Source organism: Thermobia domestica, chromosome 11 (genome assembly GCF_964235325.1).
Source record: "Thermobia domestica chromosome 11, izTheDome1.hap1.1, whole genome shotgun sequence".
NCBI classification, from domain to species: domain Eukaryota; kingdom Metazoa; phylum Arthropoda; class Insecta; order Zygentoma; family Lepismatidae; genus Thermobia; species Thermobia domestica.
The window spans coordinates 36506845-36769118 of NC_137464.1; the positions used below are offsets into that span (position 1 = coordinate 36506845).

At 35.6% G+C, this 262274-nt stretch overlaps 3 protein-coding genes across 3 annotated transcripts; 1 reads left to right on the forward strand and 2 right to left on the reverse strand.

Moving 5' to 3' along the window:
* Positions 1-9238: 9238 nt before the first annotated feature.
* LOC145664050 (uncharacterized) lies at positions 9239-105794 on the reverse strand. The gene is made up of 8 exons (XM_081730375.1): positions 105556-105794; positions 75607-75768; positions 54392-54577; positions 52373-52543; positions 48577-48747; positions 35232-35435; positions 15324-15477; positions 9239-9760 (listed from the first exon to the last, which is right to left on the reverse strand). The coding sequence occupies exons 1-8, from the start codon at positions 105653-105655 to the stop codon at positions 9748-9750; spliced, it is 1161 nt and encodes a 386-aa protein (XP_081586501.1). The 5' UTR covers positions 105656-105794; the 3' UTR covers positions 9239-9747.
* Positions 105795-142201: 36407 nt separating this feature from the next.
* RpS29 (ribosomal protein S29) lies at positions 142202-160928 on the forward strand. Its single transcript, XM_081730376.1, has 3 exons — positions 142202-142361; positions 147937-148036; positions 160838-160928. The coding sequence occupies exons 1-3, from the start codon at positions 142300-142302 to the stop codon at positions 160844-160846; spliced, it is 171 nt and encodes a 56-aa protein (XP_081586502.1). The 5' UTR covers positions 142202-142299; the 3' UTR covers positions 160847-160928.
* A 2481-nt stretch (positions 160929-163409) lies between these two features.
* Positions 163410-261147, reverse strand: LOC145664052 (uncharacterized). The gene is made up of 12 exons (XM_081730378.1): positions 260915-261147; positions 208053-208244; positions 207486-207671; positions 205558-205737; positions 204675-204845; positions 202809-202982; positions 200884-201051; positions 197890-198045; positions 192552-192719; positions 190567-190752; positions 183502-183686; positions 163410-163785 (listed from the first exon to the last, which is right to left on the reverse strand). The coding sequence occupies exons 1-12, from the start codon at positions 260997-260999 to the stop codon at positions 163771-163773; spliced, it is 1866 nt and encodes a 621-aa protein (XP_081586504.1). The 5' UTR covers positions 261000-261147; the 3' UTR covers positions 163410-163770.
* Positions 261148-262274: the final 1127 nt, after the last annotated feature.

Consider the following 262274-nt stretch of genomic DNA (forward strand, 5'->3'; position numbering starts at 1 on the left):
AATAGCAAAATAGAAGAAAGTAACAGTAAAATAGAAAGTATAAAGGAAAGTAACGAAGCTAATAATGTTAGAATTCAGGAGTGCATTGTTGAAAATGTACATAGCCTTTCCACTACTATGCAAAAGATTGATGAAAGAATAGGTAGTGTAGAAAATCTTTGTAGTTCTCTAACCGTTAATCAAAAGGATTTGCAAGTGCAGTTAGAGAATGTAAAATTAGAAGTTGATAATAATAAGTTATGTATTGAGTCTGTTAAGTCGTGTGTTGAGCCTGTTGAATCTCGTGTTGATTCTATTGAAAATGAGGCTGAATCTCATCATAAAGCATTAAAGGTTGTTTTTGATAGAATAAAAAAAACTTGAAAATGAAAATGAGGAAGTAAAAATTGAACTAGAGGGGTGTAATACTAGTTGATCTAAACTTTTTGCTGAAGTGTTAACCCTAACTAATAAAGTGGATAAATTGTAGAAACCGAAATTTACGTCAGTTGAGTGTGGGAGCCTGAGTAAGGAAGGTGTGCCCTGTAAACGTCCTTGTATTAGTGTTGACCCTCCTGTGTCGTTTTCTGAGTCAAGGGATAATTTGCCTGTTAATACTATTGTTAGTACGTATGCTGAATGCAATGTGTCTGTTACTAATTATTTAAGTAAACCTGTGTTTGTGCAATCAGAACCAGATATTAAATATGAGTTTCCAGCCAGTCCTAGTGAAACTAAAGTGATTGCCAGTGCTTTAAGTATTTTTCCAAATGTTAATTCTTCTGTTTATTACAGTAATAATGTAAGTAATAGTACTCGTACTACTGACACTGTCACATGGTCAATGTCGAGAGGGATCACTTCGTATGTTGGGAATAGCCCACCAGTGTTTAATACTAGCTATTTAAAGCCTAGTTATGATCCCAGTGTTTTTCACACTACTATTGTACCGAACAATCCGGTATCGCGAAACAGTGTTGCCACCTTCAGTGGTATAACACCAAGTTCATTGCCTTTTGCGATTAAGCAGAAAGATTTACAATCTTTTCCTTCGTATTCTGGGGATATCAAACCTGGAGCCCCAAGGAAGTTTTTGAGGGATCTTGAGAAATGTTTAAGTATGTATTCACTTACTGATGGAGACAAATTACGGGTTGTAGAACATTGTATGGTGCGAGCCGCGTTTGCTTGGTATAGCTCAGTAGCTCCTGAAATCAAAACTTATCAAGACTTTGTGCGTCTTTTTAAGAATCAGTATTGTTCGCCTCAGATAGAGCGTGCACAGAAGAAGTCTCTGCAATCTTTGCGCTACGATAAGACAAAGTTCGCTTCATTGTTAGACTACGTTTGGTTTGTAGTTGAAAGTTACTATAATATATGTGAAACCCCGAGTACTTCGGAACTTGTGGAATTAATTTTGAATTGTTTACCGCCTAGAGATATGCGTTTGCTGTCTGTTCAGCAATATAATAGTGTTGACGAATTAATGAGTAAAGTAGCATTATTATCTGGGATTGAGGATACTTCTATACATGAAGTTAGGCCTCCGACAAAGAAAGTATTCGCTAAGCAAGCTAAAATTATTAATCGTAATTCAGAACATGTTGACAGTAGCTGTCAAACTGAATTTTTAAGCTATGCTCAGACTGAAAATAGAAATAACAATAACAATAATAGTAATAATTATCAGTATAATAATGGATATCGAGGAAATGGTAGAAACCGTTGTCGTGGAAGAAATCGAGGACGTAATGGAAGATATCAAAATAATGATAGGAGACGAGATGAAGCATCTTCCAATCCGAGGGAAGATCAACCTTCATCTACTTCGGAAAACTAAGGTTGCAGTCTTTTCCGAACACGGGGGGAAACGACTGCTGTATTTCTTCAGTCCCCGTAGATAATGATTCAGAAACTAACGTCAAAACTTATGATGTCTTGGTCGAGTCATTATCTGGAGATGTAAACAATAACGAGAGCAATAATGCTATGTCATTTAACGTAAACTTTGTAGTCGAGGAGGATGAAGAAAAGGAAAAGCCCGACTATTATTTTTCTTCTTCCCCTGTAGTCAAAGGGAACATTGGAGGAGTCCAATTAACCTGTACTATTGACTGTGGGTCAGATCTATGCCTTTTAGACTGGAATATTTGGAAACAGTTGAAACTACAATTCTCATCTGCTAAATTGCGACCATATACTGGTTTGTCATTGGGTGCCTTTGCCGGTACAGAAATATTTTTAGTTCAAGGTGTCCAGATATTTAGCTTAAATATTCAGGGTCATTTGTTTGACATTCCGTTGTTTGTTATAAAGTATCTTCGAACTGATCTTATTTTGGGTTGTCCATTTTTAGACAAATTTAAAGCTGTTATTTACAGGGAGAGAAAGGAAATCAGATTGCGTGATAATGCTGGTAGTCTTGTTGTGATTTCGACTGATCAACCTAGTATTCTTATACTAGCTTTGTCTTCAAACAAGGTTGAGATCGGGAGGACTGAATGGCCGTCCGATAAGCAGGAATCACTCGCCTTTGAACTTTCGTGCTCTGATGTTAATACTTTAGAGGTTTCTCCTCCAGTAGGAAATTCAGCTGTTCTTTCTGTGTCAGGTGTGCATATAGTTCCTGAATCTAACCTTTCGGAAACTGAAATTCAGGACTACATCTCATCTCGAGAAGATTTAGATACTAACGTTAAGCAACGTTTATATAATTTGTTACTTCGATATCGTAATATTTTCTGCGAGTATCCCCGTAGGATACGAACGCCCTTGTACAAGATAGAATTAACTGACGAAGAACCTGTTGTAGGACCGTATTATTCTGTGCCAAAATCCATGGAAATGGAATTTGAGGCAGAATTGCAAAAATGGATTGAATTAGGCATAGCCCGTGAACAGACCTCACCGTACCGGAACCCCATGCATTGTGTTCGCAAGGCGTCTGGTGCTGTGATACCTGTAATTGATTTTCGCCTACTGAACCACCGTGTCCGGGCTCCTAAGGCTCAAGTGGAACCAATAGGTGATATATTGAACCGTGTAGCGAAAGCGCAATATTTTTCGAAGTTCGACTGTTCGTCAGGATACTATGGCGTAGGTCTCCATCCTTCGTCATACCCCTGTACGAGTTTTGTTTATAAAGGACGCCAGTACGTGATGTTGGTCTTGCCTCAAGGAATTAAGAGTGCGCCCGCCATTTTCCAGAGCGTCATGCATAGCTATTTCGACCAAAGTACTAAAGATTTCGTCACTTTATTTCTGGATGATATTTTAATATCTAGTACTTCTTTAGACGAACATTTCGCCCATTTGGAGCGTGTGTTCGAAATTTTCGAGCGTGGAAATTTTTCCCTAAATTTCCGGAAGTGTTGCTTCCTTCTGACGGAAGTAAACTTCCTGGGACATGTTATTAGTGGTCAAACTGTTAAAGTTGACCCCCGTCATAATGAGCCAATTCGTTGCTATCCCGTCCCAAAAACAAAGAAAAAGATGCGTCAATTTCTAGGATTATTGGGATGGCGACAGCGGTTTATTCCAAATTATTCGACTCTTACTTCTCCATTGTATGATCTCATTAAGAAGGATGTTAAGTATAAACTTACTCCTGAAGTTTTGGATCTCTTTTATAAATTGAGGGAAATCGTTAGTAATCCACCTGCGTTGGGGCAACCGGATTTCAATTTGCCGTTCCACATCCATTCGGATGCTTGTTCAGAGAATTTGGCTGGTTTTCTGGCACAGTACCCTGACGGATCCGATCATCCAAATGTCATTGCCTACGCTAGTCGTAGAGTTAAACCTCACGAACTTTCATTGTCTTCTTTTCAGTTGGAATTGCTCTCTGTTTTGTTTCTGTGTGAACGGTTTTCACAATATATTCTTGGAAGAACCACGTATATTCATACAGATAATGCTGACGTCACTCATTCTTTTTCTATGAAGAACTTAGATACTAGGACGTCTCGTATGCTTCTAAAATTACAAAGGTTCGACCTTGTCTTCGAGCATTGTCCTGGAAGTTTAAATTTTGTAGCGGACACATTGAGTAGGAATCCACCGGAAGTGCCTTCTAAGTTAGAAGAGTATCATGTCAATTTCTTGTCTGTTCAAGATTCGTCTCTTTTCAACCTGGAGAAAGTCAGGGAAAAGCAGCAGTATGATGACTTTTGTATTAAGTTAAGGTCTTTATTGGATAGTTCTCCAGAACATGTCACTTGTTATCAAGGTTTGTTATATTTCAAGCATAGAAATTCAAACCAATGGCTTTTTTTATTCCTCAAGAGTTAGTAAAGGAAATAATTGGAATAGTCCATTCGCGTGGTCATTTTGGGGCTAGGAAATGTATGTCTTTATGTCGTTCTTTATTTTACTGGAAGAAACAAAGATTGTCAGTTCGACAGTATATCAGAGATTGCCTTGATTGTGCTGAGACAAAGTTCGCCAATCAAGTAATACTTAAAGAAGAAATTCATATAGAAGCTAGTCGACCTCACGACCGTCTAGCGGTAGACCTCGTTGGGAGGCTCCCAGTTAGTAATGGTTATTATTATATTTTATCTATCATTGATATTTATTCTAGGTTTGTTTGTTTCTTTCCTCTAAAGACTGCTCATGTTAAAGGTATAATTTCAGTGTTGGAAAAGAATTATTTCTATTTATTTCCTTATCCTAATGCCATTGTCTCGGACAAAGGTTCACAGTTTGTCTCGCGCCCCTGGCAGGACTATTGTAAGGAGCATAATATGAAATCACTATTAACGTCCAGTTATTCCCCTTCTTCGAATGGCTTGGCGGAAAGGAGCCATAAAGAACTCAACCGAATTATTCGTTTGGAGTGTCATAGTAATCATTCTAAGTGGAGTACTGTACTGAAGCGATGTCAGGAACTCCTTAATTATTCGTTATGTAGTAGTATTGATTGTACGCCTGCAGAGCTATTTTTATCTTATTCTGCTATTGAAGCATTTAAAAGGAGTTTTCCTTGGCCTGGTGTTCTAAAGATGACACCTACCCAAGATGGTTATATTACATTGTATCCTAAAGTTACTAATAAAACTAAGAAATCTTTGAAACGAACAGGAAAGGAGGTTAAGCTAGAAGAAAGAAACCTAGTAATGGTAAGACTTCACCATCTTTCCTCTTCAATCAAGGAGAATTTGCTAAATATATGGAATGTTTCTCGGGCCCTTTCTTAGCCAGAAAGGTACTGAAAAACTCAGCAATTTTGCATACCCTCACTGGGGAAAGTGTGGGAACGCAAAATTTTCATAACCTGAAGAAATTCAACTGCTCCGAAGAACGGAGGGATGAACTGCTTCGGAATTATCCATATAAATAACTTTAACTAATAATATATATAGTGTAAAAAAATTTTTTTTCCTGTCCCCTGGGTGGATGTAACGCTCCTCTTTGAGCGTTACATTTTCTCAAAGAGATTATTTGTGGAAATGTTTAATTAGCTCTTAGTTAATATTATTTCTTTTATATTTCTCAATTCTCGACTCTCATGAAGGATTCAAGATGGTCGACAATTGGACCAGTGTGTGTAGCTATAGTGTGCTACTTTTCTTTGTATGTCTTTGTTTTGCGTTGAGCGGCCTTTGAGAATAGCTCTGACTGTTTAAAATAATTTGAATTTTGTGTTTCGTTTAAACAGAGAGATTAATTATAAACGTGAGTATATAAACGTTTATTTATATAACTTTTATTCCCACTTAGTTATATCTGTTTTTTTTATTAAAGTTGTCGTTTCCGTTCTATGCTCTGATGCGTAGTATGGAATGACCAATCAGGAAGCGAGCGGGCTGCGGAGAGCCCCCCCTTTTGTTTTAGCTTCTTTTAGCGAACATGGCGGAAGCGTGGTGAGAAGCATAATTTGTCCATGTCTTTGGACATAACATTTCCTGCAAATTATGCAGTAAACGATCGTGCTTTTTTACTATTAGTGCCCTCTTAAGCATCGCTGTGGTTGAACATTATGTTGGAGGAATGAACATGTAGTAAATTATAAGGGATTCATCTAAAACTTGCTCAGCGTGTGTGTGTGTCTGACGTATTACTGGGATTGGCAGCAATACTCGTTAATAACTGCTGTGATGGAATCTGAAGTTTAATAGCCTTTCTCTATTGTCTCCAAACCGCATTCGATTGCGTATGGCTTCGTCCTCTTGAAGTGGTGACTCCTCGTCTTCCTCTTCCTGATTGGGACTTGGTCCTTTATTTTGCCGACTGACTCCGCCTGCTTCAGTGGGACCCAAGTATATCGTTTAGTGGGATCTTCGTCCGTGGTCGTCGTTGTGAGCATAGGTACTACAACGACTTATACGGTACGATTGTGTCTATCTGGTGAACGTTGATGAGGTGTTTCCAGTTGCTGTTAACTAAGAAGAAGGTCGTCATTTGGTCAATCTGTACCTGTGGCTAGAATTGCGATTACTACGTGTCGAGCTGCCCGAGAGGTCATTGGAGACTGGTCGCTGCCCGAAGATGCTGCCGAAGCTGTGCTCTTTGAACTGGCTTGTGGTGCCAACACCTACCAGTAGGTGTTGAAAGTGGCTGTTGGTGAGCTTTGGTCACTGTTACCCAGGTAATTATGTCTACTATTCTTTATTCCGTCTCGTGAAGAAACTGATATCGTCCAGGAAGTTGTGGAAGAAAAATTGTCCACCGTTTATAATCCGTCCAAATCGTTCCGATCACAATATCTAATGTCAAATTAATATCTTCATGTGTTCATTCTACTGATACAGATCGTTTATAAGTAAACAACAATATACATTCAATAATTCTTGGTTTTCAGTGCATTTATATATTATCTGCGTCAATTCACAATATCTATAATATTGTCTAAAATGAGTCTCGTCAGTAACATGTCCGAGTAAACGAAAGTGAGTCTCTATCCAGTAAGTCGAATCATACGCCGGCGGGGTAGTCTGATATCAACACCGTTTCTTTCTTGCTTTGAATAAAATCATTTCCTAGAGTTGTTTAGATGTATAACATATTACTCGCTACCATCTAGCTCATGTTCGTCCAGTAGCGGGCATTCCGTATTGTCTATTTCTCAGGTACTTCACTTGATAAAGTAAAGATTGATTAGCGATGGCTAGTTTATGTCTGTTCAGTAGCGGGTATTCCGTATTGTCTATTCATATCCACATATATATATATATATATATATATATATATATATATATATATATATATATATATATATATATATATATATAGTTTACAATCCATGTATTAAATCGCCACACCACAAAATTTGTGTTAAATCCTCGAGTTGCCTTCATGTCATGTTTTAGCTATAATGTTGCTCACTAGCTCAGTGAGGCGCGCTAAGACGGTGGGTGTACGATACCGCTCGTACTTCAATGCGAAAGTGTCAGGAGTTGAGTCTAATTTCACTGGCTGGTCTTGTATTCCCCGCAATGTTCTACAGTGTATTGTTATTACCGCCGCTGTTAATTGTAAATTATGTTGAGGGAAATGCCCTCTTAACAGTTGGATGCGGACAAAGTGGAGATGCTATGTACTTAAAGGGGGAAGGTAAATCGACACAGCCGTAGGTCTACTCTCTCTCTGCAATGAGATATTTACGAGCAGTAATGTAATTGGTAATTTTCTCTATGTGAAGTAACCTACCGAGGATCTTGTGCTAATATTAAATTGGAAAGATGTAAACAACTCTCCCACTGTTATTAAGGGTACTGTTTAAACCTTGTTATTACTCATCTTTAAGTTGTGTTGGCGTTAGAAGTTTGTAGAGTCCCTTAAATTGAATACAGATGATTTTTTTTCAACTGAGTCTAGCTGTCCATGATCATAAATGTTAATGAGAGTCTAGTATTATATGTTATTACAAGGAAAGTTGAATAAACAGAGTTGCAAGATATATGGTGTTGTCCTGAATGATTTTTTTCTCTTCTTCCTCAACATTGACGATGCCATTAGTGTACAAGAATCTGGAGTTAAGTAGCGTTGTGTTTACTGGTCTATAATTACAGCGTAAGAAAGGACCAATTTTTTTTTCTTTTTCTTTCTTTCCTTTCCCTTTCCCTTAACGTCGGCTACGGATACGTTTTAAGATAAAAAGTTTTTTTTTCCTTTCAAGCTGACTTCCCGTAGCCTAGGATGTATCGTTTCAAGTTGACGTACCCAACCAGGAGCGTTTCAAGTTGGCTTTCGCAGCCAGGATACCTTTTAGACTAAGTTGGCTCGTTTCAATATTGCCAATCAGTTTAGAAATGTATACGGATAGGTGTAATTGATCCGGTTGTATATAGTTACGAAGGGTGGGAGCATTCAAAGCAGCTCAAAGAATACGTTTTACAAAGAGGTTTTGGCAAGAAGTACGAAACCGAGAAAATGGTGCTGCACCAGAGGACGACGACGATATGGATTTCCATTTAGTTGAAGACGATGGAAAGGAGCTTATATAACTCAATTTTTTGCTAATTTGGATCGGTTGTTTTCAATCCAGAACAAAATTAATGTACCATTTATGTATCAATATTCATTTATGCCAATCTGTGCAATGTATAATTGATAATACATTTTTTAAAAATATTTTAGTAGGCATAATAATGATTTCTGTATATTTAAAATTTTTACTCTGATTTCCTTTCTTTTTAACACGTTCTGTATCTTGAGCCTCAACAAAAATGGCCATTCATCCAGATGCAAAAGCTGTTATTTCCATTTACATATGCAAAACCTATTGAATCCAAACTATTTTCTTCTATAACTCAATTCAGAGACTAGTATGATTATATAGATTTCGACAGACCAATATTCACATTATTCTTTCTTTTTTAATATAGTTTCTAATGTTATTTTACAATTATGACGTGTTTACACAGTTTTTCTCGATTTGTCACAAATTTTAAAATGTGGATTTAACGGGTTTTGCTATTTGCCTACTCATGTATATAAAATAGATATGATTTAAAATAGACATGATTTAAAACGTGAAGTGAACTTTCAAATTTCAGTTTACCTGGATCCAAGAGGTCATTAGCTATCATGAGATCTGAATTTACACGGAATAAAATAGCACTTACGGAGCACTGATCGTACCTTATAATACACAAATAAATATGAACGGATTTTCTCCTCTCCTTGACGAAATGCTAAACTCTTGGTTATACTAGGCTAATTTATAGGTTGGTGAACCATTTAGTACTTAAGAAAACTTTTTTTTTAAAAAACTAAGTAAATTGCGCTATTCTGAATATTGGAATAATTGAAGTCGAACAGAACTATTAACATTTACTTGTTCTCAAATTACAAAAGTTTCATTTACTCTGAAATTTTTGTAATAAAATTTTTATGTTTAATAAACTACACATTTACATATGTATCGTTGATAAAACCATACATAGCGTTTTCCATTAACTGATTAAATAAAACATTTAAATATTAATAACTACCTAACAATTTCAGAGTATATAAAAATACATTTTTTAAAAATATCATGGTTTCACTGTCACAAGCAGCATATAGTATTAATTATTCTACCACAAAGAATGTTATGCTTTGCTAGATTATTAACACAGCATTATAATGTTATCCAGCATTTCTCTGCAGCCTTTAGTCATTAAATCTGTCTCTTTATAGTAATCACTATAAGGTATACTCGATCTTAAATCCAAGACTTTCTTCTAACACTAATATAAATCACAAGCAAATTTGCTCTTGTCTTTCAAATTTTCATAGCTGAAGGGGAACTTGAGTGATACAGCACTCCTATCGCTCTTTTGCTTAACGTCCTTGTCTGAAAAAAAAAAAACAAAGTTTGCGTATTCACTATGCTTATACTAGCTTTTAATATGTTGTATATCAAGATATAATAAAATGTTTTGTAGGAACAATAGTTAAACACATAGTCTAATTATGTACCTAGCTAATTTACTGGGAAGATAATTCTGACCAGTAAAGCCGAAATGTTAAAATCACCTTTTTCATCAACAATAGTGTACGCAGAATTTCATCAAAGGGAAGAGGGGTTTCAAGCTCCCAAGTTCAAATCATTTCAAGGTTTCTATATATAAATATCTTAATATGCTAAATATATATTTTTCACAATGTTTTGTTGAAGAAGAGTTAAAGTCCTGAAGCTCCCGTTTACGTACGCTGTTTAAAAGTAATTTTGCACTGTGATGTCATAGTACAAGGAAAAAGAGCTGATATTTAACGTAAGGAAATTTAAAATTTTAAAACACATCACATGCGAAACTAAATTTCCAACTGCAGACAGAGCTTCATTTATTTGTGTTTAGCTTTTATGCTCGAAACAAGCTTGTTGTGCAAGTAGGTTTTCTTGTGAACAATTTTATTTTGAAAAAAGGAATAGAAAAAAGAATCACGGAAATGTTCAACTCATGGTATCATTTGTCAAATAGAACTAAAAATAACCTTGAAAGTTAATTAAGGTTTGTAATTTAAAAGGAACAAACTTTCCCTTGAAAATCAACATTTACCCTAAAGAGCACAACGGCAGGATTTCTTAAAATTTACTTTCTCTTACTAGTAATGACACCTTCATGTAACTAAGTAATAACACTAAGGGTTTTTTCTCCTCTTGCCAAAATGACGCATAAGAAAACTCGTGGTCGAACACATGCGTTAGTTTTTGGCCAAAAGGGTTCATAATCCTTGAACACCCTTAATATTTGCCTAATTTGGCCTCAGCGAACTTCATGTCTTTTCTAAGCTCAAGATTGGCCCACAAAGGCGAGTGTTTTTAGGATGATGCATCGATTCAAGTGAATGTAACGGTGGTGCTGAACAGCATTCCAGTTGGTAGCTTTCCTCAAGCGTTCCAAAGCCATTACGACCGGTTTCTCAAGTGTGTGGCACGTAGAAAGATACCGTGGTAATCACTTTTTTAAACATCGTTAAGTATATTATTTCGAAGTAATTCCGAAACTTATTGAAGGCATTGTGTATGTATGTGTTAATACTTACTAATGCCTTCTTGTTCTAAAAACGGAGATTTTCGTTGGCATTTGGCATATAAAAGTTCTCTTTCCAAAAAAGTTATGAGATCATGTAAATTTTTTGGTCACGCCATTGAATATGTCATAAGTAATATAAAATCATGTAAAGATATCAGTGTTTATTGCTCATTGATAGATATAGACCCTCGATCTATCGATTGATTGAAAACTGAGAAACTTTACTCATCATGAGGAAACTGCCATTAATGTTGTGATACTGTTGCTTTTTTCTCTAATTACATAAAGCTGTTTTGACAGAATTGAGAATAACAAACACATGTAAAGACAGTCTTAGTAATGGATTTATTCTACTAATGGATTTTAAGAATTCAGGTCATGCTTTCTTCCGTATTTTTATGATTTTCTCGCAGAATTGGAGAGGTGTTTGTTAATGATTATGTAATGTTAATTGTATCCATGTACATTTTTATGTAACAAAGCCGAAAGGGTTCCTCTCCCGATTAACCAACCATCTCTGACATCAAGCGCCTGTCAACACGTGGCCCGACTCACGTCGTCAGCAACATCACCAGGAAAATTTGAATCTTTAAAAACCCAAGTCAATCCGGAAGCAGGGAGTGAATTTGCAGATGAGATTAGTCGCTGACAGTCAGTCCTCCGGCAGAATATCAACTTACTGTTTTAATCTTCAGTAGGTTCTAGCCCAGTGTCTAGAGAGAGAGAGAGATTTCGTTTGTAATCAGTACGACAGACTTTCATTCTTGCAAATGATCTGCCAGCGTGTTTCCCGCTTTTCGAGCTACATCGTGGGTCTGAGAAGTAGCCAATTTTAGTCTAAACTAATAGACACATTCGAACCGACACGACTTCGTGATAAGAGTGGACCACAAGGAGCCAACCAGAGACCATGGAGAATCGACAGGTACTGTGACTTCAGAATTCCTTCCTTCTCAACTCCTTACCCAAAAATCTCTCATCAATTTTCTGAAATTCTCATGTTTATTTTCACTCGATCACAGGTGGGCGTCATCTGATTCCATGCACCGGCTCTCATTTGAGTAACGTTCACACTATTCTATTTTCGACGACGCAGCTTAGTTGAATTCTAGTTTCAATTTAAGTACCCGTAAAACTAAAGATAACTTACATAATTTTGAACTAGTTTTATTGCAAAATAATAGTTTGGTAGTATTTTTATAAATATAATTTTAAACCAAGTTAAAAGTGTACTTATGGGTAAGTAGTTAATGTTCTCAATTTCAGTTAAGCAAAGCCGAATGCGATCTCAGTACGGTAGTTATAAAAATAATGAATTTCTATCTGGAGTGTGTGGGTCTTGGCGTAGGTAGGCGGTGGCTTTTGCTGGTGCATGGCTGGCGATGAGGCACCGTTTCAACTTGTTTCAAACGTGCTCGGTAAGAATTAGGTTAGGAGATTTAGCAGGCTAGATAGAAGTACGTTGTGTTAAGTAAGCGGGATGAGGAGGCAAGTTATCCTGCTAGAAGATTAGTTACTCAAAGTGTCGAGATAAGGTCGGAAGACAAGATTGTTGACGTCAGGAATGAATTACTGGTTGATTTTTTCCTCATGAAGACTAGAGGTGAGCGAAATATGTATCTAATCAATCCACTACCGGAACGACAGATCCCGTCTGTGTTGCAAGTGTGAACTCATGGTATATTTATTCGATTGCTTGCATGTGTGCAGTCATTGACATAGCCACTGTGACCGAGATAAAAGTGTTTCTTATCTCTCTATACAACTACCTTCTAGTTACCTCATCACTGCAATCTGTTTCGATACCACCAAAAACACTCTATATGGTGTGTAAATATCAGCAGTAATCCTGGGAGAAAGGAGGGAATGTAGATTCTCCCCTTAACAATAAATTATTTAATAATTAGCGTATTGGTTCTCATTCAGCTGATGATTGTTGTCCTGTCAGTTAAGGAAACCGAAGATCATTGGGACCATGCGCCGAAGGAGGCATCAGTTGTGGGAACTCTTCGCTTACCATCGTGTATATCACAGATGGACCACTGATACATGAACGCCCACGGGAGTGGCAAGTATGTGAAACGACTATCCAGCTACTCGTACTACGTGGCTATGACGAAGGCAATTTAATTGTTCAATAGGTATTCTCTGGCGTCGTCCTGGCATTGCAGGTACAAACTCTGACCCACACCCAACTACTTCACTTGTGCGTTGTCCATTGGCCTGTAAACTACTAACAGTATATCATCGACATATACTACGCACAGTCCGCTCTTTATGGGGGCCAATGCTCTGTGACCTTCAAACTAAGATCATTATGCCCTCTACAGACACACACGTGATACGAATAGCCTTCGAATCAGACAAAGCCTACAATTTTATATTTTGCTAATGATAACGTCCTGTTTGTAATCATCACAAAATTGCAAGATATAATGTAGGAGCTTAGCGCGAAGAGATGAAAAATAAGGTAATTTTCAACAACTTCCGATAGAACGTGAAAAGTCAAACACTGAAGTTAAAACATACGCAATTAAGGGAGATGCAAAATCTTCGTCTACCGTGACAAAGAATTTTTATGGATTACAGCACTAATGAAAAATAGTTGTTAATTAAATTAGGCTAGGAAAAAAGAAATTGTTTTGCAAAATAAAGTGTCTATGACTGAAGTGGGCAAGTTTCAGTAAATAAATTCTACATGTATGTTGTGTATATAATTTAGTTGCTTGGTTCAGAGTTTTGCGTCCCTTGTCAGCATCAAGGTTATACCGTATTGACATGTGAATCGGAGTCACTGACAAATGAGGCGCCTAGAATCAAACCCCGCCAAATCCTCTTACACACTTTTGTGGAAAAGTGACAAAAACTGTCACAAACAAACCCTTGAAAATACAAACAATTTTTTACCAAACATCTTGTTAATTGTATTGTATTATAGTGACAAAATATGAACACAATCCAATATAACAGTTTAAAATATAAGGAAAAATAGTTGTTGGAAATTCGGTTGTGGCGGGTTTTGATTCTGAGTGAAGGATTTGGCGGGGTTTGATATTCACAGAATTTGTCTGATATTGAAAGTCAGAACTAAATTTATGCTTTTGCTTCATAGGAGTTTGAAACTAACTACGATATAACACTAAAAAGAAGGAAAACCAATAATGTATGACATTATAGGATATCAATAATAAAATGTAAAATTGAAAAATATTTTATTGTGTTGTCAAATTTAGATTACACGGTCATTGGCAATATTAAAACTATCTTAGGTTTGAGAACATAATGTTAAAACGTAGGAAGAGTGAGTGGCTTTTTACATTGTTTTCCTAAACGATATCAAGATTGTCATCTTCTTCTTCCTCGAATGCGAAGGAACACACAATTCTTTTGATTTTGCTTCAAAATTATTCGTTTGGATGGGTTGAATTTGAACTACCAGTTCTTTTATACCTTTTCTACTTCTATTTTCCAATCTTTAACTTTTTTAGTTATACTGGTTTCCAGAACAAAGAATCATATTAGTCCTGCAGCGCTCTCCATGTCACAAGCATAGTAATTAAAAGAACTTTGTATTATAAATTGACAATCTTATTTTCAATTGTAAAACGTTATAAACTTAACACACAAGCAAAATTAGTCACGTTTGCAATCCACCCAGACAGTTCATAATACTGAGTGACAAGTTCCGGTGAAGCACACACATCGCTGAGCATTCTGGGAAGTCACATGACTGAACCGGGCACTCTTATTGGCTGCCTTAGATGTCGCGGAATTTCAAACTCCGCCGATCTCTGTTTGGATCTGGGAGGTTTCGAAATTAAGCCACATTATGGACACTATTTTACAGTATGATGTGGTGGGTTTAGCTACGAAATAATGTTATCTTTGAATTCAGCATGTTTAAAAGTATAGGACAAGATATATATATAAGTCAATTTGTATGAAAAATGGAATTGGCGGGGTTTGATTCTAGGCGCCTCAAATCAGAAATTCAATGACAGCAGACTACACAACGAAGCATGGGGAAATGTATGCTACGTAGAAATAAACCGCAAAGATAGAAAAAAGAAATTAAATGAATCACGAATAACATATAGTAACATGAAAATCTAGCCACTGAAGTAGCAAATGAACCAGATACAGTGATCAATTGACAAAACAATAAGTCTCTGGGTACCAAAAGACAAAAGAAAACACAGAAAATGTTACTATACAATGTGCTATGCAGGAATAATGCGGAAAAGAATTGGCGAAGACAACTGAGAAACTCTTAATTGAACATGCTCCGTATGGTCTACTTACTTGCTACTTCACATGAACATTTCTGCAAATATTCATTTACTTATAATTTTATAATTTTTTACCTGTCCTTATTCTTACCTATTTATGTCCGGTATTGTGATGCAGACTGCAAATCTCTTTTCCCCAAGTTCACAACACACTTCTGTAGGTAGGCAATGATTATCGTTCACACATCGTCTAGCGGACACCTGTGATTGATATGGCTGGATAGGACATGGTTGTCCTTGTCCTCCTAATAATAAATAAATAAACTGGTAGTTAATGTTTCCATCCAACTGGAATATTACTTATATATCTGAACTTTAATATGGAGTTAAAAAAAGAATTCCAAGTTCTAGCAATAAATAAATAAATAAATAATAAAACATACAAGGATAGAATGCTTTAGTAAGTCAACCTTTCATTTGGGCTTGTTAGGTAATAACGCAACTGTTTTGTTTGAGAAACCAAGCTACAAAAGGAGATACCTGGATTTTTTTAATTGTGAGACATCAGTTCCACATAATTAAGTGTACTAGTGGTACATTTAGGAGGAAGCTAAGGGAATATAGGTCCCAAAACCACTAAAATATCACAAAGGAATATTGATAAAGTGAAAGTTTAGAGATAAAATCAATTACTATCTTAAAGTGAAAGGTTACTGATAAAATTAAGATACCAGTATGAAATTTCTGTTTTATTTGTTATTCTTTGCAGTTGATCTGTATTGTACATTGTAGGGATGCACGTAAGGAAAATAACTTTACATCCAGCTGTATAACCATGTATAACAGTCCTTTTACGTAAAGTTGAAATAATTTCAACTCTCCTACAAAAAAAAAAGTTCCTGTGCGAGGAGCCCCTGATCCAATTCTAGCCCAAGTAAGTTTGTAGTGAACAACATCGCTTCGTGGGTTTTCTCGGAGTTCTCCCGTTTAATCCATATTCTCATTCACCTATTTTGTTATTATCATTCATTTTCATTAATTACCCGTCTCTTTTAGCGTAAAGGGCATAATTGTGAAATATTAACTTGAATCGTCAGTTTCAAGAAGAGAATGAAGACCAAAAAATGGCAAATTGATTTTTTTGTACTCCACATTATCTCCTACATTGTTCCCAAACTTTGCTCTACATTTGAGGATGTAGTTTATAGTTCCCAAAGTTCAGTTCAAACTTGATAGTTACTGAATCAATAATTTAATACTTACACAGTTTTTTTTTCACTTTTCAACATTTTTATTTGCTTCTTAAACCTTACATTTCCTTTTTGCTTTTACTAAATTGCTCTATCCATGGATAAATATCTATAGATGTCATTCTCCTAAAACGTTCGACGTATTGTCAATTTAACGTCTAGTCTTTATTGTGATTTTCTTCTTACAAGTATTCAATACCTTGGTAACATGTGGAAACAAATTAGTCAACAGTTTATCTTACACAAAATGTAATGTGTTGCAAAATGAGTGGTAACCAAATACAATGGATCTAATTGTCATGGATATTTTAGTATTTTTCTACTTGACGGGGCTAAGAAAAAGCAATGTACAGAAAACAAACTCTATATGGGGCTGCGGTAGCGCAGTGGCTGACGGTGGATATAGTCGAGCGATCTGAGGTGTTAGGCTGATAAGGTGAAACCCATTGGAACTTCCAGTCCTTCTGTAGTAGCATGGAGTAGTAAAAGCAACTTGGGTCAAATTTTGTGCCCCTGAGTTCCTGGTCCACTGGCCATGATCCCTGTCGAGAGACCACGGCCAGAGGTACGCTTATGACCAAAATGATTGTCGCATATCTATAACTGTCTTCTTGTAAGAATATAATTCGATAATGATTTTGCAGGGTACTTTTAATACTTATACTATGTGTACAATCGAAAAATGTATATTTGTGGTAAATTTCATACGAAAAGAGTTGTAAATACGAAAATTAGAATGAATAAAACAAAATGTTGCTAAATGGACACGAAAGTTTTATTTTCGTTTTATTGTTCTTATTTACTGCTCTTTTGACACGAAATTTGCCACATACATGTCTTTGCCGATTATACATATACTAACATTATAAGAAATATCGGGCGAATTCGTTATCAAATTATATTCTTACAACAACATATTTATAGACATGTGACAATAATTTTGGACATGAGTGTACATAGGACCTGCTCTAAATTTTGACAGGAGTACCTTGGCCCAATCCCTAATTTTTTGCAAGGGTATGTTAGGACCACCCGTATTAAATCTTGGAAATTGCCAAAACTAAAAGTTTGGTATGATAGCCTAGTATAAGGGTATGTACCTCTGTAGTATGTTGGGTGGTCCATTCCGTTCCTTTTCATAGGTCAAATATTGAGAAAAATTCAAGTAAGTTTTTTATCTAGTTTATCGCCTTTGATGAGGTCTTATTACGTCTATTCCCGTTCATAATGCATATTTACATTGGTGCACCCTTTGAGAATTTGGGAGGGGTACCTAGTACCACCCCTTAAATTTGGAAATTGTCAGAAAACAATAATTGGTAAATATTCTCTAGGACCCTAATATGTACCATTATAAATTTGGGTGTTCCATCTTTTAGGGGTTGGGTGCTCTTTTAGGGGTATAAAATTGTTAAAAGTTCAAAATTTCGGATGTTTTGAGGTATTTTATCCCTTTGATGATGCTTCATTTCATTATATGGTTATATGGTTGAGTATGAGAGTCTATTCCCACTTATAGGATATGAATACGTAGGTGCTTCCCTCTTAAATTTTTGGAGGGGTACATTGGTCCATCCCTTTAATTTTGGAATTTCAAAAAGCAATAATTGGTAAGTGTTCTGTTAGTTCTGAATATATAACATTGTCATTTTGGGTAGCCCATCTCTTTCTCTTCCATGGGTATAAATTGCCAAAAACTTTAAATTTGGAAATTTTCGACCTTATTTATCTTCTTTGGCGAGGGATTTCTTATATGATATTGGTTGTGTATAGGGATCTATTTCCTTTCATAAGACATGTGTACATTGGTGTCCTTTTAAATTTCGAAAGGGTACATTCGTTTACACCATAAATTTGGTATTGTTAAAGCAAAATTTGGTAAATGCTCTGTAGGACTAATGTACTGTAAATTTGGGTGGTACTAATTATCTACTTCTATGGGTAAATAATTGCCAAATATTAATACCGTCACGTGTTCGCTACGTGTTCGGTTATTGATCTATTTTTCTTTTGATGAGGCTTTATCACCATATATGGTTAATATAGGGTCCAATCTCTTTCATGAATACATTGATGCTTCTCACCGAGGGGTACAATGGACCAACCTTAAATTTGGGAATTGTCAAAAACAATTGTAAGTGTTCTCTAGAACCTTAATGCCTATAATACTGCGTTTGGGTGGACTATCTCGTTCTCTCTCATGGTTTAAATTTGTCAAAATAGGGAAAATTTTGACCTAGTATATTCTATGTAATGAGACTTTATTATATTGTATGATTATATTGAATCAAGATTTCATTCCATTTAATAAAAAAAAATACATTGATGTAACACTTAATGTGTTTTGGGAGAGGTACCTAATACCATCTTTTAAATTTTAGAAATTTAAACAACAAATGGTAAATTTTCTTTAGGAGCCATGGTAAATTTGGGTGGTTCAACTTGTTTTTCTTTCTGGATGAACATTTGCCAAAAATTGTAATTTTGTTTTTTTTTTTACCTCCCCTTGATTAGGATTTATCACGCTATATGGTTCATTCAGTTTGTGAGGCGTACACAATATTACAAGGCATGTGGAATGCACTTTTCTTACGTAATAGCCCCCTTTTATAATGGAGGATTGTACGTAGCACCACTTCATGGTTTGTGCCTAATGATTTAACAATTGTCACATTTAGCTCATTATGAAAAACAATCATTATTTGGTCGATTAGTGTGAGTAATGTTTTCTATTCTTCAAAGTCCAATTGCACACCAAACTGTTCTGCTTTGCCCAGTCTAATTGCAAGTTCAAACCACGTATCACTGATATCAATCATTACGTTTTGTTTTAAGTATATTTATGGGATAATAGCTGGCAAACAGGAATTCCTTAACGTTAGTAGTACACATCTTATCTTTCCAACCAAGATGTTCCTGCCCGAATGATTTCATCACAAATCATGGGGTTATTGCTTACATGCTGATGATGTCATGCTAACACGTCATTGAAATAAAATTTGCTGACGTTATAAGATTCTAAGAACACCGAAACAAATCCCCTAAACATGATGCTCAGATTGTGTACTAAATTGGAATTGATGAGCTTTTCCAACGAATCCTTTGTACAACAAGTATATAGATTTAATGTTTAAGGATCATAATAATTTTTCTTGTTTTGAGGCCTTCATTGGTAAACATCTTGCAGGCAAAATAATATTTTTATCGTTTTCAAGAACCACTAGGATTTTTAATCCCAACTTTGTAGGAATCATTTTGGCTAGATATTAGTATATAAGGTATTCTGTTGTAAATTAGTAATCTTGATAAATAATTCCATAACATCACGTGTGTTTAGAAACTGTAGACAACTAGCTATGATGATGTTGTAATGAATACTATCTCGAACGATACTTATATATATGAGTACATCATAAGCAGATGTGATGCAATTCTGCTGACATTCCATAAACTTGCTGACTATTGCATTATGATAAAGCAATTCTTGAGTACAGTGTTGCAAGATCTTTTAGTTCTAAACAGTTCTGATTATTTTCGAATCGGTTGTTTTCAATGAGTTTTAGAATTTTTGAACTAAAAATTTTCAACCAAAAATTTTAACTAAAAAACAAACCTAAAATTTCGAACTAAAATTTTCAAACATTTTCCAACTAAAGAATTTTACAATTTTCAAACAAATTTTTCAAACCAAAATATTTAAACTAAAAAATAAAACAAAATTATAAAACTAATTTCTTTTCAATCTAAAAATTTAAGTAATAAAAAATTTTCAAAAAGTAATAAAAAATTTTAGAACAAAAAATTGAAATGTTTTAACAAAATTTAAATATACTATGATTCAGCTCTTCAAACTAAATTTTTAAACAAAAATTTCTATACTAAAAATTTTAAACCAAAATTTCCGAACAAACTTCTCAAACAAATATTCTCAAACTAAAACTTTTCAAACCAAAATTTTTCAAATTACATATTTTTAAAATGAGAATTTGAAAATTAAACACTGATCAAAAATGACAAGCAAAAATGTTGAATCTTTTAAAAATATACGAAGCAAAGATTTGAAAGTGATCAGCCAATCAAATTACATCAAGAATAACTTACAATTAATCAAGCAATCAGATTGCACGTGAAATTATGAATTTAGACTATACGTTGTAACTTTAATCCTAAGCTTCAAATATTTTAAAACAGTAATCGAAAAATAAACGAAGATTTGAAAGTGATCAGTCAATCAAAACCTTCCATTGATTACTCAATCGGATTACAGCAAGAATTACTTTCTATTAAAAATCTTCGACACTGAATTGTGACTAATGTTCAAAACATTGTTGCATATCAATCGATTTATCAGGCATCACGTGTTAACATTTTCACATCATCGATCTTAGCCTACGAGTTGCAACTACAATTCTAAGCTTCAAAATATAAAAAAATGAAATCTTTCTGCTTGATATCCCAAGGTTATGCCGGTTATTCTAAAGAAGAGGAATCAAAGTGTGAAATTATTATTGTAAATCAATTTGTTACCTATCAGGTTTCAGGTCCCAAATTTAAAATTAGAGGTAGAAATCAACCAATCAGATTTCAGCAAATAAAACTTTCCACCAATGACCTTAGACTATGAGTTGTGACTAAAAGTTCAAAGTGTTGTTTTATATCTATAGATGTTAATCGTTGCCTATCAGGTTCCAAGTTCTAACAGTTTTTACACCAATAACCTTAGACTATGAGTTGTCACTAATTTTCAAAATGATAAGATGATATATTAACATCCTCAAATTTAAATTTTGACAAGAGAGAAAACAAGTTATATCCTCCAATTTTTACCAGAGTCCTAGTTTTGACAATTTCCAAATTCAAGATGCATCCTATGCACACCTCCCAAATTTTAAGAATGTAGCATCAAAATACACATGTTCTATGAAAAGAGAATGAACACCTGTATTAAACCATATAATAATATAACGTGTTAAACGCTCATGAAAGAACATACGAGAGGTAAATAACCCAAAAGAAATAAGCAGGACCACATAAATTTACAATGAGTCATACAGAACTTTAAGCAAATTTTGTTTTGACAATTCCCAAATTTAAGGAGTGGTCCTAGGTACTCTTCCCCAAAATTAGAAAAGAATAGCCATTTCTTATAAAAAAGAATAGATTCCTATACCCACATTTATAAAGATCTAGTCCATTGGCCTTAACAGACGTATGCTTTGTATCCTCATTTATTACAACAGTACACCTCTACACGGCAAAGTTGTGAACTAGCAGGAATGTATGGAAAGGAACAACAATTTCATGACAGTTATTTGTTGATTTTGAAAATATTAGTGCAATAATTTGAAAACGGATAGTGAATAAGAATTCGTCTGTCAGTGTAAAACAGATAAATGCACATTACACATGTTTTATTGATATATTCAATTTACAACTTTATTGTTTTTGCTACCAATGTATCAATACAGTCATCCTGGAAATCATGAGATTTGTCCATATGCCCGAATTCTTCAGTATCCAGCAGTAGGTTATTATTTACATAATCCTTGTCTTTATATGAACTATTAATGCAACCAGTTCTGCAGCTGTATGTACACAGGGCAGAACACAAGATGCCCATATTTCTGTAGCTGCAAGCTTTCTTGCAACCAGATTTGCAGTTGCAGAAAATGAGCTTCAGCAGGCAATCAGGAGTTTGTGGCTTTTCGGTCATTACTGGCACTAGATCGTCTCCAAGTAGCTGTTATCCGCATTCTGTTGCCGGCAAATCCCCGCCCAGCCATTGTTGTACTTGGTGATAGACTCTCAAGGAATGTTGGAGGGTAGCCGCACTTGACGGTAATAAAGATTTCAGCTTTATTCTTCCATGGATAGAAGTCTTTGTGATAGCTTTCATGAAGTTCTGATGTCGCAGAGCATCCAAAGTTGAAACAGAATTCGGCGCCCCATATAAAGGAAGCACATACACTTGCGGAGACACTTTTCTGTTGAAGTGGTATCGCAATCATCTGCATGGAAAGGAGATGTTCTTTCATTTCACCTAGGCTTAATTGCAGTCTTTTAGTGCTCTATACTTTGTTCTCAAGTTTTGCAGAGGCTTGTTTCACGAATGAAATATTCACATGTTGATCTGCAAATGTCAGGCGAAGGACAAGAAAATCAATTGATTGGGGATTAGGATCAGAAATACAACGTATACGAGGAGAGAATTTTAAAATGACTAAATTATTTATTTATTTACTTGTGTACTGCAAAAATGCTGATCTCTAAAGTATTATCGACAAGATGCTAGATTCTGGTCGAGATAACCGAAAAAAACTAATAAAATATATTTTATAAAATTTGATTCGAATGCAATTTCTTCATAAGGTGCAGAAGTTGCAATCTAATCTCTTTATTCCTACTTTAGAAAAAGGAGTATATTTCGTAGCTGTAAAAATTATAATTATTATATACAAGAGTTACAAGAACAACAGACTGAAAGCTCAAAACTATGCGAATGTACTTGATTTTCCTTGCCTTTCCTTTATCCAAAGCTAAAGTCATTTGATGAATTTCAGAACTTACAGATTTAATGTGAAATATGGTTTAGGACAGAAAATAATCATATACTTTTACCAGTGCTGTAGTTCTAAAATTTTCAGAGGGTATACGCTGTTTTGTGATCATGTATGATTGTCATACAAGATATAGAAGGTATTTTTTTAATGAACAATATAAAATGCATATATTAATTCAATTAAAATATAAAGAATACACCCTCCATTCCAAAAGAAACCGAACGTTTTAAAAAAACAAAAAAGCAATGTACATTTTGGAACAAATCATTTTTATTAATCAATGTATTCCCCTTCTGCATCGATACACATATTTGCACGCTCCAACAAGTTGTCAAACGACTTCTCCATGTCCTTTATTGGAATGGTCTTTAGGACGGCGGTCGTCGCCTTCTCAATGGCATCAATCGATGCGTGCCACTTTCCTTTCATCGCCAAATGCAGTTTTGGGAACAGATAGAAATCGCACGGAGCGAGATCTGGTGAATAGGGCGGATGATGCAACCGAATAATGTGATTTTTGACCAAAAATTCAGTTACAAGTCGCGAACGATGTGATGGTGCATTATCGTCCAAAAGAGTCCAACTGCCGATTTCGCGATATTCGGGCCGAATAGACGAATTCTTGCCAGCAAACGCTTCATGACGCCCAAGTAAAACTCCCCAGTGACTGTCTGGCCGGGCTGAACAAATTCTTTGTGGATAATTCCTTTTGAATCGTAAAAACAAATCAGCATCACCTTAACTTTTGACTTCACCAAGCGACTTTTTTTGGGTGTTCCTTCAGCCGGCGCTCTCCATTCAGCACTTTGCCGCTTTGTTTCGGGCTCATATTCAAAACACCACGTCTCGTCACCAGTTACAATCGATTTCAAGAAGTTTTGATCCTGCCGAGCACTTTTAACGATGTCTTTGCAATGCGCAATTCGATCAAGTTTTTGGTCTTCGGTGAGTTTGTGTGGTACAAACCGCGAATTAACCTTCTTAAGGCCCAAAACTTCGGTCAAAATGCGGTATGCAGTTGTTTGGGAATGCCTAATTCCATTTCAATAACTTTCACCGACGATTTTTTGTTATGTTTGATGAATTCACGCACTTTTTCGATGTTTTCTTCCGATAATCCGGTTCTGGGACGGCCTGATCTTTCGTCATCATCCAGCGTCTCTCTACCCGATTTGAATCGCCTGAACCACTCGTAAACTTGCGTACGGGATAGACACTCATCACCATATGCATTTTGTAGCATTTGGTGCGTTTCACTAAAAGTTTTACCCAGTTTAACACAAAACTCAATTGCAGCTCGTTGTTTGAAACTCATTTTCCGACCGATGTACACAACACACTGACAGTTGAAACGCAATAACTTTGTTGCCGTGCATCCAAATGTCATGACATTTATACCAGTTGTCAATGAGGGACTACGCCATCTACCGGTAAAATATTACAACAGATGGCACTAGTGGTACTATTTGTTTTCAAAAGTTCGGTTTCTTTTGGAATGGAGGGTGTATATCACTGTTTTATAGTCTAAAAGCATTTCATGCTGTTTTCTTGATCACACTTCATACTTAAATCACCACTACCCGAGACTCACACCAACCATTCACGGAACCATTCCATCCATTCCTGTTGGGTGTGCGTGCGCTTCACTCCTCCGTCACATGGCTCCGGGACTGTGCGTCTTTTAAAAAAAACAATTTATCATAAACAGGCCATAGCAAGGTTTGCAATAAAAAAAAACACACCGCATCCGAGGCTTATCTTTATCTGTGCTCCATCGTAGATATTAAATGCCGGGTGATAGGCCTGGCACCACCCCCAACCTGGAGGACTAGTGGCTGGCTCCAGTTCCGAAGAACTGAGTAATGGAGGTGCCACAATCGGACGCCGGGCTATCATTGGAGTCATGGCTAGATTAAATAAATAAATAAATAAATAAATAAATATAAAGGAAACAAAATAAGAAAGTACTATACGCTTTGAAGCAGAAGGTACACTCTAATGACTTAGATTAAGCAGAGGGTATACGGCGTGTACTGCCGTATACCCTCGACTACAGCCTTGACTTTAACTCCGATCCCTAAAGATAATACTCAAGATACTAAAGATACTTGAAAGTCTCACTAAAATGAAGGATAGGAAAATTTTCTGAAAATTTGTGAAAATACGAAAATGAAATAGTACTAAAATAGTAATCACTATATATGTGCTTTTTTTTTAATATAGAAAAACATGCTATCTGAAACATTAGATACTTGTAACAAATCAAAAGATAAAATTAGATTAAGAATTCGGCCAGGATGACTGTATTGATACATCGGTATCAAAAAGAAGGAAGTTGTAACTAGAATATATCAATAAGACATATGCAATGTCCATTTATCTTTCTTACGCTGACAGACTAATTCTTATTCACTATCCCTTTTCAAATTTTTGTACTAACATTTTCAAAATCAGTAAATAATTGTCGTGAAATTGTTGTTCCTTTCCATACATTGCTGCTGGTTCACAACTTTGTCGTGTAAAAGTTGTAGTGCCCTTTCTTCCGCCGTTCTGGTACGGCGCAGGCAATCCTACAATATGTGTTGCTTATTGTAAGATCAGCTAGAAATATCGCTCGGTTAACATTAGAGCATCAGACTTCCGAGAGCTGGTTCGTTGCCAACGTAGGGCAGGCTAACTAGGAAGGAAAACAAAACATAGAAATTGGATAAAACTCATCAGGAATAAGTACGCAATGCGTTCCATAAGACGATAATGAAAATCAAATACAACTATAGAATACTGAGTTGTTTTTATTATCGTCACTGTATATATCAGATAAGCTGTTGTCGTCTCATTACATCGGCTACAATTAACTCGGTTATGCCGGTACGATTATAATATTGCGCACATTCATAGATATCTCCAAACTTATTCACATTAACATCTGAGTTACAACAGTATTCTTGTTCTAGATGACTCATCCACCAATACACATAATTAACATTTCTAGTTACGTCATCGTTTTCCAATGCATATTTAATCCTTTGAATCGCCGTATTTCATCATAACACACACACACACACACACACACACACATATATATATATATATATATATATATATATATATATATATATATATATATATATATATCAATACACATTTATATTACTTTTATACTGACTTAATCGAATATAGCAGAAGGATGATCATTTCATCATAGAAAGCTAAATGAATAATTTAACATGGCAAACACAATAATGCATTAAATGAGTACGCTGTCACATATGTACAGGCATCCAAATTGTTTGTGTGATGAGTTTAGTAAGATGTTTCAATTTTTCTGATGTAAGAGATGTTATCTACATTGTATAAAAGAAGAGAAGACGTTCCAGTTACTGAATCCTTACGGATTCCAGACTATTGAAATTAGTACGAAATATTCATGTTCTTTCCTCTTTTACCAAACTACTAAATACCAGTGGCGGCTGGTACTATATGTTGCATGGTTGTGCAACCGGATATTTCTTTAATACTAAAGATATTTTTAAGTATTCTAGTAGTGTATCAGTAAAAAATAAACCTTTGCTCTTGAGCGCAAAACAGTATTGATGCATTTCTTACAAAAATTATTTTAAAAACTGAAAGAAAGAGAGTGATATACAAATCCAGTGGCAGCGAGCGTTGCCACTGGAAGCAGTAACATTGAGCAAATGGCAGCGAGCTCCTATCTCTTAACATGAGGAAGTGGGTTTATTCTTGCATCGCTACTATCCTGCCGTATTACGCTCTTCCAGTTGCTACTTCGTTCGCAACTGGTATATAGTCAGCTTCTGTAGTAGTTATGAATTCCTCCGTTTGGCAGTGCTTGACCCAATTGATAGGTTGAGTGAGATATAGACGCTTGGAAAAAAGAAGTTAGTAACCAAACAGAAACTCGCAAAGAGCAAATACGCGTCTGGTGGTAGCAGGGGCGGATCCAAGCTGAATATTTGGGGGAGGGCAGTCGTTTGAAGTCAATAGATTTTATTTTACATTTATAATACAAAGGTAAAAGTTCTTGGGATAGATTTTATTTTTAAAATAAAAAAATATGCTATTCTGAGGTGGGGTGGGGTGGCGATCGAGACTCGAAGAAGAGAATGTCTTACCACTGGTCTAATTCCTAGCTGTGTGTCGCTCGTGCACATGATACCGTGTTCGATTTCCGGCGGAGAGCATAAACTATTAATATCAAATTATTCACTTTCAATACTCATCTGTCTTCTTTAGCCTAAATTGCTGGAATGTTAAACTATTATTTTTTTTTCATTTTCGAAGGAAAAAATCTTATATTTCATGCTTCTTTATAATATAACAGCAGACAAAAATACGTAGATACTGAAAATGAACTCTTTGTCCCTTATATTCATACAAAGAAATGCTAACAAAATGTTATCGGAGGAGAGAGGTGTTTCTGAACCTTAAAGAAAATAAAGCGGAAAATATTTGCAGCAGCGATGCTTTCTATTCAGAAAAAGTTGGCGAGCAGCAATTCAGATTTCAATGAAGTCATAGAAAAATTTGAAGCTCGAAAAGAACGAAAAAAGACCTTCCATTTTAAAATAATGCATATTTTACTTAATTAAATAATTTTGTTTAACTGTGTGCATGAATATATTCAATTTTCTTGCTTTTTTCTTCTTTTTGGGTTAACGATATCATTCATGGCTTACAGCACATGCTATATATTTGATTTATCTCTTGTTCAATAACATGAACGTAGAAGTTTTGTATATAAATAGTGTATAAACGTACATTGATAGTGGTTGTTGAAAAAAAAAAGAAAATAACTTATATATTAAATCAATATTAGAGAATACACTTTAATCAATAAATATACAAATGGAGCTTATAAGGACTTTCTTCTTCATATTTCCTGAATATTTTTTGGATAAGACTCAAGAATACTGGGGGGAGGGGAACACTTGCGCGTAACTATATACCTTTGATATTGCAACATTGCAACCGGTACTTCTACAGACCACGAACCGCTACTGCTAAATACATAGTTATTTTTATATCAATCACTAACTGCACAAACAGCATGAAATCACAATTTAACAGAGGGAAAAGAGGACAACTGGCTATAATTTCACGGCCATTAACGCCAATACACTGGTGGCGCAGATTAATTATAACCCAACATTAACTTATATAACGAAATAACTGAAATAATGGCATAAATGTAATACTAAGAATAACTAATAAACTCTTACTAATGGTAAAGATAAACAATAATGGCGCATAAAAAAGAGAAAGATAATCTTACACTGTAATGGAGAAAAAACGGGTCCATTACAAAGTGTACGTGTTGCAATAACGCATACGTCTGTTAAGGCCAATTGACTAGGTCTTTATTAGCTGACCTGGAATAAAATCTTCCATACTAGAAAGACAAACCTTCGTTTCGAAAAAAAAAAAAAAGTCGTTTCACGGCACTGGCAGCTGCTATTTTCAAACATACCGGCCGAAGCTTCACTTCAATTTCCCAGGACTTGTAGTATCTTTATTGGATTACTATTCCATACATCTATACAGATTTTTCTCTCTCTCTGAAGATTTTCTGGCGTTTTGGTGCATAATAACGAGAAAAGACGTTTCACGGAATTAGTGGTTGCCATTTTCCAAGATGCTGGCTAAAGCTTAACTCAGATTTCCCAGGACTTTTAATATATTGATTGGATCACGTAACTCTACCAATTTGTATCTCTTTATGAATTTTTTATCATTAGTTTTGTCTAATTTACCCACACTATTCTAGATGTTACAGAATAAATTATTTATTGTGCTAGAAATTTCCTATCTCAGCATTTCTGTATCACTAATACACTCTTCTCTTTTCGAGTGATCCTGCTGTATAACAGTGCACTCGACAATGAGATTTTGTGCAGCCGTGACTGGACATCGAATCCTCTCCAAACGACAATTTGATCATTGTAGTTTACAACAAATGAACATTTTCTTTGAGGTGGGAAGAAAGTATAGACTGAGTATGTTGATTCGGCCCTGTGAGTAGCCGCTTCAAACGCTATATTTCTGACCCTTCCAGGCCAGTATATGTTATGACGTAATATTAGGTATGAACACGTAGTCCCCATATTTTCTTCCACATGTGTAATTTATGCAAATGTCCATCGCCAAACTAAAATATTTAACCACCAATGGCTACCTGGGTATCGAAGATTTTGACCTGGTGACCAATTTACAGAATACATAGTCACACACCTTTTGGTTTTATATTAGATAGATCACCAGCCTCATATTTCCAGTCCCCATGGGGACCTGGTGTTCGGCCGCATTTCATTATTCTTTTGTTTTGTATTTGGCAACACTGGAGAATTTATAGTGCTTTATAAGTGTCAACGTGGCGTGTGTGACTGCATAGTGTGTAGTTGCTTATGCATAGCAATTATTGTATTTAGTTGTGTGTTTACAATATAATAAATAGTATATTGTACAACAAACTTTGTGTTCAAAATAATACAGTCCACGAACATTAAAGTGGTCCTTACCGACCGGATTTTGTTCCAGTTGTGCATGTGCGTGGTTTGCGAGCTTGTGGCGCAGTATCTTCATTTTGTAGTGCATTGTCAAAGTGGTGCAGAATTATAACAATGGAAGAACTCATAGGTAAGAAAACTGTACTTAAACGTGAAGTGACAAGGTTAATACATAAAGTGAACGAGAATAAAGACAAGCCTAACTTCAGTATCAAGCTGTACACTGAACGTGCTACGCAATTACATGGCGATTGCACAGAGCTCATTACAAAGTTCATTTCTGTGGGTGGTGAAAGTGAGTTTGCAAAATATGACGGAGAATTTAATGAAGTGCAAAATAAGTTGGACTCTATCTTAGAAATTTTGTACAATATGCAGTCACATAATACTGAACAGGTAAATGCATCTAATAAACAGTGCACAGATGTGAAGTTGCCAGACTTAGAACTTCCTACATTTTGTGGTAGAGTGCAAGATTGGCTATCGTTTCGTGACTTATTTATAGCTGCTGTTCATAATAACAATCGGTTAGGCAATGCTCAAAAGTTGCAGTATTTGAAGACATCTGTATTAGGGGAGCCTGCTGTATTGTTGCAGTCTATTTCCATATCTGATGATAACTATAAAGTAGCATGGGAGTTACTTAAAGACGTGAGGGAGCTAGCAAATCATATTTTGAGCAAGTTGATTACTCAACCAGCTGTGAAGAATGAGTCATCAGGTGAGTTACGAAGATTGGTTGACAATAGTGTTCTGTGTGTGTGTGAACTTAAATCCTTGGGCCTTCCAGTGAAACATTGGGATGTGATTTTAATTTACCATGTGGGTGAGAAGCTAGATAAGAACACCAGAAAACAATGGGAGCTTTCATTGAAGGAAAACGAACAACCAACTTTCGACCAGCTGAAAGAGTTCATATTACAACGTGCCAAAGCGTTAGCTGCAGTGAGTGCAAGGTCACCGGCAGACACGTCTGCTTTAAAAACAAACAAAAAAGGCAACACGTTAGTGCATCATTCAAGTCCAATTATGTCATGTATCATGTGTAAAAATAACCACAACTATATAAGTGTCAAGAGTTCATAAATATGTCAGTGAATGATAGGCATAGTTTTGTGAAAAAGAATTCGCTTTGTTTCAATTGTTTGACCTTAAATTGTTCCGTGAATAAGTGTAGTGTGAAGCAGGGTTGCCACACTTGCAACAAAAAACATCATACTTTATTGCATTTTGAAAAGAAGGATAAAGTAGATCAAGTAAATTGTTCTCATTCTATAAATCAAAAACTAATTCCTCAGGTGTTGTTGTCCACTGCTGTCATAAATATCAAAGATAATGCAAATAAGTTGATACAATTTCGTGCTCTTATCGACTGTGGTAGTGAATTATCGTTTGTAACTGAACGTTGCGTCCAGAAATTACGCATAAACAAAGAGAAAATAAACATGAGCATAGCAGGTGTTACTGGTTCTAACGTTGGAAATTCTCATGCAATAGTTGATTTGTGTTTTCAGTCATTGTACAGTAATAATAATATTCATACTAAAGCAATAGTAGTCCCAAGAATCACAAGTAACTTACCCAGAGTAACTATTCAAAATATAGGTAATTGGGAAATTGTGAAACAAGTAAACTTAGCTGATCCACAGTTTAATAAAAGCGGCCCTATTGATGTGTTATTAGGTGCTGATGTTTTCCCATTATTGTTGCTCAGTGGGAGACACGTAGGTACGAATGGAGCTCCGTCTGCCATTGAAACGGTGTTAGGTTGGGTATTGTATGGTCAGATTAACTTAACGAATAACACATCAAGTGTTCAGTCATATTTTGTTTCTGTTGATCTCAATAAAACATTGCAAAGATTCTGGGAAGTAGAAGAGTTGCCAACTGTACAACATTTATCCGTTGAAGAGCAAACATGTGAGCAGTATTTTGCTGAAACTTACAAACGTGATGTTGATGGCAAATATATTGTAAAATTGCCTTTTAAAGAAAATGTTGAGCCTCTAGGTGTATCACGGGACACAGCAGTAAAGCGATTATGCCAGATGGAACGTAAGTTACAGAAAGATCCTGATTTATGTAAACAATATTGTGACTTCATGAAGGAGTACTTAGACTTAGGTCACATGGAAAAAATTCCTGATGTAGAACTTGATAAGCTTGTATCTGAATCTTATTATCTGCCGCATCATTGTGTCTTAACATTAAATGAAAGTAGTTCTACCACTAAATTGCGGGTTGTATTTGATGGTAGTGCTAAAACTAGCAGTGGAGTATCTCTCAATGACAACTTAATGGTAGGTCCAAAATTACAAGATGATATTATCCCATTAATATTAAGGTTCAGAACTCATCCAATTGCATTGTATGCTGATATAGCAAAAATGTACAGACAAGTTAAGGTAGATCAAACTGATTCTGATTACCAGAGAATAGTGTGGAGAGAAACAGTTGACCAACCTATTAATGATTTTAGATTGTTAACTGTTACTTATGGAACCAGTTCGGCTCCACATCTGGCTGTAAAGTGTTTACAACAGTTAGCTGTAGATGAAGGTCATTGTTATCCCAGAGCTGCAGAATTAGTCATGAACGATTTCTTTGTTGATAATTTAGTTTCAGGTGCAACTGATAGTAGTGAGGCAATGGTATTGTACTCAGAATTAACAGCATTATTACAAAAAGGTGGTTTCGAATTAAGAAAATGGTCTACTAACGACATGAATGTGCTAAATAGTATACCTTCTCACTTAAGAGAAACTCAGTCGTTAATTTGTTTTAATGAAGATGAGAATGTAAAAGCTTTAGGTATACAGTGGAATCCATCAAGTGATTCATTTTCATTTTCTATTGTTGTTCCCACTTCTAAGTCAGTAATGACAAAACGAATGTTACTAGCTGATATTGCAAAATTGTATGGTCCGCTTGGTTGGTTATCTCCAGTATCCATTGTTGCAAAATTGTTGCTACAATCATTATGGAAATTAAAAATTGAATGGGATGACGTACTTCCAAATGATATTGCTCGCTCGTGGGAAGTATATTGTCAAGAATTGCCATTGTTGAGACAGATTAAGATCAAAAGGTGTATTTCTTCTGAAAATATTGTGAAATATGATCTAATTGGGTTCTCAGATGCTAGTGAAAAGGCGTATGCTGCAGTAGCATATGTACGTTGTATAGATACATCTGGAAATGTGCAAGTATACCTAATTGCTGCAAAGACCAAAGTTGCCCCTATAAAGCAAATATCAATACCTAGGTTAGAATTGTGTGCTGCAGTATTGTTATGTAGATTAGTCAATACGGTCATTAAGGCAATGCTAATCAAGTTTGAACAGGTTGTCTGTTACACAGATTCTACTATTGTGTTAGCATGGCTTTCTTCATGTCCGAGTAAATGGAAAACATTTGTGGGTAACCGAGTATCTGAGATCCAACAATCAATTTTTAATAAATGGGCGCACACATCGAGCAAAGACAACCCAGCTGATTGTAGTTCTCGTGGTTTGAATCCGTCACAATTAGAGTCTTATTCACTATGGTGGAATGGGCCAAAGTGGTTGATGGAATCAGAGTTACCTATTGTAAATATTAATTGCAAAAATCTAGATTCTGTTCAATGTGAGCAAAAGTCTTCAACTGTTAACATGCACATTAAGGTTGACTGTACAATAGTAGATAAATTTTCATCATTGTCTAGGTTAGTTCGTGTTACTGCTTGGTGTAAAAGATTTATTAGGAATAGTAAAGGTAAACAGGAGTTAAAATGTAGTGGACCATTAACTACAAAGGAGTTGTCAAATGCATTAATGCATTGGATAAAACAAGCTCAAGAATCAGAATATCCACTTGAGATAAAATACTTACGTATGAAAAAACCTTTGCCTTATAATAGCAAACTATTGTGTTTAAATCCATTTCTTGATGAAAATGATGTCATGAGAGTTGGAGGTCGCTTGCAAAATGCTAATGTAACATATGATTTCAAATATCCTATCTTACTTCCAAAACATGCTAGAATTACAGAACTTCTTGTGAAATCTGAACATATAAAGCATCTTCATGCAGGTTCACAGTTACTTTTATCTGTTTTGCAACAAAAGTTTTGGATTATTGGTGGTCGTGACTTTGTAAGGAAAATTGTAAAAGGTTGTGTAACATGTCACAAACAGTCAGGTGTAACAGCCTCTCAATTAATGGGTCAACTTCCTGTTGGTAGAGTAACACCAACGCGTCCATTTTTGCATTGCGGTTTAGATTATGCTGGTCCACTAATGTTAAAAAATATGAAAAGTCGAAATTCAAAATTGTTCAAAGGTTATGTAGCACTCTTCATTTGTTTCAGTGTCAAAGCAATCCATTTAGAATTGGTAAGTGATGCTTCAACAGAGTCATTTATTGCAGCTTTGAAACGTTTTATAGCTAGAAGGGGAAAACCTACTGATATTTACAGTGATTGTGGTTCAAATTTCATAGGTGCAAACAGAGAATTAAAATCTTTACTGAAACTTGTAACAAATGGTGATTCAAAAGAGTCTGTATGTAATTACCTCAGTATGCAATCTATAAATTGGCATTTTAATCCACCATCCTCACCTCACTTTGGAGGCATATGGGAAGCTGGTGTAAAGTCTGTCAAGTACCACTTGAGACGTGTAGTTGGTAACACTGTACTCACATTTGAAGAAATGTATACAGTTTTGTGTCAGATTGAAGCCTGTTTAAATTCTAGACCATTAACTGCTCTATCTTCTGATCCTAATGACTATCAGGTATTAACTCCTGGTCATTTTTTAATTCACGATGCGTTAGTAGCAATACCTGAACCAAATTTGTGTGAATTAAAAATCAATCATTTGTCACGCTGGCAATTAACTCAAAGATTGGTCCAACATTTTTGGAACCGTTGGCAAACAGAATATTTGTCTCGGCTGCAACAAAGGCCAAAGTGGTGGTGTAAACGTGCTAATATCAAGGTCAATGATTTAGTATTAGTGAAGGAAGATAAGACATCTCCTCAACATTGGAATTTAGCAAGAGTAGTTGCTGTTCATCCTGGTGTAGATAATATTGTTAGAACTGTTACTATTAAAACTAGCAAAGGTGTCTTCAAACGACCAATTGTAAAAATTTCTCCTCTTCCATTTAATGAAGAATAATATGTAGAATGTGTAGTGTAGAGTAATGTGTAGAATAATATGTAGAGTTGAAATGATATTTCAAGGTGGGCGGTATGTTCGGCCGCATTTCATTATTCTTTTGTTTTGTATTTGGCAATACTGGAGAATTTATAGTGCTTTATAAGTGTCAACGTGGCGTGTGTGACTGCATAGTGTGTAGTTGCTTATGCATAGCAATTATTGTATTTAGTTGTGTGTTTACAATATAATAAATAGTATATTGTACAACAAACTTTGTGTTCAAAATAATACAGTCCACGAACACCTGGCGCCAAGGAGTTTGAGCCACAAACACACACACACACACACACACACACACACACACATATATATATATATATATATATATATATATATATATATATATATATATATATATATATATATATATATATATATATATATATATATATATATATATATATATATATATATATGAGACTTTGTGCCCCTCACCATGTGTGAGAACCTACCCCTTGATGAGTTTCTGGTTACGCCACTGCGATTGTTATTTTTAGTAGATGGTGTGAAATACTTACTGCTTTGTAGTTGCTCTTCATGTTTAGCTTTCGTGACGCCTTCACGACATATTCTAGCACCATTTGGTCCGCAACAGCAGCAAAGATATCCAAATATACAGTCTGAGTCCGTTTTACAACTACTATCAAATATCTCTGAATTCACCTTATGACCATTATCTGGATCCTGTAAGGGACACACCTTTTCTGTGGTCTGCAAAAGAGCTTTGAAGTACGAAGACATTAGTATTAATTTAATTTTAAAATTTGTATTAAGCGTATGAGTCTGCTAGTTGTACAAAAATATACGAGACCAATAATAATTAATAGCTAGGTATTTGAACTTTTCATTTTAACCGCAATAACAAGTTCCTGAAAGCAAAATAAATATTGCAAATACGTCTAGAAACATTGAAAGGGTAGCTTTCTTCTTTATCGTTTGAATCATGAACTTGTAATTTGTCAGAATAACACCTAATTCAGGAATAAATTGCGAAATACCATTATTCTGTTATACATCTAGTGTCTCAAGAGCAAACTGTCTCAGAACAAAACGTAGAAGCATTCATAAAACGTGGAAGGACGTAATCATTTTGTCCTTCGAGAAGTGAGGATAGGAGAGAAACTGCATGTTAAGTTCGAAGTGAAGCATATATGAAAACGTGTTCATCTGAAGGAAATAATTTAGCTTTCTTAGAGGAGTGTTTGTAGACAAGAAGAAGAACGTGTCGAGTCGGTGCTCCACAATGGGTTGTCGAAAATGTATGTACAATACTATTGAACAATACAGAGCTGCCATAGGCAGATTCTATTCAGGAGCTCGGCAGTTATATATACAGGGTGTTTCAAAACAACACCGACAACGTTTGGAAGGTGATCCCTGACACTAAAATAAGACAAAAAGTATAGGCCCACCTGGGTGTACAAATGCTTCATTTCGGAGTTATAGACTGCCGAAAACATAAAAAAATGAACTTTAAAGGTCCATAGTCCCAAAACTATGGGACCTACCGTATTGGTTCAAGACTTCACTTAGGAACTAGTATGGGCCATATCCAAATATCTAAGTTTCAGAATCCTGTAGCACTTCCGCAAATTTTTTTTATAGAGGTAGTTGCTGAGTACTTCATATTATATGCCTGTAGCAAAACTCTCTATAAGAATTGATGTGTGAGTACCTTAGGACTATGAAACATGTATTTTCGGATAGCGTACATATCTACTATTTCCTAAGTGAAGTCTTGACCTGACTACAGTAGGTCCCGTAGTTTTGAAACTATGGATCTTTAAAGTTCATTTTTTCATGTTTTCGGCAGTCTATAACTCCGAAATGAAGCATTTGTACACCCAGATTGGTCTATACTTTTTGTCTTATTTTAGTGTCAGGAATCTCCTTCCAAACGTTGTCGGTGTTGTTTTGAAACATCCTATATATATATGGCCGAATTTAATCTTTCCACGAAAATATAATGCCATGGGGCACATCGAATAGTGTTATCGTGGTGATCCCAAGAGTCACCCTTCATGAGGGCCCAGGGCCCAACTTTAAAATTTTAAATAGAAACATGGGGCGAGTGCTACCTCTTTCGATAGATCTTTAAAAACTACAAAATAGTGCCAAAAGATTTTTCATATCGGTCACGGTATTCAAAATGATCGCCAAGACATAGTGCCTGTATCAGATAAAACGTCCAGTATCACTAATATCGAAACGGTTGAACATAAATGAACCAATCAAAAACTCAAAAAGGAAATGCCATAGGACATATCGAATGTGTTGTCGCCATGTCCCCAGGGCCGCTCTTCAGGTTTGCCCAGGGTCCAACTTTAAAATTTTAAATGAAAACTTGGGGCGAGTGATAGCCCGTTCGATAGATCTTTAAAGACGGAAAAAATCTGCGGTAAAAGTTTTTTTTTTTCATATCGGTCACCGTATTCAAAATGGCGGCCAAGACATGATGCCTATATCAAATCAAATAAAACGTCCAGTACCATTTGTGAGAAAATGGTTGGAGATAAATGAACAGAATAAAAAGTGAAACAGGAAAGTGGTATGGGGTACGTCGAATAATGATGTTGTGGTGACCCCAGGTCCAACTTTGAAATTTTAAATGGAAACATGGGTTGAGTGATATTTCTTTAAGCACTAAACAGCGTTGTGGCAAAACATTTTTCATATAGATCACCTTTTAAAATTGGTCGCAAAGACATGGTCCCTGTATCAGATAAAACGTCCAGTACCACTAATATGAAAACGATTGGAGATAAATGAACAGCACAAAACTTATATAGGAAATGACAGAGGGTATTTATTATTCCACAGCTCGAGAACGACACAGCAGAGAAAAAGATAGTTAAAATAAAAGTGACTTAATACAAAGGAGGAAATCTAATTCCTAGAAAATTATCACTGTAACCTTCCTCCTCTGAAGTGGGAAGGAATGGTGAAATCGCAAATGAGAAAATTAGTTTTTGGAAATTGAATCTACGCAACAAAATTATCTGAATATGTTTTATAAGAGATAGATGTCTCTGTAATGAGAAAAAGTCGGTAAAATTCGTGTTAAATGGTACCTTCCATTTTTATTGCATGCAATGATTTCATGCAAAAATCAATCAACTGAAATGCAAAACAAAATTGTCGAACATTGCAGTTTTTGCAATGTTAACGAGTTATCACTCCTTCCATGTTTCCATTTAAACTTTTGAATTTGTCTCTGGGCCCCCCGGGGGGTAGTGTGACAATACCATTCGATATGCTCCTTTTCCTTTCCTGTTTTGAGTTTTTGTTCGGTTCATTTTTCATATTAATGGTACTGGACGTTTTATCTGATACAGGAACCATGTCTTGGCGGTCATTTTGAATAGGGATGCGCACGAGACAAGATTTGTGGCTGTCTCGTCTCAAAAATGTGCTGTAAAAGTGATGTCTCGACTCTAATTTTGTCACGAAAATCCTGTCTCGACTCGTCTCGTGCGCATCCATAATTTTGAATACTGTGTCCGATATGAAAAGATGTATCGAATGGGGTGTCACTAGCCCCATGTTTCCACTTAAAATTTGAAATTTGGATCCTGGGCCCCCGTAAGGGCGGCCGTGGGGGACACGCAGACAGCACCATTCGATGTGCTCTATGGCATTTCCTTTTTGAGATTCTGTTTGGTTCATTTATGTTGAACCGTTTTCGAGATATTTCCGTGGAATGATTAAGGAAATATATGTAAAAGGTGTTTCAAAACAACACCGACAACATTTCGGAGGTGATTCCTTACACCAAGAGAAGACAGAAAGTATAGACCAATCTAGGTGCACAAATGCTTTCTTTCGAAGTTATAGACTGCCGAAAACATTAAAAAAATGAACTTTGAAGGCTCATAGCTCAAAAACTATGGGGCCTACCGTAATCGGGTCAAGACTTTACTTAAGAATTAATATGTGCCCCATCCAAAAATGTATGTTTCAGAATCCTGCGGTACTTCCGCAACAGTTTTTATAGAGGGAGTTTTGTCACGGGCATATAATTTGAAGTAGTCACGCAGGAATTTATTTCGGGGGGGCTCTAAACTCAATATGAGGTTATTTTATATTAAATTTCCTAAACTTGCCCCTCAAATTAGTATAAATTTAAACAAAAGTCGAAATTTCGGGGGGTCCGGACCCCCAGGACCCATTTCTACGTACATCCCTGGTAGTCACCTACTACCTTTACAAAAATCGTTGCGGAAGTACCGCAGGATTCTGAAACATGGATTTTTGCATAGGGCACATACTAGTTCCTAAGTAAAGTCTTGAACCGACTACGATGGGTCTCATAGTTTTGAAGCTATGACTCTTTCAAATTCATTTTTTCATGTTTTCGGCAGCCTATAACTCCGAAAGGAAGCATTTGTGCAGCCAGGTTGGTCTGTACTTTTTTGTCTTGTTTTAGTATCAGGAATCACCTCCCAAACGTTGTCGGTGTTGTTTTGAAACACTCTGTATATAAAAAGTACGCGAGATCGGTGAAAGTCACTTTTTATTTTAATCGGTAGAGGGCAGCATATGATTTCTAGACGTATAATAATTTATCACAGACAAATTTTGAGTCCCATGTAAAACATGTTTCCAAAAGTCTTGGTAGATGGAAGAACGATTAAGGTTCTAGCATTTAAATAATGTCACAGGAGAATAAAAATGAAACTATCATCGCTATTCCCCCGTACTATGTAAAAACTGGAGAGCCCTTGTATAAATAAGAAAACTTAATAGTATTACTACTTATTTCCATTCTGTAATTGTTTTTTTTTTTTTTTTTTAAATCAATGAACGAAACCGTATAAATTGCACGCTCTTTTAAGAAATTTCACCTGACATGTGTGTAGATCTTGGTCTCCGTAATGTAAAAATATGGAATATTATGCAGTAAACTCTTTTGGTTCAAGTTTGAGCTACAGTTTCTAATTTTAAATCAAAGGGACTTGAACCAAACATTCTTCTTGAATGCGTCTGGCTTTACTCCTCAACTTACTAACCACAAGACTTTCTCCACGAACATCTTATATCATTCGTTATTTCCATTTCTTTTAAAAAAGCAACTCTGTTTTTTTTTTTATTTAAATGCTTAACTAACAATTAATAGGATTGCCAACTCTAGAAAATAAAAAAAAGTACCCCTTCAAAATTCACTATATAGGTCCAATTGTGAAGCAGTGTTAAAAAAAACGGAGCGGCACACTTGGTATTCGGAGTTGCACATATTATTTTCATATGGTATTATTCTATTTATTATTATATTATAGACGTATTATTTTGGTCTCCTCCGGGAGCATTCTCAGAGCTCCGGAGGAAAGTGCCCCCCCCAAAAAAAATGTCTGGAAGAAACACTGGTGTGAAGTGTCTCTGTTGGGACCCATCGTGGGAAGAAAATGTGCTAAAGTGAACAAAAGGGCATTAGCACTTGTATTCCGCATATCCTTAGGATATTCACTAAGAAACTTAAGAGATGCATTGTGCTATAAATGAGAAACTGCAATCGGCATTGATCATTTTATTGTACTTACCAGTAACTGCCATTTCTTTAAAATTATCGAAACAGATGAACAAAAGTATACTAATTTTTACGTAACAATTTTGGATTTTGTAGTTGGAAAGTGAAATTTATTCTTTAAACTTATACTTTAATTACAGGAAATTGCTTTAACAAATCATTTTTCATTCTCAATAAATGTATAAAATTCCTTACAAGTAAATTTCAAATTTTCCTTCATACAGTCCCTGTCATCTCTTCAATATTTTCTTGAGTAAAATACAGATATTAACCATTGATATGCCTAGATGGTGAAAGGTGACACTTTTGGATTTACAGAATGAAAGTTACTTTTTAAATCTAAAGGGTACTTCGAACTAGATACAAATTAAAAAAAAACGGACATAAAGGGGCTGGTAAGAAGTTTGTACAGGTTATCGGCTTTAATCAAAATAACAGCAATATTTCCGGCCAGGCCGGTGAAAAACCTGCCAGTTGGCAACCCTAAAAATTAACAAAACCTATGTTCGTTGCATTTCAACGTATTTATTTCATTAAGATTAAATATACTTTTAGTTTAGGCTCTATACGTTGTGTATAACTATTAGAAACTATGTGATTCTACTTCAATCAATATTTTTGTAAGTTTTATTAATCTTATTTTAGTCTAAGTAAGTTATGCTGAAACTATGTTTAGATTTTAAAATTATTTGTAAACTAGCAGCGTTCACCCCGCTTCGCTGCGGTCACCCCGGAACGCAATAAACTTTGTTACTTAGATAATTTTTACTTTTTCGCTTTCAAGTGATATGATAAAAACCATAGAAGATTGCAGTAAATCTTAACATTATATCGCCTGTCATTTATGTTAACCCGCCCCGCTTCGCTGCGGTCATCCCGGTGCTGGCATATTGTAAAAGTGTCTGTAAATATAAGCAAATCAATTAAAAAATTTTAAACAGAAGATTCAAGCTATTTTCCGCTGTATATCGCCTGTCATTTATGTTAACCCGCCGAGTGACACGGTCATGCGGGTTGCATATAAATACGTTTATTTTTACCTATGATGAACTAACAAAGGATTTGTGGACACCTGAATGGTCAATTATCTCAAGACACTGGTAATTAAAAATTAAAGTGATATGATAAAAACCATCTAGGGTCCAAATCCTAATAACCCCCCAAAAATGAAAGAAATTGGTTCAGCCGTATTAGCGTGATGAGCGGACAAAGAATTGTACGTTCTCTTTTATATATATAGATTAGCTTTAATTATTTCTGAATGTATTTATCTAATATTAAAGAAACATAACTAGTACGCCTTATTTAAACTTAAAACATATTATTAATAACTAAATGTATATTTAGCTAGTAAATAAGTTTAATTTACTGTAAAGAAAAGATAACTTTTCCATTTGTATCCTGTATAACTTTTCCTGTTGTATAAAATTAGCTTTCAAAATATCACAATATAATTTAAGTGACTCTTATTAACAAAATCATCATTTCAGAACTTACAATAAAACTACACTAAAAGCCAAATTGATATAAACTGTATCTCTATTATACAGCAGCGGCGAAGAAAATAGAATTGGAGTCTATTAAAAATTATCTCCTTTCTTACACAAGATATTATCTAATATTTAAACAGCATTGTTTGAATATTAATTAACAAAATAAAGTCACAAAAGAATTATAGGAATTAAACAAATAGTTGAAAACAGACTGACAATAATTATGACAATGAAATTTCACTTCCAAAAATAAAAATTATTATTAAACATAAGTTCAAAACTTATTTATATTCAAATCTTCTGCTTCCATCTTATTAAATATTAGTTAATGAAATCTATAGCCTATAAATAAAAATGAAAAGATTCTACTTTCTTCAGGTTGTCTTCAAATTCTCCTTATGCCAGTTTAAAGTGTTCTATTTAAGGTAAAAGATTTCTTCAAGCTTATGGGAAGAAGGGAAGGAACTCAAAATACTGACAGCATTGCCTTTTTGTATTGCTATGCTTACGCGTTGCAGTAAAAATTGATAGCTTCTAGGGTCTCCTGTTTTTATCATTATTATTAACAAGCCGTTGACGAGCTCTGAGGGTTTTACGGTGTGGAGCAATAGATAAACTTGTGATAGTGAAAGATATCTGTATGCAATGTGAACATGAAGCTTGGGAGAAGAAAGCGGTGAAATCCGTTTTCAAATCGGTTCGGAAATAGTGCTAAAATTACCAAAAACTGATTTGGTTTTAAGAACAGAAGCAAACTTATGCATCGTCCAACAATGAATACAAAATTAACGGTTGAATTTTTAAAACATTGCCATTATAAGTTAATTAAAATTTATATAATTGAAACAAATTTATGTAATAAATTAAATTAATGGAATCATCAAGTGACGGATGTGCTTCACAAGTTGGAAAGACACCAGCTTTTACAATCAGTGATTCAGTGTCAAGTGCTAACAATGGTAGCTGTTCCTTTGATGCTTCTAGAAGTGCTAATGTATTGCCTTGTCCTCATTGCGGAAAGCATTATGTGAGTGCCAGAGGTTTATCTATACATATTGGTAAGAAACATCGGGTTGTGCGTGATGATAATGTTTGCTCTGATGTCACTTTTAATGCCTGCCTTCAGAGTAAAACTGCAAATGCTGCCGACACTAACAGCAGTATTAACACGAAAGATTTGACGATTTCTAACCTGGGCAAGATATTACTATCACTAAGGTGCTCGACACACATATTAAGACGTGTTCCAAGAGGTGCTCGTGCAACGGTGGCTGACGCACTCGCAGAGCTGTTAAACCATATAACAACTTCAAATGATGCAAAAGACTGGATCAACCTTTGCCTGTTTCCATTTGTTGCTTTAAGTGCTCCCAAACAATCAGATAAAGTTAAGAATCTAACTACTTGGGTGAAGCAGCGAGTTCGCCTCTGGTGTAATATTGGCCATGACGCCTTAACCTGGCCTTCAACTAAGATGAACAAACCTCGATTAAACCACAAATTTTCTAATTTGAAGGTTGTAGAGAATAAACTTGCCGATGGTGACATCCGTGGAGCAGCACGTCTTTTAATTTCTGATGATACGGTTGCGACTCCGGATACCTCTGTACTGGAGACCCTGTTGGAAAAACATCCTGCCCACCCTGGCAATTTCATTGCGCCGGATCTTCCTAATGGTCAACACACTTTTCAAGGAGTTTCGATTATGGAGGTTCAAAAAGCAATTAACTCCTTTCTGTCAGGCAGCGCGGGAGGTCTAGATGGGCTTCGTCCTTCAATTCTTAAAGACCTTTCTTGACAAATACTGGAATCGAAGGAAAAACTGCTAAAATCCTTATGTGATCTATTTAATTTAATCATTTCTGGAAAAGTACCAACGGAAGTTCGCCCACTGTTCTTCGGCACCAAACTTACAGCGCTAAGAAAAAAGGATGGTGGTATTCGGCCCATAGCGGTTGGGAATGTTTGGCGCAGAATATCGGCAAAAATTGTATGCTTTAGAATACGTGAGCCAGTTAAGAACTTTTTATCCCCCCATCAGCTTGGTGTTTGTGTTCCTAATGGTGCCGAGGCAGCTGTTCACGCAGCCCGAGTTTATTTCTCTTCTACTCACAGTGCTACTAAGGCGATTGTAAAATTGGATTTTCGTAACGCATTTAATGAGCTTCGCCGGGATACTATGCTTGCCGCAGTGATGAATAATTTTCCTTCAATTTATCCATACGTTTATCAATGTTATGCTCAACCAAGTGATCTGTTTTTCAACGGAAACACTATTTCTTCTCAGAGAGGTGTACAACAAGGTGATCCCCTGGGCCCAGCACTTTTCGCTATAACCATTCACTCTTTAGTTAAATCACTGAATATCGAATTAAAAAATTTGGTACTTAGACGATGGAACAATTGGTGGTGACCCCGAGATAGTTCTTTCATCTTCAATAGAAATAAATAAGAAGGCATCACTTCTTGGCTTGCGTCTTAACTTTTCTAAATGCGAGGTGGGTTGTCTTGGAACAGATGAAACCGCATTCGACGAAATCTTTAGAAGATTTAATGAGGCTGCACCAGGCATACGCCCTCTAACAATCCAGAATGCATGTCTTCTAGGTGCTGCTCTCACGTCGGAAGCACTCACTAACGTGCTATTGAATAAAATATCTACTTTAGAATTGTTCTTGTCTCGACTTCCCTCAATTTCAGCCCATTCAGCCTTTTTCCTTTTACGAGCATCTTTATCAATCCCTCGCCTAACCTATTTTTTACGATGCTTTCCATCTTGGCATGAGAGTTCTTTGCTGCAAAAATATGATACTGTCCTAAAAACTGGCCTTGAATCAATTCTGAACTGCTCCTTAAATGACAACTCTTGGATACAAGCATGTTTACCTGTTGGTTTTGCGCGGTCTTGGTATTCGACGAGCTGTGGATGTGGCGATTCCTACATTCTTAGCATCATACCACGGATCTCTGCGTTTAATCGAAGCTCTCCTTCCACAGGGTTATTGTTTGGACCCAGATGGTTCAGTTCAAGGTTTGATAAGTGGGCAAACTTAGCAGATACAAGCCTTCCGGAGATTAACAAAAAGTGTTATCAGTCATCTTGGTATACACCAATTGCATGTCAATTACATAATCATTTGTTACAATCTGTTCTTGTTCCAGAAGATAAAGCCAGGCTTCTTGCTGCTTCGTCTCCCGAAGCGGGTGCATGGTTGATGGCGATACCTTCTCCGCCTTTAGGCCTTCATTTGTCAAATGAAAGCTTTCGAATTGCTGCAGCCTTACGTTTAGGCTTAGCAGTTTGTGAGCCTCATCGCTGTCCAGCTTGTGGGGATGAGGTTAACCAACGTGGCCTGCATGGCCTTTCATGCATGAAGAGCGCTGGTAGATTCGCCCGACATTCCTCGGTAAATGATATAATATTACGAGCCCTCAACACAGCTGGATTTCCTTCAATACGGGAACCTTCTGGTTGCTGTCGTTCGGATGGAAAGCGACCGGATGGGATGACACTGATTCCATGGATGAGAGGTAAATGTTTATTGTGGGACTTCACATGCGCTGATACATACGCTTATTCAAGTCTCCCTCTGTCAGTAATGAACGCTGGAGCTGTTGCTAATCGCAGAGAAGCTGAAAAGCAAAGAAAATACAACAACCTTCTCGAAAAGTTTGTTTTCACTCCAATCGCTATTGAAACAAGTGGTGCTTGGGGTGCAAGAAGTCTAGAATTCATTAGGGAGGTAGGAAGACGCATTTCTTATGTTTCCGGCGAAGTTCGCTCCACATCCTATCTAATACAGCGCATATCCATTTCTATCCAACGTGGTAACGTCTCGTCGGTCCTTGGTACTTTACCACCTGGCAAGGAACTGGATGAGGTGTTTATACTCTGAGAAGAATTGTGTTTGTAGAAGAACGTAATCAGAATCTAATTGCTTGATATTGTAAAGATTTTAAATATATTTGAGATAACAGGAAAAGGTTTTGTAGCTGCTGGTGTTAAATGTAATTTCCTGTTGGTTGGTTTATATGACGTCCTTATCCTCCCCCCCCCTTTCTGAAAAGTAATTTTCTATTTACAATTTGTTTCCAAATATCTTATATTAAAGGTCAGCATGTTAAAGGGAATATAGTCTGAGTGAAGCATGAACGAATATGTCATTTGATTTCTACCTTTCTACCTTTCTATTAATTTCGTTCTTCTACGGATGCAAGTGTTCTTTTATTGTATTTTTTTTCATCTTTCAGAGGATTTCATTTCGATTTCAATATTTTTGTTGTACTGATTATGCATGTAGATGCTTCCGTTGTTATATAAAACTAGCAGCGTTCACCCCGCTTCGCTGCGGTCACCCCGGAACGCAATAAACTTTGTTACTTAGATAATTTTTACTTTTTCGCTTTCAAGTGATATGATAAAAACCATAGAAGATTGCAGTAAATCTTAACATTATATCGCCTGTCATTTATGTTAACCCGCCCCGCTTCGCTGCGGTCATCCCGGTGCTGGCATATTGTAAAAGTGTCTGTAAAAATAAGCAAATCAATTAAAAAATTTTAAACAGAAGATTCAAGCTATTTTCCGCTGTATATCGCCTGTCATTTATGTTAACCCGCCGAGTGACACGGTCATGCGGGTTGCATATAAATACGTTTATTTTTACCTATGATGAACTAATAACAAAGGATTTGTACGTTATGGACACTTGAATGGTCAATTATCTCAAGACACTGGTAATTAAAAATTAAAGTGATATGATAAAAACCATCTAGGGTCCAAATCCTAATAACCCCCCAAAAATGAAAGAAATTGGTTCAGCCGTATTAGCGTGATGAGCGGACAAAGGATTTTGTACGTTCTCTTTTATATATATAGATATATACGTCTTTAAAAATTATATTTACAACAATGTAAATAAATTTAACAATGTAACAATTAAAAAAAATTAAGTAAAAATTCAACTTTTTCTTAAATTATATTGAGATATTTTGGTAGCTAATCTTATACAATATTTAAATAATCTTATCACTAATATTAAATGATCTTCAACTTAATAATACTAATTTATATGTTCACTTAAATAAAAATTTGTCGAATTATTTTTTAAAATGCTTTATTTTTTATAGTTTCATATTATTGTAGTTACGTACCGAGTATTTACTGCAGTAACTCTTTGTTCAAAACACCTGTTACGTACGAATTTTAAGTACTGAGGTTTAAGGGAAAAGTATCAAACTAAAAATCAAGTCATTAGTATTTTACATTTTTGAAAACAATATTGAAAACGTCAATCAATTAACATTATTTTTGCATGTTTTATTTGTGTACTTTTTTTATATGTTTCGAAAAACTATAATCATTTACTTACTAAAGGTTTTGGTCAGGTAAATAGATATATTCTATTGATTTGATTCATGTTTCGTTGATTAAAACTCCATCAAGCTTAAAATTTATAACTGTTAAAATGATTAAAAATAACTGGTTCGGATTTTGTTTCAGAAATGTTATTATGCCGCTGATGGTATATACAGAGTCTTCCAAAAGTCCTGCAAAAAAGTAAAAAGTTGTAACTTTGAAAGTACTACTTACAGTTTTGTATTTTGTTTGTAATGTTTAGTGGAAATGTTAAAATTTTTGTTGGCAATAATGAGCAGATGTAAATGTTGACGTCATAACCGCAAATCACGTGACAAAGATGGCGTTTACTTAAGAGAAAGCGCAGTGTGTGGCGTGGTTTTGTGAGTTAAAATCTAGCGTTTTGGTGAGAAGAAAATTCCGATAAAAATATCAAAAACAACCACCTGCAGGTTCAAGTATCAAGAGATGGTACGATAAGTTCCTAGCTACCGGAAGTGACTTGGACTTGCCTCGTAGCGGAAGGCCAACAACCCGTGTTGATGTGATTCAGTCCGTGCAGGAAAGCGTGTTGCGAAGTCCAAAGAAATCGTTGAAACGCAGATCCTTGGAGCTGCGAGTGCCAATGACAACACTACACAATATCGCTCGTAAGAAAATAAAGAGCCTTACAAGTTGAAACTTGTACAGGAATTGACGGAAGAAGACTGTGACATAAGAAGTGAGTTTTGTGAAATGATGCTTGCACGGTTGAACAGTGATCCAGGACTTCTTTCAAAGTTACTGTTCTCAGATAAATCCACGTTTCATGTGTCTGGTGAGGTAAACCGACACAATTGTAGAATCTGGGGAATTGAGAATCTACACGAATTTGAGACACGTGTTCGTGATTCTCCAAAGTTAAATGTGTGGTGTGCCGTTTCAATGAACGTCGAAATGCCATTCTTGGATTCCCGAAAAGACTTCAGCAATGTTTGGACGTAAATGGTGCTCAGCTGGAGATTTGGCGTTGAAGAAATGCTTGGAAACAAAATTTCCTACAAGTCCACTAGAAGTTTTGTACAAATACAACAAATGGTTACAAAGTTACAGCTTTTTACTTTTTTGCAGGACTTTGGTATAAGTTATAAAAGGGGAAGAAAAATACCGTAATATAATATTAAAAAGAATAATTCTTGCTTCAAAATGGAAGGGTTAGCAGAGGATTTGACATAGATAGCATGCAGGTATAGTAGAATTGTGATTAGGATAATTCTGTACTGTTTCTTTTATTATATTATCTGGAAACCTGCAAATAAAGATATAATCTTCAATAACGTTCGAAGAAAATAAATTAAATATAAAATTAAAAATGTATTTTTTTTTAATGAACTCATCAGCGTTCTGTCCTTAAGTCTGTGACATAAGTCCAAATACAGAATGGAAGATAATAGAGTGATCTGAATTGATTAGAAATGTTATTCATTTAAGTATAGATTTGTACGTACCTTTCTCTTTCTGTGCATCTTTTTCACGCATTCCTTGAGCACAAACTCTTTCACCATCTATCTCACAGCATAAATAACCAAAGCTACAGTCTTCTTTTGTTCTACACGGCCCCGCAAATAATTCATCCTTTTTAACTTTTGGACAAGTCGTCTGTTCGGCCGGTTCAATAGCTGAAAATTAAAATATATATATATATATCTTTAAATGTAAATATTAAAAATATATACCCTTCGCATAAGTGGTATTGTTGAGTTGCGTTGATAACATCTCAGAATCTTTTATTTTTACATTTGAGTTAACCTTCAGCTTTATGATTACTATGATTTCTAAACAAGAACAAGTCTACATATATGCTTTTGTAATTATTTCTAAGATCTCTATATTTCATTGTTTTATTTCCACGCATTTGTGATTTTGTTGAGTCTATATCTGGCATTCATAACATATTAAAATCTTTTAATTTTACATATTAGTCCTAGCACCAGTTAGGAACAGGGTTTTTCGTTCATAAACGTATATTACCAGCAATTAAACGGGTTGAATTTGTCACTGACAGATTTTCTTTTATTACTCTTAAGGGACGGTGGTGTGATATTATTGTTTTAAATGTACATGCCCCAACTGAAGATAAGGATGACGATATAAAAGACAGTTTTTACGAAGAAGTGGAACGGATATTTGACCAACTCCTGCGATACCATATGAAAATTCTATTAGGGGATTTCAATGCGAAGGTAGGACGAGAGGATATTTTCAAAACGATTATAGGGAACGAAAGTCTGCATAAGGAAAGTAATGACAACGGTGTTAGACTCGTAAATTTTGCAACATCCAAAAACCTAATCGTGAAGAGTACAAAATTCCCACATCGCGACGTTCATAAATACACTTGGACATCACCAGACGGGAAAACACATAATCAAATTGATCACGTTTTAGTAGATAGAAGAAGGCAATCTAGCATAATTGATGTCCGGTCGTTTAGAGGGGCTGATTGCGACACCGACCATACCTGGTAGCAGCGATAATACGAGAGAGGTTATCGTTGAATAAAGGTAATATTCATTGTCCGAAAACGGAGAGATTCAATTTAAAGAAATTAGAAGAGAGCCAGGTAAGAGAGAAATATCAGATTGAAGTTTCGAATAGATTCTCGGCTTTAGAAGATTCGGAGTGCACTAGTGTTGAGGATACCTGGATTGAAATTAGAGATAGCATTAAAATTTCAGCAAAAGAAAAATTGGGACACGCGGAAATACGAACAAACCATGGTTCGACCAGGAATGCATAAAACTAGCAGAGAAGAGAAAACAGGCAAAATTACACTGGCTACAAAATCCGAATGAAATAACTACACAAAATTTCGCAGATATCAGGCGGAAAACTTCCAAAACTTTTAGAACAAAGAAACGCGATTTTCTGAAAGCTAAAATTAAGGAACTTGAAGATAATAGTAAAAATAAAAACATCCGGGACATGTATTGCCGAAATGAAATTAAGGCAGTAGTGGCGTTGAAACTGAATATCTTGCAAAAAGTGAAAGTAAGCAAACCAAAATTAACCTACTAACCATAAGAACGAGAGCAAGGACTATGAAAGACCATAAACAGGGTTGTCATCTGTAATGCAGTGCTGCCACCTCATCGGAAAGTTGATATATCAGAAATAGCACGATAAAATAACAAATCGGTCACTGGGAATAATCATAAGTAACACGAAAGACAATGAAAAAGACTGATTACACACACATGAAAAGAGTGAAAATCACACGCGAGCGAAGGAAAATGGAGAAAAACAATAAAGAACACTACTCACTCAATGTAGTGAGCACAATGGATAAAAGGAAGCTATTCACACGCCTCTCTGTAAAATTCCTCTGTAAATCCCCTTTCGAAAATATATCCGGAAAGTATTTGGAATACCTTCCTTTGGAATAGCTATATTTGAAGAACGCAAAGGGGATTAAAATTTTAAATCGTTTTGTGGAAATAACTGTGAGCAGAGAAATGTACCGCGTTGTCACACTTTAGTGCTGGATGATAAGATCAATGTTCCGGTGATGGACTTAACTAGTTTTGGAATGGAAGAAAGAAGAACTCGTCAACAGATTGTATAAAGTCTATTGATTTTGCAGGAATCAGCTTATAGAACTCAACATATCAGGAACTGTCGCGTCTTAAAGATTATTATCATTGTTTGCTGCTCAGGAGTCAACTAAAAGCAAACACGATCGTTACCCTACTAATCGGCCCACAATACTTACTTCAAAGAGCTTTACAAATAACATTTGCCCATATTTGCTGATCTACTTGCTTATGCTTTCACATTAGGAAATTCAGAAGCCATACTCGCTGGAACAACTCAGCTCCGAAACAAGAACATACATGTGTGGAAGCAGTGTGGCATCCATTTCAATCATTAGCATGATCATATATGAATGCATCGCTGTGGTGATTGAACTTATAGACCAAAGATCGTCTTGCTACCCTTAATGATGAAGTGCTCTGTGGATCAAGTTCATTCTTAATGTTCATCATCCAGAAGCGTATTGTATAGTTGTGAATAATTGTACGGTGTTGTGTCAGTGTGATAAAATGCTCACTTACAGAATTATTATTAAGCTAAACTTGTAAGGAATGTCTGCATCTGCAAACCGATATGAATATCGTCTCAAATTTTTGCAAGACTATCTTATTTTATATTTTGCGTGTTTGTGCCATAACAGTAGTGATTTCCATAGGTCAATGGCTAATCTAGGACACAACTGAGGAGACTGTGCCTCTGGGCTGCTTCGTCCAGATCTTGTATGCATCGGCCAAATAATTGTCCGGGAATTTTGTGCACGTTTTCTTTTGCGGTGGTGGAGAATATGACAAACTACTGCTCTCGTAATACTCAGAAACTGGTGGACTTCACTCTGAGAACAGTGTCGTTTCTCTTAGTAACGCTGAATCATCGCTGAAATCACTTTCAATGTCCTCAGTATTTGTGCTATCGTCGTTTATCATTAGTGTGTTGAACTCATTCACAACGACCTCTTCCTCACACATCTGCGTTTTAATCTTTTTTGCAGCCAGTCAGTTTCACCGTCATTACTGCATTTCTCTCATTTCGACGACATTCAAATCTTTCTTTTCCCTAGCCCCATTCCTTGTGGTTCATTGCAGCTTAAATTTTGGTGATCTCCATTTATTTTCACGCTCAAACAGACGACATATGTTTGCATCGGATTTCCGCGACAACCTTATGAACCTTTATTTATAAGTTAACCTTCATCCTTATGACTGTTTATTTCTAAACTAGAATAACTTTTGTATAAGCTTTCGGAGTCATTTCTAAGATTTCTGTAGGTTATTATTTTATTTATAATATTTATTCCAATATATGTTGACTTGATAGTAGGGATAAATACACATAATATTAATTTACAACTTATTATATTTAAACTATAACTTTAAATATACCCACCTGATTTTTATTTATTTTTATGGGCTGTTCTACGATTCAAATAATACAAGTAAATGTATTTTCAAGATTACTAACATATCGATTTAAAATACAATTTTAGTAGCAATTTGTAATTGATGGAAATAATATATATATATATATATATATATATATATATATATATATATATATATATATATATATATATATATATGAATTTAGTTAATAAACTATAGAAAGTGAAAGAATCATGTTAAAATTAAGGATTTTCATGATGTTAGGAGTAAATTACTATGTTAGATCAGTTCGTTCTTTTTTTCTTTTAGAGAGGCTATCAAAAATCCTTACGTTCACTAATTACTTTATTAATCGGTACTCCCTCCACGCAGTATCTCGCTCCTTGATATTCGCAACACAAGAATCCTAGAACGCAGTCAGCTTTGCTATCACATTTCATATCGAATAACGAAGTCTTCGAGTTTTGGGGACAAACAAGCTCATCAATGTTGTTTACTGGTTCTGAAATACAAAAGGAAATATTTTGTTTATTTGTAATATATGACTAGCATGGAAGTTAGATGTTCCTTATGATGTGATATTTCAATGATAAGCCAATAATACTTAAATATACATAGTAGTTATTTTTATTAAAAGTAATCAACTTTTGAAATCTGTTTCCTTGAGGGTCAATACAGATAATTATATAAAATAAAAACTGTGTGATAAGAGAACAACACAACGGCAAGTAGAAAAGAGTATATTGACAATGGAATAAGTTAGCTAGTACTATTCCCCTTCCGTCACCCATAACGTGGTTGACAACAACCAAAAAAGGTAGTTTCAAATCACTAACTTTACGTGTCTATCATACCACAATATTATAATGAAATGTTGCACATTCAATCAGTATATCTTTGTTTCATCAACAAACAGCTACAGATCGAAACCAACACTTTTGAAAACTTGATATTCTCTGCTTTGCACGAAATATTAAGAATTGTAATTTAATTTATTAGGTAAGAGCAAAAATGTTTATCATATATAATAATACAATTTACAGATAATGTATGCACTTCGCAAATGGGAAATATGCTTTTCATATCATAGGAATAGCTTGAAATATCAAATTCATGTTATGATTCTAATGTCTTAGAAATTTTCTACGCTTTAAAGAAGTTATATTTATATAAACGTTTTTCCAATATATACTTTTAGAAGTATTACTATAAAGTGTTTTAACTTTTCATAAATTTGATCATAATTATCTACAATTCGTTATCATGATATCTCAAATATCCGAAACTATTCATGACAACATAGTTGAAAATTTCGAACTAGGTAAAAGATACAAAGCATACAAGGTTAATGGGGTTTCATAACAAAAATCTGTAGTGAATATCTATTTTCAGCTTACGAAAGAAGGCAACAAAGATAGAATACAGTAATACATCCAAATACATTACACACGAGACCTCTAGATCTATATGGATCAATAGGAAGATCTAACCAGAGAATATATAAACTTCGATCATAATTTACTGATAAAGAAAATTAAAGAACACTTGAAGAAAAAAACCAAAATTTTCAAAAAATGAAATTTAATGCAATTAAATCAATTCCCCGCACGGTGAATGAGGTGAAAGATTAAAGCAAGTAAACGATTGTGGAGGACTTAATGGAATGAACATTTGGGAGCAAGTGGGAGAACCTGAGAAAAGCTACGATGTAGTGAAAATTTTATTCACTAGAAACTCATATGACATGAGAAGAAAAATATTACTGATTGGTTCCAAGTAAGAAACTACGTCAATAAACACTTTGATGTTATCAAATAAGAACTATTTCAAAATTTAATGTTATTTTAAAATTATCAGACACAATTTCAAGTATGGAAATAACCTCCTAATAATGCTTAGCATTATTGGAAATAAACAATTGTGCTTATTTGATGACTACAGATAGTCTGAATGAAAATCATTTTAGGTAAACAATGCTTGGCGAAAAAAGTGTTGTTTCACTTTTTTTTATAACTATGGCATTTATGGAGATATAAGAATTTGATGATATGTATTTTCTTTTAAGACTATGAAATTTATAGAAATAAGTATTTGATAAGTTTGACTTTCCCAATTACGTCTAATAGAGTATTCTAGTAAATATTTGTACAGCTTGATTATTTTGAAGTCCTCATTGAAACTTCTACAACTATTATTATAATTCGCTGTTCGGATAAAATTGAAGAAATTAACTTCAAGTTAACTATTCCTTTTTTTTTTAAAATATATTGCTCAAAACTCCAATATTTTGCCTCGAAGTAAGCTTGTTATAAAGTTAAACCTAATTATAATCAAAAACAATCTAGCGTACCTTTGCGTGCCTTGAGCGCTGACGCACTGTTTGATGAAATTGGTACAACACACCCCCTTTCACCTTCGTCTCCACAACACAAGTTTCCAAAGGAACAATCATCGTTTGTTATACACGGTTTACGAAAGTAGTTAGTCTTTAATTTCGGTGGACATGCAAGATCCGTGCGTGGTAGAAATTGTATTCCTGAAATAATGATAGTAAAGTGTTTGGCTTCATATCTTTATTTATAAAGCATTTCGAAACACTATGTGGACAAATACGGTATGCACTCATACTTACTTGTTAAGACATTTGTGTGTGTGTGTGTGTGTCCCTCTATCTTTCGAAAAATAAAAGTACTATTTGTTGAAAACACATAGATTGTTAAGGATGCTTGTTTGCCTTAATAAATATTACTTTAGGTGTTTTATACGAAGGAATGAATTTTACATATTGTCGTGCATACTAAGGTGAACCACTGAGAAATGTATTCATATTTCTACATATGGTAAGATCTAGATTGAGTATACATATACCAATGTTGTAAGTAAAGCTACGTTACATAAATTACATGAGAATTTTATGATATCTAAGAATATGCGATAGATAACGTTTGTCCGTTGAGACAGTACCAGTTATAATATGAATGAATAATATGCATGATGTTCACGTAGATAACGATAATGCGATTTATGGTAATGATTCGATGAATAGTAAAATGATTATAGTGACTAATGTAAGTGTTCTACGAGAATGTAATGTGATGAGATGTCCGTTCTACTAAATATATGAATGAATGTTAATGAACTGCTGTATTGTGAAGTTAGTATGTGTTTTCATTGCTTTTATTGTCTATTGTGCTACTCTTATTGTCGTTTCAACATCGCGATTCTAATGGTCTTATCTATATCTTGTTGAATACTCTGAAATCATATTTTCCTTCTTTCCATATTTTGTGCATGTTGTTTATTGAACAGAACTTTACATTTTATATTTCTACATGTCAGGGCTTGTGTAAACTAATAAGTATATGTGATTACTCTAGTGTGTCTGACGAGTAGTACCATCTTCCTCTCTATTATGTTGAATCAGATGAGGTAATAATATTCTCTCCCCATGTATCACTGAGTTAATCATTCTGTGCGTATATTTTTAGCTAGTCTATGCTAATACTAACTAATCTGCCAGCTACCTCGAAGTATTATTTCAGCTGAATTCCGTGAACATCTGACTGGTGGACACAGGATCTTAGCCCTGAATCCTTGTGAAATCTGATACGGTTGTGTGAAGAAGTCAAGATACATGCTATTATAAGATGGCGAACTTGAAGAACTGTACCGAGTCCTTGGTGTCATCTGGATAATGAAAGATATTTTGAAGTGTTGAGGGCGACCTAGAAGTTACAATATTAGTCCGAAAATTTAGTCTAAGATAGATATTACCTATAAAAGCAAGAGTGGTAACAACCTTAGAACGTACAAAGTCCTTCCGGCAGGACGTATCATCCTAAAAGTCCTACCATGTTTATCTATAAATTAGAGAAAGTTCTCCTGGTGGAAAGAGTATGAACTCTAATTTTAGCGCAAAAAAGAATTATGTTGGTACGACTGTTAGTTCAGTAATGGCGGGATGTCTTCTAAAGGTGATGGTGTGTACGTTTACACTCCCTCTTTTGATCCACCAAACAGTAATAATGTGTGAAGTAGAGCGAATTTTGATGATAACTGGCAAACACTAAATTTACTCTTATATTGTTTATTGTATATTTTAAAATACGTACTGCTGGAGGTTTCCGTCTTTCCGGAAGGACAAAATCACATTCTTTCCATTGAGGAAGTACGTCCTGCCGGCAGACGGGGTGGTGTACAGAAGTCCTTTCGGAAGAGCCTTCCAGCAGGACGGAGGCTTGTACGTTCTATCATTAAGTGGTTTTATTGTATGAAATAAAATTGTTGTTTTACTCTCAATAGCTAGATTATTCTCTTTCATATTACATCAAAAGATAGTCCTTCTCCGAGAATTATAACCTACAGTGGACCACATAAATTCTTGAGGTATAAAATTCGTGAGATAGGCAACCCAACTAACGCCTGCTCGAAGATTAATTACGCCTGGTAGTAGCTAGCACAGCAGCGTGAAGTTGCCTCCAACTGTTAAAAGCACAAATTGTAAAGTGTTTTTGTGCAGAAGTGGAGCGAAACGCTGGCTGACGAAATGACAAAAGGGAGTCTTTGGATACTTGTACTCGCAATAATTCTTGTTTATATGATACACACGTAAAATTATACACAACCACTTGAAAAATATACGGATACCAAAGGCGCCGATGAGTAGATAATAGTCGAGAGACTTAGTTAATCTTATAATTAACTCTAATGAGGGATTATATAAACAAGTTTACTTAGTTCAAATAATTGTACATATCTGCGTATCAAATAAAATACGGATAGATTATGTGGTATATGTAGTAGGTTTTTTTTTAAAACTAACTCAAATCTTTGCGCTGGGTTTTGAAGCTATTAACAGTAGTTCTACCTCCAAATCAATTAAAAATATGGATGAATCATTTAGGGGGAAGAACCCAACCCCCAATGAACATTTTGGGGTTCTAACAGAGGGTGAACTCCTAGGTTCCGGCGCCACTGATTGATACGTAATAATGCTTCAAAAGAAGAAATTGTACGATTATTCGTTAAATGATTTTTGAAATGTTAAATATTGGTATGCAGTTGTAAATATTAAAGTCCAAATTTCAGTAACACTCAAACGAGTTGGAGAACTTATCCACAAACTAAATACAACTTTCCTACAAGGCTATCTATAATCTTTATTATAAATTAACTAGAAATATATGTCCATTGTTGTGACAAAAAATCAATATTTAGGTAGTTAATTAGTATTTATTTTAGTTAATATATGTTAAAAGAAATATAAAGATTAGTTAACAATGTATTAAGTCTGTTAAGAATTTAAAATGTCTCAACAATGGACCAATGGACACCCACCCACACACACACACACACACACACATATATATATATATATATATATATATATATATATATATATATATATATATATATATATATATATATATATATATATATATATATATATATATATATATATATATATATATATATATATATATGTGTGTGTGTGTGTGTGTGTGTGTGTCCATTGGTCCATTGTTGAGACATTTTAAATTCTTAACAGACTTAATACATATATATATACTTTTAATTAAAAGTGATTCCTGATTGGTAGAGATAACAAATGATGTAATATTATTTATGATTTCAGTTGGAGTAGTTGTCTGAAGAAGGAAGTGATATACTTCCGAAACTGTAACATTTCTAGTTAATCTATAATAAAGATTATAGATAGCCTTGTAAGAAAGTTGTATTTAGTTTGTGTTTAAGATGAACACACGGTCTTTTTATCATAAGAACTTATCCGTATAAAGTATTTCCCGTTAGGTTGCAAATATAAGTAAGGGTTCCTAATTTGTATATTTTTTGGGAAAAACTTACACATTGAAACAAAAAGAGAAAGAGGGAGAACAAAGTGTCAATAAACAATTTAAAAATGCACGAAATTAACCGATAATATCAAATATAGAACCATTGACAGAATTAACTTTGCAACTCATTTCCTTCATCCATTTTTCTTCCTTTATTCTCGTGATTATATCATCACTGAATTTCTCCACTAGAGATTATCTTTCATTTATCAGCATCCAACTGGAGCTCAACCTTGTAAATGAAACATAGTAAAAAGTGTGAAGGTCGAGGCGAGGAGGAGAATGGAACCCGAACTGCGAGATTAGAAAACTACAACTCAAACCACTCATCTAAAGCTTTACTTATTCTGGCTTGTCTAAATAAAGTTTTTTTCAGTTCGTTCAAAACAATTGCTTGTTAATAGTCAAATTGATTATAAAATAACAGGAATATGTAATTGACGACTCGGATGTCATTATATCATTATTTTCACTAAATTATCAACATTATAGATTTTTTAAAAAAACAAAATACAAAACTCCTTTATTTTGAATCAAATACGTTTATTATACTCGTACAGAAAAAACTAAAAAAGGATGGGTGTGACCGAAAATCGAACGAGGAACCCCTGGAATTACAACCGGTCACTCTACCACTGACCTAATTCTCAACTGAAGTACTGCGTGTTCAAAAACGATATTAATGGTAAATCATCTTGCTTCTCTAGAAACGATTTAAACGTTCATTGTCTTTCGGTTTGGAAAAGGGCTTTAAATAAACATGAAAATCAACAAAATGCCGATACAAGCTTGCAAAAATAAAGTGATATCCCATCAAAAACAATGAACCTGTTAAAACGTTAGCCAAGCGATCGCCACGAAAAGTACTGAAATCAAATAAAATGTTATTTGCACGTCGGCCAAATGTTATTTGCTCTTTTGTGAAATGAAGTCACAAACACTTGGCAAACCGCAGATGAGGTAAGAAAAAACTGTACTTTCCAAATAACGTAATTTTACCTTTACATGCTGTCCTTTAATTCACTTGGCTTACCTTTTGACAGGTTTACTCTTTTCGCGGGATATGTTTTACAGGAAGCACCTCAAACTACGTATTTATTTAATCTTTTGAAGACACCGGGACCTATGTGTTAAAGGATCTCTAGAATACCATATTTCACATAAGTAGAAATAAATCCCCAGATTAAGCAGGTTTGCATATCCAGACTCCTAACTATGAAAACATTTACGATCACTACAACCACAATCATTTCAAGGATTCATACTGTTTTATTTAAGTTATTAGGACGTAAAATTGAATGTGATTTAGGGCCTATTCGGAAAATAGCTTTATACATTGCAAGACCTGTAAGGCCCAAATATTGACCGCAAACTCAAAGTCGTATTATCTGTCGCACAGGGCGGCCATTTCAGGCTTCGCTTGAAAGGGGGCCAAGAGCACCACTGACGTAAGACTTTCACGTTTTGTACTAATATATTAGTCGACAATCTATTAAAGTATACGTAAACCTCAAATTCTTGGAGGGCAATTACCTCCTCCTCTCCCCCTTTAATGCTGCCCCTGCTGTCACATAAAAGAATGCATGTTGTTTCGCGGGATAGTATCTCTTGCCGCGTGAAGCGATGAAAGATATGAGAAAATTAGTTCGCTTAACAATGTAATTGAGCTTTAAAACTTTTAAACCTATGAATCCTGGTAAAACAACAAAATATATTACGTTTCCAAATGCAATTTACACAATAAATAACACGAACAATGTGACAAGCAGGGAAAGAAGAGAAATTATTATATGGTAGGACGACAGACACAAAAATCACAAGCTGAATGTTTAAAGTGTATAGCAAAAAAAATGAGTATCTGAGTAGTGGTGTAGTTGGTAACATTCTAACCTAGAAACATCAACTGTTCCATGTTCGAATCTTAGTTAAGTGCACTTTTTCTTTTCGTCCAAGGAACAGCAATTACTTGTAGAATTATTTTTCTTTTCGTCGAAGGGACAGCCATTACTTGTAGTATTAGAGTTTTATATATGGTGTCATTCTGTTAGAATTTTTCTTATTCTTTTTTAATTTTAATAATATAAGGCTGCAGATATGATTCTACCTAGGCAGATCAAAAGTAAGGGTGTTCTAGATTTCTTTTCATTAATAAAATATAAAAAGAAACATATATACAAAACTAAATTACAAGTAATTGAAATGAAATAGCAACTGTCTGCCAGCTGACTTAGCCGGAATTTGTGTTTCTGTCCATCTATCTGTCTGTCTGTTTCACCATAACTGTCGTAAAACTTACTTCATTTTAATTAAACTTCGTATATGAATTTTTCCAATCTTTGAAAATAACTTCATTGCTTGATGTTGCAAGAATCTATCAAAATAAGAGAGTAAAGGCAATAAAATGCTCTCCGTATAGCAGGTTTTCACGTATAGAAAATCATTTCCTGGTAGAAACTACGTAAACATGATTTGAATTAGATAAAACGTAGCACATGCTTTCTTTAGGGTATCCCACTTATTTCCAATGGTTGTAATTGAAACCAATGAAAGTAATTCTACGCATTTTTTCCGACACTAAGTAAATCACAAACGAAATACTCTACAGAATGAATGAATGTGAAGGCGTGCGCTAAGGACCAGAGTAATATTATGTGTTGATTTATTTATTGAATCATATTCATTGTGGGTATTATTGATTTTATTTTTGTAAAGAAGGACGTTACTACCTGCAAATATAAATATAATTGTAACTATATTTTTTCTATTTTTGAACAAAATAATATGACGAGTGTGGATCTTTTTGTTTGTTTTTGGGTGTGAGACTGTTGACCCAATGAAATTTTCTTCAGTAGTACGCAACTATTTATTCAGTGAGTCATCCCTAAACGCTATAGGCAAAGAAAGCAAAGCAATATTGTCTGAAGCGTATTTTGAATTGTCTTGTCTCTGTTTAACCTGTGAAGTGAAGGCACTTTGCTTCTAAATTGAATTTCTGATACACAATATGTAAATAGAATATTGGTCTGTCTGCGGAAACAAAAAGGAGGGGAAAGAAAAATATGAGTTATGCGCGTCACTCTATTATATCTTTAAGCATATTGAATAAATAAATCATCCCCAGTATTTAATTAAAATATGATCAATAAGCTAGCGTTATTATCGAGTGGAAAGATAGTATGTGTCCTGGAACTTATATTATATGTGGAAGAGTTCGTGTCAGATGCAGAAGTAATGTAACTTTTAATGTAACATTTTTTTTTTTTTTTTTTTTTGATTACGACGTTTAGGCTAAAGAAGACAAGGACAAATTGATCATGAACTTACAAATAATTGTTGCAACGATACATGGGTAAAATGGAAGTACACTCTGTCCTAGCGTTCGGTGCGGAAAATCTGGGCTCTATTCCCAGTGTGAGTTTATCTGGTTCGGGATCCCACGTTATTCTGTAGGCCGACCTATCATATAGTCTCGGTCACGTTACGTTAAACTCCTAATCATCCAACTCATCAGTCTTAGAGCTCATAAGAGTCTGAGGTGATTGATTTGAAATCCGTGATGGGTTGCAATTAATCTAAAAAGCCAAAAGTAGAATCACAGCACGGGTACAAAAATTGATCTCTTGCTGAAGCATAGTGACTTATAATTAAATTTCAGATTTCTAGCTTCCAAAAATTGTACTTATAGGTTCCTAATATAAGCTTGGAGAAGTAGTTACATATATTCTAAAACTTATGAAATAGAATCAACAATTCCTTTAAAAATATTGACTAAAAATACTTTAAATCCAAGGTTTAAAAAGAAATATGTAAAAATAATTAGACATAGTTACATTAGTCTGGATTTTCAAAGCACGTTTTTTCATTGTTCACGTCATTTTAAAAATTATCAACCAGCTAGTTAAAATCCCCCTTCTTTTCACGAGAGAATAAGTTTATGAAAATGTTATTTGTGAAACATTTAAGCCCCTTCTCTCCCCTAAAAGTGAATGATAAAAGCTGTCCAAGTCAATCTACGTGCTAGCTATGTTCAAAATTCATTTTTAACAGTTAAATTGCTTTTTTGGTTTGACCATTTTATGACTAGAGAATGTGATATTAGGATCTTGTAGGAATTATCCACCCTTTCCCAATCCTTTACATTCTACAAGACCAATTTTACTGGTTCGCTTGATTGAATTTTGACAATTCCTTAAAATCATATAACTTATCTTTTATGTAATTCTCAAGCGTGTTTTCTCTTATAGACCTTCTAGTTATCTTTCAGTGCAATGTCTTGACACATACACACACAGGCACACACATCAAGAGAGAAAGACAATTATAAATTTAGTGAGAAGAGAGGGGAGAATCGTGTTGTTAGAATTACATTTAAAATGAAATGAACATTAATGAAAAATTAGTTTAACATTCCACGATTAAGTCCTTTAAGCTAAAGGAGACGGATCATCAATTAAAATACCAGGTATACCAGTTAATAATGCGGATTTGGTAATCAAAGAAAATATGAAAAGTTCAACAGAAACAACAAAAGGGGTTTATTCAAAGTAATGCTCATCGCTATCTCCACATTGCGTCCATCTTTCAGGCAATTTGTGGATACTGTCCCAAAAGAACTTGGTGTCCTTGGAAGCAAACCATTCAGAGACCCACTTTTCCACCTCTTCATACGTTCGGAAGTACTGCTCAGGAAGTGCGTGTGCCATCGACCGGAACAAGTAATAATCTGAAAGGGGCAAGGTCTGGTGAATAGGGCAGGTGAGCTAATATCCCAGCCTAGGTCCTTTAACGTGTCTTTAACAGGCTTTGAAGTGTGTGATGACGCGTCATCATGCAAAATTATTTTACCGTGTCATGTTGCCCATTGTGGTCGTTTGACGATCAAAGTCTGGTTGAGTTTGATGATTTGCTGTCGGTAGCGACCACTATTAACGGTTTCACCGTGTTTAGGAAGCTCAAAGTACAGTACACCCTCCTGATCCCACCACTACTGAGCATTGTCTTTTGTTCAAACCGATTTGGCCTTGTAGTCGATGTTGATGGTTGACTTGGATGAACTCACCACTTTTTGGGTAAAGGATTTTCAAAATAAAGTCACTTTTGGTCACCAGTCACTATGCGATGTAGAAAGGATTTTCTTTGGTGACGTTGAAGTAGGACTTCATAAATGACTTTTTGATATTTCATTTGTTTCTCAGTCAGTTCATGTATCACCCATTTCCCTTCCTTCGAAACCTTACTCATTGCTTTTAAACGATTGGAAACTGTTTGCTAAGCAACGATCAATCTTTTGGCAAGTTGTTTCTGAGTTTGACACGCATCTTGATCCAATAATGCTTGCAGTTCTTGGTTCTCAAACTTTTTCGGTTGGCTTGGTCGTTCGATGTCTGTAACATTGAAATCTCCATCTTAAAGCGTTTAAACCAGCGTTCACACGTATCTTGAGATGGAGCATGTTAATTTTAAGTTTCCCGAAGAATTCGGAAACTTTCAAGAGCACTTTTCTTCAAAATGATGTAATGAAGTAACACTTCCCGCACATGCTCTTTTTTCGGCACGAACTTTACCATGTCTGAGCATAAAAATTTCTATGCAGTTAACAGCATCGTCCCACTTGACAACCAAGGACTGCACGCTTCTTATCACTAGAACGAAATAGCACACTCCTAACATGTGGTCCGGATGCCAGGTTAAACTGTATGTTCATGTTTCATATAGCATCACTCCTGAGCGGGACGCTAAACTCAAATCAACAGCTACAACTAATAACAGACATTCTAGAAAGAGCTCCGCAGATCATTTTCTTCATAATAAACTTTTTTCGTATCAAATAGGACAAACGTAAAAGTATAATAACAAGCATTCTGTAAAACCCTCCGAAGTATTTAAAAATCTAAAAAGATTTGATGTAGGAACTTCCACCAGAAATAGGTTCTAGCAAGCAAAGTAGGCTACGTTTGGCATTATTGAATATGATCAGTTGCTACATTTGCTAATGAAATGTTGACGTTACTTGTCCTCCCGTATATGCAAAAGAAAACATATTTTTTAACAAAAATCCGGCGTTAGATACGCTGATTTATATATTTAAAAATCGGGAAGCAGGAGTTGGCCCAGTGAGATACTCCCTGGATTTATCGCTAGTTTGGTCAGTTTGTAACGACAATATTACTGTATAACCATGGGACGCCGAACTTGTGCTGCGTTATGCAAGGTGTAAAGTTCTTAACATATTTCCAATTCTATCGATAACCAAATTCAAGGTGTATATTTCAAGGTGAAGAGTCCCTATCTATTCAAGAAACTTGTATTTGAGCATATAAGGGCAAATACTTTTGCTAACTTCAGCCCTGCACTTTATTGCAGTTTATTTTATTATAAGCCATTGCTTAATTCTATTATAGAATTGTTCATAATATTTGTCATATTATCTTCGACATTTTCAACTATAAATATTTTATTTTTTCATTTCTTTATGTAACGAAATGTAATGGCATAGAAGCATTAATAATAATAATAATAATAATAATAATAATAATAATAATAATAATAATAATAATAATAATAATAATAATAATAATAATAATAATAAAATCATAGTCATATCCTTATCAGAATTTCTGGTTTAGTCAATAAATGAATTCCACATGGTCTCTATTCAAAGTTCTATTTAATCGAATCCGATAGAAATACAAAGAGAAACTTCAAAAACAGGTAAAAGAAAAATCTTACTTTGATGGAACTTTAACTAACTTGTAAGAGTGATCTACGCGCAAGTGCTATAGACCACTTTTTTCTTTTCTTTAAGTTTGATTCACCGAACGTGTCTTAGTAACTTGTCTCTATTTTCTACTCGGTATACACATTTTACAGTTATTTCCAGTAAACCTTGGACGACAGGGACACGAACACAAGAACATTGAAGGCAGTTAAAATTCCAAATTTTCTCCCAGCGGGAATCGAACCCGGGAACCCCTACACCAGATGTACACTTGCTAGCCACTAGACCGGCAGGGAGAGCAAATGAAAAGTATTTTGTAGTGTCTGAAGTTTAAGCTTATTTCACCTTGATGTAATATGTCTATTGATCGTATGTTTATGTTCACCGTATTTGTTTCTTTGAGGAATGATGTATGTTATTAATATAGGTTCTATCACTTATTCGTCCATAAATATTATATAAAGTATCAGAATTATTCATGATTTTTCATGGAATTCATTGGTAAATGCACAGTAGACAAAGAGTGCAATTCGAAGTAGAGTTCGACAGGGATATCTTTCGCCGACATTATTTAATATCTATCTAGAAAAGATAGCGAAAAGGAAAATGAAATGAAATCTTTAAGTTTTACGTTCCACGATTATGCCGGTTAGGCTAAAGGAGACGGATAGCGAAAAGGAGTCTACATAATGGATATGGAATTTCGTTAGGAGGTAAAACGATTAGGTGTATACGGTTTGGGGATGATATGACTGTTGTTGCAGAATATAAAAAGAAAATCAGTAAGATGTTGAAAACTTGAGAAGAATTTGTGAAGAATATAGGATGAAAATAAATGTGAGAAAGACAAAATCCTTGGTAATTGGAACGAAGTGATAGGTGTCAAATATAGAAGTAGGAGCGGAGAAAATACAACAGATGACTAGCTTTCTCTAACAAGTAACACTTCCCAAGTGTAACACTCCTCTTTTGATAAAATTTGGCAAGTAGATACTACACATAAAATAAACGAACATGTGTGTTCTTTTTATTTTCTGCGGAAAAACAGTTTCCCCACACCCAAAAATTTGGAATTTGACACCCTAGAGGTAAAAACAAGTGGATCGAAGTGAACGAAATTGTGCACAGATATTGTAGATGTAAAATGAGGGAATGCGGGTTTGGTATTTTTCTGAAAAAAAAAAAAGCGGTCAAGTGCGGCACGGATCCTAACCTTTTATCACAAATATAAAACGTGCTAACAATAGTATGACAGTTGTGTGGAAAGAACATGAAGAATTCCAACGAAAGTTTGTGTAGGGACACTACGCAAAAAAATAAACGAATATTGTTTTTTATTTTCTGCGGAGAAAAGGTTTTAGAGGGCAAAAGCTCCCTCTCAAAATTTTGAAAGTTTACAACCGAAAATCAAGAACAAGTGCACCAAAGTGAATGAAATTGTGCACAGATATTGTAGACGTAAAATGAGGAAACATGTGTTTCGTATTTTCCTCGAAAAAACGGTTGGGTGGACCCCTCCAAACCTTTGATCATGAAATATCAAAAGTGCTAATAACAGTAAGTTAGAAGTGCTTAAAGGACATGAAGAACTGCAACAAAACTTTGTGTAGGGATAACACGCAAAAAATAAACGAATGTTTTTTTTTTTCTAGGGAAAATAGGTTTTAGGGGCAAAAACCTTCACCCGAAACTTTGAAATTTGATGACAGAAAGGCAAGAAGAAGTTAACCAAAGTGAATGAAACTGTGTACAGTCGTAAAATGAGGGAATATGTGTTTCGTATTTTTCCTGAAGAAGAAACAGTTGGATTGCTCACAGACCTTCTAAACCGTTGATTACGAAATATCAAAAGTGCAAATAAGTATAAGTCAGAAGTTCCTAAAGGATATGGAGAATTGCAACGAAACTTCGTGAGGAACAATTTGCAAAACAATAAACGAAACGTGTTTTAATTCGTGCGGAAAAACAGTGTTGGGGCCAAGGTCCCCTCTGAAAAAAGTAAATATTACGATAATAGCGCAGGAAGGAGTGGATCGAAGAAAATGAAATTATGTGAAGATATTGTATATATAAAATAAGGCCTTTCGTATTTCTCAAGTGCTTCAAATTTTCTTCAAGTGCTTCAGATTTGCTTCAAATTTGGCACATCAACAGCAAACAGGAAATAAATCGACATGCGTTTTTGTTTATGCGGGAAAACATTGTAAGTGTTAAAGGCGCCTCCTGAAGCACTATAAAATACGCTATGTTTGTGCTTACTGTTGATCTGCCAAATTTGATGGGGACACTTGTGAAGGCCTTAACTTACATATACAGTATCTACACACAATTTCGTTCGCTTCGGTCCACTCCTTCTGCCACTCAACGCCTCGGTCGACCGAACAGTTTTTTTCTCTTCAGGAAAATACGAAACATATATTCTATATCTGTGCACAATTTCAATCATTTCGGTCCACTTCTTTTTTTCTTTGGGGTGTCAAATTTCAAAATTTTGGGTGGGAGCTTTTGCCCCTAAAACGGGTTTTCCGCAGAAATTTAAAAAATATATTCGTTTATTTTTTTGCGTATTGTCCTTACACAAACTTTCATTGTAATTCTTCATGTTCTTTAGACACATCTGACATAGTCTTATTAGCACTTTTGATATTTCATGATGAAAGGTGTGGAGGGGTCCGTGTCAGGGTTGTAAAAAATAGTATCTTTTTAAAAAGAACATAATTTGTTTAAAACATGAAAAAGGTGTTCAAAATGTTTTAAACATGTTTTAAAATGCACACACACAAAACATGTTTTAAACATTTTGAACAGTTTAAAACATGATTTTAAACATATTTCAAAATCATGTAATAACGTATTTATTGACTTTTTTGCTCTTGCAACTGATCTTTTCATTTATTAAATTTTTATACTGGTTAAGACTACACTGTGTGGATACAGACTATTTCAGTATAGATTAATAATTCTCAACTTATTTCATATCATCACCCCTTTTTATTACACTCTCTTGCCAGTGACTCTCATACATAAGCACTTTCTTGGTTGTAATAAGCTTTTAAGATAGATTTTAAATCTATCTACTATGGAGATTTCACACATTCTATCAATATACATGGCAAAACAAAAGTCCTTGCCATCCTTGTGCATTGAGAACGGGTTGAGGGAGAATGATGAAACTTGGAAGTGCTCTGACACATCAAATGGTGTTATGACGCATCACGGTGGACATCTTTGCTTGACGTTCGAAATTTCAAATGCAAAGGGAGTCATGTTACATGTTTTAAGGCTAGAATTTTGCAAGAAATACAGTTGTGTGGTTAATTTAGCCCCAAAGCAAGTCATTTCGGAGTTCTCATTTCTGAAAGTTATCCTTTACGGGCTAAACTCGCGTTTCGTGGAGATTGGTGAGATTTTCGTTGCAAAATTTGATTATTATTTCAGAACACTGATGCCAATAAAATTATTTTAAAATAATAAATTTTCGAAAAGTAATGTTTGAAGCACACTTCATGTTGTGCTAACTTTAGAATATTTTCTGCAAGCCTATGTAATTGGTTGTTTTATGAGTCAATAATTTATTGAAGAAAAGTAATATTTGGGGCGTTCAGAGCACAATGGATCCAAATCGATTTTCAATAAAATTCAGTTTTGTTCAGCAAATGAATTCTATTTCAAAACGTAATATCTTCGCAGTCAGGAGTCCAAAACAAAATGTAACTAAAACCACGTGAAAGGACGTGGGATAGTTTCATATGACAGCCGCTAGATAGGGGCGTCAGTGGGACGGGAGGGCAGCCGCCACCATCCCCACCCTGAATTTCAGATTTTGGGGTAGTAAGGCAGTTTTTTAGAAATCTTTTGATAACCAAAGTCCAACAGAAAATCTTGAGGTCCTTACACCGAATAAATACGGAGAACATACAGATAATTAAAACTGGAAAGTTGCTTAGGCTCAATTTCCAGAATTTTAAGCAGGCCCGAAGCTCGTAAGTAGAGTCACCTTTGAAATCCTTGGGCCAAAACGTATACAAGAGAGCAATATAGGCGTATAGCTCCTTATGGCTAATGGAAATGGATTACAACTGATCAAAATCCGTATTTATTCGGTGTAAGGACTTAAAATTTTTTATGTTGGACTTTACTCAGCAAAAGGTTTCCAAATTTGCATTAATGCCCTCAAAATCTTAAATTCAGGATAGAGGGCCTGCATTTATTTAACGCAATTATGCATCATGGACTATGACATTCGGAACTTGACTTGTTAATCATTTCTACGCTGCAGTGTACACAATATAATGTTAATATCTTAAATTTATGAGCGGGGGGAAATTAGCCCACCACCACCACCATCAACGCCCTTGTCTAGTAGTTGTTCTATGAAACTCTAGTCCACACCCTTTCACATGGTTTTTGTTTCATTTATTTCGTACCCTTGGCTACAAAGATACTACGTTTGCTGGACAAAAGTGGATCTTTCTGAAAATGGACTTGGATCCCTTGTGCTCTAAACGCCCAATATTTAAAAATATTTTATAAAAACTGAGTTGGAGCCAAATTTATCCTGCAACCCAAGTTTGTTCGAAACGCATAAAATTAGTTTGTTTAGTTTGATTGATTACAGTCTTTTATCAGCAGCAAGGTTGTATGAGACAGGGTTTTCTTGTTTAAAGTGGGATCCAAATCAGTAATTTTGAAATTTTACGTAGAATCGCAGTGAAAATCTATGTAACAAATGCCGACGTCCCTTGCTTTTACCCTCAAAATTTAATGTTAAAAAACCGAAAATTGTGCCTTGTAGCGTGGTGCATGCATACAGACAGACAAATTGAAATCAAATTGTTCCAGACACTGACGTTCGGCAATAATATTACATAAAGTATCACCCTTTAATACCTAGGTAATAAGTTACGCAGGCGACTGCCATACCTTTCGCTTTCTCGTCTGGTCCCTTCATACAAGCTATGCCAAGGTGTAAAGTTTTGAAGAAAATTTGGAACTGGGGTGGGGAAGAGGGACAAAATAAAGTTTTCATAATGAAAAACATTTTGTTGATACAAAATTAATTCTTGCCTGAAGTTCCCAGTTGCACGTCAACCACATCATTGACGTTAGAATCATCAGAAACAATTTTCGGATCAACACTTTTACCATTTGTTTGGGTTTCCAGTTTTTTTCATAGCAATGCATTTTTCATAATGATACTTCATTCTTTAAACTAAACCAACCATTTCTTTCTTACATTTTTTGCAACGAGCTCGTATGGTCGTTTTCTTATGTGATGGAGTTTGAGTTACTCTAATAAATTTGCTCCAAATCATGTCCTGTCCTTTTTTCTTCCCGTAAAACTCATGTTAAACTATTCCAAGCTGTACGGAGATTGAGAACCAATATGTACCGTATCAACGAATGCTTGCGATATTTTAATTTCTGAACCGCAATTTAACAAATATCCTTTTCTTTGTTTTCTGAATACAACACAAATTTGTTTCCATGATAATTATTTTATTTATTTTTTAATATCATTTCTACAAATAATCCAACCTTTGACTACGACACTTTGTAACAATTTTACTGAGAAGCATTTATACAATAAAATATACGTTAAAATAAGGGGAGAAAAGAGACAAAATAAATTGTAGATCACCACATTGACCTGTTGTGACCACGGGAAATCAAAACATTTACATGGAAACAAAATAGTCTTCTGAATGGGGAGCACTTTTTGACAATTTTCTTTCTCCGGTAGATTTTTTTTTTTTACAAAAATAACATAAAATAAAAATAAACATATGTTTAAAACCAGTCTTTAAAATGCACGTGTTTCAAACAAAATGTTTAAAACGTATACAAAATTTGTTTTTAACAAAAATCAATTGTCTGAAACAAGTTTTAATTATTTGTTTTAAACATTTTGTTTTAAACAAAACAACCCTGGTCCGTGTCCCACCAAACCGTTTTTCCCAGAAAAATACGAAACACGTATTCCCACATTTTACGTCTACAATATCTGTGCATAATTTCGTTCACTTCGGGATACTTGTTTTTGTTTTTCGAGAGTCAACTTTCAAAATTTTGGGTGGGAACTTTTGCCCCCTTAAACCGTTTTTCCGCAGAAAATAAAAAGCGCATATTCGTTTATTTCATGTGTATTATCTACCTGCCAAATTTTATCAAAATTGGAGTGTTACACGTGGGAAGTGTTACTTGTGAGTAGTGTTATTAGTGATGATATGACTGCAAACGTGAAATAAAAGCAAGGATGGAATGGTGAAAGATGGCTTTAGAATGAAGAAAATACTATTTTATGGGACAGTGCATAAAGAGCTGAAAAAAGACTCATAAAATGCTGCGTGTACTATGTTTTACTGTATTGTATAGGGCAGAAACATTAGGCAAAAATGTTGAAAAACAATTGAAGGCTTTCGAAATATGGGTGTGGAGAAGAATTGAGAGATTTAGCCGGGTCGAGAATAAAACGAATGTGAGGGTGTTAGAAATGGTAGGAAAAATAATATTATGAAGGGGAAGATAAACCGGTTGGGATATTGGTTAAGAATGAACTTATTATGAGGGACGTGCTAGACGGTATGGCGGCAGGAAAGACAGGGACGGGACGAATTAGGCTATATCGAAACTGAATTAAGCTATGGGCTATATCAAAACAGAAAAATCATATGTGAAGATGAAGAATTTAACAGAATATCTTGGAGCATGGCAGCTTCTAAGCTGCGGCAAGTGACCCGCTAATAATGTCGAAATGCTTCTGATGATAATGATGCTGATGATGCAGAGTAGAAACAGAAAGATCCACTTTAGTGATATTTCTAATAAGAATCACAATGCAAATTTCTACAGGCTGTCAAAATGTCTCGTCCTAAAGGTTGTAGAGAGCTATGTGTTACTCTGCGAGGGGAAATTATAGGTCGAGTAACAATGGGACAAACTGTCATTCAGATAGCTAGGGATATGGGTTGTGACGAGAAAACAGTGAAAAAATTGATTTAGCGGTATGAAGAAGGTGGTGAATATTTCACATCTCGACCAAGAAGTTGGAGGCTAATAATAATAATAATCTCAGGAATTTATATTTATTTTCCAGCAAGACTTTTGCATATCCTCCTAGTGCAGTATTATTTTTAAATGGTCATTATAAAATTGTCAAGCTAAATTTTAAAGAGTCATTATAAGTGGTGCTTTATTCATTTCACAATTCATTTCTACCAGTAGCTTTCGCACCCTTACTCGCTCTTCACGCGTACCCAGGAGGAAGCTGCGCGCCCCCTGCTTGTTAACCACTGGTTCCCATTGAGGCATTCTGACTGTCTGTTAAAAGTTTTCATTCTGACTACTATCAGTAAACTGGATTCTTTTGTTTCTACTGCGCACGTACTAATGACTTTCAATGAAAGATCATGAATAATTCTGATAATTTATATAGTATTTATGGACGAATATGTAATAGAACCTATATCAATAACATACATCATTCCTCAAAGTAACAAATACGGTGAACATAAACATACGATCAATTGACATATTACATAAGGGTGAAATAGGCTTAAAGTTCAGACACTACAAAATACCTTTCATTTGCTCTCCTGCTGGTCTAGTGGCTAGCACATGTGCCTTTGGTGTACGGGGTCTCGGGTTCGATTCACGCTGGGAGAAAATTTGGAATTTTAACTGTCTTCAATGTTCTTGTGTTCGTGACCCTGTCGTTCAAGGTTACTGGAAATAACTAAAATGTGTATACCGAGTAGAAAATAGAGACAAGCTACTGAGATACGTTCGGTGAATCAGATATCTTAAAGAAAAGAAAAAAGTGGTCTAAACCGCTTGCACGGAGATCACTCTTAAAGGTTAGTTAGAGTTCCATCAAAGTAAGATTTTTCTTTTACCTGTTTTCAAAGTTTATCTTTGTTTTTCTATCGGATTCGATTAAATAGAACTTCGAATAGAGACCATATGGAATTCATTTATTGACTAAGCCAGAAATTCTGATAAAGATACGACTCTGATTTTATTATTATTATTATTATTATTATTATTATTATTATTATTATTATTATTATTATTATTATTGTTGTTGTTGTTGTTGTTATTATTATTGTTAAGTTTAAGTTTGTTATTGTATTATTAAGTTTAAAATGAGGCCATGATCATTTACGTAAACTAAATGATAATTTATTTGATAATATTCACTAGTCCACCATACATTTGCGAGATTTTGCTTTTGGAAATGAAGTGTATACAACATTGTAACATAAAATATTACAATAAAATATATTATTAAAAATATTGATTAAGCAATTGGAGTTAAACATGCCTTTCCTGTAAGGATTATATAGAGAGAGGATTTACTTTAAAGTGTAAGCCCCACGAATATTCGGGTTTTAATCCGATTAGAAATCCATAACTTACACGATAATATTTACTTCATTACTTCTATAATTGTTTATTTTTTACGTATTATAATTCATTTTAAGTTATAATTTTGCCATTTCAAAAGGTGGAACGAGAAATGAATGTACTATTCTATTTGTTAAGAAAACCTTTGAAACAGTGATGATTTCACAGGGTGACCAGAGGGAAAACTTGAGACACTGACGACAGAAAAAAATTTCCCCCTTCGCGGCCCTTTCTTCGATCATGCTCAAAGTGGACTAATAGTGTTTTAGCTATTTTCCGTCCTTCATATATTGACAATCCCCCAAGAAGAATCTAAAATCACCAATGCTTATAAATAGTTTTTCATTATAAATCAAAGGATAATAATGAAATATTGAACATACTTAATATTTTGCTTTCAGCTATGGATTTTAGATTTGCAATTCATATAATGTTCCGTTCTAATCAAATTTGAAAGAAAAGTAGCTGCCAAAGACTTATTCAAAGAAATGTTCTCAGTCCTCTGATGAAAATTGGAACACACCTTAAAAGAACGAATACCTTTTACAGGGTTTGAACACATAAACTTCTGATTAATAGACTATTCACTCAAACCGCTTAACCATTTCACATGACTTTAGAGCGCCTTTTTTGACTTTTGTCTAAAGTGGTTTTCTGCTCCACACTCGCTTTTGTTTATGTCGGTACAACTGTGAGTTTGTGATGGTTATTTGGACGTTACAAGTCGTGCATTGTATAAAAGTCTTTTTCGTATAAATTATATCTGATTTTACGTCCTAATAACTTATATACAACAGGTTGAATCTGTGAAATGATTTGGGTTGGAGTGATCATATATGTTTTCATAGTTAGGAGTCTGGATATGCAAACCTTCTTAACGTGGGGACATACATATGTGAAATTTGGTACGAGTATAATAGACGCACTGTATTTGATTCAAAATAAAGGAGTTTAGTATTTTGTTTTTAAAAATCTATAATTTTGAAAATTTAGTGAATAGAATGGTATAATACAATCCAAGTTCTCAATTATATATTCCTGTTGTTTGTCAATTAATTTGACTATTAACAAGCAACTGTTTTGATCGAACTGAAAAGGCTCTTTCTTCAGGCAAGCCAGAAGAAGTAACGCTTTAGATGAGTGGTTAGAGTTGTGCTTTTCTAATCCCGCAGTTTGGGCTCCATTCTCCTCCGAGATCTTTGTACTTTTTATTATGTTTCATTTATAAGACTGAGCTGCAGTTGGATGCTGCTAAATGAAAGATAATATCCAGTGGATAAATTTAGTGATGATGTAATTCTGAAAATAAAGGAAGAAAAATGAATATAGAAAATCAGTTACAGAGTTAATTCTGTTAATGGTTCTATATTTGATACTATCCATTAAGTCGGTGCATTTTTAAATTGTTGTTTATTGACACTATATTTTCCCTCTTTCTCTTTGTGTCTCAATGTATAAATTTTAACAAATATTATACAAATCACCTTAGTTATTTTTGCAGCCTAACGGAAATACGTTGATGCGGATAAGTCCTCCAGCTCGTCACAGTGTTATCGAATTTCGCATTTTTAATATTTACAAATAAATTACCAATAGTTAGCATTTTCAAAAATCATTTAATGAATAATGAAATCAACAATTCCTTCTTTCGAAGTCGTATTACGTATCAATCAGTGATACCGGAACCTAGAAGCTCACGCTCTGTTAGACCAACAAAATTTTCATTGGGGGTTGGGTTCTCCCCCAAATGATTCATCCATATTTTTAATTGATTTGGAGGTATAACTACTGTTAATAGTTTCAAAACTCAGCGCAAAGATTTGAGTTAGTTAAAAAAAAATAACCTACTACATATACCACATAATCTATCCGTATTTTATTTGATACACGGATATGTACAATTATTTGAACTAAGTAAACTTGTTTATATAATCCCTCATTAGAGTTAATTATAAGATTAACTAAGTCCCTCGACTATTATCTACTCATCGGCGCCTTTGGTATCCGTATATTTTTTCAAGTGGCTGTGTATAATTTTACGTGTGTATCATACAAACAAGAATTATTGTGAGTACAAGTATCCAAAGACTCCCTGTTGTCATTTCGTCAGCCAGCGTTTCGCTCCACTCCTGTACAAAAACACTCTTTACGATTTGTTCTTTTAACAGGTGGGGACAATTTTATGCTGTTGTACTAGCTACTCTACCAGGCGTAATAATCTCGGAGCAAGCGTTAGTTGGGTTGCCTATCTCACGTATTTTATACCTCAAGAATTTCTGTGGCTCACTGTACACAGGAGATGTGGTTAGAGGTAAAAGTGGATCTGAAAATGTAAGCGGGCGCATAACGTCACGCCGTTCCCCCTATCTTTGCTAATTATATTCTTTTCGGAAGTGTAGGAACTCCTTAGATATTTTTAGAAGTAGAGAAATGACGTCCCCTCTCGTTCCCTTTCACTTTTACCCCTGGATATGGCGCGTTATTTATTGTTGTTTATTGTGTACCTAATGTAAACTTCCAGGTTTTTTGTGTCATAAACTTGATGATTGAAAAATAGAAATAAAACTAAAAGTATTAATAACTTACTTCTCCGTTTACTTCTTTCGAGAGGCACTCCTTCGTAACATCGTTTATATCCTTCAACCCCGCAACACACGTAGCCAAATACACAATCTCTATGCTCTTCACAAAGGTAGTTGAATATGGAAGTTCCTTGAGGGTGAATTGGACAGACGCGTCTTCTCTTTCCTGAAATTAAAGATATATATATATATATATATATATATATATATATATATATATATATATATATATATATATATATATATATATATATATATATACTAGCTAGACCTGCGCTGTCTATTCAGCGCATCGTTCCGTTATGACCATGAATCTTCCCACTGTGCATTTCTCCTTACTCACAGAAGTAAAGAAAGAAGACTCACAAAGAAAGTGAGCTGCAAATTTGTAGAAGTAATACGATATCAAGTGGAAATATTTTTTCTAATGAATCCATATCCGTCCAAGTACGCCTCATTGTGTCTCTTGAGGCCTTTGAAGTTGCCAACATGCAATAGGTTTTGCCATTCAGATTTAAGCAAAGCACCTGAAATGTCCGTCAACCAGCCATACGTTACTTCTCTACTGGTTGCCTAACACCGTAGTTTCTGCCTGCAACAATGTTAATCTTATGCGCTTAAAACAGCCCCTAAAATGTTGAATAGAACAATAACGACACCATTTTTGAAAATTTGAATGACAACTGCAAAATCTACACAAAATTTGGAATCGATGAGTGAAAACGGCACGTTTCTAGCAGTTCTAGTTTCCGAGGTCTCATTGTCGAAAGAATTGTCCACAAACATATAGTTTAAAAGGACAACAAAGATGGCAGCACAATTCATTTTCGTTTATTTTGGAGAAGGCTTATTAAAATACAAAGGCTTTGAACAATAATTTAAAAAAATAAACTTTATAAAAAAGATCTATTTAAATAATTTATTTAAAGTAGACATACTTTAAAATATTTGTCTTTGTTAAACGTGAAATCACAAATAACCGTAAATCAAAGGTTTGAAATCAAAAGTTAGAGGTTGAAGCTCAGGCGTTTTTACGCATCAGATACTTCCGATCGATTGCTTAATCGATCAATCAGCTGTGACGTACCAGACGTCAGAACAGCTGCTTTTTGGAAATACCTTCCTGCTCCTCATCCTCGGCTTTCTTTCCTCGTCATTCTGTCGAGTTCCGTTCGTCAGACTCATCCAGCCAAGGACGTACGGTACTACAGGTCTGACTGGAAGCTAGCTGCACCTGGACTACTATCCAAACGGGTAGTCCTACCTTTCATCAAACATCACATTTCATCAAGCCATTAGCAGACATCGACGCACACACACTTTGGGCAGTGGCCCACGGACAGATTTTCCATGGCGGACCCGCGCACAGTCTCTGGCTACAAAGGGAAAGGTACACATGCAGGTCTTCCTCCACTGGTAACCGGCCCATCGGGGAATAACACGAAAGTGCGACCACGCAAGGACCAATCATCGGCCAGCTCCAGCAAAGCGAAGGGTCAAAAACGCCATGATTCTGCAGAGTCCATTGCCTCAGCCGTTTCAAACGCTTCCATCCGCTCCAGATCGCCTCCAGCGTCCGACAAACATACCACCTATGCCGACAGAGTACAGCACTCTCCACCGTCCAAGAAGCATCACATGGATTCTACTACGGCTTCCGAATCTGACCAGATGGATGTAGGAACCTCCAACTCTGATGACGGCTCACCTCCAATTCACTCCATGCTGCTTACAGACTACGATCCTAAGTTCAGCAATGCTAAGATGGTAGCGATCCAGTTACGCAAATATCTGCCACGTGCTACGATCTCTCAAATAGTACACACCAGAAATTGGATAATCCTCAAGACTAGTGATTCTACACTCCTCAGCACTATCAAGAACAAAGTGCCAATTGACATCTTTGGGAAGAACGCACAGCTTCAGTCTCTTACCTCTTCAAGGCGCAAGCAACCTCCACCACCAAGACGTCCACCGATGCTCTCCGTCGTCATCCGTGGGGTTGATCCTTCCTACACAGATGAAGAAATTGAAGACGAGCTCAAGTATGAAGGACACACCATCCACAAGGTGCTAAGGATTCGAAACGATCGAGGTCCTACATATATGGTTCGAGTACTTTCTCCACATCAAGCCACCATCGATGAGCTGTTAGGACACGGTGCCTCTATCTACAATCACATCCATCGAGTCGAGCCTTCTAGATCTTCAGCTCCTATGCCGATTCGATGCGAACGTTGCCAGACCTATAACTCTCATCTCACCAGTGATTGTAAGAATCCAATTAAATGTGGTTACTGTGCTGGTCATCATAACACTCGCACTTGCACCAATCTCCAACAGCCACCGCAATGCGCCACCTGTAACGAACAACACCCGACGTATAGCTATAAGTGCAAGGCAAAACCGGAACCAGCTCAAGAACATCCTGAACTCATAGTTCCTTTGCGACCTCCGGCACAGGCCACTGACACACCTCATCCGCTTGAATCACCAGTTACCCTTGATCAACTTCTCACTTTCATAACACTTTTGCTACAGAACATACATCCATTCATCCGACCACACATACTACAACAAATCATCCATGCAGCCAAAACGACGTTTCATATCACCTTCACAGCTACGTACTCTGTCAACACCGTTCACTTTCATAAATCACAAAATATATCGAACCCATAACCTCATCATGGCTTTGGTTTTTCTGTTTCTAAACATTCGTTCTTTGCCGAAAAACAAACTTCTCTTTGAACAACTTCTTCTTGAAGAACACGTAACGGCTTTCTTGCTAAATGAAACCTTTTTAACGCAGTCTCGCTGTTGTCGCATCCCGCGCTATACGATGCTTCAAGCCGAAAATCCCTCGCCGGCTCTTCGTGCCAACGGGGGTGTTGCCATTGGATTTTCTCCCAACTTACCATATCGTCAACATCACTATCTGACTGCACCGTTGCCGGAGTATTTGCTTACCACAATTTACTTTAAAAACGTGATCATTACCCTAGCCACTATCTATATACGACCAGGTCATCCACTTCCGTCTCAATTTATACAATATATCTCAGATACTTACAAAACATACCTTATCATGGCAGACTTCAATATGCACAGCCGCTCACTTCACGACAAAACTACCTTTCACAATTTCATCACGACCCACACTACAGGTATTGTATTAGATCTGCCGAAAGCCACTCGCCCAATTTCGAATACAACACCGGACATTGTCATTGCATCTTCTAATATCATCTCACATTGTACAGTTGAAATTCTAGACACTCTAGGCAGTGATCATGCTCCAATTAAAGTCATTTACAACCCATTCGCAGTCCGTAACTCTCATTCTCTTGTACCGCCTCGTACTAGCTTTAGGTACGACAAAGCTAACTGGGAAGAGTACCGTAATCACATTACTCAATGCACCATTCATCTCACCGAGCCCACCTCTGAAGAGACCTTATACACCACTATTGACACTATTACAACTACCATACAAGAAGCCAGCTCGTTATATATACCCACTACTACAGCTAAGCCATACCATCCTACCCTACCACCCCAATACCTTACGTTGATTCGACGTTCACGCCAGTTTTATAGAGAATTTCTACGCACCCGAAATCCAGACGCACTGAGACACCACAGGCAACTCCAACGCACGGTGAAAAATTATATCAAAGCCTATAAACTACGATGTTGGGTGAAAACATGTAACTCTCTTTCCGACGTATCACACCCTAATAAATATTGGACTCGTTTCAATGCGTTGTGTGGCAAATTCTCCAAAACTCCGTATCCAGTCTTAACCGCCAACAATGCTCTCTCGACAGACAAAGACAAAGCTGACGCCTTTGCCAACCACTTACAACAGATTTTCACTCCAACTACGCTAGATCACGCCCCACACGCTGCAGATACTCTCAACCTATCATCACCTCTCCTTCAACCGAACATTCACCATGTCTTATCCCAAAATGCACCTATCCAGGCCCCTATCACCGTACAGGACATAACTTCCGTCACTCAAAATAAACGCAATACAGCTCCCGGCTTTGACACTATCACTTACCGCCATATTAAAGAATGTCCTATACCATTCCTAGTATTACTGGCTGCTATCTATACCTTTATCTTACGCACTGGATACTATCCTTTGCCCTGGAAAACATCCAAAACGTTAATGTTTCCAAAGCCTAACAAGTCTCCTCAGGATATTACATCATATCGACCTATACAACTGACCTCTGCACTTAGTAAGATCTTTGAACGAATTTTAGTCAAACGATTACATGCTTATCTGAACGACCACAATATCATCCCTTTCACACAAGCTGGCTTTAGACCATCCTTCTCCATAAACGATCAACTTCTCCGACTCACGATTCTTATCACAGAACACTACAATTCAAACCAACCTTCTTGTTTAATTCTCTTTGATTTAGAAAAAGCTTTTGATAAAGTGTGGCATACTGGACTTATCTATAAGCTACTACAACTTCGATTGCCCATAGTATACATTCGACTCATCTATAATTTCATTACTAATCGACTGGCATACACTTCAATTCATGACTGTTTATCTCACCCCATTTTTCTTCTTTCCGGTGTACCACAGGGCTCAGCTTTGTCACCCTTATTGTACCTTCTATATGTCTCAGATATGCCTCGACTACCCGAACGTACTCATTTATTTCAGTACGCCGACGATACGGCATTCCTCACTCTTGCTACCACTATCCAACAGATCAACCTTCTCCTCCAAACCGCAATAGATCGCTTTACATCCTGGTGTACTAGGTGGAGACTTACAATTAATGCGGCCAAAACCCAAGCCATAGTGTTTTTACCGCGTGGACGCTATTCTAGAGTTCATCGAAATCAACGACTGCTCACGTTACACGTTGATCACGTTCCTATCCAACCACGTCGCACAGTTACCTATCTAGGTATAACATACGACAGACACCTAACTTGGACTAAACACCTGGAACATGTCACACTTAAAGCTTACAATCGGCTGAACTTGTTAAAGCGCTTGACAGGTACTACCTGGGGCCTTCGACCGCAAACCATTCTAAATACTTATAAAGTGTTCCTCCGTCCAATATTAACTTATGGCTTTACTGCATGGGTAGCCGCTCCACCTAAATTCTATAATAAGCTGCTAATCCTTGAACGTCACGCTTTTCGCATCGCCTTCCGCATCCGATTACCTAGCCCAACTCAGGATTTATACCGCCTTATTTCATTCCCAACTTTACAATATCACATCGAGAAACTTCGCCTTACCTATATCAGTAAACGCCTACACAGTCAGCATCCCTTACTTCAAGACGCAATGCATCATCTCGCACTCCACCCTACACCACACCGACATCTTCATCCTCCTTTATCGCTACTGTTCACCCTATACCATTATACTTTACCGCCAGAAGATCCCTTATTATTAGTCATTGGAGATTACATTCTTCATGAACATCTTCCTTTCATCCATCCATCTTTCCCTGCACAGTAATTCCTTTTGTGTCTAACTTGGGCTCCCTTCGTCTCTCATTATCGCCTAGAGATGCCCCTAGGCAGAAGATGACTTCATTTGTCTCACTAACAGAACCTATGTGTTGTCTTGTGTAATGCACCTCGCTTCATACCTCATCTCCATTTTACATGTTACATTTTAACAATGACCTTGCATTATCTCTCTCATCATAGTGGCTGCCGTTTTCTCCATGTACCAACATCATTTGTTATTTCGTTATTTTCGCGATCATTAAGTTGTATTACTATATTATTATGTTACATTGTTTTACTGTGTATAAATATGAATATGTTTTATGTGTAAAGATAAATATGTTTCTTCTCCTTTCCTTCCACACCTCATGTTAAGGAACGAAGTTCCTTAAGGCCGACTTTTATAAGATTATGCAAGCGATATGATAATGGAATAAAATAAAATCTCTTAGCTCACCAATCTCTTTCCCATAGCTCTCCTTTCTTCCTTCCCACCACGCACCTCAAAGAGGGCGTAACCCTCTTATAGGTAGCTAGTCACTACGACTAGCTTTGAAAAAAAAAAGCGTTTTTAGGCAGATACTTTTCTAGAGGTTTCGCCTCTGAAGCGCCGCCTATCTAAAACGGTGACGTTTTTTGTAGGAACCTTCCTACTCCTGATCCTGGACTTTTCTCCGCGTTTTTACAGGACACTGTTCATCAGACTTATCTCAGCCAAGGGTGTACAGTGTCACTGCATTAATAGGGGAATTGTCTTACCTGGACTACTATCCAAACGGGTAGTCCCACCTTGAGTGACTTATCCCTCATCATATATACATTAGTCTCGCTAGTCTTTTGTATCTGGGCAGTCGCCCAACGGACGGTCTTTAAAGATGGCGGATTTACGTACCACCTCTGACAAAAGCTGAGAGCAATCGGCATACTTCTCTACCTTCTGTCGTTGACGAACCTCCTGTGTGTCCCACGAAGGTGAGGCCACGGAAGGGATCGTCAAAAGCGCAGACAAGTGCCACAACATCTCGCACAAGCAGAGATTCTCATACTTCCGTTGCATCTGTAGAATCCACGACATCCGTTCGATCCAGATCACCGCAGTCTAAAGACAGCTATGCTGCATGTGTGCAGGATACACCACCAAAGAAAAAACATCATCACGAAGACTCTGGTACTGACACTATGGAAATAGGAGCTTCCGAAACGTCAAATTCACCTGTTCCAACTTTTTCTATATTACTCCGTAATTACGACAGCAACTTTTTCAATGAGAAATTTGTCTCACTCCAACTTCGAAAATATCTACCACGTGCTGCTCTCAAAGAAATAGTTCATGCTGTTTTGGGTATATTCTCAAAACAGCAGACCCTGATGTTTATACCACAATTCGCAACAAGGTCCCAATAGATACTTTCGGAACAAACATCGAAATCACTCGTCTGTCGGATACATCACGCAAACATCCACCTCCACCACGGTGGCCTTCACTTCTCTCTGTGGTTACCCGCGGGGTAGATCCATCATACCCAGACGATGAAATCCATGAGGAATTAAAACTCGATGGCTACTCCATTACTAAAGTACTTAGGATCCATAACGACCGTGGACCCACCTACATGGTCCATATTCTTACTCCCCATCAGGAGACGATTGACGATCTACTCGCTCAGGGCATACATCTATAATCGAAAACACAGAGTTGAAGCATCGCGTTCACTAGCACCATTGCCCATACGCTGCGAGCGCTGTCAGGAATACAATACCCATATGACATCTGAATGTAAAAACAACTACAAGTGAGGCTATTGTGCCGGACCCCATTCAACACGGCTCTGCACCAATTTACACCAGCCAGCGAAGTGCTCGACGTGTCCTGACAACCATCACACTTATAGTTATAAGTGTAAAGCCAAGCCGGAAACAACACCAGCCCATTCCGAACTAGTTGTACCACTACGTACGGCATCCGTTGCCCATTCCACTCCGCCTACCACTGACACTCCTGTCACATTAAATCAATTGATAACCTTTTTCACTCTGGCACTCCAGAATATTCACCCCTTCATACGGCCACACATTTTACAGCAAATTACTCTTGCAGCCAAAACCACATTTCATATCAATTTCACAGCTACGTATTCTGGCAATATAGTACATTTTCATGCATCTCCAACCACTCACCAGTTAATCACTCTTACATCATGGCTTTGAACTTTCTGTATTTGAATATCAGATCATTTTCCACAAACAAACCTCTGTTTGAAACTCTCCTTCTGGAGGAACGTATCACAGTCTTCCTGCTAAATGAAACATTTTCGACAAAAGCAACTCCATGTCGCATACCAGGCTACACTATACTCAGGGCAGATAGTCAAATCCCAGCACAACGAGCAAATGGGGGCGTAGCAATTGGTTTTCCTCCGCATCTCCCCTATCGTCAACATCACTGTTCCATTAATCTGTTACCTGAACATCTCATCACTAGGGATGCACGCGAGACGCGAGACACGAGACGCGAGTGAAAATTTTATGCGAGACGCGAGACGAGACTAAGCCATGCGAGACGAGACTCGGTTAAGTCTCGCACGAGAAGTCTCGCGAGACTTCTCGCAGTCTCGCAACATTTATGAATTACATTTAATTGAATATTTAGTGGTTTTACATTTATTGAGATTTCTAAGTTATTATTATTCGAGGAAATTTATTATTATTCAAGATTGATTTTCAGAATTAAAGCCTTCTTTAGTTTTTAAAAAGGAAAAGCTTTGTAAATTGGAAATTTATTACAGCATCGATTTAGGACTTTATTTTGCGACACAAACACACACACGCGGGTGCGCAGGAATACATGAATTTCTGTTTGGGTCTGAAAAGGGAATAAGACTCCCTATTGCTGGGAAATGTGATATTTCTGTTGTTTCTGTCTTTTTCACATTAATACTAGCGATTAATGTTGGGGGATGGGGGAATCCCCTCTCGTCAATGTTTATCCCCGGCCCGGCTCGCAGAAATAGCATGATATTTTTACATGGAATAAGTATTTTCTTCTATATATTTATCAAAAACATCCCCCTCTAGTTCGGAAGTTTAATTCAAACACTGGTTTGGTAGGATGGCTCTATAGGTTTGGTGGGAGATGGTAGGAATGGCCCTACATCTGTCAGTAATTTTATTTTCTAGATCTGGCAACACTGTATAAGTTGAAAGCGAAAGTTGATAAAATGCGATAATGCAACATTGCTACAAGCGCGAACGAACCGAAAGAATTGGGTCGTATTGTGTTGTAAGGAGTTCTTTTGTTGTCTACAAGCGCTTTTGGTGGTATAAAAACATCTTTATAATGGAAAATCACCCTTCAAGGAAACGACCAAAACGTGTAAATGTTGATAGTGGCGACAATATTTTAGAGGAGCCAAATATCGCTGGAGACCTCTAAGCTGGAAAACAATGTTGGATCCAGCAACAATTTATGCTGGTTTTGCTGTAAATTATGCTATTAATTTGACGAAACTTAATGGTCAGCAATCAAATTCCAGCACAACTTTTCTTTTAATTTGGAGCGGAGGGAACACAAGTTCGGATACCATATTGAACTCTAGGTTTCGTCTCCTTAGGATGTTATGAACATTCATCCCATGGAAAGCAATGGCAAACCACCATGGACTCACCTTGCCAAGGGACTTTTAGGTCAAATACCTGCCTTCGGACATAATATCACATCATCATTCATTAACAGCCATAGAATAACACGTTGCAAAATTTTGACCCAGAATATATGCGAGACTACGAGACTATGCGAGAAAGTCTCGCGCGAGACGCGAGATGAGACAAAATTTTATGTGAGACGCGAGACGAGACTTCACATTTGCGAGACGAGACGAGACGAGACCAACATTTCAGGATGCGAGACGAGACGAGACTTTTCCATTTCTCGTCTCGTCTCGCGTACATCCCTACTCATCACCACTGTATATTTCAAATCTCTCAGCATCCATTTACGTACGTCCTGGTAACCCTCTTCCGACTCAGTTTGTTCAGTATATCTCAAACACATACCGTCACTATATCATAATGGCCGATTTCAATCTCCAAAGTCACTCACATCTGGATCGTGTCACTTTCGAAGCTTTTATAACCACAAGTACAACTGGAATCATACATCCTCTCCCAAAGCCTACTCGACCCATCTCCAACACAACGCCTGACATTATCATCACCTCTGCAAATCTCTCCACCCACAGCCTCCTTCATGTTCTTGATACAATAAGTAGCGATCATGCTGCTGTCCAATTTACGCTTCAACTACAAGCTACTTCATCACCTCGAACGCAAATGCCGTCCTGTACTTGTTACCGCTTCGATAAAGCAAACTGGACCCATTATCACAGTTACTTGACGCACCATACAGCACATCTTACATCACCCACTACCGAAGAGGAACTATATACTACTGTTGATTCTATTACCACTTCCATCCAGGAAGCCAGTAAACTTTATATTCCAACCAGTAAATACACTCCATATCAGCCACGCCTACCACCACAATATCTGAATATGATAACCCACTCACGCCAACTTTTCAGAGATTACCTTTGCACCAGAAACCCCGAATCCTTACATCATCACAAACAATTGCAACGCACAGTGCACAATTACATTAAAGCATATAAATTACGATGCTGGGTCAAAACTTGCAATAGCCTAGCGGACACCAGTCATCCAACAAGATACTGGAAAAGATTCAACGCTTTATGCGGCAAGTCCAGCAACACTCCGTACCCCATACTGATTGGGAACTCCGCTACTCCCACAGATACAGACACAGCAAATGCTTTTGCCGATCATCTTCAGACAATCTTCATACCTCCACCCTCTGAAGGCCGGCCACACATAGCTGATCGAATAAACTCATCAACCCCCTTCTAACAACCTAGTCATCTACATGTACTCATCCAAAATCAACAAATCACCGCACCCATAAAAGTCACAGAGCTTAGCGATACCATACGGTACAAACGAAATACAGCTCCAGGGTTAGATAACATCACATATTGCCAAATCCGAGAGTGTCCTTCTACCTTGCTACTTCTTCTTGCAAATATTTTCACCTTCATCCTGCGTACTGGATACTTTCCTATGTCTTGGAAGACTTCAAAAACTCTTATGTTCCCAAAGCCGCATAAACCACCTCACGAAATCTCTTCCTACAGACCGATTCAACTAACAACAACATTCAGCAAGATACTTGAACGTATTCTAGTAAAACGTCTCCATAGTTACCTCACTCGCAGAAACATCCTACCTCTCACCCAAGCAGGATTCAGCCCTTCGTTTTCTATACATGATCAGGTTTTACGCCTCACCAGCCTAATCAGCACACACTATAATTCAGTGAATCCATCATGTTTGGTTCTTTTCGATTTGGAAAAAGCTTTTGACAAAGTGTGGCATCTCGGACTAATTCATAAACTCATTAGACTTCAGCTACCAGCCGAATACATACGTCTCATCTTTAATTTTCTCTTTGGCCGCCTTACGTATGTTGCCATTCGCAATAGCCTGTCTCATCCGATTTTCTTATTATCAGGAGTCCCGCAAGGTTACGCCCTTTCACCTCTCCTATACATTCTATTTGTAGCTGACATGCCACGCCTCCCAGATCACGTCCACGCCTTTCAGTACGCAGACGACACTGTTTTTCTTGCTCTTGGCACATCTATTCAACGTATCAACCCTATCTTGCAACTCGCCATAAATGACTTCTGACGCTGGTGTAGACACTGGAAACTTACAATTAATGCTACCAAGATACAGGCCATCATATTTCTCCCGAAGAGAAAAACATCTAAAGTACGCAGAAATAGACGTTGTCTCTCTCTCCATGTGGAACAGGTTCCGTTGCAAGCTATCAGGACAGTAACTTACTTAGGCATCACTTTTGATACTCATCTTACATGGATGCAACATCTTAAAGCAATTACGACAAAGGCTTATAATAGACTTAATTTACTAAAGCGTCTCGCCGGTACAACTTGGGGTCTCTCACCGCACACCATTCTAAACACTTACAAGGTCTTTCTTCGCCCTACTTTAACGTATGGTTTTACAGCTTGGATCGCCGCTTCCGACAAATTCTACTATAAGCTACTTGTCCTTGAACGCCATGCTTTCCGCATAGCCTTTCGTATAAAATTGCCTAGCCCAACACAGTGACCTATATACCTGTATCTCTTTTCCAACGTTACAATATCACCTCGAAACCGTCCGACTCAACTACATCCGTAGCCGTTTGAAAACTCACCATCCTCTTCTGTTTGACACAATGCATTACGTAGCACTACATCCCACGCCTTCACGACATGTCCACATTCCATTATCCCTTCTTTTTACGCTATATCATTACACACTTCCACCCGATGACCCCACACTTTTGCTTTTAGATGATTACACTATTCATACTCATCTTCCCCTCATTTTCCCATCATTTCACGCACAGTGATTTCCTTTGTATACTAACTTGGGTTCTCACCGTCTTACATCATAGCCTAGAGTCCACCTAGGCAAGAAGATAACCTCATGTGTCTGTTAACATGTAACCCGTTGTGTTGTCTTGTGCATTGCACCTCACTCCATTCTTCATTTCCATCATCAACTAACTACAGCATTGTATCTTAAACTACATATCGTTTCTATATTTTCTTATTTCACAATTTGCCTCTTTTCCTACATGTTATAGTTCTTTCTTATTATGTATACTATTTCCATCTTGTCATTTTTGTAATTCCTAACACCTAACGAATGTATGTCTTTCATTCATAGAATGTATTCATCACTGTATCAATCTATGTCAACTGTAAACGTTCCTTGTCCAAGCCAAATGTTAAGGAACGCAAAGTTCCTTAAGTCCAGCAATTCAACGAATAAAGATGTGTAATAAAGCACTTAGACCACCTCCCGACCTTTAAACCTCAGTCTTCTCACAGCACTTTCCTAAAACAGGGCGTAACCCTGTAAAAGGTAGCTAGCTTTGGCTAGCATATAAAAAAATGGCTTTTTAGGACTTCCATTGTCTTCATCAATGCCTGAAGTAGCCCCTAGGCGAGAAGATAACGTCATTTGTTAACTAACTTTTCCCTATGTTGTAATGTGATCGTGCACCTCCCGTCATCTATCATTCTCATCTCCAAAGCATAAAAACCTATATAATGACAACTAAGTTGCATCTTAGTTACTCATTCTCTATGTTCAGGCTTAACGTTCATGTACACTATGTAATTACTTTGTCACTTACCCTGCCTGATGTGAAGGCCCGTAAAGGTCCTTAAGTCTTTGATAATTGTAACAATATTTAATAAAGAACTCTGAGACCCTAGCAAAGTCACCCATCTCCTATTTCCATACTTCAGTTCCCTAAGAGAGGGCGTAACCCTCTAACAGGATTCTAGCCGGAACGGCTAGTCACTTACAAAAAAGCGTTGTATTCTTGTTTCATATTTCTAATAGCCTCCATGCAATATTCCCTTTATGTTATTCTTATTCTTATTCTTATTATTGTTATTAGGTTTATGTGTCACCTGTTTCAACTTATCTCTACTGTATATATGTTAATTACTTAAAATAATGAATGAATAAATAAAATCCACTTAGACCAAGCACAATTTTTGTAGACTCTACATCCCCAGTCCAACATTTTCCCGAAGAAAGAGCGCAACCCTTTAAACGGGTAGAAGACAAAACAAAAACGTTTTGTTGCTATTGTAGCATTTTAATAGATAGACTAGCTGAACCTGCGCTGTCTACTCAGTGCATCCTTCTGCTATGTCCATGAATCTCCTTCCCACCATGAATCTCCTTCCCACACAAGTAAAGGATAGGAGACTTAGAAAGAAAGTTAATTGCTATGTATAGATGTTGGAGTAAGTTTGTAGCAAATTTGTAGAAGTAGCACGATATCAAGTGGAAATATATTTTTCTAATAAATCTATATCCGTCCGAGTACGCCTCATTGCGTCTCTTGAGGCCTTTGAAGTTGTCAACATGCAATAGGTTTTGCCATTCAGATTCAGCGCCTGCAACATCCGTCAACCAGCCATACGCAACTTCTGTACTGGTAGCCTAACACCGTAGTTTCGGCCTGCAACAATATTAATCTTATGGGCACAAAACGGTCGCTAAAATATTCAATATAACAATAACGGCACGGTTTTTGAAAATTTGAATGAGAACTGAACAATCTACACAAAATTTGGAATAGACCAGTGAAAACAGCAAGTTTCTAGCACTTGTAGTTTCCGAGATTTCATTGTCGAAAGAATTGACCACAAACATATAAACGCCCTCAACACATAGTTTAAAAGAACTCGGAAGATGGAAGCACAATTCATATGTATTGATTTTAGAGAAGGCTTATTAAAATACAAAGGCTTTGAACAATAATTTTACATCATAAACTTTATTAAAAAGATACAGTTAACTAATTTAGACTATTTAAAGTACACATACTTAAAATGTTTGTCTCTGTTAAACGGGAAATCACACATAACCATAAATGAAAGATTTGAAAGCTAAAGTTATAGATTGGAGCTCAGCCGCTTTTAATTGCACACTCACGCAGGTCATTGTTACTAGCGCACATGACAACATTCCCACTTAACACGGTAAAACATATCAGCCCGTTTTGCCTCCGCAATATTTGCACTTAGTAAGAAAATCTCGGCATTATTATAGACAATATGAGCGCACTCATAATCCTGAATATCTAACACAGGCACGTAGATGGCAAAGAACTGTGCACAATTATATTGTCGCCCATAAACGCTTGACGTGGCACAAAACATGCAGTCAGTTGAATGAAGAAACTCATCCCACACGATATTGGAAAAAGTTTCATCAGTTGACTGGACAGCAAACAACAACAAGATATCCACTGTTCCGAAACAACGATCCTTTGCATTCAGATCAGGATAAAGCCGACGCATTTGCCTCTCATTTACAAACTGTGTTCACTCCGCCCGTCGGTCAACATGACGATAGTCCCAGATTATCAGAAACTACCATCGCTCAATTATTACAGCCATCAACTACTCACACCTTAGATGAGAATCAACCGTTAACATTTTCTATCACCCATGACGAAATACAGACGAGTATCAAAGGGAAACGCAACATAGCGCCTGGTTTTGATAAAATTTCCTACCGACTTATCAAAGAATGCTCAGTAAAGTTTTTTATTCTTCTCGCAGCTATTTATACTTTTATTCTCCGTACGGGATATTACCCAGTTGAATGGAAAGTCTCTAAAGTTTGTATGTTTCTAAAATCGAACAAGCCACCACATTCTGTCAGTTCGTATAGGCCAATACAACTGACTGCAACACTGGGGAAAGTATTGGAAAAGATTCTTGTAAAACGCTTACATCAATATCTGCATGATCGTCAACTCCTTCCACTTTTCCAGACCGGTTTTCGACCATCATACAGTATTAATGACCAGTTGCTTCGTTTGACGACCATTCTCGTTAACCAATATAATAGATCGCTCCCATCTTGTTTAATTTTAATGGATCTAGAGAAAGTATTCGATCGAATTTGGCATTATGGTCTATTTTACAAATTGCTTAAATTTGGACTACCACTGACATATGTTAGAGTAATTTTCTCATTCATACTGAATCGAATCGCATATGTATGTATCAACAATACCATCTCCCATCCCATCTTTCCATACACAGGAGTACCTCAAGGGTCCAGCTTGTCTCCTCTTCTATACATTTTGTACGCATCAGACGTACCAGTACCTGCTCCTCCAACTTATTTATTCCAATATGCTGATGATACTGTTTTCCTAACTCTTGGAAGAACTATACAACATATTAATAGAAGCTTACAACTTACAGTTAATCGATTTCTTGCGTGGTGTACGAAATGGAAACTTACTGTAAATGAGGAGAAAACTCAAACACTTGTCATCATACCACCTAAATGCCGCAGTAAAGTTCACCGCAACCCTAATCTGCTTGATATCACTGTTGGAACACACCGATTAAAACCGACTAACTCAGTGACGTATTTAGGAATAACATACGATAACAAACTACAATGGACGGCTCATTTCCAGAAACTTGTGTTTAAACCAAAAAACAGGCTACAATTGCTTCGCAGACTCGTAGGACAGCATTGGGGGCTAAATTCAAGACTGCTTATTAGCACTTATAAAGCGTTCATGCGTAGCATACTTACATTCGGACATATTGCTTGGTCCCCAGCACAGTCTAGATTCTACAATAGGCTCGAAATTATGGAGCGCCATGCAGTGCGCTTAGCATACCGCATCAAATTACCATATCCTAACCAAGAACTATACAATCGAATAGACTTTCCACCACTTGTAGAACATATCTCACTCTTACGTAAACGATACATAGCCAAATGCCTAGAATCTCATAAAGATATTTTTCTGGACACAATATTCATAGACTCAGAGCAGGATTCCACTTTCAAATATTGTCATACACCGTTAAGTATCTTGATCACACTTCACGTAAACAACCTTCCTGTGGATCACTTTCATCGCAGATTCTTTCAACGTCAAATCATTCATCAAGTCATCCCTCATCTTTTTCCATAGCTGCACAGTTCTTCCTCAACAATAATCTGGGCTCCCCATGTCTACATCAGTCTTGAGCCGCCCCAAGACAGAAGCCTAACATGCATTCGTTACTATTAACCATTTCACTGTGTTGTGGCGTATAAGGCACTTTCATCTCATCAATCATGCTAATATATTTATAAGAATTCTAATTATATTCAACATATAATATTATATATCCTTTCAGTTTTTTTCATTATTTTTTCGCTTATTCCTTGTTTATAAATTTCTCATGTTATATCTTTTGCAATGCTCAGTATCTTAATGTTTATTATATGTGTTCATGCATGTTGTTCTATTAAGCGCTTTTGTTAGTACTTGTTTCATTTAGCACGTATAGTTTTCTTTATATCACATTGTACAACTAATATTATTTATGTTTGCACTTGTTTACAGCACATCACATGCCGAGGGAGAGGGCGTAACCCTCTAGTGGCAGTTCCATATGCAAATAATTGATGATTAATACCAATGGAATGAATTTTGCCCTACAAATAAATAAATACTACATAAAAAAATCCCATAAGAAAACCCATTCCTTGTTCAACCTAAAATCTTCCTCTCAAAAAAAAAAAAACCGCTTTTAATTGCTGTTGTAGCATTTTAATACAAGATTAGCTGAACCTACGCTCTATACACAACGCATCATTCTCATATGATCATAAATATCCTTCTCATTCCTCACAATATCTGTACATGATCCTTTACAGACACAAGTGAAAGACGTCTTGATAAAAAAAAATCGGTAAGTCGAATCATAAAGGGGAGATTTTATCATTTTTTTTCTCAATATTTCGCACCATTTACAAGATTTTAGCCTACTACCGGTTGGAATTTCTAAGTCGTTCATGACCAGTGTTTTCTTTCTTCTTGCATGCATTATGTAATAAGCAAATACATTACATACACAATTAATTATATTAGTACGAGTATGGTGTTCATTGGGCACAACACTCGAAACAATAAAGATTCTTCTTACACTGGAGAAATGGTTATCCTTCCTTTTTCATTGTTATTTGGCCATGAAACAAACGCCTGAGACATATGCAACCCCTATATACAACAATGTGGTGTTGAAATTTATAATGCATAGGATATGATGCTTTAGATTTTTTTAAAACATTTCAACGCTTCCAGTGTACCCTTAAAATGTAATAAAGAAATAATGACCATGTTTTTTAAACATTCAATTAGAATTAGACAATCTAAGCAAAATCTCCAATCGATCAGTGAAAACGTCATCTTTCTAGATCCTGTAGTTGCCTAAATCTCATTGTCGAAAGAATTCACCACAACCATATAAACTTTCACAACATATAGTTTAAAAGAACTCGGAAGATGGAAGCACAATTCACGTGCATTGGTTTTAGAGAAGGCTTATTAAAGTACAAAGGCTTTGAACAATAATTTTAAAACACAAACTTTATGAAAAGTGTGTATTTAACTAATTTATTTAAAGTACACATACTCAAAATGTTATGTTTGTCTCTGTTAACGTGATATCACATATGACCGCAAATGAAAGATTTGAAAGCCAAAGTTATAGGTTGAAGCTCAGTCGCTTTTAAGTGTTATTGTAGCATTTTAATAGATAGACTAGCTGAACCTGCGCTCTCTACACAGCGCATCATTCACATATCAGCATGAATCTTGTTATTCCTCACTTCTGTACATGTCCCTTTACAAACGCAAGTGAAAGGCTTCTTGATAAAAATTGGCGAGAGATACCATAAAGGGGAGATTTTTTCGATTACTGTCTCAATATCTCGCACCGTTTGCAAGACTTGAGCCTACTTCCAGCTGGAGTTTTTAATTCATGTATGATCAGTGCTTTCTTTCTTCTTGCATGCAGTGTATAATAAGCAAATATACTACACACATAATTAATTATAATGTCAGCGATATATGGTGTTCACTCGGCAAAACAATAAAGATTCATCTTAGACTGCAGAAATGGTTATCCCTCCTTTTTCATTATTATTTGGCCATGAAACAAACGCCTGAGACATATGCAACCCATATATACAACCCTGTGTTGTTGGAATGTATAACGCGTAGGACATGATGATTTTGGTTCTTTTTTGTAATTGCAATGCTTCCAGTGTATCCTAAAAAATTAATAAACAAATAACGGCCATGTTTTTTTAAATATTCAATTAGAACTGGACAATCTACGCAAAACTTCCAATCGATTAGTGAAAACGTCATCTTGCTAGAGCCTGTAGTTTCCGAGATCTCATTGCTGAAAGGATTGACCACAAACATATAAACGTCCATAACATATAGTTTAAAAGAACTAGGGAGATGGAAGCACAATTCACGTGCATTGAGTTTAGAGAAAGCTTATTAAAATACAAAGGCTTTGAACAATAATTTTATATCACAAACCTTATGAAAAAGATCTAGATATCTAATTTATTTAAAGTACACATAGTTTAAAATGTTTGTCTCTGTTAAACGTGAAATCACACATAACCGTAAATGAAAGATTTGAAAGTCAAAGTTATAGGTTGGAGCTCAGGCGCTTTTAACGAACTGGCCACCTGGAATCTCTAACCAGGTAAAAAAAAAAAAAAAAAAAAAAAAAAAAATAGGGTATCCGTAGCTGGCGGAGAAAAATAACCAAGTCCCTTAGGTATTCCATCCCTATTGGTTTATTTTAGTCGCGATCTTCTCATATACGGTTGGATTACTTGCCTCTTTGAGGTTGAGAAAACAACCGTCGAATTGATTATAATCCTCTACGGAGGTAAACAGACGTATTTGATTCTAAGTTGAGGACCTTGCTATTTCTTTGGTTTTTCGATTTACTTGATTCTCTTCTCTTCGGAGGCGGAGCTACTGGAAATCAGTTGTGTGCTATTTATCGCTTTATCTTCTAACCGCTTATTATTACTCAATTTTCGACAAGGCAGTACTTCAGGAGTTTCTCTAATGCCGGGCTCTGATCCGCCGGACCGTCGAGTTGAAAGGTATAAACTACCGCCAAATGTTATGGGTCCACCAATAGACCGCCCACGGGCGCGTGCACGTACAGCATCTCATTCATCTACCTCTAGCCTCTCACCAACTCGCGAACCAAACAGAGACCGTTCACGCTCACCTAAAAAGCTTAGATATACTGATGCTTTGCTCAGTCCTCCTAGAACCAGTACAGCCAGCATCCAACTTCAATCTACGCCATCTACTTCAGAAGATACTATGGACATTGTTCCTACTCTAATTTTCACAATTCTCTTTACTAATCTTCCTGCTGAGCTCATGGACATCAAAAAGTTTTATCAAAAACTAATACGTTACTGTTCTAGACTGGATCTCCAACAAATAAACAAGACCTCTAACGGAATCATCCTAAAAACAAAAAAACCCGATCTTTATAAGCATCTCATCTATAAAGTGGGACCAGCAATGTTTGGCGTTAACACGAAAATTCAACTCCTTAAAAGTCCTCATATCAAAACACCACCTCCGCCTCGGCGTACTCCATTACTCTCTGTAGTTATCCGGGGAGTTGATCCTACCTATACCGAACAAGACATACTAGAGGAACTAAAGCAAGATGGGATTCAACCTACTAGAGCTCTCCGTATTAAGAATGCTAATGGCGCTACATACATGGTCAGACTACTAACAGATGATCCAGCACTGGTAGACGATCTTCTAAATAACGGTGTCTACATCTACCGTTGCCACCATCGGGTGGAGCCTTCGCGCACACCCCCGCCTCTCTCACTACGGTGTAAAAATTGCTTAACTTATAATGCGCATCCAACGAACAAATGCATAAATCCTTCCGTCTGCTCCCACTGCAAAGGAGATCATAAAATAAAGGAGTGTCCTAAGCTCAACGAACCCTCCAGATGCAACACTTGCGACGGGGAACATCCAACTTACTCCTACAAGTGTAAGGGCAAACCTAAACCACTTCCAGATAAGCCCGAGACTGTTGTACCTCTACGCATCCATATGTCATCACGTCCGACTAGTACCACAGCGACCACACAAACATCTTACTTACCACCACCTACTGTGGAAAGTATTTTGAAGTTCATCACTATCGTTCTACAAAATGCCTTTCCCTTTCAGCGTGAGGCTACTCTAAATCATGCAACCAAAGCTGCCTTCGATATATTCCAGCTCCACATGGCAGCTACATATTCCGGCCTGTCTACCTACTTCCATTTTCATACAGACACCCATCATGAATAGTACAGGACAGAGAAGGAAGACTATTACATTGCTATTCTGCAATATTCGTTCGCTACCTACCAACCGAGTTCTCCTAGAAACTTTAGCAACTCAGCAAAATGCAGATAGCATCCTTCTTAATGAAACCTTTCTAAAACAATCTGACCGCTTCTATCTTCCACGTTATCATCTCATACGCTCTGATCTGCCACAAAACATCGCACGTGGTGGTGCAGCAATAGCCGTTAAGCATTCTATTCCACGGCGCCATATCATACCACCTAATCCCGGGCAATATCCCGAACACGTCATACAGACGCTCTATTTTCCAGCTACTACTATTACCATCGCCACCATCTATGTTCGATCTACACAGCCACTTCCGTATCGTTTTCTGACGTACTTAGACCTCAACTTTAAAACATACATCTTCTTAGCAGACATCAACTACCATTCTCGTACTGCAGCTCAGAAACAACGCTTTCATGATTTCCTCCAAACTACTCATAGTTCTTTACTGCAACTTCCGCATCCTACTCGTCCGGAAAGCGACACTAGTCCCGACGTGGCAATCATCTCCAATAATCTGTTACCACTTACTACTATAGATGTCCTTGGTTCCATAGGTAGTGATCATCTCCCAATACTTCTCTCTATAACTCCACGTCTGAAATCCACTGCATCTGCATCACCACGCACACCCAGGTATAACTTTAGCAAAGCTCGGTGGGATCAGTACAGCACTTATATTACTGAAAATCTGCCGGCTCCTGCACCTATTCTCACAACAGTTGCATCTATTGAAACACTCTCACATACTCTGACTGACATAGTCTCTCACGCTACGGGATTCCTCAGTTCCTAAATGTGCCAACAAATTCTCTAGACCAGCACGCGCCCTCGATCTTCTCCGGCGCTCACACGAGTATTTAACAGAGTTTCGTCGCACACATGACCGTCGATTTCTTCTGCATCGTCAATTCCAACGAACGGTACAGAGCTACATAATAGCTCGCAAACGACTAGACTGGCGTGCCTCCTGTAATGCTTTGCGCCAAGAAACAAATCCTACTAAATTCTGGAATACCTTTAAACGTCAAACATTTCAGAAACAGGGCCCACAATACCCCATCATTTGTGCTGGCCAAGTACCAACGACGGATGCAGAAAAGGCAACTGCTTTCGCAACATATCTTGAGGGAGTCTTCCTCCACACACTACACCTTTGTTCACTTGTCCTACAGATACCCATATCTCACACGCTGGTTCTCTCGTGCAGCCATCATTTCAATCTGATTTCCACTACCACCTTGATCCCACAAATCAGCTCACTGCTCCAATAACATCAGATGATATTACAGCTGTTCTTAAATGCCGTCGCAACACAGCTCCGGGGGCAGACTCAATTACATATCGTCAACTGCTTAAGGCACCTGTGGCGTTTCTAGTCTTACTTGCTTCTTTGTATACAACTATTTTATCTACAGGCTATTTTCCAACTAAATGGAAACTTGCTAAAATTGTGGTCTTTCTAAAACCTCGCAAAGATCCAACTGCTGTGTCATCCTACAGACCCATTAGCTGTTTAGCAAGACACTAGAACGCATTATGGTAAAACGGCATACATCACTATCTACAACTCACGAACAAACTACCAACTATTCAAGCTCTGGATTCCGTCCACTCTATAGCACTGCTGACCAATTACTCAAACTTTCTACACTACTAGTCAACCATTTCAATAAGCGTTTACCATCTGTTTTGATCTCATTTGATATTGAACGGGCGTTCGATACTGTTTGGCATGAGGGGTTAATTTATAAACTCAAACGTCTGCTTCCTCACAGCTATGTCCGATTAATAGCCAATTTTCTGCATCACCGCCAGGCTTTCGTTCAGATCAACAGGGCAAAGTCTCACACCTTTCAACTCCGCGCCGGTGTGCCCCAAGGATCTGTTTTATCTCCACTATTATATATTCTTTATGTAGCCGACATGCCTCAACCTCAGCCCCCACTATATGCCTTACAATTTGCTGATGATACCGCTTATGTCGCATTGGGATCTTCTGTGGATCGCATTAATCAACTCCTACAACCAGCTTTGGACAAACTAGTTACATGGTGCCTGAAATGGAAGCTCAAGCTGAATTCAACTAAGACTCAAATGACTCTCTTTGGGCTCAAACGCAATAAGTACTGTAACAGTCGCAACCCGGAACGTCTGCATTTAACCCTTTTTGACTCTCCAATCCCAATTCAAAACAGTCTCAAATATCTGGGTGTAATATTCGACAAACATCTTACTTGGAAGCCTCATCTGAAACAATTAGAAGCTAATATCCGGCGCCGTTTGAACCTTTTACGAAATCTTAAGGGCACCACGTGGGGTCTTAATACAAAACTACTACTGTTCACATATAAAGTATTTGTACGCCCAGCACTCACGTATGGACATCTTGCCTGGTTATCAGCAGCACCAACTTACTATGAGCGTCTGAAAGTTCTCGAAAGACATGCCTTACGTCTGGCCTACTCTCTCGCTTTCAATACTCCCACTGCTCCCACTGCTGAAATATATCGTCGTGCGCAATTTCCAACCATTTTGCCACACCTCCACCATCTACGCCAACGCTACATAGCGACACGAATCCAATTGGCACATCCCATTGTCCATGAGCTCTTAGACCAAGTTCCTGCTGTACCACGCTATGCCTACCCACCACTGGATCATCTCTTAGCAATATACGAAAGTACCGAAGCCATAGATCAGTATAATCCTGACCGCCGTATCTACCACGAAAATTCACATATATATTGCTCATAACCTCCGTACATGTGCTCAAGAAACATTTTAACACAATAGCCAACTCTGACACATTCTCGTCAACTTGATTTTGCTATTATTTCCCTACTTCAATCCACATTATTATATAGCCTGAAATCATTCTCCATGTCCTATAAATCAAAAAGGTTGAAAATATCTCTGGCCACAGAGAAGGTGTTGCCTTCTACGGCCCGCCCATCCATTGGATGGGAATGAAACTCTTGTTAAAAAAAAGCGCTTTTAATTATACAGAATCAAGAAGCCTAACCTCTCGTAGTAGTTAATGTGCCAGCTACGATCAAGTGTTGTAATACGCATTTGGGAGCACAGCACGCATACGATACTTAGAGGGTTGGCGGAAGTTTTCACTTTCGGAGGGCAACTTGCTTTTTGAACCTCATTCATCTTCATCTTTTCTTTCTTTTTCATCTTCGTTTGGGCTTCGGCCCTAGCTTTCATCACGATGACGGACTCTGGTACTACAAACGGTCAAGCGCTCCCTGGTCGACACATAGGACAACCACCTATAATTCCAAATAATCCAAGCACTTCGCGCGAACAAAATACATCCATTGGATTTCGCAGCCGAACACGCCACTTTTCTAGGGAAAGTCAACATCGAGAGATAGGCATCCTTCTACTGAATCCACAGAATCTGCTAAACGTGTTCGATCAAGGTCCTCTAGTACATCAATGGATATCGAGAGCAATCTACAGCATATAAATAAGACTACCGGGCCTATTGATCATGCCTTAACGCGCTCAACTTTTGATCCTGTTTATCATTTTCTACTGACAGATTATGACACTAAATTCACAAATTCCAAAATGATATTTCTACAAATAATCAAATACGTTCCTAGGGTACGGGATACTCTAGTCCAAATCGTTTCTACTAGGAATGGCTACATCTTGAAATTCAAAGATCCAAATTTTGGAATTACCATAAGGAATAAAGCTCCTACGAAATTTTCGGGAAAAGCGCTAAACTCACAAAATTGGCAGATAAGCGCCAGAAGCAGCCTCCACCACCTCGACAACCATCTTTTCTGTCTGTTGTCATTAGAGATGTCTAACCGGAATTCACAGATGCAGAAATACAAGAGGAGCTAGCGCAAGCAGGGATATTAGTCGATAAATGTCTTCGGATTCGAAATAATAATGGTCCTATATATATGGTCCACGTTCTTTGTAAGCGTCGGGATACTATTGATTACTTACTACGATATGGTGCGCCGATCTATAAGAAAATCCACAGAGTTGAACCATCCAAAACTCAAGGACCATTACCAATTCGTTGTGAAAAATGTAACTTTTAGAACGTTCATACTACCGCTAACTGTACTGTACAAATCCTTCTAAATGCGGTTACTGCTCAGGGCTGCACGAAACCAAAGCGTGTCCCAATCTGCAAGGACCGCCGAAATGTAATACTTGCAGTGGGCTTCATCCTACCTACAGTTATCGCTGCAAAGCCAAACCAGCTCCAACTCCTGAGCATCCAAAACTAATGGTACCACTAAAAACGGCCGATAAAGCAACACAACCGACTCAATCCATATTATATCAATTTGGTGTTAAAATATATATTTCCTTTTCAGCGAGCTCATATCTTACACCATATAATCTCTGCCGCAAAATCCATTTTCTACATCAATCTCCACGCAACGTATTCCAACAATTATGTTCATTTTCACATTGGACCTCTGGAAACTGCTGTTTAACACCGTGTATATGTTAGTCGACATCATGGGGATTACTTTTCTATTCGTCAATATTCGATCATTTTCACAACATAAGCTATGGTTCGATTTTTTATTTTTTGCTGCTTTATTTTATTTTTATTTTATTATTTGCTTATTTTTTGTTTAATTATGCTGCTTTATTTTTTGTTTAATTATGCTTTATTTTTTCAAATTATGCTTTATTATGCTTTATTGTTATTTTTAATCAGTGTTTTACATTAATCGTATTTATTACATGTTAAATATTCCAAATATCTTGATCTATTTATTAATATTTTATAAAACCAGTTACTTTCAAATTTCATGAACTTTCTACTTAATGCACTGTAAAGAGATATGCTTTACTCGAGTCAGGTTTTTTTTATCACTTGTTTGCGTCTTAGAGGTGCATATATACAGAAAGGGAAAGTAAAAGATGCCACCAAACAGTACAAAAAGTGTTCAAGTTCAAGAGTTACACATAACAATATAGTGTGGAGTTCTTGTGTACTTTTTGTACATTTCAAATTACACTTCTCTGATTCAGATCGTGTACTAACTATAAAATCTTTAAACGTTACTTCAACTTTTTCTCACAGAACTCCGCAGTTACACTTAGAAGAAAACTATTGTTTATTCATTGTTGGCGGAAAGTTTTCTCCTTCTTTTCCTTTTATATTTTCTCCACTTCAAATGATTACACCGAAAAATTTACGGATATAAAAATAAACTCTTCATTGTTGCATTGTTCTGTTCTCAAAGATTTTGCATTGTAGGTATTGTTTATTAAAAATTCTTAACACACTATGTTAAACTTGTATTTAAACCGAATTTTCCAAGAATTGTGCTATATATTCTGAATTATGCTTTATGCTTTATTTTCTAAAATTATGCTTTATTATGCTTTTAAACTTAGTTGCTTCTGGACCCTTAGATAACCACAACTATGTTCAAGGTACCAACCATACTCTTAAATTGCTGTTATGCTTTTTGTGCTTTTAATGCTTTTGGGTTGCCCTACTGATAAAGAAAAGGCTTATGCTTTTGCCGACTATTTACAAACTATTTTTACTTCTATAACGACAATAAGACCGCACAAAGATCATCCAGTAAAGAAGGTTAATTTTCAATTCCGTCCGCTTGAACCGAATACCTCTCATTCACTTCCAGACAACCACCCACTTACAGCTTCTATCACCACCGACGAAATCATGAAAGTCATAGTCCGGAAGAGAAGCACTGCACCAAGCATAGAAGCGATTACGTATTGTCACATTAAAGAAGGACGGTATATTCTTCTCCACCTATTATCTCTCATATATACCTTTGTGTTCAGAACAGAATTTATTCCATCATATTGGAAAACATCTAAAGTCTTAATGTTTCTCAAATCAGACAAACCTGCCAATAGTACTACTTCTTATCGGCCAATTCAACTTATATCTATTTATAGTAAAATTCTTGAAAGGGTTCTTGTTCAGAGACTTCATCTCCATCTCTCTGCAAAAATTCTCCTTCCGCATCATCAAGCAGGTTTCCGCCCTAACTATTGTATTAGTGACCAACTCTTAAGATTGCTCACTATCATAACAGATCATTACAATTTTTTAAAAATCATCCTGTTTAGTACTGTTTGACCTTGAAAAAGCCTTCGATAAAGTATGGCATCAAGGACTTATTACAAAACTGTTAAATTTCAAACTTCCTCTCCTGTAGATCTCTATCAATAACTCGCTTTCCCACCATATCTTTCTACATTCTGGTGTGCCCCAAGGTTCAGCTCTCACTACCCTGCTTTATCTACTATATGTCGCAGACTTACCGCCACTACCAGATGGCTTACACCTTTTCAGTACGCCGACGATACGGCTTTCCTTGCATTGGGAACAACAGTCCAACAAATTAATCGCTCTCTGCAATCTGCCATAAATTCCTTCGATAGCTGGTGCAACAAATGGCTGTTAAAATCAATCCTGACAAAACACAAACATTGTTCATTCTTCCGCCCAAGAAACGCAGTAAAGTTCAGAAAAATCCAGATCACCTCAACTTAACAGTTCATGACACCCGTCTAAAACCATCCAATTCTGTAAAATATCTTAGCCTTACCATAGACAAACACCTCACCTGGCGCCCTCATTTAAAGACAGTTGCTATTAAAGCCTATAATAGGCTGAATCTTTTACGGCGACTAACTGGCACAACTTGGGGACTCAAATCATCGATCGTCCGAAATACCTATAAAGTTTTTCTGCTGCCAGTATTAACTTATGGGTTTGGAGCTTTGATCAATGCATCTCCCATTTATTATGAAAAGCTAAAAATCCTTGAACGCCACGCATTACGAATCCCATTTCGCTCCCTGGTCTAGGGCGCTCTTGTTCCACATTTCGATTATCTTTTATCTATTTGAAGATATCACATAATTACTGTAAAATTAGCGGTATTTTAATTTCGCCGGGATGAAGACTCTTCATCATGATCTTCCTTAGCCTAAAGGACATAATGGTGGGATGTTAAACTGAAAGATTTCATTTTATTTTGATTTCCCTGTGATTTTTTCCAAAATCTACTTAATTCTATGATCTGCAAAGCTTTTTGATAAAGTCAGCAGATGTTAAGTTGTGGTTATGTGATTTTCCATAATCTAATAGCCAGTGGCGTATTTACAATTTTGTTTCGGGGAGGGCTTTGCTAACTTTCGGGGGGAGGGGGCTTTGCCTGAAAATGTGAAAATTCTGCAACATATTTCATATACTTTACTATAGTAAGTAAGATTTCGGGGGGGCTTAAGCCCGGAATCCCTCCCCCTAAATACGCCACTGCTAATAGCAATACTATATAGCAATGATGAATTTCACCCTGATAGATGTATCTGCCAGTTTATATGAAAGTTTATTAACTCAAAGAAGGAATTATATTGATGATCATTAAATTTCTTGAATTAATGACTGGGTTGGATTAGAGTGTAACATCCCTTTGAAAACCAAGTTTATATAAGACGTGAACATACAGATTAACGTGGGATCCGAACCACATTAGCTCTTATCGAGAATCCAGGTCTCCAACGACGAAGGCGAGTGTGCTAACCATAAGCCATGGGGAACCTCTTGAATCAATGGAGTTTCTTTAATAAGAATATGTGAGTTAATGTAAAAAACATGGGATATATCTTACAATGGTCATGACGAATATAGGATGAAGACAATAGAAAATAAATATTAATAAGTATAAAGTCTGAAGACGCATTTGTTATTATAAGCTTCTGACACTTCACATGTAATTAAAGATATATTGAAAATTCAAGCAAATAGTTTCTGTAGATGAAAACAGTAATATTTTATAAGAAGCTTTCCTTTACGAACATTCATATCTTCAGTCAAAGTTTAGATTTCCCTAATATTTAGTCTCTTCAAGGGATATTTAGATCTTTAGTTCTGATAGTAATCCTATTGCATTTATGTTATTTGTTTTGCATAAAATAATTATAATGTATGATTTCCAGTGTGCCTTGTTTTTTGACAGCAGTAAGATAGAAGGATTGTATTTCCTCTCTAGACTTCTTAGGGAAAAATGGAACAATTTATTCCTATATTAGCATAATTTTATTAAGAGACTTCTTGTTGAGTTGATTTTGAGTTTAACGTCCCGTTCAGCAGCGAGGCTATATGAGACGTGGACCTACTGATTAACGTGGAATCCGAACCATATGAGCTCCCGCCGGGAATCGAACCCGGGTCTCCCACGCCATAGGCGCGTATACTAACCGCCTAGCCACGAAGGAGCTCTAAGAGACTTCTTATTGGTAAATCTTATATTTCACCCGAAACGACACTATGAAGTAAAGGGACAAGTTTACTAGGCTGTTTATAACACGTTGAATAAGTTTTCGATTTATACCGAGTTTTTCTTCTATCAGAAAAGTTTTTGGATATGGCCATAATTACTTCTTTTATTTTCTGTATTTTTTTTTTTCAATTTATTTGTTTACCAGCAGAACGCCCTTTCTTCGCACGAGAAGAATAATTTCATTTTGGACATAAAGGGGCACCGAAACTGCCAGAAATCAACTTAGGAACCCGAAAAACTATGAATTCGAAACTAATGTCGGTCATTTTCAACTATTTTTTACATGTCACTATCCCCCTCTTAGGAGTACTAATAGGGAATGAATTTGGATTTAAACGACATGGGAAGTGTCACTTTTCATCTCAGCGATTCCGAAAATTATGGATTCGAGACTAATATCGATCACTTTTGATCATTTTGATCCTTGATAAAAACTCTTCCAGGCGCGAACCTCATCTGTATTGAAAATTTGATCGAAATCGGTCGTGTGATTCAAGAGTTAGTAAGTCAGAAACATAAGTCACTTTCATTTTTATGTATATAGATTTATGTAGGATATAGATTTATGTACTTGACATAGAAATCACTAACTTTTACATTCCAAGTATTTTTTTTTTTAAAATTACATTTTGACGATTAATAATGAAAATTATATGAAATTAGATTCGTACTGTACTTCATATCATTACGATTTAATAATGTAAAAGTAACTATGTTCTACTGTGTAGTACTGTATTTTCAATTAAAAGAATTTATAGGAATTAATAGATATCCCTGTGTGATAAGCTACATAAAAATCATCTATATGTACTAATTTCCTGACTATGAATAAAATTGCTCTGCGTAGTGTTTTGGTTGGGGGAAAATTATAATGAAATTATCTTATTTTGGTTACTTTATCTGTTTCCGAATATAATTACCTTAAAACAAAGAGTTCTTAAAGTTTGAAAATAGTTTTCATTTATAAACAGGAAATAAAATTTAAAAAACAATTTTAAGCCAAGCACGAAAAGTTGATCAAACTTTTTTTTTTTTTACTTAATCTAACTTTTCATAAATTAAGTACTTTCTGATCATAAAATCCAATAAATCACCGATGCAGAAAGTTGTATACTGTTTCCTTTCGTATTCTATTGTGCAGTGTTTCTGATGAAAAAATAAATTTTATAGGCTAAAGTATTGATGTTGAAAGAAAAAAAAATTAAGTACTAACCCAAAGATCGCAAATGAGTCACTTCAATTACATATTGTGGAAGTATCATTATTTCAAGAAACACGAAAATTGCACATACATTTGTGGCACTGAGCATCATAACAATGTAGACAATTTTTTGTGGAATGTAAAAAAGCAGTCTTCAATACACGTCGATACGCTTGAACTCATAAGCATGTAAATAAAGAAATATATCAACATCAATGAATACGCAGGCGTGTAAGTGGTTACAACAACCATTTGTCACAAACGTCACCAACAGGTTTAATGCTTTTGTTATAATATGGTTTAAAACGTGAGAACAATAGAAGCGGAAAAAATGTTTTAAAATATTTTTCTTTATACGCTGTTTCAAATGTTAAGTGCTCTTTGTGCATAATCCAAGAACATTATTAATTTCATGGATAGATCGAAAAGATAATCATGCAATAGCTTTTATTAAAAGAAGGTAAACTATCATACTGGGCATTGTTTAGTTCCTTACTCTTAAGTAAAAAACAGGCGTCAATTGTTACTTAGTAAAAAGAAGCATGTTCTAGAAAAAAAAAGTTCTATTTATACCAATATTTATTTCTGTATTTTCTGTTATCGCTATTGGCGAACTTCCAAGCATTCATAAATATATTACATTTTTCTATACGAATTAAATTTCCTTTTCGTAAGAAGTTAATCATAAACTTTTTATTTTTATTCAAGAGATGCTTTTTTGCTGATTTCCACATTTTTTAATAATATATGTTATTTATAGAGTTTATAATCGCAACATAAACAAGGACTTATTTGTGTTATTTTGTTATAAGGTAATTAAAACTTAACGAAGATTATGTCTTATAATATTATAAGTCTTTATTATAGAAACTTATACAGATCTTAAATTTTTATGGAAGTATAAAATTGGACACACATGTACTGCATGTAAATTCTTATATTTATTATCCTTTATATAAATACCTTCCATTTCCCTATGAGCTTTTTTTTTCTTTTCTTGTACAATTCCATAACATTCTCATGTATTAGTTGACTTCAAAGGTACTATGGAAAAAATATTGAATTTGTACATATTTATGTTGATCCATCTAATGATATAGTGTATCTTAGTAATTAATGGACTTACGTTGCCAAGCGCACCGATTTCTCTGTAAATTCGGGGAGACCATTCAGATGCAGAATATATATATATATATGAGGATTTTAAGACAATTTGCATTCAAATTATGCCAAATATTGAATATTCATAAATATAATAGGGGCCCACATGAGCTTTAGGGAGCCCGGGACCGCCGCCCCCAGGATCAGCGCCCTTGTATGTTGCCACCGATAACTTAATTTTAGACCACAAATACTAGCAATGATTTGATATTATATTGGGATACTGTAAATGTCTATGAACTTCAGCAACAAATTCACAATGAGTAGCTGCATTATTTAAGACAATTTCGTAATAAGTTTATTCATTCTGAAAATAAAATGCCCTCTTAGGTAAAGAAATAAATGAATGGATTGTTGTGATGGAATTGGTCACAAACTTCGTGACCTGGAAGTCCTGGAGGCAGTCAGACCCTCAAGACCCAGTGACTTGTACAGATTCATGACCTGATATGCCCCATGATCAGAGTTACCTGGTCTATCCCGGAGACGAAACATTGTCATACACATGGGGAGTATTATAAGGGTACTAATGTAATTTTAACAAACAAGTTTCTCTCCTCTCTCATTGCCTTTTTTATTTTCTCGTTTGTTTGCGTCTGTGCTTTGTCAGACATTGGATTAAACTACATATTTCTCTTACGAGTGATCGTCACAGTTTAATCAACCTGTAAAACTTGCACTTTCGAAAATAGAAGATACCGCTGAACCCAAAGAGTAGTTTCCTTTTTTCTTTTCTTGTCATTTTTTATTCTCTGTTCAGAAAGGATATTTTCAAAAACCGCATATGAAAAGACGAATATACATGAAATTATGTTTGAAGTACTCAAAATATAGTATCTTGATTAACAAACATCATACTGAGAATCAAATAAATGAATGTTCGAGCTCGAGTGAACATCTATAAAGTTTGCAGTATAATATTTTGGCTGCTTCTGAGTCACTGGTTCTGTGCAAGTCTGGGTTTCATTTACCAGACCCGGATGACCCGGACAAAAGTCATGACCCAAGGGACCCAGTGACCCATTCCATCACTGATGAGTTGACCCCAGCTCTGGCCGAGAGAAGAGTAGATGTGTGGCAATGCAACAAAAACTGTATGACTTGACATCGAACTGATACCACTTCCGGCATATAGTTCTTACCACGCCCCTTCGGATTACTACCTGTTTAGGTCCACTTGCTGAAATCAGGATACTTCACCAGTCAGCAGGAAGTGGAAACAACAGTGACTGACTTCTTTGCCTCTAAGGATAAGACATGGTATCGACGTGGAGTCAAGAACTGGTAAGAAGGTTGCTTCAGTCAATTCAATACAAGGGATTATACTGAGAATTTAACCAGCATACTAGAATGAAAGCATACTAGAATGTTGCGACTTATGCTTTACTTTGTAATAGAAAAATCTTGATATTTCCATTCCTTGTTTCTCAGACAGAGAAAACTAATGTTAGTCACGAGATAATATTTTTTTTTTTCGCTTCGTCTCGTAAATTTTGTAAAAGTATCGATTCTCCAAAAGCTTCCCTTATCTTGTCTCGTAATTTTATTTATTTGAATTTTAGATAGTAGGCATAGTAATGATATAAAATGTAAATATTAAGTAAAGTAATAGAAAATAGAAACGCCGTATAGATATAACTTTTGGAGTTTAAAAAAATATATACATATTACTTAGGTTTCTTTATCAATAAATATAATTGTCGTTGACATAAAATAACTAATAAGTAATTTTAAAAAGAAAATTTTTTAGGATATAAATGGAAAAATATTGACTAAACAGCTATCCTCTTAAAGGCATCAATAATGTTACGAAAATGATAGTATACAATTAGCCAAATATTAGACAAAAGTATTGCATTAAAAATCTAGGTAAGAATATATCAATCCTCACCATTTCATTCAGGTTAAATGGCGATGAATGATATGAAATGTAAATTATTATTTATATATACAAAGAATTTGCAGAACCTGGGACCACATGCCTCATTGTCCACGTGAATAGTAGACAACCATTGTATGGCACTGCTGAATGAAGATCTCTCCAACTCTTCTTTTGCTTCTTATCTCTTGTATCTTTCTCCAGCTCGCGCCAAGTAGATTTTGTGGAGGACCAACTGTGTGCGTGGGTTTTTTCGGAGTTCTTTGGTTTTCTCCCACTTCCTTCATTCCACCATTTCATTTATTGGCATTGTCATCGTTTCCTTTACCCTACATGGGATATTCGTGGGACGTAAAACTGACAGATTTCACTGTCAAGAATTGTTTTCGTACACCTATCATAAATTTTTTCTTGCAAAATGTCCGGCTCATTCTACTTCAGTGCCAAGAAAACTCATATTTGATGATTTTTTTTTACCTTCTTTGCTTCATTTTAAGGGATTTTCTTCTATTTGCATCTGTTATCACCTTGTTTTCCTTCGTGTTACAGAGTATAGTTTCGCACAACGTACACTTATCATCTCTGTCTTTTAGTACGAGATATCACCTCATTGTGGTCCACAGTGTGTTCATTTACAGTAACCAGAGGTGGCACCACAGTGGGTGCAAATGCACCCACATTAACTTCGATTTTCAGATTCCCTACAATAACTTTTTTCTATTTTGTATATTTATTGTTTCCTATGTTTGGATATATTTTAGTCATTTCTTAAGTCTTTCACAAGTTACTTGCTATCATACAGCGTCTTTCTAGATTTTTAAAAGTAAAACTTAGGGATTATTTTTGAGATCTTAAGGCTCAATAGTGCATAGCGTTCTGGCAACAATGTTAGGATGTATTGGCGGAGTGTCTTTTGCTAACAGTGCGATGTAATTATCCGCATGTCCGTTCACTCTAGGATGGAAAATTGTTTACAAACAACAATGGTAGCGCGAGCGTCAAAACCTTGCTTCTCACCCCTACATGGCTAATTCATGGTTGCCAGGCACATGAATCGCTGAATCGAATGTACCTACTTCTGCACCGTCATGGACCAATTACTATTACTACATAAATTGCTTATTTTGATATGACTGAGACATTAACGTTATGACAAATCGAGTTAGTTATTATGTCATACAATCTTACATATAATGCCCACTCAATTTTGTACAAGTGTTTTTGTTCGAGAGTGTGCGAAAACCTTGTACGCCTGGCAACATTGGCAGGTTGCAGTTTGTGTTGTAAACAATAAACAGAGAGAGAGCGAAGACCGTTAGGTTTTCTGGACAACGTTATTTTCATGATAAGGCGACAGAAACATATTGAACTAATTTATAAACAGGGGCTGGGAATTTCGATGCGAGTATAGGTGGAAATATTCTCACAACATATTGCCTGTTGGTGAAGGTTTGCAATGTTGCAAACTGCCAACTCTAGAATTTCATACTAATTTAACGAGCTTTGAGAAGGATTAGTATGATGCAATAATTATAATTACTAACCTCCATAGACTTAAAGTATTAGGAAATAAAGCATGCTGCTGTAAAAAGAATATAATACACATTGAATTACGTGTTCAAAGTATTATGTAAAGCGAATTTTAACATGTAAACACTTTAAAGGATACACATTTGAACTGTTTGGGTCCCCATACCAGACACTGTCAACACACACACACAAAGACATTAACCCTAGAATGGCAAGCATTCGTAAATTTTACGAAGCACGAAAAACTTTTGGCGGATACTAATTAATTGTTGCGTTGGCAACTCTGACACTCCGGCTATTCCCGCCCCGTGCTGTCTCAAGGTCAGTGTAGTGGCGGCTTCCGCTGGAGTCCGTTCCTTACCCCTGATCCGAGGGCGTAGTCGTGAAAATTACGAATGCTTGCCAGTAGTGTTACTTTTTCTTAACTAACTTCCTTATTTTGTTTTGGTAGTTGTGCGGTGAAAACGTTTTAAATATCCCATAATTTATGGTAGGACATGGCGTTAAGTTCATCTGAAATACCAACATTGTTAGATGATGAGTCTCCAATAACATCTAGTGATGAATCCGAGGAAAGTGGCAGTGGATTACATGATAACATTTTGTCTTATTCTGGGTCAGATGATTACGAACCGTTCTCAGATGAACTGATATCTGACGATGCATTTGATGACACTTGGCCAAAAAGGAAAAAAAGGGGGCGTTGATGAACTCGACCAGATGTGCAGCACAACATCATGTTTAAGAAAGACAAAGCGATGGCCGCTTTGTGTGTTCTTTGGCACGCTAAACATTGCTGGCATAAATTCTTGGGTTATTCGAAATGAGATTTTGAGAACAAAGACGGAAAAAACAGTATCAAGAAAGAAATTTCTCCGTGAGCTCTACACCCAGCTACTAACTCCCTGACTGGAGCGGAGGCGAAACTTGCCAACAATCCAATAGTCCATCAGGACAATGATAACCAACGTTTTGCGCCTTCCAGAAGAGGTCCCGCCCCGGCAAGAAAACAAAAGGACAATATGCAAAATTTGTCCTTATCAAAAAATACGCATGACTGAAAACTATTATGATCAATGCCGAAAGCCGTTTTGCATCGAGCATCTAGGTATGGTGTGTGTCGCATGCACGGAAGAGAGTTAAATTTCAAATGTAGACTTTGCGTACTCTGTTTCCAAGTTATATCACAAATTTATGTCTAAGACTTAGTATTATCACTCTACTTAGTAATTTTGAGCAAATTATGCATAATTTGTCAAGTTAAACATATATTTAGTTTATATATATTTTCATTTACATTTTTCTTTATTATTATGTAATACTTTTTTATATTGAAATATTTGTATAATGTATTCTTTTACTTAGGTCATATAGCAACGGTATCTTATTGAGCACCAAATATACTTTCAGAATATGTATAAAATATTAATTTATTTTTCATAACCTTACCCAAATTTGACTTTATAATATAGTCGTAATATTTACTAATGCTTGCCAATAGTGCTTCTCTTAACATGCTTGCCATTCTAGGGTTAAAATAGGTAGATCGAGCGTGGGTATGAACCAGGCTCTGGCTGGTGTTCCTTATTAAGGTTTTCCTCAGTCCCACGAGGTGAATGCCTAGATGGTAGCTTCTGTAATGCCAGAATTAGGCCAAACACTGACGCTCCGAAATTGGCGGAATATATTTTCCCCCAGAATATTATGTTGTCAACACTTTCGCAAATATTTTGGTGGTGCGTTCCGATATCCTTTTTTCGTTTTATGGCTCCTTAAATTCGTTACGAAGTAAATATAGAAGTGTTTCTTTAATTCTCTTTCTTTTTTCTCATCTTGCTCATCCTCGCTCTCTTTTCCCCACCTTCCTAAAATCTGAATACTATCCTTCTGTAAGACTTTTTCTCTCCACGGCCCAAGGTTTAAAGAGACCAATCTGATAGTTAACTATTAGCAGAATTGTACTAATAAATTCACAGTAGAGACAGCGCTGTAACTTAGATTTTTTCTAGGAGGGGGCAAGCATTAATACGTGTATTTGGGCTTCCTAGAAAAAGTTTTTCTAATTCTTGGGCCCCCCTCTTTCTATCTTTTTCTTACTCTTTATGGCCCCCCGGAGCCTGTGGGCCCTCCCTCACGCCAAGGTCTGCGGGGCCCTACTTATACCCCTCGACCCGTTCCATACATGACAAATTAATTAAGGAGACAATATTGACAAATCTCAAAGCCATACGAATAAATGTTATTTCTAGAGCCCCTAATAGTAGACATTTTTTACTGAAATGGTCCCACGACTCATTTTGTTTTATTTACCTTTTGTGTGTGCTACTTTGTTTATGTAATATAGTGAACCTGTTTGATGCTTCATTTATAATTTCATTTTCATATCGTAATGGATTAAGAAAATTTTTGTCCCAAAATGGGCCCCCTTCGAACGGCGGGAAACCTTCTTGCAGGGGCAGTTGCCCCTCACAAGTTACGGCCCTGATTAGAGAAAAAGTAAACTGTTTCGAAATTTACGCAACTTGCAAATACCAAACCCTACGAGTGCTAAAGTTGATGAGTTAGTGCCACTACTAACACTGCGATAAGGGGAAAGAAGGGGAAGGACTGCTAAGATTTTGTGTCAAAACACAGCGCCAAGCTATAGTAAACGGACAATACTAGTTTAATTGTTATTGTAGGTACGCATGTCGGAAAGTTAATTTGCCCTTAAAACTTTAAATCAAAATAAGAGAACTTTGCTTGGATGGATAAAAATCACATCTTCTGGTGCTGGTAAATCATCGTGCGACATTGTTGGTAAATCATCGTTTCATGGGGAGAAGGAATTGGCAGAGGATAAAGGCGAAGTCCAGGAACAAACTTGCCATTGAAAATTAAAGTACCCTTGTATACTTAAATATTCTGATATTTCTTTGATAATTCCATACGTGTATCCATGCATGAAGTAACTTTTTTATTGCGTTCCATGTTATTTTTTTAAATGTGTCTTATCCCTTCCGAGCCTGCACCCACATTACCAAAATCCTGGCGCCGCCTATGGCAGTAACCAGGTGGGAAAGTTCACCTTCTTCGGTATTCACTGCATTTATTTCATTAGAAGTAAATTTTGACATCTTTGAGAAAGGAACGAAGTGAATAAAATATTGATATACAATTTGAAAGACTGCTGTGATTAAGATACTCTCGGGCAGTGGTTATCCAGATTTATTACTACGTTCATTGCTCGTACTGACTATACTGCGATTCATTGAGTAAATATCAACAAAGCAGAAAGAAGCATATGAAGATATATCCAAAGATAAGTTCAATTACATAATAATAATAGTAATAATGTTTTTTAAGAAGTTGCACCATGTTCTATTTGTGTTTAGAATTTCTGGTCACGTTCAAAAGTTTTTCAACATTTAAAGAAAATTTTACCATAGGCAGTTGTTATTACTCCACTACTGCCACTCACGGACTTCATCACAGTTCAATAAACATCGGAGTTCCAAATTGCAAGTAAGGCGCTGAACACAGCAGAACCCGAAGGAAAACAAATGTGATTCGTACAATAGAAGTTAAAATTAAAGAATTCAGTATGAACAATCGAAAAATTAACCAATGAAAACATGTTCAAGGTATCAACGCAATATTTTAAGAGAGCCTTCTGTAACAACATCTTCTAGAACCAGGACAAAGTCTTACAAAACACCAATACAAAAATTAGTAGCATGAAAAAAACAGTACCAGTTAGTATATTTCATATGAAACACAAAACAACACATTGACAGTTTAATTGGGTAATACAGGTAACATCAGATCAATTCCGATAGGCAATGCTATCAATGTCAGTGTAGAGTGTCCACATTAAGTCCTGTTCCGTGAAGTTCTGTTATCACTCGGGAATGAAACATGTCATATGAACGCAAGTTGCATACGAAGAAAGCGTGATTTTCTAGCTTTCTTTCTTGAAAATTTTAAATACGCCACAAAGGTAGACATACGTGAGGAAGGGTAGAATTGCATAACTTGTAAAATACAAAAAAAAAAAAAAAAAAAAAAAGATAGAAACACTATTTGCACAAAAATATTTCCAAAGTTCTATGACACGAGAATCTTTTCTATAGTTTTAGACATGATATGTACTAGAATATTGAATCATTTCGATATGTTGTGTTTACTAAGTATTAGCTGACAGTTAAACAAAAGTTTATAATGTCTGAATGAAAACCTAATTTTCTGAAAAAACCTTGTCTGCTAGCAACACTGTTTTCGTGTGTAACTTACGAGGGAGGACCCAAAAGAAACCGGACTTTCGTCCTTAAAAAAAATAATTTATTACATTTTTACAAAATTCTTTCAGTCTCCTTCAAAGTACTCTCCATTAAATGCGATTCATTTCTCCCATCTTCTTTCCCACTGTTTGAAGCACCTCTGGAACTCTGGAACTTTTATATCGTCTAATGCACTCTGCGAATTCTTTTAACAGCCTCTACACAATCAAAACATTTTCCTTTTAGATTTTGTTTAATTCTCGGAAAATGTCATCATGTTGGTCAAAAAGTTTGGATCACTTTCAATCTGATTTTTCAAGTCCTGGCTCAAATTCAGACGAATGATTTGATCCTGTATGAGCAGGCGAGAAACCAACTTAGCGGCAACATGTCTCATTTGCAAAACCTCACGCTGGCACGAGCTCAAACTCACTCCTGCTTGTTTTGAAATATCATCGATCATGAAACGACGATCCTCGCTGATTTTAGGGCAGATCTGTACGATGTTTTCGTCGTTTCGAAATGATGAAGAGCACCCAGAACGAGCATGATCTTCAACACTCATCTCACCACACTTAAAGCGCCCAAAGCATTCAAAAAATTGTGTGCGGTTCATAGTATCCTTCTTGAAAGCCTGGTGAAGCATTTGGTAAGTTTTCGTTTCCGATTTTCCAAGTAGAAAGCAAACACACTCCTTGTTCCTTTGAATCTGGCATAACGATTTCGCTAGCGGTAAACGAGAACAGTTGAGAAAAACAATAATACGATCAAACGTTATCCTCCTACGCAGACGCCGCTTGGCCAACTGATCTGGGAAGGTCTCTACTAGACCCACCTAGCAGGAGAACTCTCTACTACCCTTAGAAACGGTAGCGCTCTTTCAATCCGGTTTCTTTTGGGTTCCCCTTCGTACATTCATATGGCACGTAGTAGTAAGGGCCCCACCTGATTTAACTTTTGATTATCCAATTTGGGGCCTCATAACGTTAATGCGAATGAATTAAGGATGCTTTGGCATGGGATTGCGTCACCTATTGAAATTTTGCTTATGCTTATTCAGGGGCATTGCACGCTGGTGCGAATGAGTCAGAGGTACCTTGGCCCTGCTATGACGTCATTGAATTGGGAATTTCGGATCAGATGTTATGATGATTTGTTTTTTGTTTTTTTATGGGTATAAAATTACTAAAAATGTGATCTTGATGATTTATTAAGTTATGAAATAGGCTTACGAATGCTTTTTATTTTTCGTTCCCTTTTATGGCATAAAATTTCGAGATTGTTATCCCTTTGATGAGGTGGACTAACACTGGCGCAAATGAAATCTTTAGTTTTACGTCCCACGTTTATGCCCGTTAGGCTGAAGGAGACGGTGACGATGAGAAAAGAATGAAAATGTGGGAGAAAATTGAAATATCCCGAGCATAGTGTTGCCCACCACAAAACTATTTTCGCGGGGTTTGAACCAGGCACCCCATACAGCAGAGGTGAACGCTCTACCACTGAGCCACCGCACCCCTACTGGTATGAATGAATTAGAGGTATTTGGTTAAAGCTAATATGTTCTTTTGACGTCACTGAACTGGGATATTTTTAGCTTGGAGGTTATGATGGCTTTTTCGTTCCCTTTATGGGTATAAAATTACTAAAACAAGGTTAGATCTCTTTCTTGATGATCTATTACATTATGAATTAGTAGACCCCAGTAATAGTATAAAGTATTAGTATTAATATGAAGGTTAAAGGAGACGGTGACGGTGAGAAATGAATGAAAGTGTGGGAGAAAATTGGAGTATCCCGAGCATAATGTTGCCCACCACAAAACTACTTTCTCGGGGGTTTGATCCAGGGACCTCATACAGCAGAGCTGAATGCTCTACCACTGAGCCACCGCGCTCTCTTCTGGTGCGAATAAATTTGGTTCGAGCTATAAAGTTTGAATTACGTCACTGAACTGGGATTTTTAGCTTGGAGGTTATGATGGCTTGTTTCGTTCCGTTTTATGAGTATAAAATTACTAAAATAAGGTTTGATCTCTTTCTTGATGATCTATTGCATTATGAATTAGTATACCCAGTAATAGTATAAATTAGTATTAGTATTAATATGAAACTCGAAAACTTTGGAGTTCCTCCGTGGCTAACCGGTTAGCGTATGCGCCCTTAACGTGGGAGAACAGGGTTCGATTCCCAGAAGGAGGTCATGCGGTTTGAGGGGGACGTTAAACTCAAAATCAACTTAACTCGAAAAGTTTGGGAGGAATACTTGATTTTTGGTTAAGATATAGTTTTCATTCACGGGACTTATGGGACTCGAACCACGATATTCAATTGTCAAAAAGTGTGTCCAGGAAAGCATACATTTATTTGAGACGCATAAAAGAGGGGGAGGGGCGATCCCAGACTTGGTTAACAACAATAATTTATATTGTATTCTTTTGTGGACTAAATAAAACTGATGGAAAGATTTAAAAAGCTTCTTTCTGCATTGACCTATAATCATATGTTGAAAAGGAAATGTCAACTATATCGTGATACATATGGTTACGTATTCGTTGTGACAGTATTGTTGGCATTGTTTGTTAGAACAAGTACAGTGTTTAACTGTGAAATAGAGTGTAATGGTTTTACTTTGAAAAGATATATTCATTCTTTGAGAAGGAGAAAAAGGGATGAGATGAGGTTATTTTGGAACTAGTTAGTACCTCTTGTTTTCGTCTGTGACGTCACATTTACGTTTTGCTTAAAACTGATTGGTTCATCGTAATAACGATTAAACATACTCATGTAACGAGATAACATTGAGGACTTATTTCTTATGACAAAACAAGAACATATATGTGTAATGGTTTACTTTGAAAGAATACATTCATTCCTAGAGAAGGTAAAAGAGGGAAGTGATGAGCTGAACCTAGTTACTACCTTTCGTTTCCGTTCGTGGATAAATAATAATGACGTCATGAGTATAGGCTTTTATAGGGCATGGGTACATGAACGAACACTAAAATTTCATGTTTGGCAGAACCAAAGTCATGGTCTCCAGAACTAATTTTAGTATTTGATCACCTAAAATTGCTAAAGATATAATTTGGGAAGGTTTCTAACCTCATGTATTCTCTTTATTACGTTATAGGCACGCACAGGCTAGATTTAGTTTCCGAAGGTCATGAGGTTGATTCTCGATGATGGCTAATATGACTGATATTAACAAATTTTGCGCTGTTTTGGATTTATGCTCTACATAGACGTTGCGTGAGCTCTTCAAAGTGGAGTTTACTGTCACTTTATTTACATATAATGAGGATATGCGTTCTTTAATGCACTCCTCTTAAGCTTTTTGATAAGACAGAACCACGATACTTTAAGGTTACCTTCTTGGTCTTGGTGTTAGTTCGTGTAATTTATATCTTAAATAACATTGACAGTTTAGTTAAAATCATCATCTCAAAATATTTTAGCCAAAATGTTTCAGTGAGTGCAAAGAGGGAATTGTTTCACGATTAACCATCAAACATTATCCGGTTTTAACTATTAGATTAACAAATAAACAGCTTTTTAACTATTCGATTAACAAATAAACGTTTTTTTAATTATTCGATTAACAAATAAACGGTTTTTAACTATTCGATTAACAAATAAACGGTTTTTAACTATTCGGTTAAATTTTGAGTCCACTAATTTCCAGTTATTACAAAAGTTCAAGTGAAAATTTGAAACTAATATTTCTAGAACTCAAAAGTTTAAAATAAAAAAAAATTGAACTGAAATTTTCAAATTAAAAGTTTCAACCTGTCAAACTAAAAATTTTATAACTTTTAATTTTCAAATCACAATTTTCGAACTAAAAAGTTGAAACCAAGTTTTAGAACTAGAAAGTTGAAACTAAAATTTTCGAACAAAAAACTTTAAATAAAATTTTTAAATTCGAAATTTCAAATCAAAGAAAAGAATTCAAACTGAAATTTTAGAATTAAAAGTTTTCGAAACAAATTTTGGAAACCTACAAATTTTCGAACAAAAAAGATGAAATAAAAAATTCGATTTCAAATTTTTCAAATCAAACAATTTCACACTGAAATTTTCGAACTAGAAATGTAAACAAATTTTCGAAACATGAAATCAAAATTTTCGAACCAAAAGAAGTTGAAACCAATTTTTTAGAACTAGAAAGTTGAAAGTAAAATTTTCGAACAAGAATGAAATGAAGATTTTTTTCAAACGAAAAATTCGAACTGAGATTTTCGAATTAAAAGTTTCAACCTGTGTCAAACTAAAAATTTTATAACTTGAAAATTTCAATTTACAATTTTCGAACTAAAAAAGTTGAAACCAAATTTTAGAACCAGAAAGTTGAAACTAAAATTTTCGAACAAAAAATGAAATCAAGATTATTTCAATCAAATAGAAATCAACCTGAAATTTTCGAATTAAAAGATTCAACATGTCTCAAACTAAAAAAATTATAATGAAATTTACAAATCAAATTTTTAAACCTAAAATTTCAAGCCAAAATTTTCAAACTGAAAGTTTAAAGTTTCGAACAAAAAATAATTCGAAATTTTCATACAAACTTTTTGAAAAAAAATTAAGCAGACGTTTGAAAGCGATCACAATTAGATTACACCTTAGAAATAAACTTTTTGAAACCACATGAACGTTTTCGACTACATTTGCAATCTTAAAATTCAAAGTGTAAATTACTGAATGGATTTCAAGGTCGAACTAGAAGTTAGAGGTAGGGATTAACCAATTTTGGGCAAAGGTAACTTTTTATCAATAACTATACTCTATTCAAGTTTTATAGTCATAAAAGTTTATCATTTCAGATGACGAGAAAACTCCATAAAATTAAAAAAAATAGCAATGATCTGTTTGGTTATAACTCATTTCATAAGGCATAACCAAAGTCGTGTACTGATTTTAAAATTTTAATTATCTTGAAGAAATATTTGGGACTAAGTTTTTGAGACGATGTAAAGTTTGGTAAGCCATAGCCGAATCGAGACATTGATATTGCTTGAAATGAAGTTTAATCAAGCTTTATCTCATCAGCAGCTCTAGCTTACGAACCGTTGTAGTGAACTGTAACATTTATTTGTTTCAGATCAACACCGATGGTTATAGGCTGAATGGTCCCAGGTTCGATTCAAGGTCTTGAAAATATGCGTTTATGTTTGTTCTGTGGTAGGGATTCGGGTTTTCACTTAGTGTAACGCCTATAACCGTTCTAAGAAGCTTTGCGTACTTTCAAGATGATACGAAAAAAACTCCAATTATGGCTGGTCAACTAGCTCATCACATCGGTGTTGATCTGAAACAAATAAATGTTACAGTTCACTACAACGGTTCGTAAGCTAGAGCTGCTGATGAGATAAAGCTTGATTAAACTTCATTTCAAGCAATATCAATGTCTCGATTCGGCTTTGGCTTACCAAACGGTTCATCGTCTCAAAAACTTAGTCCCAAATATTTCTTCAAGACAATTAAAATTTTAAAATCAGTACACGGCTATGGTTATGCCTTATGAAATGAGTTATGACCAAACAGATCATTGCTATTTTTTTAATTTTATGGAGTTTTCTCGTCATCTGAAATGATAAACTCTTATGACTATAAAACTTGAATAGAGTATAGTTATTGATGAAAAGTTACCTTTGCCCAAAATTGGTTAATCCCTACCTCTAACTTCTAGTTCGACCTTGAAATCCATTCAGTAATTTTACACTTTGAATTTTAAGATTGCAAATGTAGTCGAAAATGTTCATTTGCTGTAAACCGTTTATTTCTAAGGTGTAATCTAATTAAGTGATCGCTTTCAAACGTCTGCTTAATTTTTTTTCAAAAAGTTTGTATGAAAATTATGAATTATTTTTTGTTCGAAACTTTATTTTCAGTTTGAAAACTTTGGCTTGAAATTTTAGGTTTAAAAATTTGATTTGTAAATTTCGTTATAATTTTTTTTAGTTTGACACATGTTTAATCTTTTAATTCGAAAATTTCAGGTTGATTTCTATTTGATTGAAATAATCTTGATTTCATTTTTTTGTTCGAAAATTTTAGTTTCAACTTTCTAGATCTTAAATTTGGTTTCAACTTTTTTGGTTCGAAAATTGTAAATTGAAATTTTCGTTATAAAATTTTTAGTTTGACACAGGTTGAAACTTTTAATTCGAAAATCTCAGTTCGAATTTTTCGTTTGAAAAAATCATTTCATTTCATTCTTGTTCGAAAATTTTAGTTTCAACTTTCTAGTTCTAAAAAATTGGTTTCAACTCCTTTTGGGTCGAAAATTTTGATTTCATGTTTCGAAAATTTGTTTACATTTCTAGTTCGAAAATTTCAGTTTGAAATTGTTTGATTTGAAAAATTTGAAATCCAAATTTTTTATTTCATTTTTTTCGTTCGAAAATTTGTAGTTTTCCAAAATTTGTTTCGAAAATTTTTAATTCTAAAATTTCAGTTTGAATTTTTTCTTTGATTTGAAATTTCGAATTTAAAATTTTTTCAAATTATTTTGTTCGAAAATTTTAGTTTCAACTTTCTAGTTCTAAAATTTGGTTTCAACTTTTTAGTTCGAAAATTGTGATTTGAAAATTTAGTTATAAAATTTTTAGTTTGACAGGTTGAAACTTTTAATTTGAAAATTTCAGTTCAATTTTTTTTTATTTTAAACTTTTGAGTTCTAGAAATATTAGTTTCAAATTTTCACTTGAACTTTTGTAATAACTGGAAATTAGTGGACTCAAAATTTAATCGAATAGTTAAAAACCGTTTATTTGTTAATCGAATAGTTAAAAACCGTTTATTTGTTAATCGAATAATTAAAAAAACGTTTATTTGTTAATCGAATAGTTAAGAAACCGTTTATTTGTTAATAATCGAATAGTTAAAACCAGATAATGTTTGACGGTTAACCGTGAAATAATTCCCTCTTTGCACTCACTGAAACATTTTGGCTAAAATATTTTGAGATGATGATTTTAACTAAACTGTCAATGTTATTTAAGATATAAATTACACGAACTAACACCAAGACCAAGAAGGTAACCTTAAAGTATCGTGGTTCTGTCTTATCAAAAAGCTTAAGAGGAGTGCATTAAAGAACGCATATCCTCATTATATGTAAATAAAGTGACAGTAAACTCCACTTTGAAGAGCTCACGCAACGTCTATGTAGAGCATAAATCCAAAACAGCGCAAAATTTGTTAATATCAGTCATATTAGCCATCATCGAGAATCAACCTCATGACCTTCGGAAACTAAATCTAGCCTGTGCGTGCCTATAACGTAATAAAGAGAATACATGAGGTTAGAAACCTTCCCAAATTATATCTTTAGCAATTTTAGGTGATCAAATACTAAAATTAGTTCTGGAGACCATGACTTTGGTTCTGCCAAACATGAAATTTTAGTGTTCGTTCATGTACCCATGCCCTATAAAAGCCTATACTCATGACGTCATTATTATTTATCCACGAACGGAAACGAAAGGTAGTAACTAGGTTCAGCTCATCACTTCCCTCTTTTACCTTCTCTAGGAATGAATGTATTCTTTCAAAGTAAACCATTACACATATATGTTCTTGTTTTGTCATAAGAAATAAGTCCTCAATGTTATCTCGTTACATGAGTATGTTTAATCGTTATTACGATGAACCAATCAGTTTTAAGCAAAACGTAAATGTGACGTCACAGACGAAAACAAGAGGTACTATACAACGAGATACTTTGTATTTTGGGCAGAAAGTGCTTCTACTCAAGCACTATACCGGATATAATGTTAATTTAAGATAACAAAAGAAGAATGTTTTTAATATATGTAAGAAATATATTATTATTGGATAGTGGGTTGCTAAGTTGTTGTTTATAGAGATTTAGTGGGCATGTTTGATTCCAAAATAGTTTATGTGAATATATGTTAAAAGGAGGATCAACTAATAAATTATTTACTACTCATCCTCTACTTGTGATTTCAGTATAAAAGGTGAAAGTAATAGCGGATATAAGTACGGAAGTTATTTTAAGGTGTGAACAATTACTGTCACTAAAAGATATACATATCTTATGCCGAACCAGGGTTGACGACCACCTTTGGTGAGTCGTTGTAAAATTTTGGTTTACCTCACCCGGGAATTTTGTAAATTCAAAACCCGAAGTACAAAGTAAGGGGTGAATTTACTTCAGTAATAAGGTTCATGACTACGAATTTAACTATACTTAGAAGTGGTAAAATAATCACAAGAAAAATTATGATTGGTGAGGCCATGGAGGAAGAAACTGGTGATAGTTGTAACGACGAACAAAATACAGCTCCTGTTGTACCTGAAGTGTTGACATTTGAAGACAAAATCTTAATGGCTTTACAGCGACAAGAACAAAAGTGAGCCCAGATGTCGGAAGAATTAAAGCATACAGTTCAGCAGAAATCCGAGGAATTAAGTAAACGGTTGGAGCAAACAGACCAAAAATCAGAAGATACGAAACAATCTGTGATCCAGGCGGTGAAAGACCTTACATTACAATTTGATGAAAAGTTAAAAAGAGTATCAGAAGATTGCCAAGATAATTACAACCATGTAATTCAAGAAGTCAATTGTGTAAAAAAGGATTTGGAAGTAATAGAATCTTCTGTATGGCAACAAAAGATTCAGGTTACAGATAATTCCAACCAAAAACGTGCGAATACTCAGTGGATATCTACATTACAAGAGGAAATTAGGACGTTGCAGATTAAGGATAATGCATATCACAATAACATGATTAATGATCGTTCGGAATCCCCTTGTTCTCAAGAGATGACCTCGCATTCACCCGTGACAGATCAACGTGGATATCACATTATCTCATCTTCAAGTAATCCGTCTGATGAGGACATTATTCTGGAACGAATACATCCAAGGAATACTGTTGGGCGGAAAAGAGATGGTGGAACCACAGATAATGCAGTCGGTAAAAATTGTCACTCAACACGAACACGAAATGGTGAAAGGAAGGTAAAGTTAAGCGTAAAGATGAGTGAAATACGTGCTATGAGTAAGTTTAGTGGTAAATGTAATGAGAATGCTATCTCTTTCTTAGAAAAATTTCAAGATGAGTGCAATCTAATGTGTATAGATAAATCGCAATATATGAAACTAATCCCTCATTTATTACTCCCACCATGTTCTTTATGGTTTAAAGCAGTACGAGATCACATCAATACATATGAGGAATTCAAAGCAGCGCTGATTGCAAATTACGAAAACGACTTTTTGCTTGCAAACAGAGATGCCGCAATTAGAAACCAACCTTTTAATCCTCGTTTGCACAAATCCGTTGTCGATTTTGTCGTAAATACATATAACGAATTAAAAGTCGTAAATCCGTTACAATCGGAATCCCGAGTAATTGCATCAATTCGAAATTTGCTACCGTTTAAACTACAACAGATCCTGTTTTCTACTCAGTGTATGAGTCTTAATCACCTATTAACACTTGTCCAATGTTATGAAACTCAATACCACGCTCAGAATCATCAAGCAGGATTAGGCAAAATTAAAAACAATTCAGATCACCTTGTACCTGTTCGGAATCTAAATATCCATAATGCAGACAATACGGAATATAAACTAAGTCGAGCAAATTTCAACAATCAGAACGAACAAAATAGGCGGAGATATGTTGGAAATCCACCTAACCTAATTAATCGTGGCAATCCTTATGTTAGATCATATAACCAAAATGGATTCAAAAATAGACGAAATACATGGCAAAATTCCAGGAATCCAGTAAACTATACAGATCCACGTAATCGTAATTCAAGAGATGTCACTTCGCATCCAAATCAAGATAATGGCACAATTCCTGTACAGAACAATAATACGGGACATAATCACGATTGTGCAGTACAATGTACTTTATTGGAACCATACACGAGTACGAATTTAAACTAACTGCAGTAGATGAAATAAGGATTAAACCCATATCAGCTATGGATTCTTATGAACATTTATCTTCAAATTTATGTCTTAATGTCAATCAGGGATATAATAACAAACTACTTCGTTGGTCGTTAGAGCTTCAATCCTTATGACTTTTAGATACTTTATCACGTTTGTTTCAACAAACGATAATTTTCAAATGATTTTAATTCTTTCTTGTTAATATGAAGAATTATAATTCGTTTCATAATTAGTTAAAAACAAAGGTTATTTATATTATATTGATTTGTGTCGAAACTTTGTTGTCAAAGATTATGTTAAGAATAAGATTCATTCTATTAAACTAATTATCCGATGACTGTTTTCATACGCCACCTTGTATGCTACTCGCATAAGATCCTTTTGTATTATGATGCCTTATTGCTACGATGTATACTGTAAAATAACATCTAACGTAATTACTAAATAATGCGCCCTGGAAATATCAAACGTTTTCTTTCAACGTGACTATTTTTAATAATGATTAAAACTATTGATCATTGTGATTTATGTTTTAAAATGTAACTGTCTTTTACAAATTTTGACTTCGCACCCTTCAGTGATTAGTTTAATAAGCGACGACGTTTCTATGATAAAAAAATAAATATTAATGAAATAAAAGATTTATTATAAATGTATTTATATAAAGAAAGCTTAATAAAGTTACATACGAGGGTCGATCAAAATGTAAAGAACGTAACTAATAGAATATCATTATTATAAACGGACCAGTGGTTCTTAAATATAAAAGCCAAGCTCGCTTGTAACTTTTATATTCAGTCCCGTCGTCGGGCGACATTTTATACAACGAGATACTTTGTATTTTGGGCAGAAAGTGCTTCTACTCAAGCACTATACCGGATATAATGTTAATTTAAGATAACAAAAGAAGAATGTTTTTAATATATGTAAGAAATATATTATTATTGGATAGTGGGTTGCTAAGTTGTTGTTTATAGAGATTTAGTGGGCATGTTTGATTCCAAAATAGTTTATGTGAATATATGTTAAAAGGAGGATCAACTAATAAATTATTTACTACTCACCCTCTACTTGTGATTTCAGTATAAAAGGTGAAAGTAATAGCGGATATAAGTACGGAAGTTATTTTAAGGTGTGAACAATTACTGTCACTAAAAGATATACATATCTTATGCCGAACCAGGGTTGACGACCACCTTTGGTGAGTCGTTGTAACTAACTAGTTCCAAAATAACTTCATTTCATCCCTTTTTCTCCTTCTCAAAGAATGAATATATCTTTTCAAAGTAAAACCATTACACACTATTTGACAGTTAAACACTGTACTTGTTCTAACAAACAATGCCAACAATACTGTCACAACGAATACGTAACCATATGTATCACGATATAGTTGACATTTCCTTTTCAACATATGATTATAAGTCAATGCAGAAAAAAGCTTTTTAAATCTTTCCATCAGTTTTATTTAGTCCACAAAAGAATACAATATAAATTATTGTTGTTAACCAAGTCTGGGATCGCCCCTCCCCCTCTTTTATGCGTCTCAAATAAATGTATGCTTTCCTGGACACACTTTTTGACAATTGAATATCGTGGTTCGAGTCCCATAAGTCCCGTGAATGAAAACTATATCTTAACCAAAAATCAAGTATTCCTCCCAAACTTTTCGAGTTAAGTTGATTTTGAGTTTAACGTCCCCCTCAAACCGCATGACCTCCTTCTGGGAATCGAACCCTGTTCTCCCACGTTAAGGGCGCATACGCTAACCGGTTAGCCACGGAGGAACTCCAAAGTTTTCGAGTTTCATATTAATACTAATACTAATTTATACTATTACTGGGTATACTAATTCATAATGCAATAGATCATCAAGAAAGAGATCAAACCTTATTTTAGTAATTTTATACTCATAAAACGGAACGAAACAAGCCATCATAACCTCCAAGCTAAAAATCCCAGTTCAGTGACGTCATACAAACCTTATAGCTCGAACCAAATTCATTCGCACCAGTAGAGAGCGCGGTGGCTCAGTGGTAGAGCGTTCAGCTCTGCTGTATGAGGTCCCTGGATCAAACCCCCGAGAAAGTAGTTTTGTGGTGGACAACATTATGCTCGGGATACTCCAATTTTCTCCCACACTTTCATTCATTTCTCACCGTCACCGTCTCCTTTAGCCTTCATATTAATACTAATACTTTATACTATTACTGGGGTCTACTAATTCATAATGTAATAGATCATCAAGAAAGAGATCTAACCTTGTTTTAGTAATTTTATACCCATAAAGGGAACGAAAAAGCCATCATAACCTCCAAGCTAAAAATATCCCAGTTCAGTGACGTCAAAAGAACATATTAGCTTTAACCAAATACCTCTAATTCATTCATACCAGTAGGGGTGCGGTGGCTCAGTGGTAGAGCGTTCACCTCTGCTGTATGGGGTGCCTGGTTCAAACCCCGCGAAAATAGTTTTGTGGTGGGCAACACTATGCTCGGGATATTCCAATTTTCTCCCACATTTTCATTCTTTTCTCATCGTCACCATCTCCTTCAGCCTAACGGGCATAAACGTGGGACGTAAAACTAAAGATTTCATTTGCACCAGTGTTAGTCCACCTCATCAAAGGGATAACAATCTCGAAATTTTATGCCATAAAAGGGAACGAAAAATAAAAAGCATTCGTAAGCCTATTTCATAACTTAATAAATCAAGATCACATTTTTAGTAATTTTATACCCATAAAAAAACAAAAAACAAATCATCATAACATCTGATCCGAAATTCCCAATTCAATGACGTCATAGCAGGGCCAAGGTACCTCTGACTCATTCGCACCAGCGTGCAATGCCCCTGAATAAGCATAAGCAAAATTTCAATAGGTGACGCAATCCCGGGCCAAAGCATCCCTAATTCATTCGCATTAACGTTATGAGGCCCCAAATTGGATAATCAAAAGTTAGATCAGGTGGGGCCCTTACTACTCACGTTTAACTCCCGAGTTATACAAATTAAAAATTAACGGAACATCACTTTGTGGACACCCTATACATAATCATCTTAGATACTCAAAATATATAGGATGAATCCAAATATCAATACCCCTAGATATGTTATGAATATGGATGTTGGTAGAATTGAAGTGAATGCAGAATAATAGCAAAGGTACACATTCTAATCAATTTAATGGAAACATCTAGATTTGGAAACACGTCTGGTGTCTGGCAACGGCGGGCTTTTGGTGGTGGCGTCTTAGGAAAACTCCATACTACGTGAGGAGTTGTAGAACGGGAGTGTGCACTGAACAGAGTAGACTGTGATAGTGTAAAATGGGCATCTCTCTGCTGTGGCGTGTAGTGACATAATTTTTGGTAGTTTACAGCCGTTAGAAAATATAATTTCTATAATCGGTTAGTACTTTCTATATTTTAATAGGCAAAACGATAAAATTAATGAAGTAATCATATATACTTATGCACAATAAAGACTACTCAGTGGTAAGAATGCTCCATTTTATTTATATTATTCGAAATCAATTCTACTGTTCTTCTGGGCAGCCAACTTATCAATGACCTTTTTGAAGTCTAGTCTTTAACGTTTTTCCCTCTATTGATACTATAGCTAATGCTCCGAGATTATTCTGAATTGTGACATTTCTTTAGATGCTTTTATATTCTTTAATATGGTAAAGCAACTTTCAGTTTTTGAAATGGATATCGGAATATTTACTGATTTTCACACATTTTATTGTGTGCTTGTTTAAAATCATGTAAATTGCATATCACAAACTATACTGAAAATCTTAAACAGGTATTGATATAATGTGGTAGTATAAAATATTCTTCATTGCCTTCAAATCGTTCAACTCTGGCGCGTGGAGGGTGCATGATTCGATCTGAGTTCATCAATTGGATTATAATGGTTAACAAAACAATGTGCGGGAGTTTACTCAGGACTATCTCATTTCCTCCCACTTTCATCGTTCCACCTGAAGTAAGATTTTTTATTGTTATCAAAGAAATCGTGAAACGTATCTAAATCTTCAATCTGCATTATCTAATGATTAATATAAGATATGCTCATAGCCTGAACAGAAATCAATATAAATGTATAATATTTAAGTAAATCTAATTCAATTTTGTGAAAGAATCAAAACAGGTGTTCCAAAGATAAAAAATTATTTTGACAGTCATATCTTATTTAACGCTTGCCGGCATCTGGGTTTCACTCGTAAATGCATAAAAACAAAGGGGTACATGGAAGTTCCTTGGGATTGTAATACTGCAAGAATGTGTTATAATATCAAATGAAACTTTCGACATAGTGGATACTATTAAATATGTAGTATTAAATATTAATATTAACAGTCCAAAACCAAATTCACGATAAATTGAAATGTTAACTAAAACATGGACTTCATGCTATTATTCAGTTCAAAATAATTTTATCGAAAATTCTGGCGAGGAAAACAAAGTGTAAATATATATAACGATAATCATGCCTATTTTATTATATGATTGCGAAATATGATAGCTTACTCAGAAGGAAGAACGTAGACGGAAAGTATTTAAGAATAAAATATCCTAAGACAAGTATATAAGTGAAAAGCTGGAAATTCTGGTAGAAAGTTAAGAACCTCATACCGTCGTAACTCTTACGATTAGGTCATCATGATCCCCAACTAAATTCCAGAATTTTTTCTTGCATCAATTATACTGTATATTGTTTTTCCTAACTTTTCTGATAAACTAAACTGCAGAAACTTTTCCAGTAATATTTTGTTACAACAGTATATATTAACTTTTGTACTCTTATTAATTTTTTTATTGAACTAAGTTTCGATAAGTTTTTATTTTCTTACAACAAATACACTACGAAATGTTTCTAACTTTTCTGATACACTAAAAATGTAAACATTTGTCAGGAACAATTTGTTACAACAGTAAACAATAACTTTTGCAGTACATTTTACTACAATATTTTGTCCTAACCTTTCTGACAAAGTAAATTCCGAAAAACTTTTTCTTACAGGAAATCATGCTACACACTTTTTTAACTTTTCTGGTAAACTAAAAATATAGAAATGTCGTTATTGCAACATTATTCAAACTAAATTCTTAGTAAAAATTTTTACTACAATATTTTGTTACTTACGTTCTTTTGTCAAACTACATTCCCGAAATTTTTCTTCTGCATGAAATTGTACTAGACATTCTTTTAAACTTTTCTGATAAACTGCAGAAACTTTTGTTAGAATGCTTTGTATAAAATATTACAACAATCATTAAAAATATACAATCTTCAATTTAGAAGTAAATCGATAACAAGTGACATGCATATTGTACTAACTTAAAGCTAGTAAGAGTCAAAATTGACTTTGAGATGCAAAGAAACTACAGAGGAGTTCTTCACATGTTATTAACAATGATAACATTAATTATTAGCTTAATCCGTTCTTTATTTATGAATTTTGAATATGATCCAATATTGTCTTAAGTATATCATATGTTAGGGTCTATAATGACAAGATACAACTCCAGATTATGACAATAATAAAATTTTCAACTAGCTATTCAATCAAAGCCATTAGGTGTTGTTTAAATTATATTAAACCATATCTTGCCTACTGCTGCAGGAGTTTTGGTCATTACAGCATTCAGTTATGCAACGAAGTTAATGGTAAGCAATGTTGATAAAAAGTGAAAGTAAATGAATGATAGTTCAGGGAATTCAATATGACACCTATCTTTCGGATTGACATCCAAGAGGGACACAACGAATGCTAACCAGGTGGGAATAATTATGAACAAGGGCATCAAATCGTTAAACTGGGAAATACTGTATGTTTTCATCACAAATGGAACAGGAATTAGGAATTCGTGCTGTTATGTTTCAAGGCATTCCTTCTCTCCATCTTTTTTTCAAAGTGTAAGCATCCAGTCCAGGAGTCTCTCCCCCAAAGGTAACGTCTTATCGAAAATCTGCATTTGAAATATTTTCCTCCGGAACTATATTTCGCCTTACAAAGATTATTATACTTATTTTCTCTTTGCTGCAATCTATAAAATACTCCTAAGCTTGTTAGTGCAATAAAAGCATATCACTATTAGAAAATACAAACAAAATATAGTCAAATAAAATTCAAATAAAATAAGCACTGAGTAGTTGGTGAGAAAACTGATATATTAATAAACTTCATTAAAATAGCATGTTTCTTTTTACTATATATCATGTTCTTTCAAGATGACAACAAACACAATTTACACTAAAGTGCATTAAGTTATGTTTAATATAGAATGACGCTCAATGTTGCCATTTATTTAGTCAGCAACTTAAAAATCTATTTTACCTAGATTCCCAATCTGGAGGTTCGAGCTCGAAATCCACTGATAAAACATTCTGATTGAAGTTTTCCCAATGTTTTACCTTATTCATGTCACGTAAAATGAAGAGACGAAACCTATGCACAAGTAATTAAATATACACCGTAAAAATGAATTTGTGTCACCTAAGCTGTGTTACTTTTGATACATGTCTGGCGGTAGCTTCACTACATCGCAAATTGAAGTAAAGTGTTAAATGGTGGTTATTAAATCATCCACCTAACATGATGTAGGATCTTTTCATAACACAATATTAGTGTTAATTTTACATACAGATGAAACACGCCACTTTTACAAAACAATTTCCTTCGTATTAAACGAACATGAGTTATATATAAATGATTACAGGGAAGGAAATATAGTCGGTGAGTAAAAAGGACATGTTGTACATACAAACAACGGGTGTTAGTGCTTCATTATGAAAATGTTGCCACATAATTCATATCGTAAAAGAACACATGAAATATGTTGTTTTATTTAAAATGCGATCCAATCCTAACTCTCAATGCAGCTACGTAGATAGTTATTGTATTATATCTTTGTCTTTAGTAGATGGCGTACCGAAGTATTTAAAGCCTATAATTCTGATTTGTAAATTACCCAATTCTATCTTGAACACAGGCTACTTCTCATCTGCGTGAAAGGAAGTCCACACTTCCCAATAGACATACTTTCTTGTTGCAACAATTAGTAATGGCTCAAATTCCACTTTAAACAATAGCAATCCCCAATCAATCAAAGAACCAACGAAACCTAACTGAAAAATTTTCAAAAAAAATAGTAAGTTCAGTATTTCAATACAATAGAATTGCAATGGGTGAAAGGCCAAGACAACAGTTCGTCTTAAATTACCAAATTTAATTCAATAAGTACAAACTACACAACCTCTTTAAGATTTAGGAATATCTAATTTCGTGAGCAACACTTCTGTGAGTTCGATCTCCTTTAACGTTAAACGTTCTGTACCCGTATAACCTCGTTGTTACACAACTGTTTATGAAACGGAACAAAAAGTTTCAAATAATAATAATAATAATAATAATAATAATAATAATAATAATAACCAAATGTTAGTTTATCTCTGTTTAGTTAATGATACAACTAAATCAACGTCTTACGATTTCCACATAAGAGTCTCCGGTTTGATTCCTTGAGAGTCTGCTGACTCCCTGTCAGCATTAGTTTGTTGTTACATAGTAAAGTTTATAACATTTATAAGTGCATATAAGTTACAAGTAAGCAGTGCGAGCAAAAGATTTGAAGTACGGTTTTCCACTTGGGAGACTCCTGGTTCAATTCCCGGTAGTGTGATGGCTCCCTGTCCAATATAACTTCCTTCTTAACGGACATTTTATAAATACATCTTATACACATACAATTTATAGCTACATATAAGTAACAAAGTCCACTAAGCAAAAAGGTTTACTCCAGGATTTTCACGTAAGTCTCCAGTTCGTTTCCCGGTGAGTCTGCTGACTCCCTGTCCAATATAAGTTTGTTGTTACACAGTAACGTTTATACCATTTATGATCACATATAAGTAAACACTCCACCAAACAAAAAGTTTAGCGCACAAGATTTCCATTTCAGAAAGCTCGTGTTCGAATTCCGATGCAATCTACAATCTTCATTCCCTGTAGCGTCCATATTACATTACGCTGCACCTCACTTAATTTATAATTACATATGTAAAAACACCGAATGATATGGCTTTCAATATCGGAAAATCCGCAATCAATTCCCGGTAAAAGACAAACACTTCCGTCCCCTTATACTTCCGACAATTACAAGTGTTTTACAAGTATTTCATTCACTTCCCATAAAAAAGAAGAAAAATGAACAAGTATAAAACAAGAAAAAGAAATACTACAAAATTAGTACTTACCAATAATTTTGTCTTCAAGTGCCGTCTACGTGTCAATTTTCTTGTTCTAGCACTACACTTGCTCTTCTTATCTTCTTATACGTTGTACGGATCATACAATTAACTCGGTAATTATATAACTCTAATAACCGCAAGACCCAAATAGTAAAATCTGGAAACTTCTTTCAACTTAGTTTCTCCTTCCTACGAGCGACATACAGTATCATGTTGAGAAGTGTACGATGCAAGATGTCATGAATATAAACAAAAATACATTAACATTTTTCTTATAGGTATGTGCGTGGTCTACATATTTCATTATTTAAAAATTCACAACCTGCTTCATTACATATCCGTGAGAAGATGCATAATTTATCCAAAGTGTCATACTATAGAAGACCGTCAGTGAATCCAATTATAATTTATCAGGAAATGTAACAAAATATATCGTTAAGAACTGTTACAATGTTAAGAATCTCCACAAAACATATAGCTCATGAATATTTATGATTGTGGAGAAGCAGTCTTCAATCCACTGGGCTGTAGGATCACATGTCACTGGGGCATGCAAGGAGCAACGGAGTATTAATTCTGTGACGTTTGTCATTAATCTGAAGCTCACTGACACTTCCAGAATAAAATTTGGATTTTTTATAAACATCCATCACCTTATGTTCGGCCACCTGTGCCTCCCTAAGGCGGTGCGTTACCAAAATAAATTCTATATTTGAAAAACTCATACCTTCTTACTACGATAGCACCAAATTTTGTTACTTGATTTATAAAAATTAGCTTCTTCCCGTATATCTCTCCTAAGAATAATTTATCATGAATTTTATGTGATTTTTGGAAAGGGGTTGTAGCCCCATATCAGTCACTGGCACATGCAGGAAGCATCGGAATATTAATTCTGTGACATTTGTCATTAATTTGATGCTCACTGACATTTTCAGAATAAAATTTGGATTTTTTTATAATCATCCATCACCTTATATTTCGCCCCCTGTGCCTCCTTAAGGCGGTGCGATACCAAAATAACATCCCATGTTAACTCTTTTACACTTTATGGCTTTTATATTGACTATAGTGGTGACCTTCAGCATTTGCTTTATAAATTTCTAGTAAAGCTTTTTACACCTGGTTCAATTAATTCAAACGGGGAAGCATCAAAGAACATGTTTCATCGGCATTTTGCAGTCATGCGTGCGTTGCTTGCGGGCACTGACGTCACAAACATGGACAAAGGAGAAAAGGGAAGGGTAAATTTTGGAACTTTTAAAAAGTATCCTGTCACATCCCTATTTAGCTTAAGATCATGGTCCGTAACAAGTTGTGTTCGTAATAGAGCAATGTTTCCAACTGTACTACTCAGATTTCCCTATTATGTACCAGAAGTGACAAAATCCCTTCCAAAGTGGAAAAAGGATTTTTTTTCAGAAATTTATCCTCTTTTTTCGGGAATTTCCACCTGTTACACGATAGGGACATGTGAGTGGTACCGGTTAAAATCTAGCATCTTTCCGAACAAAACGAGGTACAAACCATGATATTAGGGTAAATAGGGATTTTTTTTAAAAAACTGAATTTTCCCCTATTACACATTTTTAGTCAATGTGTTTAGTAAAGTAGCTAACTTGCCATCCCTATTTGTCGTAGGCGCATGATTTATATCTCATTTTGTTCGTAATGAAGCAACGTTTCGAACGATACCACTTCTATGGAGCTTGCATGTGCCTGAGGGAATTTTTCAAGATTTGAATTTCCCACTACTTTTTTATATTTTTTGATCCGGAATTGTCCTCTCAAGTACATGATAGGGACATGCAAATGGTACAATTAGAAACGTTGCTTCATTACGAACAAAATTAGGTACAAACCGTGATCCCGAGAATGAATACCCTTGGTGCTAGAGCTGATTTACTAAATTTCCCTTCCCATTTTTGGCTAATAATTACTAATGTATTGTTATTCAATAAGCTCTAGCGTCAAAAGTATTCATTGTAGGATCATGGTTCGTAACTAATTTTGTTTGTAATGAAGCATTGTTTCAAACTGTACCACTCACTTCACGCTAGCCTATACCTGGAGGAACAAATTCCCGAAGAAAGATTTTTTCATGAAAAAATTGTTTTTTCCCACTTTGAGAGGGGTTTTTCCGTTTTGCTTTATTATAAACACAACGAGATACGAACCATGATCCAGCGATAAAGACTCTTGACGCCAGAGCTTATTGAATAACAGTAGATTGGTAGTGATTAGAAAAAAATGGGTCGGGAAATATAGTAAATGAATTTTAGCACCAAGACTATTTACCCCAGAGTAATGGTTCATATTTCGTTTCGTTCGGGATGAAGCAAAGGTTTTTTGGGGTAGCATTCGCATGTCCGTGGCGTGAGGGAATAAATTCGCGGGAAACGGGGACTCTCTTTTTTTAAAAATCATTTCGGTGGGAATGTCCCCACCTTAGTTACATAATAGGGAAATTTGAATGATATGACTGAACACCTTGCTTTATTCCGAAAAATACGAGGTATGAACCATGATCCTCCGATAAATAGTCATTGCGCAATATCTGATTAATTGAAAGTCTACAAACTGCCTCAAAAACCTCAAAATTTAAAAGAGTTAAAAAAGATATATCTTTTTTACTACAATAACCCCAAATTTCACAAAAATTGACCCGCAAAATAGCTTCTTCCGATATGTCCCTGCTAAGGATATTTTCGATGAATTTTTAATGTGATTTTTGGAAGGGGACTGTAGCCCCATATCAATCACTAACACATGAAAGGAGCATTGGAACACTGATTCTGTGAAATTTATGATTAATCTGCCTTCATTGGCATTTCTAGAGTAAAATTTAGAATTTTTATAAACATCCACTATCATATGCTTCACCCCCATATGCCTCCTACAGTGTTGTGTTACCAAAATAACATCCCATATTAAAAAGATATGCCTTTCTGCTACAATAACGTCAAATTTCACAGTAGTTGATTCGAAAAATAGCTTCTTCCGATATGTCCCTGCTAAGAAGATTTACGGTGACTTTTTAATGTGATTTTTGGAAGGGCCATATCAGTTCCGTATGTCATTGGCACTTGCAATTAGCATCGGAATATTAATTCTGTGACATTTGTGATTAATCTGACGCTTACCGGCGTCCCCAAAATAAAATTTGGGATTTTGGTAAAACTCCACCCAGTGGCGGGAGCAAGACATGAGCTGAATATTTGTATATCAATGTTAGTTTTCGTGGTTGTTTCTAACACTTTGACGAAAGGTTGTATAACTAATAGGATAGTATATTTTTTAATTAAAATACTGTTAATCTTATTTCATATTTTATTAAGTAAATTGACAAGAGCAACCTAAGTAGGCAGTAGCCCTTTGTACTCTTAAACAAAGAAAGTGTAAGAAGAGATTTGATTCCTTGCTCAAGAACATCTTAAAATTCTGTCTGCAAAATTGTATGATAAAATAATTTAATAACAGATTTGCAAAACAAATAAATAGAAACTATAATATTAACAATAGTAATGAGGTCAGGGAGGCCTTCACTAGAAGCTCAACAAAGTCAGTTCGCAGAGCGTCAGGTGAGCTGAACATCCCACGTCAACGGTCCATAAGGTGCTCCATAAAAGACTGCGTTTGTATGCATGTAAGGTGCAAATCGTTCAGGCGCTACAGCCCGATGTCATACCAAAAAGAAACAGGTTTGCAATGGAGATTCTGGAACTGATCGAGGATGAACCCGATTACTTGGGATGATGATTTTCAGTGACGAGGTAACCTTCTACACATCAGGCACGGTGAATCGTCACAATGTGCGCATTTGGGGGTCCGAAACCCCATACATTATTCATGAATATGTCAGAGGTAGCGAGAAAGTGAATGTGTGGTGTGCTTTGGGACGCGACAGAATTATCGGATCATGTTTCTTCATGGAGCACACAACAACTAGTCCCGTTTATCCTTACATGCTCGAAGACTTTTCTTTTCCACAGCTGCTCCCTTTGCAACTGACGTGATATTCCAACAGGATGGTGCCCCACCGCACTGGCGTTTAGATGTTCGTAGGGCTTTAGACCGAACGTTTCTAAAGCGATGGTTGGACGCGATGGACCCACTTGAACCCACTCCTTGGTCACCGTGATCTCCCGACATAACCCCTATGGATTTCTTCCTATGGGGCTATGTCGAAAATAAAGTCTACGCTACACCTGTATGTGATATTCCTGCTCTTCGTCACAGAATTGAAGAAGCCATCAACTCGATCACACCAGACATGCTACCCTACGCATGGCGGAAGATTAAATATCGACTGGACGTTCTGAGAGTTACTAACGGGGCCCAGATAGGTGTATATATATAGACAAAAAAAACTGTTTGAGTTGCTCTTCAAGATGCCGCAAACCGTTATTCTCTGGCATTAATAGTTTCCATGCAATTAATATTTGTAATTAAGGAGGTTTCATGTGGACACCCTGTGTATATATATTGGTTCCACAGACCTTGGTGCAAGTTAGTTGTAAACGTGGGGCCCCGAAAAATGTTCCCAATCGGGCCCCGCACCACCTAAGTCCGGCCCTGATTAAATGTATGTTATTACTCTTAGAAAATGAATGACAGTAAATACTACAAGCATATGATGGACATTTAAAGAAATATGCAATTGCAAAATTACTTGCTTTGAATTGCAATTAAAACGCAATTCCTGAAGCTTTCTTAACTCCACGGGAAAACAAATAACCAATACGTACTCATGCAACGGCAAATATTATATGGCACCAATTTACGAACCAGTAATGCATACAAAAACTTAACCCGCCTAATGCAGAGTCCCTTAATCCACCCGCCTAATGAAACAGATGCTAATCAGAAGTTTCGAAGTATGATTAGCGTCATACTAAAGCCTGACTACTGCAGGAAACATATGTTAGTCGATCTCTTTAGTATGGCACTAACCACGTTTGTGAAAGATTGTCCATAAAGCCATACATTTCCAAATGAAACTATATATTAAGGAGTCACTTCAAAAAAGTGGGGGTTAACTGCCCCCTCTTTCCCCCCTAATTGCCGCATTTCACACCACCCAACACTTTTTTTCGCCCCTTGTCTCCGCAAAGGGGGGAGACTTACACAAAATAACGAGACGACTTCACTGTAGTATTGCGGATGAGTGTTATTGGGAAAACCTCGGCTATGGGGACCTGTACCGATTTTTAAAATTTTGCCCTCATTCGGTAGGGTCAAACTTCCTAAGCAACAAAATGAAACAATTTCTTGTCGGAACCTGCCTCTTCCTCTCCATAACCGACAAGGGTTATGGAGAGATCGACAGATTTTCAAAATTTTGCCCTTATTCGACAGCATGCCACTGCCTAAGCACGAAACTGAAACAATTTCTTGTCGTACCTCCCCATTCCCCTCCATAACCAACATAAAATAACCGACAAGGATTATGGGGATCTCTACCGATTTTCAAAATTTTGCCCTCATTCGATAGGGTCAACCCGTCAAACTCCCTAAGCAAGAAACTGAAACATTTTCTTGTCGACTCTCCTTTAGCCTAACCGGCATAAACGTGGGACGTAAAACATGAAGATTTCATTTCATTTTTATTCTCTTGTCGGACCGTCCCCCTTCTCCTTCCACTCCATAATTGACAATGGTTCTGGGGACCTCTACCGATTTTCAAAATTTTGCCCTAATTCGATAGAGTGCAACTTCCTAAACACGAAAGGAAATCAATTTCTGGTCGGAACCTCCCCTTTCCCCTCCATAACTGACACAAAATAACTGCGAGGATTATGGGGACCTCTACCGATTTTTCTTTATACAGTAAGTAATCTTTATCTTCTAAATTATATTTCAAGTACCTTTAAAATTAGGTTGAAGGAGGAAATTGGAAGGTCATAGTTATTAAGAACTGATTGTACGATATTTTAAGAACTGTTTTTATTGTCGTTGGTCTGATTTCGATCCAGTTTACCCCTTGGGGTAATTGGGTGCAAAACGATTAAAGCCATTTCCGGTGCGCATAAACACGTGGGGGTGATTTGGTGTAAATGAAGTAAACTCAAGCTTCATTTGGTGTATATAACTTGTATTCCGCTTAAAAAGTAATAGTGTTATGTGGCCAGTTTTAGAATGTAGTTTAAGAAAAAATATACCTTTGCACAAAATAAGAAGTAACTTACTTCTAAATCTCGAAGATATTTGAATGCCTTTTCAAGCCTTCCAGTTATTATTTACACGTCCTGTGAACCTAATCCAAAATGTATCACATACGAAAAAACTGTAAGCGGTCAAAGCTTTGACCGAAAACTTAAAAAAAAAAAAGAAAGAAAAGAAAACCCAAGACAAGTTTTGATATTCAAACATAGGAGAAGATAATAAGACTAACGCTAAATAAGTATAAACTATTACAATAGAACATATGTTGAAACTCTGGATTGATAAACAGGACCTATTTACAAAATCATCACTATTAACATACGCAACGGCCACTGGAAGCCTAAGTTGAACAAAATGCACACAATAAGAAGCACAAGGCACTATGAAACCAAAGTTTACACCACAAAAGACAAAGATAGTCAGGGCCGGATTTCCCAATAGGCCCGGGCCTATGGGCGCAAGCTCCCAGGGGGCGCACGGCCGAGAGAAAAATTTAAAAAAAATCTAGAAATAAAAATAAATAGCCATAACTTAACATATTTTTTGAATTGATTTTAAAAAATCAGGCTAATAAAGCAATTTTCAAGTTCATTGGAACAAATAATTGTTGGTAAAGTTAAACTATTTTTCAACATTATGCATCAACTTCGTTACAACATTGATCTCAAACACGGGAGAACTGGATAAAATTGCATCGTGGAGTGGTGTTTAAGCAATTAACATATAGGTCTGATATAATTTTTTAATAAAGATTTTTAGGAAAGTAACTTTAACCAGACTAGGGGGCGGAAAAAATTATTGGGCCTAGGGGCGCCAAAATGCTAAATCCGGCTCTGAAGATAGTACAGCATTTAAATGAATTCTAAGCTAAAAATGTTCACTTAAGGCATTCCTCCCACTTATCCCGCATCATGGGCACAAATATTCCGTGGGGGTAATTGCGAACTACAAATTTTAACAAAATTTTAACTGTCTTGCAGTGAGGATTCAAGATTGCTTCTCTTCACATCATCATCCTTATGATGTTTCTAAACAGAAGTAAAAAATGTGGATCAAAACATTAACAGATGCGCAATTTATTGAGTCTCAAACAAAAAGACACACGAACCTGAAGCTCGGATTCGAATATGTCATTTCTCAACCAAATCAGTTTTCTCTTTTGTCATCAGTTTACTTTTTTGTCAAAATTCATTCAAGCATTTTTTTCTTATCAATATCTACCCACCCAAAATTTTAGTCTAATTATATTTCGTAAAAATATACTGAAATGCAAAATATAATTTTTAAAAAAGTTTTCCGCCCAATTACTTCCTGCACTCAATTGTCCCCTTCTGGCCTATTGAATTCACTGTAAACTCAAACTGATCAAAACATAAAAAATGCATAAAATTAAGCTAAGTTCGTTAACACTTGAAAATAGTAGGGTGGAGAATGAATCAACCAAGTTCCCCCTCCCCCCGAGAGTATGTACGAGGAACACTGAGCTTGCGCGCAGTGGAATGGTTGATAATGTTCAGGAATTAGGTTTAATTGTGGTGCACGCTAGACACCCTAGCCAAATTCCAGTGTTACTCTTATAGGCTGCAGCCAAGGAACTAGGTTCTTCTATCCCTCAATTTACCATGTTTAAAGTGTAAAGAACTAGGCTGAAAATTACACATTTTTGTCGTTATTTTATCGCATTTCGAAGTTCTTCTATGTACACTAATTTCTTATGAAGAGAAGAGAAGGTCCCGACAAGAATTTATTGCAGTTTCGTTTTTAGCAAATGGCACTCTGTCGAATGAGTGCAAAATTTTGAAAATCGGTAGAGGTCCCATAACTCTTGTCGACAAGGGCACCGATTTCACTGTAAATCTGGGGGGAAGGGTATTCAGATGCAGAAGGCATATATATGAGGATTTTAAGACAAATCGCATTCAATAATGCCAAATATTGTATATTCATAAATACAATGAGGGGGGCCACATGAGCTTTCGGGGGAAGGGCCAAGGATCGGCGCCCTTGCTTTTCGGTTATTTTATGTCGGTTATGGGGGAGAAGGGGGAGGTTCCGACAAGAAATTGTTTCAGTTTCGCGCCTAAGGAGTGATATGCTGTCGAATGAGGACAAAAGTTTGAAAATCGGTATAGGTCTCATAACCCTTGTTGGATATTTTATGTCGATTATGCTGGGGAAGAGGAGGTTTGGACAAGACATTGTTTCAGTTTCGTACTTAGGAAGTGACACTCTGCCGAATGAGGGCAAAATTTTGAAAATCGGTAGCGGTCCCCATAACCCTTGTCGATTATGGAGGGGAAGGGGGAGGTTTCGAAAGAAATTGTTTCAGTTTCACGCTTAGGGAGTGGCACCCAATCGAATAGGGTAAAAATTTTGAAAATCGATAGAGGTCCTCATTAACCTTGTATGTTATTTTATGTCGGTTATGGAGGGGAAGGGGGAGGTTCCAACCAGAAATCGTTTCAGTTTCTTGCTTAGGGACTAGCATTCTGTCGAATGAGGTAAAATTTTGAAAATCGGTAGAGGTCCCCATAACATTTGTCGGTTATTTAATGTCGGTTATGGATGGGAAGGGGAAGGTTTCCACAAGAAATTGTTTCAGTTTCGTGCTTAGGGAGTGGCACTTTGTTCATTGAGCAGGGATGTAATGGGGCGTAGATGGGAGAATACGGCGTATACCCATCTAAAATTTTTATAGTTCAGCGTATACTCACCTTAAATTTATGAAAGAATGAGCTTATATTGGAGTGCGTATATGCCAAGTAATCTTGCGTATACGCTATACTTTTGAAAACGATCAAGTATATGCCTACCAAAAATTCTAGCATTACACCATTGCCAATGAGGGTAAAATTTTGAAAATCGGTAAAGGTCCTCATAGCCGAAGTTGCCCCGTGCTATTGCATTTTGTAACAAATAATACTCATATGCCTAAAAATCCTTAGCAATAATTATTGAAGAAAACTGCTTCGAAAATTTAACTTTGAATCTCAAATAAGAAAAATGAACTTTTGCGTTTACATCCCGAAAGAGGGCCTGAACAGTGATTTTCTCTTATTTATTTTTAAAATTAAAAAAAATAGACATTTTTCAATAAGAATGCCAAATATCACATTAATGGTGTAATAACTTCATCTTCCAGCGCTGTAAAAAAAATTACACGAATTATGGAAAGTCTGTATGTATTCAAGGAAATGAAAACTCATCTTAGAATCAACACTTATTTCGAATTGTATAGGAGGACCTTGTTCCATAACGGTTTTTATCAACACAAATATATAACCATTTTAGTTTTGATTGGCATATCAGTTTTGATTGATTTTTTTTTTTTTTTTTTTTTTTTATGTTTTGCGTTGCGTTGCTTTCCATCCCGCAACATTTGTGACAGCTGATTCGTGGATGTTAGTTCTCAATCCCTGAGAAGCGTAAGGCAAAGTGAATAAATAAAAACTAACTCTAAAGTATTCGTGACGTCATTCCTCCATTTCGATATCGTTCCTGAACAGATTAGCGCCTGTTTGTTGCACGTGTAGTGGACATTTCTATTGAATAGAGAAATATGGGTTTCCAGAATATTTGGTATTCTCACCCTCGAAAATATGGCCAGGGATCAAGGTCATGGTAAGTGTTAAATAAATAGGAAAGAATCATAAGAAGTATTAACTTACATATTTGACGATAACTAGATTTGATCTCACATGCTCTGCAGTTTGGGGGAAGTATGTTTACTGTTGATAAAGACGAAAGTGAAGGCATTGTATTTTTTGAAGTAATACTTCGTAGGTATCAACTACTAGATCAATGATAAGTTGCAGATTACTCACACTTGTAGGAACAACAAGATTGTAGACGCTACTAAAATTGGCTGAACTGCCGTAGATGGTGGCCCGACATAAATCCCTTTTCAACGTTGTATTATCCTAAGTTACTAACACAGTGGGTTTGAAACACTATCAGATTATGCTCTTCTGCCAGCAAACCTCATATCACATCAGTCCGCGAACACACACTGTCTACAATTTTAGTTTTCTCTGTTATTAACCACCCTACAGTGATGGTTCTAACATTTGTTGCTCATTATCACATTTAGTTTAATTCTTTTCATTTTTCCGTAAATTGTGTACTTAGGGACCGCCATCTGCGGGAGTTAACCCAAATAGGTGGATTTTACAGTACAGGACATGCATAAAAGTAGCCTGTTTCATCGTGCATAGTGTAATATCGTACATTGTTCATTTTTATTTACAATAACCTACACCGTATCGTAATTCATTACATGTATGTACAATCCGGTATCGAAAACATGTTGCTAGTACATTAAAGTTAAAACGCATACAAAAAGATTTCTTTTAGCATGACATGTACTTTTTTACCACCTTAGAAAGTGTTCCGGTAATAGTTAAGAAAAGCTACTTCTCATCTCCCGTGCACGAGGATACAACTTACTGTTGCACTACCTACAGAAATGATTCTATATCATTTTTAAGTGGTAATAGAACACAACAAACCCAGATCATGTTGTATTCACACTCCAACATGGAGTGAGAGTACAGCGTGATCTCAGTCTCTTCTGTGTTCTATTACTACTTATACACCAAACAGAATCATTTTTCTACGTAGTGCAACAGTAAGAAGTATCCACGTGCACGGGACATGCGATATGTTTTCAAATCCCCCCACACACATAGTCACACTAAGTACAAGGGCACATTATTTCCATACGATATAAAAAACAGATATTCCTAGAAAAACTCCCTAAGTACAAGGGCAAGAACCCAGTCTATTACCTACTTTTTAACATCCTAGTTAGTCAATGAATGAGTCCTGAAAGTATGGCGTTTCTCATCCTTCCCTTTCATTAATAGGTGCAGTTTGACTTCACGAGGGTTGATGGTTGTGGATGACATAATAACTACAGTGCCTAAAGCAAAACAAACTTGTGCTAGGTGGCCTCTAAAAAGCAAAAACGCTATTAAGCGAGTCAGGGGAGGGGCGCATAAGGAAGGGGATGCGTCCACAGAGCAGGCGCTGCCCATCTTCCCACTGCCCATCACTACTCATATCACATCATTCCGTAAACTCGTGTAGTCTGGATTTTGACTTTTTTTTTTCTCGCTTATTACTCAACCTACTTTGATGGCCATTGTATTTTTCTTACTCGCATACCGACATTTCGTGTGATCCTGTTCATTTCTCGAAATGTTTGATTTCGGGTCCGCCGTCTGCGGTAGTTAACCCCGAATTAAACTAGGAGCGCACCAGGGGTCCAAACTTAAGCGAAGGAGTACTTCTGCAGCGAAGGTAAGGGTACTCATAAGGATAGCGCAAAAAAAAAAAAAAAAAAAAAAAAAACTATATGAGATAAACTTACTTCTCTTATCTGCTGCCAATAGTAATGTATTTGTACGTTACTATAGGCGTTATAAATAATATTCTGATGTTTTTTCATTGCTTGCATATTTGTGTTCCTAAGTAACATTAGACCGATTCCATTTCAAATCGTCCAGACAAACCACAATTGATCCCCATCATAGTCTCGGATTTCATTATTTTTTTTTATATGGGATCTACATGCAATATTATTAGACCCATATTTTTTCTTTTTGCTGAGAAAAATTTTTCCTTCGATATACAGCCTTCCAAAATGGCTGCCCTCTCGGATTGCTCGAAAAACTGAAAACCATGTCAAATTAAAAGTTTTGTTGTAGAAAAACGAGGGTACTTAGTAACTTAATCGCAGTAGCAGGAAGGGTATAAAGCTGTATGTTTCGGTGGATGGCCAAAATTCATCGATTGGTCCAATAGGAATCGCGCAATTCACTCGCAATGTTGCCAACTTTGGTGAAATTTTTTCTAACTTCAAGCATTTTTTTTTTCGTCCTCACGAGCAATATCAACCATCTGCTTCTAGCATCAAAATCTACTCCATAAGGTCTCTTGAAAATATAAAGGACTTACGTTTCTGATTATTACATCCGACGTTATAGCATGATGAAAAGCTGAAAATTTCATTAAGACGCCATTTTCTCAAAAACCCCACCTTTTAAAAATCTGGATTTTTTTTTTTACATGTATTGGAGAAGTACCTAAGTATTTAATACCGTTAACCGTTCATGCGGCTGCAGCCCCAAACATTCGCAAGTAATTATTGAAATTTCGATTTTTGTACTGGAAATGTAAATATTTCCTATGGGCATTTAGATCGTGTACACAAGGCGAATTGAAAGGGAGTATGAAAATTTTGAGAGATGAATCCTGACATCAAATCCAATAGAAAAGTTCTTATAAAGATGAGTCAAATTCCTCTTAATTTTCGAGTTGCAGGGTTTCCAACTCGGGATCCAAAATCGGCTCGGGACAATAGAAAATATATATATTTCGCGTTAAATCAGAAACTATGTGTTAAAGCTTTGATAAAGTTCAGAAAGTTGATTTGTATCAATATGGTGATTTTTATGTGCGTTGTAATTCGGTTGGCAGTGTTGCCAATTTGGCAGAACTTTTATTTGTTTCCAAATGACACTACGTGGTTTTTATTTGATATTTGGTATTCATTAATGATTGTAAACATCACATGAAGCACAATTTTCCCCGAATACACAGCACGAATGCATTGTGTACAGCGCGTGTGCAAAACGTAGTATTAAGAGAGGGTGATTATTTGTGTAAAGGGTGCTTTGAATATTTACCGTGAACAACGTGAATGTGTGTGAGAAATTGGTGACCACGAAAGAAGGTGTAAATATGAAATTGTGCACCAGCAAGATAAAGAATTTGTTCCTCTGAATGTATATTTGGAAACCATTAACCAGACAGTTAACATGCTAAACATGAATGTTTCGCCATTAAAATCAGCCGTTATCGGTGAAACCTAGACTACGGTGAAGGATTCACCTCTCAAAATTTTTCATACTGCCGTTCAAATCGCCTTGTATACAGGACACAAATAATGATCCTCTCCTAATAGTACGTTTGGGCAGTCATGCTGTATGCAATCCTTATATTTTACCGCAAGATAAAATTTTTGTCAAGTATTCTTTCTGTACACAATTATCTTATGCCTTTTTAAAATAATCAACACATTTAATACGGTCCTTACTGTAATAGGACTTCTCCATTGTTGTTCACACAAATGTTACCTGTCAAAACAATTTTCATGGTTCTAGAGAACACTAGGACGATGTTAACGACACTGAATTACGTAATTACTATTTCGTGGTTGCAGCGGAACTTCTTGAACAAGTTCGAACTTGATGCGCGGAGTTACGAGAGGTTTTGCAATAATAAAAGATAAATTTTCTTCTTTTATTATTATTATTATTATTATGACAACTTACAAAGACGTAGATTTTATTCGATATTTTGGCTTTACTAATGATGGCAAACATCAAGTGAAATTCACACTTAATGTTGCAAGCTATCAATAACGCACGAGATAAACCTTTTAATGAAATGCATGTAAGTTTTCGAAAACTGTGGGGATGTGGGGAAAATTGTGCTTCATGTGATGTTTACAATCATTAATGAATACCAAATATCAAATAAGAACCAACCACAAGAGAGTTCGTTGGAGGAGAGAAATTTCTCGCTACCTTAAGAGGTAGATGTTGGTTCCATCCAAAAGGAGGCTGAATCTTCTCTAGAATTATTCTCTTGACAAAATTGGCGACAGGGAATTAAACTGTGCTGCAAGAGAGTTATGTCCGAGGAGATTCAAATATAGTTAACCAGTCTCCCGAATTTCGTGTACCTCAGAAGTGCATCTAAAGTCACTAGAAATATTAAGGTGGACTCTGTCAGTCTAGGTTTAGATGATTAAATTTTGTAGTACACGGGAAGAGCGTTGTGCGAAAGAGGATGTGAATGTAGTTGCGGAGTCATTTTTATTTTCATTTTCTCTTTGTACCTATAAGAACTGTGGCTCATCTCACGAGAGAAAGACAGAGGCCTCGAAACCCAATTGACGCCTTATAGATGGAGACGGATAGAACTGTAAGGGTGATAGCATTTTATAGCCCGTTTTCTTTATACGTTAATAGTTCTTTCAAATGGTCTTTTACACTTCCTCCCCTCTTTTAGGAATGATGATTTTTTTAAAGAATGAAAATATTTATAGTCCTCGTCGCCCGAATTGGCGTGTGGCATCAGCCAATAAGCTCGCAATGCGCTCTTACTATACATTTTGGAAGGAATCGAATAATTCATAATTGTCCACAAATACGAACAAAAAAAAAAAAAAAAAAGTTGTGTATGATCAGATTCCTCCCTTAAGGTTTTAGTAACAGCTCACTGCGTGCTTATTGGCTGATGCCACACGCCAATTCGGGTGACGCGGACTATAGTAATGTTAATGCTGGATATTCTCCTATCTCCCGTAACTGAATTTTGTATCGCGTTAACGCTATTTTGATTTGAATTTGACATCATTTGAGAATGTTGGTATGCATAAAGAGATAATTTGGGAGTTCGTGCTTTTATTGTTTTTTGGTAATATATGCTGATTCCGTCGGAAAGTTGCACAGATTTTTAACGAGCTTGAGCTTCAAACCTCGGTAATTTCTCACATCGACCAGTTTATTTTCTTCCTGGACATTTAATTCTGCTGACTGTCCCTCACCCAGTCAACTGAAGCATAGGAAAATACTTCTCAACATTCGTGTCTATGAGACTCCGACAAATAAAATTCTGTTTCGGGAATACTATCTGCTACACAGTAATGTATGTACAATAATATATTACAATTACAGTATTTGTTTCCGTTGCGGAAATTCGTAGCAATGTGAAGTACAAATATAGATTTTTTCCCTATGTCTTGCAGTTTGGTTGCTATAGAATTAATAATTTTGTTTCGATTTCCTCTCGGCACACCAGCGGCTCATTCGTGGCACACCGGTTGGGAAACGCTGTTGTAGAATTTACAGAGAATAGTGAAAACATGATCACACATACAAGTAGCTCTCTATAAGCTCTTTCGTTGAATACTTCATCAGACAGACAGGAAGGAAAGAAAAGGCAAAAGGGTGCCTGCGAAACTTCCAGGTGGACGCTTATCTGGAAGCTTCACAACTACTACTGTGTTTTATACTAATTGTGTTCTTGCCATGTTTTTTCTATCTTGTGAACGAACGTGTCTTGTGCAGTAATTAATATGTGTATTACTGTTCATTTATTTATTTATTATTTTATTTATTTGTAGTCGTGCTTGTGCGAACCGACATGGTTTGATCAGGAAGTACGGATTAAACATCTGCCGGCAGTGCTTCAGAGAATATGCAGCGGATATAGGTTTCAAAAAGGTAAGTTGGTACTTGTTGAAATATTTAAGTAATTCATTCAGGTTAAAAGTGTATATCATATGGTGTAATTTTCTGTAAAACTTAAATGAATTGATAGGTTTGTATTGTACGTTATTCTTCAAACAAGGGCCATTCCATGTTAATTTAACTGACCATGACCGTCATCTTCCTGATACTTTGGCAGGAGTTTTCTGGTAACAAGCAAGGGAATATAGAAAAAAAAAAAAAGTGGTTGCAGTGTTTCGTCCATACATCCGTTAAAGTTTGTTTGCTATCTATAACAGTTGTGAGGATTGCTAAGAGCCAGTGAAACAAAAAGATGCATAGAAAATGGATGAAAATAGCTAAGGCCATATTTTTAAATATAAATGTTAAATATTTAAATTAGTTAAAAATCGAGTGAATAGTTACATTACTCTATCTTCAAAATAGTTTATTATTATTATTATTATTATTATTACAGATAGGTTTGAAATTAATGTTTATTAGAGAAAAAGTTCTTTGGAGAAATGAAAGGTTACTACGAGAAAATATATTTTATACTGCAGAGTGAGTCACAAGTCTTTGAACCTCCTTTTATTTTGAGACTTGAGAGAGAAGTAGGATATTTGTTAGTAAGAGATGGTAGTAGAGTGAGGGATGGCGACAATGGCCGCCACACTGAAATCTTGAATGCAAGTTCGAAATTCAAATGGAAAGGAAAGTGTATCGCATACAGCTATTCTAAGGCCATCGTAACCTGAGCTCTGACAGATCTAACATCGTGCAAGTTGACGACAATGTTGCGAACTGTCATAGCAAGAAGAATCAAAGCGACCACTTGACAGAACGATGAAGGAACCAAATTAGTTTATCACTGATTGAATCAAATTATAAGTTGAAATATTTACAAACTAGATATTTAAAAAATAATCGTACTTCACTTTACTCCTCAACATTCCACCACAACGTAGTTCCACCAGGCCTAACGTTATTGCCAATATAATAAGATGTTTTTTTCCTTTTTCCACTTATTGACACAACTCTGTCCTTTGACAAGTTTGCTACGTAAATAGAGGTGGGGTTACATGGGACAAACAACCGGTCCACCTCTCTGTCGCCGCAGGGAGTAGGTTTTCGTGGAATTGAAAGCGAAGAGGGTAGCGAGTCTGTACGCCTCTTCTAAAGTTCAAGGCCAATGAACCGTGATTTGGAAATTCAGGCTGAAATTAGTAGAATTTCTAATGGTCTTTGTAGGAAATTTGTTGATATCGAAAAAAGTGTACATAGTCTGTATTACAGAGACCGTTATAATGGGCTTTTCATAAGGACTGATTTAGAAATTTAGTAGTTGGAAAGTAACGAACATGATTCAGCTATGTTTGTCTTTTCGTAGAAGACATTTTTTCACCAATATGTGAAGGGGAGGATAGGTTTAGACCCACAAAAATACATTTGGAAACACTAGGTTCTTTCCATGGTAACAGAACAGTGTTGTCGCATTTATACCTACTCATTACTGTGAAAGTTTTTGTGTTGTCAGGTTGTTTTGATTTTTTGTGCAGTCATCTCAGTGCATTGGTGTGAATATTGTGGTGTACTCGTTATTATTTTCATTCATCAGTGGAACATAGTTTGCATTCGTATTATTCACATAGACCTAAAATATAAATTTAGAATGTGTATGTGTGTGTTTTTATTTATGAACACAATGCCCGAAGTGCGTAAGAAGTGAAGAAAGGGGTGCCCTTGACAAGTCAGGTACGGGAATTTGTGTTTAATCTTAGGGAATATTTGGAAAATGAACGTAACGACGGTCCTTTATTGCCAGTGAATAAAGTGATTGAAAGAGTAGATTCAGCTTTATACATTAGCGCTACAACTGTGTAAAGAATCACAAAAGTGAAGTGCCCGAAAGACCTCACTGAACCGACGGGACTAGGAAAAAAGCGTAAGATTTCTACAGTAAATGGAATCGTCTACAATTAAAAGCATTCTCTAACGTAAGTAGTTTATATTTAAAAAAAAAAAAAAAAAAAGATATAACATTATGTGTCTTACGCAGAGTCGTTCTGACGCGTGTTTAGTGTCATACTAAAGAGTTGAGTTGATTTTGAGTTTAACGTCTCTTTCAGCAGTGAGGTTATATGAGACGTGGACCTACTGATTAACGTGGAATCCATACCACATGTGCTCCCGCCGGGAATCGAACCGGGGGCTCCCATGCCAAAGGCGTACGCTAACCGCTTAGCCACGAAGCAGCTCGATGTCATACTAAAGAGTTCGACTAACATATGTTTCCATGTAGTAGTCAGACATTTAGTATGACGCTAATCATACGTCAAAACGATTCTGCATAAGGCCTGTGTTTTGAACGGTTGTTTTCTTTACGATTTTGTAAACTATCTTAACGCAAACTAATTTGTTTGTTTCTTTTGACTAATACTTTCGTCAGGCATAATGTTAAATGATATTTTTTGTTGTAATGCATAGGTGGTTCTTTTCCCACAAAATGTGCCCCTTGTTATATTGTATTGTTACAGAAGATAAACATGGCAACCGCGCTTGATCGCATGTGAGAGTTGTCAGAGCTCTTCTTAGCGCGGCCTTACTCTAACAGAGAATGAGCTCAGGAATAGTTTCTTCGATACATTGTATGTAATCATCTTTCTCCCTTAGCCTAAAAAGGGAGGCGCGGTGGCTCAGTGGTAGAGCGTTCACCTCCGGTGCTTGGGGTCCCTGGTTCGATCCCAGCTCGCGCCATATGGACTTTGTGGTGGACAAACACCGTGCTCGGGGTTCTCCCGTTTCCTCCCACTTTCTTGATTCTACCATTTCACTCATTTCTCATTATCACCGTCTCCTTTAGCCTAACCGGCATAATCGTGGGACGTTAAGCCTAAAGAATATATTCGTGGGAGGTTAAACTGAAAGATTTTCTACCAATGGCACGCTACAGCGCATGTTCTTTGTAGTGGCTATCGCGTCTAATTCACAAGCGAAGTCGCTGTATCCACCCCAACTGCACTCGCAGCAGTGGCGTAGTCGCTAATGCTCTCGTCTTTGATACGATCGGTTTCGGGTTCGATCCCTGGTGGGGACACGTGGTCAAAACAGTGTAAAAGCTTTTTCAGGCCAGCATCCAGAGTGAGGTTTGTTTGGGTTTTCCCTCGTTCGCACCAGGCAAAGTTCAGGATGGTACCTAATACAGTTCGCTTTCTTTCTTCCTTTTCCCCAGATAGTGTGTTCGCCGAGGAACGTCATCCCTTATACATGACGGGCTATCATGGGTGTAGATGCCGACAGCCCAGAAATCTAATTCCTAATCCCAATCCTACATGCGTAGGAGAATTTGCGGTGAAATGTTGCCACATGTCCTGAAGCATTCCTGTAGATAACCTTATATCGTGGACCTCAAAACATATACCAATCTGCTTTAGTAGCCCCACAGACAAAATTCAAGAGTTTAAGGACAGTTCATGTGGGCAGTTATTCCGCGAGACCGCGGTGACCTATCTGTTCCCCTAGGAACCTTTGACGCACACTAGAGTAAGGCCGCGCTAAGAAGAGCTCTGACAACTCTCACGTGCGATCAAGCGCGGTTGCCATATTTATCTTCTGTAACAATATAAATACAACAAGGGGCACATTTTGTGGAAATGAATCATATATGTATTACAACAAAAATATTATTTAACATTATGCCTGACGAAAGTATTAGACAAAAGAAACAAACAAATTAGTATTGCGTTAAGATAGTTTACAAAATCGTAAAGAAAACAACCGTTACTTCTAAACACATAGGGCCTTATGCAGAGTAGTTTTGACATATGATTAGCGTCATACTAAATGCCTGACTACTGCATGGAAACATATGTTAGTCGAACTCTTAGTATGAGATCGGGCTTCTTCGTAGCTAAGCGGTTAGCGTACGCCTTTGGCATGGGAGACCCCGGTTCTATTCCCGGCGGGAGCTCATGTGGTTCGGATTCCACATTAATCAGTAGGTCCACGTCTCATATAGCCTCGCTGTTGAAAGAGACGTTAAACTCAAAATCAGTTCAATTCTTTAGTATGACACTAAACACGCGTCAGAACGACTCTGCTAAGACCCATAATGTTATATCTTTTTTTTTTTTAAATTAATGAAAACTACTTACGTTAGAGAATGGCTTTCAATTGTTTGATAATTTAATTCCATTTACTGTAGAAATCTTACGCCTTTTTCCTAGGGTGGATAAAATTTCCGTCGGTTCAGCGAGGTCTTTCAGGCACTTCTCTTTTGTGATTCTTTTCACAGTTGTAGGGCTAATGTATAAAGCTGAATCTACTCTTTCAATCACTTTATTCAATGGCAATAAAGGACCGTCGTTACGTTCTTTCTCCAAATATTCCCTAAGATTAAACACAAATTCCCGTTCTCCTTTTGCCTAACCGGCATAAGCGTGGGACGTAAAACTCAAATTCCCGTGCCTGACTTGTCAAGGGCACCCCCTTACTACACTTCAGGCATTGTGTTCATAAAAACAAACATACACACATACACATACTAAATTTATATTTTAGGTCTATGTGAATAATACGAATACAAACTATGTTCCACTGATGAATGAAAATAACAACACAATATTCACTCCAATGCACTGAGATGATAGCACAAAAAATCAAAACAACCTGACAACACAAAAACTTTCATAGTAATGAGTAGGTATAAATGCGACAACACTGTTCGGTTACCATGGAAACAACCTAGTGTTTCCAAATGTATTTTTGTGGGTCTAAACCTATCCTCCCCTTCACATATTGGTGAAAAAATGTCTTCTACGAAAAGACAAACATAGCTGGATCACGTTCGTTACTTTCCAACCACTCAATTTCTAAATCAGTCCTTATGAAAAGCTCATTGTAACAATCTCTGTAATATATAGAGTATGTAGGTACATTTTTTCCTTATGTCAACAAATTTTCTACAAAGATCATTAGAAATTATACTCATTTCAGTCTGACATTCCAAATAATGGTTCATTGCCCTTGAACTTTAGAAGAGCAGTACAGACTCACTACCCTCTTCGCTTTCAATTCCACGAAAACCTACTCCCTGCGGCGATAGGGAGGTGGACCGGTTGTTCCATGTAACCCCACTTCTATTTACGTAGCAAATTTGTCAAAAGGACAGAGTTGTGTCAATAAGTGGAAAAAGAAAAAAAGTATTCATTATTGTGGCAATATCTTTAGGCCTAGTCGAACTACGTTGGGCTGGAATGTTGAGGAGTAAAGTGAAGTACGATTATTTTTTTTAAATATCTAGTTCGTAAATATTTCAACTTATAATCTGATTCAATCAGTGATAAAGTAATTCGATTCCTTTATCATTCTGTCATGTGGTCGCTTTGATTCTTCTTGCTATGACGGTTCGCAACACTGTCGTCAACTTACACGATGTTAGATCTGTCAGAGCTCAGGTTACGATGGCCCTAGTCTAACACCATAATAGGAAGGGGCTTCATCGTGTTGAAAATGAGTTACCGTCGGAATTCACAGTGCAGCACAGTATAAGAATGGTAAGAACTTAAAATAGTGCTGCTATAAGCAAGAATTTCAATTTTAAGTTGCAAAGAGTCATTTTATGCACTTAACCGTAAACATCATTTTTGATGATTTTTTTTTTATTTAAAAATCGATTTTTTGGATTTAAATCAAATCTTTCTTCTTCTTGTATAATACAAGTCGTGAACTGAAGAAAATTTAAATTGTCTTTTTATTATTATTATTTAGGTAAATTAAAAGACTTTCAGTCAAGCCGCTACAGCATCATCTTTATTTATCCTAGGATCATGATTCATACCTCATTCTCTTCAGAATAGAACAGCCTTTGAAACGGTAACATTCACATTTCCCTATCATGTCCCTGAAGCGGAAAATTTTGAAAGAAATTAGGAGTTTTTCTGACTTTAATTTTGATCCCCTCTGGGCTCCCCTGTGTTAACGCACAGATCTCAAAATCAACTGGGAGATACTAAGGAGTGTACTAAATTTCAAGCTTCTATCTTAAATAGTGAGGGCGGAAAAAATATTTAACAATGAACTAAGACCATCCCACAATGCCCCGGATGTACCTAGGTAATAAAAATTTCCTCAGACATCCCTATTTATTCTAGGATCATGATTTGCTCATTCTCTTCAGAATAAAACAGATTTTCAAACGGTACCATCAAATGTCTTCATCGTATATTTGGGGCAGGAAAATCACGAAAAAAAGGGATTTTCTGTTTAATTTTTTTTTTTTTTTTTTTTTTTTTTTTTTTTTTTTTTTTACTTTTCTGCCTCTCTGTACCCCCTCCTCTGTTGTAAGGCAGAGATCTGAAAAATACTAAGGGATACACTGAATGCGTGTCGAAAATTTCAATCTTCTAGGTGCAAAAGTAAGCCCGCTAAAGATAATATCCCCCACCTACCCAAGATACCCCTATAAAACAGAATCTCAGGTAACAATTTCCTGACACATTCCTATTTATCCTAAGATCATGGTTCGTACATAATTCTCTTCAGAATAGAACAGCCTTTCAAACGGTGCCATTCATATGTCTCTATGAGGCGGGAAAATCGCGAAAAAGCTATTTTTTGTTAAAAATAACTTATTGCATTTTTGCCCCTCTGGACACCTCTGTTTTCACACAGAGATCAGAAAACATCTGAAAAATACTAAGGGGTGCAATGAACGAGTGTGCAAAATGTCAGTCTTCTAAATGCAAAATGTAAGCCCGCCAAAAAATAATAAAAATAGGCATAACAAAAAAGTTTTTTTTTTTATTATTATTATTTATTTATGACGGTTATCACATCCTATGTCTCGACGCAGAAAGGCGTGGAAGCATATGTAACTTGTTCTACAATGCCTCCAGTCTTGAAAAACTAAGTAAAAAGCTTTATTGGTACTTTTTGAATCGAATAATGAAAATTCTATCCTATCACCTAAAAATAGATTATATACTTTAAAAGGTTAAGCATTAAGGAAAAAGTACAGCAACGTTTATCAAAATGACACTTTTTCTTTTTACAAAAGTTACTTTTATGTGGCAGGTACATGTTTTTTTTTTTTTTTTTTTTTTTTTTTTTTTTTTTTTTTTAAATCGTAACTAGCTTGAGACACGAAATACATAAATTTTGCCTAAGGTTATAAAATCTAAAAAAATTTCGGAGAGGAGATGGGACCCCTCTAAATATGCTCTGTTATCTGGGAACTAATATACAGACACGCACACAGAAGAATCTTCGTCTTAGATGTCAATAGTGGTTTCCCCGTTGGAATAGTTAACGATTTAAAAACCCAAATCCAATGTTACGAAGAGAAGAAAGCAGGATTGCTACTTTACCCGTTCAAAACGGGATTTTCCCTTAACCTCTGTATGACATTTGTTTTCATACTATACTGTACATTTGAGTCTCATTGTATTATGATTATTATCTTCCATAATCGAAATAACAGAACAGAAACGGGATTTTACTTATTTTCACTTTAAATCAATTTATTTCGGAATTGGATTTAATGAACGATGTTTATTTAAAAAAAAATCAAGTGATTTAAATCAGACTGATAGTTCGCAAAGCTCCCGTAAGGAACAAATAGTTTATGTTGTTGATATGTACATATTCTGTAAGTAAGCAGTAAAAGATATTGAAGTTTCTTTGTACAATCCGCGGCAGAAAACCTGCAACATGAACATATAAGTTTATTGTGAAATGACGAAGTCTTTTGCTCCAAAATAAGTGTGCACGGGAGGAGGCCGAGGTTTATCCTGGCGTGATTCGTTCCACTTAGACGTTATGTTCATTCCCTGTGCTGTTAGGCGTAGTTTCACAATAAACTTACATCCTCATGTTGCAGGTTTTTTGCCGCGGATTGTACCAAAGCAAGACATGATAGTATTAAGTATTAAATTGGATGAGATTTCATCAAGCAATAACAGTTCCAGGTTTGTGCTCTCAGTTTGTTCACTCACTATGTGCTTCTTAGTTAATATAATTAATGCAGAAAGACAAAATGCTGCATCATCACCTCGGAATTTGATTTGGAACATGGGCACAGTTTATGTTTAGTTCGTATTTAGCCTGTGTTTGGATTTGGTGAAGCAATAAATGATGAGAATGTAGCCGTAAAATTTATCCATTCATATGATCCAGCACTATCATATCGACATCAAAATGTTTTCTATAAAATGCCCTTTCAAAATCTGTCGAGCCTGTGTTCCCACAGCATATCAGTTTGCCAAGTGTTAAGTATCTTACCCTTTCTAAATTGCAGATTACATAGGTCAACATGGGTAATAGGATTTGGAAAGTAAAGGGTGTTCTTTACTAATTTGGCCACTGAACGGGAAAATGTTTATTATTTTTCATCACCCTAAGTTTTTCCTGATTCGCTACTCCCTCCCAACCTTCTTAAGGCTCTTTACGGGAATTTGGCTGCAAAATTTACATTACAGTGTCATTTCTAGATATAGCAACTTTGTATATAGAGTGGGGAAGGAGAAAATAGAATGCCCTTGAACTCGGGCATTTTACGTTATCACCTCAGGAATCAGCAGTTCAGTGAGTGCGAGGGAAAATATACTTGTAAAATTTCAGGATGGTAGTGTATCCCTGATACATTGTTATGTATGATGTAGAACTTACGTGATAAATACAAGATGTCAACAAATATCAGAATTTGTTCGGAAACCAACCATATTTTGGCATGAAGCTTGGAGATAAGGACAAATCATCTGCTCCCAAGTGCCTAGCGGGCTGCATGCACGTGGTCGTAGTCATAGGTTCGATTTAGCCTAAAGAGCATAAATGTGGGACGTTAAACAAAGATTTCATTTTATAACTTTATCCTGCAGTTCTGAGTTAATCAAATCGGAAAAAAATTAAAGCACCAACAATGTACAGTATTTATTTTAGTCTAATACAGGGTTCCCACTCGTCCTGGAAAACCTGGAAATGTCCTTGAAATTTACAGAAATACTGAATGTCAGATTTTTCATAATTATAATGAAGATTTTAATTGATTGCTATTGTTGTTTGTTATTCCTGTGTTTGTGCTGGATAATCATTTATCATAATCGTGCCTGTGTGGGTGGTTGGTGGGTTTTCTTTCTTCCAACGGGGTGGTTGTCTAGAACTCTCTCTCATCCACTAGTCTGTCAACCCATTCTTGGATTCTATCTTCATTAGCAGTATCCTCCAGAAACTGTGCTTTGTACCGGTATCAATCCTCCATAGATTGGTGTATAATAACATCACGAAAGAAATTCTGCATCATGCCTTCCATGCAAGGCAGCATGGCAGAGCTGGAGAAAATTAGGACTGTTGAAAGAGAAAGTCAAGTGCAGAGCAAAAGGAGAGAGATAAGTGAAAATGTACAGCAGTTGCAGAAAAAGAAAAGGAAATTGATGGAAACAAGTGAAGCTTTGGAGACTGAAGCAAACCAGCTTGCACATGAAGCAGAGCAGAAGTCTTGCTTTAATTTATTGACAAAGTCAAATGCCATCCGTAGATCAGCTTCGTTAAAGAAGAAATTATGTCTATAGATGAGAAAATCACACAATTCCATACTTGAAAAATTTATAGTGTAATTCCTTTTTTTCGCCTAATTATATCTGACACACTGTCACGCAATGAAGATGCTATGTACGAAAAACAGATTTTTGTTTGTAAATTTGTTCGGTGCACAATTAAACTGTCAGTAGAAAGAATGAAACTACATGTGCTGGATGTGTGTGGATCGGGTGGCTATAAGGAAAATTGGAAGGAGAAAAAACCGCTCTGCTTTAGGTATTTAAATATTGTGTATTAATACTTTATTTGCATTACTATTCACTGCATAAGCTACTGTACTTTTCATTTCACTATTGTAAATTTTGAACCTGCAGTTGCAATCCTGTTATACCTTCCTTTGTCGAAGTCCTTGAAAATTGGTGATATGTTCTGGAATTTTTTTGGGAAAGAGAGTGGGAACCCTGTTAATTGTCTGTTTATCAAAGAATAAATTCATTTACAGTGCGTTGGATATATTCACCCACCTCCCCATTCCCGTCTATTTTCAGCACAAGTACTGTACTATAAAGTCTTAGAGACACCTGACAGTCTGGATACAAATCAGGGTTGGCTGGTTTAAACCAGCTTTTTTTTTTTTTTTTTTTTTCAAAAAAAAAAAAAAAAACAATTGGTTTAAACCAAAAAACGAAAAATGTTCGTAAAAGTGTAAGTGTTCTTAAAATGTTGATGAACACACATTTGTGGATTATCACGTTTCACTCCCGTATATTATTCGTATTATATTCAGACCTAAATTCTCCATTCAGTACTCAGAGATTATGCTACAAAAGCAAATTTTGTTCTTTTTATAACTATGAATATTTCTTTTGTGATTTTTTTTTATAGTTTGTTATTATTGTTATACAATTTCAATCAAAGAAAAATTCTAAATATTGTTTCGTTTAATTAATGTTTACTGTTGGTAAAATACAAAATATAGTTTGTTATAGTTTGTTATTATTTGTTTGTTGTTTTTTATAGTTTATTATTATTGTTATACAATTTCAATCAAAGAAAAATTCTAAATATTGTTTCGTTTAATTAATGTTTACTGTTGGTAAAATACATCGAAGTGCCGTACTTTTTTTTGGGGGGGGGGAGAGGGTCATACAAAACCCCACCAGAGGCATTTATTGAAATCAGAACTATCTTTGGTATCTATTTGTGTATAAATGGGTTAGAACCAAAGTGAATTCAAATAATTCGTATCTTTATGCACTTTCCTTACTGATATGCAAATTAAGTCGTCGTGTTTCTTTAACTTGGACTAATAAAAGTCGTAGTGAACTAACTTGGGCTGAATTAGTTCTTCTGCACTCTGCAAAATTTTGAAATTGTCCATTTGTAATTCTGTATAATGGTTTCACTTGTGCAACTGTTTATTTTTTTGTCCTTCTAAAATGGCTCTCGACAATTATATTAACAAGTATGTAAAGATCAGTACGATGTATTTTTTTTTTTATCAGGAGTCCTTCGTGAGCGAGTCGGCAGACGTATCGCCAGTTAATCCTGGTTTCGAGTTCAAATAGAGGACAATTTCTCTCTGATGTAAGCCGAGAAGCGGTTTTGGATTTTGCTTTAAGCTTATGTAACCCCTTCCAGTGTAACTCGATTGTTGTATAATAACACCAAGGCGAAACAAACTTATTTCTGTCCATATGTGATGTATATACATAGAGCAAATTATTTAAACCAAAAAACCTTTTTTTTTTTTTTCAATAAAAACCATGGTTTTTGCCAATCCTGATACAAATACATGTACTGTATTTAAAAAAAAAAAGGCTTTATTCCGGTTTAACCGATTGTTCGTTCAACCAAAACACCATCGGTCCCATTAAACTCCGCTAAAACAAGACTTCAGACTTCAAGATATCTTTCATGTATATGCGAAATTCAGTTTTGAAATTCTTTGAGATGCAACACGGCAATGTTAATTAAACAGAAAAATGTGAATTCTGGAATGATAGGGTTACTATACAATTCTATTGCCTTAATGTGGTTTTGCTTAAATTTATTTGGATCAGATTTTGCCCTTTTACTTTGAAAATCTGTTCTGGAGACCGAATGTTTTAATACTTTCAAGTTAGAAAGAATAAATCGTTAATAATTATCCCTGTAAGTAAATAATTCTGTAGTTTCAACAAAATATAGAGGTATGGGAGGAAAAGAAAAGATGAAAATGCATTAGAGAAGGATATAAATATAGACACAGATTTTCATCATTATATTGTTATGAAGCAATGATGATAAATTCATAATGAAAAACATATGAAAGTAAAGGGTTAGACCTTGTTGCTGATAGTAGGCGGGATTGATATTACAGTCTTACACACCTGAGGAATATTGGATCTCCCATTATAACAGTATCGCACGATTACATAACCTTAAGTTTCCTTACGGTGACGTATTTTTGGTGGACCAAAGTGTAATTATGATACATGTTTTGCCAGAATTGGATAGAGGGAAGTTCAGTATTCATCCAGTTTAGTGGCTAGCTTGTAATTGTCACCCGATAGAGGCATCTGCAGTTAGTGTTTCGTAGTGTTGGGCCTCAATGCCTTCCAGAGCTTACTTTGGCACCCAGGTTGCGTTCATAGTACTCTGGGATAGCCGTGTGACACTACAGGGTTGCATACATCTTGGTGGGTGAAACTGATAGCTAAGATCTCATGATTTTTATATTGCTCATACCACGATATGCCTTTCCCAGACGTATTCGGTGTGGAAGCAATGGTGTGCACGCATCACATACTTACGATAGTGAAAAAGTGTTGCAAGTTCGTACCAGGTTTACCTTCAAACACTCCGTTGCGCATACATGGGGGTTGAAAGTTATTCGCGACTCAATCTTCTATACTCCCTTCTGATTTTTTTAGTCAGCACAAGCTCACGTTAAGCGACGATACCACAAGAACTATCCTGGCGGATTTCAAGGCGAAGTGCTGTTCTGTACATATCAAATATTCCACTTGGCTTCACCAGCACATTTGTCGAGAACAACATCCGTGTGTCCCGTCCCCATTCACAAACCATTTGTAGTGCCCTTTAGAACTGTGTTTTTAATGAACCTATTCAGTTACTCTGTTTCTATAATGCAAAGCTTTGTTTTTACTGGAGTAGTTCGGTTGATTCATGTTGGAAAAATTAATAGAACCAAATTAATTACTGAATTGTATTAATGTATTCTGATTTTCTACTGAAAATTTTGTCATTTAACCTTACGTTCTTTTTCTCTCTTTTCAGCTCGACTAAAAACTCGAAGACCATAAGCTGCTGTGAAGATGTTTTTATATGTAATTACATTGTAAAGAAATAAATTATCTTTGGACTTCAATCGGCGTTTCAGTTACAAATAACTTTTGTTCTGAAATTATAGATAGTTCAATCCAAACATTTCTAGCTGTATGATAGTAGTGGTAAGCATTCATTGGGTACTTAAGTCTTGTAAAAGTGTCGACATGTGGAAGTTCGTGGAAAAATATATTGAAAATGAGTTTACGGACGTAAACCATTCAAAAGAAAGTTAAAGAAACAAGACTATTTAGACATTCTTAAAGATGTCATTACCCTTTCGTGGATTTTTTTTTTGATTTAATGTCCCGTCCAGCAGCGAGGCTATATGAGACTTGAATCCATGCTCTATTTTAAGGGCGTTCATTACCTGCGCCTTTATATATATATATATATATATATATATATATAGGGGATTATTTCTTAGTTTTCTTTTAAATAAACTGAAATTTGAATGGTTTGATTTTGATTTCTTTAAATCTATTTCAAATGTTCCTTCTTCAAATATATTTAAATGTTCCTTACTTCGTGAAAATTATATATAGTTACATATAATCCTATTATTTGCTAATCGAATTTAATCGTATGTAATGCAATTTCATTTTGAGAAAGCAGGGGACATTTAACCAGACTTGAAGTAACCAGGAAGTTATATTTTAATATTTCAATTCATTTCAAAGAGAACAGAAAAATAATTCCCCCACATTCATAAATTGGCTAAAAATAAAGATGGCTTAGGCACTCCTTGGTATTAATTCCATTCTTTTTCAATAAATATTATGTTGGTGTGAATGAAATGTTCGTTTTGATGTCTGGGGAAGTCACCAACACGATGAACAAAGGTCACTCGTCTATAGTCACAAATTAAGTACGTATCGAGAAACATGGGGCCAAATGCTCAGGGGACACTGCATTATTGAACATGGTCGTGTGAATGTGCAATGTGGAGAAGGCTTTGATTGAAGAGTTCTTCGGATTGAAGAATCCAGACTACTTTCGCCACGAAATCCAATCATTGGGTGAGCGATAACAACAATTGTGATTTTTCTGGTCTTTAAAAAGTGCGTACATGGAGAGGACATTTCATTCGCACGAACCTAATAGTATATCCCTAGCTTTGAAATATTTATTTTGAATTTGAATAGAAACAAATATTTCATGTATACCCTACACACTAATATGACTATAAGTGAATAATGAAGAATCTGGAAATGCGCTGTGGAAAGAGAAAACGTAGAAATTGCTTGGCGATTTTTGTTAAACAGCGTGTGCCAATTAGTTAATTTGCAGACGTATAACGAGGTTACGTGTCGGCAAGTTTGTTTATTCGTGTGTGTCCCTGCAAAAGTATGCTGAGTTACATTGAAGCAGTTTTCACTAACTTGGACAAGGAAAATTTTTATACCATCTCAATTTAGAATTCGTAATTATCTAGTTGAGTGCTGTACTATAGTAAAATGTATTAGTTTAAGGTAAGGAATATAATTACTATTGGAGGGTATCAAACACGTTATAACGGATTACTTACCTCCTAATGTTCCCTCAATTTTTCTTCCCATATTTCGAGTGTCACGTTCAGACATTTTATCTCAGGGACACACAAGGGCCTTTTTTCACAATATGACCTTTACAATTTTGATACAGACAGTATTTTAAAACTTACAAAAAAATTCATAAGTATTGTTGATGATTTGCCGACTGCATATTGTAGATTATTCCTGTTATTGTACCATATGCAGGGTGTTTCAAAACAACAACGTTTGGGAGGTGATTCCTGACACGAAGATGAACAAAAAGTATAGACCGACCAGGGTGCATAAATGCTTCCTTTCGGAGTTACAGGCTACCGAAAATCTGAAAAAGATAACTTTAAAGGTTCGTAGCTCCAAAACTATGGAACCTACCGTAATCGGGTCACGACTTCGCTTAGGAACTAATATGTGCGCTATCCAAAATACATGTTTCAGAATCTTGCGGTGCTCACGAACTACCTCTATAAAAATTGAGGGGATACCGCAGGATTCTGAAAGTTTGATATTTAGATAGGGTACATACCAATTACTAAGTGAAGTCTTGACCTGACTACGGTAGGTCCCATGGTATTGGAGCTATGGTCCTTTAAAATTAATTTTTTCGTGTTTTCGCCAGCCTATAACTCCAAAGGGAAGCATTTATGCACCCAGGTTGGTCTATACTTTTATCTCCGTGTCAGGTATCACTTCTCAAACGTTATCGGTGTTATTTTGAAACACTCTGTAAGGTAAAATGATTAGGGTGATCTACGATATACTGGGAACAACTGATCATCAGTGCAAAGAAACTTTTGTGTGATTGTGGAAAAAAAAAAATCATTTGTAACACTTGAAATATTGGAAGAAATATTGATCCGTTATATTAAGCGGAGAACCTTAACTTGATTTACTTAATATTGATAATGGTCTAATAAATTACTACTAGATATGCAATGATTTTGTATGATTACCATAGAAAAGGTTGATAAAAGAAAGAAAAAAAAATTGTTGCAGTCTTTTATTCAACAAAATTACAACAATCAATGGAACGTAAATGATTAACAAAAGCTTTGATTGTTTTAATGCCAAAGATGTAACGATTATGAATACTAACACTGAAAAGTGAATCAATGAGAGGTGCAAAAGAAGACAAGTAGACTAGTTGCAAAATGTAATAATAAATAATCATTTAAAATAGTGCATTTGAACACCATCCATTTCACCACAAAAACTTATTTAAAAATGCATTGTCCGTTTTGCATTTAGATTGTCTTCACAATTACGGCACTTATTTTGATTGAACACCTTTCACTGTCTTGCAGTCTCACCAGAGATCGGTTCTCAAATGGAATTATTCTTTCCTTTTCATCATAATCATCCCATCAAATTCTAGAATAATAAAAAGTATATGAAAAGTTAGTGACACATCAAACACATTCACAATACAACTTTCTCTTCTGATAGTCGTGTAAGTTAATTAGTAAAGCCATTTATGTAGGCATTACGACGGAAAATTGGCACTAAAATGTAACTAAATAATGAAGATAAACTTACAATGATATATAAATGTTGAAATAAACAAATGCAATAATGTTTCGATACTTTAAAACCATATCCCGTCTCATTTAGCCTAATCGGCATAATCGAGGGATGTAAAACTTAAAATTTAGTTTCATTTCATTTCTAGAACCATATCGCTGAAGAGAGTATCTCCTTTTAAACAACGAAGCATGAAATTATTTGCATATTCCGTGTGTATCTATGCCTAGGCAATAACCAGAGGCCTCACACGCTGTAAGTAGGCGCTAAATTATTCAGCTTTCGTTAGAATCAGTATATATCGCTACGATATTCTTTTATTTAAGTTTAACCAACAGAAGTCTTTCTTGAAATTAGTGATCTATGCAGTTATCACATAGATATGGTGACCAGATTCTGACAAGCAAAAAGTAGGACACAAATATAATAGTATATGATAGTTTACTGCGTCGGCAGTACGCATGTAGTTATTTAATTTAACGAACCTTAAGTTAATCTTTCATTTTCGTTCCAAAGAAAAGCACTGAACAAAGTATTGAAGGAATTCAATACAACTCCAAATGTTTCGATGAATAACAAACAATGGTATATTTTTATAAACGTACAGTGAAACTTCGTGCAGGGCTATTATTTATTTATTTTCGGAGTGTGGCATTATTTTAAGGAATGAGGGAAAACTTAGACCGGCACGAGGGAACTTGTTATTTTGCTAATTATAAAACACAGTAGTTCATCATTCAGGAAAAGAGTGCCTGTGAGTCAAGTTGTGAATAAAGAATGAAACATTAAAATATTGCAAATAAGTTACTGTAACTTAGGACACTTTAAAAAAGGACATTTCTCAATTTTCTAGGCGTCTTCGTAACACGCAGGGCAGCTTTTTAAAAAACTACTGTACTGCGAAAATCAGTACGTCTCGTCAGCCTACACACAGAAGCTCTAATTTTGACGAGACTTTGAAGTATTTGCACTATTCGAATTTTCCCCAACAGTATAGAGCGAAATAAGCAAAATAAATTGTGCTTAAATTGGAGCAAAAGGCCTCGTCCAAATAAAAAAAATCAGTACCTTTTAGTACTTTTAACATTAGACATTTTGCTTAATATCCGATCTCGACCAATCAAGAAATCACGTTCGTATTTTACAAGGTAATGGAAAACTCCCGACTAGGACTACCTGCACTAAACATTCCGCTGATTCGAAAACCTAGTATTGAAGTTAATGAAACTAGTTAATTCTGCCAGCAAAACCTATTACAAGTTTGTCTTGAAAAATGCATAAAAAGTCTCATTTGATTTTTGAATGCATAAAACCAGGAAAGACGAGAAAGAACTACGATGCTTTTCGTGGGAGATTAGAAAACCATTTTTTACAGGAATTGATCAAAGTAAATAGCATACTTCATATGTAATTGTATGTAACTTTTTCTTGGGGGACTGCACGTTACATATGGTGCCTTATTAAACAAGGGATATGGTGAATGCCTTACTCTTGCTCAGTTTCTCTTAGCACTTTGAAAACTTTTATCTCTCCTTTCCTCTTGTCCAGCACTCAAGCTACGAACGTAGACAAAAAGAAGGCCAAGAAATAAAACGTGTTTCAAGGCACAAGTAATTTCTTAGGTTTTTGCGTGTTTAAATAGCATGCTTCCTGAGAGCATTACATAAAGTACCACCGAAGTAGATGTACAATTCTATACACAGTAATAGAAAAAAAACTTTTAAAATCATTTCTAAGGAAACTGCTATTAAACACCTTTTTATTTTTTACATTAGGGAGATTTTAATATATACAGTATGTTTATCAAATTTATTGGGTAACGTCCAAGTCTTGTGAGTCAGTGGGTAGTTTTATTTATCATATTGTGAAGGTTTCACACACTCGTAATATCTGTGATCTATATTCCTGATGAAATCGATACGAAAACTGCATTTCTCTCTGTGTGTGCCTACTCCCAGATCGACTCCCTGTGGGAAGTTCGGGATTTGAACTTTACGATCCTTTTTCAGCATCCAATTCGTAAAGCCATTTTGCTTCACTTTCTTTACCAATAGTAATAACCAGGGCCCGGATTTTGTTGACAAGTCAACTTTTTTCTGTTACGCATAGGAAGAGGGAAGTTCAAATAAAAACGTTAACAAACAACTCAAGGTTCTAAATTTTTTTGGGGGGGGGGTCAACTTTTGGTCACTTTTTGCCGTTTTGAAGTTCCAGGTAATTTTTTAATATTTTAAGATAACTTTTAGGTCACTTATTTTTTTATTCTTTTTCTTGTACATAAGGAAATCTTAAAATGAAAACTGTTTACGAATGTGAAAAAGACGAAGTTAAATAATCTCTCTTCATGCTTCCTGACTATTGGGGTGGACAAACTACATTCTTAACAAGCTAATGAAAACTAACCTGTAGCTGGTTGACGAAAGGTGGGGGTTGGTAGGTGGCCAAACATAGTTTTGGGTTGTTGACCACCAAGGATGTGATCACGTGAATAACTAAAAAAGGATTAGAAGGCGTACACATATTTTAAACGGGGATTTTATCTATTTTTTATTTTCATGAAGTAGTTCATGTAGTCTACACTTGCGAATTTTTATTGTTTAAGAGTGCTCCCTAGGTTCAGCTCGGGAGTGAATTGACGCTTTTAGTACGTACAATGCTGTGGAATGAACTGCAACTAACTGGAACAAACTTTTTGAATATGAATGAGAAATGTTAACTAAAATCCAATAATTTAAAAAATATCAATGTTTAACGAAATAAACGTTTTTTAAAAAAAACGCAAGTTTTAAGGTCAATTTTTTGAGAATTTTAGGGTCATTTTACAGGAATTTTAGTGTCATTTTATAGGTCACTTTTTAGAAACTTTTAGGTCAACAAGATCCGGGCCCTGGTAATAACATTCAACATTACAGGCTCCGAACAATGATCTACTGTATGGGTGTATGTGACAGTTAAAGAATTTATCAACATAATGTTCTAAAATTACGAATTATTTTCATGTTGAATGAAACAATTATCTGTAGCAAGCGCACATAGATCATAGGTTGGCTTTGCTACCACGAAATAAATTTATTATACATAACAGTTAATCTTTTCAAATAAGTAAGTTTAGAAGCTTTCAGGTAATCAGATACAGATAAATACTGTTTATTTATTTAGCCCCACAAAATAAATACATTTAATTTTCAATATCATGTCCATATGAGACATAGACCTATAGTTTGTGATGAGAACCAAACTTAATCTGTCGCCTTAAGTCTTCCACTTCCAACGCGGGAAACATAATCATTTATTTACGACCGAGGAATATAGTCGTATGGGCAAATGCAATCGAAGCTCGTAAGGGTCGATTTTCTGTGTATGTGTGTTTCCTGGACATAGCGTAAGAAAAAGAAAGTTGATTAACTAATGGTGGGTTTATTAACTAACTTTGTCAAATTCCATTATTTGTCTTATGTGAATAAGAAAGAGAAAATTCATAGAAAAGCAAATCAAAAATTTACGAGGATTGCATTCAGAATTATTAAAATACGAAACTCAAAAGCATAACCTCTTTAATCATACAAGAAAAAGGAGCAGTTTTATTACCTTGTATAATTCATGAACTACTTGTAGATATATTTTCATTTGTTAACGTACTTTATAACCATGTAATGATAGTACATCTTTTATAATACAATATAACAAACCGAATGCAAAACATGGAAAAGAAACAATATTTTCGCAGGAACACCCAAAGGCAGAAAGGAAAGGATGCAGAAGGCACAGCTCGTTTTAGAGGGTATGGTGGCTCAGTGGTAAAGCGCTTACCTCTGACACGTGGGGTCCCAGGTTCGATTCCCGGCCAAGTAAGTTTATGGTGGACAACATTGTGTCCGTGTGTTGTCTTGGTGTACTCCCGTTTCCTCTCATTTTCATTCCACCAATACCATAGTTCACTTGCCTTAATCATTTTCTTCCTTAGGCTAAAAGGCATTACGTGGGACGTTAAACTGAAAATTCTCATTGTATAGCCTAACTGGAAGGCCACAACCAATACACCATCCATCTTGCAGTATCTTCTGAAGCTTCCCTTCAGCAAATGCAATGTTGTCCAACATACTTTCGATATAAAATATCCATTTCTTTCAGTGTACATAAATAACGGTGTTTTTTACTTTTTTTCTTTTAAGTGTTTCTTACTAATATAAAAGGAGGGCAAAAATGCAAACTCAATTCGAGGCGATCATGATTGAGTGTGAGGGAGATTGAGAAGTACGTACTAGCTGAACCTGCGCTCTCTACACAGCGCATCATTCACATACGAGCATCAATCTCCTTGTCATTTCTCACAACATCATGTCCCTTTACAAACACAAGTGAAAGACGTCTTGATTTAAAAAAAAATCTGCAAGGCGTACCATAAAGGGAATATTTTTCTTCGATTATTTTTTCAATATCTCTCACCGTTTGCAAGATTTGAACCTAATTCAAGTATGTACAGTTTTTTCTTTCTTCTTGCATGCAGTAAATAATGTACTGTACAAATGCATTACTTACATAATTAATTATAACGTCAGTGATATATGGTGTTAATTGAGTAAAACACTCCAAACAATAAAGATTCATCTTAGACTGGAGAAATGGTTATCCTTCGTTTTTCATAATCATTTGGCCATGAAACAAACGCTTGTGCGGTACACAACCTCTGTATACAATAACCTTGTGTTGGAATGTGTAACTCATAGGATATGATGCTTTACTTTTTTTTAAATTTCAACATTTCTAGTCTACCCCTATAAAATGTTAAAAAGAAATAACGTCCAGGTTTTTTTGTTAATCAATTAGACCTGGACAATCTACACAAAATTTGGAATCGACTAGCGGAAACGGCACGTTTCTAGCACTTGTAGTTTTCGACATATCATTGTCAAAAGGATTGGGGACAAACATAAACCTAGCATTTTAATATATACAGCCGTGTAACGTGGGTTCCTGTCACAACGGCATGGCGCGTCTTCAGGTTGCGGATCGAGGAGAAGGCCTCTAGATACAGAGGTTAGCTGCGAATATACTGAATAAGCAGTCGCGGACAGCCGACTAGGAGTGGTCCTCCAGCTTGGGGGTTTGGGTAGGGCTAACAACCTCATCCTGTAAAAAAAAGCAATTGTTCAGAAATATTCACAAAAGCCTCGGACAAGGACTGATAACTTGGCACGACCTCAGCAAAAAAAAAAAAAAAAAAAAAAAAATGGACATGAGATTTGGAATATTAGAAGTCTTTATAGGGCAGGCGCGTTAAAATCCGTAACGAGTGAGTTAGAGAAATACAGGATGGACCTAGTAGGAGTTCAGGAAGTTAGGTGGGAAGGAAATGGATCTGTGAATTCCGGAAATTTTACGGGGAAGGAAATAAAAATCACCAGTTAGGAACAGGGTTTTTCGTTCACAAACGAATATTACCAGCAATTAAACGGGTTGAATTTGTTACTGACAGACTTTCTTTTATTACTCTTAAGGAACGGTGGTGTGATATTGTTTTAAATGTACATGCCCCAACTGAAGATACAGATGACAATATAAAAGACAATTTTTACGAAGAAGCGGAACGGATATTTGACCAACTCCCGCGTTACCATTTAAAATTCTATTGGGGGATTTCAATGCGAAGGTAGGACGAGAGGATATTTTCAAACCAATTATAGGGAACGAAAGTCTGCATAAAGAAAGTAATGACAACGGTGTTAGACTCGTGAACTTTGCAACATCCAAAAACCTAATCGTGAAGAGTTAAAATTCCCACATCGCGACGTTCATAAATACACTTGGACCTCACCAAACGGAAAAAAACACAATCAAATTAATCACGTTTTAGTAGATAGAAGAAGGCAATATAGCATAATTTATGTCCGGTCGTTTAGAGGGGCTGATTGTGACACTGATCACTACCTGGTAGCAGCGATAATAAGAGAGAGAAATTATCGTTGAATAAATGAAATATTCAATGTCCGAAAACGGAGAGATTTAATTTAAAGAAATTAGAAGAGAGCCAGGTGAGAGAGGAATACCAGATTGAAGTTTCGAATATATTCTTGGTTTTAGAAGATTCGAAGTGCACTAGTGTTGAGGATACTTGGATTGAAATTAGATAGCATTAAAATTTCAGCAAAAGAAAAATTGGGACACGCGGAAATACGTAGGAACAAACCATGGTTCGACCAGGAATGCATTAAACTAGCAGAGAAGAGAAAACAGGCAAAATTGCGTTGGCTACAAAATCCGAATGAAATAACTACACAAAATTTCGCAGACATCAGGCGGAAAACTTCCAAAACTTTTAGAGCAAAGAAACGCAATTTTTTGAAAGCTAAAATTAAGGAACTTGAAGATAATAGTAAAACAAAAACATTCGGGGCATGTATAAGGGGATCAGTGAATTTAAAAAAAGGCTATCAACCTCGTGCTTATATATTAAAGAAAGCTGACGGTTCAGTTCTCACCGATACGGATAGCATCTTAAATAGATGGAAAGATTTCTTTGATAATTTGCTTAACACGCAATCAAAAACTAATGTGCGTGGAGAGAAGGAGATACACACCGCAGAACCGTATATTCCAGAACCCAACCAAATAGAAGTAGAAACCGCTATAAAGAAATTAAAGAAATACATATCTCCGGGGGTAGACGAAATTCCGGCTGAGTTAATTTTAGCTGGAGGCGAAAAATTGTGGAACAAGATACACAAACTCATTCTCGTTATCTGGAACAAGGAAGAATTGCCACAAGAGTGGAAAGAATCAATCATTGTTCCAATTCACAAGAAAGGTGACAAAACTGACTGTAATAACTATCAAGGCATTTCTCTTCTGTCAACATCCTATAAAATCCTTTCAAATATTTTATTAGCAAGATTGACTCCATACGCAGATGAAATTATTGGAGATTATCAGTGAGGATTTAGACGAAATCGGTCAACTATTTACCATTCGACAAATACTCGAAAAGAAGTGGGAATACAATACCCCGGTACATCAACTATTTATTGATTTTAGAAAGGCCTACAACTCGGTTAGGAGAGAAACATTATACAACGTTCTTACAGAACTTGGAATACCGAGAAAGCTAATTAGATTAATCGCAAAGTAAAGTCCGGGTAGGAAAATTTTTGTCCACAAGCTTTCACGTCGAAAATGGCCTGAAACAAGGAGATGCGTTGTCGCCATTATTATTCAACTTTGTTCTAGAAGGAAAATTTAAGATAGCAACTAGCGCCTAGAGTTGAACGGTATTCACCAGATTACAGCATATGCTGATGTAAATTTAATAGGGGATAATAGGAGAACAATAGAAAGAAATGCAGAGATCTTATTAAACGCTTGCAGGGACATGGGTTTCGAAGTAAATGCAGAGAAAACTAAATAATGGAGACCGTAATACGGCAAATTCTGGATGTATTAAAATATTAAATAATACTTTTGATTAAGTGGATACTTTCAAATATCTAGGATCAATATTAACAGACAAAAATGATATCCACGAAGAAATTAAATGTCGACTAAAAGCAGGGAATTCGGTTCAAAATCTCTTGTCGCGAATTCTGTCGAGGAATTTGAAGCTTAACATATATAAAACGATAATCATGCCTGTTGTTCTGTATGGTTGCGAAACACGGTCGCTTACTCTGAGGGAAGAACATAGACTGAAAGTATTTGAGAACCAGATCCTGAGACGAATATTCGGACCCAAGAGGAACGGGAATGGGAATGGCGGAAACTTCATAACGAGGAACTACATAATTTATATGGTTTACCCAACATTGTTAGGGTCGTCAAGTCCAGGAGGCTTAGGTGGGCGGGTCATGTAGCTAGAATGGAAGAAAGTAGAAACGCTTTCAATGTCTTGACTGGAAGACCAATCGGAAAACGACCATTAGAAAGACCTAGGACAATATTAAGATGGATCTCGCAGAGATAGGAATACAAAGTAGAAACTGGACCAATTGGCTAAGGATAGAAGTCAGTGGAGAGCTTTTGTGGAACCTCCGGGTTCCATAGGCCATAGAGTGAGTTAGTTAGTATTTTAATATATACAGGGTGGTCCATAAGTTCTAGTACGGTGAGTTATTTTGGAAACAAACATGATTAAAGCAAATCTGACTAGCGGAGTGCGAACTTGGGTAAAGGAACTACCGATTGATGCATGCGTAGCGAATGGCAGCCGTCTTGGATTCAGGTTATTTTTTTCAAATGTGAAGGTAGGCATGTGACACATCAATTAACACTTGTTTTTTACAGGATTGCAGTCTCGCAAGCAAAAATGCGTTATCATGTCCCGTTCCAAAATTATGACGCCCCAAAGTCCCACCTATAGGATGTGCTCCATATGTTGCCCGTCCATTGCAACACAAAATCGGAATCTCTTAATCCACTCCTTCTGAACCCGTAACAACACAGCGGTGGTGATGCTATCACAGGCGTCCTGAATACGTCCCTGTAGGTGTGCAACATCCCAAATCTTCTCCTGATTCACCAGGTGTTTTAAGTGTGCCAATAAAAAAATCCAAGGGACCGGGTTCGGCGACCGGGTTGGCCATTCCACACGACCTCGGCGACCGATCCAACGTCCAGGAAAATGCAGATCCAAGCAGTCCCGCCCAGGCAGCGCATAGTACGGCGGGGCGCCATCTTGCTGAAAATATCGCGGCAAGGTGGCATCAGGGCGGAGAAGCAAAGGAAACACCAACTCCTGTAACATGTCCAGATATCGGACACCATTTAGGGTACCAGGAATGAATAAGGGTCCTATGATCGACGTATTCCATATTCCACACCACATCATGATATGAACAGGGGTAACCCTCTTTCAGGGATTGATCGCATGTGGGTTTGCATCCGACCAATATCGCATGTTCTAGCAATTCACTTCCCCATCCAAATAAAAGTTTGCCTCATCTGTGAAGAGAACGCTGGCTGAGAAATGCGGATTTCGATCATATTGTGACAAAGCCCAATTGGCGAATTCCATGCGCCGGTCTTGATCATCCTCTGAAAGGTTGTGGACAAGCTGCAGCTTGAAGGGATGCCACTTGTTCGTATGGTAAATCCTCAACACGGAAGCACGTGGTACGCCTGTTATCGCTGATAGTTGTCTTGTGCTGCGCTTCGTACTTCTCACACTCACAGCAAGCACCATTGTCGATGTCTCCTCATCTGTCGCGGCTCGTTTGGGACCTGACCGTGGTCTGTCGGCAACATTACATATTACACTGAATTTCCTAATGAGGTAACTAACGGTGTTGTGGCTTATTGCAGGTGGCGCGCGTTGAAGTCCTGGGCAATCACACGGCTGCTTCTTTCCCCAGACATTAGGATGATCTCAATTCTTTCCTGCTTCGTCAGTGCCATCTCGCTCTACCTGCAACAAAAAGAAAACCTGTCAAATTTAGGGCGTCACGTCTTTCTTGCAGCGTTAGTGCCATGTCGCTCTCCCTACAAGGAAACAGAAAACCGTCAAATTTGGGGCGTCATAACTTTGGAACGCATTTCTGCTTACGGGACTGCATTCCCCTGCAAAACCAATGTCAATTGATGTGTCACATGCCTACTTTCCTATTTGAAAAAAAATAGCCTGGATCCAAAATGGCTACCATTTACCACGCATGCATCAATCGGTAGCTCCTTTACCCAACCAGCTTATGGCACTATATATGTATGGCCATAACACCATTTTGGATTACACTAGTTAACAAATTTAAACTTTTTGTTACATGAGAAAAATCACCTGATCTTAAAGGAACTTTTTGCGCTGAATTCGAATATGCACTCGGTTTCTCTCCATCACGTACAGTTTTCCCGTAACAGAGGGATTTTCGGGAAACTCCCTCAAAAATTTCCCTTTTTCAGATATTTTATTCCCCTAGCTCCTGTCCCCTTACATATAGTAACATAGAAATTATACCTTGATTTATATTTAATAAACCCTAAAAGTTTCGTAAAAATCGCTTTGTTCTTTCTAGAGAAATAAATATATTTGTATGTATACTGTGTGCACAGTTTATTGCACCTGATAGTAATGCTTTCAGATCTCCTGAGTTGGGGTAAAAACGATTTGCTTTATTACTACAAACACAGACATAAAAATGAATATTTACAATAGTCAACAACACACTTGTATTGCTCTCTGTAAATTAGAAACGTGTATAAAAATAGAATGTACTTCCAACGTATATTTTTTTAAAACGTACAGTATATGTATATCTTAATTCATATACCATAGGCCTATACAATTCTCCAAGTTTTTTCGTTTTGTTCATGAAATGGTTATCAATATTTGTTATCAAATGTAACAGAATGCAAAAGAAAGAAAGAATGGAATACAGACTCATTGTTGACAACAATGAACTAATGCAGTCTGAATTTTCCACTACGGTATCGTTCCCCCCCCCCCCCCGCGCATTTCTTTCTTTCTTGTGTTCTTGACACCTGGTTCTTGACAGTTTTGTACATTTTTATATTGACGTGTGGTTTAACACTACTTCACTTTCAATGTTGTCTTTGCTGCTAAGAGTGCTTTCATGTTTGATCTTAACGGCATTATACCCAACTAAGACCAGAAGTTTAGTTTGTGATCAGTACAATGGCGTCAAGAGGACGGCGTTCATGTGTTAACTCACCAAATAGTTTTTGTTATGTGTGTGGCCAGTTTGTAGTTAAAGGACAGTGTAGATCCATTACGCCATCGGTGAAACTAGCATATTATATATATTTCGGATGTCGTGTGGGAGATCAGGACAAAACTTGGGCACCCAACATAATTTGTGCGTCGTGCTACGTCACTTTACTTGCATGGGCCAAAGGGAAACGGAGGTTTATGAAATTTGCTGTACCAATGGTGTGGAGAGAACCCATCAACCATCTGGATGATTGTTATTTTTGTCTCACAGTAGTTAAGGGACATTCTAAAAAAAGCAAATACACAATAAGTTATCCCAACGTTAAATCCGCAATTAGACCTATTCCGCACGGGGATGAACTTCCACTTCCCGAGCCCCCTACCAACTGGGAAGAGATATGGCCAAAAGACTGATGACGATCATGACCTTGATGAACCATCGACATCAACATGTACATCCAAGGATCCAACGTTCATCCCTGACTGTGTTCGCGAGCCACATTTCATCCGACAATGTGAACTTAATGACCTAGTCCGTGATTTGCACCTGACAAAACAAGAGGTGGAACTTCTGGGATCAAGGCTCCAGCAGTGGAACTTATTGGATGCAGAAACGAACATATCAGTGTACAGGAAAAGGCATGTTCAATTTTCAAGCTATTTCTCAATGCAAGATAATGTGTGCGTATGTACGGATATAAATGGGTTGATGGCGGAGCTAGGAATGTTATTTATCGACGCGTCAAAGGTCAGCCTTAAAGCTGTCCTTTCACATAATGGAAATAAAAAACCTTCTATACCACTTGCGCACTCAGTGAAGATTAAGGAATCCTATGACACTATGTCAACTTTGCTAAATCTTATAAATTACAAGGACCATTGTTGGCAAATATATTGTGATCTCAAGGTAGTTGGTATTTTATTAGGACTGCAGTGCGGTTACACGAAGTACCAATGTTTTTTTATGTTTATGGGATAGCCGAGCTGATGACAAACATTATGAAGTGAAGGAATGGGAACCTAGAGTGAATTACGTACCTGGAGAATGCAACGTCAAATACGCTCCTTTGGTAGATCCTAATAAGATATTACTACCGCCACTTCATATCAAGTTAGGACTTATGAAAAACTTTGTCAAAGCCATGGACACATCTGGTGAAGGTTTCAAGTATTTGCGAGATAAGTTCCCTAACCTGAGTGATGCTAAGATTTCAGCGGGAGTGTTTATTGGTCCCCAAATTAGGAAATTAATGCTTGATGATAGCTTTGACAGCAAGTTAAACAGTGCTGAGCTAGCTGCCTGGACAGCATTTAAGTGTGTTGTGCGCAACTTTCTGGGCAATAACAAAGCTGAGAGTTACACAGAAATCGTACAGGACGATACAGAAATACAAAGAGTTGGGTTGTAGGATGTCTTTAAAAATCCACTTTTTGCACTCCCACCTCAGCTTCTTTCCTGCTAACCTTGGTGCTCTCAGCGACGAACAGGGGGAAAGATTCCACCAAGATATAATGGCAATGGAGAAAAGGTACCAGGGACGATGGGATCCTTCAATAATGGGGGACTATTGTTGGGGTCTTGTTAGAGAATGCAACATTTCTTACAAAAGAAGGAAGTAGTGTACGTTTTTGTAACCCAATGGAAGTTTCATATATTGTGATAGTTTTGATTGTCTTTTCATGACCTTTTGGTACATTTGTATTATTGTTTATTGTAAATTGCCACACTTGTAAATTATATTGTATTATATTTTATATATGTGTTTGTGGTAATAAAGCAAAACGTTTTACCTCAACTTAAGAGATCTGAAAGCATTACTATAAGGTGCAATAAACAGTACACACAGTATACATACAAACATATTTATTTCTCTAGAAAGAATAAAGCGATTATTACGAAACTTGGAGGGTTTGTTAAATATGAATCAAAGTATACTTAGGTATAATTTCTATGTTAGTATATGCAAGGGGACAAGATCTTGGGGTGTAAACTAAACGAAAAGGGAAATTTTTGAGGGATTTTCCCGAAAATCCCTCTGTTACGGGAAAATCGTACGTGATGGAGAAAAACCGAGTGCATATTCGAATTCAGCGCAAAAAGTTCCTTTAAGAACAGGTATTTCCTTTTATGTAACAAAACCTTTGTTAACTAGTGTTATTGGTCACTTTGAAATAGAGGCACGTTTGGTTTCCTTACAATACGTACGGAAGATTGTTTCCCTTTTGATTTTCGGCCTCTGATACTTCCTACGTGCGAGAAAAGTTTCATCTATTTCCACGGTTGCTCGGAGTCGTCCTATTTGGATGTTTTTAAAAAGTATTTTTTAAAAAAATCACTTGATTTGGACTCTTGAAAGGGAGGGGGTTCTGAAACTTTACCTCTTTTAGTTTCGTCTTATAGAGCCATGTATTACACTGGTACACAATAATGAATTCAGCCCTTTTTGTTTCAATTTAGTACTATATTTGAGACCACTTCAGAGAGTATCATCCAGAATTTTGAACTTAGGGGGGTGTTCAAAAATCTGAGAGGGTGCAATCTTACATTAAGGTCGTATACTATTATCGTCTTTCTAATTAGCTTTTTTTTTTTTTTTTTTTTTCAAACTTTAATGTTTGTTGATGCAATGAACGATTGCATTGGATTTCCTTTCTCAGCCAGAGCCAATTAGCTTCGACTTTCTCATGCTTGGTGTGACGTCGAGATGAAATCGTTGGCAATCAATTGATCAAACGTTGTTCTGACGATCACAGTCATGTAAAGGTTGATTTCTATTCAATCTTGCGTTGTGTGCTTTGCTTGAAAATTTATCTTGTCTATAGTAAATTCTTTTATTCTATTGGCGCTTAAGAACAAGAATTCAAAATCTTTTAAAAACCAAAATAGCAAGATTTTTAATGGTGTCTTCCGTTCCTGCCTAACAGCGTTTGCACACGTCCCCGGCAATGCCAGCACCGGAACCGGTGCTGCTTTGCACACACATCCCGGTAATGCCGGTGCCGAGAAGCAGTGTTGGGAAGTAACGTAACGCAAGTAACGCGTTACTTGTAACGCGTTACTTTTTTAGTAACGTTTCCTAGTAACGCGTTACATTTTTTCCAAAGTAACTGTAACGGTAACGCGTTACAAATTTTTAAGTAACGTACCTAGTTTGCGTTACTTTTTTTCCGTTACATTTCGGATGAGTAACTAAAATATATGTATATCTTTTTTCGGAAACAAATGTTTCTCTCCTGTAAGTGAATTTCTCACAATGAAACAATCGAGCCTGACCTACAGTCACAGTCACACAGAGAAACAGATAAATTTGTAGTGCCACTTGTGTTTTTTGAAGATGAGGACAGCGTTTGGGAAATCACGTGTAATGATTGCAAGCACCTGGAAGATTTTGTCGTAGATATTGACAGCTCCAAATCAATGCATTCAGTGAGTGAACTAGGAGTGCAATGATACCGGTAGTCTATTTTACTTTAATTGGTGTTGTTTTTATAAAGATGGAGAAAGAAAATATTTTATTGTTCGAATATTTGAAAGAATACTTTTTTGTTAAGAGCTGAGAATGATGGTGGACAGAATTTAAAAGTAAAGTGTGTGAAGTGCCCCGGCGGAAAATATTTATCAACAACTAGGGTGCCATAATTAACGATTTACAGTAAGAGGTTAATATGAATAAACTGTTTTGATGAGCAGACCTACTTTATTACTAGACAATAGTTTGCTGGTGATATGTAATATTGGAGTTCTTTCAGATCAGTTTGCTTATCCTAGAGTCCCGTTGATTATAGAGTAGTGTAATGTTTCTCTATATTCTTTATTTTTAATTTTACATACCAACATTGTTATTATTATATAATTAGTTTAGCAGAATAATTATAAGCAACCATTTTTTCTAACGCATAGGGATGAGCACGAGTCAAGCTAAAATTCGACTCGACTCAAATTCAAGTCGAGTTTCGAGTCAGGTCAAGGGTAATATCCTCGAGTCGAATTCCGAGCCGATTCAGTTTTTTTGCGTCGAGTTTCGAGTCCAGTCGAGTGTGATAAATGGCTCGTTCGTTTTAAGTCGTCTTGAAATCATGGCCTGATTACACTGGAAAACGAAAGCCATGGGAAATGTAAGCTAAACAGTAATATGGACTACTTTTAGTGTTGCTCACGAGATGGGACACTATTTGCATCTCGTCTCGTCTCGATAACGAGACCACAAGAGATTTTTTATAACAAGCTCAGCTCGGCTCGGCTCAACTGAGAAGATGGCTCGAGCTGGCTCGGCTTGGTAGGGATGAGCCATTTGCTCGGTTCGGCTCAATGAGCCGAGGGCTCTAGCCGAATCGGTTGGGTGAGCTGTTGGCTCGGCTTACTTCTCGGTTCTGGTCGATAGTGAATGAGCTGTGAGCCGAGCTGCTCGAGTCGTTGACAATTCTGAAGCCGGGCCGAGCAGTTTTGAAGATATTTGGCCAGTGCCCTATAACTTTTAACAGTGTTTGGCTCGAGCTCGAATACTCAACCTAGACCCTCAACCCAAATTCAGAAGCTCTGAACAATGTCCTTGACTCCTAGACTTCACGACAACCGAGGTTGGCAATCAACTATCTTTTTAGTATTCAAATACAAACCGCCTACCTTGCTTTTTATATACAGTGTTATAATAATAATAATAATAATAATAATAATAATAATAATAATAATAATAATAATAATAATAATAATAATAATAATAATAATAATAATAGCGGTAGTAATAGTAGTACGGAAAATTGAAGTCATAATATTTTTTCATATTTTTAAAGTTTCGGACCTAAAAGTAACGCGTTAGTAACGCGTTACTTTCGAAGTAAAGTAACAGTTACTTTTTTGGGGCAAGTAACGCGTTACTAACGCGTTACATTTTAAGAGAAAGTAAAGTAACTTGTAACGCGTTACATTTTTACAAGTAACTTACCCAACACTGCCGAGAAGTAGTTTGCGGTTGCCTATTCACTCAGTCCACAATCGTTCTATGAAACAAATGCCAGACTAGACACAGAGTACATGAATATTTTTATTATAATCTATAGGGTAAAGCAGCATGCAACCACAAGACTGGAATTTTTTTTGTTCTGTTTGTGCTTTTTCATCTTGCTTTTCCATGTGCTTCTTTTGTGCTTTTCCATGTGGTTCTGTTTTAGTTTTTATTTACTTTAATTTTATTTACAACCTTCGTTATGCTTGGGAATGCCTACTTCTACGATTATGGAGATTTAAACCCTTGTTTTCTTATTATGAAGGTTATTCATACCCTACATACTGGGTTGCATAATTAACAGGTTAAACACTGGGCAACGATCCTAGATTCATAATTTCTGCATATATCCATTTTGTTCATTTCCGCCATGTTAATTTTTTTTAGTATGACTTCATATATGCCAAGACATATTCTCTATCAAAACGAATGCAACGACCCTTTTGTTTAACTCGTTTAAGTAAGTTTCGGCTGTAGAAGATAACAAATTAATATACATACATACATCTGTGAAACTCACTTTCCACGTTGCCGTAGCAGGGCAATTCAAAGAAGATCCGAATTTCCCTTGCTGAGAATTTATCTAAATTGCAGGCCGCTATACTTGTACCTCACAGCCATTTTGATAATTTCATTCTTCAATATGTATTGAAGTGATGTGAAAAAAAGAAAATAACAGAAAAAACTGAAGTAAACAAAAAATCCAAATACAGAAAAAGAAACAAGAATACACAACGTCTCGCCACTCACTCACTGTGGCTAGATTCAAGAAACCTATCAGCAAGCCGGCTCCGGCATTACCGGCTGCGTGTGCATCCACGCATAAGAAAGCACTGCCGCCGACAAAACCGGAGCCGACACCAACATTGTTGGCGGCTAGGCCGACTACATTTGCCGGTCCCGGCAGTTCCACCGGCTTTTTTGCCGGGTCGGAAAGCGTGTGCAAACTACCATTTGATTACTTTGCCGCCGGCGTTGTCGGAACCGGAACTGGCATTGCCGGAGACTTGTGCAAATGCTCTAAAGGCCCTCCAGCACTTTGTAGAAAATATTTTAAATGATCTTATCTTTAGGCCGAACGATAATCTTTTGAGACTAGGAATTCCGTCCAGGGAGGGATTTTTTCAAAATAATTTTTCTTTAGTAATTGTAACAGATTCTGTAAGAAGAATAACTATTTCTTTAAGTTTTATCATAAATTTTAGATGTTATTCTACTTATTCTTCTCTAAAGAATAAGTAGAGTTCTGAGTTCTGTATTAAGAGTGTTATTCACATCTACTTTATAGTAAAAATGAATGTGATTTTCTAAAAGCACCTGCAGAGAAATGGAAAACTGAGTGGCTCCGTTGCAACACAGTCACTGAGACATTGACATTGTAACTGAGACAAGCATAAAACAAATTTAATTCTGTCTAATATCAAGTGATTTCAGAACATTTTATTTAGTTTTCCAGTAGTTTACCTCCAACATGCTAAGGCTCGCAGTCAGGGGTGGCTTTAGGATTTCAATTTTGGGTAGGCCCGCTCCCTCACACATTAATACATATGCACATTTGATTGATTAATGACAATAGGAAATTACTTATACAGTAGTGGTTGATGCTATTTATTAAATAATTATTTACCATTAATATAAAAAGTGGAAAATATATGTACTCTTTATTGTATCTTTTAGTGTTTATATATTTTAAAAATTTTTTTGAGTAGGTCCGTGCCTATCCAGCCTACCCACTGAAACCGCCACTGCTCGCAGTACGTAAAAGGTGCCACAGTTCACATCCTCAAGGCATGTTTGGCCATATATTAAGCAAGCAATGCAAAAGGATGCGTAAGACGGCCATTATCCCCGAATATCCGACCTTTTGATTTGATTGAAACTACAAAAAACATACAAGTATTTCAATATTGATATTTTGTGTTGCTGCTATTTACATTGGCAATATAAATATGAAAATAGAAGTATATATGATGCTATTGCATATAGTATAGGATTATGTATATACGAAAAATCAGCTGATAAGGTGATGCCGAAAAAGGAGTTGTGATGTAGAATATTAACATTCTTTCTTAAGAGTCGTCTTATGCATCCTTTTGCATTGTTTACTTAATATATGGCCAAACATGTCTTCAGGATGTGAACTGTGGCACCTTTTATGCACTGCGACTCTTAGCATGCTAGAGATGAACTACTGAAAAAGTGAACAAAAGCTTGATGTGAAATAATTTGATATTATACCGAATTAACTTTATTTTATGTTCGTTTCAGTTATAATGTCAAACGGCTTTCTTGCAACTGGGTCGATCAATTTTCCATTTGCCCGCAGGTATTTAAAAAAAAATCACATTCATCTTTACCAAAGTAGATGTGAATAGCACTGCTAATAAAGAACTGTATCTTCGGCATTTTTCTGAGAAGAACAAGAAGGATAACATCTAAAATATATGATGAAACTTGGAGAAATAGTTATTCTTCTTACAGCCTCTGTTAGAATTATTAAACAGATTATTACGAATGTAGGATAAAATTCAAGAGGACAAACCCAAGGAAAATTCAGACAAAACGAACTGAAGTCAAGCGACAAAATCATAGGCACAGATTAATAATAAATTATTATTTTTTTCCTTCAATTGTTATGCATCTAAAATGTTATCTGAAATTCTTCACTTTACGGAAATAACATTTTTTTAAATGCTGAAAACCTAATAAAAGACATAAGACTGTTATAGTAAGTATATATTTCACTTTTGATCTTTGCTAAATAAAGATCTTGATCAGTATTTCAGAATTAAAATAAATATTTATACATTACTCAAAATAAAGACTGCTATATGCTACCACACAAGAATGACTTTTTCTAAAATCAAATAGCATCACAGTTATTTTTCGTAAGTAAAATGAGTGGTCTTACTGTAATATGATAAACGTATTTCAAATGTGTTAAAGGTATAATAAATAGAAATACCCAGAACTTTTTAAATAGGTATGTGTGAAAGTAATTAAAGCTAATCTGCCCTTTCAATATAACATTTTTACGTTGTTTTTTTTTTTTCAGCATTTTAAAAGAAAGAAAAAGTTATTTCAGTTGAAAAGTACAGAAAACATTTTAGAATATACAGTATGACATTTGAAGGGAAAATAATCATATAGGATGTGCACTGGTACATCCAATATATACTCCTGTGATTTTGTTCTCGGCAAAATTTTCCTTGCATTTTGACCGTTTGGATTTAGTTCCCGCCCTCGTTGCTGTAACCATTTTATACATGAGTTCCGATCTGCATACAAACACGGTATAGGAGTTAAGCTTCTCGGTGCTGCATTTCCCTAAAAATTTCCTCTTCGCATAGAATTCCCTGTCTCCAAAGATTAGGCAAACGGGAATTCCCGTTCTGACTAAAGATATGGTTATTTACAATATTTTCTACAAAGTCCTGGAGAGCTTTAGACAGAAGAAGAATGAATCTTTTAAATATTGCACCCCTCTAGTTGGGGCTGTAAGGAATTTATTTCCGGGGGTGTCCGAAAATTTTAGGGGGTGTAGACAAATCACTGACTCCAGAGCTAGGAATGTGGCAACACTTTCTCCCACATGCAGTCAAGTCTCGACTCTAGTGCGAATCGAAGCACGAAAAGCATTTCAATATAGGCAATGATTGTATTATTACTTTTATTCATTACACTAAGCATTTAGGTTTTTAAATGAATGAATAAGAAGGAGCATAGGAAACCATTACAGTTCACACACAATCCATGTTCTGTTTTCCTTACCCATTTCTTACCTTAAATGTTTAGTAAACATGTTCTCACCTTTAGGAGGATTGAATATTTGGAGCTACTTTCTCTACAGATAAAAACTGCCTAATTAATTACAGATGGTAGAATGGCTCTGTATAATATATGTATACTTACAGCTGCAACTTCAGCGACAAGGCCTACAATAGATCTGATTGGCGGCCTGCAAACTTTTTGCCCTTTCTCTTGACAGCATAGCCGAGGAAAACAGTCCATTAATGTTTCACATGGCTTTACAAAGAAGTCTAGAAACGATGGTGGTGCAGGACTACACTGGACGTATTCAAGCATGTTCATCAAAGCTAGAAATAATTGTTAAAAAGTTGTAAAATATTTGTTCCAGAATTGTTTTTAAAAAGTCATATTGTTAATATATTTTCGAAGTTAAAATATTTTAAATGCAAACATGTGTCAATTTTACTCTTACACGACCCGTACTGATTATGTATCAAGTCAAGAGAGTGTTGTATGCTGATGTCAATTTTCAGCATTTGCTATTATTACCCATTGGTGAATGGACTGGATTAACATTCTTCTTTTATTGATTATATATATTCAACATTATTCAAAAATTACTTTAAATATTGTAATTAGTGAAATTATTTTCAAAATTTTACATTAATGCAAATAATTAAATGTCCACGCTCAATAGATTAAGTCAAGATTTATTTTCACAATTTAAGTTCAAATTGTTGGTAGAACTCAAACGTACTATTCTATCAAACATATACAAAAGCATTCAAACAAATTGAAAATTTTCATGTAAAAAAAAAAAAAAAAAAAAAAAAAAAAAAAAAAAAGAGAGAGAGAGAGAGAAAAAACTTAATTAAGCCGTTTGTTAACCATCACCTCAACATTATAAAAAAAACAGAAATAGTCATTCTTTAAGTGTTAAAACAACATCATTTAAGACTTAACATCTCCAGCTGAAATCTTCAATGTAAGTGCTTCTTTTTATTATTATTATTATTATTATTATTATTATTATTATTATTATTATTATTATTATTATTATTATTATTATTATTATTATTATTATTATTATTATTATTATTATATCCTATCATTATTACACTAAAACTTTAACCTTAAAATATCATATTAGCCTTTTAAAAATACTTCTTATCTTAGAAGATTGTGTAAATAATTGCTTCTAAATACTAAACACCAGGCAAATACATCATGGGCGGAGTTACGGGGGGCATTGCCCCCCAACTTTTTGACAAAACATAAAAGTGCCATCTATAAGATGGCCATCTACCAAGACCTCCAAGACCGACCAAAGGTATGCCCCCCACTGCCCCCTCAGCTCCGCCTATGAAATGCATCAAAAGATTATAACCATGAGTTTTAATGATCTGCTTTTGTCTTTGGCCAGTAATCTCTACAAAATTTGGTGACTAGGCTTAATCTAAATATAAAAATTCAAAAGCTCAAGTAGTCATCACTAGTGATTCTTTTTAATAAATGATCTGTACGTATAAATATTTGAACTTATTAAAGATGTAGAGTGGTATAAACAAGTACATTTCTTCTGTCCATTGTATCAATAAATGAAGGCATTTGAGAACTAACTAATGATTTGAATAACAATGAAAGCGAGAAAAAAAATTTCTTTCCTCGTCTTTTATAGTGAAGAGTCCATTCAGTATTTCCTTTTCCTTTTTAATATGCGTAAGACAAAAGGTAATACCACTATAATTTGTAGGACTTTGTGAATTGGAACTTAAAAAGTGCTATGAATTAGAGAGGTTTGATCATTGCCTTATATATAATTTACCTCATATACATCTTCGTCGTACTGTGACGTCATAAGATTTTCTCAGCATGATAAAAAAAAAATCTCTCCACATTATGTCACAATTTTATAGTCTTTAAGGACTTTCCAATATCGCAGAGTGATTCCCATGGTCTGGTGTTTCTCGATGTGTAATGTTTGATACATAACAAAATGTAGAACTCAGATCAACGTTACCACAAATAACCATACACACATGCACAAAAATAAAATAAAATATTAGGCGTATAATACTTCTGCGTTCAACGCGACCTAAGTGTCAACATTTAAATATTTAGTTTGCATTAATATCCACCCGCAATGTACCAAATTTTCATGGATTTCCGTGCTGAACTACTGGAGAAGTACATTTTACCTTGTTGCTTCGTGCGTATCCCGCTTAGATGACTACTAAAAATCTTCTAACGAAAAAAAGAGGGAGTATGGATAGATACGAGTATTGTGTGCGAGAGAGAGGGAGGAAGAAGGGAATGAAGGGAGGTAAAAATATTGCAAAGTGACAACATGGTGATGTATCCCTAACTTGGTGGCCAGCAGATACGTTTTAATAATTAATTCATTGCTAACTTTAGATCTGGACCACAATCAATAAATCATTGTGATGTTAAGAAATAGTCAGTTTTCTAGTGGTCACTTTTTCATTCCGTGTGCAATTTAATGGTAGAGTATTGTGGATGGTATCATTTTGTTCCTTATAAGGTAGGAAATGAGAAAAGTGATGGTGGACATGTCAGACCCGCGACTAGGAGGGGGAGAGGGTGGGGGAAGATGATGAGTCATCGTTCCCTTAACCCCTTATAACTTCGATCCTAATCATTCGATTTTAATTTTCTTTCTTTAAAAAGAAAGGTCTAAGTACGTTCTACAACCGTTCTACCACAGAGGCTGATACAAAAAATATATTTCATGCACTCTTCGTAAGTTTAAATGGAGCACAACTCTAAAGATAAGTTCCCCTTATACTGATATCCTAGTACTAGCGATGAATTTCTACCCTCAACTTCCACAGGATATCTGGTTTGTTGTCTCAGGAGCTAAATCACGTAAGATTTCTGTTAATAATAATAATAAATTTTATTGCAGAAACATCTGAGAACATCAGATATATTACAATCGTCAGAAATAGAAGTTGAAAATTTTAGAGTTACATATATAACATACCATAATATACCATAATATAAACAAAGATCACTACATAACAGACGCGAATATTTCAACTATCAATTTTGAGTTCAAAAAATTCTTCAACACTATATATACAATTATTAATAAGTAATTTCTGTACTTCTTTTTTAAAAGCCAGAAATGGAAGTTCTCTTAGAAATATAGGTAGAAAATTATAAAATTTAACTGACATATAGTAAAAGGTCTTTTGTGTCTTAGTATATTCACATCTAAATAATCCTAAACAGTTCCTGTTTCTAGTTTGATAAGTATGAGAGTACCCTAACTCATTGTAAATATGATTGTTTTCCTTAATGTAAAGCAAACATTGGTATATGAAAATTGCAGGCACTGTCACAATTCCTAATTTAACGAAACTTGACCTACAATGTGCACGATTAGGGAGACCGAGCATTAATCTTACACATATATTTTGTATTTTCAATAGACTTTTAATGGAGGACTGATGACCCCAAAGTATCGTTCCATAACTTAAATGACTGTGAATTTGCGCATAATAAACAGTTTTAAGTACCTTTAAACTTACGCACAATCTCAATCTACGAATTAGATAAACTCCTTTACTAGCTCTAGATTCTACCTTAAGGATATGGTCGTCCCAGTTCAAATGATTATCAATTAAAAACCCCAAAAAAGGAGCGGAATATTTTTTAAGTTCTGCATTCGAATTTTTGTTATTGTAGGTAAGCACAAGTCTTTGATCTTATCAGAGTTAATACAAAGCAAGTTGGAAGTACACCAGTCTTTAATAATATCTGAGGTGATGTTTAATATAGACTGAACTGAGTCTTTCTGTCGTGAGTTAACACAAATATTGAGATCATCAGCAAATAAATAACTATTAACGAAGGGTGAAGCGACGTTGTATGGGAGGTCATTGATATAAATAATAAAAAGAATCGGACCAAGAATAGATCCCTGAGGTACTCCGTATCTGACAGGCAGCAGATTAGACTCTTCCCCTTCATAAACAACTCTCTGATATCGTCCATTTAAATACGAATGAAGAAGTGACAGAGCTGCGTTATCAAAACCATAGAATTCTAGTTTTTGCAACAAAATATCATGAGACACCGTATCAAATGCTTTCGATAGATCATATAGTTTTACATGAACAAAGTTTTTACTGTCCAACCCAGAAATACAATTTACCAAAAACGAGACAGCAGCCTTAACAGTTCCTAGTCCGGATCTATAGCCAAATTGAGAATTACTAAATAAATTATTATGTTCAAAATAGTCAACAATCTGCTCATTCAAAACCATCTCAAAAACTTTAAATATAACTGGAACCAGTGAAATTGGTCTATAGTTATCAAGAGAAGACTTATTTCCTTTTTTCATTATAGGTACTACTTTCACTAATTTAAAGCATTCAGGAAAATAACAGTCTAATATACAAGAGTTTATAATGTGAGTTAAAGGTTCCTTTATGAAATGTACTCCATATTTTAACATAATAGGACTCAGATTATAAATATCCTCACATCTACTGCTACTCATTTTAATAATCGCTTTCTCAATATCTTTTACTTCAACTGGATGAAAATTAAACGTAGTGGTTGGTTTAGACAATTTATTTAAATAAAAACCTGAATCATTATTATGAGGATATGATGAAACTTCCCTCAGTATCTCTTCAATTTTGTTAACAAAAAAGTTATTAAATTCAGAGGCATTCAACTGGTTGTCAGAGATTTTTATGTTACTGCATATAGGATAACTTTCTTTTTTTTACGATATTCCACATTGCTTTAGACTTATTGCCAGAGTTGTTGATGGTATTATCATTAACCTTAATTCTAGTTTCTCTCACTAGTTTATATAACTTTTTCTTACTAATTTTATATAAATTCTTTATGACACTTGAGCCAGTACTACTATAATAGTCGTATGATATATCAAGCGTTCGGTCGCAAACGAGATCGCATTCTCCCTCAGGGACTGATATCACCAGATCATTTTATGATAAAACGAAAATAAGTTTCTTTAATACATTTATGGACGCTGATGAGACAGTATTTAACGTTTTGTCATCCCTGGGAAAAGATACTTTTAATGAAAACATGTTCCGAGTTCTGGAAGCATTTATGCACTCTGTACACTTAAAAATCCCAAAGATAACGTCCCTGAAAAAATAGTGGTGTTTTTTCACTAAAAAGCAAGTCTATTGATCACGCGTGCCTCCAACACAAGATATTCCGCGTCCGGCCGTAAAAAGAGCACATTTTCAAGCCCTAATATCGCGTAAAGCACATATTGCGAATCCTGACCTACCTACAGTGACTGACTGGAGTTGGAACGTTAATGGGAAAGGGCAATAAGAGACAATAATGTGTGATATTCCTTGTGGACCTAAAGAACTTCTCTCAGCGATGAACTTGAATCAGGGTTATGAGATGGGTACCTCGAAGCGGACTACGCAGATAGGGAATCTGTTACTAGGATAACGCGAAGGAAATAATCTCTCGTGACACAAGAAGGCACTGAACACTGTCATAATTCGATTAAGGGAATCCCTTTGTTATGTGACTTGTATTCTTTTCTTTTATGAACCAGTCCGTTCGTCTTTCGACCTGCTACCGATCGGTTGAACAGCGTAAAATCCCTGTGACGTGAAGGAACGGAAATCAGGAAATGTTTGTGTTTCCTTTGTTTCCGTTTTAACCATTTCTTGTTTTTTCTTAGTGCGTTCTGAATGTGGTGTCATAGTGTAGGGTAGCGTATATTAAAATATTAAGAATAATTAATGTTATGAAGATTGAAGTAAGAAGGACAACTTCGGATTCTGGAAGTGTCCCGATCACTAACGTGTGGATTCACACCAGAAGAAGAGTGTCCTTTATTTTTCAGTAAATGAATATAATAAGAAAACATATGACTGGAGTACTTATTCCATGATAATTAAAACATATTTCTAAAATACTTATGAACATCTACAGAATTAATATTAATATGGATCACATAATATAATAATAAATTGTAGAAATAGGTGTAATGGTAATTAAAATATATTAATTGCTTCTCTTGAGTGAAATATTAGATTTTGTATACTGTTCTTTTCCTTACGTTTTATAGGCTGACGATTTTGATTTTGAAAATAAAAATTTATTCGTATTTCATGCTCCTTTTATAAATTTAGCTATTTGGCATAAATAAATACTACAAAAATGATTATTTTGTCAAATGAAATATTTTTTCTTATGAAAAATTCTTTCTTGCCAGAACTGCTACATTTACGTAAAAGATGTTAATAACATAATGTATAGAACGTACTTAGACCTTTCTTTTTAAAGAAAGAAAATTAAAATCGAATGATTAGGAGCGAAGTTATAAGGGGTTAAGCGAACGATTACTCATCATCTTCCCCCACCCCCTCACCCCTCCCAGTCACGGGTCTGACATGTCCACCGTCACTTTTCTTATTCCCTACCTTATAAGGAACAAAATGATACCACCCACAATACTCTACCATTAAATTGCACACGGGATACCAGTAGAAAACCCATTAAAAAGGGCATACGGTATTGCCTAAATTAGTTTTGGTCAAATGCCAGTCCGCAAAAATGTGAGATTCAATTTTTAACCGCATGTTGGCCATCATAATACACATGAATCGAGACGATTTTAAACTTGAAAATAATAATAATAATAATAATAATAATAATAATAATAATAATAATAATAATAATAATAATAATAATAAAATTAATAATAATAATGTTTGGTCACCAAGCCCATTCTACAAGATAAGGCCGTTAGTTACAGGCTGATTTTTTTTTTAGAAAAATTCAGAATTTCGTACATAAACTTACTGTTAAATGTTTGTATAACAGTATAGCCCTAGCTATACTAGACAGAAGCACGAAGAAAAGTACATAGATGCAAAAAATGTATTAACCCCATTCAGCGAACTGTCGCCTGGGCATGGTTCTTACTTTACCCTGTTCCGGAGTGCATTATAGATAGGTTATCACTGGTTAACTACCTTAATATTTCAGTGAGATTTTTCAAGTTTTCTATTTTTACATTTAAAAAAAACTGAAAATTGTAAACTTTTTCCAGGAATAAAAGAGAAGTCCCCACCCAACCCGCCAGAGACGCTTTCTTTTAACAGCATAGGTTGTTTTTAGGTATAATATCATATCGACTGTGCAAATACAATACTCTTTGTAGCGTTCATGTACATAATTACTTACGTGTAAGATTTTCTCCATAGGGAAGTTTGTCCCATTCAGGTGATGCAGTGCGACAGTACTTAACGTTGTCAGCATCTGGGCAACAAAGCCGTGGCCAACACTCATCGTCGGTTGTGCAGTTTTTCACAGGGCGCCATTCCATAAAAGGATTTTTGGGGCATTCTCGGGGTATTATTCCTAATATTGCTGAAAGAACGAGAAACTGGACATTATTAATACAATTTTTTTTTTTTTTAACTTGAACAAGTGTAGATAATTTATATTTGCAAAACTTTAAGAGTCAGTGTAGAATGGAAACAAATCTCTACCAGTACAGTTTCTTCAATTCTTGGGAGCTAGACAATTATATTATGATTTTTTTTCTAAATTCGTTTATTTATTTTTACTTCTTTTTAATGAATGTGATAGATATCTTTATGTATCTTAATTGGGTGTTTTGATATTTTTACAGTAAATAAAGAGTTATTCAAAAAGTGTACTGGTTTTGGATCGTCTGGCAAATCTTTGTTTCTCGGTTGCCGGCACTGTTTTGTATTGTTGCTCTACCCACAAACATTCCCATTGTCGCCTTAGTCTGAATTTCTGCCATTTCTTCAGTCTGTGTCTAGCCATTGAGCAGTTTACTATAGCGCAACGTGTACTAATTGTGAAAACTTTTTATCAGAACGGATCGCCTCATTTCGTGTAATGCTGACCAGAATGACCCCCGAGATCATGCGACTTAACTCCTTGTGACTTTTTTCTTTGCAGTACTCTTAAATCATTGGTGTCTGTCAATAAACCCCGTTCCATTCGTGAATTAAAAGAGGAAATTCGAGGATTCATCGGCGAAATCCAAGTGGAAACTTGTCAGGCAGTCATAGCGAATTTCACGAACAGAGTTATTGCATGTCAGCGCAGTAGAGGAGCTTATATGCCCGACGTCATTAACCATACCTGAAATCGGAATGTGTGATGAACATGTTTATGAATTTTGTTAGTGTGTTTTGAAAAAATAAAGTTCATAATTTGATGTAACAAAACTTTCATGCTTTTTGAATAACCCCATATTAACAATATAACAAAATAAAAATTACAAAATTTAAAAAAAAATCTTGATATATTGACGGCCACAGAAGTTAAATTGAAATAAGCAAATTTTAATTAAACACTACTATAAAATGAATATGGTTTGCACCAGCAGAGGTTATTTTGCACCGTGTAGAAAGTTTCTTTAATGGAGTTCTCACAGTCCATTCTGTGACCATTACGCTTCGGGGTGATTACATACAACGGATTCCACGTTAATCAATAGGTCCACGTCTCATATAGTCTCTCTGCTGAAAGGGACGTTAAACTAAAAATCTAATCTAGCCTAACAACAACATATATTGCGCAGATTCAGCGTTGCCATTAGTATTTCCAATTCATCAAGCAATTAAGAGAGGACTGTAGCATCACAAGAGAGATAAACCAAAATAATTTTCTTAGTTTCTGTTATCTTTGGAAGCACTAAGTATCATTATATTCGATTTCAACTTATCCCAAGAGCAAGGTTAACGGATGTTCTTTGTTGACTGGTGAAAAAGAAAGAAGCTGCAACAATCTATTCAGTTTTGGAAGTATGAAGACTAATCTGTATTTTCAAGTTTTCGGGTCTCCCGTGGAGCCTTGTTCACGGAGAATAAAAGTAAAATTAAAAGGAATGGACTCGTCGGAGGAGAACAGTATGAAAAATACCTTGTCGATTTTTACCAGTGACAAGTTATATCGTAGTGCAGCACGTTATGAGATAGCAGGCTCAAATTGTAAAAGCCGCTGTTGCTTCTCTACCTGAAACAAAAGCTACAACTAAACACACAGAAACGGAATTTTAAGTGTTTTCTTGAGTTTTATGACCATAAACATACAAAAAACAGTACTCCATGCCAGATTTGGTTTTAGTATACTCATTTTACGGTACGCAACTATTTTGTAAAGGTATGCAAGTATATAAATGTTCTTACGCCTATGTGTTGGCTTCGGCGTTGGTGGAGGAACACCATTATGGCATACGAATCTTCGGTTGGCTTCACAACAGAGCTGTCCACCAGTGCAGTCATCATTGGAAGAACATCGACGACTCCAGAAAGAGCTTGTTGCGTTCTCAGGACATATCAATTCGTCTCTAGTTTCTGTAGAAATAATCAGGAAAAAGAAGAGATTAGATTACTTCAAACGAAACAGGTGGACCCGTGTCCATCACTTCCTGGATTCTCGAGGTCTGCTAGAAACTTCCAGTAAGGATTGCCATATCTCCGGGCGGTGCCCGGAATGCCCTGGTTCGAAGTGCATTGAATGGGTCTATAAGGACAACGATCTAAATCTATGGGCTTACGTATTAAATTACCTATCATAAATTACACAGCCACACACACACACACACACACACACACACACAAGTTCTGTGTATTGGACCCCAGGGTATGGATTCGATGTATTTTACATAAAATCCAAATTTCGAAACCCCAAGAAGATTGATCTTTCAGTTTTTTGTTCTGGGCGAAAAATTTGAGCGATTTTTGGATGGAAGCGATATACATAACACAGCTATACAAAACAAAATTTCTGTGCAGAGGACCCCAGAGTATGGATTTGATGTATTTTGTTACACAGAATCCAAATTTCAAAATCCCAGGACAATTGGCCGTGTCAATTCCTTTTTATGGGCGAAAAACTTGAGCGATTTTTGGATAGGGAGGATACACATAACACAGTTATACAAAAAAAAAAAGTTCTGAGCAGCGAATTCCCCCAGGATATGGATTCGATGTATTTTACACAGAGTCCAAATTTCGAAACCCCAGAAGATTGATCTATCAGTTTTTTGTTCTGGGCGAAAAATTTGAGCGATTTTTGGATAGGAGCGATATACATAACATAGCTATACAAAACAAAAGTTCTGTGCAGAGGACCCCAACGTATGGATTCAAAGTATTTTGTTACACAGATCCAAATTTCAAAATCCCAGGACAATTGTCCGTGTCAATTCCTTTTTATGAGCGAAAAACTTGAGCGATTTTTGGATAGGGAGGATACACATAAAACAGTTTAAAAAAAAGTTTTGTGCAGCGAATCCTCCCAGGGTATGGATTTAATGTATTTTGTTACACAGAATCCAAATTTCGAAACCCTAGGACGACTAACTGTTAATTTTGTTTTATGGGCGACAAATATGTGTTTTCCCCATCTGAAATCGCTCAAATTTTTCGCCCATAAAAAACTAACACGGTCAATCGTCCTGGGGTTTCAAAGTTGGCTGCACCCTCTGCCCATCCTTTTAACTAGGAATGGATTTGAGTTTAATACATTGTAGAAAGTAACAAGGTTATGCTCTACTGTTACGATAAATAATGTATTCAAAATATTAATTAATAATTAAGATTTTCTCTATTTTATGGCAGTTCTGTCCTCTTCCATGATATCAAAATGCGCCGACCTTCTCAGTTTGCTAGTTTCCGACATTAACATATATCTAGATATAGATGTAGATATAATATCATTAAAAGTGAACAACTAATAATATAATATGTTTCTATCATTTCCTCCTTTTCCTCTTCTTTCATGCATCAAAATGTACTGTTGGCCAGGTTTTAGTAATTCTTTCTTTCATAACCTTAATTGAAGTTTCTTTTTCTTCGAGTGTAAGCGTAGGTCTCAGTAACCTTTATCACTAATAATAATAATAAAAAAAATGTAATATAATAAATTCAATGTAAAAATTTATGAAAATGGTTGATGATGAAGAAAGGTGGCACATGAATCTCCTAGTAGTTTCCAATGTTGAGTAAAAGAACATAAATCACTTGTATAACTTGTGTTTATGAAAACTCGTAATAATAAGCGATTACTGACAAATGTAAGACTTTTTATTGAAATTTTTGCTTATACCTTTCTATAGTACTCATCGTCTTATTTAAATTGCGCTTATGGTTCATGACTCGTCGGTATACCTTTTAATCTGTTTCAAACTGTAACTTGAGTCTGTACAAGAATTTTACATCTTTAACACCTCCCTCCAGTCCTAAGCCCGAGTGGACTTGGGGTAGACTTATTAATACAAACGGACAAAGCCCGAGTCCAGCTTGATAATATTGTAGCAATTCCACCCAACAATACCAACAAATGTTGTATTCATCTTAAAAATAGAACGTTTAAAGATTTATTTGCCATGTATTTCCCAAGCATATCTTTTTTCAATACCTACTACACATCTTTTTGAAATATACTATACTGACAGAATGGTGGAATCTGTTACATGAACCAAGGAGTAAATATGTTAGTTTTGTATAGATCTTTCTCTAAATATTTTGAAAGATCAAATATGACGGTATTGTTATTTTTAGACTCTCATATTGTCGTATGAGAATCAAAGGAACGTAAACCCAAAAATGGAATTTTTGTTTGCTTGGATTATTAACATAATTTTGAAAGTCCCACTTGGTGTTATTTGAATGTTATTGATGTTAACTTTGTCATTGACTTGTCTGCTATGTAATAATGTGTTTATCATCTTATTAAAACATTTGTTTGAAAAAAAAAATTCCCCTCTCTTCTGTAAACCTACGAAAATGAAGTTACATTCTTCTAGCTCTCATATGACGATATGCTTTTTAATTTTTTATCTTTACATTCCTTTTCGTCATCTGAATGTACCCGCCTTTGCATTCATATGTAACCAAGTATATACTCCAGAAAAATACTTTTTCCTGTAAAATAATTTTTGAAGCTTGATAGTGCCTTAACCAAGCTATTATAAAGAATATTTTTTGTAGGAAACGTTTTGCAGTCTGTGTAATCAAACTAAAAGATTTTCTGTATATGCATAATTTAACACAGCACATATCAATGGTATAGTTTAATTCTTAACCTCGTATCAAAGAAATTTTCTTACTCTAATTTGTAAAGTTGACTTCTTTGCCGGTGATACTTTATTGTATTTTACTTAAAATGACGCTAAATGACAGTCACAGAGATCGTTTTTGCTAGTTTTGTTACATAATAAGCATTTTCAACAGTAATAGTGACCATCTTGTTTAAGAGCTGATGGCGTAACATGAATTGTGTCGCTTCGTTTATCTTGTATCTTCACTTTCCACTACACATAAAGGATCTCCTAACAGTTTTGTATTTCTACAATGTTGAAAGTGTGTATTTTATTGTCGTCGGTTCGCAAGAACCGGTTGTTAAAATATTTCGAGTTCGCAGAACCGTTTGTTATTTCAAGTCATAAACTCACACTCTCACACACACGCAGCTGGAAGGGAGAGCTTATTGTATACAAATTTTCACAGCGAAAAATAATTGATCTATTTAAAGAATCTTGCCTTGCTCTGTACATACCAGAAGATTAATGGCGGGGTGGGGGATCGGTAAGTTTTATTTTAAATGTCTTTGTTTTTAGAAATTCTTACAGCTATAGGGTTAACCATATGATCTCTCAAAACAAGGTATAAAGCCATTCTCACATGGACCTGAACTGAGGTCCCAACCCAGGTTACAACTTTACAGTGTTGCTTAACTCAAAATTCCATGCAATTTCTTTTATCCTGAGGTGATGTAGGCAGTGGTGCTATTCAGCCGGTTCGTATCAGTTCGCTAGAATCGGTTGTTAAAATATTTCGAGTTTGCAGAATCGTTTGTTATACTAGTCATAACAGTAAATTTTACCCAATTATACCCAGGAACATGTAAATTTTAGTTTAACTATCTTTATTTTTAGACGTTCTTACAGCTACAGGATTAAACTTAATGATCTCTGAAAACAAGGAATAAGCGTTTATTTCTTAGTCTCAAATGCTCAGATATCAAGAGCTCATGTAAACTGGGATCACATGAATGTAGTGTTCAGGTTATTTACATTTGAAACGGATACATATCATTGAAAACAATTGTCAATCCATTGCTGGATTAAGGATTCCAATACTTTTTGACAACCATCTATCTTGGATAATTCATTTCCAAGATATTCGTAGTGTTACCTAATTTCGTCACACCACCTTTATTAGGATGCTGTGTAGGTCCATACTTGTCACTTGTAGTATCTAATGAAAAATTTGCTTCTGTCTACCTTGTATGGTTTGTTTCCGAAGAGTTATCTCTCTCTCTCTCTCTCTCTCTCTCTCTCTCTCTATATATATATATATATATATATATATATATATATATATATATATATATATATATATATATATATATATATATATATAGATAAAGAGAGAGAGAGAGAGAGAGACGGTTGTTAAAAAATTAGAATAGCACCACTGAGCATATTAATCCAAGAAATAAGAAGCACAGAGACAATAAATAAAGAAATTAAGAATTACAATTAAGCAAGAAATATACACATCTTTAAATAATATGTTATACTTTATATAAGAGAAACATTTAAGAATTCAACAATATAGAGTGTTGCAAGAAGCACAAGAACACCATTGACTCTGGGAAAAACGAATGTAAGACACAGAGGAAAAAGCTGTCAACAGTTTGTGAACAAAATGGTAGTTGTGTACTTACCTGTATGAAATATCGTGTTTCTTGGAGAGAAAAGTCCAGATAGAATAATCTGAGCTAAATAAATGTTTTCTAGAAAGGATTTGTTTAAAGTTACAATAAAATGTATGTATTATAGAATCTATGGGAAGTTATTTTGGTAGAGGAACTATTAGGTGAATTTGGATACTAGTGTACACTATGATGGGACTCATTTACATATGGTTTAGGACGGGACTCATAGAAGCAATAGAAAGACAATGTAAAACTTCAATAAATAAGTTAACTAAACTTTCGTCTTACTAAGCGCTCATTACACCATAAACAGAAGAGTGGGGAATCCAAGAAGTAAAATATAAGATAAAGATGTTATATGCGTCACTTAAAAAAAGAAAGAAAAAACTGGTAAATATTTTTTGAAGCCATCTTCTTGAAAATAATATTTAAAAATATATATATCGTTACGGAGTGAAAACGTTATTGAATTAATAAAAAGTATTAAAATTGTGAAATGTTTCAAAGTAGCTTGACAGAATTTTAAAAGGTCACAATGTCATTGAAATATCGTATATGCTTAAACCAAATAGTTCAATTAATTAGATACTAATTTCAGAGCAAATGATTTTAAATAGTTATGTTTTACACATATTTTCAACTTACAGAATTTGAAAGAAAGGGGAATTTTCAACTATCAGAAAACTCCGTGAATATTTTTTCACTTTTACAAAATTCGAGTATTTATATGCGGTACTGTTATGTGCATGAAATTTTAAAAGTCCATACATTGACGTTGTATTTTGCTCAATTCCTTACCAACAGGTTCTTCAACAAGTCTGAATTCTCCAGCGTGACAAACGCTTCTTCCATCAACTTCACAACAGAGATAGCCGGGCGAGCAGTCGTCGTTATTTGCACATCTACGAGTGAAGAACGATCTAGAACCGTTCTCGGGACACGCCAGTATGTATTCTAAAAATTGATTTTAAGGAAGAAGGATTGTTAAGCTTTTCAAGTTTGCACATGCACAACTAGTTAATAGCAGTTAAGAAGCTGACAATACTTCCGTACGTGATTATATTTCGGAAGTTTCTGTGAAGAGTGATATGAAATAATAAGGTATTCTCAGGCTGACGAGATGTTTAGGTTTTCAAAAAGTTTTACTTTCTCCGGATAAACATTAAACAAAACTTTGCGTTGGAGTTTGTAACGTACCGTTACACTTTCAAAAAAAATAGTAATTTTGTTTGTTGTCATTTGTATTATGTATTTAAAAACACACTCAGGAAATTAACTACTGTTAATTAACATTATCTAGATTTATAAAAAAAAAAGACTCATGTCACAATATCAGAAATTACGGTACGTGAATTGTTAAAAACGTTAATTCATCTCGTCTTAGTTAAATATTCTGAAAATCTCCATGCTTGAAAGGTAATAATGTGAGTTTAGTGCAAACATCAACTTAAAATAGCATTTCGCCTTAGGAACTGGCAGTGTTTCTTTTAGGTCGTTCCTAAAAGGTCTTCTCCCTCCATTCACTAGTGACAATTGATAATATTTAATGTAATTAAATTATACTTTCTAAAATTTTGCTGTAGCTCCGATCTTTGCAATTTCTTCCTTTGCGAAGAGTGTTTTGCTGAAATAAGTGGGCGTTACCAGTAAAAAGTTTCCACTAAAAGGTTCGGTGGTACCACTTAAAGATTTCTCAGTTTGAAAATTTCGTCACCTTGGTATTTTAGACACTTAAATCCTCCTTTCCAGAATTAGTCCAGTCCATACTTCCATTAAAAGTTCTTGTCGTAGATTTGATCTGAGACATTTGTTTAAAAGCTACAGGCCTTGAAACTTAAGAAAAACATATAAAAGAAGAGGGAAAAAAGGAAAACATAAGAAAGATAAATCCTCTGTGATGGTAATACATAATTTCGAGAAATTATCCAAAATTTATTTGTTATTCACATACATTACTAAATTCCTGTATTTTATTCACTTTCATACATAACTTTCTGGCGTTACAGCTTATGAAACTTTAGGGCTACCTAGAAAGGCTTATACTTAGATGATGTGTCGTCAGTACTTTGCCTCCTATTCTGCTTTATGGATCGGAGTTTATTACTTAAAAATTATGCAAGATATAAGTATAGAAATTCTTATAGAACCATTAGGTTCGTCTGAATGAATTAATGAATGATTGTAGTTTAATGGGGACGTCAATAACAAGGTTATTTGTCCCCGTCACGATTGTCCTCTGTCGACAGGTATCAGAGTAAAAGCAAAAAGAAATAACAAGAAATGTATGAGTTTAATGCCCCAAGAGTAGGTTGTGCTTCCGCCATTATTTCTCCGATAAATCTGTCAGTTGAGCTTACAATATTTGATCCCTATTGTTCGGAAGTCTACCAAAGTTTTACAATGTGAAGTGAAGCTCACGAGTCAAATTTAAGTGTCTATCCAATTGTTCCCGTTGAGTGTCATCACCGGGAGAAGTGTGTGCTGCCATCGGAAACACAAACTGTACAACCAAGTGCGCTTACATTTGTGTAAATGAAAACACTTTATTTCCTTGGCCTAATTAATTCAAGTTCATTTCAATTGAAACTTTATATGGCTTATTTTAAAAATTCTTTTGGTGTTTCCTGAGTAGTTGACTCAATGTAGAAAAATTACTTTAATTATGAAATAAAATTCTCTTTATGAGTCATTAAATTCAAATCTTCTTAGTAGACATCTGAATTCTTAAATTGACTTTCACTTGGTAAACCCATTATTCAACTTTCACTCTTTAAATTGGAAGCTAGAGAGGCTCGATTTGATCAAAAGCTCATTTTCCGATTTATTAATATTGTATCTATTAAAATGATAAAGAATTCATCCGTGATGAGAAGACAATATGCAGTAAATAAATATGTTTGCTAATGTTATGAACGTAACCCAGGTAAATATTTGCAACAGTATTTTAAATTGTTATCAAATGAAGAAATGAAATTAACTCGAACATAAGTACTGCGGATTATTATGATTAGTTCTTTCATGAGATCATTTTTAAAAAATCGGATTATGTTTTGGCAGAAAATACTCAGAAGACTTATAACAGCAATCCTGTGGCGAGGACCACCAAAATTTTAACGACCCACAGTTCATATAAATTTATATAGCAATTACTAGGCTACTAATTCATCAAAAACCATTTCGTACACTGTATCAATATATTACCTTTTATTATATCGTGTAACAAATTAAACATTTATACACCTTAAAAATTGTGTATGTAGTTTACACAAGATGGTTCCGGAATTATGAATTATTTATATTTCGTTGCTATGACAACTAGAAAAGAAATTACATCTATCTATATATTTTTTCTTCATAATCTTCTTCTTCCTTTCTTGAGCAGCTTGTGCATAATTTAAAAGTACTTCTGCCCGCAAATACAAATAAAGATATAATAAAGAGTGATGAAATACAAGTATCGTTATAGACTGGAAGGAATTTAAAATGTAGAAAATATGCGTAACTCTTTCGCGAAATGACGCAAGTATTGTCAGCTGAGAGTTATCCCATCACCACATTAATATAGCCCAAACAAGTTCAAAACACTTGCATGATTTCTTGGGCAAAGATTATAAAATAGAAGCAACAATTTGTTAATATATTAGCAATTCTAAGCAGAAATTTTAAAATAGAGGTTTTGAGTATAAAATCCAAATTGTAGATACATTATTGACATAGCTATAACATTATTTAAAAACAAGTTGAGTATTAGAAGAAAATTGCTGGAAACGAGACAAAGAAAGAAAGTCATACCGATAGTTCTTTCAGGTGGCCTAGGAACTCCCCTATGACAAAGATTTCTTCCATTAATATGACAACACACTTCGCCAGGTGGACAGTCTGTGTTACTGCTACATCTCCAACTGAGAAGCGTTGCTGTAGCGTTCTCAGGGCATATGAAAGGATTTGGAGATGGCGTTACTGGAGTAGAAGGTGGAAGTTAGTAGCAAATAACTTTGATCACGTAACAAAAAGCAAGTGAGGCAGTTAAGAAGTTTTTGCAACAAGCATGCTTATTATATAAAGGAAATTACTCACATGCAACTAGCACAACTACGCAAAATTAAGCAATATCCTCGAAAATGATTTTCGTAGTCCAATTTTCATGATAAAGGTGATTGAAGGTGCCATGCGCATTGGATATTGTGTAATTGCTAATTATTATGCGCAATTTCAGCATAATACGTCTTCAAATAAACTACGTCAGATGTTTACGTTCCTAATCAACTATTATTAAGAGAGGAAAAGAATTCAAAATAGAATAATGAATATCTCTAGCAAGAATTGTATTTTCGTTGAATACATATTAGTATGATCTTTCCAGTTCTACATATCCTCCACTAATATTTTAAAACAAGATGACAATTGAAATCAATAGTCACAGTTTACCTTATTTAGTTTTACTTGTACCGAATTGTCTAAGTACTTTTTTAATCAAATACTTTCCATTACTTACGTTGGAATTTCTTATTTCTAACCTATTACAAATATATATATAGGATCATTTTTATCTCTGTTATCATAACTACTATTATCACTTCGAGTTTTTAAATAAAACTAATGACCAGCGTTTCCAAGAAGGTCGTGATTAAAGGAAGTTAAAGGAAGAAACCATTTCATTTTCTTAATTTAGTTTCTTGTTTCTCTTATCTTGACTCTAATTTAGCCTTCTAATTTTTCTTTAGATAAACTAAGATAATTCGTAATTTTCTTCCTTTTCTTTAGTATGATGAGTTTCTAATTAGATATATGTAACTTGCTGATACTTTTGTTGTATATGGAAACAATAATTGATGAGTTTGATGCAATAAGGGCGTAAATCTGAAACATGCAGTTGGATAAAAACGATGTTGAAAATTTAAGTAGTGTTTTTTTCTTACATAAAACAATGTAATATGCAGCACTTTATTCCGATATTGAATTGAAATGTTACCAGGAGGCTAAACAAGCATGGCAAAAGACACAAATGCGTTTGATGCAAAAAAGGGCGTAAACTCGCTTACGCCCTTATTACATCAAACTACTCAATTTAGAATGACTTTATGTTTGCCATAAAGAAAAACTTTTTTCTTTTACCATAACTGATTATTGTTATTTAATGAGTCATAAATGATCTTCATGTCGGTAGTTATTATAATTGTCAATAATAATTATTCACTAAATTAACCTCACTTCCATCAACATATTTATACTATTATATTGTTGATTGATAATTCAGAATTTGAACACGTTTCACCATATAAATATAAAAGATCATAAATTGAGAATACCATATCGCAACTGATACTGGAATTAAGGAATCCGTAATTGTGTTTTGTTTATTCAACACTTTAATTCTCCCCAGATAGTAATCAAATATTTTGCTACTTCATTTGTAGCGTAATTAATTTCTTTTAGCAAGTTTAGTTCCTCTATAACTCACTTAATCCATTGGCGTATTATTATCTCTTAGTAAAGTTATTAAATATATGATTTTTCTCAATCAAACTTACTAATTTTATTCGAAATGTTACGTCATTTCTTTTCTAAAAAATAAATAAAATTAAAGAAAAAAAGATAGTTTACAACATCTCAAACCCGCGGCAAATGACGGTGGATGTTAAAAGTTTTAAATAATATTAAATAAGTTCATGTTTTATGTGCTTGTTGCAATGTGAAAGTCTTCCAAAAGTTATTACCAACAGTTGTCGGCTGGGTCGGCATCCCAGCATAGCAGAGAGATCTTCCACTCACGTCACAGCAGAGATTGCCAGCAGTACAGTCACTGTCACTGCTGCATCCCCAAGTGAAATAAGATCCCCAGGATGCTGTAGCATTTTCTGGACAGACTAAAGTATTTTTAGGAGTAGTTGCTGAAGAAAAATGTTAAAGAGTTTAATAAGCAGAAAGCACATTTTGCATAACTAAGCATCACAGTACAGTTTGAAAATGCAATAAAAAAGTACATTTGATAAGTAGTAACGTCAATCAGTATACACAAGCAAAGTTACAGGGAAAATAGGATAAATAGTTTACATTTATTTTACAGTGATAACTGGCTAATCTAAGTTAGCAAGACATTACTTAAAATTAAAACAGTGGATTTATTTTGAATATATTATTATTTTTTGATAGATAATTGGTGGAATATATAGTTGTCATAAGAAAAGTAACATTTCATAACATAAATTAATAGTTGTGTACATGTTAGACTAAAATGCTTCATGATAGAGTAAAAAACTAGTATTGTTGGTTAGAAGAAAATTTCATAAGAAAAAGGGATACATCGGAGTAAATCAATTGTAAATACTCTAAATTAAAGCACAAACATTTCCAGAGCAATAATATACATATTGGTATTTATATTTTAAATAACCGAATAATGTTGAGTTGACTGAAAACGTTATTTTAATCTATGGCTTAAAAAACTTTTACGCCAGAAACTCAAAGGTTTGCTAGTGGGTAATATTCTGTAATAATCCTATCCTATTAGAACCGTTATTACCTAAAGATCGTCCTTTACACTATCTTTTCATTTTAATCTGGCTGAAGGCTTTTTGCATCATTGTAACACATCATTTACCAAAGTTAGATGCCATTACTTTTATTTAAAATAATTAATCCTTTGAATGTCATTTTTTTAAATTATTGTTTTCAATTGCCTTAAAACTTATTTTAAAAAATATGTTGTTGAATGAAACTTGAACAAGAGAGCAATATTATACAAATAGAACAATGCAGAATATATATATTTTTTTGAAGTTACATTATAAATAAATTCTACAACTATATTTTCTAATGATTTTGACAAAGTAAACATTCCTGGATTATCTTCTTTTCTAAGTACTACAATGCGATTGAAACTAATCTAAAACTACCAAAAAATATTCACTTTATTATATATTAGTGTTAATTTCAATACTTCTTCAATGAGCGCCGAAAACTTATCTTCTCAAATAAGAAAGTGTGCTTTAAAGTTCATTATTTTAAAGTGAAGATTAATCTTTGATAGATTTATATAAAATTGCACTCAAAACTATATTACAAGTAATTTTAAACCTACTCCTTCTAAGTCTTTTAATTACAACACATTTTTAATCAACAACTAAGTGTTCTTTATATTTTACTTCATAGTTCAAATTTTAGATTATTTCAAAATTTACATTTGAAAGTATGCCTTGTTTTTAGTTTTGCTACATATTGCTTAAAAATTACTAGTTATCATTGATTCTTTGAATTACTTTTTTTCAATTTAATGTCCAACGATTATGTGCTGATGCTAAGGGAGGCAATGATAACGATAACGATAGAATCACGAAAGTGGGAAGAAACAGAACACTTAAGAGAAAATACACGTGACGATGTTTGTCCGCTACAAAATTCACTTGGCGGGAGCTGGTATCGAACCAGAGATACCAAGCGCCTGGATTGAGCGCTCTACCAGTAACCATTGGAGGCACTTTGAATATTAAATGTTTTACGAAAGTGTGCTCCTTTTTCTCATTATAAACGTATGATGAATGAGAGATACTGAGAATTGAATTACTGATTTATTGATATCATACCAATGGTAGTGGTTGTTGGTCTAGGAATCCCTCGTTGACAAACAAATCTTCCATCAACTTCGCAACAAACATCTCCACGAGAACAGTCACTATCAGTATTGCACCACCGCCAGTTAAGAAAAGCACCTGTTGCGTTTTCTGGACACATTAAATATTTTGGAGTTGGGGTTGCTAAAGGGAAACTTAAAGGTCAGAGAAAGAAAGTTTTACAAAAAATTACATTATAACAAGAAAAGAATAAGCATATTCAGCTCTACATTAAAGCATAAACCACAGTAGAAAGCAAAAGATTAGAAGGTAATACTGTCTTCGAAACCATTTGTACGTGAAGCAATTAATATAGGTACAATCTGTACATTATATTTAAGAGCATTTGTCACGTAGAATTTATTAAAACCTTTTTACAGCAAAATTTACCATTGAAATTTAAGATACAAATGTTATTATTTAGTATTTAAAAGTAAATTTTCTAAATGTATTGATTTCTTAAATTTTATAGTTTTGCATATAAAGTTGTCAGAATGTAATAAATTGTGTATATCCAACTATACAATTTGATTTCAAATTCCTCTACTTGGAACGCAAATGTAATAATAGAATCAGTTGTGTACTAAAAACTAAGTTCATATTTAGCAATGAAAAAGTTACAATTACTTGTTTACTTGTGACTGATAAAAAAGTATCCTTATATTTTACTCAAATATTTAGATGTACTCACTTCAAAACGTACTTCCAAGAATGGTCTAGAATGGCCAAAATGCAAATTATTATTATTAAAACAAAAGTGTATTAATTTTATATTTACAGAAAGAAAAAAGCGAGTGAACATGGATATTACATCATGTTTGTGGTGATAAGCATTTTGATTGATTCAAAAGCATACCGATAGTGGTAGTAACGGTTGAAAGTGTGGGTCTAGTGACCCCTTTATGGCATACGTTTCTTCCATTTACTGCACAACAAACGTCACCAGGTGAGCAATCACTGTTGTTAGTGCATCTCCAACTAAAGAAAGAGGCTGTAGCATCCTCTGGGCACTCTAATTCATTTCGCTGTTGCGTTACTAAAGAAAATTAAACATATTAGTCATCTAATAATTCGTTAGTTATATACACTCGTTAGCATTAGTTTTTAGTTAGCACTAAATAATACAGTTAGTATACATTTCTTATTTAAAGCAAGCTAAGATAAAATGTTAGTAAATGTTTAAATGAAAGTGATACAATCAACAATACTTTGAATGATCCTCAAACAAAAGGATAAAATAAAATTTCTTTATTACATTAATCGGACATTCTCTTTACATTTTGTCTGATTTGATTGTTGGCACCTTCAGGAGTGAAAAGGGCGTTTTATGGTAAATAATAAACGACAAATGTTACTCTAATCCTAATAATAAACAATCACACTAAAAAGTATCACTTAGAAGAAGGTATGAAAGAATTCTTTGATAAAAACGAGAAAGGCCTAAAAGTATATGGCCAGGTTTTCAGTGATAAAATACACAAGAGCAGGACAAAAAGGGGCAAATATATAGCTAGCTGGAGAGATAATCGAAGACGTTAAGACGTTCCCCTATTTAGGAAGTCCAATATCTTCGGACGGAAGAAATGAAAAAGACGTAAGTTCCAGAATAGCACAAGCTAAACAAGCATTCAATAGGAAAAGAGGACTGCTAACATCAAAAAATGTGTCGTCGGACTTCGTAAATGATTTATTAAGACAGTGGTATGGAGCGTGGCGCTTTACGGATCAGAGACGTGGACATTGAGAAAAAATTAAATATCTAAGCTGAAAGCATTTGAAATGTGGTGTTGGCGCAGGATGCTGAGCATATCATGGACCGAAAGGAAAAGGAATGAAGACATATTAAAGGAAAGTAATGCAGGATGACAGATCATGAAGATAATAGGGAAAAGAAGAAACAGCATGCTTGGTCATCTTATTCGGCACTCCGATTGGATCACCATGCTGATAGAGGGAAAGGCAGAAGGAAAACCAGGAAGAGGAAGACCAAGAATGGAATATCTAAATGCAGTTACGAAGAAGAGGCTTTATCAAAGTATAAAACAGCTCTCCCATGCGAGAAAAAAGTTTTAAAATTTCCATGTTGCCCGCCAACCAATGATTAAGGTGAACAAGGTCACTTACCTGTCTGGCGCTAATAAATGTTGTAGCCTGTGATATTGCTTGCGGATATAATTAAGTCCTTGAAAAATTACATAAATGTAGTATTGAGTTTGAGGTGATTGGTGGACAAATTCAATAAATAAATAAATAAATAAATAAAGTCTTTAAATATAAACAACATTTAACTAAGTGCGATTTTGGCCAGAAGGCTGGACAGAGCAACTAGTATAAATAGTAAAAATGGAGAAAAGGAACTTAAAAAAACAGAAGAATCAAGTGATATTTTTTTAAAAACTGAATTAACAGGAAAGAAAAACAAACATATGTTAATATTATATATTTCATCTTTCCTAAAGAGTATTAAAATAAGCAGAAATAACATAAAAGTATACATAAATATATTGTTTATGATTTTTTCCCCATTTCTGGTTATTTTAGTTCCTTTTCACCAGTTTTTCACTAATACTTTAGTTGGTGTCAGCATAAGCGCAATATGGAAATTTAAATGTATCCTGTTGTTTGAAGCTCATTCGAAGTATATATTTCAAGATATGTATGAGAGTAATAATTCTCTTGATAAGCATAATGCAACTGATATAAATTTGAAAGATTGTTAGTTTCTTTAGTATAAGCAATTGTTAATGAAATCCCCATTGCTACATTAAGTAAAAACATGCATACCTACAGGTATAGAGGTAGTAGTTTGGTTAACTCGAAGTATTCCTTTGACACATATTGATCTTCCGTTTACCTCACAGCAAACGTCACCAGGAGAACAATCAATGTCACCCGTGCATCTTCGACTAAAGTAATTTCCCGTTGCATATTGGGGACAAGATAGAAGATTTGGCGTCGGCGTCGGCGTCGCTGCAGTTAGTAAATTTTAAATAAGTTAGTGATATGGCAGTTTAGCTGTGTGATATTTACAATAGACTATGTCCACTAATCTTTAGTTAATCTCAGTCTGCTACTCATGCATATTAATAATTGTTAATTTCTTCTAGTAGAAAGCGAAAAGACTAATGAATTTAATATGTTAAATTTGTACTTTTGCATTGCACTATATTAGTAAGTTTAGTTTTATTGATGTGTAGATAAATAAGCACAGTTAAAAAGGCAATCGCAGAATAATTGTTGAAAAACATAGGTCATTAATATTTCGATAGAAAGATCAGAATAAAGCTAAAAAAAAAAAAAAAAAAGGAGAAAAATGAGTATGAAGCTTGTAACTTTATCCGTATCACTTACTTTTACTAGTAGTTGATGGAGTTGTTGTTAATATTACACTGGGCCTTTTTACTCCAGTGTGACATCGTAGCTTCCCATCCGATTCGCAACAAAGTTGACCAAAGTAACAGTCATTATTAGTTGTGCACCGCAAATTCAAGAATCCGCTCACTGGATTTTCCGGACAAACCAGTTCATCATCATCTGGGGACACTAAGAAGAGGAAAAAAACAATTGCTATATTATTATTATTATTATTATTATTATTATTATTATTATTATTATTATTATTATTATTATTATTATTATTATTATTATTATTATTATTATTATTATAAATATTATTATTCCTCAGTTTTTATAATGAACTTAACTATTTTCGTTGTCCACAATAAAACAGAAGTTCTTGTACAAAACGTTACAGTAGAGGCATGTGCGTTCAATATGCCTATCAGATGGTGATATAATTAATCTGTTGAGTACATCATTCACTTCACTTTTTGGAAATAATTTGAGAATATTCGTTTGGAACTTTTAACAAAATTTCTCGCAAAATTATATTAAAAAAAAATTTGGATTAATAAATTAATATGCTTTCATTTAATAGATATGTTGAATATTTATATCTTTATTGCAGCATTTGACAAAATTTTTATTGTTATCAGTATAAAAATAGTTCTGCTTCGTTTTAAGAGGCCTAATTACTGCGAAATTAAAATTCCGCTAATTTTACAGTAATTATGTGATATCTTCAAATAGATAAAAAATAATCGTAACGTGGAACAAGAGTGACCTAGACAATATTATTTTGCATGAAGTACCGTTATTACGAGTCACCTAGTAGCTTTCCGTTTGCAGCCATTTAGAAACGCGAAAATAAATGCCGATTTTCTAAATGGCTGGAAATCGAAAGCAGATAAAGTGAGTCGTGATAACGGTACCTTATGTAAAATAATATTGTCTTGTTCCACTTTTCGATTATCTTTTATCTATTTGAAGATGTCACATAATTACTGTAAAATTAGCGGTATTCTAATTTCGTCATGATGAGGTGTCTTAAGAGTGGATCCTTCTCTCAGAAAATTGTTGACTTTTGAGAGGAAATGAAAATTGTAAATTATGTTTGACGGGATATTTTTCATTTGATATTTTACATTCTTTCAGAATACTGTACGTATTAGTGATAGCAGTTCATGTGTACATTTTATTTATCATCATTTTTTTCACAGTTTCCCTTTTCTTTGTGTTTTTTAATTGGTTTTTTGAAGGATTAAGCAGAAGTTTCGAAATAATTTTATTCTTTAAATTCGCCTATTAATATATATATATATATATATATATATATATATATATATATATATATATATATATATATTACTAGGTACATCAAGAATTGCATGTGAACACGTCATATAGGTAGCTAGATACTAAAATATGAGGCTTGTCAGAAATGTAAAGATATAAGTACATTGCACGTAAGGAGAAATGTGTACCAAAGTTGGCGACACTGGCAGTAACCTTGAGCATTCGACCAGGATTGGTAGCAATTCGTCAGTGCTGCGCTCTGTCTTTAGAGAGGAGCACTTGGTAATGGCAGTGACAATATCAAATCCCGCCAAGTGAGAAGTGCGCAGCGTGATCAGGTTTATGCAAACACAAGGAAAATGTCCATCGGAGACCCCCAATCACAACTTCATGAATAGTGTTTCTCGAGTGTCAAGAAACATCACATATAATTATCTTAATTGTTACCCGTCTGTTCGCACTCACCTCTGCTTCAATGTGATTGCGATGGTCGTCAGTGATTATAGCACGGCCAACAAGAGATGGTCTCTGACTTTCTTACCACATGCGGTGGGACATTGCAGCCTCTACTTTGATACCAGTGTTACCAACCACGATCACTCTGTCTTATACCATTAATTAAATTGCCACTACAGTTGCACCGAAAAAAACCTTAACTCACGAGTAGTGGCAATGTCACTGCGAGCTGTCAGAGACGTTCTCTTACTGGACGCACTATAGGACAGCCTCCCACTCCTCTCTTCAGCGTGAATGTCAAACCGACCTTCTGCGAAAGCACGGCAACATTTCGCTACATTTTGCCAAATTACGTTCCCGTACACAGACACTCTTTCTCGATGGATCTCCGGTGGACATTTTCCTTGTGCCTGCAAGAATCTGATCACGCGGTGCGCTTTACACCCTGAGGGATTCAAGTATTGCCGCTGCCATTTCCAATGCGTGCTCCTTTTACAAACCTTAGCACAGCACTGCACTCTCTTCCAATCCTCGTCGTATGGATCAAGGCGTGGCCAACGAGAAAATTTGACGTATGAGTCAGGGCTATGGGATCAAGGTTACTGCCGATGTTGCCAACTTTGGTACTAATTTTTCCAAACGTGCAAATGTGTTGGTATTTTTACTTTCCTACCAAGCCTCGTAAATAAATAAATATATAAAATACACATGTTACAAGAAAATTTCTCTTTTGTAATATGTTACAAGTAAATACTGTACATTAATTCTAAATTTACAAGTACATTATTTATAAATCCTTAATGAGACTTTAAAATAGATTACAAAACACAATACAAGCAGCAAATTTCTAGGTGGTGGCATTGAGATAGAGTTGCCAGAGTGAACTGAACGTAATCCCGGAGACCAACAACATTTGTATAATTGGCAGGTCCGTATTTGGGTAAGTGCTATTCTGTGCTCGAGCACAGGGCGGCAGAATTTAGGGGCGGGAAATTTTTTGATTACCTTTTAAAATTCACAATAAAGTAATATTCAAAACTAGCAACCTGCAGAGCTCCACGCAAGCGCCAGAAAATGCGTATTCAAATTGCTCTAATTATAGTACTTACTAATTAGCTAGCTTATCTGATTATTTTTAAAATGTCATCCTCTCCCACCCCCACCCCAAGGGATGAGAATTAACTTGAACATCATGAAAACTGATACCGTTAATCTCAGTGACCTTGAAAACTAGAAATTCAACATACAATATCTGTCGTTTTTGGTTATTTTAAAATCTCGCCCCCTCATTTGGAAGTGAAGTATGACCTTGAAGTTGAATAGGATTCAAACTATCACTATTCATCTCAGCGACTCCAGAAACTGTGAATTCAACTCTAATATAGGTCCCTTTCTGGGGGCGGCAAATTATTTAGAGCACACGGGTGCACAATATATAAATACGGGCCTGATAATTGGGGATTCAAATTTGAAGCTGAAGAATTTTGCACGTTATTACCATTATTACTTCTAATGTAGCCACTATTGCTTACCTCTATCACCATCCTTACTACTAATCGAACACATACTGTACTGAATTAAATGAAAGTAACAAAAACATTAGTGATTATATACGCTTACCTTATTATTCTAATTTTTGGAGCTTCCTCTTGCGCCAAGAAGAGTCCTATTTTCCAATCGATTTGTACAAATCTCGATTGATCATTTTCAAGCACATCCGAACATAAATTTCTTCCGTTACAAGTTCCGTTGACTTTATCACGTGACCATAAAGCTTTCGTGTCTGCTTTTTTTTTTTTTTTTTTCAAGATTCAACCCGTTAATTTAAAAACATTTATTATTTTCTTACCTATCAGATGCTGAACAGAAAACTCAGTACAGTTCATTTCCATCGGAATTAATTTTAACTTTCATTCCCCATCTGTCAAAGCGTTAAATGAGAGTATTGCTGGTTCTGTACAATAATATAGGCGCAGGCGCAATATTGAAAATCTAAACCTAAAGTCTTTCCAGCCTTAGAACAAAGTAGATGTAAACAAAGCGAAATGTATTAGTCCACGGCTCACACGTACTTCGACAGCGAGAGACGTGAACAGCAAGATCTTCTGCTAGCTTATTGTCGTCGCATAATTTCCAAACTTTAAGACTCTGTTGGTTGGTATATAATTAACGCACTGACATTGACTACTGTTATGTTGTAAGTACATATTTTCTTAAATCGTTATACACCGTATAAACGAGATTGCCTCTGTTCCTGTTGTTCTCTTTTGTGTTTTATAACACGAGAGGAAGGTGGATTATTGCAACACTCTTTCACAATGGAACTCTCTACATTCTACAATTTCAAATGAGTGGGGTCGGCGCGCGAACGCATACGCATGCGCCGTAAGTACTATACGTCCAAGGACGGGTGAGATTGAAATAAAGCTACATTTGTTGTTAAATATTATATATATATATACAAAATACAAAATACAGGATAAATTCGGATATTTTCATTTGAAATTATTATTTTAGTAGGGATTATATTGCGGTAGGATATTAGTGCAGTGAAACCAACAAGCAATTACTGGTCCTCGATCCACTGGTAGTCAGGTAGGTTTGTTTACATCCACTTTTAACTAAGGCTGGAAAGAAATTAGTCTTTTGTTATAGTAAAAATGTTACTATAATTCTCACCATGGGCGGCCGCACAGTGGGAGTGGGTGCAGCTGCACTTATGTTAACACCGGTCTTCATTTTTTCCTAAAACAATTCATTCAGTTTTGAATATCTATTCTTTTCTGTGTTTGACTTATGTTGATTTCTGTTGAAAACTCAATTTATACGAACATAAATTTGAAGATGTTCATGATTCTTTTTTTAAAAAAGCGAGACAGTCTCAACTCCTGACTCGTGGGCACCCAATCGACCAGGCGAAATATCACTTACTGATCACTGTATCTCTATGAATGATCACTTTGGTAGGTCTATTTTTTTTAAAGGAAAATTAAATGAAATATTTCGTTTTAACCTTCCCATGATTATGCCTGTTAGGCTAAGGGAGACGGATGATTAAGGCAAGCGAATGACGCTAGAAGAATTGTTAAAATGATAATGTGGAAGAAAAACAGAGTACCGTCAAATGGGGTGAATAGAAACATGAGGGTGAATAGAAACAAAACTCCCAGATTAGTTTTGGATTTATCTGGACGATAAATTAATCAAGAAAACTGAAATTTCTTAACATAGTCTTATACGGCTAAAGTGTTCAGGGCAGAGACAAAATGTTTTACTGAGTTGGGAACACTGAGCTAGACGACAGTAGCATAAATGTGTTACTGAAATCTTACACGGTATTTTAGCGCTCCTCAAACTTTCTTGGTAAGTATGACATTTTCATATTTGTTGCATTTGAACATATGCCTATTCTGTAGTTTGTTGTTTCATTTAGTGACGTTCATAGTAAAAGTTCTCCTTTTGTAAATTATTTCTAATCAAAATTTAACTTTACTGGGTTATTGTTATGATTTTTAATTAGTGGGGTGAATAGAAACACTTCTTGAGGAGTGGAAAATTCTTGAGAAGCGGAAAAAAGGACCTGAGGATATTGTTACGAAACTGTTGGGTTTTATTAGGAGTTCGTCAACACGCTTTAAGTATATGATTAGTTTCGGGCTCCTTCGTGGCTAGGCGGTTAGCGTACGCGCCTTTGGCGTAGGAGACCCGTGTTCGATTCCCGGCGGAAGCTCATGTGGTTCTGATTCCACGTTAATCAGTAGGTCCACGTCTCATATAGCCTCGCTGCTGAACGGGACGATAACCTCAAAATCAACTCAACTCATGATAAGTTTCCCTGGTGATTTCAGTGGTTTAAATCTTATTCAAATATCATCAAAACTGTATGGTCGTTTGTACCTATATTGTGCATTGTATTGTTTTATAAGTTTGTAACTTATATATATTACTGGTCTTATTGAATTTATATCTTGCAGGTATTACATAAATAGTTCGTTTCAACAAATACGCTGTTTCTTTTAACCTTTCCAATAGTATAAAAGAAACAACAATGGAAATAAAGTCATTGTTTCTATTCACCCCTACCCATAGGATGAATAGAAACATTAAGAAAAATCAAGGTGAAGAAAAGTGGAATTGATAAATTAATATGACGTTTACTGAACTTCATTAGCATATTAAGACCTTTTGTTTGGAATAATCTGATACCGAAATCTTTAACATCACCAGACTTATATACTCATATAGCCAAAAATGTGTTTCTATTCACCCCATTTGACGGTACCCGAGAAGACCCGTGGACACGATGTTGTCCACCACAAACTTACTTGGCCATAGATCGATCCAGGGACCTCACACATCACAGATAAGCTCTCTACCACTGAGTTACCGTGCCCCCCTTTTTTTTTTTTAACACAATGCTAGCTGAAAAAGAATATGAAGAAATTAAAAACCTTTTGGAGAGGTTGAAAATGATTTTGACCAACCAGACTTACCTAGGTAAATTTAAACTGGCAAATCTAAGTATTCGTAGTCTGTTTTGTTTTATGAATTGGTATCGGTCATTCACCTGGATAAATTCAAGTAGATATTGACGCAAAGCTTGGCATAAAAAAAAAAAAAAAAAGCTCCGACATTTGACTACGGAATACAATAGCACGATGCTTAGTATCTTAGCTGTTGTCTCCACTTGCACAAATTTAATGTGTGTGACTCAAGAGACTTAGGTCGGAGACAGGGGCTGCTTCTTTAGACCGATTGAACATAACTTTCTGAAACATTTGACGTAATGATACAAAACTTATTTCTGGTGCCTTTCTGTTTCACAGAACAAAAATCTTTATAATTTGTTTCTGTAAATTCAATGTGGGTAACGAGGGAACCGGTGTCAAAGGTTCAAGTAATGTGCTGACCGTACTGAAACGGGAGCGCATCACTTGATTTTCGATATTGACTAAATATCAATCTTTAGTCAAGCGAAAATGCTCTTTTCTTTTGTCTGCGATAAATTGGTTTTCTAATGTCTTCACTCTAAGAACGAAATTTCAGATGCAAATTCAGGAAATTTCGCTTCCGAAGTTTTCTTGAGATTTTCATTAAATGAAAGCGAGAAGTTGGAGCGGCTGTACTTAATGTTTTCGAGTGCGACTTAATTAGACTTCAGCGATAAGACTAGTTTAAGGAGTTTTACGAAAAAAAAATCAATTTAGAAGCAGTGGCGGATCTAGAAGGTAAAAACAGGGGGAGCCAGAACCCAGACAATGATAGGTATATCATGAGTTTACTAAGCTTTCAAAAATATATAAATAATAGATTAAATTATTTTTGTTACTCAAAAAAATTGGAGAGGCCTAGCTCTGCCGTGTCGTGACAAAACGCTGTAACTTTGGCGAAGTTGTTTTGCGAAAATGAGCCTTAAAGTTTTCATCCGAAAATGTGATCTGTATCGTGCAGAACCAGTGTAACTAAGCAATAATGGTCAACCAATCAATTTTCACCAAATTTAATCACACAACATGCATTTACGTAACATTACATGTAACCACGTGTTTCCAAAATCAAGATACACTATTTCTACACGATACAGATCACATTTTCGGATGAAAACTTTAAGGCTCATTTTCGCAAAACTTCTTCGCCAAAGTTACAGCGTTTTGTCACGACACGGCAGAGCAGCTCCTCCCCTCCTTCAGCCCCAGGTTAGATTCACTCCTGTTTAGAAGGAACTATATAGATTTTGCCTAACGATTTTTACGCATAACAAGTGGAATATACTTTCCGCTCTAAGATACAAGAAAGCAATTTGTATCAGCGTCTTCTTTTCCAAGTCGTTGAAGAGCGATTTCAGGCCAGAAGATAGAAGGAAAAAAGCTTCGGAGAAAGATAATAATTTTCATGGAATGGAATGCACCTAGTGTTGCCAGATGGAATGAAAACTTCAACTAAGCTGTCTCAATATTAGGAAGTGTTTTACGAGCGATTTTGTGAGGGAGAGTTTAAAGAAAAAAATACAGTAACACTTTCGAGCTTACATTGTATTTATCACCCTTTAACTTGGTGCTTCTTCGTGCCCAGATATATATATAGTCAACACCTGTTTCCTCTGTGCATGGCCCCAGGTTCTATTTCTGATTATTGTATTTGCCTCTAATACAAACCAGAATAGTGGTTCGGACCCAACTTTAAGCTTAACTTCCGTCTCACATAACCTCGGAGCTTAAAAAGGGATTATAACTCGAATAAATCAGTAACGCGTTTTCTATTATGTGTGTATAGGTGTGTGTGGGGGGGGGGGGCGAAGAAGGCACTTCTAGTTTGATTTGATTTAATTTGATTTTGTGTTTAGAGTTCTTTTCACCAGCGAGGCTATGGACCTACAGCTTAATGTGGGATCCGAATCACATGAATTCCCGCCAGAAATCGAACCTGGGTCCCCCACGCCAAAGGCGCGTACGTTAACTGCTTAGGCACGAGGAAGCTCTCACTCCTAGTAGTGTCCTTATATTTTTTTTTATTTACTACCTGAAATCCCTGTTCTTTGCAGGTGAAAAGAGAACCTTCAAAATGGAGACAACACTGCAGTAGGAGGTAGAATGATTAGATGTATACGGATTGCAGATGATATCACACTAGTGGCAGAATCTGAAAAGAATCAATAAGATGTTAGGAAAGTTAAGGAATGGCTGTGAAGAATATGAGATGAAAATAAATGTTAGAAAGACAAAAGCCATGGTTATTGGAACGAAGTGGTTGCTGCAAAATATAGAAATAGGAGGGGTGAAAATAGAACAGGTAACTAGTTTTCGAAACCTGAGTAGTATTATTAGTGATGATATGAATACGAATGTGAAATAAAAGCAAAGATAGGAATGGCGAAAAAAGTCATGGAGGAAGAAAAGTCTGTTTTGTGGGATCTTGAATAAAGATTGAGAAAAAAAATTTTGATGTGCTTCCTGTTAAATATTGTACTGTATGTAGCAGAACACTAATATTAGTTAAAAATGATGAAAAACGACTGAAAGCTTTCGAAATGTTGATGTGGAAAAGAATAGAGAGAATTAGTTGGATCGAATGGGAGCGTGTTAGAAATGGTGGAGGAGATTGATTGATTGGTTGAGTTTTGATGGGGATGTCAACAACAAGGCTATTTGTCTCCGTCACGAAGGTGGAGGAGAAAATAACAGTTTTAGATATTATTGAAAAGAGAAACTGGTTGGGACACTGACTAAGAAGAACTGTACCATGAGGGACGTGCTAAATGTATGGTAGCAGTAAAGAGAGGGAGGGAGCGAAGAAAGCTACAACTGTTGGCGCTATCAAAACAGAAAAATCGTACGTGAGGACAAAGAGGTTAGTGGAAGACTGTGCAACAAGGAAGCTTATCAGTTGCGGCAAGAGACCTGCCAATAATGGCAGAATACTGATGATACTGTTGATATATAAGGAGACTTATGTATGTACTGTACTATATTCTAATACTCGTAGTAAATCTGTGGGAGAGGCAACACGTATTTTTCTAGCACTATTTCATATATAGAGGAGATAACGGTGCTTTTCTAACAAAGTTGAATGACCAAATTTGTGAATATGATTGAAAATTCGCGTGAACTTTGCGGTTACATATACAAGGTGACCAATATATAATGCAGCTCGGAGTTTGGGATAGTAGAACATTTGAACCAGAAGCGAAACATAAATAATGGTTATACCAAAATGAAACCTTGTTCATGCATATATTTTTGAACTAAGAAGCAACGGTTGAAGTACACTAGGAACCACGCAGTGTTGTCAAATGTAACCGAAGGTTTTTTTTTTTTTTTTTTTTTTTTTTTTTTTTTTTTTTTTTTTTGCATATCACATAAAGTGACTCGTAAGTCATACGTATGGATGTTGTCGTTTATTTTCAGTTTGTTTAGTTCGAGTAGCTTAGAAACTATGATGCAGAAAAAGGATTTTTTTTTTCATTTCCACCGACAACTAATCAGATGAGGCCTATGTAAGGGGGAACTAGGAAAATCGTAGTTTTCAAGTTTTCATAATTCAACACTCTGAATTAGCAACACTGCTGATGTTTCTGTGCATCAAAAAGTGTGTTAAAGATCTGTCTACATTATTCAATTCCTGAAAACAACGAGAAAGAAACTTAGAAATCATCATTATAAAACTTTACTTACATGAACCCGGCAACACTGCTATTCATTTCTATGGGGCTATTTAAAGCACGAGGTATACAAGAACAATCTTCGAACTATACAAGACCTGGAAATGAACATTCGCAGTGCCATTAAGAATATTAACAGTTCTACTCTTCGTAAAGTTACCAAAATAGTGAAACATGTGAACCAGTGTTTGAATCAAAACAGGGGGCACTTCCAGCATTTGTTGTAAAGCTGATAACTCATTTGTGATAATAGCAGTGTTGTCAGATGCATACAAATAGAAGTTTTATCATGATAATTTCTAAGTTTCTTTTTCATTGTTTTCACGAACTGCATAATGTAGACAGATCCTTAACACTCCTTTGGATCACTGAAACATAAGCAGTATTGCCAATTCAGAGTGTTAATTTATGAAAACTATGATTTTCCTAGTTACCCTTTACAAAGGCCTCGTCCGATTGATTATCGGTATAAATGGAAAATTCTTTTTCCGCTCCATAGTTTCCAAGCTATTTCAACTAAACAAATTGAAAATTAAAGACAGAACATCCATACGTTTGAGTTATGAGTGAATTTACGTGTTTTAAAAAAAATCGACCTTCGGTTGCATCTGGCAACATTGTGTGGTTCCTAGTGTACTTCAATCGTTGCTTCTCCGTTTAAAAATATATGCATGAACAAAACTTCATTTTTTACCTCCGGTGCTCGGGGTCCCTGGTTCGATCCCAGCTCGCGCCGTGTGAACTTTGTGGTGGACAAACACCGTGCTCGTGGGTTTTCTCGGGGTTCTTCCGTTTCCTTCCACCATTTCACTCATCTCTCATTATCACCGTCTCCTTTAGCCTAACCGGCATAACCGTGGGACGTTAAACTTAAAGATTTCATTTCATTTCATTTCAAAACTTCATTTTGGTATAACCATTTGTGTATAGCTTCAGGTTTGTGTATAGCTTCAGGTTCAAAAGTTCTCCTATCCCGAACTCCGGGTTGCATTGTATCTTGGACACCTTGTCGCATTGTTTAGGTTTCCTTGGAGTATTTCGTTTTTACTTCGCATTGCACTCATAATTTCATTCACAACACATTATTTATCCTAGAAGACATACTTGCAGACATTATAGTATGTTTTATTTCACACCAAAATATCATAGGCACTTAATTTAAGGTTGCCTACAAGACGAAGAGAAAGTTCTTCCAATAAAAACAAATAGTCTACACTTTTCGAAACGAAATATATTTCACGACATATTTTCGAGATAGCAAAACCTTAACTCTTGACTCGCAGGTAAACTTAATTTAATTTATTGTTTGACGGCAATGTTTGTATTTGACCGTAAAATTTTAGTCGTATGCTCTATAATTAGTTCAGAATATTATTAAGTATATTAAAGTTTTTAAGGTCATGGTGGCTCATCTCGAAATGCAAATCTCTTTGAGTTTTACGTCCCACGCTTATGCCGGTTAGGCTAAAGGAGACGGTGATGATGAGTAATGAATGAAATGGTGGAATGAATAAAGTGGGAGGAAACGGGAGAACCCCGAGAAAACCCACGCACACGGTGTTTGTCCACCACAAAGTTCACTTGGCGGGGGCTGGGATCGAACCCGGAACCCCAAGCGCCAGAGGTGAACGCTCTACCACTGAGCCACCGCGGCCCCCATCTCGAAATGCATCTGCTTTGATTACTGGCATATGATCTTATGATGAGCAATATTCATGATCGCCCGAAGGAAAGGGCAGGGTTGGGCCCGTGCACCCCCCACCCCCTGGCTCACGAAAATGTATTATATTACTTAGGATTTTCTTAATACAAATAAAAAATACCTAACCTAATATGGCGTCCAGGGATTTGAGCTTCCCCCCCCCCCTAGAAAATTTTCTTCTGGCGCTCATGGCAACATTGTGTCCGTAAGTACTCTCGGGAATTTCTAACTTCCAACAACTATGTTTATTCATTATCGGTGTTTGTTCGTGGTTCCGGGTTCGATTCCCGGTGGGGACACAGTCTGAAAGATGTAACAGTTTTTTTTTTTAGATCATCCTGAATGGTTTCTCCTGGGTTTTCCTCATTCACACCAGGCAAATCCTGAGGTGGTCCCAGACTGCTTCCACCCAACTTCTCGGGCACTGCGATCACCGAAGGACGTCATCCTTCATATGTATGGTGGGCTAACATGGTCATAGATACTGGAAGCCCATAAATCTAATTCCTAATCCCCATCAATGGTTTTTGGCATTTTAAAAGAAATTACATTCAATTCACATTGAAGTTAAGCGTTTTAGCAATCACCATCATTGCTCCCCATTAAATGTACAGCAGATTCGATTCCCGGAGGAAGCTAATGTGGGTAGAGTACTATATTAGACCCTAAATAAATAAACAAAACAAATTTCCAGGTTAAAACACCATTTTTCAATAAGGAGAGAAATAATATTTTGACTATATTGTATATATAATTTTTGATAAACATTCAATATCATATTATCATAATTAAAAAGCTTTTTAAGCTTGCTTACCGTTAAGATTAAAAAAAAAAAAATTATATGCTTTGTGACAAATGACATTCTTCTTTGTTTTACAATGGTATTATCATGTAAATATATCTTATATAACACTTTTGTAAATGTTCTTCCGGGTAGAAGAGCGCTTGTATATATAAAAAAATATATACGGGATGCAGGCAAATAAAGCAATACCATAAAATAGTTTTTCACACGAGGTGGCTGAAGACTGCAGCAAGAAATTTGTTTCGGAGCTCACGCGATCCCACAGCCTTGGAACTGAATGCTTGTCTGTTGCAATGTATTCAATAATTATGTTTATCATTGAAGAGTTACATAGAATTACGTGAATGGTTGTGAAGACTGTCTCTGTACTACAAGACTAATAATAGCCTTGCGTCAAAAGCAATGATATTTAGATAAGAATCCATAATATTTCTTTAATATATTTTGTAACGAGTGTAAAAACAGGAAAGCATTTCCTTAACTTGGTTATGATATCCACTGTCTACCGAAATTAGGCTTAAGCATTTACGCTTTCTACGTTATGTTGAGTTTCAAAGCAGATGGTCTAATAATTTGGAACACAGAGTAGCGAGACCAATAAACACATTTTTTTCTTTTCTGTTATCTATTGCTACCAAGGATGTTATAAATAGAGGATCTGCCCATCCTATTAAATCGATGAAGCCAAAAAGCAACCAAGCATCGGCACGTCTGATTGGCTACTCTTGTTTCCGCCATCGTCTGATTGGCTACTTTCGTTTCCGCCATGATTGTTGGCTCAAAACATTGCGATCCTATTGGGCGGAGTGGGCAGAGTAGGGGTGGCGAAACTGTGACGTATGGCTTCAAGATTTTGTTGTAAGGGCAGATCCTCTATTTTATAAGATCCTTGATTGCTACGATAGCATCGATACGGATGCGAAAATTTTCTTACTCCCATCTTTTCTTCAAATATAACATTAAAAGTAAAAGCTGATAGTATACATTCTCTGATGTCTGAAAACGTTTTATGTGAAACATGTAGAGATCCTAACCCTAAACTTCTATCGCATTGCCAACAATTCTCCAACTATAAGGTTCTGCAAGACGGTATTTTGGTCCTGTTACTTGCAAGCAATGATGAGCTAGTGACAAACAATGCGGTGCTATGCTGAAACTTATTGATGTTGAAAACTAAAGGGGGGGTCCCTGGTTCGATACCAGGGTTAACAAATGGAAAGAAGTTCAAAGCAGGACGACCAGTTTCCAGTGTCACTGAACAATATCTGGAAAATAATAACACGAATAATTTGTATAGGCTATATTAATTGCCGGACGGACGGACCCATTGAACTAGATACAGGTTGTACGCCGTTTACAGACTGTCTATCATTATGCAACATTAACAGGATTTAAATACTAATTAGTTAATTTATTAATTTCTATATGGCTACTCATGAGATACCAGTACATACACGTATTGAACAACATTTCAAGTATATATATATATATATATATATATATATATATATATATATATATATATATATATGGATCAGCTATGAATTCGATATCTATCCAACTAGTGCATATATATTTTTAATTTTATTTATTTTATTTGTTTTTATTACCCAGTTTTGCCCTTTATGATACAGGGGACTACCAGAAATATGATGATAATGACATGAATGGTGAAAGGGCAATGCACAACACGTATACACTGGGAGATATTCGAACCCGTGATAGACTGATCTCGCGATCGCAGCCTAATAAACTGGACCATACCAGCTTGCCAGTGTGTAGGCTATACAAGTAGTGCTAAATATATATAGTGTAGCTATTATAACACTCAAAATTTGAGAATATATTGCGCCGTAGAAGTCAAAATAAGAATTATGAAGTCAGGGGCCGGTGATGTGAGTCCGGCTCTCATGGAGGAGAGATAATGGTGGGGAATGGCTTCTACTGTGAGGGTTTGTTGTACAGTCAGCTACAAAAGTTGTTCCCGTTTTATGAAATTAGTTTAGTAAATAATTTCAAAATGAAAGGACAATTTGAATACAATTTTCAGTAAATTAAAAAGAATGTAATTTTCTGTACTTTCCAGCCATACCACCGTTATTACCAAAATAAATTTTACCAAACGGAGAGGACTTTTGTCGCTGAGTGTACATGATGGTCTGCGTACCCGACAACCGTTTCAGATTCAAGACCCGTTATGGTTCAGATCCCATGTTAATAGTAGATTCCGTCCTTCATTAACTTAGGACTACATAAAAATGTAAAACAGAATTACGAAATGGAGTGATAATTCTAAGTGATGTAGAGCTCCTTCGTGGCTAAACGGTTAGCGTACGTGCCTTTGGCGTGGGAGACCCGGCTTCGATTCCCGGCGGGAGCTCATGTGGTTCGGATTCCACGTTAATCAGTAGGTCCACGTCTCATATAGCCTCGCTGCTGAACGGGACGTTAAACTCAAAATCAACTCAACTCAACTCTAAGTGATGTATTCTTCGGCTATAAACAACTTACCAAGATCCTTATATTTCATAATACTATGGAGGCACACTTGCTCAGTGGTTCACCCCTTGGTATTAAAGTGTGAGCATATAGACTCATGATCCCAATCCAATGAATCTGAAGTAAGGTATCTTTTAAGTAAGATACATAATGGCGGGACATTAAACTAATGTTTTTAATTTCATTTTCTATTCATAATTATTTTTGTATTTTGTTCCAGAGTAATCTGGAAAACTAGCAGAATGTTGTGAATTTTATACTTTAACTTAGATTGTTTGATGCAAAGCATCTGCTATATGAGTCTAATTTGGGCTCTCAGGATTTTCAACGAACTTTAAAAGTTCGTTACTGAATTCTCTATGTCTGTGTGTCTGTCTGTCTGTTATTTGCTCTTTTTTAAATTTTGAGCTTTCCATTAGATAGAGCATCAAAAACTATCTGACAAAGTGACGGAATTTTTCACGGCACTCTTACCGTTCCCGAGATATTGGCCAAAAAAAGTTCTGACTTCGGGAGATTTAACGAGCCATATCTTGGGAACCTTAAGTCATAGAGATATCATGTTGGTGTTGGTCAATACCTAAGCGGATGGTGAACATTTTGGTACCAAATAGTAACCGGTGGATACTGGCCAACTGGCCAACTGGCCACCGTTCCCCAGATATTGGCCGTATTCCGGGAGATTTAAGGAGCCATATATCGGGAACTGTAAGTCATAGAGAGCTGATATTCTGCGAATTTTTCGCTTTTGAGCATGTGGCTTTTTAAAACAACATATTGTAGAACGTTTTAATAGAACTTAAACAAAACATGTGAAAAATAGTACTGAAGGAAATTATAAATGAATATACAAGAATTGTTTAATGAGTATAATATCAAAGTACATAGAACAATTGGTATAAAGCCTGTATAGAAGTTAATAAGAAAACTTAATTATTTTTAAGTTCGTTCTCTTCGAGCATTCTCAACTGGTTAACTTTGAACTTGGTCTAGTAATTGGTGATTGTTTTGATCTAGAGACTTGAAAAAACCGTTTTTTTTTAAAAAAAATCTCAGAGTAAGTACCAACTTTTAAAAAAATGAAAACTCTCCATTTAAAAAAATCGTTTCTGTTTGTTTTTAGGTTCACATCATTGTTCAACACCACTAAAGTTATGAAAATGGACCAATATTAAAATGGGATCCGAAAATTATTATTTTTTCTTTATTCGAGGTATTGTATTCCAGCAGACTATAAATCTGCAGCCACGCGGTAGCTTTTTAATCATACTGTATATAAATTTGTTTAAAACTTAATAAATAGAAAAATACTTTTACATCGTTAAGCATTTGCTGTATTTTTGTTGCATATCGATATCTAGATTTGACATGTTTGTATGTATTTAGTAGCTATTTCTTTGGTATTCTCAGTCTTCAATTCAATTAAGCGGTTGCTAAATGAAGAACAAAATCAAATAATGGAACAAATTTCTCAAACTATATATCTACTCTTTTTTAAAAAAAAAAAAAAATACTCCATTTGGTACATGAAATTCAGTACATCAAAGCCCCCCAGACTTATGCCTATAAGAAACATCAGGTAAACTATTTCATGATTCACTTCTGCTTTTTCATTTAACTCCGGAAACATTTGTAGATATTCATGTTCGGATACTTGCATTCTTAATATCTTATTTGGTCAACAGTTCGATTCTTGGTGTAAATACCTGCCTCCAACATAAACTCAAGTAGTAGTTCAAATCCCTCCTTAAAGACTAGGTTCAGTTTCATATGGATACGAACCGAAAAGGGCAATTGAAAAGCCTCTATTATTATTAAAACATCTACGTGTATTCTTTTTAGTATCATTAGTGTTTCTTTTATTTCCGCAGTTCTGTATCTAGGAGGAAGACCTGATTTTGGGTGAACACGGAAAGATATTTATGAACGTGCAGGAATTGACAATTGCGTTCTTCCTGCATCGTCTGCTCCCTTTTGGTTAGTCTTCAGCCGCTTCTAATATCACGTCTGAAGACTCTCAACCACTCAAACTCTATTATATAATATCGGAAGGTAAAATACAAAAGATGATAATGGTATTCTAAAAATTGGGTGAAATGGTATTCTCAGGTAGAAAAAAATTATAGTTCGTCGATAATAATCAGAATATTCCATTGTTCCGATAACTTCAAGAGAAACGTGATACTGTACTTTCTCCTTGTTATAGCAGTTCTTATTTTAAAGAAAATAACACAAAGATATATATATATATATATATATATATATATATATATATATATATATATATATATATATATATATATATATATATATATATATATATATATATATATATATATAACACTTTTCTTCTCTCTCTCTCTCTCTCTCTCTCTCTGTTCGCTATTTGGCTTCACATTATACTGGATTTGCATATCAAACCGCAAAAATAATGTAATTTAAAATTCTTTTAATTCGTTTCTTAGAACAAAGTAGCTGAGCGGACTAGTTTGGAATGTAGTGTTGAATGATCTCTTGTTTACGCATAAGAATCTTTCAGTAGATGCATATACTTCTAGAAATGTTTTTTATGTGTGAAATGAAATTCGTTAAACAATATACAGTTATAAATTTAATTAAACACAATCATATAAGCCGATGTGAGTAAAAATTACAGTATAACTCTAATACCCGAATTCCAGACATTCACACTGCCAAATATCCAGATTGATATGAGCAGTAATGTATTGCTAGAATTTTGGGTAGGTATACGGTAGACTGTCTTCAAAACCAGCGTATACTCACCGTTATACCCTCCATTAGATCCCTGATTTGAACAAGTATACGCCAAACTATTAAAATAGTAGGTGAGAATGTGTTGTATATTCCCGTATACCCTCCATTTCATCCTTGGATATTAGGAAAATACATTTTAAAGATCTCACAAAGAAACTTATTGAAATGTGAATGGTATGTTTTCGTTCGTAAAAAATATAATTTCCTTGAAATTCGAATTTAAACCAAAGCTGAAATTTTAATTCGAATTTTCTGTATTTTTATGATTGTTTGTAGTATAAGTAATCTTATTTTCAATATACATTAAGCCTAACTTTCCTATTAGACAAAAGCGATTTTAAAGATTTTTTTAAAATCTTACTTCGTAACCTTTTTTTTTTTTGATGATTTCCTCAATTATCCGGATTCGTTCAGAACTCATTAATCCAGATAGTGAGAGTTTTACTGTATATTTATTATTAAAATCCGGCATATCATGCATTATGAAATGCAATTTCTGGTTATTCTGAATATCCCGTAAATTGTCATTGTTCTAATAAACGTTATATTAATGTTCTTACTTCCCGTTAAATTTCAGGTATTTGATCCAGGTTTTTGAAACTAAAGAGGGTTTAACAGTAATTCTGGGAGCATTTTTATCTCACTGCAACTTAAAAATACTTTATATTATGTTAGCAGCACTGCTAATCTCTTTGTATCACAGAGTATGATGAACAATGTTCTCCTGCCGATACTTGTATAGTAGAAAATTTCAGCATTTTTTGTTCATCAGTTTAAAACTTACAAAGGCGTATCAAAATAAATGATCCACCCTGTGGACCTTATATGTATATGGGATTGCACACATACTTACAAAAAGTGTTTGAACTTATATAAATTGAAGTTGTCTTTTATACGTTTACTTATAAACAGGAGTTATTAAAATGTTCTAATTGTATTGCTAGTATGAACTCAATATAGCAATCAAGGTCAAATCGTAATACAAATAATACCTGAGAAAAGAAGCAAAGGCCTTTGCGGTCAAGGTTGGCACGCTAAGAAATCGAGTTATGTGTTTTCTGATTTCATTTTACATTCAATTAGTTTAATGCGAGCAAAACATGGCGTAGGAGTAATGATCCATGTGACAATTAATTATTCTTCGATTTTTTTTTTAATCAACCAAAATAGTATCGTAAATGAATCATTTAATGTATAAAATGACCAATTTAAAAGTTGAATTGGTTCAAGGTTGGTGCATACATGTGATTGGAGAAGATTACTAGCACATGCTAAGTGAACTTGACCGACAGCAAGACAAGACTGCACATGCAAAGTTGTTCTGAAGCCGGTTTTGGTACTCTTTATTTCTGCAGGGTAAAAATGCGAAGGTTAATACTTTTCTTGCGCTTTTTCTTATACATAAGTTTAAGATTAGAAATCTGTATCCAATGTTTTGCGAGGGTTTCTTAATTACTTGAGTAGATAGTTTTTTTTTTTAACTTATTTATGGAGGTGATGAAGTGAAAACTTCGTAGGTTTGTCTAACCCTAACATAGAACCAAACAATGATAGTTCTTACTATGTTATGCAGCAAAGTATGTTCGTATTTCGTTTGATTAATTAATGTGTGTTAATATTTTATTTTTTCTGTGTCTCTTTGACTCAATCAAGGATTTCCAATTAAATTTCTACCGACGTGATTTTTCTAAAATTTGTATATATGCTTAACTCATATGCTATATGCTATATGCTTATATTCTATATATGACAAATGTTTCGCAACTTTCAAGTTTTAGGCTGTAGTTTAGCTTCTGCTAAGAAACGAAGCCATATCCTTTGATTTTAAAGATCCGTCTTTATATTAATTATCAATAACAGTGATTTAAAGAAATAGATTTAAAATGGGCGATCCGCTGTATTATCACATTATACAGGGTGTCCAATATACAATGCAACCCGGAGTTTGGGATAGTAGAACTTTTGAACCTGAAACGATACACAAATAATGGTTATACCAAAATGAAATCTTGTTCATGCATATATTTTTAAACTAGAAAGCAACAATTGAAGTACAATAGGAACCACACAGTATTGCCAAATGTAACCGAAGGTGTAAATGAATCTTTACCTTTTTTTTTTTTTTTTTTTTTTTTTTTTTTTTGCAAAACATGTAAATTGACATAACTCATACGTATGGATGTTCTGTCGTTAATTTTCAGTTTGTTTAGTTGGAGTAGCTGGGAAAATATGAAGCAGAAAAAATATTTTTTTTATTTCACCGATAACTAATTGGATGAGGTCTCTGTAAAAGGGTAACTAGGAAAATCGTAGTTCTCATGAATTAGCACACTAAATTGGCAACTCTGCTGATGTTTCAGTGCATCAAAAGGTATGTTAAGGATCTATCTACATTATGCAATTCCTGAAAACAATGAAAAAGAAACTTAGAAATTATCATGATAAAACTGTTACTTACAGGCACCCGGCAACACTGCTACTACCACGCAATGAGTTATCAGCTCTACAACAGATGCTGGAAGTACCTCCTGTTTTGATTCAAACACAGGTTCACACGTTTCACCATGTTGGCAGCAACTTTACGAAGAGTAGAAGTGTTAATGTTCTCAATGGTACAGCGAATTATCGTTTCCAGGTCTTGTATAGTTCGAGGAGTGTTGTTGTATATCTCTTGCTTTAAGTAGCCCCATACAAATGAATAGAAGCGTTGCCGGGTGCATGTAAGTAAAAGTTTTTTCATGATGATTTCTAAGTTTCTTTTTCATTGTTTTCAGGAATTGCATAATGTAGACAGATCCTTAACATATCTTTTGATGCACTGAAACATCAGCATAGTTGCCAATTCAGAGTTTTAATTCATGAAAACTACTATTTTCCTATTTCCTCCTTACAGGGGCCTCATCCGATTTATTATCGGTGGAAATGAAAAAATCTTTATTTTTCTGTTCCATAGTTTCCAAGCTACTCCAACTAAACAAACTGAAAATTAATGACAGAACATCCATACTTATGAGTTATGAGTCAATTTACATGTTTCCCCCCCCCCAAAAAAAGAAATTACACCATTGGTTACATTCGGCAACACTGTGTGGTTCCTATTGTACTTCAATCGTTGCTTCCTAGTTTAAAAATATATGCATGAACAAGGCTTCATTGTGGCATAACCATTATTTGTGTGCCGCTTCAGGTTCCAAAGTTCTACTGTCCCAAACTACGGGTTGCATTGTATATTGGACACACTGTATTATGAAAATTAAATGAATGAAACAATTGTATATGCATTTTTGAATAAAATTTTTCTATTTAAAATTCTTTCATTTTATCTTTATTACCTATAACTATATTCAAAAGTCCGTCTCCTTTAGCCTAACCGGCATAACCGTGGGACGTAAAACTCAAAGATTTCATTTTATATTCAAAAGTAAAAAGCATGTTTAAACCATATTCACTTATGCATATAGGTGCGTCAAGTCTTTGTTTGATTCACTTAGTTTTCTTTTAAGAGTTTCGATACTTCTCTTCACAGGGACAGACTTAAATCAATTGCTTCCAATCGGTCCCTGCGCTAAAGGGTAACTAGCTCTCGGCTTGCCAAATAGACAGATAAGAATATGTAACCATATATGATTTTCTTGACAATCAAAGTGACTAGGATTTGCGAAATGGAGCTTTTCCAAGTTGAAAGTGACCAAGACTCAGTTGTGATCATCAGTTCAGCAAAGAAATATTTCAAATATTTGGCAGTTTTGTTAATAGAGTTGAATTTTAATGAATCTGATATTATTAGTAGATCGAACTTAGACAAAATTCTAAAAGATTTTGCAAGAGATAAACTATTAAAATAACTTCTCTTTCTATATAATGAAAAGGAATAATAAAATGACTCATAGTTTGTGAGTGTTAAGTGATTTTTTGAAGTGCAAAAAAAATCATTTGTTTCTAGACCACTTAAATTTTAATATTTTGATGAACAAAAATAAACAGATATACATGTTTAATAAATCATTTCACAGTCACTAAAACAAGTGCTACTGTGACTATGTAATTTTATTTGAAAATGTAGATTATTGTGTTTGGTGTAGTAACTCTCATGCATTATTCAAGTGCACATATTATTTCAATGGTTTTCCATTCTATCGCAGAGTTACAATATGCAGTATATATGTGTCTGTGCATATGTATGTATATCAGTGTGCAAGGGCGCCCATCAGGGAGGGCAAGGTGGGGCGCTCGCCCCCCCTAGAGGAATCGTACTTCGGAATATCGAAAACCCAATTGAATTTTTACATTAGTTACAGCAAAATTTGTACCTATATTTGAAGTGTCGCGTATAGTTGCCCCCCTTGGAAACCACATGGGCACCCTTGTCAGTGTGTGTTTATAAGTTGGATGAGTAGTTGGGTTCCTGTAGCATTGTTTCCAATTGGGTCCCGAACCTCTTAAGTTCCGGTCCTGTCTGTTCATACTATTAACGATGTAGAATAGTATCCCATCTTTGCTTTCAGCTCATTAATTTATGGATAATTATTTTTTAAATGAACTAGAATTTTAATGACTTGATTTTATTGATTTTTTCCTCAAATCTATTTAAATCTGACTTATTTCGTGAAAATTAAATTTTCATATATACAACTAATATTAATTTATATATATATATATATATATATATATATATATATATATATATATATATATATATATATATATATATATATATATATATATATATAATATTTTCATATATAAAAATTATATTAAATTTTTGTGATTCAAGCTCATTTTGGAGACAAAAAGCAAGAAACGTTTTAATCAACTTGAGAAAGATAATAATAAAACTAAATCAATAAAATTCCAGATCACTTCAAAGAGAATAGGGAAATAGTTCCACAAATAAATCAATACGTTAAAAAAAATTAACGGTGGCATTGGTACTCAAAACCATTAAGGTAAGAGTAATACCTTCTAGGAGTTACATACACGAACATTAAAATAAAAGTAGCTCATTACCCACGACCTATGGTCAAACCAGTCTTCCTGTGAACATAGCGCATAACTTCCCACCAAGGAAAAACATAAAATCCCTCTAGGTTTTTTTATTATTATTATTGCATAGTTTTTGTTAATAACGAACACCAGGAAACATCCCAGAGAGATATCATGGTAGGCTCAGTTAAAACAATGACATTTTTTCTTTCTTTTTTACATAATTATTCTGTTATGTAAGTGTGGATTTCAAGTTCGAAGGGGAAAGTTGGAAGCCTGATTTCAGTATTAGTGTTACAATAGTAACGTGTAATTTTACAAAAGTTATTATGTACAGACGAAACGTGTTTTTGTAAGTCATTTAGCGTCTGGAAACCTTTATATGTTTATGTATGTAAGGCGTAAAATAGGCCAACACAAAATTAGCCCTTATTTGCAATCTACACAACAAACTATTTTCTGTTTGTTTATTTATTGAATACGACACATGGATAAATATTTATGAATATATATATATATATATATATATATATATATATATATATATATATATATATATATATATATATATATATATATATATATATATATATACAGAATAGTATTTATGTGTCAGCGTGATTTAATATATCCACATATGTATGTGTGTGTGAGAGGAAGAGTAGATTACAAAGATATTTAGCATATTCGCAACTTTTTTTTAAATCTACACGTGGCTTCCAAATTGTGACCTTCAATTTTTTCAGTTTCATTAAGGTCTTGGTAGTAAAGATTTTGTTAGTTTGAATTTTAGCCTCCTTCCATTTTTTCTTCTTTTTTTAAGCATCGTGGCTATATAAGATGTTATCTTACAGCTTAGCCTGGAATCCAAAGCATATGAGTTTGTAATGAAAATCAATTGCAGGTGTCAAAAACTCTCAGAAGGTGAGAAGGTTCATTGCGGCCATTACAGTAAGAGAAATTGATGTCGTCTGAGAGTCAACACCACGTATCTCCAATTTTGGCGAATTTGAGATCATTATAGGATGGCGTACAATCTGGTTAAGTAGTCTAGGGTTGCAAGTCGTCCCGGTTTTCCGGGACAGCCCCAGTATTCAATGAAAGAATTAACTGTCCCGAAAAGGGCTTTCGGGACGCCTGTTTGTCCTGGTTTTCGTTCTTCAGATTGAAAAAAATTGACTAGCAAGAACTAGTTCCAGCTAAAAACGGAAGGTTTTCGGAAATGTGTAGCCAATTAATTTTCCTAAACAAGCAACAAGGAGTTTGAAAATCACATCCATTCTTTCGTCCTATGAGTTGTTTAGCTTTCAGAGAGGGGAAAGGGATGTTTAAAAATATTCAATAAGGGGGCATATGTTATGGCAATAATTTCTTGAATATCACTTTCAATAGAAAAGAACTCCTTTTACCTGGTGAGGAGCTTTAACTAGTAGTTATTTTATACTTCAATCGGCAGCGAAGAACTGTTTCATTGCTGAAATTTGAATAAACAATGGAGATACTGCTTTCAGTCGATACATGTTAACAACATTTAAACTGTCTATTTCGTCCTGTCTGCCGTTTTCTGAAGCACAATTTTACAACAGTGACGAGGCCAAATTTAGTTTCTTAGGGAGATAAAGGAGAGGCAGCTATATTTGCATACCAAAAATGATAGTGTTATGATGTTTGACTTATACAATACAATATGTGTTACGTCGCAAACTACTTTCAATTAAAATGTGCAACTAACAAATGAGGTATCGTCTGTATATGAAATATATGATTCCCAGTGGGAGAATATTGACATTTGAACGCATTATAGTGTTTGAAATTTCACCATAAATAATCTATCTGCATTTTATGTAGCTTCGGTGATTAGAAAGACGCTAAACTCCTATCTAACCAACCTAATTGAAGATACCTTAGTGAACCTATACTTAACTGATTACACCGAAAAAAAATGTTTAAAATAAAATTCACGTATTTTTTCCCCCTAGAACCCGAATCCTGCAATTAAAATGATGGGATTCCCATATCAGTTTTCAGTTTTTCTCCGAGAATATGCCAAACAATAGCTCTTATTGAGCTAGACAAAATGATAAATCCTCATGAGTAGTTTTCGAGAAAAATGAGAAACACGAACTTTCTTGTAAACCTGAAAATTAACGCTGTACGATATCAACATCATTTACTAAGATGAAAATGATACTGAAGTATAATTTCATCAAGTTTTCTACTACGACACAAACAGTATCACAGTACATAGTATAAATAATGAGATATAATACAAGGTTATAATTTACAGTGAAGCATTTTTATTTTTATTTCTCAGTTTTAGTATAATATTATAACATTTTACACGTGGTCTGTATGTAAACACCAACATGTGTTTTTATTTGTATACAAAACGATGTAACTACTACAAGCAAGCAAATGGGAACAACTCCTATCATTATTAGGTTATCATTAGAGTAACATTAGCGCCACTGCTATTTAGAAGACGGTAAAAAAAAATAACATTAGTTTTGACAAGATTGTATTAGATGATATTTGGTTATTTTTGCTCTTTTAGCTTGCCTGGAGCTTTGAGAGATTTAACTTAACCCAAGCGGTTTTTTTTTTTTTTTTTTTTTTTTTTTTTTTTGCTTCTTTGGGTTTTTTTCTCCCTCTCACACTAAGGTTGCTTGGAGCTCGTGGGAACTTAATCTTTTTTTTTTTTTTGTTGTTTCCTTGAAGTTTTGGGAGATTTAACTGTAACCACCTAACTTGTTTGGAGTTCTGTGTTAAGGATACACAAGTTATTACACGATATACTCCAATAATAAATATGATTTGAATGTTGTTATACCAAATTCTTCGTTGACCTCTCGTTATGCAGGATTCTGATAAATTCTAGTTGAAATTACGCAAAAAAAAAAAAAAAAAAAAAAAAAAATCAGGCCATAAATTTACGAAACGAGAAAAGCTTTCCAAGAATCGAGACGAAGGTACAAAGAATTCTGGAATCGAGAGGAGTCCTGAATTCTACAAAATATACAAGATTAGACGAGAAAATCTTATTTCTTGTCTCTTTGGCAATGCTAACAATGATACACATTCTACTTGTAAACATATAGACAGCCAACATGTATTTCTTTAATTTTTCCAAACTTACATAATAGAACCTAATTTATGTATTCTGTATGTAAAAAAAAAATTAGGGCTGTATGCAGTACAATGTGTACAACATAAGACTTGAATGCCCATCATTTTTCATATATGGTATTTTCGAGATTTTTTTTTTCGAATCTATAGTTATATGAAGAAACCTTCAGTAGTATTTATTTATTCTTGAGATATTTAAAAAAGAAACACTGTTCACAAATTTGAAACCAAATCCTAGGGAGAAATTTTACTAGTTTACGTGTCTGATCCGCTGGACACAAGCACGAAATTTGATGTAGGCTGTATGATTTTTTTTTCTTTCTTGTGCAATATGAATAGCTAATTCACTTGCGAGAATTCTGCATTTCATTGCGACGCAGAAAAGGAGGAATTTTAATATGATCATGTTGTTTCTTAAACCATTGGGTATATATGCGTAAAAGGTAGGCCTAAATGTAATTTTTTTTCTACATGCAATACGATTTTTTAAAAATAGATTTTCACGAAGTGAATGTGGAAGAGTGCATAGGGAGGGGGTGCAATTGAAAAAGAAGGCACCAAATATTATCCGGGATAACGAGTGGAGACATTTGTAAATCTTCTTATTTTCAAAAGAAATTTTTGAATAAAATACATATAAAGGATGGTCACTTTTTATGGAAAATAACACAAATAAAAACTTCTCTATAAAAGTCTAAACAGATTATATCAAAAGATTTTTTGTTATATACACTACTTAGTTATATTTATCATGGTGGGAACTAGAAGAATAATTACTGCGAAACTTGCTTAAAGACTGTAGTCACTTCTTGAGGAAAGAAAATTCTCACGTAGAGATTATAACGGTTGTCAGCGCAACCAAACCAGGACTTTGCTTTTTTTTCCTTTCTTTTCTTCTTGATTTTTATGTAAAAGACACAAACTCACATTATCTCTGTTAAGTATAGTTAAGTATTATGAACCTTACTTTAAATAACTTAGCCTATATCAATTTAGGATTTCGGTAAACTGAAAGATTCAATATTGTTAATTGGATGTCCCTTTTGGACAAAATATCGAAAAAGATCGACAGTAATTGAAAATGAGTGATGTAAGAAGTAAGCAGAATGAAGATTATGAGACCCGCGAAGGAAGAATTTAAACTGGGGGGAATACTGAGAAAATACAGGTAGTCCAGGTTAAATATTATAAGAGAAATCCATGCAATACCCCCTGAAATCGTCACTGGTGAGAGGAAACTGAGAACTATTACATGATGTTGTGCGTCAGAACTTCAATGGCCTGAGATCGAAATAAGTTCCTTTCATACCAGAGGTCAGTGTTTCTTTCATACATGTTTTGGGGAGGCCCTCTGGGGCTCTGAGAGTGCCTTTCCCCGCTGGAGACCAAATTACACGTCTATAATATAATAATAAATAGAATAGCTCCCCGGAACACTAAGTGTGCCCCTTCGGAAAATTGTTTCTGAAAGAAACACTGCCAGAGGTGAACCATGGTGCTCTCCGCTAATGACGCTCAAATAATAATAAATACTAAAAAACGCCATAATTTGAAATTCGAAGTCTGTCATCCCCAATGAAATTTCCTTGTTATTCAGTAGTCATCCCTTAATCACGTGAATATTTAAATTGAAATTTTCTTGAATACGAACTTTCTATTAGACCCAGCTTCAATGACCATTTTGCGGCTTTCTTTCTTTTCTTTCTTTCTTTCTTTCTTTTTTCTTTTTTCTTTTTTTTGTGCTGATCTAAATTTGGAAACTCATTCGACACGTCATTACTTGTAAGTCAATATGGTATGGAGAATGAATCAAATGAGTTGATGTTTACTTCAGAGTTAAGCCTCGTGAATCGAATTAATTTGTTTGTATTAAATTTCTTCACTTCTCAGTCTCACTTAATAATATAAAATACTTAATGAAACTACTTCGAAGAATGTACAGTAAAGTGACCATACTTCTGCTATCTTGTTAATACAGAATGACTAAAAACGATCTGACGTTTTCCTTGAATACTTAATATTCAAAGCTTATCCCATGCATTTATTAATAAATAATCTTACGAATGAAAGATTGCTTGCATTCTGCATTTTTTTAAATGTTGTTGTTATGTTTTAAGTCATCCTCCTGATATTAATTTTCAACTAGTAGATGGGATGAGTCTGAGCTTTCCCCACACACAATAACACACGATAACTTCCATACTATCTTCGACGATACAGCGATACTATATTCGACGGAGACATATTATCACTTTAATCTTTTAGACAGTAGTGTTTAGAATAATAAGAAGTAAGTAGCTTTCGATTTGGAAATACATGAATTATTCAATATAAAATGTAACTTAAGTATTCCAAGCCATCCTACTCTCTTACTCAATCAGTACGGTGTATTCCTTTAAAATTACGACCGAAGAAAAAAATGGGGCAGAACTCAGAGTCGAAATCGAATGGACTAAGGATGAATTTTATAATATCACTTGCAATAATATTTTATAATATGTCCCCTCCCACTTACATGTTCCTATGGGCAATTTTGCGTTCCTCTATCTGTAGCCTATCTTTCATAGAGAATTCGTCTGCATTCGAAACCTCACACGAAGTACGAACGCCTTGTATGAGTATCTTAGTGAATGCCCGTTCTTCGCACGGGAAGAATACGTTTATGGGAAATGAATCCTCTTTGTCCTTAGATTATTTATTTCAGTAAAAAGTATAATGATAAAAATACAGAAGATACTCTAATTTCGGCATAAATATGAAAACACATTGCCCTACAGCAGGGTTCTCAACCTGCGGTCGGGAAGATAAGTGGAAGATAACTGAACCGATCAAATTTGGTTTTAATCCATTCGCTTTTAGGGAAGTTGTTGTATCCACTATATACAAGAAATGGGTTCTACTATTATACAAATAGATGGATATCGTGAGATCTCTGCAATAGGTATATTAAAAATCCCACATAAGCTTATTACAAACCAGAAATTAGAAGGGGATTGCTGACAAGAGGATGTGATAAAATGGGGGTCGTGTTAGGAATTAGGTTGAAACTACTGCCCTACAAAATACGCCTTTAATCAAATTGATATGATTTTAAAACCTAGCTTGAAGTAGGTACTATCTTCCAAAAGTCAATTCAGACTTTTCCCGACCCTGAAAACCATGAATTCGACACAAACCTCAGTCATTTTGACATTTTATTTTTCATCTCCCACACCCCACCCTCAGTAGATGGGGCTATATTTGGAGTTAAACGGCATTGGGAACGTCACTATTCATTTCTAAATTATTTTTCCATGTCATAATTTCACTCCCCCGATGGTACTAACAGGGGCTGAACTTGAACTTAAGCGACATTGGGGTTGTCACTATGTATCTTAGCAATTCCGAAAATTCTGAATTCGACACTAATGGTCGTTTCTTATCGTTATGTCTGCTCCTCCCACTACCCTCTAGGACTGTTCAGAGGGTCTTTCTCCCACTGGATGCTGAATTTGGACTTAAATAGTATTAGAGCTATCACTAATCAACGTAGAGACCCCGAAAACTATGGATTCGTCACTAACATTGGTAGTTTTCGATCATTTTTATATGTCACCCCTTCTACTTTCCCAGGTGTGCTAGGAGGTCTTACCTTCAATGGAAGGGGAGGAATTTTAACTTAAAGGGCACAAAAACTCTCACCAATCAGCTCATGAACTAGAAAACTATGGATTCGACAATAATATCGGGCATTTTCGATCATTTTTATATGTCTCTCTCTCCTCCCGTAGGTGTGCTAGGTAGAGGTGTTCGATAAGGCTGAGGACCTATCGAACATCGGGAGTGAAAATTTATCGAATTGTCACCGGTTACCCGAAACCGTTCGAGTATTTGAAATTATCGAAATTTCGAGTATTACCGAAGTTTCGGGTATTATCGAAATTTCGAGTATTATCGAAGTTTCGGGTATTATCGACATTTCGAGTGTTATAGAAGTTTCGGGTATTATCGACATTTCGAGTATTATCGAAGTTTCGGGTATTATCAAAAGTAGTGATGGACAGTTCGGTTCCTTCACCTCTCCAATGATTCCTTCTTGCAGCCAAACTAATCAAACAACTTTTTTTTCATCTGATAAGTTATTGCAAAGTTGTATTTGTCGAAATCATATGTAAAATTATTTTCCTGCCTGCCCCGTTATTGGCGCAATTGGCAAAGTGACTATTAGTAGACTAATGGTGTCTTGGATTCCAATTTCATTCAGGTGATGCATGTTTTCCCTTCCTCTTTCTCTCTTCTGACAGAGTGTTTAAACCTTGTACAGATCTGTGGGGATAAAACTTTTCCTTCACTTCATTGCTAAGGAGAGAAGTTTTAATATGAACACCCTGCATATATGTAATACATATTATATACAACTATGCTAACCTCGAATGCATTGTTTCTTCCGAACACTCCGATAACCACGAACTTTTCCAAATATTCATGCGACTCGACAAATGCAATCATATTGATATATTTCTGTATTTGCTGCTTTCAAACAATTCGAGACTCTCGAACAGTTCGAGTGTTTCGAAGTTGCCTAATGTTTCTTACATTTCGAGTGCCTCAAACACTTCGAGAGTCCCGAACGTTTCGGGAGTCTCGATCATTTCGAGAGTCTCGAACATTTCGGGAGTCTCGGTCATTTCAAGAGTCTCGATCATTTCGAGAGTCTCAATCATTTCGGGAGTCTCGAAAGTTCGATAATTCGATAAAATTAAAATTCTTTATCGATGAAACGGTTTTGAAATTTTATCGAATTGTTATCGATTACTCGATTATCGGAACAGCCCTAGTGCTAGGTGGTATTGCCCCAGCAGTACTCGTTTCCAGATTGTAAGTAATACGTGTACCAAGTTTGGTTAAAATTGCTCCACGCGTTCCAGAGTAATGGTGAAACATACGAATACAGACATCTAATATATATATATAAAAGAAAAAGATCATGGATACATAGGGATCCCATAAATTGGATACATCGGGAACAAATAGAAAATAAGCAAAATACCTTTTTCTTTCATTCTATTGTAGGTCGAACATAGCATAAATAAAGAAACACTGAAATATATTTCTAATTATTTTAAATGGAAAGCAATGTCTAACTTTACGTAATTCCGAGATATCGACATCTTATAATAATAATTATTATTATAACTTCCATTCTATCCCTTCCACATCTAATTTACAACCAGTTTTCCTTCCTTCTACGTCCTTCCTTCTACGTCACATATTCCATATCTCTGATATATTAAGGCCCAAATGGGTTTTCGCACTACTGGTGAAAGTTTAAGAATTTAAGGATCCGCCTTGAACCAAACTTTCTATCTCGTTGCTATCTTTGTAAGTTTTATAAAACAATAAATGTACTAATCTAACACACATTATATATATTACAATAATTGAGGGATTACAAGATTTCGATAGGGTATATGCCAGCAATTGTAAACTTCGTCCTTTTTCTGCCACACCTGTTTTCTTCTTTTCTATGTGATATATATATTATTTTAATTATTTTTTATGAAAAAATCTGAATACCTAATTTCATGTCTCTAACCTTGTGGAATTCCGAGATATGGAGATATTATTATTATTATTATTATTATTATTATTATTATTATTATTATTATTATTATTATTATTATTATTATTATTATTATTATTATTATTATTATTATAGCAACCCGGATTACCTTCCTTCTATGTCGAATTTCCAGAAATTCTTTCTTAGTGGTATCTTATGTCACACATCCCATGTACTGTTCAGAGCTCAAGTTTCAGCTTAAGCTGTTCGGCCTGAGCGTTGATCAATCAGTCAGGACTTCTTATATACGCACAGATTAACATTCTTGAATATACGTACATATACTCAGTCCTGACATATACTTTTCTCCAAAGAGGATTGATGTAGTATATGGCAATACCGTAAAAAAGAACTACGAAAAACTGGTTGGTGAAAGGTTCACGCTTGGCTTCGTATGACACAGTAGAACTCACGGAGCCAGAAAAAATGAATTTTAAAAAAGACAGAAAGGAAAAATAACACGAGAACATTGTTTTCTTTTTAAGTTTAGCTTCCCTTTTTTAGCCCTGGCTATGAGACGAATGCTGCCATAATGCGTTCACATTCCAGTGCTCTACCACCGAGAATCGAACCTGAAACCCTGTATTAGATGAGCAGGGAGGGCTACAAGAAAACAAAAAAGATGATGAAATAATTAAAAAAATATTTGCTATTATAGGCCTATAGCGATATACGTAAGAATTTTTACTTTGAATGATATTATGGATTATATTCAGCGTTTGTCCCTAAGTTTATGAAAAGAATTTCAAATAATATATTCAAAAAATGAAATATTTTTAAGTTTTATGTCCCACGATTATGCCGGTTAGGCTAAAGGAGACGGTGATGATTAGAAATGAATGAAATGGTAGAATGAAGAAAGAGAGAGGAAACAGGAGAACCCCGAGGAAATCCATGCACGCGGTATTTGTCCGCCACAAAGTTCACTTGATGCGAGATGGGATCGAACCCAGGACCCCACGCACCAGAAGTGAACGCTCTACCACTGAGGCACTGCGACCCACAAATTATATCTTCAAGAAATATATGATTTTAAATATGCATATTACAAAATATTGTTGTAGAGGAATCGAGGGAGTTATGGTATTTGGGAACTGGTTATGGAATACTGGGTACGGTATATCTTCTCGGTTTTGTAAATATATGAAATGAAAATTCTAGTTTTTCGTAATGGATTATGTACTTTAGACCAGTGATTTAATGAAAGAGAATAGTTATGAAAGTATTGGTGGATTGAGAATGTGGGAGGAAACGGGAGAAGCCTGAGGAAATTCATGAACACGATGTTCTTAACCACAAACTCACATGGGCTGAGCTCAAACCCGGCACGAGAAGTGAGCAGAGCTCTACTGCTGAATCATTGTGCCCCCCACTCTGTTTTGTATTTTATTCTTAGACAGAGCATAACATCACAACATAGAGGTATTTCTGTTAGAGCTATTAAAGTACTGCAGGGAATGGAATAATCAATTGTGGAAGTGGCATATACTTTTATAAGTATGTATGCATTATTTGTTTTTAATGAATATACTTTACTTAAATTATCAACTTTTCAGCCTAATTGCAAGTGCTTGTATTCATTTTTCGCATTCTTGTTGAAACTTACTTATGTTATACTGAAAAAAAAAATGGTCATGGGACAGGATTACTTCACTTTGTATGTATTCCATAATGCCTTTTCACAGGTTCTGTAGAACTCCAAGATTCCAATCAGGATGAAAACACTATGATATAACATTCTCAATCGCCTAATAACGAAGTGAAGTGAATCTTCTAGGGCTTTAAAAAAAAAAAAAAAATTAGATGTTCGAAGTGAAATGTAAGTGAAGTATCTTCTTCAATGGGATGTATGAGTTCTTGAAGGTGTTCTGATTGTAAGAAAGACGCTTATGTTTATGATTTTTGTTACCAGTAATAACGAATACGTGGTGTACGGTACATTTTATTTCACTCATACATGTGTTTCTTGGCGTTGAAATGTTCACAAACAGCAAAGTACAATGATAGACGCTTACTACATTCTGTTCCACATGTCCTTTTCACATTTTTAATAATTATATATTTTCCGAGTAGTTACTGAACTTCAGTTTAGTATATCTTAGAAACCATTAAGTTCTTTATAAATCTGTACATAAAAATAGTTATTTCACACGAAAACTGAACGAGTTTTTTGTGAAGAATAAATTGGTATTCCATAACTCAGTTACTCCGTAGAAGATTATATTACTAAAGGTCAACATTAAAAATCTTGATTTGATTAGTATTTCTGTCACGTAAACACGCGTAGAAAGAAGAAAAAAAAGAAAAGAAGGCATCACAATTATTGTAGATGCGTCTTCTGTAGCGTAGCGCATCTTAAAACATGTTCTAAAGCATTGATCTGATTACTTTTTGAATTCGTGTTTGGTAAACAAAGTGCATTTATGTAAGAAGTTACACGCTTACATAAGCTACGCTCAATTGTTGCGTTCAAAAGCAATGTGGATAAAATAATCCTCAAACTTCTTTTTAGACCTAATTGATTTATGTTCTAAATTTTTTACTGTCTCTGTCACTTTTAATGTTCTTTCTTTTCCTTTTTTTTTTTTTTAAAAAAAACATGTTTAATGTATTTTAATAACACATTCTTTAAAAAATGTCTTAATTTTTGACGCTTAACAATATTTTAATTGATGTTGGTTCAATATGACATTGCTAAAACTACACAATTTTCTTTTTTCATGTGGATTTGTTAATGAATTAGTCTGCATGATTCCAGATACCTTTACATTGGAAATATTAACACTGAAATATATGGGAACGAATTTTGGAAGGATGTCACATCTATATTGAAAGGAACTATCCTAACATTCGCCTGATGAGTATGAGGGGAAAATACTGTTTCTAGTCATAATGATCGACAGCAGGGAAATCTCTCATCGCCCGATCGACATTTACCAGCAAGTGGGCCACTAGGTGTTGGCGACGTTTACGGCATGGGGTAGTTTATCTATACTCTTTTTTTCTGTTTCTAACACTCTCTCATTTGATATCATGTCCGTCTATGTAATTTTCATCATTCTTCTATAGCTCCACATTTCAAATGGTTCCATTCTCCGTTTTTCCTCTTCTCCTAGTCTCCATATCTCACATCCATAAAATGGCACACTCCATACATATGCTTGCATCAGCCTTTTATTGAGTTCTGTGCCGATGCTTCTGGTTAGAAGCTTCTATTTTCTTTCAAATGCCTTCTTCGCCTGAGCTACTCTGGACATTATATCTTCCAAGTTGTAACTCATTCTATACAGCACGTGTGGCCAACGGTCGACCTGAAAATCGTGATAGATAGCCTATAACATACTGGCTGTATCGATCAGTATTACTGTTTTATGATTCCTCTAACGACTAGTGAACAGATAAATAGGCTGCAGGTGTTTTTTAAAACGAAAAGTGGCCTTCACATCTAAACGGGTTGATCTTCTCTGATACATAGCATCAATGTTGACGAAGGACGTAAATCACGGGAGCCATTTCTGGGAAGGGCGGACCCCTAATTTTTTTAAAAGACCTCCTAGCATATGAATATACCTGAGACGAATATTCGGACCCAAGAGGAACCGGAATGCGGAGTGGCAGAACCTTCATAACGAGGAACTACATAATTTATACGATTTCCCAAACATTGTTGGGGTCATCAAATCTAGGAAGCTCAGGTGGACAGGTTATGTAGCTAGGATGGAAGAAAGCAGAAACGCTTTCAAAATATTAACTGGAATATTAACTGTTGAAAACAACCGTTAGGAAGACCTAGGCGCAGATAGGAAGATAATATTAAGATGGATCTCGCAGAAATAAAATACAAAATAGAAACTGGATAGGGATAGAAGTCAGTGGACAGCTTTTATGAACGTGGTATTGAACCTGCGTTTTCCATAAGCCATATAGTTAGTTAGCATATGGATATATTTGCATGGATATCTGATAACGAAACAAATATACTTAATCGGGTCCCCAAAATTACACAGATATCTGCGCAACTAACGTAAATACAGATCAACCATACAATACAGATAGATAATACGATACAGGCATGTACCCAGAAATTTTTGTTGAAAAGGGTTCAATATTACAAGATATGCCTGTGAAGTATTGAACCGTGCTATTGTACACTTGAAAACACAATAAGTACGGTAATGGTTAAGTATAGCCACTTGTATCGTCAGAAAAAAATTATGGAAATAGATTATTCTTATAAGAAAATAAATAGTATACATGAAGTGTAAGATCAAAGCTTTAGGCTGCAGGAATCATTTCTTCAGCGAAACAAGTATAGTTTTATTAAGAAAGTGTACAATTACATGTCGAGCTAAGAAAATTTTTTATTTGGGGGCGAGGAGGATCCGAAACCGTTGGACCCCCGCATGTGTGCGCCTCTGATAAGACAAACGATAAGCTTTCAATCCCTAAAGAGACTCTTGCCGACCATGTGGCGCATTAATAAATTTAATCATTTATTTATTTAATTAAGTGAACTCCACTCCAAGAGCTATTATTTTATTATATGCAGGAGTAAAAGTGCGGAGAACGCAGGGGGACGCCATCCCTCCACCTCGAAAAAATATGTACTGAGTCTCCCCAGTTCCTTAAAAAAAATACAATGGGCAAAGATAGGCAGGGGGAACGGCGTGACGTCATGCCGCTACATACCGTCCCCCCCTTTTCAGATCCACTTTTATCCCTGATTCTATGCTAACTGTTTAAACAAACTAAACAGTTATTTTATATCTTCATGTATAGCATACAATAGTAATTGCGAAAATAAAAGATCAAGATATTTCTGAAACACACTGTTTTGCTAATCGTGAGTTACAAAACCATGATGCTAGGTGTTGTAATTTATTCACTATTTCCATGTTTTTCTTTTCTGTTTATAACTCTGTTCATAACTTGCTCTCATTCAATAATGAAGTTGTCATTGGACATATTTGCCATTTTAACAAGTATATTAGAGGCTTAATTAAATTACTTGTGAAACCAGAACTCTCTGAAACTTTCTATGTATATAACAATGGCGTAACGTAACAAGTGCTTTGTAAACATATGTATGTAATAACATCAACATCATTAAGTTCTTAGTAGCCTATGCGTTAAGAACCAGCAATAGATTTGGAAAGAATTCCATGAGCGCTACGAGGAAAGGGTAAACATGGAGGTGAATTATTTGTTTATAGATAAAATAAAAAAAAAGAAGAGGGATATAATATATATATATATATACTGTATATAAGTGAAAGTTACTACGTTTGAGACTTCATACCTTTTTAACCACCCGACTTGTCTCGATCAATTTTTAAACATAAATGAGGTTCGAGCCTGGAATTCTTTTTATCATATCACTTTGATGGTGTAACTTAGGGGAAGGGGGAGGATATATATATATATATATATATATATATATATATATATATAGTGTGTTCATAAAAATACTATTATACTTTACAGTGGTGTTACGTCGCTTTGGATAATCGTATTTAAATTAAATTGGTCCCATTTGAAAGAAAAGCTCAAATATTTTTGGTGCATGTCAACCATGGACAGCAATGTGAATAATGGACGGTATCAAACACAGAAAAAGTAAATTCACTTATGTTTATTTTGTGATTAGTCGATATGTAGGTTTGTCAGACGTCCCGGTTTTCAATGAAAGAATTTACTACCCCGAAAAAGGGTTTCGGGACGCCTGTTTGTCCCGGTTTTGTGAATTTATCTTCAGTGTTTCTGGGCATAATGCTGACGTGCTCTGATTCTCTCTCATGAATGTGCAATGGACAGAGGAAAGAAATAATCTGCATGCGTCAACAATAGAGGGAATAATTAAATGTGTATTCAAGTATCGAATGAGCTGTTTAGAATTCTTTGATTATATAAGTCAGCGCAGCGGCGAGATCTTTGCAGGGTTTCTAAATCAGTTACAGTAAATATCAGAAGCGAAAGTAATAACTTGAATGTGAGTAGCTTATGGACCTTATATAGATAATGTGTTGTTCTGTCTTTAAATCAGTGTTGGGTAAGTTACTTGTAAAAATGTAACGCGTTACAAGTTACTTTACTTTCTCTTAAAATGTAACGCGTTAGTAACGCGTTACTTGCCCCCAAAAAGTAACTGCTACTTTACTTCGAAAGTAACGCGTTACTAACGCGTTACTTTTAGGTCCGAAACTTTAAAAATGTGAAAAAAATTATGACTTCAATTGTTCGTACTACTATTACTACCGTTATTATATTATTATTATTATTATTATTATTATTATTATTATTATTATTATTATTATTATTATTATTATTATTATTATTATTATTATTATTATTATTATTATTATTGCACGTTCTGAATCGCTTTATGTAAATGCAAGGACAAATTTTTACTTGATATATGAACATTTTCATATAATGTAACATTGATAGAATGCCATACTGCGTTACTTGTAGGGTTGGACACTAGCGAGTTCGAGCGAGTTTTCTTTGACACTCGATTCGACTAGAAACTGACATCCTTGAGCTCGACCCGAGAACTCGACTCGAAAAAATTTCCCCAACTCGACTCGAATTGGGGTCGAGTTCCAAGTCGACTCGAGCCAAATCCGGTGTGTAGTTTCGAGTACATTCTTCAACTATATTCCAAAGACAGTATAATTATTATCAATGACACTACTACTACTACAACTTATACTATTATTATTATTATTATTATAACACTGTATATAAAAAGAAAGATGGGCAGTTTGTATTTGAATACTAAAAAACTAGTTGATTGCCAACCTCGGTAGTCGTGAAATCTAGGAGTCAAGGATGTTGTTCACGAGCTTCTGAATTTGGATTGAGGGTCTAGGTTGAGTATTCGGGCTCGAGCCAAACACTGTTAAAAGTTATAGGGCACTGGCCAAATATCTTCAAAACTGCTCGGTCCGGGTTTAGAATTGTCAACGACTCGAGCAGCTCGGCTCACAGCTCATTCACTATCGACCCGAACCGAGAAGTGAGCCGAGTCAACAGCTCAGCCAACCGACTCGGCTAGAGCCCTCGGCTCAGTTCGCCAACCGCCTAACCTCAAATGGCTTATCTCTACCAAGCCAGCTCGAGCCGATGGTTCACCGCAAGTGAGCCGGCTCGAGCCATCTTCTCAGTTGAGCCGAGCCGAGCTGAGCTTGTTATAAAAAATCTCTTGTGGTCTCGTTATCGAGACGAGACGAGATGCGAGCAGTGTCCCCTCTCGTGAGCAACACTAAAAGTATTCCATGGCTTTCGTTTTCCAGTGTAATCAGGCCATGATTTCAAGAGACTTAAAACGAACGAGCCATTTATCAAACTCGACTAGACTCGAAACTCGACGCGAAAAACTGAATCGGCTCGGAACTCGACTCGAGGATATTACCCTTGACTTGACTCGAAACTCGACTTGAATTCGAGTCGAGTCGAGTTTTAGCTTGACTCGTATTCATTCCTATGCGTTAGAAAAAATGGTTGCTTATTATTATTCTGATAAACTAATTATATAATAATAACAATGTTGTTATGTAAAATTAAAAATAAAGAATATAGAGAAACATTACACTACTCTATAATCAACGGGACTCTAGGATAAGCAAACTGATCTGAAAGAACTCCAATATTACATACCATCAGCAAACTATTTTCTGGTAATAAAGTAGGCCTGCTCATCAGAACACAGTTTATTCATATCAACCCCTTACTGTAAATCGCTAATTATGGCACCCTATTTGTTGATAAATATTTTCCGCCGGGTCTCTTCAGACACTTTACTTTTAAATTTTGTCCACTAACATCCTCAGGTCTTAAGAAAAAAGTATTCTTCCAAATGTTCGAACGGTAAAATATTTTCGTTCTCCATCTTTATAAAAAACAACACCAATCAAAGTAAAATAGACTACCGGTATCATTGCACTCCTAATTCACTTACTGAATGTATTGATTTGAAGCTGTCAAAATCTATGACAAAATCTTCCAGGTCATAGGTTAGTACACGTGATTTCCCTGGGGCTGTCCTCATCTTCCAAAAACAGCAAGTGGGACTACGAACTTATCTGTTTCTCTGTGTGTCTGTGACTGTCGGTCACTGACATACATAGTTCATGCTCGATTGTTTCATTCTGAGAAATTCATTTACAGGAAAGAAACATTTGTTTCCGAAAAAATATATATATACACTAGCAGCGTTCACCCCGCTTCGCTGCGGTCACCCCGGAACGCAATAAACTTTGTTACTTAGATAATTTTTACTTTTTCGCTTTCAAATTGCAAGCGCCTGTCATTTATGTTAACCCGCCGAGTCACGTGGTCATGCGGGTTGCATATACATACGTTTATTTTTACCTATGATGAACTATGGAGACTTGAATGGTCCATTATCTCAAGACACTGGTAATTAAAAATTAAAGTGATATGATAAAAACCATCTAGGGTCCAAATCCTAACAACCCCCCAAAAATGAAAGAAATCGGTTCAGCCGTATTAGCGTGATGAGTTCACAAAGGATTTGTACGTTCTCTTTTATATATATAGATATATTGTAGTTACTCATCCGAAATGTAACGCAAAAAAAGTAACGCAAACTAGGTACGTTACTTAAAAATTTGTAACGCTTACCGTTACAGTTACTTTGGAAAAAATGTAACGCGTTACTAGGAAACGTTACTTAAAAAGTAACGCGTTACAAGTAACGCGTTACTTGCGTTACGTTACTTCCCAACACTGCTTTAAATGTATAGTGAGATGATTTTAGCTAATCTGAACGTATTGTTTTTAACTTCCATTCTGCTACATGATCAGACATTTCTTGACGTTCTTGAAAGAGGTGTCTAATCGTGCTTTTAAATTTCCACTTTTATTATTATTATTATTTACGAACAGGGCGTACAGTGACAAAATTCGTTCTTAGCTTCTGTATTTTTGTTTTGGATCATACTAACTGCGCCTGTACTGTAGGACATTACGACCCAGCGGAAAAGAGTTCTAGAAGTTTACAAACATTACCGTAGCAAAAGGGGGGATTTAAAAAACCTCTAAAACCATAATTTTTGCCAGCAGAAATTTACACCGGTGAAAAAATGTGTAATAGCAAAAGTCATGTTCTTGTGAAGAGCTATTTTAAGTTTTTATTCGCTATATTACTTTCGCAAACTAATTTAAGATTCCGAAAAATCTGTTACGTGTTTTATACATTACGAATTTTCTTCACTCGTCGAACAGTTCACTGTTACTATTGTAAGAATAATATGGAAGGATACCTGAGTATCTGTCGCATTTAAATTCGTAGTCTTACATCTAAGTTTCATTTCAAATCTCACTTCAATGATTACAGAACTGAGTTGTCTTTAGTATACTTTCCCATGTGTGGATAAATAATCCTGAACATGCTGTGCACGCATTCAATAATTTTAGATTTATATTTTATCTGATAAAATTTTCAGTAATTTTCAGGTTAAAATTCCGCAACAGCTTTCTCTAGCACAAGAAGTGGCAGTGGTATGAAGGTATACGTCTTTATTAATTTTGATATTGGAAAACTTGCACAAGTTTATGAAGAGATTTACTTTTGTTTATCGTTCTGGTTTTAGCGTAAATGTATTTTTTGTTGCTAAATGCTAAATTTTTAAAATTTTCTTTAGGGTAGTGTTTCTTATTCCGGTAATAACGCAACAAAGAAAAAAGTCTCTCTTCAATCATAAATAAGAGGGTATGTCGTAACCAACAAATCGGAATTCGGAATAAGAGATGCTATGTTCCGATGTAGCTCTTCTTATGTCCCCTTTTCACATTCTTTATACATTCCTTGTAAGGCGTCACTTGTTTTAACTGTGTATAAATTGTAAGTAGTAACCTAGAAAAGGCAGTTAATTAATTGATTCTGACCAAATGAATAGAAACCATGACCTTATAATAGCCTGATATCGGTGTCCTGGTTTTTCGTTTACAAAATCTGGCAACCCTAGTCGATAGGCCTATGGGTTCATTGTTGGATATTTAGCAGGTTTCTCTGGAGGTCCCGTGGGAAGTTTTTGTGTTCCTGTACTGTTATGCCGTAATCTGCTAACGTAAATTTATTTCCTTTCGTTGTGTTAAGTTGTTATTAAAGAATAAGTTTTAAGGAGTAATGGCGACCCCACAAGAACGAAGTTGGCGTGTTTTGGAATATCACAACACGCAGAGTCTGCTACAGGTTCAGCGTGCTTTTAGGCGAAGGTTTCAACATCAGGGTTCTACTCCAAGGTGACCAGACGTCCCGTTTTAGCCGAGATAGTTCCTTATTTTCAACCGTTGTCCCGTTTTTTTCTGATTCTCAAACGGGACGCCTAAATGTCCCGTTTTTAAGCAAACATGACCCAGGTGTCCCGTAAATTTATTTCCTTTCGTTGTGTTAAGTTGTTATTAAAGAATAAGTTTTAAGGAGTAATGGCGACCCCACAAGAACGAAGTTGGCGTGTTTTGGAATATCACAACACGCAGAGTCTGCTACAGGTTCAGCGTGCTTTTAGGCGAAGGTTTCAACATCAGGGTTCTACTCCAAGGTGACCAGACGTCCCGTTTTAGCCGAGATAGTTCCTTATTTTCAACCGTTGTCCCGTTTTTTTCTGATTCTCAAACGGGACGCCTAAATGTCCCGTTTTTAAGCAAACATGACCCAGGTGTCCCGTAATTATTATTCAAAATATAAATGGTCAATGCTAATTCTACACTCTTCCGTACCAACACTCATCGGGAAGGTTCAGCCGTGCCTAGAGCTTCTGAATATTCAAATGAGAATTGAGTGTTCTGTGGTTCAAATGGGAATTGAGTGGGAATTCTGAGTGTTGAAGTAGTTAAAAGTACTGTTGGGCAGTACTTAAGTTAGAAACACTGTGTTATCATTCTTACTTGTGTATTTTGTAAATTGAAAACACTGCTGAGTCCCAAAATGCAATGTGAAAGTCACCCCTCCCCCACCTTCTCCGATTCGTATGCGTCCCGTTTTTGTAAGTAAAAGTTCTGGTCACCTAGTTCTACTCACACGTCAATTTTGAAGTGGCGCTGTGATTTTGTAGATCGTGGCCTTTTGTATATGTATCATCAAAGGAAAGGCAACTCAGGGAGATCTGTCAAAATGTGGAAAACTGCAATTAGTGCATAAGTTGAAACCTGATGACACTATAAAGCGATTATATTTCTGTGAGCATTTTATGGCACTAATGGAGGACAATGAAGAACTATCAGGAAAAATAATTTTCAGTGATGAGCCAACATTCCGCGTTAGTGGAAAAGTGAACAGGCGTAACGTTAGGATTTGGGGAAGGGAGAATCCACACGCCCGTTTCAAAGTTGAAAGAGGCTCCCATAAAGTGAATGTCTTTTGTATTGTATCGAAACGTCAAATCTATGGCCCATTTTACTTCCCAGAAGCCACTGTCACAGCTCCAACTTATCTTGATATGCTCAATAATTGGTTATTTCCACAACTGGAAGAAGAAGAAGTTAATGACTTTATTTTTCCAACAAAATGGAACACCTCCTCACTGGCATTTACATGTTCTGGAACATCTAAATGAACAGATGACCAGGATGATGGATTGTACTTGTCGGAAATGATGATAATGTCTTCTACAAGTGGCGGCCGAGGTCGCCTGACTTGTCAGTCTGTGATTTATTTCGTGGAGTTATGCAAAAGATTGTGTCTATGAACCTCCATTGCCTCAAAATCTGCAAGAAGTGCAAGTTCGTATCACTGCTGCTATCCAGCCTATTTCATCAGATATGTTGGAACGTGTGAAGCGTGAGTCGGAATATCGTCTTGATGTCTGCATCTCCACTTGCGGGACTCACATTCAATATCTATGAGGTATAGTATTTTGGTCTAGGAATTAATTCGTGCGGTTGGTACGCACACATTGAAGCTGTAGTACAAACACAAAATACATAAATACCTTAAGAAAAATATTGTCCATCGCTAGCCACCACTTTCGCCCATCTGTCAGGCAATGTACGGATTCCGTGGCGAAAGAAGTCCTCATCCTTGGAAGCGATCCAGTCAGATCCCATGTTTCGATATCTTCTGAAGAAGTAAACCGCTGTCCAATCAAATCGTTGTTCATGCAATCGAACAAGTAGTAGTCCGAAGGAGCAACGTCTGGTGAATACGGCGGGTGGGGTAAAACTTCTCATCCGACATTTTCTAAATAGGTTTTGACCGGTTTTGCGACATGTGGGCGAGCGTTATCATGTTGAACAATAAGTTTATCATGTCTGTTCTCCCATTCTGGTCGTGTTCTGGCCAGAGCTTGCTTCAAACGCATTAATTGTCGTCGATAACGTTCTCCATTCATAGTTTCACCCGGTTGCAGCAGCTCATAGTACACCACACCTTTCATATCCCACCATATGCACAGCATAACCTTTGCACAGTGAATATCTCGTTTTGGTTGTGATGGACCTGGTTCACCTGGTTTCACCCAGGCCTTTTTTCGTTTAGGGTTCTCGTAATGGATCCACTTCTCATCACCCGTAATAATTCGATGCAGAAACCCCTTTCTGCTCTGTCGTTGAAGCAGCAATTCGCAAATGGTTTTTCGTCTTTCAACGTCTCTGTCTTTCAATTCATGTGGAACCCAATGTGACATCTTTTGAATAATTCCCATGGCTTTCAAGCGTTTGGAGACTGTTGTTTGATCAACGCCTAATGCTGCTGCAAGTTGTTCCTGCGTTTGACACGAATCCTGCTCGAGCAATGCTGTCAATTCTTCGTCTTGAAATTTTTTTGGCTGTCCAGGTCGCTCTTGGTCTGCCAAGCCGAAATCACCACTTCTAAACCGTGCAAACCACTTCTGACACGTTCGCTCAGCTAGAGCATGGTCACCATACACTTCCACCAAAATACGATGACTTTCAGTCGCACTTTTCTGCATGTTAAAGTAATGCAGCAGGACACCCCGCAAAAACACTTTATCAGGCACAAATTGCGCCATGTTCACTTAACTACAAACTGGTGTTGTTGACGCTTTAATCCACTGCCCTATACTACGAACGATACGCGATGACAGGGGTTTGCAACACGTGTGTGGATACACGGAACTGTGGGACGCTCCGTTCGTTGCGCCATCTCTTGTCCACCCGCACGAATTAATTCCTAGACCAAATAAAAAAATCGAGTTTTTCTTTCAAACGTGGCCATTTTCATTTAAATACGATTATCCATAAGCGACTTTAAGTTATAATAGTATTTTCATGAACACGCTGTACACAAAAATGAAAGTGATCACGTTTATGGTCATCCGACTGATCTCAATCAAATTTTCAACATATAAAGGTACCAAGAAAGTTCTGTCGCTTTTTGTGGAGGTCTGTGTTCAATTGGTCCTCACACCGTGAGTTGAATGCGAATGGAGATAAGCTGAAGGCCAGTTTTGCTGTGGGTACTGAGTATATCCAACATACTACCTGGTTGTGGCAGTTCAGTTACACCGTGAACTAGCGTAAGGACAGAGTGAACATGGGATCTCCACAGAGCGTCATAACGGTGTGTATGCTGTACGAGTTCAATCTGGGTCAAACGCCGCTGCAGCGGGACGGAAGATATGCCAGGCCTTTGGTGAGGGTGTCGTGAGTGCAGCTATGGTTTAACAAGTTTAAAAACTGTGACGAAACACACAAATACACACCGCGTGCAGGAAGATCAACACATGTACCAAATGAAGATATTCAGGCAGCAATTGAGGCGAACAGTGGGCAGACATGTGAGGAACTGGGACTACAATTCAGTGTGAGTGGAGAAACAATTCGGCAGCACCTCCATCAACTTGGGAAGCACTACAAGTTGGGTCGGTGGGTCCCATTGATTTGACTTCGGGCCAGAAGGCAACGCGAGTAGACACTTGTGTTTCTTTGCCGTCTCGTCTGAGGAAGGAGCCATTCCTGGATAGGGTGTTGACATGTGATGAGAATTGGGTCCTGTATAAAGCTTCACGGCGCCGTCATCATCGGTTAGCATCCCATGAACCGGTTTCAAAACAGCTGAAACCAGCAGTGCACCAGAAGAAGGTCCTCTTCTGTGTTTGGTGAACTCCCCGCGGCATCGTGTATCGGGAACTGCTACCAGTTAGTCAGAGCATCAATGCAATCTGTCAGCAGTTGAGCCGTGTTCCAGAAAAACTCAAAACTCTGGAGCTAGCACTTGTGAATCGCAAAAGGGTCCTCCTGTTACAGGACAAGCTAACTCCCACGTGGCTAGGATGATCCTTGACACCATTCTACGCCTTGGATGGGAAACACTATTGCATTCGCCATACTCTCCGGACATTGCACCGTCCGATTATCACCTGTTTCACTTCTTGGACGATCACCTTAGAGAACGCCAGTTCAAATCGCTAGTAGATGTGCAAAATGCACATTATACCTTTTTCGCTTGAAGACCCTCCAAGTTCAACCGCAATGGAATCCATGGCCTTCCAGAACATTGGCAGCAGGTCGTCTATTCTGATGGGGACTATTTTTGATCTTTCAGATACGTCTTAGGTGACATATCGATGTTCGAAGTTGGTGGGTGAAAAAGCGACAGAACTTTCTTGGTTACCTTTATAGATGAGGTGCGGGTCGGGGATGGTTTTTATTATTTCACTTTGATGGTGCAACTGAGAGAAAGCGGAGAAGGATATATTTAAAATGACCGTAAATTACCTATATTAGTATCGAATCTATAGTTTTCGGAGTCGCTGAGACGAATAGTGACACTTCTGATGCCGTTTAAATCCAAATTTACCTCTTTATGTCGAAGACGAAAGCGACACAACAACGTATAATATGGTTAATGAAACAAATATAGCCCAAAATTGTTGATAACTCGTTGACTTTAATTGTTTATCGAATCCACAATTTCTCGGGTCGTGAATACGGCTGGCCCGTTTGAAATGACCTTTGGAACATAGTTATTCCGGAATCCAAAACGTAAAATCGGAAAAATTCCTGAATTCAGGAATTTTCCCGAATTCAAGATTTTTTTCTGAATTCAGGAATTTTTCCGAAATGCGGAAAGTGAAATTTCCGATTCCGGAAAATTTTAGCTATTTCTATTATAACCTATTGGTACCTTTCTCAAGCTAGGGGTATTCTAAGGGGAAAGGAAATGTTTCAAAATTTACGACAGTAGTAGACACACCATCTTTTGGATTTTTATCATCGCACTTTTCATTGAAATGAGTATCCTAAGAGGGAAAGCGGATTCAAATATTTTCCATAAATCTATTCTACCAGTGCGAATCCAACTTAACACGTCACTATATGCTGACATACATAGGCGGCGACACAGTGGGCATACACAGCCGCACCCACATTAACTTCGATTTTCAGATTCCCTACAATAATCCCTTCAATTATGTATATTTATTGTTTCCTATGTTTGGATATATTCGAGTGACTTCTTAAGTCTTTCACAAGTTACTTGCTATCATAGTTTTTTTTTTTTTTTTTTTTAAGTTAAGCACAACTTAGGGATTATTTTTGAGATCTTAAGGCTGAGTCAATAGTGCAGAGCGTTCTGGCAACAATGTTAGGGTGTGTTGTCCCTTTCCAGCCTGCACCCACATTACCTAAATCCTGGCGCCGCCTGTGCTGACATGAGCAAAATAACATGGTTAAGAATAAGTTCGTATGCCTTGTTTTTCGAGAACATCTCATTTTTATGGCGTTAAATAAATATGCATCTTGTTGCAATCTGGCGCAGTGCAGTTTTAGTTTATGTTCTACTAAAGTAAATTATTTATTTGAGTATATATACTGAAAATTTAAAAAAAACAATGTTAAAAAAATATGGTTTCTATGCTCTTTGATTTATCCTAACAAATATGCACATACTCCTGACAGTGACACACATACCCGTAACTGTGACGCTCTTAATCCTAACTAATGCACATACTACTTTTAGTTCTATTACACATTAAAAAAAAAAAAGATTAAACGCAAGTTATAACTAACAGCAATGTAAATAAGCCAACTACTAATAAATATCTCAAACATCCTGTTTCGCTTTTTCGTTTCGTAGTGGATTTGTTTCCCACTATGTAACAGACCAACTTTGTAGGAGTTATGAAACTACTGCTTCATTCCTTTTAAATATATATATTTAAAAGAATATATATTGAAACACGTACGCAGCAATTTATTGAGAGGGGAAGGACTACAAATATTTCAGGGGTGTCCAAATGAGGATAACTTATATTAAAATATGATAAATTTCCAGAAAAAATGGGGTTTCATGGGAGTCTGGACTCGTACATACGTCACTGATTATTATAGTTGGTTGTTCTTTGAAGTCAACCTTTTCAACACGAACTGGCCTGCAGCTTAACGTGCAATACCAATTACACGAAGTCCCACAAGGAATCAAACCCGGGTCGTGTGCTAGCCATGTAGCTACAAGAGCGGTCGAAGTGGTACTATGCTATAAGTATCATGTTATTACATATGAATATTGATATACAATGTCGAAAAGTAAAATAACAGTGATTTCTTGTTTGTTTCAGTTATTAGTACTTGTGGTGCTCATTGAAAAAAAAAAAAAAGTAACTGAAGTGCAAAGATAAGCACAACATCTTTTTGGTTTGTCTCCTGTTCACCTAAATTTGCCTTTTTGCCTCTATTGACAATAACATGATCCCTTTCCGTTGGTGTAGTAGCTGGTGTATGCACCTTTCATTTATGGAGTCTCGGGTTCAATTTCCAGTGACAGAGCATTAAAATTTCAACGCATTGCGGTAGTTTGGGTTCCAGGTTTAACTGTAGATCCATGTCTCATATGGCCTCGGTGCTAAAAGGGATGCTAAATTCCAATCTAATCAAACAAGAATCGAATATAAGATTGTCTGAGTATTAAAGTCAACATACTAATTTAATTGTAGATTTTGATCTAAAGATGGATTGCTTCTGAAAACTAGACTTAACAGCGAGGCACGGTGGCTCAGTGGTAGAGCGTTTACCTCTGGTGCGTGGGGTTCTAGTTCGATCCTCGGTCAGGTAAGTTCGTGATAGACAACATCGTGTCCGTGGGTTCTCCCGTTTCCTCCCACATTTCATTCCACCAATTCTTCCATCATCATTCATTTGCCTTAATCATCCGTCTCCCTTAGCCTAAACCCACCCAACACAAGTACATACTGATCATGTGTAAAGAATGTTCCTCGAGGTACATTGGAATGTACATGATAGGTACGTGAATAGAGCAATCATGTGAAATACACATGTAAGGAATAAGGTTACTTCCGCCCAAAAGTACGTGCATGACACATACCGAGGAATGTATCTATTATGTGTATATCACGTACCGTGTATGTACTTGACACATTTACTTGGCATTGGCATGTGCCAGGAATGTACTAGGCATGTCAGTAATGTTCCTTAGGGCAGTGCTATGCAACTGGGGGTGCGAGTACTTAAATACTAAAACATTAACGCTTCATTTTTACGTTCGAATTTAGAAGCTTGTACTTTTAAAAAAAGCCCAACAACTAACTCTGAAAATATATGCCCTCCTCCGGCATCTGTGTGGCATTTTAAGTATCTATTAAAATACTGCAGTAACATTTACGAGCGACCGAGCTCTAACCTATAATCTTAGCATTCAAACCTTTGATTTACGGTTATTTGTGATTTCACGTTTATAACAAAGACAAATATTTTTAAAAGAGTGTAGTTTAAATAAATTACTGAAATAAATATTTTTCACAAAGTTTATCCTTTTAAATTATTGTTCAAAGGCCTTTGCCTTTAGTAAGCCTTCTCCGAAATACATGCAAATGAATTGTGCTGCCATCTTTGGAGCTCTTTTAAAATACACATATATGTTTCTCGACAATGAGATCTCAGAAACTACAGGCTCTAGAAAGATGACGTTTTCACTGATCGATTGCAAATTTCATGTAGATTGTCCAGTTCTAATTGAATATTTAAAAACCATGGGCACTATTTCTTTAGTACATTTTTACGGGTACATTGGAAGTGTTGAAATTTCAAAAAAATAAAATAAAACATCACATCCTAATCATTACACATTCCAACACCACACTGTTGTATATAGCGGTTGTATATGTCTCCGGCATTTGTTTCATAGCCAAATAATAATGGAAAAGGAAGGATAACCATTTCTCCAGTCTAAGATGAACGTTTTTGGGGAGTGTTTTTCCCAATAAGCACCATATATAGAACTGACAATATATTAATTTTGTATGTAATGTATTTGCTTATTACATACTGCATGCAAGAAGAAAGAAAACACTGGTCGTACATGAATTAGAAACTCCAACCGGAAGTAGGCTCAAATCTTGCAAACGGTGCGAGATATTCAGAAAAATAATCGAAAAATCCCCCTTTATGATACCCCTTGGCTATTTTTAAATCAATATGTCTTTAACTTGTGTCTGTAAAGAGACATGTACAGATGTTGTAAGGAATGATAAGGCGACATATGCTCATATGCGAATAATGCGCTGTGTAGAGAGCGCAGGTTCAGCTAGTTTCTTGCAAAAATTCTTCAATCGAAGATTTATAATCGCCACTGATTTTCAATTTTGTCGATATTATCTTCAAATTCCACAGAAGGTGAAAGAAGAAGCTAAATCAGTAAAAGATGTTTCACCGGTTTCAAGCTTATTGCCACTGAAAAGCGACATTTCCTGAAGGATGTCTATATTATCAGGCTGAATTTCTTTAAGGAGTTAGTTTATACTTAAACTTACGTCTTCCCGAAAATTTTATTTAACGTCTAGTTTTAACGTACAGGTTTTGAACTAATTCTCTGCTGTGTAACGTCACAATATAACCATCAATGCTAATTTTATGAGGACAATTCTGACAGTGGGGTTTAGAATGTTACAACCTAGAGAACGCATCAAACGTCAGACAATTGCAAAATGACACACACAATATATTACAATGTGGCTAAACTCAGAAAGTGGCTATAGAAGTGAAAAGCATATGGCTAAAAAGCCACTATTGGCTCTTTGGAAATTATGTGACTAACGACGTTCTCAAAATGGCCAGATCTCGTCACAAAGTGGCTAAATTGGCAATCCTAGTCGCAATACGAAGCAACTTACGCACAACCATGCCATGGTACATGGGGTATGTGCCATTCACATTCCTCACATTCCAGTGAAGCATGTAAAAGTACCTTTCAAGTGTCAGAAATTCCTCGAAAGGCACGTACCTAGCGACACGTGCTATGCATATGAAATGTACATTTTTCAAGTACCAGGTACGTAAACGGTACATATGGAACTTAAATGGCACGTTCCTAGAATGTACCTGGTTGGGTGGGAAGCTCATAATCGTGGAACGTTAAACTAATTTTTTTGCGAAGAGAGAATATTGACAGTTCAATGTACGAATGTATTTGATCAGAATATTTAGCATACGATTTTGACCCAATTTGTCATTTTACTTTGCCTATAAATAAATTTGGATATACCGGGTGTATCAAAAGTTCGGGGTCATAGGCAAACTCCGTTATAGTTATATAAAGTTACAAGAAAATGGAAAGAAAAGAAAAATTGTTGGAAATAGAATTGATGTGTTAAAAGAAAGACTAACGTTTCTAATTCAGCACATTGTTCGAACGGATCATAAGGACATGGAAAAATTGACACAGGGAACTTGCACATAGTTATGTGAGGGAACATAGAATGCCTCGAATCCACTTTCAGCAATACCGTATTTTTGATATAGTGAGGGCTCAAGGAAGCACACTGCTGAACTAGTAACGTTGCGTTCTCATTTTAACATAGAACGCCTCCCAAGTGAGGAGCCCAAACGGCTGCTGAAATTGAAAAAAAAAAATCACCATATTAGATTGAATCGACCTATTTCCAACTATATTTTCATATCTTTACTCATAACGAAGTTGGCCTATGGGCCCGGATTTTTCATAAGCCATGTATAAAAGTACCCTGACAGGTAGTTAAATCCTTGCTTCATCTTGGAATGTAGTGTAGCAAAGTGAAACCATCCCGTTTCCTAAAGCAGACAATAAATTTGAATTTAAGCATTATTTACAACAGCATTTATAATTTAACTAGAGTCAATTACCCACTTCGCTGAGTTAAAATAAGAAAAATTAGCAATATGTTCCGTTAGTCAGTCACGTTTTACTAATACTGAAGCGGTCTCTGATCTCGATCATTTATATATATCCCCTCCCCCAATTTGCGGGGCTGAATTTGGATTTATAATGGATCGGAAGTGTTACTGTTCTTCTCAGCAACTCTGAAAACTATGGATTCGACACTAATATTGGTCATTTTTGATCATTTTATGTATGTCCCTCTCCCCCTCCCTCAAGTTGCGGGGGGCTGAATTTGTTTGTAATCGGGATTAGAAGTATCACTGATCAACTCAGACACCCCGAAAACTATGGATTCGACACTAATATTGGTCATTTTTGATCATTTTTATGAATCTCCCATTCCTCTAAATTGCACCGTCAAGGTAATGTGATAAAAAAAACCATCCCCGGTCCGAACCACATCTATGTTGAAAAGTTGATCGAGATCGGTCAGGTGGTTCAAGAGTTGTTAAGTCATAGACAGTCACTTTAATTTTCATTTTTTAAATATATCTCCCCCTCCCGTATGTTGCATCATCAAAGTGAAATGATGAGAAAACCATCCCAGGCTCGAATCTCGTTTATATTCAAAATTTGATCGAGATCGGTCGAGTGGTTCAAGAGTTACTAAGTTTTATTATTGTTTTATATCTCCCCTTTCTCCCCAGCCCAAAGTTCTAGCGTCAAAGTGAATAGATAAAAACCCTCTCAGGCCAGAACCACATCCAAGTTAAAAATTCGATCGAGATCGGTCGAAAGATATGGTTAAGAGTCACAAAATGACTTTCAATTCTATAATATAGATTATAGTATTTCCTCCCATATAATAATAATAAAAATCTTACTATTCAAATATTCCTTAGCTTCATTAATCTGTTTTTCACATAAGCCTTCCAATTAACTCCTAAAATGTTATGGACACTAAAATATGCCGATTGCCCACAATTGTTTCTATTTAATTTGCATGGTTTGTTCTCCATAATTTTTTGGCTGCTGTCGATACCAATTTACTAATTCAACGTAAATGATCTGTCAAATTGACTTTGGCGCTTTCAGTAGAAATTTATTTCAAATTTCTTTTCAACATCGAGAAGGTAAAGTTATTATAACTCCTACTCTAATAAACGAAACTTAGAGTATTAGCATGGAATATAAACTACTTGTAAATTTACTTTCACCGAGAATCGAACGGGGGCCACCCGCACAGAAATCGGACCCCGTTTATTCGGGAGTCGCACTTGAATAAACGGGGAAGACTATTGACAAAATTTTAAGTGCACTATAAAGATTTATCACACACTTTTTTTTTTTTTTTTTTTGTAAGTAGATACACTGTAATTATAAATTCAAACTCACCTGTATTTTGTTCAACGGTCTGACCGGTACACCAGTGGATAAATAGAGAAAGAATGAAAAAGACTGTTCTAACACTCAGAGCCATCTATACGCGTAAACTTCACTTGAAAGACAGAGGAGAAGTACTAACACTTTCACTTGATATACCGCCTTTTAAATTACTATACTCACTATGTAATGTTCATGCGCGGTGGAGGGGATGAAAAGTACACATAGTGTAGGTAGGATTTTTTTATTAGTAGTACTACTGTTATAGGCGTTAGATTCAACTCATGTAAAATTGCCTTTGAACTTGATTGTGACATTTAGCCATGAAGATTTTGTCGGCTTCGCTTCTCATAGGAGCAACGCTCCGTTACGTCAGAAGTTTATTTCTTTCTTTCTTTTCTAACACTTAATTTGAAACTGACGACATTGATACAGAGTTTTTATTGAATAAGGAAATTTTAGCGTGGCTTTTAACGAAACAATTGCTATGAACCTTGATTAAAAAAAAAATAACATTGAAAAAATTGATGTCTTGCAAACATACTTACGCAAAAACTATGTTTAGGAAATTGTTGACTACTTAACGGTTTTAAAAGTGTTAGTGTTTACAACCTTTATAGACCAACAAAGTACGTTCTCATGATGATGCTTTGTATAAACAATTTTATAATTCCTTATCTCTTCCTCTGTTATATCCATGTTAATTCTTCAATTGAATTAGATAAACGTATTGCCTTTACTGAAACATACACATGCCAAATTTTATGCATTTCTGTGCAACGAAAAAAAAAGAAAGAAAGAAAGAAAGAAAGAAAAAACATATGATTTGACTCACAAGAATCTTATTTACCATGATACAAAAATCTCATGGCGATTTTTTAGGATTTAGATTTTTGGTCGGCATCTAAGGCCATTTGGCCCGTCACATATGAGGGATGACGTCCCTTGACGAACACACTATAGGGGGGAAGGGAAGGGAAGGGAAGAAGCGGCCTGGGACATATAAGTTACGTACCACCCCGGCATTTGCCTGGTGTGAATGAGGAAAACTCTGGAAAACCTTATTCAGGATGGCTGGCATGAAAAAGCTTTTTACACTTTTATGACCGAGTGCCCCCACCACGAATCGAACCCGAGCGCTGAAGGCGTGGTGAGTTTATTTTCATGCTGATGCCATTTATAAACGGATTTTTATTCCTTCTCCTAATGTAGCCTGAAATCGTGCAATTGAATTTCATCCCGTACCGCTTTCGACTTTCATGTCTCTACATCTAATGGTTAAAAAGAAAAAGAAAAAGAAAGAAACAAAGAAAAAGATGATTAGAGCCCGAATTTCTAAGCAAATTGCTTATTCTTTCAATTACTTCTAAAA

What these genes read in the sequence shown, in the direction of transcription:
- LOC145664050 (XM_081730375.1), bottom strand. Translation starts at nt 105,655, where the DNA reads ATGATGCTCAGTGCCACAAATGTATGTGCAATTTTCGTGTTTCTTGAA. An exon ending in AGCGCTCAAGGCACGCAAAG is followed by an intron (nt 52,544 to 54,391) that starts GTACGCTAGATT and finishes TTTGTATTTCAG; the next exon opens with AACCAGTAAACAACATTGAT. An exon ending in TAATAAAGTAATTAGTGAAC is followed by an intron (nt 48,748 to 52,372) that starts GTAAGGATTTTT and finishes TTTAATTTTCAG; the next exon opens with CTATTGAACCGGCCGAACAG.
- RpS29 (XM_081730376.1), top strand. Translation starts at nt 142,300, where the DNA reads ATGGGTTTCCAGAATATTTGGTATTCTCACCCTCGAAAATATGGCCAG. An exon ending in GGCCAGGGATCAAGGTCATG is followed by an intron (nt 142,362 to 147,936) that starts GTAAGTGTTAAA and finishes ATTTATTTGTAG; the next exon opens with TCGTGCTTGTGCGAACCGAC.
- LOC145664052 (XM_081730378.1), bottom strand. Translation starts at nt 260,999, where the DNA reads ATGGCTCTGAGTGTTAGAACAGTCTTTTTCATTCTTTCTCTATTTATC. An exon ending in ACCAACAACCACTACCATTG is followed by an intron (nt 202,983 to 204,674) that starts GTATGATATCAA and finishes ATTTTTCTTCAG; the next exon opens with CAACTACTCCTAAAAATACT. An exon ending in GCCGAAGCCAACACATAGGC is followed by an intron (nt 190,753 to 192,551) that starts GTAAGAACATTT and finishes TCGTTCTTTCAG; the next exon opens with CAATATTAGGAATAATACCC.